Source organism: Mchenga conophoros, linkage group LG11 (assembly GCF_057382185.1).
Source record: "Mchenga conophoros isolate Kocher_MC1m ecotype Shallow Benthic linkage group LG11, M_conophoros_male_GT1.1, whole genome shotgun sequence".
Taxonomy (NCBI): Eukaryota; Metazoa; Chordata; class Actinopteri; order Cichliformes; family Cichlidae; genus Mchenga; species Mchenga conophoros.
The window spans coordinates 7,202,524-7,446,316 of record NC_140536.1 but is presented as its reverse complement, the minus strand read 5'-3'; the positions used below and the strand labels follow the sequence as shown (position 1 = coordinate 7,446,316).

Genomic DNA, 243,793 nt, shown 5'->3' with positions numbered 1-243,793 from the left:
TGTAGCTTTGCCATAACAAAGGATTATGCGTATGTAACCATTGCACTGATGCTTACATACACTCCAAAACATTGACGGGTCGCTGCCTGATAGCAACAATGCTAGGTGTAGGCAGAAAGCTAATTGTCTGAACAGGAAAGAGAAAGAAAATGGAGTTCATTACAAAGAGAAGGAAGGTGAAAAAAAAATTTTTTTTAAAATTAAAAATCAAAGAGGCAAAAAAGATTAGTCCACAACATAGCATGTTTCACTTTTCTTTTTTTGACGCTGCCATATGGTGACAGAAAAGTGTAACTACAAGAGGATAGTGGTTTGCAAGTGTTGTGAAGAATCGACCAAACCATGCAGGGCACTTTAAGAAGATGGTCTAGTAGAGAATCCCTGCATTTTGTGCGTGATGAGGTGTAGCATGCGACCGGACAGTATTTTATGGGATTAACAAGAACCGATTATGACTGCAATGTTCACCAAGTGCTTACCAGTCTTTCATGTTATTATTGCAGTTAATGTCCATCTATAAGGCCTGTTATTGGAAAGTGAAATACATTTTAAAATACCGGCTGTTATGGATGAATGTGCTGCTGGTTGTTCAAGTATTAATGTTAGCAAAAACAGCAAGAAAGCAAGGTTATATTTATGTCCTAAACAGTCCTGTAATACGGAGCGAAGCAATGTTCCAAAAACAAATGTTATTCTCAACCATATGGTGCCCAAAATTGCACTGATATACTCCTTCAAATTGACCATTCAATGCTTTTTTTTCTACTTTGAATACAAAAAAATCTGAATAATTGTGGGGGTCATGGGGTCCTGACATATACACACAGAAAATAAAGGTCCAGATCATCATGGTGGGCTAATGACCTTTCTTTGGAAGAACACACAGGTCTAGGCAACATGCTGCCAAGTTCATAGTGGCCTCTCACACCCAAACACTGATGACTCCAGAGAGCAGACTCTAGTGCTTATTAAGCACAATAAAAGTATTAACCTCAAAATGATCTCATCTGGAGGACTTTCCAGTAGAAAGCTTTCCCATTGAGCGACAAAGCAAATACAATTTTCTATGTATATTATGAAATTATATTAAATTTTCATTTAACTATAGAAGTAATTTGTGATTCTCTAAATGCACCACTCAAATGTCTGATTAAAAATTAATGTAACAAAACCAGAAAAGATAGAAGAGGCAGAAATATAAATATATATTTATATTTCTTTATATATGAAATATAACATAAAATGATGTAACCAAAGGAGTAAACAAGCATAAATCAATGATGAAAAACAAGATGCTTGATCTCTGCAAATTATATCAAAGAAGCATCCCAGATAAGATGGATAATGCAAAACGTGTGCTAAATGATTAACACAACACACACAAACCAGAACCACAAGGGCATCCAATTTAAAGGACCTAGTTCTTGATACAAGCTCTACTTTTCACAGTTTGATTATCTTTGGAGTCATTTATCTGGCAGGTATGCCAACAATATGATACCAACAGTAGGCGACAGTGGGCAGTGAAGCCGTCATAAAACAAAAATGATTCACTTCTCAACAGAGCAACTTCCACTATCAATAATGTGATCAGAGCTATCCTAGATCAAGAAGTACTAATGAAATTTGAAGATGTACTTTTTTTGGAACACTTTGAAACATCTGTTACAACTTTTTTTTTGTTTTGTTTTAATTTAGAGATATTATCCAACTCTCAAGGTGTACATGTTCAACTTTATCTCTAATTCTTCTGATTTGACTACTGTTTTTCCCCCATAGTTTGTTTACTTTGTGGCGACAGCTGTAATGCTATGAGTGGGTGAGCTCCTAGCATCTGAACAACTGTCATCAACTTCAAGTTGCAGATTTTTCAGTTTGACTTCGAGAATTCTTGGTTTAACATCTTTCCATCTTCAAGTTTAGACAGTTTAGCCAATTGGCAGAAAGATTTTATTACACTTAAATTTACACAGTAACACGTTTTGCAATTATCACTGTTTGTTTTTTCCCCTCAAACACAGAGCCGAACTGATGAAACGGGGAACAGAAGAAGAATGACCTTTTCTTTCATTTTGTACTAAATCAATGAAGCTGTTCCAAACATGAATATATTTCAAAGCACACATAGGTGTCATAAAACATAACAAAATCGTGCTGTGGAGTGAAATAAGTTTTGGATGGCTCCTAGGTGTTTCTCTCAATAATCCCTCATACTTTTTGTATAGTGTCACCAGTCCAAATCAGCAGTGACTGAGCAAGTGCAATGCATTAAGCAAATCATGTTATGTTAACTATCAAAACGGATAACAGTTGGGGGAAGTGGGACATTAAATTTTTTGTACATACAATGAATACATTTACTACAACATCATAGCTCACGGTGGCATATTAAATAAATTGGAATAGCAAATTAAGAAATGCTAAGGACTAGGAAAAGTAAATGAGCCAAAAATGTTTTTATTTTACTTGTATATGTGAGAGCCCAACATACCAACTTATAAGATTTAGTTTGATGCTACCAAGGTTTACCTAACGACAGTTATTTTCTCTTTCTGCTACTACTACTGAAAAGTGCTTTAATCGCTTACTAATTCACAGCCTCCGTAAAGTAGTATGTTTAGCTGTCAGTGCCTAAGAGCTGAAATTTATCTCTGACACAGATCTGTGGTTTACATTTTAGTAAACTCTCTCTGTGACGGACAAAACCTTAGAAAATTCTGAAACCACGATTTTTATCTTCGTACTTGACGTCGATTAAAGGAAGTCCAACGCCTTTAATGGGCTAAACAGAAAGTATTGCAATCGTATAGTTCTTGGTAGCTATTTTGAGTAAACAAAAAAACAAAAACGCAGTGATAATACCACGAGTCGGTGTAACGTACTAAACTTCTCAATGACATCAGATTCACAGCTCGGTTAGCTGCATTGTGCACTGTGTTTAAGGACAGTTTACGTTATTCTTACAATTATCACCATATCTTACACGTGTCCAAACGTAAAGCAGGGCACGTGATGTTAACAAAACAAAGCTAAGAGCCACAAGAAATTTTCTATAGCTTGTCTAGCTGACGGTTACCAGAAAGCAAGTCAGCTAACTAAGTACAAAACACAGCGAACGGTAGCAATTGGCTACCAGTTAGCCAGGTTAGCTAGAAACGATGAGAACGTACCGTCTGTTGCCAGTGACACTTGTTCCGGAGACAGCAGGAAAGAAGAAACGCTCTCTTTTTCAGAAAACGTTTCAGTTCTTTAATCCCTGGTCTCACTGCAGTGCCGTCAGTTACTTGCCAACTTATTTTTCCTCTGTCTTCGGTCCCACCTATCCTTTCCGTTTCGAACGACAACAGCTCCTACAGAGCTCGCTCTGTTGTTCACAGTTCTCGTTCTGGCTCGGAAATTCAAATCATATCGCGAGATTTAGAGGAAAGCGGGTCCACAGGACCAGAAAATCTTGTATACAGTTATTGGACAACTGAACTTGACTGCATAGGACTAATTGGTTTCTATTACCATGGCTTACTTACTCATTGTTTAACATGGAAATTGGCCACTACTACTCTTAAATTATTATTATTATTATTATTATTATTATTATTATACCAGAACAGGTTTCTTACAGCACATGAAAGATCTTGCAGACAGGTCAGCTGTAAACATACAAACCTAATCCATGCAAGAGAGGATTACACTGTACATCATAGGTGCACACACAAGACGAAGTGACAAGTGAGTGGATAACAATTTTACACTTCTGATTATTAAATTAACTTTCACCCTCAACGCCATATTAAAACAAACCAAAAAGGAAAAAAATGTCTATATTTGAAGCTAGGATTCCTTATAGACAATTATAGATAATTAATAGGACAGTTTGCCAAAAAGTCTGAATAAGACTGAAAATCATGTGGCAGCTGGAATCTAGGGTAAGCTGGAGGCTTTTAAATCAATAGATGCAGGTCAGTGTAAGCACAAAGTCCCTGTTTATGCTGTACATTGTATAGCTGCCTACACAGGACTAATCAGGCTACACAAGAACTTAATCCTTATACCCCAAAAGAAAACCACAACCATAGTTAACACAAAGATCCCTCTGAGAACTGAAGGCACATATAGCACCAATGGTGATTTACATGTATCTCTCAGTGAGGATGAAATGTATTTAATGAAAATCCTTCCTCTGTGAACCATAAACTGATATGAACACACACCATAAGCAGCAAAGCTGGATAATCCTATGAAATCCCAGTGGAACATTGTTTTGGGTCACCCATGTACTGGATTGGGTTTTGAAATATGTCCCACAGCTTAAAGCAAGGACTAAATCAGGCAAGTGTGAGGGGAGATGCAGAAAGAACCTAGAGCATCTATAAAGCCAGAAGCTGGGGTTATGTATAAAAGATATTTTAGTCCACTAGAGCAATCAGGCAGTAATCACCATGGTCCTGATAAAAACACAGATTCTAGGTAAAAAGGAATGTGTGAGGAGGTGAGATTAAAGCACTGTTCCAAAATTTTAGGAAAAATAAGCATTTGACTCACAACTACATCCAAAAGTGCACAAAAATGGAACATTGGATTGATAAAATGTTTTGTAGACATTCGAAGAAACAGGAACTCTTTTCTTACTGCTGCCTCATCTTCGTATATACGAAATCATACAAAAACCCTCTGCTGTGGTTGGAAAGTGTCAATGAGTAAGACAGAAGATGGGAAGATGGGATACTACTATTAATAATTTTAACAGTTCACTAATTTGTAGTGTAGGAACATGAACACAGATTGTGAGGTAAGAAGAACTGCAGAAACTTCAAGACAGGATACAATAAACAGATGACAGCACACATACCCACTCAGGGGTTCAGCACTCTTCATCAGAATACCTATGGTGTCCCTGAAAGGTCAAATGCACTGCATTTAAAGGAAACACCACCAAATAGAAAAAACAAAAGTGACAAGCCAAAAGTGAACGGCTAATAGCAAACATGTACTAGAGTATAATATAAATCATGCGATTACAGCACACATTGCTGTGCACTTTTTCCTCTTTCACAAGTGTTCTCCGCTTCAGTGCAATGCTTCCCGTTTTGGTTCAGTCACATTGACGTCCCCCCAAACACACTTCTGTTTTGTGTTTTTACAGCGTTTTTCCATTTGCTGATGCTTCATTAAGCTGACCTTTCAAGGGCAACAAAATACACAGCAATTGGCTTCCACACATTACAAAACAAATAAGAGTACAACTGTTTGCTTTAAACTCTTATCCAACTCAATTGTTAAGAGCTGATGAGACACTTCCTCAAGCCTGCCCCACTATCAACCTTCAATGTTAAGTTCATATTTTTTTTTTTTAAATCAGTATTATCAGAATCTTAAAAGTGAAACATTTTTTTATTCCAGGAAAAAGTTTCTATGGAACAAAACAGGATCCAATCAGTCTGGATACTAATCAATTCAACACACTGTTTGTCCTTTTATTTAATAGTCAATTTTTCTGCATGTAGTCCAGCAGGCCCTTTTTTTTAGCGAAACAAGCATGAGATCAAATGTATGATGACATAGTTCACAGAAAAGTGTGTAATCTGGAAACTGCTGCCTGAGAGCGACACCTGGTGGAGGAAAGCTGGCTGTGCTTTAAAATAGAACCAATACATTAAATCAACTCTTGACAGCAAATAATTATGTATGACCTGTAGCTGTTGACAACTGCAGTAATTTACTAAACAGAGAGCCCAAATTATTTATTGAGTTTATTACAGCCAGTAGTTTACGATACAAATCACCTTTCAAGATGCCCAGCTGCCACCTTCCTAAAGTGGGTGGATATTCTGAGCACTGACACAGTAAAATGACATAAAACAGAGGAATGCATTCAAATTTAATTATCTCAATTTTCTCTATTTTGCTATTTTTTTTTTCAACAAATTTTTGTTTATGATCAAGGTCTAGTCAAACCATCCCTAGACCTGGCAGAGTCAATCGTTTTCTTTTTTTTTTTTTTTTTAAGAAATAATTTATCATTTTGCGATGTTTTCAGAGTTTTAGGTTTTTCAATGTTTAAGTTTTTTTTTCTTTTTCCATCGGTGAAGCAGGTTTCAAAATGCTCGATCTGCAAGAGAGAAAAACACAGGGCTCAAATACACATTTGCTTCTTCTCTTTAATATGATTTGCACACCAACAATTTATGAATGAACCCAAAATGTCTCTCCTGAGAACACACCTTAGACGCTGGGAACACCAGCAGGGGTGGAGGACTTCTGAGCAGCCTCCTTGGCCTGGTGGGCCTGGAGCACAGCAACAGCCTCATCCACCTGCAAAAGCATTACATTTATGAAACCAATTTATATGTTGCACTTCCCATTAAACATCAGTTATGAGGTGCATAGGCCATCTGTAGCAATTTAATCCTTTACGAAATACCACATTTATTAGAAATTACTTGTTTCACTAACCTTTGAGCGCAACGACTCAGGTGACTCAAGCATGTGAAGCAGCTCTGAGTTGTCAATCTCCAGCAGCATACCAGTGATCTTGCCAGCCAGGCTGGGGTGCATGTTCTGGATCAGAGGGAACAGACGCTCACCTAAAGGGGAGGACGAAGTCAACAATTAAATACCGAGTATAACGTGCCATGAGCATTTACACTTATTTCCTTATAATCTGAACTAATTATTTACCCAGCATCTGCTTCTGTTCCTGAGGTGGGGCTGCAGCCAGCATGGAGGCAGTTAGAGGCTCCTGTCCTTGGACATGGACTGCCGGCTGAAGGAGGAGGGGGGGAGGGGGGGGGGGGGGGGGTTAATGACTACACAACCACACTTTTACCACTTGAAGCAGACCGTGAATTACAATGACCCATATTAGTCATGAATACTTGTATTACTTTTTGCTTATTAAGCAGCACATAACTGTGCCAGGTTCTAAAGTCTGAACCCCACTTGGGGAGAGGGGAAATAAAATTAATAATTATAAAAAAATTAATCAGTACAACTGCATTTAATGTTGAATATCCTGAAGGTGTACATTTAGAAAATTTGCAGCAATTATATTTATGAATTACATCCACTGATATCTTACCTGCTGCATGGTGACCTGTGGCTGGGAGGCCATGTGCTGCTGAGGGTTGCGCACACCAGCAGCATATTTGTACTGGGGCATGGCACGCACTGGGGCTGCGGCGGCTGAAGCATTGGCAGGGCGCTGGTTGAGCGCCTGTGTGGCTGCAATGACAACAGCAAGAGGAGCCTGATCAAAACTGCATCAACTCATCATCGGCTCGTGAGGAGACTAAATGCATCTGATTCCTGTCAAGTCAAAGATAAAATACTTACGCATACGCTGAGAAGCCATCATGCGTGGGACCTGGGTGTTGGTGGTGGCGGTTGCACGGATGGTGTTTAAGGCCTGAGGCCTGGGTGCTGTTGGGCGCATAGCATTGGGCATGTTCTGGAAGTCTAAAAGAAGGAAAGGGGGGATGGGGGGGAAGCAAACAGTCATTAGACTTTAGCTCTTTTTAAGTAAAGGCTGCATACGTATAATCTACATGTAATCACTTACGCTGAGGACGCACTCCTTGAGTAGCCCAACGGGGGCTGGGGCGCAGCTGGGCCAGCTGGTTGGCAGAGTAGTATGCAGCACGGTTCTGAGCCTGAGAAGAATCAAGCCATGTCATTAGTTACTGCTACTCCAAAAAACACAGCACACTGGTACAGTTGACCAAAACAGAGTTTTATGTCATGGAAAAGTACTAAATAGGGTGTTGTTGACTCACCTGAGGGATAGCCGCCATGAAATATCCTGAAGGTGGAGCAGGCTGGTATGGGTTAAGGACAGGGTTGGGCACAGCTCGAACAGTGGCCATCCTTTGCATGTACTGGTTGGTTAGATGAGCCTGACGCTCCTCTTTCCGCTGGGCAAGGGCCACATACAGTGGCTTTGTAGCCACAATACGCCCATTCATCTCTGTTACAGCTTTAGTGGCCTCTTCTGGAGAAGAGAAGCACACAAAGCCAAAGCCTTTGCTCCGTCCACCCTCCATCATCACCTAGGGAAACAAAAAAATAGGTTAGCATTTTGTCTAATTATTCCCTTGTTAATTTCACGATCACAAATAAACCCCTCAAAGCTTTTACCTTAGCACTTGTTATGGTGCCAAATGGGGAGAATTCTTTGCGCAGACGCTCGTCATCAAGGCCATCATCCAGGTTCTTCACATACAGATTGACACCCTGGTACATGGAAAATCACAATGAAACTGTTGGACGGTAGTTCAGCATTCCTGCTACTGTCCTTCAGGTTATGCTCCAACATCACAGCAATGAAATTAAATATTGCACCAATCAGACGCAAGATAGCTTTCCTTAAATTGTTCTTGTGACACAATGTGGTGCATGAAAGTGATCTAACCAAGAAATGGGCCAACAAACCTGATATCTGGTCATGCGATCCTGTTTCATCTGCTCAAATTTGCGTTTGAGCTCATTCTGCCGCTCCCCTTTCTTCTGTGCACGGCCCACATAGACTTGCCTGCCATTCAGTTCTTTACCGTTCATTTCATCTACAGCCTACAACAAAACAAAAGTCATGATTAGGTGTGGATTCAAAGAATAAACTACAGCAAGTGCCTTTTTCAAAGCCTCTGGAGATACCAAAAGTCCCCCGCCGCCCAAGAAAGAACAAAGCTGTTAACCTTCTGGGCATCTTCATGCCTCTCGAAGCTGACAAAGCCAAATCCCTTGGATTTGCCACTTTCATCAGTCATAACCCGGATGCTGAGGGCAGGCCCTACAAAACACAAGAGCTAATCAACACACAACACAGCAAATCATACCAACAGCATTTGTGATTATTAAAAGTGTGTCTCTGAAATCTTGCCATCTTACCATATTTGCTAAACAACTCCTTCAGCTTCTCATCATCCATGTCCTCACCAAAGTTCTTGATATAAACGTTAGTGAACTCTCTGGCTCGTGCTCCAAGCTCAGCTTCCCTCTCTTTACGCGATTTGAATCGTCCAACAAATCTGTTAATAACATGACATACAAAATTTATTTTCTAACTTCATCAAAATATATTCTGATAAAGTTTAAATCAAATACAATGGGGTGAAAGTCCTCCTGTGTTGGTAAAATGAGCGTCAGACATTGAAGAGAGCATTTTGGGAAAACAACATACAGCTTATGTAATAAGGAGTGATAACTCTAGAGCTACTGCGATATGTGAACTTCACTGCTTCAAACCAAAATGTAATAAATCCTATCAGCTCAGTTCCCTCACGATTTAAAACTAAGCTCTATAACAACAAAGTACATTAGGCAAAACAGGAGAACAAGATGCAGTCACACACAAACTTTGATCACACTCCTTCAAACACAGACTTGTACAACAGTAGGCACACTTACACTTTTCTGTCATTGAGCAACATGCCGTTCATTTTCTCAATGGCCCGTTCAGCAGCTTCATGGGTCTCAAAGTGCACAAAGCCGTAACCCTTTGAGCCATTTTCATCACAAACCACCTTGGAGAAGGAAGATTTTAGGAGGTCAAAACCATTCACAAACAACATGCATTCCACACAATTGAAACTCTACAGGGTTTAAACGGTCCAATCATTAGTCATGCTAATTAGTTGATTTCATATACAAAACACAGCCAGAAGAAATGGCACCACAGGATGATACCTTGCAGGACAGGATGTTTCCAAATGCAGAGAATGTATCATACAAGGCCTTGTTATCGATGGATTTGTCCAGATTCTTGATGAAGATGTTTCCCACCCCACTCTTCCTCAGTGAGGGGTCACGCTGAGACCACATGATACGGAGAGGCCTGCCTTTTATTACATCAAAGTTCATGGTGTCCAAAGCTCTTTCGGCTAAAACAAATAAACAAATATGTTGCACTTACTTCCATTTTCTTCGTGATTTAATTATTCTAGTAGTATGGCATGTTGATAATTTAATAAAGCACATGTTTAAAATTAAAGATAAAACGAGGTAGCACGGTACATGTTCAAAATGGAGTCTGTCAGTACCACATTTCCTTACATGCTCTACATAGATCGCGGTAAACTTACCGTCAGCTGGCTGTTGGAAGTTCACATAGGCATAGCCTAGGGAGCGACGGGTGATCATGTCTCTGCATACTCTAATGGAGAGGATGGGTCCAGCCGGGCTGAATTTCTCGTATAGCATGGCTTCGGTAACGTCTGGGTGCAGGTCTCCCACATACAGGGAGGCCATCGGGTAGCTAGGCGCGCTGGGATTCATGGCTGGCGAAGCGTGTTCTCAGGCTACGTCTCAACTGCAAGTTCGATATTTTGAGGACAATCGTCAACCAAAATTAGCCTTTTAAGATTTGAGAGATTATTTATATCCGTCTCTACACCAATGCAGGCAGTTATCGCTTAACCGTTAACAACGTGGGCTAGTTAGCGTGATTAGCAAAATGTCGGAGCGTGGCCTAACCGATGTGACTGGCCCAAATTGAAATTTCAATTTTCGCAATCACTTACAGCACTCAAATTTCGGTAGCTTGCAAAACAAATGTTATAATTAACACGTATGCCTGAAAGGACAACTGACTTCAACGTAAAAAACAAGTAGTTAACAATATACCTGGCTAAAGTTAATCGCCCACGCTTTCAACAATGAGGCTAACAGCTTAGCTTGCTAACGTTCTTCTCGTTCCGTCTTTCTTTCTTATCCGTTGGCAGCGTCTTCTTCGCGTTGCTTGAGTTGGCAAATCAAATCCTGCTTCACCGATTTTTGTTTTTCTTATAAAAATATGTCTGCGTGTGCTCTCTAGCTTTTGGTTTGTTTCATAATAAAATGTGTGCCGAGACTAGCCCCAGAGCACACCCTACGCAGACGGATTACAGGATTGAAAGAAAGGTCGGCGGAGGTTGTTTCCCTGTTCCACTCGAAACCACGGCGCGTTTGCTACCAATGCTTGACGTCACACATCTCGCGATATTTGAACTCTATGTTTAATTTACAATTAAAAATCTGACGCATAATCTGTCTCATAAACGTTTAAGATTTACTGTTTTCTACACCTTACGAGGCTTATATGTTCAGTTATGTCTTCAACATTGTATTCTAATTGGCGTGTATTCACGAATTTCTTGTGATTATTCGCCTATAAAAGCGAGGGGAAAAGGAACAACAAGGGCATACTTGTGGTGGCAAAGCACAGACCACGGACGCTTGGGGCAGAGACTACCTGGTGTCCTAAACAACGCTACTTCCATCACGTTTCGGTCAGCCATTGCCTTTTCTGATTACTGGGACGAAGTCCTGGAAAACTAAAGACATTATCTAAAATATAAAGCGTTATCCTTCACATGCAGTGAACATGTAACCTTTGTCACACTACAAGGAAGATAAGCTGAGGGAAACGTCTGCAGGAACACTCCCGTGTCATTTATTGCACTCGTGTTCACTGGAGGGTTGGTTCTGAAAGATGCGGCAGCAACTCAGCATTTCTCTGACATGGTTGTGCTCTGGGCGCTCACAGCTAAGGTAGTGAAGCAGCAGACACACCCAAGGAGCCGAGCAGCACAAATTTTTCGTTTTTCTAGATTTTCAAGTATTTTCAGCTAAACAACACGTGTACTTCTAAATCCCATCAAATAGCTTTCAGATGTGTATAAGGCGTTTTAGTGTTTGAATTTCTCCATCTCCAATTTCCAGATGTGGTCTGTGTTGTAGAGTAGTTATTTACCGGTATTTGTAACTAATCCATTATATTAGATTCTGCATGTCGTTTATATTGCTGCGTGGAAAAAAAGGTGGGTATAGTGGTAACTTGTAACACAAATCCCACCAATGTAGCAATGAAATGGACACATTAAACTTAATTATTTTTTTTATTCCACTTACATGAAATTACACATTTCCCCCAAAAATTACAGTTATGCTTGGGTGTCCTGTAAGAAAATTCCAAAGACAGACAAAGCTAACCAGCCCAACAACAACCTTCTTTACTCCTCCAAAAACTACTTCTTACCACCATGCAGTTCAGGCAAGTACTGAGAAAAAGGAAAAAACAAAACAAAATGTCTTAATTTGAAAAAGCATTAATTAGATACGCAGATGGATCTTTTTCTTTTTTTTCCTTTTTTCTTTTTTTTTTTTTAAACTGCCGTGCCAATACAAAACAAAAACAATACAAGCTTGTGTGCTCGTGCTCTTTTGTTCTTCAAAGTTTTCTATACCTCATAACTGATGCATAAAAATACAAGAGCAGTCTACTAAAAACAAACAAAAAAGATAGTAAGAGTAGAAAGTTGAGCAACAGTATGTAGAATGTAACCTTGTCTTCCAACTAAATCTTGGCTTCCTTCTCCCAATCACATCTTCACTGTCTTTACCTCTGCTGTTATTCCCCTTGCCATGTACAAACTCAGTTGTTGTCACCTCAAATATAAGGAGGCAGCTCCTGTTTTTGTCAAGCACAAATGTGTCATCAAAGGATGGTCAAAAACAGCACCGTTAATGAGTAGTACAGCACATACAGCTTAAATATTTTCTTACTTCTACAAACTTAACCTGCTGCATGTTTCATGAGTTTAAGAAACTGCCCTTTCACCCAGCACCTTAATAATGCAACACCCAAAAACATCTAAACCCAAACACTTTTACCCTCCCACCACACCACTTGAATTCCCCTCCCCTTTCCCCACAGTTACTACAAAAAGAAGGAATAGTAAACCGATGGGAATGAGATGAGTACTGAGAGACCTTAGATAGAAAAAAAGATGGAAAGAGTTGGATGACAATGATCAAAATTAGGTGGTCTCAGTGTTGATGATCATGATGAAGATGAGCCAGGACAATGGCAGGACAACAGGGATGACTACGGGGGTCTGGCTCAATCTCTTGGCTCTGAATCCTCGCCTTCAACCTGGTTGTCCGAGGTCCACAGCTGTGGAAAGAGAAGGAGCAGTAAGTGGGAAGAAAGGAATTAATGACCCGGCAGAGGAGAGGCAAACATGCAAGGACAGCAAAAATCATTAACATCTAATCTTAAAGGAATGTTAAAATACAGACCTATGTTAAATAACTTATTTGGGACTACCAGAGCTGACCACAAAGTTTTAGTCTGAGTCAGGTAAATCATTTTGTGAAGAAAAATGTCATTTCAGTAGTAAGATTTAAGAAATGTAACTTACCGTCAAGTTATCTCTCAATAGCTGCATGATTAGTGTGCTGTCTTTGTATGAGTCTTCACTCAGGGTGTCAAGCTCTGCAATGGCGTCGTCAAAGGCCTACAGGGTTCAAAAACACAGTTCGGTGAGATTTCGATAGCCTAAAACAAGCTGTTGTGTTTGTGTACACAGGTTTTAGCTGTCATTTGTATTTAACAGCAAATTTACACTTGAGTCCTCAAAGATTGATAGCAGAGAAATAACATTACAGTTAGCACTTTAAAATCTTCAGAAATGTAAACAGAAGCTATGTGGAGTAATGAGTTTACCTGCTTGGCGAGCTTGCAGGCTTCTTCAGGTATGTTGAGGATCTCATAGTAGAAAACGGAGAAGTTAAGGGCAAGACCAAGACGGATTGGGTGTGTGGGCTGCATTTCACTTTTGCTGATATCAAAGGCGGCTTGGTAGGCTTCCTGTGAATTTGAAATGATGCCTGAAAGAGAAAGGAAAGGGCAGTGGAGCTGCGTTTTCAAACTATTTACCACAGATGTCCTGTCCTGTTCACACACACACATCTGACTGGTCTAACCCATGGGGACCTGCACAGACTTCCATTATGCATTTTAAAAAGAACAGAACTTAATATAAAACTAGACTGTATAAAAGTATAAAATACAATTTTCAGCCATGTTCCCAGTATTAGTAGAGTTTAGTAACTTTAAAGAGACCATCAAAGAGGGAATGCATCGGTCTCATTTGTAGACACTGGCATGCTTTCTTTCCCCCAACCATCTGGGTCAAAAAAAAAAAAAAAAAAAAAAAAAAAAAAAAAAAAAAAAGTAGGAAATCCCTGAAAGGACCATAATGATTTGATCCCAAGAAAAATATTCAAGTAATCCAAGCTGGTCACTGTAGACCAAATAAAAGGTATCGTATGTAAAAAAAAAAAAAAAATAAAAGAACCTATGCTTCAATGTAATCTTTTTCAAAGTTTTCTAAAAACTGACAGCAACTACCAAAGATCTTTTAGCCCTTAGTACATTCATCCTACCTCTTACTCAAGGAGGACATTTTGACACTTCAGAATTAGAATCTCTATTGTCATTGTAACAAGTAACAAAATAAAGTGCAGTCCCTGTGGTGTTAAGAGAAAAAGGTTTAAATATAATTACAAAAGAATAGTATAAAGAAAAGAGCACAGTCATTCAGTACACTCCGATACTTTCACAAGTTAACTGATATCTTATCTAATATGTATATTTCAGTTTATCTCAGTCAGCCAAAGATCTAAACCATCACCATACTGAAATGGAGCTTACCTTTCTTGGTGTCTCCTGTAGCCACCTCCGCTAGGTAGCGATAGTAATCGCCTTTCATTTTCAAGTAAAAGACTTTACTCTCTGCTGCTGTAGCGTTTGGAATAAGATACTTGTCCAAGAGACCCTGTTTGAAAACAAAAACAGACAGCAAAGTTTTAGAAAACAATGGACTAAGATATTTAATATAATAGGCAAGGCAAGTTTATTTATATAGCACAATTCAACAAGGTGATTCAAAGTGCATATAAAACATGTTCTCTAATATATGTAAGTAGGGCTGTTCGATATAACGATATATATCGGACGACGATATAAAACGTCTATTGTTTCATTTTCCGCTATCGTTTGTTTCGTGGTGTCGCAAAATAATCTGTTTACGGCAATATTTTTTCATCGTTTTGATGGTCACTGTAGTGGCTATATTAATTTCTTAAAGTTCTCTCTTTCTCTTATGTTTAATATAACCACAATACGGACGGACAAGCAACTGTTTTTATGCGTTGTCGTTAGCAACAACGACGGTAAAACCATCACGTGGCGCCGCCGTCCGCTTGTTTATTTTCCACAAACCTTTCACAATAAAGCTCAAGATCCTGTTGAGACTTTTCAAAATAAATTGAATCACGTGAAACAGTATGCAGTGTTTACAGATGAGAAGCAAAGAAAGAGCCATCAGGTGCCAAAAAATAAACCTTAGACTCAAATGTTAGAACAGGCTTTTCCCCGCAGCACGCCGTGTAATAAATACTCACAAAGAAAATTGCGGCCATTACAACTTATGTCTAAAAATGTATAGTTTCACGCATCGGTTGAAACACTCGACTCCAGGTACACAACGCCCAGCTGAAAACACTTCACGCAAGTCGAGCTGCCCGAGATTCACAGAATTTACAGAAAATGTTACATTTTTGTCATTTATATCGTTGTCAGGACAATAGACATCTTATACCGGGATATGACATTTTGGTCATATTGCACAGCCCTATATGCAAGCACGTTTTACAACATTGAAGCCAAAACGGCAGCAGTCATCTGTGACCTTTATTGTAAATGTATGCATAATGCATTGACAAAAAACGGTATTCTTACATCACGTGCTGTTAATATTCAATTTCTACTCATCACTTGTTTCCTGAGCCTACAGGAGAAGCTAAAGGTATTTCTGCCTAGTCCAATTAAAAACAAAAACGTGGACAGGCTGAATGGACAAGTGTGGAGTAAAGATGTTGAGATGGGAAATTTGTGGCAGAGGAAAAAAGAGGGCGTGGATGAAAAGCAACAGGGGTGAAGGAAGAGGAGAAAGCCAGGCTGCTGAACTCCTGATGAGCTTTTGCTTAGAAGTAGGTCACTCAGAACCCAGCTCGGCTCTTCACCACACAAGGATGCACCACTTGGTACCCTAGTTCTGAGGGTAACATGAATACTAGCAGGCAGGGAACAGAATACCTTTCTTTAGTGGGAGTGTGCCTTGGTAATGTGCTATATTAAAGAGCAATGAAACGATATCAAACATTAACGGTAAATGGACTGATTCTTATATAGCACTTTTCTACTCTCCCGGAGTACTCAAAGCGCCTGTATACAACGATGAATGAATACTTTAATTTTAATGTAGTTTCCATCTGGCCATTTGCACTTCTCACAAGAGCTGTGCAATAAAGAGATTACAGATGTTAAAGCAGAATTGTTCCTTGTAGCATTGGTGACCAAATGTTAAACCTCCATTAAAATAACATCTTGATTTGTATGTTTTCACAGGTCTTAAATATGACCTCCAAAAACATGATGAGCTGAGTTTTGTTCCTTAGGAAAAATAAATGTTGCAAGATGGAAATACATTACAAAAATGGTCTAAAAGCATTTTGTGAGTGCTGTTACACTGATGTGACTGAACAGAGAAGCCCTCTGGGATGTCAATGTAGGTCTGGGCCACTGGCAAGGCTAAAATCAAAACTACAACCATGGCATGATGGGGAGTAAATAAAACAAACAAACAAACCCAATAACAACGTAGCAGCAACTCTGCTTTCATTACATTTTTATCTTAAGTTCTATCCCCAAGTTAAGAACAGAGAGTTATTACTAAAATATGGAATAACTTAATATTTCTAAACATGACAGTAATGCACAAACTATGTCTGCATGGAGATTCCTTCCAGTTAACACGTGGTTCCTCATCTTATTCATGCCAGTGAGAGTGAGCATCAGGGTGTGTGCACACGTGTTTGTGCAGGCACCATGAGGCAGGAGCACTCACTGCTACAATTATATTATGTAACAAGTACTAACATCACATTGCTTAAAACCAACCTTAAAAGAAGAAATTAAGTGAAATATTTTGCATCCTCAGTAATGTTTGCACTGTCTGTGACAACAGCTTTTTTTTGTCCTGCTACTAAGAACAGGAATAAACATGTCTTTAGACTGGGCCAGATGAAAGCTCACACAAACTAGTCCACTTAAAGTACGCACTGCTGGTGCACTTGTCCCACACCCCTTATGTGCCCATTTGGCTCTCTCTTTCAGTCCCCATAAGGCTTTTTGGCGGAAGTGGAGAGCAGTGAGCCAGAACATTTGTAGCTCAGCCTCTGTCATTATAGGATTAGGGCTCAATGAGTCACCGGGCAGATAATGCGCAGGGAAAGGGATGAACAGAAGCAGAGCTCCGACAGATGGATAGAGTACTTAATATGTTTGCAAAAATTATAAAAATAGTTAACACAAAAACAAGTGGCTAAGATCAGTAGAAAAAGTAAACTATTAGTGGAGTTAACAAATGCATCTTTTTCAAAAATACAAATACTTCATCTGGTAACAGAATGTAGATGCAGCAAGCTGATCAAGCCAAAAGAAAGATGAGGGCTTTGTAACCCTCCAAACAGATAACCATGTGTGCATTTATATTCCCAGTAGGGACATGCACAATTAGTCAACTAATCATTAGTGTTTTTCAAGCATTCATGCTACTGTGAATGCATTCACAGTATTGTTCTTCTAATCTTTATTATTATTTTAAAATTTTATTATCTATTCCGTATGTTTTTTAGACTCCTGGTAGAGTGGGAGGAGGGGGGAAATTTATCTTAAAATCTTTTCTTAAAACTGCTGCTGTGTCCACAGCGTTTGCTCTACAGATATGATTTTACACTCAAAACGTAGCCATCGCTGCCCTCTTTCATCCAATGTGTTTATTATTGTAATAGGTGTTATGGTTCTTTCATAAATGTCACCAATGCACAGCCTCTTCCCTCCAACTCTTTCAGGGTCAGAATTTTGTCAATACGACTTGTACTTTTCATTTGGGAAGGATTTGTTTCGGGCTGACTTTTCTGTTTATTTTAAGCAGCAGAAGTGAGGCGCATGTCTGTGTGCGTGTGTATGGAGCCATTGGGTGCAGTCACTATAGCAACCAGGCTCACACCTGCCTGCTTAACTAGCTCTGTCTCTCACTCTGCCAAGATTCATCTTAAACACTTCTCTTTCAACTGCTGCTGTGTCCACAGTGTTTGCTCTACAGCCATCATTTTACCCTCAAAATGTAGCCATTGTTGTTCTCTTTCCAACAGCGTGTCTTTCAAAGCTCAGAGTTGTAAACTTTTTAAACTGTGTGGAGCCAAGTGGAGGGATCACATTTTAGTCATTCAGTGATTCAAAGAATATGAACTTTTAATATTCATTCAGATGTTTTCGGACTCTAAATTTTATTTTGTTATTACTCATCTTTTTCTAATTTACATTTTAAACATGTTCAGCTATTTTCCAACTTCTTCTGTCTGAACATCAGCTTTCGAAAGTTTTGCACTTTTGTTTTCAGGTTAAAAATTCTGTATTTTCCAGCTCATTCAACATTTTTAACTTAACATTCAGCAATTAATTCATTTCAGTGAATACATTCAGATTTCAGCATTCACACTGCAGTTTCTTCAGAAAATGCACTTTCTAGTTACTATTGTCACTAGCTGGTACCAGATGTAATAGTTGTTTAATCTAATTGTCTTACATTTTACTTTCTAACCACTGCCGGTGAATAGCGTGTCCTAATGTTATGCAAACATCTGTCACCAGATCAAGCGTAGTTGGTAAGAAACGCCAAAAAAACATTTATCTTGGCCTGATTTTTTTGTTAACACCATTACTGTTAGTTCTTTTAAAGACAAAAAAAAAAAAAAAAAAAAGATCAGAGAGACAAGCAGCATAACTGAGCGTTATTTGAGAGGTGGATGTGCTTTCCCTTCTTTATAGGATGAGGAGTTCAGTCACTCGGGAGGGGCTCAGAAGAGAGCCATTCCTCCTCCACATCGAAAGGAGCTAGCTGAGGTGGACAGGTGCTGTCCTACCCAAAGGAGCCCCGAGGGTACATGAGTGCATGATTGCAAGGTGCCTCACAGTTGGGCAGCATGACTCATTACTGAAGAATGTGACTAACGTTTTAAAAAAGCCTTTGCTTGGAGTTTTTTTTGTAGTTGAACGGTTCTTAAATTTAACCTGAAATCTGAGTGTTTTTGTTTTTAAATAGCCAGTTACTTGATTTTTTTTTTTGCCTCATTTAGTTGACAAAGAAATTAGTCGCCAGGAACATCCCTAATTCCCAGCATGCTAAACTTGGAATCTCGAGTTTACTTCAACTGGACAGTCCAAAGTAGAGACTCAAGTTGTCCCTGGTAACTAAAGATAAAGGGCCTTTCTCAATATGCGTACTTGCCTTCTCGTGTACTTGTGATACGTCATCAGTCGGAGACCAAGTACTGTTCCAATTCGAAGTACGCATCAAGCCGAGAACGCGAAAAAGTCCGATCGAGCATGCATCGGTGGTGACTTGTGTGGACTTGGTACAGCTAAATATCCCAGAATGCATTTCGTCCAAAACTCAAACGCGGCAATGGCGGACAAGCGGGGCTAAAAACTTTTAAATATTACTCTTTCTGGGTCACAAAATAAACTATTAAGTTCTTTTCAAGCGAGAATGTAGCTGTGTAAACTTCAAATATATGCTCGATTTATCAAGATATCATATATTTCCAAACGCGCTCCGACGTTTTCGGAGACGTCTGTGACCCGCCAGCTCCATAGCAGACAGCGAGGTCGAGGATTATTACAGCCGGCAAGAACAGCGGACTCCCGGCACATCGTTTTCAACCCCCTCGCGGTCTCGTCGCTACTCAGGTTTAACAAACCCCAAGTAGCTGTCTATTGTATTGAGTGTCCACTAAAATAAAAATAAAAGCGTTCTAACATCTCACCTGCTTGTTTTTATTAAGGTATGTACACGTATGTACATGTACACTATTTTTATTAAGATGTGGCTGTGGCTCAGGAGGTAGAGTGGGTCTTCCACCAATTGAAATGATCAGTGGCTTGATCACTGGCTCCTCTGTTCTGCATATCAAAGTATCCTTGGGTAAGACCCTGAACCCCAAGTTTTCCCTTATGCATCCATTGGAGTGTTAATGCTAGAAGGCGCTTTAGTGTATAAAAATGTACTTGTATGTGTGTAAATGTGTAAGTGATTTGGTGAAGTTTGTAATAGAAAGTGCTTTCATTAATCAATTAAAAAAAATGGAGAGAAGTGTGCTGTATAAGTACTAGTCTTAAAGATACGCGCTCTTTCCATTACAATCTTTGTAATATTTACAGAATACTTCTGTAATCATATTTTTGGGCATCAAGATAAACACCCTTTCCACAATGGTACAAAAGTAAAAATACAGCAAAGCTGACTTTGCCAAGAGGACAAGTAAAGTATGTTAGGATATTCAAATGAGAAGATGCTGATAGACTCATTACATACATCAGTAAGGTCAAATGCAAACCACTATTGCCGAGATGATCTTTAACAATAACTCAATTATGTTCTAGCATTGAGGTCACAACAAGGATGGTGTACTGTTAGACTGAATTATTTCTATTACACCCCCCCCCCCAAACCTGGGGAACACAGTTCATGCTAATCTTTAAGCAAATTCCCATTATTTTTCCTGTGCCTTTGGTGGAATATTTCTGTGGAAAATCACCACAGCCTCAACAACTTTAAAGATTTCAGCAACATATTAAAAGTATATGTGTAACAAATTTTCATGACTTTGAGTTTATCATTTCAAAGGTTCTCTTGACCCTCTGCATCTCCTCCATCCATTAGTCTGTTGTGAGGCCTTTCTGCTCATCACTACTAGCTTCAGCTTCAATAGCCCATTTCCTAGTACCACACCATCCACCATCCCTCCACTGCAAATGTCCAAACAATCTCAGCCATGTCTCTTAACCCCCCCAATCTAAAAGAAAAAATAATGAATTAATAATAAATGAATCTCACCAGGACATCATGGCAGATTTCTTTCAGCTCAGTCTCAATCTTCTCCCGGTAGTCCTTGGCTAAGGCTACCTTCTTTTCAGAGCCCTCGGTCTTCTGCTCAATGCTGGAGACCACGCGCCACGAGGACCGACGGGCACCCACCACATTCTTGTATGCCACTGACAACAGGTTGCGCTCCTCGTTTGACAGCTCCAGGCCTTCCTCTGTCACAGACTTCATCAGAGCAGCCATGTCATCATAACGCTCAGCCTGCTCGGCCAGCTTGGCCTTTTGCACCAGTTCCTTCTGAGGTGCCTCAGACATGACTGTTCACTGGAGAATGGGGAACATAGAAAAGGTTGAAATCAGTTAAGTTAAAAAGTAGTATGACAACTCTTCTGTTCCACCAGCAGATACAATTTTTCATTTCAGGGTCATTTAATGCGTCAAAGTGGAAATACAATAATGAATGTGGGTCCTAAAAAAACAAACAAAAAAAAAAAAAACTGCACACATCACCTAACACGTTTAATTGAGTTTCCCCCCCGTCTTTCAGTACCTTTACAAGGAACAACAATGATGCATACCGTGGAAGTTTTTCCTGTCATTTGAAGGATTTATTTATAGTCATAAAGAAAGACTGTGACCGACTGAAAAAAACTGAGATATTTCTGTTTAAGGGATATCTGTGCTTAAATAAGACCAGTAAACAAAGCTGTAGATCTATTTAATTAATATGCCAACAAAGCCTGCACAGCAACACTACAAGTAGCCACCTAAGCATCTTGTACAGTATTAGCCCTGCAAGTTACAGGGCAATGTGAGATCCTGTAGACTTGTAACAGAAGAACTGTGGAATACCAGCTAGAGTTTACAGCCTAAAGCACTATGTAGACTATGCACACATCAACACATAGGAATTGTCATTACTATGTCAATAGCTTACATCCGATTGACCTATCAAAAACAGCCAGTGGGTTTACACAAAAATCAATCCCTTTTTTCCATTCCAGTACATGTAGTGTAGTGTGTTGTGTTCAGATCCATCCTAACATACAGAAAATAATGCATTTCTTTTTTCAGTTCCAATCTTTGGCCAAATAAGCTAGGAAATTTTAAAAGTTATTGTAACCGTCATGTTATCCGTAAGTAAACAACTTCTTATAACCGTAAGAGCACAAGTGTGTGAACAAGGAAGTCGATCTTTGCCCGTCAGTGTACCCCTCGCCTAGGAGCAGAATGCACCATGTTAATATGCATCGACTTTAATCAGCAAATAGATGTGCAGAAGGGATGATAAGAATAATATAATGCCAAGAGAATTTAGTGGACACCGTACGGACAAAAATAAGAACTCAATCCTGTATTGCTGGCTCGCCTCTCTGTTCCTCCGGTACACACACCACACCCTTCCCTGTACCTGTGGCTTGCCCAAAAAGCGGAAGCTAAAGTGCGCAAAGTAAAGCGTGCTTGGACACATTATACTGGCATTAAAGTCACTATTGTAGTCGATACTGACCCAAAAGCGCTTCTCGCAAACTCAAACACACAATCTCACCGTAGAAACGCAATTCAGTGAATGAAAAAAACAACCGCTACATTCAGGCCCGCGTGACTCGTTTCAAGTATGGCCCCGTCTATTTCCTGAAAGAGTAACGCCAAGCAAAAGTCTTGCATAAACGTGACTACTTCATAGGTAGCCCGTCATGCTCACAATTTCAAATAAAATATCTACACACAATGTTAACTACAAGAATACAAGGAAAAACAGGAGACAGCTGAGTAGGCGCGACGCCTTTAAAAAGGTGTGTATCGCAGTTGAACTAAGCTAGCTGCTCGCCTGGTGGCACACAAGAAAATACATTTCAATTAACCTCGTTTTTCCTTTCAACACTAGGCACCTAATTGTAAAAACTTTCAATTTAAGATGACAAGCATCATACCGCTTAATTAATAAATCGCTAAATACCCTCGTTTTAAACAAAATGTGCCGTTTGTATGAGTGCCAAAATTTCAGAGCTTCAATTATTCGACAGACACGCCTTCTCCGTCTGCCATTTCCTTTTGAAACCAGACATTAGCCATATCCCACAATGTAACGTTAGCTAAGCTAGCCATGCCATTGTTCTTTAGATTGATGAGCGTCGCCGGAAGACGCAACCCTGCTACCAACTGGAGACAATGAATCTCTATAGCTAGTCTGATTAATGAAAAGTCAGAAGACCTTAAGATGATACATACGAGTTTCAAAATGCACTTTAAAAAGCTGCAAGTCATTTCATACCTGAGTATTGGCAGATGTCAGTGTTACCAAGCCACAGCTGATTCTCTCAGCCGCCCGACTGAATGCAGTCCACGGGGTTTCCTTCCAATCACATCAGTCCAAGGCACTGCCGGAGAAAAGGAGGGCTGACGTCAAACGTTACCATGACAACCAAAGCAAAGTAACATGGAAGTTGTAGTTCACCATTACTTCTCCAGTCTTTGTGAGGCAAATGAGTGCATATAATGTAGTCGACAAAAGCACCCTTTGAAGATTTTGCAGTTCATTATTTTACCGCTATGATACAGGCACTTGTGATTAAGCTTATTTTACTGCCTCCAGCAAGCGGAGAATTCCTCTTAATAAGACAGTTAACATCAGTGATATATCCAACATACAGATCTTTGTCTTACTGTATATCATCATTTTGTATAAGAGTAGAGACTGCAGACACCAAACACTAAGAGGAAATGTCAGTCACTGAATGACACTCAAGTAGCTATATACATATATATATATGTACAGATCAATTTTTATTAGAAGAACCATGTCCCTCACTCAAATGCCTCTGTGATATTTCCACAAAATAAAATATTTTCAATAAGATTATTTGCTAAGGATGCTGAGGGCATCACAAACTAGAACACAGGACACGGTTACAGTATATCTTGCTTAACAGAAACTACTATTTCTGCATTCTGGTTGGTTTCCAAGGGGAGAGAGTAAAGCTATTTTTGCCCTGTCACATGTTTTCCCCTTGGGCCAAGATTTCAAGCTTGTAACCTATTTAAGAGCAGAGCACATAGTACTGGGTGTAGAAAATCATAGGCATAAATGCAAAGAAGAAAAAAGATCTTCGCACTTGTCAGTTTGTGGTCCAGGAAGGGCGTAGCACCAAACCAGAGTCATTTCGCAGAAAGGGAAAAAAAAATAAGATTAAGCTGAGTGATTGCTTACATGTAACCGGTTGGGTGAGTTCTCATTCAGTCCATCAACCTTATCCACAGAACTTGAATGCACATGCACACACATGCACAAGATGAATGGGTACACTGCAAAAAGTCAGTTGTCACAGGGTCACTCAGCTTATGTAACATCTCTGATTGAAACCTTAAAGTGCTACAATAGAGTCTGATTGGTGTAATTAAGCAATAAAAACAGAACTAAACTAGACAATTAATAAAGGGATTAAAAAAAAAAAACAACTAAATTTTGATCTTGGATCTACATGTCTTATTAAAGGTAGGTACTCCTAAAAATCCTGCAGGGTATTTAGATTTCACAATGCTGACGTGGTCCTTGGTGAGTGATGTATCAAGAGTTTGTTATTTGCAGGATAATTTATCAATGAATAAATTATAAATAATGGCAAAAAAAACTCAAATGATCATTAAAGACAAATTAAATGAAAATAATCCGTTTAAAGTGAAAAATACAGACTAACATTTAAGTATGTAGATTGGACAATGTGTAATATAAATCTGGAGGTGTAGTCACATACATGATACCTGTAGTAGAGTACAGTTTCACGTGGAGTTTTATACGCCTGTAACTTTGAAATTATATTTAACAAACTCTAACTTATATCACTTTAATGGCATTTCTACACATGTAGGAATGGCTATATTTTCTTCAATCAAAATGTGCTAACCTATGCATGAGCAATTGTGATATCATTGTGTAAAAAATTTATATCATACTATGAAATAACCCCAACATAAAATCAAGTCTTTTGCAGTCTCACATCTTGTATATGGTCTTTCGTGGTTGTAGTCAGGGAAGAGACAATGAGAAAAGCTGTTTTAAGGCCTTCTTCACAAAACCTGTTGGTCCAGCAGAACACCACTCTGACCCCACTATTTACTGTGCACCAGTCACAAGATAAGCTCCAGGCTTCCTCATCAGTGTATACAGAGCCAGAGGTTGCCTGAAACAATTCACTCTGTAGATGTTACACTACAGTAAATCAATAAATAACCACTCTTAGAGGAAGCAAAGAGTGTGAACTATAATAGCCTTTTCAATTTTATAGCTCTAATATTCTGCTGACATTTTCCACCCTAATTACCAACAGGATGTGTGCATTAACAAGGAAGTATGAATACAAAAAAAACAAACAAACAAAAAATCCCACCTGTGTACCAATTTATGTAACATTCCCATTAAGCAAGGAACTCATTATGCTTGTGCTACATTTCTGGTTCATAAATATAGAGATTTTACCATCAACAGTGCAGCTGAGCAGAAGATCTTTGACTCATAATGGGGTATGAGCCGAGAAGCTAATGAAACCAATTGCGCAGATTAAATTTGTTGGTGTTACCTGAAACAGATGGAAGAGCGGAGGCAGACGAAGAAATATACCAAAGAAATATATCAAACACACCAAATAGTCGGCAGGATTAAAATTGTAGAAACTGTCCAATCATGTTGATTGCCCATAATAACGAGGAAGGAATAACAGCTAAGAAAAGGATGAAGAGTGGAAAGGCAGCTGATCCAGATGACACACCTGTGGAGGGTTGGAGATGTCTAGAAGAAAGATCATTGGACTTTTTAACCAGATTGTTTACTACAGACGATGCCTGAAAAATGGGGAAGAAACGTGCTGGCAAAGTATGTAAGGGGTGGTGCAGGACAGGTATGAGGGCAGTGAGATAGTGGTGAGCTCATTCTTGTTTGCAAGGTCAGATTGGAGTCTCTGTGGACTATGACGTTTACACATGACTTTGTGATCTGTAGCGAGCATAGGGAGCAGGTGGACAAGCTGTTTTCTTCCACCTACTCGGCGGAGCATTCTTCTAGAGCGAATACGAGGGATACAGACAGAAAAGTGAAGTTCCAAGGAGTAGAGTTACTGACGATGGGTAAATATAAATACATGAGATGAACATTTTGAAGCAAAAGCGACACAAAAGAGATGAAGAAGAGAGTGTAGGGAGGGTGGGGTGAGTGTCAGAGGTGAAATGTTAAAGGGAATGTTTACAAGATGATAGGGAGACCTGCTATGATGTATGATTTTGAGACAGTGGCACTTACAGAAAGGCAGGAGGCCAAGTGATTGACCAGATTGGAAAAAATATGAAGGACATCTCAAGGTCAGATGGCTTGGACATGTACAGAAGACAGACGGTGGAGATACCGGACAAACAATACTGAATTTGGAGCTGTCGGTTAAGAGGAAGCCCACAGTAGGTCATGCAGATGGTTGGAGTAACAGAAAATGATGGAAGGAACAAGATGAGATGGAGCAGATGCTGTGGTGACCCCTAAGAGGAGCGGCAGAAAAAAAGAAGCTGAGCTTCCATTAAGTTTCCACCTACTGTAGGGGAACCTAAGGCAGAATTTAGCAACTTTCAAAGTTAAAAACACAACTTGGTAATATTAATATAAAATAACTTTATTCAAAGGCTATACATTACATTTTGTGGACAAAGATATGATTATTACAAAAAGTAAAAACATGGCTGGTTGTCAGTCCAGACTTTAGCAGTGTTACAATGTCAGTGGTTAATGACCAACAGGTCCAAATGTATTGAAAATAGTTCCTTCCAATGAATTAAAACTGTCTTTGCCTGCTATGATCAACTTATATAAAATAAGGTAAAGTAAGATGATGTACGGTGTAATTTAGTTTAGACTTTGCAGGTTCAGAGCTGAAACAAACCAAAGAGCACGAGACTGCACTTGGGATTGTTTTCACATACACCATAGAGATGACAGTGAGACAAGTTACACTGCAGAATACATACAATAGCTGTGCACAATTATGTCACATGTATTACTACAATGACCAACTCTGGGGACAGGAGTTCATTAGTGTTGTCATTTACAACACCCAGTGCAAACCTATTTTCAGTCGACATACCTCTTATAATAGGATCAAAGGTAAATATCCAGATGTTTACTGCAGCAGCAGAGTAGGAACATGGAAAGCTTTGCAGTGATCAGACGTGTAGTGCCCTGTCTGCAGAGCTTTTACAAATTTTGCACATGACAAAAACTTATTTGACACAAACAAAATTTGATTCATGATAATCTGAGGGGTAAATGCAATGCACAATTTCAGCAACTGTGCAGGACAGTACATTTGACACATTTTTCACTTCAACAACAATAGACTCATTAAAAAATAATGGTACCAAGCCAAAAAATATATGTGTTTATATATATATATATATAGATATATATAATCAGTGCAGATTAGAAGTAAATCTGAATCTAATAGAAAGAACACAGCATTAGTGGTTATGAATGTGACTTTGCAAGGACATTAATGAACTCTAGTCACATTCTGGATAACTATTATTTTGACATCAACCCTTCTGCATCACAAATCCATCTCAGTCAAAACCCATAATGGATTTCACATTACACTGGATTTGGCAGATAACTTCCAATTATCATCATCATCTTTGTTCATTTGAGCCAGTGCCAATTCATCTTGTATTCAAAGCTTGCTGTGAAACAGTGGGAGACCTGAGATGGTGGTGGAGCCCATGGACAAGCTAGTCTTGTGAGCATAACATTTTGAAATGATCAGATTTTGCAAATATTGCATACAATCAAAAGTGGAACACATACATTTATGCCAAGAGAGGGTAGCTGTCTTCAGTCCAATTGATTGTGTAAAATCCCTACATAAGCACACCCATACATCAGTTAATCATCATGAGCAATAACTGAAGCTGTACTGAAGATTATCTGAAACACCTCAAAATGTAGAAGCCTGTCCTGAGTTGGTTCCAACTGCCTTACAGAAAGAGGTTAATCCATTACGCCTCCACACCAACCAACTCTGGGGGCATTGGAGACTTTGGATGTTTGCTTTCAAAGTGCTGCTTAAAGGTCTTCGGGTCGGGCATTTGTGTCTGGTAAAGGAAAAAAAAAAAAAAAAAAAAAAGACGACATCAATGAGAATGACATCAGTTTACTCAGATATATCAGCAAAACCATAATATGAGACAAAAGGTGTTTCACAATATGATCTCGACTGGTTGGATATTAGATTACATTACAAACACCAGCTTGTTTAGTCATTGTTAAGGCTTTGAGCTGCTGCCGCTCTGTAATCGCTTGGATAAGTGATAAATGGCTAGAGGAAACACAGAAACTTATTTACAGGTAATACAGAAAGTCACGTTGCCTGGTGAGTTTTCCAGTTAAAACATGTAAACAGGATGTAGCATGACAGCTCATGTTTGACTTCAACCTGGTCAGTCAATCCAGGAGCAAACACAGACTGGTGAAGAGGAAAATCGCCTGGAGTTCTGACAAATTTCAAAAGCAGTCCGATTCTGGACAAGCACTGAAGAGAACATGAATGTGAAATGGTCTCAGAGACAGAAAATCTGTTTGTCCCACTGAATGCAGGTAAAATCAAAAACAAATTGCCTGCATTTGTCGCTTCATTCTTCCAGGAAGAGCAGAAGCTGATGTCATTTATGCTAAACATTGGGCAGTGCTGTGCCAACCGAGCAGCATTGCATGCCACCACCTGTGTGTCAGATGACGGCAGTGACAAGAAAAGCTGACCGTCCTTGGCACAGGTGTGAAAAGAGAAGCAAAAGGTGTATGAGGGTATTAGAAAGGGATTTTAACCACTTTCCATCACACCTTTCTAACAATCGTAGAGATGTAGTTGAAACTTGAAGGGGGGTGGGGGGGCTGTAAGATTACTATGACCTGTTAGCTTGGCATACTTTATCAATAAGCTGTCAATTATAAACCTGCACAAATCCATGCTGTCCAGGTAAAACAGCACTGGGATGAATCCAATCTCGGTTGTGATCTGCTTTCAGCTTGTGACTCACTTCTGTTCTACTCTTAATGTTTTATATTTGATTGTTTACAAAATATAAGAAATGCCAAGCAATTCTAACTCAGTCTAGGAAAGCTTACTGACCTAGACTTTACTGAAATGAGATCATACCTAGTAATCACATAACATGGTGAAGTTATTTAAGGTAGCTGGCTGGGAGGTATAACTTCCAACTTCAGTGTTACAGTGAAGTGTGAAATGAGATATGGTATAGGTATTGACTTAATCACATTGCAAACAATATGATCAAATCCACTGCAGTGATTTGCCAGCCTCCTGTGTAGTGAGTTCCATCCTAACTACATGGTTAAATGTTAGCTAATGCTGCTAATGTCAGCTTTAGCCCATACCCGACACACGGTGCATGTGTATACTAAAGCAGCCTTAGCTGCAGCCTTCTGGTCATGGCCTTTACTCTTCTTGATCTCTGCCTGCTTTTTGGCGTTTTTCTGCTGGGACTGGAACTTTTGGTGCCCACGGGCCATTTCTGATGTTCCACCTGCCAAAAATATACAACAATTTAATCAACACAGCACTAGCAAGAAGATGACAAGCCTCTAATACAATGACTTTAGGGAAGGTGAAGGGAAATGCAAGGCACCAAGGGAATAAAAGCCACACCATCCTGAAATGCAGAGAAGTGACAGCAGCTGAGGGTTTGGCTTAAGCACTATTAATTATTTACAGCTGAAGCATACCTGTCTCCTAACTTAACTAGACTTCAAAACGTGCAAGGCAGCAGCGGCTGTGAAACGCCGTTTGGAACTAGGCTAACTGTTGCTTTTTGGGTCACATGCATCAGGCAATTATCTCGGAAATTTCCCCAAAGAAAATCTAAATGCTCATTTTCAAAGTTATTATAGACAGACTATAAGATTTAGGTCAGTATTGTAGGGACTGTATGAACTCTGTTTCTGAGCGACATTTTTAAAGCCGAACTCGTTTACTATCATCAAACCAGAATCAGTCAGCTATTCGAATAATAAGCACGTCACAAAATAAGTGTTGATGTCTCTTTTCAGTTGCCACATTGCATTACCTTAATCAGCAAATATTTAAGTTAAAATATCGTCCACCACTGACCACGGTGGGTGATGTAAGGACAGTCCTCGCCATGCAGTGCCCATTCAAGGCTAACGTTATTTGAAAATGCTGCTTTAGTCTTAACAACTTCAACTACCGTTTTTCTCACTTCGGAGACATCTTGATAACACTAAAATAACTTTTTTTTTTTTAGAAAAAAAATGTAACCATACATTTCTTTTCGTACTAATTCAGAGACACTAGCATTCAGTTAGCCGGTTGCTATCCGGTAGCTTGGATAATACATTGACACATACAATGAACACGACTTTAAGTAGACACTGAGCACTAAAACGTACTACTAGGCGTTTTGTAAATACCTTACCAGTTAAAAAAAAGTACTTGTATCAGTGAAGACAATCACTAAACTGAAGCAGCACTACGCTGAGTCCTCTGGAACTCTCGCCTATCCCTGCCGTTTGGCGTCACCGCACTAGTGCGCATGCCCAAACCATGAACTATGATGCATTCAAAGATTTCCAGTAAACCCCAAATCATGACAGTTCTACACGAATCAAGTTGGGGGCTTTACTGACAGCACATGAAGGCTCCATCTTTCTTTACAGGAGGAACATTTCCCAGGAAGAAAAATTGGCGTAATAAAACGTAAAGTAGTTATTTAACCACAAAAATACATTTCCGAACGAAACAACAAGAATAGCAAAACACCTTTGAACTCAGCAAATGTATAACAGTTTTCCCTTCAAGGTGCAAGACAAATGCATGCCACAAGGTGTCGCGATACAACACGAAGGAACAGCCACCATAGTTTTCTCTTACGCCAATTAACAATTAAGATGATATTCATAAGCTTTCGTAAAATACATTTTATGACACCGTTAATATCACCAATATAGCCAATTAAAATATCAAATTGAGTTGGAAGAGCGTGTGTTTTCGTTTTTTTCTGTTTTGCTGCTCACGGGCTTGTTTTTAAACACACACAGAACCCCACCAAAAAACAACACGTACATACAACAACCTACATTATATATAATTTAACGTTGGGCAGTCCACCTTTTACCTATTTTTCAAGACACGCCTTTCTGCTTTCCATTCACCAATGGGGAGCAGTCCTGTACTACGACGCTTAGAAGTATATCACCAATCACAGGGATAGCTTTCGTTTCCTCGTTTATCCTGCCTTAGGTGCTGTACTACCTCGGTCTTAATTGATCACCTTTTCCAAACAGAATACACCCCTGTCTCCATTTATACGGATTATTATCGATTTGTTTTGTTTTTGTTTGTTTGTTTGTTTGTTTTTAATATGGACATTTTCTTCTTACACTATGGGCATCGGGAAATGTGTTCGCGAGGATCCAGAGGATTTCATTGGCGGTTTTTAGTGAGACCTTAAATAGAGCCAGCCTTTCCCGGGCTCATTTTTGCAGTTTCCCACACAAACTTACCTGCACTAACTTGAAAGTCCAGTTTCTCTAGCAATCCTAGAAAACAGCAGGGACTTGAAGCAACATGGACCTGGACAGGTAAGAGAAAGTTTTAGCATCACTGATAATAACTTCTGTCAGTTTTAGTCCAGTTCCTTTTAGATATATTTTTTGTCTTCTTGCTATCAGTAGATGTGCACTGGAGCCTATGCTATATAAACACCCCCAGGGACACAAATTACTAAACTAAACTAATATAATTTATTTTAGAATGAGTTAATTACCGTTCACGTACCTGCACATAAACGTTACTGGTTTCGTTTATGCTTTCATTATTATGAAAGATTTCACAAAAATTTGAAAATTAAGAACTACCACGATGTCAGACGAAATTTATCTTCATGCCAATATCTCTGAATGACTTCATTTCCACTGGTTCATTTTTAAAGATATACCAGCAAAAGTGGACTTAAATAAACATGCTCCACATGGAGCAGGCAATTTGAGTGAAGTCTGGTGAGAAACAGCCTGGGGCATTTTTAGTGGCTTGGCACTGGCTTCTGTTAATGAAAGAATGACTTTGTAGTAATAACATGCCTCTCTGTCTTTTCCCATCGGTCGTTCCCAGCAAAAGGCTGGTGGTGGTGGTACCAAACGAAGTGTCGGTGGCCCATCGCAAACCGCTCGGCAGTGAGGATGAGGCATGGAAAACCTTCCTGGAGAACCCACTGACAGAAGCCTCAAAGGCCATGATGAACATCAATGGAGATGAGGACAGTCCAGCAGCTCTAGGGGTGCTGTATGACTACTATAAGGTATGAAACAAAGAAGAATAAAGGATATTGCCACTTATAATTATCTGATTTATTTTAGGCATGGAAAATCTTCCTGGAGAACCCACTGACAGCTGCCTCAAAGGCCATGATGAACATCAATGGAGATGAGAACAGTCCAGCAGCTCTAGGGGTGCTGTATGACTACTATAAGGTATGAAACAAAGAATAATAAAGGACATTGCCACATACAATGATCTGATTTATTTTAGGTCTGAATTGCTTCTGGACTTGTCATAATCCTTTCAGGTTCCCAGAGAGAAGAGGTATACACCCAGTGCCATCAAGCCCACAGAGCCTTCTGCTCATGGGCACAGCAACTGCGGAAAGTTGGACATGGTGGGTCACCAGCTTCAAGCTATGGTGTCACTGCCTGTTAACCTCTCTTTAAACAACAGCACAACCACTGAGCACCAGCAGGGCTACAAATATGGAGCTGAAAGCCACGCAGGAGATTCTAGAGAAGGAGATGGTAAAGGTGGAGAGAATGGACCTCTTGCTCTGGTCAAGACAGAAAGCCAGGCCCCCATGCCACTTTCATTTTCTGGTGGCACCTGCCAAAAAGAGCCTAGAGACCAAATAAGGAGGCTGTATGAGCAAAGCTGTTATGATATGTCCCTCACTGGCTATTTGAAAGACGAACAGAGGAGCAGTCTGGACAGCACGTATGAGGAGCCAGTGGAAAAAGAGGTCAGACCTAATCTGAATAGAATTGTTGGTTGTTGCTATACAAGTTTTGTTGATACTGATAAGTATCCTTTTTCATTATTATTATTATTATTCATTATTTTCATTATTATTTCTTTTTACATGAATAGTTTGCTCATTAGTATCTTCTTTTACAGATGTACCATAAAAATTCTTCCTCGGGAGTCGATGAATTTCACCACAGTCTACCAGTGTAAGTTTAAAAACATGGCGATACTACAAAAAATTAGAATAACATTTATGTGCACACATCTTATCCTGAGAGAAGAATGACTATGAATTTTAGGTGCTTTTTAAAAAAAAAAATTGCCAACAAATCTCATGTGGGGAAAAAACATAAACACCGTTTAAGTTTCCCCATTTGCTGTGATTGTTCTGTGAAGCTGCAACCACATTCATTGCATCACGAAGGGCATCCTGCGTAAAGCTATCAAATCAAAACATGCAAAACATTATAAACAAAATAAAACCTGTAAAGTCAGTCACAGTTTCCTTAACATGACACTGCAGGCGGAACTTATGGAACTATTTTCAGCATTGGATTAACCCTCATTCAGTGCTTTGGAAGAATGGTGTATGTGGGGGTTTAAGTCTAAAGAAACTGCAATGTGTGTTTTTTAAGGTTAACCAGGGTTTCGGTGTGTTTCAATGAATCTATGCGGCCCAGACACACACTCACTGGCCACGCTGTTTGGTACAAAATGCAATGCAATGTTCAATTGCTTGTTAACACAATATGATCTGATCAGCCAATCACTTGGCAGCAACTGGATGCATTCAGACAAGCAGACATGGTCAAGATGAATTGCTGAAGTTCAAGTTAAGCATCAGAATGAAGAAGAAAGGTGATTTAAGTGACAGAGGTTGGAGGAGAATGGCTAGACTGCCTTGAAATGATAGGAAGGCAGCAGTAACTCAAATAACCACTTGTTCCAAAAAAGAAGAGCATCTCTGAACACACAACACACTGAACTGTGGTTCAGTGTGCTGTGGCTACAGCTGCTCTGCCCGCTAAGAAGAAGACAGTAGGAATCAAAATCGGACAATAGAGGATTGGAAAAAACATTGTGTGGTTGGATGATTTTGATGATTTTGGCTCCAATAGGTGGATGGTTAAGACCTAATTTAAACAACATGAAAGCATGGATCCATCCTGCACTGAATCAACGGTTCAGGCTGGTGGTGGTGTGACGGCGTGGGAGATATTTTCTTTGCACTGCAGATGCCTTAGTGCCAACAGTGTCGCTTACACTCCACAGCACTACCTGAGTGTTGTTGCTGTCTACCTCCATCCCTTTGACCACAGTGTACCATCTTCTCATGGCTGCTTCCTGCAGGATAATGATGTCAAAAAACTCAAAGCATCTCAAAGCGGCTTCTTGAACATGGCAATGAGTTCACTGTACTCGTGTCCGCAATTATCAGATCTCAATCCAGTGGAGCAACTTTGGGTAGAACTGGAGATGTTCATCGTGGATGTGCAGCCCCGGAAATCACGGCATGTCATGGCAATGTGGAAAAAAAAGTCTCTGAGGAAATTTTCCAGCACTTTGTTTAATCTACACTATGAAGAATTAACACAGTTCTGAAAGCAAAAGGGACACTAGTAATAAAGTTTTTGTTGAGTGTATGTTGGGCTCAAGTTTGTTTAGAGTCATAAGTGTCTTTAAAGAGTTCCTCGCAATCTTCTTATCTGCTCATTTCACCCCCCCCCCCCCCCCCCCCACGATTAAAATGTTGATTTAAGTATTTACCTCTGGACAGTAATGTGTTTAGTATGTCAAAGGTGATGCTGACTATCTGCTGTTGCTTGACCTCTTTTACTGAGTCACATACACCAGCATTAATCTGCTCTCCTAGAGTGAAAGTTTTAACAAGTTCCTCCATTTGGCTGTGATTGCTTTAATTTGATAATATGACAGGAATAGAGTTTTTCTAGTGCACAAGCATCAACTTAAAGAGTTTTTCTAAAATGAAAGAAGCTGGTATATAATTTGATTTTTAGATTAGGATGTCCTTCATTTTAAAAGATTGTCTTAAGTCATTAATTTTTATCAAATATTAATATTGTCAAGGATTGCAAGAGTTCAATGACTGTAGTCCAGTTTCCTTATTGGCACACACAGGATTTAGACTTCAAAGCCTAAACTATATATTAGGAAGAGTGTATAAGGCTATATTTAATAACATTCAGTTTTATATTTTACTTTCACCTGTCATTGTTTTAGTAGTCATCTTACCAATGGCAGTTATGGAGCCCATTATGTCCTTACAGTGACAGCTTCCGGTACAACCTGGAGGCCACGTTATCTCTCCGGCCACGCCAAGGAGAAGGACCCATGGCCTACTTGAACCGCGGCCAGTTCTACCCTTTGACGCTCTCTGCGGCCGGCTTCAGATCATCCCTGCATCAGCCCAGAGGGAAAGTCGGAGTGACTGGAGTGACATCATCCCATGGAGCTGATAGGAGTCTATCCAGGAGTGATCAGTGCACCGTGGGAGGCTCTGAGCTGCCACAGAACAGTATTGTACAGGTGAGTGAGGGAAGATGGAGGAGGCTGAGGACTTGATCACTCAGTAGTGTGAAATATTTGACCTTATTCTACTTCATATTTTCCTGTAGAGTGTTATCATGGTTGTCTTTGGGGACGACAAGGGCAGAGATGAGCAGCTGAAGAATTGGAAATACTGGCACTCAAGGCAGCACACTGCCAAGCAGAGAGTGCTGGACATCGGTAAGACGTTCTGTCCTCACTACCTGTACAATAATGGTGTAGATGGGGACTACTAGATATTTTCACCTAAACCTCACAAAACCATTTAAGGAGAGACTAAGTAGGTGGCAGTCTTACAGGAGGCTCCAGGAGAATCCTGTCACATATCCAGAGCTGAAACCTGATATAATTTGAATAACAGTCAAGCCTGAATTCCCACAGGAGTGCTGTGGAAAGACGCTTATGGGTCTATGTTTGCATAGACGTTAACAGGAGAAATAGGTGGGGGCTTGGATTGTAGCCATATCATGTGCGTTCAGCAAAAGACGTGCCCCAGCCTGTGGCTTAAAACCGAAAGGAATGAACCAGGTGTCATAAACTCTGGTGAATTTTCATGGCAAGTATTGGCATGAACTTGCCACAGACAAGGTGGGAGAGTGAAAATAAGGCAGTGTATTTGGAGTTAATGGTGGAGTGTTGTGAACTGTTGAAAATATGAGATAATGAAATAGACATGCTGCCTGTAATGGGATTTAAAGACAAAATGCTACTGTAGGAGAGAAACGGTGGAATGTTAACTGTTATTGTTGTTCTGACTCAGAGGGAGCAGTTTCCTAGTTTGGGAAATGATCACTGCCTCAACCACTTACTAAATAAGTATACTGTATGTCTTTATGAGTTCTTGGATCAGTATGAACAATCAAAAATTTAGTTGACACTCAGTCAGGGAACAAATTATTTGAACCTCTACTGATTTTGTAGCTTTGCCCACTAACAAAGAAAAGATAAGTCTATAGTTTCAGCAGTAGGTTTATTTGAACAGTGAGAGACAGAACAATAATAAAAAAGAAATAAATTCAGATTTTCATGAATGAAATAAGTATTTGCTCACCATCAATCAGCAAGATTTCTGGCTCCCAGGTATATTTTATCCAGGTAACGAGCTGACATTGGGAGCCTTCTTAATTTGTTACCTGTATAAAAGATAACTGTCCATAGAAGCAATCAATCCATCCAGATTCCAAACTCTGCACCATAGCCAGGACCAAAGAGCTTTCTGAGGATGTCAGGAACGAGACTGTGGAGCTACACAAGGCTGGAATGGGCTACAAGACCATCGCCAAGCAGCTGGGGGAGAAGGTGACGACCGTTGGTGCGATTATTCGCAGATGGAAGAACCATAAAATAACTGCCAATCTCCCTCGGTCCGGAGCTCCACGCAAGAGCTCACCTCATCGAGTTTCAGTGATAATGAGAACACTGTGGAACCAACCCAGAACTACTCGGGAGGAACTTGTCAATGATCTCAAGGCAGCTGGAAACCCAGTCACCAAGAAAACAGTTGGAAAGAACATGTACAGACCACTGAACATCTCAATGATTCAGAGGAGGACTGGGTAAAGTGTTGTGGTCAGATGAGACCTATTTGGCATCAACTTAACTCGCCATGTTTTAGGAGAAAGAATGTGGCTTACGACTCCAAGAACACCGTCCCCGCCATCAAACATGGAGGTGGAAACATTATGCTTTGGGGGTGTTTTTTCTGCCAAAGGGACTGGATCAAAGGAGGAGAGATGGGGACACGTACTGTCTTGGGTGAGAACCTCCTTCCCTCAGCCAGGACATTGAAAATGGGGTGGGTGGGTATTCCAGCATGACAATGATCCAAAACACGAAAGGCAACAAAGGATTGGCTCAAGAAGAGGCATGTTAAGGTCTTGGAGTGGTCGAGTCAGTGTCCAGACCTTAATCCTATAGAAAATCTGTGGAGGTAGCTGAAGGTTCCAGTTGCCAAACATGAGGCATGAAACATTAATGACTTGGAGAGGATCTGCGAAGAGGAGGGTCTCTCTCTCTCTATTATATAGAGATATATAGCAAGATACAAAGATAAATGTATAGTTGTTTTTGTTATGCAACTATGTTTTGAAAAATTCATACACAAAAAAGAAAATGTGCCTCCAGACAGGTAAATTTTAACAGATCTGACGCCAAACTTCTCCTGTTTCCTCCGTTTGCCTTCAGCTGACTACAAGGAGAGCTTCAACATCGGGAACGTGGAGGAAATTGCCTACAATGCTGTGTCTTTCACATGGGATGTCAGTGAAGAAGCCAAGGTGAGGGGGGGGGCTGTATGTGTCACACCATGGAAGCTGAACAGGTCAGACGACGTAAACTCTTAGCCCTGTGTGGGGAGGATTGCTTAATAAAAGCGCAAGTTTTTGTCTTTAGGACTCCTGGTCTGTGCTGAACCGCGTCAGTGGACTGTTTATACCTCATACTCTCACTCTAGTTGAGTGTATGACTGGCCCCGATGACGGGAGGCGTGTCTCCTGCTTTGTGTCAGGTTATTTGGGGCTGCAGAGACGCCGGGTACAGGGCAACAAACCCTTGAAAACAACCCTGCTCAGGTTTCTACGCAGTGACGTCGGTTAGTTGGATGAAGACAAATTGCACACAGCGTGTAAACACACCCACAAACACACTAAAGAATGAGTCCACCCTAAGGTGTTTTGAGCCCTGGGGCTCCCATTCAGCTCCAGTTTTAATGGGAACTTCTCAAACTGCCTCGCTGACAGACGGGTAATTGCCGTTTTGCTGGTTTGTGGATAAATATTTACTGTGTGGCGCACACGCTTTTCACAAACCGTAATTGCTTTAAATGTGTGTTCAGGCGGTACTGTGACGGTACTGCATCGAGCGGTGTGTGTGTGTGATTGTACACCTGACCACAATCGTGTACCACTGTGTACCATTAGTCTTACAGAAAGGGAAGTGACTGTCTCGGATGGCACCTTTTATTATTAGTAGTTAAATCACTTTTATGTCAGGCTACATACTACAGGTGCAAAATTAGAGGAATCTTAGTCCTTTTAATGTGAGTGAAACTCAAGGAAGTCCCTGTGAGGTTGAACTTTTCTCTCAAGCTCTGGCCAAAATTCCATGGTAGCACCTTCATGCATGTTAAACAAATAAATAATGTAACCAGCATGTTTGGATTTTTGCCAGTATGTATATTCAAAGCATGGATGATCCTGTAGTCTGGCCTCTTGTTTAGAGGTGGTAGGTATTTTGAAAGTGAGAGCACTGAGGATTTAGCTTTTAACTGTGACGATATCCTCCCTTCGTCATCATTCACAGTTTGTAATAATCCCTTCTTCTGGGTTTTGCATATGATCTGCTTTGTCTAATGAATACAATTTGTCCTACTAAATATCAATTAGGTCATTAGAAGCACTGATTACACTGTGTGGCTGTGCTGTAAGATGTGAGCCAAGTGGTTCTCACCCTTTCTGCTGCACTCTGACTCACAAGCCTCCAGTATGAGGCCAGACCCCACCCCCCAGGGGAAATGAGGTGGAAAAGGTTGAGGACAAAACAATAGGGTTACTGTGAGGAAATGTGAAGCCTCGTGTCACTCCTATAATCTTTTTTTTTCTTTTTAGAAATGTAGCTCTCCACTGCTAATTTGACACCAGTTTAGATGAAATAAATATATCTATACTTTTTTTATTTGGTGGACACGTTATGTTTTGTTTCTGCATGCTTTGGCTGTTGCCAGGTAACAGTTGGCAACCTCCTTGTAACAGAGTGTGAAATGTGTTGGTTCGGGCGGGAGATGAGTGGCTTCCTGCTGCACACAACTCTTGTTTTCGTGTTTGTTTGTGCTGGTTGAGCGGATGGCACTAAACAGCCACTCTGCAGTGCCCTTGTGAACTTTGTTTCCACCCCCCCCCCCCCCCCCCCTTTTTTAGGAAGGTACGCTTACACATGCGGATCGCGCAAACACAACAAGCCTCCCACGCACACATACACACGCTGCTAGCAGCAATGCGTCCGGCGCTTGTGGAGAAAATTGAAATGGCTTGGGTCTGTGGAGGTGTGAATTTGTGGAGGTGTGTAGGAGGCTCATTTGTGCTCCAGGCTTTTCCAGCAATCAGCCCTCACCTCTGCAGGTTCAGACACGATGCTGTTGATGCTGCGTAGTGGGAAAATTGGTGTTTAGCCGCAGTTATGAATCCACTGTGATCAGTCTCTGCCGACCTGTTGCTGAAGCTGCCCGTCCTGTTTAGCTGGGAGATTCATGTGGAAATTCTGTCCGTTTGGATGATTTGGCACCAATCATGAGAATCTGTTCCATTGTGCAATTAAATGTGTTAAGATAATGACATGTATTATTGCTTAAAGAGCACACTAAATGATTAAAATAGTGGTAGGATGGTGCTGTTACTTGGGTGACATTTTGTGAATTCTTTTCACAAGCTTTTAATAACCTGCAGATCTGCAGCTATGCCCAATTACTTTAGCTCTGGGAAAGAGGAATGGGTGGAGAAGAGCCATATATTTCTGAAATCTGGGACACTCGCGGTTCTGAAACAATATTAAACAGTTGATTTCTTTATATAAAATCCCACATTCTTGTACCTCTGTGTCTTTGAAGTGTTTTTACTTGACACATGCGAATTTGAAGGAGGCTTATGAGTTGTTGTGGCCTGTGAACTGCTGCTGTTGTGATTCATGGATCCTCTAAACTTTCTATCATTACCACACAGTTTGTGAGTCAGATACAGCTTCATTAGAAAACATATTGACTAATAACGGGCTCTTATGGTTAAACTAATGCAGGAATACCTTTTAGTTAATAGCAAGTTGCTGTTTATTGCTTTACAGGTGTTTACAAAAGTGAAATGGAATTCTGTAACAAAGATTTTCTTATTTGAAATGCACCATTTTTATGCCTGCCTCTTTAGGGACCCCTCCCTAAGATCCCACATTGTTCTGATTGGCCAGTTTCTGGAAACTTTGGTGCAGCAGCTAGTGCCCATAAGCTGTGCGGCATGTACTTTATGCTCTGCTTGTAGAAGTTGATTATATTGAAATTTGTATTCAACCTGACATCAACTCAGGACTATAATAGAAAGAATATGTTCTAAATAGAATACCCATGCTGGTATGAGGCCTGACTTGCTGGCCATTTTATTATTATTAGCATATCTCTTTCATTGCTATACAGATAATACCCAGTTATATCTATCTATGACAACAGCCAGATGACAAAAATCAATTGATGAAAGTACAGGCTGGCTTGTCTAAAAGACATAAAGACCCATATGTCCTGTAATTTTTTTCTCTCAATTTCAGACAAAACTGAGGTTGTTATATTTGGCCCTAAAAATTGTGCCTAATTGGTAGGGGTGCAACGATACTCATATCGATATTGAACCGTTCGATACAGTGCTTTCGGTTCAGTATGCATATGTATCAAACAATACAAAATAAATTTTTAATTTATTTTATCAACTTTCCTTCTGACGATGCTGTCTGTGTTGAGCGCTCAGTGGATCTGCGCTCGACAGTGCAGCTTAGGCGGAGTAGTCGAACGCAGATTCACTGAGACAGAAGTTAAGCTCTCCTTGCAACATGGCAAATTGAACCTCCCCCACCCTCATTCAGATCTGGCGTTTGGAACTATTTTGGGTTTCATGTGAGGTATGACCCTGAAGGTAAGCGCCATGGACTAAAGTAAAACAGTATATTGGATGTGCCACGCAATGCTCAATTACATGGGTGGGAGCTAGTGTGTTAGCGCAGTTAGCTCATTAACGTGTTGGCCGTCCAGCCCCGGGCCACCCGCAGTAGCTCGTTAACAGAGATTTGCCGTGTTGTGGCGTTAACGTCATTTCAACGAGATTAATGCTGACAGCACTAGTGGGAACACAACAAATATGACAGCACATTTACACCGACATCACCCTAGTGCAAAGACAAGTGGAAGCAGACAAAAACGACAAGCACGCATGCTACAAACTTTACCCTTTACCCGAGTCATTTAGACAGCGGTTAGCACATGATTCTTCTTATGGGGACCTGATATGTTTAATATGCTGCTGAGAATATAGCCCAGAAGAAGCGTATAGTATAGCTTTTATTTTGGAAAGAGACATTTCTCTGTAATAAAGTCTGTTTTCCAAAGATGAGCGATTCCTCAATCAGATACAGGGCTCGCAAAATCGCCTGCCCGGGCTAGCGATTTTTCCAGTCGGGCTACCAAAATCTATCTCTGCCCTGCCCGTCTGCCTATCATAGGAAGGAAAAATATATGTCAATGCTTTTGCATTCTTTCGGAAATGTAGCTGGGTAATTATGTCATTGGCATCGGTGAGCCACTGTCAATATGTGACATATTGAAATCCCGTTTGAATTTGCGCTTGTTTTTTGCTTTCACTTTGCAATCGCGCGAACTGTGTATAGAGAGCTACAGCACTGATTGGTGAATGATGATAATTTGTGCACCAATTCCTCTGACATCGTCTTATCAATCGTTAGCTTACTATGCAAACATGACAAGTGAAATCTCCCGCAGCAAGCTTAAACATGTGAGAGGTTGATCGCGCAGAGAATCGCTGAGCTTACGTGAGTGCGTGTGTAAAAGCAGCAGGATATATATTGTAGCGGGTCAGGGCTGTTCGGGGTTCTGTTTGTACAGTTATGTTTTGTTTATGTTGCCATAGTGACGGGTGACGCCCTCTCGCTGCGACGGTGTGTCCTTCCGGGGTCAGAGGGCGCCCTGTGTGGTGTTGTTGTTGTTGCTGTGCTGTTGCCGCGCTGAGCAGTTAGCTAGCGGCAGTGTTCTTCTGCAGATGTCAATAAACGGCTGTGCTCCCTGGCTAGCTCACGGGAAGCAAGACAAACGATACCTCCGTCTCCTCCTTGTCTGAGCTCGCCACATTGGTGTCAGAAGTGGGATGATGGTGGCACCCCATGTTCTGACCCGAGTGACTTTTCCCCCGCCGGTCGTGACCGGTGTTGTGCCAAAAAGTGATTGTCTGCCAAAAACTGATTTCCGGTATTTGCCAAAAAGCGATTGCTCATATTTAAAGTGCTATAAGTAACTTGTTGGGCTATAATATGTTAAACATATGTCAAATGCATCCCTTATGGATGACATAAAAGTCATCTTGAGCCACAAACAACATTCGTGTAGCAAGATACAAGCCGCAATCAGTTTTTGGCAGCGACTTTTATATAACCTTTATTTATGCAATAAAAAAAAATCTCATTAACATTAAAAATGTATTTTGTAAGAGTAAGTTGCCCAACAGGACAGCAGAAATGGCAGCAAATATTACAATAGTTCTGTAAAAATATTTTAAGTGGGGATAAAGGACCGGATTGGTTATAATGTAAGTACAAGTTGTAAAGATACTTAAAAAACAGATAATTTTTTAATTCTTTATGTAACCCCTTTGTATCCCCTGTTCACCGAAGTCTATTTACGAACATACGTAAAGATATTACACATAAAAAATACACAGAAACACTGGAAATCAGTTTTTGGCACAACACCGGCCGGTGCGCCAAAAGAAGGCACCTGGACATTTGCAGGACTTTGTGTGGGGTAATGAGGTCGTCGGGGACGACTGACCCCTTAGGTGGGGGCTATGTAGAGGGTCAGGGCTGTTCAGGGTTCTGTTTGTACAGTTATGTTTTGTTTATGTTGCCGTAGTGACGGTTGACGCCCTCTCGCTGCGACGGTGTGTCCTTCCGGGGTCAGAGGGCGCCCTGTGTGGTGGTGGTGTTGTTGTTGTTGTTGTTGTTGCTGTGCTGTTGCCGCGCTGAGCAGTTAGCTAGCGGCAGTGTTCTTCTGCAGATGTCAATAAACGGCTGTGCTCCCTGGCTAGCTCACGGGAAGCAAGACCAAACGATACCTCCGTCTCCTCCTTGTCTGAGCTCGCCACATTGGTGTCAGAAGTGGGATGATGGTGGCACTCCATGTTCTGACCCGAGTGACTTCCCCCCCCGCCGGTCGTGACCGGCCGGTGCGCCAAAAGAAGGCACCTGGGCCCTATTTCAGGAAGCCGGTTTAGTGCAAACTCTGAGTAAGTATACCCTGAGTTAACGGAAACTCTGGGTTTTCGGTTTCACAAAGCGAGTTTAGATTAATCCTGAGTGAGTTACTATGACGACACACTCCGTGAAGCTAACCTGCCCCCTAGCAGGTTTACTTCAACTAACCCTGACTTTCTCCGCCTCTGTGTCGGAAACCTGACTGTAGGAAGTGTCAGACATGGCGTGCCCCTTCCTTGAAGAGCCAGTAGATGTTGAAGCCCAAATTCTCCGCAGAGCTCTCCGCCGGGAGAGAGTGATTAGAGCGCGTTTGGACATTTTATCATTTCCTGATGATTTTCTGTGTGAACGTTACCGTTTTTCAGCACAATCTATAATTTATTTGAATAACATCCTCAGGCCTAATATTACTCATGTGACACATCGCGGACATGCTCTCAGTTCTGTACATATTATTTGTATTGCACTTCGTTTTTTTGCAAACGCGAGCTTTCTGTATAATATTGGTGACGCTGAGCACGTTTCCAAGGCTACCGTCTGTCGGGCAGTCAGGAATGTTACAGTTGCACTGAAACGTCTCCTGTACTCGTTTGTGGTGTTCCCCGGTCATAGACCCACAAGATTTATCAAAGAGGGATTCCACAAAATTGCAGGTATCAGGATGAACGAAACTTAATTCATGATGTGGTGATACTTGAACTACTACTTAAATTTTACATTTATTCTCACGGTTCCCAGGCGTGATTGGCTGTATAGATGGCACTCACATTCCAATCATTGCTCCTTCAGTAAATGAAGGAGACTATGTGAACAGGAAGTCTTTCCACAGCATTAATGTACAGGTACATAGCTCCCTGTAGCATTTCAAACTAACAAATTATTTCACTATAGTAATGGATGCTAATTTGTGTTCTCTGCACTGTGAAGATCATATGTGATGCTGCCAACATTATCACAAATGTGGAAGCCAACTGCTCAGCCTCTGTGAGTGGTGGTGGTGGAGGACCCCCACCTGTTTTTCGGGCCTCCGCTTTTTTTTCTGTTGGCTATAACGGGTCACATTTGAGCACACAGAGTAAGCAAATATGTACTTGTAATGTGCTCAGATAATTTCAATAAGTGCTTACAGAAAGAAAATTAATGTAGCCTCTAACTGCAATTGATTTACATCGGACAAACAGACCAAGCACTATGGCTCATAATACAATTACACCTTACCTGTTTGGACTATATTTTTATATTTCATTTTTACTTGCTGCCAGGAACGTTTGGGGCCTGTTGGGTTGCACCTGCGCTCACATCACATCACAAAATAAAATGTATGAAATAAAAAAATAAAATATAATAAAATAACGTGTTAAATGGGTGGAAATCCCTAGATCAATGTTTAAATTAACACTCACGCATTGACTCTGTCGGCTATGTTTTGCCATGCATGCTCCCTTTCTTTTGCAGCTGAGCCTGTGTTACTTTTTTTCCGCAAAATTTGCATGTTATCGGCATATGCTGCCATCAGAATTTCGGCCTCAAGCGCTGTAAAATACATTGACCGCGCCTTCTTTCCCTCCGTCTCCATGGTGACTCGCTTAATCTGTGCTCCACTAATCAGGGCTTTATGTATCCTCGTGTGCGCGCTTAACTTGGGGTTAAAGCAACTCCACGTTGACTGAACTAATTGTTATCAGCCTTTCTGAAACCGAATATTCCGAGTTGGACAGTTCGGGGTTACTCAACCCTGAGTATCGTTTTTCACTCTGAGTTTTCTAAACCGGCTTCCTGAAATAGGGCCCTGGACATTTGCAGGACTTTGTGTGGGGTAATGAGGTCGTCGGGGACGACTGACCCCTTAGGTGGGGGCTATGTAGAGGGTCAGGGCTGTTCAGGGTTCTGTTTGTACAGTTATGTTTTGTTTATGTTGCCGTAGTGACGGTTGACGCCCTCTCGCTGCGACGGTGTGTCCTTCCGGGGTCAGAGGGCGCCCTGTGTGGTGGTGGTGGTGGTGTTGTTGTTGCTGCTGTGCTGTTGCCGCGCTGAGCAGTTAGCTAGCGGCAGTGTTCTTCTGCAGATGTCAATAAACGGCTGTGCTCCCTGGCTAGCTCACGGGAAGCAAGACAAACGATACCTCCGTCTCCTCCTTGTCTGAGCTCGCCACATTGGTGTCAGAAGTGGGATGATGATGGCACCCCATGTTCTGACCCGAGTGACTTTTCCCCCGCCGGTCGTGACCGGCCGGTGCGCCAAAAGAAGGCACCTGGACATTTGCAGGACTTTGTGTGGGGTAATGGGGTCGTCGGGGACGACTGACCCCTTAGTTGGGGGCTATGTAGCGGGTCAGGGCTGTTCGGGGTTCTGTTTGTACAGTTATGTTTTGTTTATGTTGCCATAGTGACGGGTGACGCCCTCTCGCTGCGACGGTGTGTCCTTCCGGGGTCAGAGGGCGCCCTGTGTGGTGTTGTTGTTGTTGCTGTGCTGTTGCCGCGCTGAGCAGTTAGCTAGCGGCAGTGTTCTTCTGCATATGTCAATAAACGGCTGTGCTCCCTGGCTAGCTCACGGTAAGCAAGACCAAACGATACCTCAGTCTCCTCCTTGTCTGAGCTCGCCACAATATTTTAGTTCTGCTGAGCCAAATAAGACAGGTCAGGGTGAAGAAGTGACAGCCAAAGAAAAGCTTACCACAAAACGGAAAAGTTATGACAAATCAGACTATAAGGCAAAAAGAAAGTGCAGCTTTATGGTTTCATGGACAAAAGAATTTCTGTGGCTGCAATATGACAAGCGAAATAACCAGGGCTGCACATAAGTGGTCCGCAGGTGCGCATTCGCTGTCAAAATAAAAAACGGGCACAAGATATGAAGTTGCAACGCGTGTTTGCATACATAAGATTTTCAGGAGGAGGACAGACATTTGTTTAGAACTCTTAAAGATTTCGAAGAAGCTCCTTTAAGCAATTACTGTGATGTTCCTCCACCTCCAAAGAAATGTCAGAAGGAGTCCGAACCACAAAAGAAGCATGTATTCTCGGAAAAGTAGTTGCAGGAGGTGAGCTGGCTTCAAACAAATGATGAACGCACAGAGATGTGGTGCGGAATGTGCCGTGAAAATTTAATAAATGACAAATTAAAAAGGCATGAACATTTTTTTTGTATCGAAAAAATATCGAACCGTGACACCAAAGTATCGAACCGAACCGTGAATTTTGTGTATTGTTGCACCCCTACTAATTGGATACTTTCTCTGCCAGAAAAGTGAGGAGTGTCCTCTTTGGGTCAGGGATGAGTTTTTGCCCCAAGTGGAGGAGTTTAAGTAACTTGGGGTCTTGTTCACGAGGGAGGGGACAAGGGAGTGGGAGACAGACAGACAGATTGGGGCAGCGGCTGCAGTGTTGCAGATATTGCCTTGTCCCGTTGTGTTAAAGACAGAGCGAAACGTCAGAGCGAAGCTGTCAGTCTACGTTACTGTCCTCACCTATGATAATGAGTTCTGTGTAGTGACCAAAAAAATTAGGTCGCGGATACAAGCAGTGGAAATGAGATTTCTCTGAAGGGTGGCTGGCCTCTCCCTTTGAGATAGGGTGAAGAGTGTAGTCATTTGAGAGGTGCTCAGAGTAGAGCTGCTCCTCTGCATCAAAAAGAGCAAATCAAGGTGATTGGGCATCTGACAAGGATGCCTTTTGTGTGAGTTGTTTTGGGCATGTCTCACTAGACAAAGGCCTCCTGGGCAGACTCATGACACCCTGAAGAGATTGCATCTCTCAGCTGGCCTGGGAACATGTTTTCCCAGATGAGCTGGAGAAGGTGGGGAGAGGGAGGTCTGGGTGTTCTTGCTTCTTGTTCCTGCCCTGCATGGCATGGATTTAGCAATGTTATATGATCATCATCTCTGCTTCAGTTTAAGTCACAAAATTTAAAAAACTGAATGTTTTGTTTTTATTTCTTTTTTTGTTGCTTCCTAGGTCTTTATCTCTGTGAACTGTCTGAGCACAGACTTCTCCTCTCAGAAGGGTGTGAAGGGGATGCCTATGATTATTCAGATCGACACGTACAGCTACAACAACGGCTGTGGCAGCAGGCCAATCCACAGAGCCTATACTCAGATTAAGGTCTTCTGTGACAAGGTAAAGAAGCCTGCTAGCACATGTGCTCAACGGTGAGCTAATAACATGGAATTGGATAAACCTTTTTAACCTGTTTTTAACATATTCTGACATTTTTTTTCTGTTTGCAGGGTGCTGAGAGGAAGCTTCGCGACGAGGAAAAAAAGCAGCTCAGGAAGAGTATGAAAGGTGAAACCTTTTTTTGGTTTTGTTTGTTGCTAAGACGTGATTACAATTTATTTACAGAAATAAAATTGTTCATATTGTTTTAAAATCCACTGAAACAAGGTTACAAATCCTTGACCTTAGGACACTGAGACTTAAAAAGGTTTGCAAATGTAATCAATTCTGTACTTGAAGTTGTCGCTTGGCAACAGATGTTAAGTTCACACTGCCTCTGGATTAGGGAAAAATGGCAGCTCGGGGTTGACCACGATAAAGAGTGCTGAAAGTGCACTGTTCAAAAGCATTGGAGACCTGGACTCCCAGCCCGTTCTCTTCATTCCAGACGTCCACTTTGGAAACCTGCAGAGAGCGGGGCAGGTGAGGGACCACGCTCTTTCCAACACACACACACACACACACACACACACACACACACACACACACACACACACACACACACACATTCGTTTTGACATTTTAGTGAAGACAGAATTGACATAATGGTTTTTTTTTATTTTTATTTTGTTTGCAGGTGTTTGCTTTCAACACTGAAGAAGTTGATCGAAATGGGTGAGTCCCACAGTGGCTTTGTGTTAGTGCACACTGCTCCACACGCTTAGACCTTGAGTTTATTGTTGAGGGTCTCTCCATGGTGAGAAGATTACAGAAGGTTGGACAAAGGCTAATTTTGTTTTTATCCTTGTTTCTACCTTAGAAGAAACAAACTGTTACATGTCAGGGAACCAAGAGCATTCCCATAAAATGACACGTGTTTCTGCATGTGTGTTCATCAGAGGTGTTTTAATGAAGAGGGTTTCATGTGTTGGCCAGGAAGACCTCTGTCCACCTGCACTAAAGAAGTCCAGAGTGGAACCAGAAAGAAAAGGTAACTTATTTCTCATTAAGAGTTCTTGTCCTTGTTGGTGTCGTGGTTTGACCTAATATTGTCTTCCTATACCTTGACTTTTCCAGTTCTACTATATGTGAGGAAGGCGTGTGATGAAGTGTTTGATGCTCTGATGCTGCGCAGCCCAACCCTCAAAGCTCTGATGGAGGCTGTGAGTACTGAGAATACATTGCTTACAAAACAGAAGTCATTACTTCTACAAACCAATAGTTCACTGCCAAACGGTTTGTAGATGGGTCAAAGCTAATGTGACCTGTTGGTTTGCAAAGCCCTGTTTTTGAAGCATCATCTGGAGCATCTTGGTTGTTACCTTGTTAGCTTCTTCAAACCAGACGTCACAAAATGAGCAGTGGATCCAACAGTCGCAAGATAGACCTGTGCTTTATCCTCCTTTTGGCTAGTAATGTTCTTCGCTTTAAGATGTGAAACTAGGGATTGAGACCATAAACTCATCAGGAAAGTGTTTTCTGAGACTGAAGATGTGAGAAGTAGTTATTTCTGATCCTTCTTACATCTTACACTTTTCTGAAACCGGAATAGTCGCAAGAATTGAATTCATGCATGTATAAATGGGGAGAGAGAGAGAGATTCAGTTTTGTTAACATCTACTTTGTCTTCACAGATCTCTGAGAAATATGCGGTGCCTGTTGAAAAGATAGCCAAGGTTTACCAAAAAAGCAAAAAAGGGTGAGTCCAACTCAATAAAAACAGTTTCTTCTGCTTTTCACTTGCTTCCATGTCTGTTTGCTTGTTGGCTTAAGGTAGCTTTACATGCCAACCAGTGTCAGTAACCCTTGCTAACGAGGAGAAGAAGAGATGAATAAATATGCCCGTCTTACATTTAGAAGGCATATTTTAGCATAAACCAAACTTCAGGACAAAACTTTGAAATTAAATGAAGTTGTAGGGAAGCCGTGTGAAGAACAGCCGAGGGATCATGTATGTAGAAATCAATTTGCAATAGAGACATGAGCTGACCAGATCAGTTATTACCGTTAAATGTGTTTACTGTCTTTCCCAGGCTCCTGGTGAACATGGATGACAACATCATCCAGCAATACTCCAATGAGGACACCTTCATCCTGGCTATCGAGAGCTCAGCAGACTCCTGGCGTGTGACTCTGTCGGAGATCTGATGGCTACTAACCCCTGCACTGTCATACTCATTATGCTCCAGACGGAGGTTGATCAGTGCTTGGTGACTCTTTATCCATTTCATGTGCACAGACTCATGAACGCTGTTATCAGTGTTGTATGCTGGAGCCAAACTGTTCTTTGAAATCACACGGGAGTCTCTGCAGGCTTTCCTGTCCTGCATGGATCATTTTGAACATTGGCCCTTGGCTCTGGGGACACAGGCTCAGCAAACGTTGAAAACTTGTGGATTTGTTTTTAGGTTAGGAAAAATCTTTTGATCTTTCCTAGCAACCTTACCAGCTGGCAGGAATGCAGTTGTGAACCCTTTTTGCCCAGCTGTCACTAAAAACAGGATTCATCCCGGTCCGCACAAAGACAGCAGCAGCTCTCTGTGGTGTCAGGAAGAAGACGTCATAACAGATTAACAGCACAGAGCACTGCTCCGGGCTTCTCCTGCACCTTCTGTTATCCTCCCTGTACTTCCTCCTGTGATCGAAACTTTGAAATGACGTGACGGGCATTTGAAAAGCCTTTGCAACACCTTTGAGTCGCGTGGAACTGCTCTTTGCTTGCTACCTTCCTAATCAATTTTAGACATGTCTCGACTTTAATCTGAAGTGATGGTACTTTAACTCTTATTAGCATCCATTATGTTATTATTTTTTGATTGGTTATATTTTTACTGCATGCTAAATGTTTCCTGTTGGTGCCAGTGAAAAAATAACAGTTATTTATCCCAGCTTGTAACTACATGCCACTGTCCTGGGATCTATAATTAGATTGAGGCACCGTTATAGAACAGGACTTCTGGTCTAAATTGCTCTTGTTAAATTGTTCTGCTTCCTCTGTGTGTGTGTGTGTGTGTGTGTGTGTGTGTCTGTGTGTGTGTGTGTGTGTGTGTGTGTTAATTGCTTTTCCTCTCACTAAAGAGACTGCAGTCATTAGTATTTATGACATTCGTTAGGGACTCGCAGGGCCCAGCCGCTCTATCCGTTTACTCCTTTGAGGCTGCAGCAGCCGATCAGAGCACAGCAGCGGAGCGATCCTGTTCCAGCTCGGTGCGTCTGCCTGTATCCTTCATATACTTCACATGCAGTGAAGTACAATTTTTACGATGTGCAAATAAAAAAATAGTTTTCTATAAAGTCACTTCTTTCTGCTTCTGCCAAAATCTACAGCGTGCGTTTTTACAGCTCAACAGTGGCTACAACTGTCACCTGAAGTGTGATGTTTTCAGGTTTCCCCGTCTCATTTATGTAAATATAACATTTAGGAACTCCACCGATAAAATAGACATCCGAGATATGTTAAAAACTGTTACCAAATCAGTTTTACACCCATCCCAAGTGTCACAATATGAAGGCAAAATCACACATGCTATGAGCAGCCCTCTGATTGGCTACATCATAGTTCGGATGGCAAAACTGCATGAATTTAGTATCTTAACAGAAATGAGCACTAGTGTTCTGCATTTTGAATCAGTTTTCTGATAATTCTCTGGGGAAAACTTTAAGAAGGCCATTGAGTAAACATTCGTAAGCGAACTTCTCACGTGGGATAGGTCAGAGCAAGTTGTACCGGTGTCCTTTAAACTGCGTTTTAATACCAGACTCATCTTCTAGCTGTTATTCATTTTATGTCAAAACAGCTTTCTAATAGGCATATTTTAACACTCTCACATGGCGCTGTGAAATGGAGAAATGACGCCTCTATGTAATGTTCTGTATTACAGTTTGGACAGATCGCACTGATGGATCAACTTTAGGTCCTGAACATGGTTTTCAAAGTCTTTGGAATTTGAACATGTAGAAGGGCCTGATCACAATTGATGTTGTTGCTCCGTTGCCTGTTCACACTGTAATGAAGATGACGTGTCCAATAGAGGTGAATTATCTCACCTTTATCTTATCTGCTTACCATCATGGTAATTTAAGGGTTTGTAATTTGTGAAATTTTCATAGGAAATCACTTCAGACAGTTGACTTCCATCCACGGCTTAGCCTTGAGATAAACACTCCCAAATTAGAAACTGAGGGGAAATGGAATAACTTAAGATGTTAATTGATTTAAATATTTGTAATTACAGGAGTGGAAATGTAAGTCAGTATCTAATATGTACACCTGTGTAGCCAATTTATTACAACACTGGTTTACCATAATCAATAGCGTTCACACTGCACTGCTTAAAAGCCTTTTGGAAAAAGAATTGGAAAACACCATACATATTCATACACATCCTATTCATGTCTTTTTCATTCAAACGCATATACTGGTTACCAGTGCACATCTACAGTACGTGTATTAATGTTACTGTACCATTAAAACAAACTAACAAAAACAAACCCCAAACGGATCCTGAGGCAGTCAGGTAGGATGGAGTCATTGATTCATTTATTTTTTTAATTGAATGATCTTTGTTGTGATCACTGTAACCTAACACAACACATTTTGGTCATTTCAAATTAACATACTTAATTATGCACAAAGGTCACATTGATTTTTACAGGTTAATTATACTTTTGTTTGGTAATAGTGCAATTATATGGTAAAAATTGGTGTCTGTATAAAAAAGGCTGAGCATGACCTTAAAATGAATGTAAGCAGTCACATTCTTTAACTTCCTAAGTCTAAGGTTTTTAAAATGTAGCACAAAAAAAAATATTGTTAATGAGTTACACAAAAGTCGTACATTTCTATTGTCAAAATGTACACAGTGGTTTCAAACAGTGTACTTGGAAACTAACTGATCCAGGGATGTGTCTATATGTAAGGTTTCCTTTCACATGTTAAGGATTTGAAACTGCAGCTATTACGACGTGTCACTTACAGGCTAAAAGGAGCTCACTGGGCTGATTTAGAGTATGCACTTGTAACTTTGCAAAAGTCTTTTCTGTGTTTGTTAACATACAAACCTAAGCCATATTTCAGAGTTTATTAACCCTCCTTAAAGAAACTCTGTAAAGTAGTACCTGCCTTGAGGAGACCTCAGGTCAGCTGGAAGCAACATTATACAACAGGATCAACGAGCTTCTGCCAGTGTGACAGGTTAACTGTGACAGGAAGCTGAACGGAGTAGTTTTCAGTGGATGCTGGAAATGGTACAGACAGTCCTAGAAAGAGCAGTTTGGGTCAAAAATTGTATGTAATTGTAGTCATGCTAGTGATGTGACTGTGTATCAGAATATTGATGATCTCTCACTTCAGTTCAGACTGAAATCTTTAATCGGTGACTCCATTGGCATTTTTAGTCATATCATAAAATACTGGCTACAGGTGTACACCTCAGTGGTTTCTGAGGTTTTTGACTATGCTAGCATGATTAACAGTTGCCTAGTGGTCTTTGCATCACATTGCACAGCAATATTAGCACTTTAGGAATATAACCAGAATTCAACCAGCTAGCAGCCAGTTGAATTGAGTCCCCTCAAGTTGTGCTCATTGACTGATGGCAACATGTTTATGAATTAGACAGTAATTTTTTCCAAACCTCCAACAATGTCTCTGAGAGTGTTTGCAATCAGCCCAAGTCAGGCTTTGCAGAAAGATTGCATCTGGTGATGCCTTGCAATGAAAGGTAGTTGTGAATGTGCAACAATCTCGAGCTCTGAGGTGTAAAGATATCCCAAACATTTTGCTATTAGCTTATTGGGAATCACCTCATTAGTGATTATCTCGAATAATATCTTGTAATGTTATGTTGACTCAACTAAAGATGGTAACAGGCTGCCAGTAACAAAGTGCCTGAGATACAGTTATTTGCAGGTAGGAACACTGGTTTGAGTGGTGAGTCAAGGATGCCACTGAGGTGAAAAAGTAACAACCTAAATACTTTAATCATCTAATTCCACAATATTCCACAATTAAGCAAACACCACATGATTACTTGCACACAATATATTGTAAATTTAATTCTTGCCTTTGAATTTGACCCCAAAAGAAGAAAACAGAATCCTGTGTTCCAAATCTGTAGTCACTAAATACAATATACCATACAAAACCTACAAAATGCAACAATTACAAACATTTTGTTCAACGCTGAACAATTGTACAGTATAAATTTATACAATACTGTTTTTTTTATTTTATTTGGCACTTGACCACAAGATGCTTTCTTTACGTTTTAACAGAAACGATCCACATGACAGCGTTTTTCTTAAAAAAAAAAAATCATAAAAAAATAATAAATGTGACACATTATGACAGTATCATTGCAGTAGTTGTGATTCTGTTTGTTGCTCTGCATCTTTTTTCTCTTTACATAAAAAAACCAAACAGCAGTTATTATACTGAACATTCAAAGCTTTTTCTAATTGGAACATGTTGCAGTTACTGAAACGGCTCGGCTGGGGCCTGGAGGAGGGCGGGGTTACATTCAGGGGTGGAGAAGTTTGGTTTTTCTCTTTTCAGGTTTTCTTTGAAAGCAGAGTGAAGAATAGAGAGACAAAGGAGAGGAGCACGGATTGAAATTATGATATTTATCCTGCGTGTGAGACTGTGGGGCCGCTGCTCACGGTGTGTCACGTGGCGCCGTGTTGGAGACACGATTGGATGGTGATTTAATGATGGAGCTCTCAGCTCTGATAGCTTAGTGCTTGTTTACAGTTGCCTCACTGATGTTGTGCAGGGAAGTCAACCTAAAGAGCTTCTTCTGTAAAGCTACAGACGCGTCAGCTTTGTCGATCCACACTCGGTCAATAACACTGACGACACAGAAGCGAGCACAGGGCTGAATAGCGCTACCGTCTTGTTTGATATCCATAAACACACACTAAGAACACACACATGCGTGTAAGTCACATGCATATGTGCTATGTTAGTCTACCCCCCCGTACCCGACAACTGGTTCAACATGCTGCCTTTAAAAACATCAAAAGTGAAGAAAAAGCGGTTTTGTTCTTCACGCAATTAAAAGAAAAAAAGGTTTGCATGCTCGATATCTCGCCACAGCTTAAATAAACAAAGATTTAAAAAAAAAAATTATTATTAATATTTCACGACGTTTGTTCATTGAGCACTGAGCGCTCTGGACTACATGGGTTTGCTATACAAATGTAGAGATGCACTTTAAAATATCTACACGGTACTCAAATACTTGTTAAGACTACTTTTCTATTTCTGCCTTAAGCTAGCGCGCGGTGACGGCCTCGGCGTTGCCGCAGCGAAACACAGACAACGGAGCAGAGGGACGCTTTCTATCCTTCAGCGAGACCTCACAAAATGAAAACTACTGATCAGGGTGCTTATGCATAGTAGCGTAATATCACATGTTCTTGTTGGCCCAGCACAAAATATGAAACAAAGTCTATCAAGTCTGCAAAAAAAGAAAAAAAAATACACAAACACACGTACACACTCTCACAGTAGAAAAGAGGAAAGCGGTACTCGTTCCGAGTGAAGGACAAACTTCACAGGTCTTCTCTGCAGATAAAAATGATCTTGCCTACAGTACTAAACACCATCATCTCTCTCGTGGTCTTGTGCACACTCTGTCTATTATACATGTTAGAGTGATGGAGGCTCTGTGCGGCCCTGGCCGGAGCCTGGGGGAGTTACAGAGAGTCAAGCAAAGACACTGATACAGAGACTCCAGTTTATACTGCGTATGTACAACCTACTGTAAACCTTCTTTAAACTTGGAAATGCCTATAGGAGAACTGAGGAATGCAATTACAATCAGTGGGGTTTAATAACCTGATGGGACATCAGTCTTAGTTGGAGTTCGGAGGGTTTCGGATAAACGGCTTGACAGAGGGGTGTGGGAGGGCTGGGAAATTTGAGAGTGTAGCTCCTGTGGCCATCTCCTGTGTGAAAGTCCTCAGTGCACATTGAAAGGCCTGTCTTCTTCATCCTCATCATCCTGTCAATCTTCATCATCAGACTCTCCACAGTGGAGAGTTGTGGGCATTTAGCACCCCAAAGAAGCACTGTGGAGACACAAATGAAGATCAACAGTCACACACAGGTGCTGACATGTTCAAAATATGGAAGCGTTTTTGATCAACACTTCCGGGCTTCTTCCCACTTCTTCAACCATGTGTTGCAGGCTGGTGTTGTTACAGGTAATATAAAAGCAGTTGAGATGCAATCCCACGTTATCTCATATCTAAATTAAATCTCTAATCTTTTTCCCATTTTTCCCGGTTTGCTGACTGGAAACAAAATCCTACATACTTGAATATGCTATCACATTTTAGAGCAGATTACGCCAGGCTAGGTTGGTAAGATTGCAGTCAATATTCTGTTAACCCTGCGAGGTGTAAGTGATCAGATGTGCTAGCCCTAATCCCACCCTGCAGCTGCGGAGAGCAGCACCAGCCACTGGTGGCAAACAGTGCTTTGCAATATTAAACTAAAATAAATACCTGAAACCCCAAACTCTTTTGAGATTATCTACAATAAAACGCTGAATGTGTTTCAGAACATTTTTGCTTTTGTATGTATTACTTTACATAGTTGAAGCGTATCATTATCACATGAGAAAATGTCTAAAAAGCTCCTGTTACAAACGTGTCCACAGCAGAGACAACATCAGCATGTCTATTATTGTTTGCATGAAACTCCTTATAACTGCGCTGTTACAGTTTGATGTTTGCACTTTCAACACAAGCTGAAACAGAGACTCAGCGAGGCTGCGTCTTGCTGCTAGCTCATCTTAAATTGGTCATGTGACTTGGACGCGCCGTTTGATTCCAGAGGGTTACATCGACTGAGAGCCTCTCGATCTGTTTATGACAGTGAATTAAAACAGAGCATTTAATTCTGTTTTAATTGAATTAAATATAATTACTACCAGATACATCTGCTAATTCATTTTCAGAACAGGCCGTACTCGCTCACGGTACATTTCGTGCTTCCTCGCGTTAACTTTCTCTCACTGGTCGTTTGTCGGTTCAGTTCTGTTTTGTACTGTGCTGAACTTGGACTGCTATTAACTGGCAACAACACAAGAGGCCAGAAGTTCAAAACAACAACAATAACAACAGTAAGTGTGTTCTTCCACACGTGAACTCTTATTATGAAGGAGTAATGTGCGCCCTCACACATGCTTCACAACACGTTTCTAATGTTTTGCTGATAAGGCGAAGTGGAGGAGAGACATTTGATGAGAAAGAACTTAACAGAGGATTCTTCTTAAGGGGCTTGAATTTCGTATTATACTTTTTTCTTGCAAACACACCTACCTATTCTAGCATTTACTTGCAAATTCAAAAGCCTGACTACAAAAATATGGTAAATGGCCTGTATTTATATAGCGCTTTTCTAGTCCCTAAGGACCCCAAAGCGCTTTACATATCCAGTCATCCACCCATTCACACACACATTCACACACTGGTGATGGTAAGCTACATTGTAGCCACAGCCACCCTGGGGCACACTGACAGAGGCGAGGCTGCCGGACACTGGCGCCACCGGGCCCTCTGACCACCACCAGTAGGCAACGGGTGAAGAATATTTGCGTGCTCTGCATTTCTTGGGCGTCTTGTTATCCTTGGTGGCTGTGGGTGCCATAAATAGCTGCAGTCGTGTGCAATAGCTTGTTTTCTTAGTGTGAAGTGTTGTTTTTGCTTCTCGTTTGCAGTTTGAATATTTATCCCAGGTAGAACCCCCCCGTTGCTTTTTCCTTCGGTAGTTAGATTTCCGTTCATGGTTCCAGATTGAGACTAACGTGTTTCCTTCTCTCTGCTTCACGAGAGTCAAATTCCTTTTATCCTTTGATGTTGTTTTAATCATCCATCCATCCATCCATCCATTCATCTTCATCCGCTTTATCCGGGGCCGGGTCGCGGGGGCAGCAGCCTAAGCAAAGAGGCCCAGACCTCCCTCTCCCCAGCCACCTCCTCCAGCTTATCCGGGGGAACACCAAGGCGTTCCCAGGCCAGCCGAGAGATATAATCTCTCCAGCGTGTCCTGGGTCTGCCCCGGGGCCTCCTCCCGGTGGGACATGCCTGGAACACCTCACCCAGGAGGCGCCCAGGAGGCATCCTTATCAGATGCCCGAACCACCTCAGCTGGCTCCTTTCGATGTGGAGGAGCAGCTGCTCTACTCTGAGCCCCTCCCGGATGGCCGAACTTCTCACCCTATCTCTAAGGGAGAGGCCAGCCACCCTTCGGAGGAAGCTCATTTCTGCCGCTTGTATCCGCGATCTCGTTCTTTCGGTCACTACCCACAGCTCGTGGCCATAGGTGAGGGTAGGGACGTAGATCGACCGGTAAATTGAGAGCTTCGCTTTTACACTCAGCTCCCTCTTCACCACGACGGACCGGTGCAGCGTCCGCATTACTGCAGCTGCAGCCCCAATCCGTCTGTCGATCTCCGGCTCCCTTCTCCCATCACTCGCGAACAAGACCCCGAGATACTTGAACTCCTCCACTTGGGGCAGGAACTTGTTTTAATCAGTCTAATTAATTCAGTCTAATAACCTGAGGTGCAAACTGTGATCCAGTGATGAGAATAACGGCATGTCCACATCTATTCACAGCTAAAGATGGGAGGGGAAAAGGAGTCTGCGTATGGGTATCACCACAATCTCACAGGATGTAGACAGGATGCATTGTTTTTTTGCCCTTTGTTGGCACAACCAGTTTCAGTTCTGAGTCCAGAGCTTTGTTTATCAGTCTGCAGGATCTCTTTGGTCAATCCAACGCTCAGCTGGCACAAAAATGCCAGTTGTTTGACATTTATTTGAGCTAATGTATCACATTCATCTGTCAGTCACAGCCACAACTATTAAAATTTAAAGTTTTTTAAAGCAATGGATTTTTAAAATAGCATAGCATTTATATTTGCACACATTAACAGAATTATTTCCGAAAAAACAAAAATGATCACAACCAACATTATTAGTCCCCAGAATAAGTCAATCACTGGAACTCTGCACAGGAATGGACTGTGAGGTTGCAGACCAAGAAAAACTCCACTTCTGCAGAAGAGAACAACTTCAAGCCTGAGTCAAGTATGTTAAGGACAACACGGAAGAAGATTATGCTTACTGGAAACATCCGCTTTGGAAAGATGAGATGAAACTAGAGCTCTTTGGTAACACTCTTTGGGATGCTTCAGTGCATCTGGAACTGGGAATCCTTTCAATGTGGAAGGAATCATGAAGAAAGAAGCCTATGTGAAGATTTTCAGAGAAAACTTCAAGCAGTCACCAGCAAAACCGGCTCTGGGTCATCGCTTTGACGTTCAACACAACGACTGATGAAGAACTACCTCCGGAAGACCAATGTGAACATTAATGGCTTTCTTGCACAAAGCCCATACTGAAAATCTGTGGGGTGAACTGAAGACCATGAAATATGGAGGAGCTTGAGAGATTCTCCAAAGAAGAATGTGCTGGGATTGCTCAGGAGACGTGTGTGAGGCTTGCTGGAAACTTCAACAAATGACTGTAGGCTGTGAAACAGCAAAAAGAGTTTTGATATATTTTAATTCATATTATCCAGGTGATTGAGAATAAAGTCTGCAGTGTTTTTTCTGTGCAAAATACATTTGGAAGAATCTTCCAACATCTTAAAGCTTTTAGCATGAAAAATTCTGTCTGGTTATGCTCTACAGCAGCTCTGTGAGAAAGGACGGCTGGGGAAACCTACAGAAATCATCATCAGCTGTCAGCTGCAGGGAAGAGTGCAGAGGTGATGATGACACGACAATGATTCTCACAGTGCTATACACAAACACTGAGAACTGCCAGGCTTCTCTTTCTCCACTGATTTCAACACACCACAACCTCATCTTGTGACACTCTGCTGTCAGATTGCTGTTGTAACTCATCTGTTGACTCACAGATCTCCTCTTCACATTATCTGGGTGGCTGTAGCTCAGGTGGCAGAGCAGGTCAGCCACTAATCAGAAGGTCGGTGATTCGATCCCAGGCTGCCTCCTGGCTGCATGCCAAATATCCTTGGGCAAGATACTAACCCCGTGTTTGCCTACTGGTGGTGGTCAGAGGGCCCGGTGGCGCCAGTGTCCGGCAGCCTCGCCTCTGTCAGTGCGCCCCAGGGCAGCTGTGGCTACAATGTAGCTTGCCATCGCCAGTGTGTGAATGTGTGTGTGAATGGGTGAATGACTGAATGTAGTGTGAAGCGCTTTGGGGTCCTTAGGGACTAGAAAAGCGCTATACAAATGCAGGCCATTTACCATTTATCTGATTCTTGGCTCTCGAAGTTACAGCTGACACCGGGAAGGTTTGTCTCGTAGTGCCGCAGGTCCTGCTGAAAGCTCAGAACCATCAAGACAGAAAAAAAGAGAGAGGTGCTCACAGAAACATTGTAGCTATCCTACACACGGGGGCTTTAAAAAGAAGAAGCTTCTTCTGAGCATCAGCACCTGCTCCAAAATACCAGGCCACCTCCTACAAAGTCTCTCATGTCAGTCCATGAATTACATGCAGCCACAAAGTCACTGACACTGTGGATGACCCATCCCACATCCTACACTGCGCACGCAGCCTCGGAATAGATTCCCTCCAGCAGACGTCTTCTCTGCCTGCAAGGCAAAACCGCTCGTAGGAGAAGCGCGTTTGTTCCTGAGGTTGAACCTCAGCCCTCCACCGATCCGACCACACAGCAGCACCGTCAGCGCGAACAGCACGACTCTAAACTGAGCACTCTTTGTTGGATCGGTGTTTCTTTTTTACACTCTCAAGTTTAAATTTACATTTAACTTAACTTTAACTTCAAAGACAGAGACAGAAGTGAATTTTACTGCTTAAAGGAGCCTTACAGGTTGTGTCGATGCCTCAGATTTAGAACTGTCCAGCACTGCTGGGGTCACACTGCAACAGGCGCACGATGGAGGGGTCGCTCTTTGCTCCTTTGATGAACTCTTCCAGAGACAGTTTGCCTGAAAAAAATCAGAACAGAAATGATCTTTTTATCATTCATATTTACGTCCACAGCATAAAGCTGAAGAAGAAAGAAGCATATATACCAAAACAGTGTGAGATAAAGTGCAACACACTGGTGAAGAAAATCCTCAAACAGGAAATGTTCCTGCATTTGTCTGGCAAGTGTGACTGTGTTGAGTCCATTAACATTTTAAGTGAGATTATAACAATTTCAGGGTTAATCTCTTATGCTTATTTGGTAGCATCTTTAGTTCAGAGGCTTTACAACATGAACGGTACATCCTAATATGTTCCACTTCTCACCAAAAGGTGGCAGTGTTGAGACAGGTCCTCTCTTCTCTGATCACTAACAGACAGACTACAGCTATCTCCCCACGAGTTGCTCTCCACTTGTGATTCTCATTACAAGAAGTAAAAGACTCTTCCATGCTTTAGTCATTGCGCTCTCTTGCTCTCGCATCATCTTGCTCCCATTTTTCTCCCTTTTCCTCTCCATCACTGCCCCACCCAGCACCATCATCCATCTTTCTCTTCCTCCTGCCTTATTTGTGCCTCTCCTGTGCTGAAGGATCACGACACAGAGCATTACTGATGCATCAGAGAGCTGCACAAGCTCTAACTGTGTGTGAATCTCAAGTGTGACGTATGTGAACGGTGCTGGCAGAGCAGAGCTTCTTTATCTCGTATTAAAGAAGACTTTGGTGACAGCTAATCAGGTGGTAGTTGGATGGAATCACTCAAACAACAAACTTTTCATCCAGAGTGATAAACATCCTAAAGCAATTATCAGTGAGAGAGATCAAAGATCAATACACAGGGAATAATAGTCTTTGTGCACTTTATAAACTAGGCTGTGTGAAGTGTGGATAATTTCATGCTTTTATGCTGAAAGTTAAAACTACTGGAAGTAAATGCTACATCAGAGTACTTCTTACCGTCTCTGTTGGTGTCCATCTGCCTGAAGATCTTCTCTGTCCTCTTCTCAGGTGTCGACTCATCCTCGGGCATCTTCATCACGGACGACACCATCTTATATATCGCCTACAGAGAGACACACACAGTAAGGTCAGATGAGCCGGGTACTAATTTATGCCTTCAGCTGTAGAATCTCACACACATTTGAAAATGATTGCAGCTGACAGGCGTGATTCTGGCCGGCATTTTTCTATTGGTTGACACGACTTTTCATTGTCGCAGCAGATCTGCTGAAACCTCTTGTCTGCTTCTGCCTGCGTGTATCTTGCGTTATGTGATTGGAGATGTTTAGTGTCTTTTTAAAAACATTTACTGAATGCTTTATTGCTTATTTTCACTGCTGATTAAACAATGAACAGCTGAGTGTGAGGTCTGTTTTGCAGGCTGTAGATAATGTATGGCAAAAGGAGGGATTCCTGACGCAGTCTATGTGCTGAAGATTTTGACCTGTTCAGTTTTGTAAGAGATCGTCTATTCTATTTTTGTAACTAGGAGACTTTCTGGGTCATTATAAAAACTCTACTACAAAACTACAGTTTGAATAGCTCACTCCCTGCTTTTTTAAAGGTTACCACATTTGCAACTACATAATCTTACTTTTGGACACCACTAGAGTAGCTTTGCATAATTCGCAGTTCATAATAATGCTTATTTAAACTAAACATTGTGATCGGCTGTCCCTCGCACATATACCCCCTGGTTTGTCCATCCATTCGTCCTTTCACTTAACTACTTATCCAGTTGAGGGTTGCGGGGGGGGGGCAATCACGCAGTGATTATATAACAGAATATACAAACACACGTTAACTTTATCATACTGCAGGTAATCAAATTGGAGTTTTTATTGCTTTCCTTTCCAAAGCTGAAGTCTTAGTTAATGCTAGCAGTACTTATCTTTTCAGCCCTCAAAATCCCTGCTGCTTTTACTCGGCTTGTTATACTCAACATCCACTCAGACCAAAAGCAACAAGGCCTTCCACTTTGTCCTGCTGTAGCGTGCCTTGACAGAGTTAACAGAAATCACCGTTTGGAAATCACTCTCGAGCAGAGAGCGTAAAACCCCAGAGAGTCCCCTGTGATATTTGCTTTATTGATATTAGGGACATTTATGGTGACAAACACGCCGGTTATTGAGCATATTTCCACAGTATGTCCACCTGTTCAGAAGTGATTCCAATATGCCAGCTTGTTGCACTGCGTCGCCGCGCTGCGTATTTGCGCTTTAGGTAGCGAGGCTTGGAGACCAACACGCAGTCTATTTATCAGTGTTGTGTCTCCTTTGCTTTCTGTTGCATTGCAGGCTGTTTGGCAGTAAACAGTGAAATCACAGCCCACTCTGTCTCTAATAAGGAGGCGGTTTTGAGGGGAATGGGAGCTGACATGTGAACAGATGAGGGATGATTGTGATTACAGTGCAGCCAGAGCTTTATATAGGTGCTGGTTATGCTGCCTATTACCAAAGCGGCAGGGCAGCTCGGGAGTTCAGGGACAAGAAGCAGCCAGAGTGACTTCACTTTGGAGATGGGTCTGTTATTAATTGGCATCCTTCGAGGTGCTGTGAGTAAAGTGAGCTGGTGTTGCATGTTAGGGATTTAGCTGCTCATCTAATCCAGCGAAGCAACACGCTGTACAATAAGCTCACATTTCTAAATCCCCAAATTACAAGCAGCCAGTAAGAAGTGAAGCGACGTGTGAAGCTAAGGACGCTGAGCCCAAGAGAGTCGGAGGATTTTTCTTCAGAACTTTCTAAAAGGATGATTCTGTGAATACGATACTTGGAAATTCCACCTTTTGGTTTTTCCAGTAAACTATTGTTTGCTTCAGCTTCATCAGGGAACAAACTATACTGGTCTGTGCACTCAATTTGGTTGCCCCAACAACCTTTGTAATAATTGGATTCGTTTGGTGTGTTTCATGTTTTGAACAGGCTCTATATAAGAAGCCAACACCAGAGGACAATCTTCTACTTCTTATTTTAAAGGTTTAATCACTGCTAACCAACTAACCTCGGCCCTTCCTGTCTCACTTACGACTTCACTGAAGATGACATCATTCAACAGCCGAGGCATCTTTTTCTTTGGAGCTCTGTTGCAAGTAGGAGGAAAATACCGCAGAACAAGGACTACCAACGAGAGCTTTAGCTTCACTGGGCCTTGGATTTCAGCAGTTATAAATTCATTTTTTTCCCCGGCTGAGAACCATGGCCTCGACTAATAGTCGAATATAGAAAAAACCAGAAGGGGCGTGTTTGGAGGTGTTGTCTCCTGAAATTCAGATAATTTATCTCCAATTACAATGAAATTACCACAGAAATGAGAGATTGTTCATTATTCTTAAGCTTCCTTTTAAATGTGCTCATACGTTATTTCATTAGACTGACATTTCAAATTAGGAAGTGTGTCATCAGTGACAGTTGTTCATTGGAAAAGTGAGTATTTTTTCCTACATAGTCACACTTTTTGTTACTGCAAATTTTCTAGAAATACTGTGATAAATTTAGAGGCTATATCGCTACCTGTCATGTTACTGAATAACACCGGCTTTACCCGAGTTAGCCTCCTAAACCAAAAGTAAAGCCAGTTCCTCAGCCTTTGTCTTTCTTCCCCTGCATCCAAAGACAACAATCTTTGTCTTAATAAGTCAGGTCTTTCTGTGGTCTTTCTCTTCACATATGACACCCTGCCAAATGCTGTATCCTCCCTACAGTAATTGCCTGTCTCCATATCAACTCTCACTTCCCACTCTTACTTTGGATTCTTGTTATATCTCCTGGACTTAGCCTGGGCATTTTTTTCTCCTCCGCCAGTAAATTTCTTATAATTTATCTGTAGCACCTGTGTAGGTTTCTTTTTTTTAAAATTGTAGAGTCAAGCTTCAGCCATCTAAGTAGTACCCATTGTGCAGCCTGAATGTCACAGGGAGAGAGAAGGCTCTTTCATGTGCCTTGAGCAAGCACACAATAATGTCTCCAGTGAAGCCAGAAACAAAGGCACAGATGTGTGAGGGCAAATACAGAGAAAAAGACCTAGCCACTTGTAAGAGTGAAGGAGAAGAAAAGCAGGATTGCATAGGGCTCTTGGTTTTTACCTTCCCTCCGTATAATACAGGAAATGATGTGAAAAAGGCACCATTGACAGAGGAAGAAATGCAAAGAGTGAGGGAGGGCTTCAGCTTGGTCAGACTTATTTGTGGAGCCGGCTGAGCAGCGTTTGAGTTGGTCAGCAGTAGCTACACAAACACAACACAGAGTCTCTCGTATCACCCTCACACCATAGCTGAATATGTTTCCCACGGCGACTTTATCCGCCCGAGCAGCCGTCTATTCATCTACTCTGCTATTCTGTTCAGTCCCTAAATTACTAGTATGAATGCTCTCTGCCATCTTCTTTTTTGCCAGTGGAGACAATGGACGTCCCTCTGTGCTCGTCTGCTCTGCTGAAGGCACCTGGTTTCAGATGAAAGGTAGACAGAGGGTAGATATCAACTATTGATGAGACAGAGTTCAGATTTTGTCATTATCTGAAAAGGATGATCCGGGCTGGCGGTGATCCATCCAATTCAATTACTCTCACAGCAAAGATAATTATGATCATCACCAACATTTACACACTCTCTGCAGGAGAGAGCATTAGCTAGCTGGGAAAAGCTGGAGCTCCCAGGCACAATGGCGAACGGAGGCGAGAGTGCATGGGAAATATGAAGACCACAGTGGGGGAACAGACAGGGTCCTTAGAGTGAAGCACTGGCAAGTGATATTAAGATAAGATATTCTCACATGAATATAGAGGAGAATATGAATGATCACAAAAGAAGACAGAAGAGCTCGTGTGATTATTGTACTTGAGTGAACAAGGCTCTGTTTGGATGACGTTCAGCATGTTTAACATACGTCCAGCTAGTTTTGACCATTACTACGCCACCATTTGTACATGTGAGGTTGAAGACACTGTCTTATCTTTAGAGGTATTTGGTAAAGCACATTTAAAACGTGATAATGGTGCTAGATTCAGCCATTGGACCAACAAGGTGATTGCAATTCATTCTGAGCTAGACAATAATGTATATAATAAACCAAGCAATACATGGGAGCTGGTGCTGGTGGTGCTACTTGGAAATATCAGGGAACCAGAAAGGTCTACAGGCACTTGGATGCAGGGCTACTACTGTTAATCGTTCACCATTATCACCAGGACACAGATACACAGGAGAAAATGAATGCATTTACCTTTATGAGTCACCTGTCGGATCTGCCGTCTGATTCTACTGGAAGCAGCGTGTGACTGTGATCACACTAATCTGAAGGCTTTAGTCAGATTCAAGGATTCTTTTTTAACTTTAGCAATTCCTTTTAAAGGTCTGTCTGAAACCTTTTCTCTAAAATAACGTTTTCAAAATCAGAGGCAGAGCCTGGAGCTTCCAGACCCCTCTTCTGTGGAACCAGCTCCCAGTCTACCTTTAAGCTTAGGCTTAAAACTTTCCTCTTTGATGAAAGTTATAGTTAAGGCTTAAGGTTTCCCTGAATCCTCCCATAGTTAAGATGAAATAGGCCTAGCCTGCTGGGGGCTTACGCTTATGCCGAGTGTTTCTTTGTCCCTCACCTCACCTATGTGTTCATACATGTAATTTTCAGCAGTTATTAAACTCTGGCTTACTCTCTTATGATTTGCCTTTTATCTAATATCTCTCCTCTTTTTCCTCAGCTGGTCACGGGCCATGGCTGCCCCTCCCTGAGCCTGACTGAGGTTTCTTCCTGTTAAATGGGAGTTCTTCCTTCCCACTCTCACCAAGTGCTTGTTCACTGTCTTATTGTTGGGGTTTTGTTCTAATAATGTGCGGTTTTATCTTACAATATAAAACACTTTTGGGCGACTGTTGTTATGAATTGGCGTGATTTAAATAAAGCTGAATTAAACTAAGCCTTTTCTCTGCAGAGGCAAGGGGCCCTAAACCAGACCACAAGCCAAAGACGAAAATAGATGAACATAGCGTGCACGTCTGCACGTGACACTAAAAAGTTAAGATGGCACAGAGTTCTTCATAATCATGCACTTCTTAAAGCGTTACCATTTGCAACATACTTGCACTCACACGTGCTCCTTCAAAATTCATTCATATTCACATCAGCTGAATAGACGCGAGCATCTGAGTCACTGCTTTCTGTTCTTTTGTCCTTGTGAACAGTGACACCTTTTACTGGAAAATGGGCAGAGGGTTTATGGCGTCAGTGTGTAGAAAGAAGTGCCAGTGTGAAGTCTGACTAATAGTGGTCTTAAAGTAATGGGACTAATTTAGCCTTGAATCAATGATAGGTGAAGCAACACAGCCTGGCTAGCTCAGGTTTAAGGCATTGTCATGTAAACGGTGGTTCAGATTGTGCTGAGAGAAAGTAAAGCCACCATGCATTGGTGAAAAGAAAATCAATTATATTCACAGCACTTATTATTATAGATGCCAGAATGAACATTTTTAGGGCAACAAAGAGTTAATCCACAGCACGCTGGATGGGATGACTCATAGAGACCACCCCAAACACAAATATCATCAAGCTGCCTTGTGCCTTAAACTATTCAGACCATGTTAGCACGTATCAGTTTTTATTTCATTACAATTATCCACCAATATATCACTGCTTAATTCCTTTTAGTCACCTCCTCCTCAGCCATATAGAGCCATAGTAACACACACAGATGTATAGTCACAAATGCGCACACACTGCATTCCTTTTGGGTTAATCTGTAAAAAATAATTGCTTCTTCTCATTGCTTCCCGTTCTTCCTCCATCCCGCCTTCCCCTCATTATCAGGATACACAACATAAATGGCCTGTTTTGAAAATGGCTCACACACTGAAGATCTGATGAGAGTAATTTGAGTGAAACTGCAGTGGGAGAGACTGGCCGGCATGTAATTGTGAAGGAAGTCAAATATAAACTGTGTTTGTGCGTGTGTACATGAAATAGTCTGTTTACACGAAAGGCTTTTGCAGGAAATGCCACCCACGCTCGGCTTTTATCCTGCTTTTCTGTCTTAAAGGTGAGCTGTACCTGGCTACACGGATCAGAAAGCAGCTGTTGAATTTTTCACAGAAAAACAAAATGTGGCTTATTTCAAAATGATCAGAGTTTGTATTGCATTTCATCTGTTTCTTTTATTTCCTTTTCTTTCTTGGACGTTTGAAAGTCTGCATAGTGTGCTGCGCTTTTTAGTCTGCCTTCATTATCTTAATAAATAACAACAGGTGAGCAAGCAGTGTGATTTAATACAGACGTGCCTCCTCATCTGCCCAGCGCTGTAGCTTATTCTGGTGAAACATGCACTCAAACATGACAGGGCAAGAAATAATAGAACCTGCAAGCCAAAAGGATACTGAAAGCGATGTAGCCAGTGTGGATTAGGCTGAGCCCGAGTTCCATTTGTTCCTGTAAAAGGTGTGGAGCAGAGGGAAAATCTGCTCTTCTCCTATCATGACAGGGCTACAAGCCATATATAAGATGGAGCTGAGCTAATTAATCTCTGACTGTTTCCAAAACTGCTTTTACTTGGCAGCACAATGAATGTTTCCAATCAATCCAAGTGTACCTTTTAAGTACACTGACATTTTAATGCTGGCAATAAATAAGGGCCTGAATGACGTAGCTCTCAAAAATCATGTCAATGTGGAGTCACATCCAGCACCATGAAGAGTGCTGGAGGCCACAGTGATGTTAGATGTTCTCCTTGGTAGGAAATTTTCTGTATTTTAGACACTTTTCCACAATCTACACAGAAGACTCACCTGCACAATCTCCAGCATCTCAGCTTTACTGATGTACCCGTTCCCGTCCAGGTCGTACATACTGAAGGCCCATTTCAGCTTCTGCTCCAGCTTGCCGCGCGACGTCACACTCAGCGCGATGATAAACTCCCGAAAGTCTATTGTCCCATCCCCGTTAGCGTCGAACGTGCGGAAGACGTGTTCGGCGAACTTTGAAGCGTCTCCGTAGGGGAAGAAGTTACCGTAGATCTTCTTGAACTCCTCCATGGAGAGGTTCCCGCTGGGGCAGTCCCTGAGGAAGCCCTTGTACCACTCCTGGATCTCGTGCTCGGTGAAGTCGGTGCTCTCCAGCAGGTCCTGCATCACCTCAGGGCGGAGCTTGCTGTTCTGCTTCCCCATGTCGTCGGTCCTGTCAATCACTCAGCTCACAGCTGGGAACACAGAGAAGACAACGAGCTTGATTTTGAGATGTGACAAAAGTAATAATGTATTTTCTAGTGCTTTTAGCGTTAACCGCTGCAACCATCTTTGTATTTTCCCATAACTCCATGAGTCATGTTACACATCCACGAAGAACAAATGTCTATTAGTGTGAGACATTCAATGAAAAAAAGTTTTGCAAGGGCGACTGTTGCATACATTTTTCCACTGAAGAGTTGCTCAGTTTAGACCTGTGCTGTGTTATCAACTAGTAAAATCAAATGTGTCTGTTTTTGTTTATAAAGCACAAGTTCATATTTGGACTATCAGCTACACAGATGAGCTAGCTGCTGTCTCCTTTAGTAGCTTCGCCTGATATGAAGCAAAAATGTAAGCAAGCCCCTCAGACGTTACGTTGATCACTCCTTTTTTAAAACTAATGGAACTTTCCATGGAAAATAAAAATAGCTCTGTGGACCCTGAGTGCACACAGCACCAAAAGTACATGGATTTAATTACTCTATAAAATCTCCGCAAACACACTTAACTGGCTTAGATGCGCTGGAAGGAAAAGGCAGTACAGTCAAATGATTTGGAGACTGATCTGCTTAACAAACATCGTTCAGATTCATAACCTCTCGAGAAAGACAATTTCTCTATTGTCTTCCTGGAACTTGTGATATCAGTGTTTGCGGTCCAGGGCCCGTATCCCTAAAGATTCTGAGAATCCTCTCAGAGAGCTCCTAACTTAACCTAAAAATTCCTTGCCAGGAGTTTTAGCTTAGAAGTGATTCCAGAACATTTTCAGTGAACTCTGAGCAAGGAATGGATGGAAAATCCTATCTTAGTGAGGAGGTGTGGTTGACCCCGTTGCTAGGTATGAGTCATCATTTCAAAAGCCGTGATTGGTTGATCCTACAAGTTTGATGGAAATGAGCTTTTGGTGATAATGAGCAAAGGATGTACCCTCAAATCATTAAACATATTATATACTCTAATCTTATGCTGACTGTAATTGTAAATAATATTTCACATTCAAGAAAATATCTGGAAAATGAATAGTAAGCTGTAGGGGTTATAGCCAGTAGAATCTAAAATATGTGAAAACTTAAACTCATTACACCCTGTTCAAATAATGATTCGTGTCTTATTTGCTCATATTAATATCCTAGCTGGCATATTTTGTACTTTCACTCCCATATGGACCCCGTTGAAAACAAGATGGCCTATCTCAAGAGGCTGTCCTTAATGAAGTAGAAATCACAACGTTACAAGTCCAGTGTGGTCTTAACGAGGGTAACACGGCTCAGCTTTTAGCAATGTCTGTGATTGCAGACCCAAGTCATCACTGCTGCATTGTTGCATTTTCCCGGTTGCCAAATACCTCGGGGTTGTGATTACTTTCGTCTCCGGTGTAATAGCGTTGTGGCGTCGAGTTGGTGAAGTAATTGCATCTCTAAGGAGATCCACCACAAACATGATTCCTGCACGATCCAATCTGTAGCATCTCAATAATTCCCTGTCATCCAGTGTTTGCAGGACATCTCTCCTGCCTCTTCTGTTGGCCATTTTGTGCAGCTGCTTAGGGGAACTCCTAAGCCACTAAAAGTCCTCTTCCCTGCTCTTAGCAGATCTCGCCTTAGGAGCCCTTTTAAGCGCTAGGAATCTTGAGGAATAGCTTTTATATTAACTGGGATTGTCGTGTCACTTTTAGGGGAAATTCTAAGAAAACGTCATGACTCTGAGAATTTTCTTAGAATTTGGCCGCTAGGAGCCACTTTTTGCACAAAGATTCTTTAGGGATACGGGCCCAGATCTTTATAAAGAGGTTAAAGCTTTACGATCCCCATCTGCAGGCTCTGAGCTGAAATGTTCATGTAAAATGAGAATGTTTACTTAAAGTAGCGACAATGATGATTCATTAACTGGGCCTTTATTTGAGCTAGAGCAAATGGACCATTGTATTACTTTTAAGACAGTAAAAGCGACGGCGCTCATAAAAGCTGCTCATTAGATTTCGTGTTGAGCAATTGGTGACTGCTGGCTAAGAAGATCATGAAACTTCTCAGGGAGCTGATGTTTATTTGTGTATTTACTTTATTCTTTTATGTGTCTTTAAATCACCCAGTATTTCACCGTTTCCTAGTTAGGCTATATAAAATGAAAATGCTTAACAGCTGGGTCATTCAAATACCCAAGCACACTGTTTCTTCTTAAAATGTCCACTCCCAAGCACAATCGTGTTATATAATGCCACTTTTGTTTTGTCTGCAGTCAATTATGATATTATTTCTTGATGACCCGTTATTTATTTTCTTTCTTACTGCACTGGAGACTCAGTAAGGCATGGAAATACTAACAAATACAGCTTTTAAGTGGTCTTATCTGCCCTTTTGGTGACACAAACAGGAAGTGCTTGCTCCTAATCTCAGAGAGATTGCGCTCTCATTACACTAACTATAGTGTCAGTGTGTATGTGAGTGTACAATATATGCACAGGCATATTTTTCAGTATGAATGCAATCAAAGTATATTTAGAAGTACCAAGCTATGGTGACTGCATATGCTTTGGAATTCATGTGTTGAGGCTGTGTACATTTGTGTACAGTATATATTCAGCTCTGTGCGATGTGCTGTTAGGCCTGCCTTGGCCTGCACTCTGAAAAGGAAATTAGTCACTTATGTCTTCAAAACCACCATGAATAAAAGCATGTTTTAGGAAACCATAGGAAATGAAAGCCTCTTTTTTTACGTCACGACGAACAGCTCGTTCACAGTACTGAATACTGCAATCTCAGAGAGAAATGAGAAGCAAAAAAAGAAGGTGACTTCTTTGCAGTCCCACCCACCAGCAAGTTCAGGTCATATCAAGGTATGACTAAGGCCGTCACCAAGGAAAAATATCCCCAGTGTAAGCAAGGCTATTTGAGAAGTGATAAGTTAAGTGAGTGCTGAATTATCTGAGCTGCAGCTGTGCTCTAAATCATGGTACAATAACCAGGCAGGCGCTATAGAACAGCTACCACTTCTCTTCAGTAAACATGGCGATGAAAAGTGCCCTGATGCTTGGGGTGCTATGGTCATAATCAACTGCTTGAGTACCATGTGACTGATGACACTTATACAATCGCCTTTGTTTACTTTTTATTAAACGACTTCTGCTAACACGTAGGGCACAACAAAGAACTGCAGTGGACTGAAAATGTGGGCCGGGGAGATGTTAGCACATACAGCATGCACGCTATAATCCCAAAGTATGAATTCTGACAAAAGTTAAACAGGACTAAATGGTCAAAAACTTTACAGCGGTGTCAAAGAGTATGCAGGGCTTGAACTTCTCTCCTTTTTGTTTGTCACACAGCTGTTTCTCTAGCTTTTCTGTGAGCAACCAAACGCAGCGGTACGAAGGCCTACGGCAAGAGAATGTCCCCATATCTAAACAATTATCACGTCTTGCCTCATGATATTACAGCTGGCTTTTTCTCTCCGAGTGGCCAATATAAACACTGTATTTCCAACATGGTCAGACACCACAAATTCATTTTCTTTTTCTTTCCAACTGCTCTAAAAAACAGCAGCTATGCAAGCAGCACTAAAGGTGGTCCTAAGCCCAGCTGCACTTTGAGCTACATTCTTAAGATGCGAGGCCGACATCTTAAGATGTCTACGGACAGCAAGATGTCCATTATAATTTCAGGCCTCAGTGAGACTGGATGCATTCAGACTTATATCATGTTCAATGTTGCAAACAAGATCAGAAGTTTTACAATTAATATTTAAGGGAACATGAATCCAGCAGCAGGTAATGGAAATAACATTGGTATTTATCCAGTATATATACTGGGAATTGTGTGTGTCTTTAGAGAATTTCACTGCAACCTATCACATATGGTAGATATTACACTGTGAAGGTGTAACATCTACCATAGAGAGATGCTGCTAATGTAACCAAATGTGGCTGCAAAGCTTGTACAGAATATGAAACATTAAGCTATTTGTTTCTACACCAAGTCTTTAGTTACAATTTTGACACTATTCGGAAATAAAAATGAAGCAGTGCTTACTTTCAGGTGGTTTCTTCAGTGTGCAATGGTGCACTCTCTTTTATTAGATGATTCATAGAAAGAAATACATTCAAGGCCTTTAAAATTAAATGAAAGGAAATGACGGACACATGTGATTTTTCATTTTTCTTCTTTGAAGCAGGTGAAGCTGAACAAAGGTTTTGGTTGAATAACTTTCAAAAGCTCTGACTTAGTGCCAATTACCACACTGACCGAATGTCAGCAACGGACCCTCGGAGCGGTTACACCAGAGTCTGTCGCCAAGCACTTCACCTAATGAAATCCACAGCCGTGACCCTGTCTGCTGCTCTAACACCAGCCTGCGTACACACACAGACACATGCACACTTACAAATCTGTAATTAGTGACCCACTGTGCCCTGTCACCTGCTATTTCCAGCGCGTACATATACGCTCACACAGCCCACTCACCCCACACACCGCTGCAGCCATGAAACCACTCTGCCAGTCCCGATGACATGCTTAGCCAACCGAGGATGCTCCTGGCAACCCACTTGATGATGACATGGATTTTCAGCTGAAGCCTGTATGTGTTTTTTTCTGGACCACTGGAAGTTCTACGTTTTGTGGTGGTTTCATCTTCGTGTGGTCTTTTTTTTAATGACCAAAAAGTTCCTCAAGGAGAGAAAAAACAAAACTGGCTACTTCTATAATGGATAGCGATTCTTGCGAGTAACATTATCATTAATAAATTCGTGTTATTGAAAAGTGATTTTCGCTATCCTTGGTAAAAATACACAAAGGGGACTGTAAAACTCTGATCTAAAGGCCTGGCAATCCTTAGGACAACAAATCAGATAGATGTCTATGTATATGTACTGCAATGTGCACAAAGGATTGACAGCAGCTGACATTAAAACGAGTAGGCACTGCTGAGTGACAGGACACGTGTCAGAGCGTCTCAAGGCTGCTGCATCCTTCAGTGTGCTCTTCAGAACGTCAGACAGTGGAAAAGCTGGTTTCTTGCATTTCAGGCTGGGGGTGCTAAGTCCTCATAATATGTCCTCCAAAAAAGCCTACACTCTTGTGTTAGATAGGCTAATAGATGGTCCCATTTGAGTTTTGGGCTTCTTCTAAGCTTTACTGTAAGCTGTAGTTCCAAGCATGCCTAGGAACCCACTGTCATGAGCAGATTATCTACTGTGTGGAAGATGGATAGTGGTCCTGGATAGTGGATCCAGGCCAACGTTAGTGATTTTTGCTGGATTTTAAGACGTTTAAACTCTAGCAGTGACCTGTAGTAGTCGAAATTTTTCAGGTTTTCATCCTAGATGTCTTTTTATGATAATCAGTTGCAGGTTAAGCAAACAGGGTAAGGATCTTATCTTGGTTTCTAATTACTACACATGGAAAACCTTGAAGGTAATGTAGTGACATCCAATTTCAGCCTCAATGTAAACACAGGGATTAAGTGGTTCCAAGGCACAATGGGGGCTTGGCTTAATCACTGACACTGGGTAAGAGGTAGGCTGTGTGTTGGACATGGCGTCGGTCCAGATACTAACACTCAGACCTTCACGATCACATCCTCACCTCCGCTGCTAGGATCACCAATTAATCTAACATGCATGTCTTTGGATTGTTTGAGGAAACTGGTGCGCTTGGAGAGAAGCCACGCAGGCACAAAAAGTTCAAGTGAGAGCATCAAAGACACTTTTACTGTTGAATATGACTTCAGAAATTGACTTCTACTTCATCAGTTGATTTATTTTAGTTGTTGTAGGGAGAGGGAGACAGCAGCTGCAGCATTCTTTAAACACCAAATGAACTATCATTCAAAATGAGCACAGTCATTCAGATTGAAGTAAAGTCTATGCACATCTGGTTGACTACGGCTTGGATTCACATTCACAATTTACAGTCCTTTCAGCTTTGCTGAAGAGACTTTCTGATCACTTCCCCGGTGGACAAAATCATTTCTTTGTAAAACAAAGGTTGCAATCAAACTGTATGAACATGTTTATGAGACAAGTGAAAGAAGAGAATACATATTCAGTAAATATTTGTAGTATCGATATGAATCTTATAGAGTCTTTCATCTTTTTCCTCTTTGATTCATAAACTCCTCACCTTTCTCTTGCACCTTGTTTTTCCATTATTTAAATGCTCTTCATCCTCAGCATTATTTCAACCTACACAGGACCAGCTCTCTCTTATGAGGCAATTCCACTGCAGTTACCATAGTAACATTCAGCAAAATCATAGAGCCATTGATGAGATTTCTGGCTGCATGCACAGCAGACACATGCACATGGGTAAAAAAGCACACACACACACACACACACACACACACACACACACACACACAGTACTCTCAATCAAATACACTGTGCTCTGTGTGTAGGTGTATGATAATGGTGGGGGGTGCAGAAATGTGAGGTGCAGTACCAACTGTGGTTAACTGCTAAACAAATTCAAAAAAGGTAATAAAATGTTAAAATGGAAAGAGAAAGTCAAATAACCGTAATCACAACTGGGTAAAATTGGCCAACGCTACAGTGGTCTGCATGAATCCTCCATTTGAAGCATCCATTCAGTTTTTTATACACCGATCAATTCCAGATAGAGACGTGCAGCTTGGTAACTACAGTTCTTAATTCCTTGAGGGATGTAAACAGGAAATCTAATGCTGCAACATCTTGAGGCCAGATTTCTTTTTGTCTATTGCTGTCTCATACGTGCCATTCTTCTCATGCTTGCATTCACACTGACACGTACGACTACATGCACAAGAAATACCTGCGTGGTGGACCTGGAGCTGTCAAAAAGTCAAGTGGAGAATGATGCGCACTTCTCATTCTCAGTATTTGCAATCTTTGCTGCGTAGCAGAAGAGGAGGAAGCAGCAAGCAATTTTTGTCCAGAAGGAGGAATATACTGCAGATGGTAATATAAATGTTAGCTAGCTACGTTTATCTTTTTTTTTTAAGACACTGATGTCTGTGGATTGGTTTGCTGTTTAGATGTCACCATAGCTGTTGCACAGAATAATACATGGTCTAATAAGCATGATGAATGTAGAATTTTAAGGATTGATACCAGTATCGATATTTGGCAATGTAAAAATCAGATATTCTCATAAATCTGTCGATGCTGTTTTGGGTTTTTTTGTGTTTGCGGTGTTCCAAACATCTGCATTGCCAACAGGGAATTTGCAGAATATCATCTGGTGGATAAACTATGCAAAATCAACATGGTTGAAGGGTGTTTCTCCTGCCTCTTCTTTACTTTTTTAATTTGATTGTTTGCTTGTTATATAGTTAATATCGGCCGATACTGTCGGCCTGCAGATAAATCGGTCAACACTTACACTCTGTGCAGTAAGTAAATAGTATACATGGAAAACAAGATGAAAGTGTACTAGCAACCCCCCCAAATTGAGGCACAATGTTTTTATTCACATAAAATCAGCTGGATGTTCTGAGTCCTGAAGCAAACAACATATCAACCGCCCATTCTTCCTAAAGTGTACATTATGAACGATTACAGATAAAATATTTTTACAGTAAAACCCAAACTATACCTAAACTGCCCCAATAGCTGCCCCTTATTGAAATCACAAGCAGCAGCACTGCACCAGTTGCCTGTGTAGACAGAATCTTGAATGGAGAAGACTAACAAAAATAAATGTGTGGATTTTAAGATGTGGGCTTGCTGTGAAAACCTGATAACTCTGGAGAAACAATAGTTGTCTCACAAGTAAGGAGGTAAATTTTTCCAGGTTTTCTCACCAAATATGCCACGAGATGTTGAATTTTTCTTTTTAAATGAAGTCGAAAATTGTTGCTTGAAATATTGTTTTAGCTGTGTTCTCTATAATTTCCGTTCCTTTCTTACACACTGACCATTTTGAGAAAAACATACAGTTAATGAACAAAATCTACCAATTCATTTAGTCATTGTTTCTTAAAAGTAAAAAAAAAAAATTACTCTAAAAGACGTTGCTGTTATTTTGCAATTTGTGATAAAATGATGAAATAGCAGTTCTATTTCTTCAACCAATCCAATAAAATTAGCTAATTAGCTTAACTGTATCTTCTAATTCAACCTTGTAAATCCAGTTTTTCACGAATGCCTGGGTGGTATAAATGACTATAACACCTTGGAGAACAGGTACAGCTATCAATGCAATGTAGTTGGAATCATTTGTATTGTAATTAACTTTCACTGGTATCTTGGTTTCCAAAACTGAAGCGTGCTGAATTAGCTAATCACATCAGACTAGCACAGTAGTGAACTCACTGTGTTTACCGTTTTATTCCCTGGCTATCTTTTAACAGGGACTAGACTGTAAAAAAGAAAAACAGAATCTCAAAATTGCTAGTTTTCCTCCCATGTTGGAAAAAATGTTGGTACAAAGTGGCATTTGGTAACTGGTAGCTGGTTAGCATGCTAATTCACCAGATTACTATCTAGTATATAGATTGTAATTTCAATCAGAAGCCGTAGTAGTATTTCTAGGGTAAAACTGAAGCGCTGCAATGTAACAAGTTTGTAGAACTGGGCTGTGATGCCTACACACAGGGATGCAGTCACACATGGAATACCTGGGATGCTTAACTCCATGTAACTCATTTGCTTATACAGATACAGATCCTGTTTTTATGTCAGGATCCAAAGACTGCTGTTCTCTTTGGATCTGTTGAAGCTATATCAGAGAGTTCTGTCAGTTTTACTCCCTATCACCTCAACTCGTACATACAAAGTCTGACTCGTACAAGGGTGGCTGTAGCTCAGGCGGTAGAACAGGTCATCTACTGATTGAAAGGTTGGTGGTTCAATTCCTGGCTTCCCCTAGTCTGCATGCCAAATATCCTTGGGCAAGATACTAACCCCAAATTGCTCTCTGATGCATCCATCGGAATATGAACGCGTGTGAATGTTACTTAGAAAAATGTGCTAGTGTGAATGGGGCTATATAGGAACCAGTCCATTTACCATTTACACTATAATACATGGAATCCGTGTTATGCAATGGTGATGTTATTGATAAATGTGGCAAACAAATATGAGATTTTGAGTATAAGATACAGAAACCTGTTCTAAAAGGTTTTCATTAAGTGCAGGGATACTTCATTTGGAAATCTTTCTTCTATTTGCTAAAGCACTTTGCATGACACTGCTAATTTTTAATTCATAGGGCTTTTATTATATTATATTTATATGCCGCATATATCTGAATGGAAAGTGCAGATGCAAAATCTGCACTTGGGAGAGCAGTTTGGGATGCAACCCCTGAATAAAACATATATATTCATCGGATCTCCAAGAGACTGTGAGGTGCAAATATAAAGCAGTCATTTTGTTGTTTTTAGGAGAGTGACTGAAAAAGAAATGGCAGTATTGTTAAAAAAAGAGAGAGAGAAAGTTTCCCATGTTTTTTTTAGAAACATCTGCAGCAGTTTAAGTCTCCAGAACAATGGACAGCAGGAATGAAAGGGGAGGGGGAGTACAACAGAGAAGGACACACAAAAATAGACATTAAAATAAGAAAGAAAATGCTGAGGAATGGATGACTACTCTTTCTGCTTATATCCTGCTGAGCCTGAGGAAACCCACCTCCTGCCCCAGCAGGAAAACTGTACAACAATTCAAATTATTCATCACTTAACTTGGGGGGGTTAAGGCCTTTGGTACATGTTTCAAATGAATCTTCATTAACTACAGTAGTAAGGCAAATCTCTAACCAGTCTGTAACTTCCACTGGTACCAAAGAGGCCTCCAACTGGCTAGTCAGCAGGTGGATAGAAGGTGACTCTAAAACCTTTAAAGTAGGACGTGTGAGTTTGCAGCAGTTGGAGTGAAGTCTGTCTTTCTAGGATCGAACTCCTTGTTTCGTCTCAGTTTGTTTGGCTCTTTCCCGTTAAGTCGCTACCAAACCAGAGACAGCATTTGAAGTCTTGTCACATTGATTGTTGCTAGCTGGTTAGCTGCCCACGATCGTTATTTTCAGCTGTTATACTTTTAAAAGGCCTTCTTAGTCTTCATTAGGTTGCTATGGTAACAGACCTGATAGCGGGTGGATGAGTAGGCAACCGCACACACTGTAGTGTCTATTGATTTAGGAGCAAAAGGAGCGATCCAGTGAGATGCACAAGATGACACACTTCCTCAAGTCAATTTTATAATCAGCTTAAAGGTTATGTAATTCAATCTGTGAAGCTGCAGTGCAGAGATCTGTGGCCATGCTAAAGGTATTAAACATTAATTAATTTTAATAATTATTTATACAGGCTTGTTTATTTGCATTAGATGTACAAATGTATGATGGCCCAATGAATCTGTAGAATAACAACAACATCTCAGCTCAACTATTTTGACTGTTATGAGAATCAGGTCTGGTTGCATGCCTGTGTGGAAAACTGTTCTTCTCTTCTGTGTCTGAGAGAAAACGACCCCTGCCTTGTACTCCGAGGTCGTGTCTAATTTGCTTGGCTCTCCATCTGTGTAGCCCTGGTGGGAGCGCTCTGTCTGCCTGGCACTAGATCATTGGACCTGCTAAATTGGTTGGATGACTAACTCCTGGGGCCCAACAGGGGGAAACAGAATAGATGTCTGCCCTGCTGTTATTGTGGTGATTACGTCTGAGGTCTGCTGCTAAATTTCATACAAGTGAGTTTTCTCAAATCCCAAACAGACCCCATTTAGCTCAGCTACTGAGCTTTGCACTGTTACACAGCTCTGTGGGTAGAGGTTGTCTTTGTCAGAGATAAAAGCCCAACTTCAGCTTGGAAGCTAATTGAGCTAAACCTAAATCTATGAACTTGCTTAAAACTCTACAGTCACTTTTCTATTGCACATATATTTTAACCCTTGTATGGTGTTCGGGTCTGTGAGACCCGTGTTCAGTTTTTTTCAAAAGAAAAATTAAACAATTAATTATTTTTTCACGTGTAAATGTGTTGTGTCTTTCCACTCACTCCACTTGATTATAACTGATTTATTTATAACATTTTATATAAAAGAAAAACGAGAAGCACATTAATTCATAAATGTGATCTAACAAAGGTAAAGGGAAAAAATTAACCATGTTTGCTGTTCATATGTCTTGTAATTGGGATGAAGTAAACATCTGTTGAGTAATTTAACATAAAATTGTTTGATAGTGTTAATTTGGAAAGCCAAAACTCTAGCGGGTCCACCAGACCCATGAACACTGGCTGAGTAACAAAAATACGAACACCACACAAGGGTTAATACAAGAACCCAATGAAAGGTCCTGAGATCCTAGCTATTTCATTCTACCGTATGCCTATTTCAGTTATTAGCGCATACATTTATAGGTAACTATAATTTGTGATTAATAATAAAGTATAATGTTAGTGATGGTGATTATAAAGCGTTACCAAGAAAACTTCACGGTGCTGTGTACTACCACATGACAGCACTGTGGAATAAACCTTTAAATGTTCTCCTTCAGACGAGTCAGGACAGCTAATGGCACAAGTTCATAGTGACATTCCAGAGAAAGCAGCAGAGGATGACAAAATAGCACTCTAAGAATAGCAGTCGCACTGAAATCATTCCAGAGTTGGACTAGAACACAAACTTGACGTAGAAATCACCCAAATTTCCAAGATTTATGGTATCACGGCTTTTGACTTTCATGGACTGATTCCCAGAAGTTGCATGTGGTCGGTTTACATTGTCATAACTGGTGCAGACATCAGTTCCCAGATCCACATGGATCTGGGAAAAATCTGAACTAGATGTCAACCTCTTATTCCACGCAAAAGGAAGAGAACAGATTAAGCAGCTTGACATTTTTCCATCACTATAATGTCAACTTTTGCCTGTGTTATTCTTTTCTTTCCAAGTGAATTTTCCGTACGAATGACGGCTGATAACAAGAAAGAAAAGCACCTGCTCAGCAGCGATAGAGTGACATGGCTGTAAACTGTGCTGAACTGAAACTGATAAAAGCTGTTTGCAGAGTAATTATAGGAGCAGCTGGGGAATGCACGTCTGTTACAGGACTGAGGGTGCGGCCTGTAACACTGTATGCATTAATGAGAGAAAGAGTGGGAAGAGAGAGAATGTGACGTGGGCAAAGCCTGAGTCTGGAGATGGTTCTGACTGAAGAATGCCCCTGGGGATGCAACAAAGCTGGCTCTGCTTCCTGTGGTGTAAGAAAATATAGAAACAGGATATAACATCACGGAAAATAACAAACAGCAGGGAAGTTACATCACAGTGTGAAGGTCAGGGGTCAGGATTAACCCGGGGAACCGGGCTGTGTTGAAGAGAGATTTTGGGGCATTAAGATTTCTGGATATTCAGACTGTCAGTCAGCTTGAATAAGTCTGTGTTGTTCCAAGTAAACTGACATTTTCTAACTGTTTGATATTAACATAATTTGCTTTAGTTTTAATGGAGCTTAATCCTGTACATTTCAATCTGTTGCCAAGTTAAGAAAGATATTTTAGGTTTGTGGCAGCAGTAATAACGACGGCCCTTTGTTTGACAGAAGAGAAACAACCGCAGGAGCTAGCTAACCAACAAAAGCCAATATATTTATTATTAAAAGTAAAGCACCTGACGTGGTCTGCAAGAACAAAAAGAATATCTTGCACAGTATCTGAGGCTCTTATTTTGAAACAGTGAACATTTGATTCCAAGACTGGAAATAAAGCCTGAAATTTATACTTATTTATGCAACAGGTTGTTTAATTTAAACATGTGCAGATTGAAGGATTTAGATATTGTTAATCATCTTTACATCAGCCTCCTGGTTTAAAGTATTTCTTTCTTATCTTTCTGTGTTTCTTTCTTTTCCACATGTCGCTTAGATGAGTTCACCTGTGCAGTAGGCCAGACTGGGTTTTGTAAATGTCAAGTTTACTGCAACATTTTTTCCCCTTTTGCTATGACTGGTATGTGGCTTTGTAAATACTCTCCCTCCCGCACTGATGTGAACATTCTGCGGACAGCCTTCTTTGCAGAATGATGTCTGCCAGCCTAGACGTCCACTATCTTTATTTGCTGTTTGGAAAAATGACATAATAACACTGATATATACTGATCTCACAGACACAGACATAACCACAGACAGACACACACATGCACACGGAAATCTCTCTTTGCCCTTCAGCGGGAGATAAAAGCTGAGTAACCATCAAACGCACAAGGTTACCACCTGTGATGATGAGGCAGAACAAAGGAGACACGCATTATTGTGCGTGAGTGGAAAACAGCCACTGCAAACTGCATTAAGAGGTCAGTGTATCGTAAAACGTTAACCACAACTGTGCTCAGTGTCGTCTGTTACTGGCAGTAAAAAGGCGCTACAACGTAAACGCAGACGCAGCTAAGTGATGTTGAATCGTTTCAAAATCTATGTTTATGTTTTTTTCTCCAAAAAATAAAAAATGTAAAATGTCGTCACAAAGACAGAGCTGGGAGACACTGGGCCTCAGTCGCAAATATGTGAAACTGAATCAGCCAGAAAAGGCAGAGCTTTCTAAAGTGTTTCCTCTGGAGTGGTTAAAAAAAGCTGCAATACTCGAGAGTTTTTAATGAATGTGTTTAAAAAAAACAACACAAAAAAACCACTTACAGATTACAAATGTGATCACAATCGCAGTGTCAGACTGCCTGGACTTTTAAGAAAGTGAAAGTGTAGTAATCTCTGTTTTTTAATGTTTATAATATCCCAAAGTCCAATTTGAAGCTTTGACAAGTAAATACAAATAACATTTCAAATGCACATTAATACATGTTATGTTTTAGATTTACAGAAAAAAAAACTACCCAAAGATTTTTAAGAACAAGTTAATATCGACTGAAGAAGGACCAAAGATGCAAGAGGAAATTACTGTGTAGATAACTGATCACACATTATGAAGGAAAGTCATGAACAGGATTTGTCATGTGGAAAAAGACACTCATAATCTATGGTAGACTAATCTGTGTGGATTTACAGCAGTTCTGTAACAGCTCACCTTTAATAAACGGCTTGAGATCAGATTTTCCAACCCGATATTTAAATTCAGCATTTTTTTAGTGACAATTCGATGATAGCACTCATCTGCTTATGCCTCACATACCCTAGTAAGGCATGCATCCTGCCTGCCAAAGGTCTCTGCGAGCACTGAGGAATTCCAAGTAGCTATGGATGTGAGATTCATCACGTAGTTGCCACCCAGTTATTTGGATCATTCCTGATGGGATATAATTTACTGTCTATACTGTGAATTATTAAGTGCATCTGGTGTGAAATTTAGAAAAACAGAAAAAAAACTTTAAAACTAAAAAAATCTTATTAAGGACATCTCATCGCAATATGTAACATTTTGTTTGCTGTTGTTCTTGTATAAAATATTTGTTTCATGATTATTTCTGACTACAAATGAGAGGAAAACATATATTACTCTTTTTGAACGTTACTTTTGTGACCAGGACAATAACATTACACAAAAGCAAAGTTTGAAAAAAGATAATGCTGATGGTCTGATCAGACCGACAACAGTAAAAAATAAGAGCCACTTATTTATACCACATTCATTTCTTTCAAGCTCTCAATTTTTAAGCAACACATTTGACTTGGGGCAGCACGGTGGCACGGTGGTTAGCACTGTTGCCGCACAGCAAGAAGGTCCTGAGTTCAATTCCACCATCAGGCTGGGGTCTTTCTGTGTGGAGTTTGCATGTTCTCCCCGTGTTTGCGTGGGTTCTCTCCAGGTACTCCGGCTTCCTCCCACCGTCCAAAGACATGCAACTTGTGGGGATAGGTTAATTGGATAATCCAAATTGCCACTAGGTGTGAATGGTTGTCTGTCCCTATGTGTTGGCCCTGCGACAGACTGGCGACCTGTCCAGGGTGTACCCTGCCTCTCGCCCAATGACAGCTGGGATAGGCTCCAGCGCCCCCCGCGACCCTGAAAAGGACAAGCGAATGGATGGATGGATGGATGGATGGATGGATGGACGTTTGACTTGCTTTTGTAGCACTTTGTGTTATTTTCAATCCTCACCGTGTGTGCTTCTAAGCTCCTCATCTGAGTCAGGCCATCGGTCTCTACTCAAATATTCTGAGCTCGTTTTCTAACGGCATCATCGTCTGCATCTTGCTAACATGAAACGCTATGTTGCATCACATGGATGATTTTCTCTTTTGTTTAAAGACAGTCAACATTAAAGGTTTCTTTGTAGTAGAGCAAAATAAATAAATAAAACAACAACCCAACAAAATTATAGATTTTTATTTCAGACGGCCATCATTATTATCCTAAGTGAGTAAGCAACCACAATTATGTAGCGTCTGGCCAGTGTTGTTCTGCTGGCAAAAGTTTACTTTCTTAATACTTCACTGTATGAGAGCTGAAACTCAAGGACAACAAATACATTCGTGGAAGGAATGCCAAGACTGCTAACCACACATTCAAGAAATATGGAAATATTTAACTTGCAAAGCCCCCATGGGGAACGCAGCAAATAAGACGACTAAAGATAGAAAAGTAAAGTTTCTTGTGCTTTCACATTGTTTTACACCCTGAAGATAATTTACAAAGTGTAAGCAGAAAGTAGGAGTGTGCAGTGTAGTGAAATGAACTCAGATAAACATTCTCAAGCACACACAGAAAACTTCTCAGTAAACCTAAGACAAGTATTCTCCAGTGAGGAACTCCCATCTTTTGTGTCCCGCGTCTAGCATGACAGTGTGCGCGTGTGAATTCCATTCCGCGGCTAAAAATAGAACATCTGTTTCCCATAGTTCCTCCCCACCAACACACGGGAGCCTATAGACCACGGCCATCCTTCAAAAATGATCTGTGAGCGTAACCTTCTGTGGGACCTTTTAGCTGCAGGCGATGCTTCAGAGCCCTCTGCTCTCCTCTGGGGCTGGATTTCAGCTCAGTGACCTATGACCTCTTCATAAAGAAGCCCTTTGGAGAATGACAAAGAGCCTGACCGACCAGCTGTCCCTCTAAACCTCCATAATCACTTGTCTGTCAGCAAGCGCTCACTCAACATGTATATCACAGACATGAATGCATTCAAAAGGGAATGGGAGCTTAAAGTATCTGCACAAGCTGCTCTGGAGCACACTTTGTTTTTGGGATCAATTTATCACCGTTGCCATTCTCTTTTGTCCAACACATATAAACTGTCGCTCAAATAAAGCCTAAAAATAAATGTTAACACATTATAAGCAAAGTGTTTTTGCTTTTTCAATTAAAAAATTGAAAATCCAAATTGAAGACTGTCACTCCAGAGCAACTCTCGAAGCCACGGTGAAGTAATTCCGTCCATTAATAGACCTGTGGTCAAATATACTAACGTGTTGCACTAAAAAGTACTGTCGCTATTTACAGAGAGCGCAATCACAGACTGTAAGTGGTGGGAAATCTGAGATTTTTGCGACTTAACCTGTTTCATATGTTTTTCTGGGAGTTCCTTTTTCACAGGACAAAATATAAACAGAAGAATATTTAGATCACGCGCACAAATTGATTTTGAATGAACTGTGAGTGCACCAGTGAGTGTTCAGAAAACAGGGCAGCCTTTGCAAATCACCCATAAAACTAACCACACCTACGAGCGCCATTATGGGATTCCACTAACGCGCTATTTTAGTCCGTTTAGGAAATCTGTCGTAAATGTCATAATTCTGACAGTCTTTGAAAATACCCAGGTCCCAGTGCTAGAAGCCTCTATTCTCAGACAGCCAGGCATGTAATAATGTATCCCATCTGGTCAATTATTAAAGTTGTTCATCTTCCCTCAAGTGTGGCTGGAGTTCCTGCCTTGTGAATTCTTTCATCCTCTCCATGCACCTTGGAAGCAGGTGAAGTTGTGCCAGAAAATTTTTGCTGCGATTTTCCATCTGATCACAAAAGTCATACATAATCCAGTGTAACAGCACATTATTGCAGGGTCTTCACCTTATAATATAAAGCGCTTTGAGGAGACTCGGTTTGTGATTCAGTGCTACATAAATAAAACTGAATTGAATTGAATTAATAATGACATGAAAGGAAACGTGCTCTTGACAAGTAAAGACTAAATTCGACCTGTCTTTGCAACGACACTAACCAGAGTTTCCAGACAGACGTGCACCTTCTAAGTGCATGTACCAGCGGCAGCATAGACAGTGTTTGTTGGCAGTGACGGTGTAACAGTGCAGGTTAAAGAAAGCAATGTGCATCGATTGTGATGACAACAAAACACGGCTGTACGTAATGAATGTGCGACGCATCCATCTAGCTTGATGGCGCATTAACAGTCAATGAGCAGGAACGCTTCACCCAGAGCGAACTTCAAACTCAAACCACAACGCCTCGGCAGAGGAGTGTAATTGCCTCTTAAGTGGCCCGGTACTTTTTGTTTTGACCTTTGCGTTGAGTGCACGTAAAGTAGTGAAAAATGTCACAGCTGCCTAAGTGCAGTAATCAAAGCCACTGACATTTCCACACTCAAGTCAAACGTGTTTCTCGGCACCAGCTCCATCAGTAACACTGGGACACTACACACACACACACACACACACACACACACACACACACACACACACACACACACACAGAAACAAATAAATTCTGTCTGACTAAAAGTGCAACAGTGAATATCTATATTGTTATGCATATCTTTTAGATGTTAGCACTGATGCGAGTAGCACTCTTGCATGTTTATATGAGTGGGCCCATACTTTCAAAGTGTTTCCACCTCAAATTAAAGCCACGTGCTACACAAAAGCAGAAATTATAGCATAACACTTTGTTTTTACGCCATTAAACAAACCATCAGCGGCGCTGCGTGTTTGCATGAGCAGCCCTTTATTGATTTTGTGGCATGTTCTCCTGTTTGCACGCGACAACCAGGCAGTTTTGCTAACTTTCCAATGAACCCGGCATAGCGTGTCTTTACAGCACTACGTTCTACTTTTATTCTTGGGCTATAACAATTTTTCATGATAAAGTGATCAAAATAAATCCTTTTTTATCCCTAATTATCTTACTCTGAGCAATCCTCAGCATTTTAACTCTTGTCCCTTTAAGCCTACCATTATTCAAACCAGAAGGTTAAGCTAACGTTCTTCTCACGGGCTGTCCTCTGGCTTCACCTCGGCAATCTGAATATGCTACTCATAGGCACCATCTCCTCCACCTGCAGGTGCAGAGGTTCAAAACTCCAACCAAAAACCATCCTGTCTCATACTGATTGACAGTTTTAAAAAGAAAATCAGGTCCAGAACATCTGCAGGAACAAAGATACAGCAGGACATGTTTTGGTAAATGTTACACTTTTTGCCTGAATATGGTGGATAAAGTCTTTCAAATAACAACTGTATGTATATGCTTTGCTATCGTTGCATGACACAAAGGCACTGAAAGGCCGGATGATGTGAAGAACCTGTGCTGTCAGGAAATACCAAAGGTTACATATCTCCCTGTGTCATCACTCACAGCTGCTTTTATATGTACAAATTCAGCTTGCAGCACTTGCAGCTTTGCTATAAGCAACATGTGACAAGACATTTAATCTCACATACAGCTTATATTGTTATATTCTGACTCCTCAGCACACTCTTTTATAAATTAAACAACCTTTGCTTTTAGCTTTAGCCTAGCTGAAAATTCGGTTTCATCAGTGCTCTGCTGACTAAAAAGTCCTCTGAGAATTGGCGTGAACAAATAAACATGATGCTGTTTAGCTACTGATGGGCTCAAAAAAAAGAAAAAAAAGAAAATGTAGCCACTGTTGTTTTGAGTTTTTTCTCTAGTAAAGCAAGGAAAAGTGCTGATAACTTTCTTACATAACTAAGAGTTTAGAGCAGTCTAAAGCCTGAGCTTTTGCCTCACAGGGATTACGTGTACACACACTGACCTCATTATTTGACATTTTTACCATGGGTCATCCCATGTCAGCTCACCAAATGCTTCCAGCCTGCCTGTCTCTGATTTCCCGGAAGAAATTACAGGGTGACGATACAATTTTGAAGTTTCCACTGTTATTTTCCTCATAAAAATCTTTTTGTGATGAAGATGGGGTCATGTTGAAAGCATCAATTTTTGTGCTTCCATAGTTAAGGCTATACTGGATTAATGGTTCATACATAAGTTAGCCTAGTGCATGAGACACACATTATAGAATAGACTTTCTGTCACAATTATTAGACTACACATTCTGAGGCTGCAGAAGATATGATATCATTTATGATATAATATCATAAATTTTGGATATGTTGCTATCAGACACCAAATCTTCCTATAAAAGTCAAATAGAAATTGTTAGATGATGATGTCATTCTACTGGAACATTATAATAGACTCAAATATGCTAGTGCAGATTGTGCTATCTAACTTTCAAGCAAAATCAAGCGTTGAGAAATTTTATATTAAACTTTTATATACATTTTTTTTTTTTACATTCTTTTATATTGAAATGATCAGGCTGAAAATGTTTCTGAAAATGTAAGTAATTGATATGTTTGATGAACATCTGTTGTGTTGGGACCTTGAGAGGCACAGAAACAACATTCAAGCTCCAGATAGGAAGGGCCCAGCCAGACGGTGGATTCAAATCCAAGACTTTTAATACCTTTTTATACCATCTAAGAATATTTTTTATATTCAAACCTAAAGTGAGCACTGAATTAGTATTTGAAGTCTTGAAGACTTCTAGGTTGAACAAAGTAAGAGCAATCCAGACCGGAAAAACATCCAACTGCCTTCCTAAGTGTCTGTCTGTTCTCTTATCTCTGTATATTTCTCACTTAAATTACTTTTTTCTCTTTCTCCCTGCCTTTGGCCATAAATCAACAGTTACATAAACTGCCTTCAAGTTAGTTTCCACCAGTGCTAGATGAGACTCCCTTAAGTACAAAACAGGATGTTATAGAAGCCTGGCTCGTACAGTTCAGCTGAGCATGTGTGTAGCAGAATTAAACTTCTCCAGGTTTTTCGGCGGATGTGGGCATAAACACATCGCTCAAACGTCTCTGTGTGAGTGTGGGCTCGGTTGCTAGAACACGAGACGGGAGAAGGGTCGACTTTTTCCATGATATAACCGTATTAAATCAGCTGAGACCGAACATATAAATACACGCGAGCTTGGAGAGGCTACATTTGCGCTCACCTGGGTCCAGCAATAACGTTCTCATTCATGTGCACTGAACAGAAACAGAGCCAGTGATGTGCACACAACCAACTGCCAAACTCTGCTCCTGTCACACACCTGAAACCACACACACGCTTGCATACACACTGTGTACGCTTGCAAACTCGCACTTTTACACAGGTGATGCAGCTGATGTTTGCACAGAGCTCTGAAGCTGCAGAGCAGATGAAGCACATCAGCAGCCTAAGAAATAAACAGCTTCAACTAATGATTATGATTATGCAATTCTCTAATATTGCACTGTTTGCTAAGGCATTGTTAGATTTAAAGCCAAAAAAGTGCATTTAGTATGCCTGGGTTCCTTAAAGTAGATCAGTATTTATCATTGGATGACATATTTTATGTATGATGGTAGAAAAAGAGCATTCCTGCCTCAGTTTTGGGGGCATTTGGCCCTTTTTGATTTAGAAACAGACAGAAAGCTGTTTTACAGTTTAGCTATCAGATGCAGTTAATCACTGTTTTCACGCAGCCACTCACACGGAACAATGAATGAAACTGCGATCTGGGCGTGAATTTGATTTTTCAGCTGTATACTGCTACCTTTCTCTGTATTTTAATATGTGTCTCCTCTCTGCAAACATGCTTTCATACTGCCAACATTCCCAGCCTGTTGAACAGATATGAAGACAGATATAATTTCTTTCTGTCCCTTGACTCATGCGGCCCATTTTGCAACAAGGTGAGACCCTCAGGCTTTCAGGACATTTGGGACTGCTTAACATGGAAGCTGCACTTAAAGTAGAGCAACGTATGCCTTCAACTGTAGCTTGCACAAATTATTACGTGGCAAAATTCATTCAATTTCAATGTTTTTGAGGTCAGTCTAGGAATAATCAGCTGATAATCCATCTGAAAGGGGGCATAAAAAGGAGTGACTTATGTCTGTACTGTTTATTTGCCTAAACCATCTTATCTAATAACATTCACAGATTACAAAATCTTTTTAAATGGACCATTTATGGTATTCTACAAAGACCACACTTTGAATGCAGTACACACACACACACACACAATTAGGCGAGTGCTAATTTGTGCCCTAATATTCTGTACAGAGGCGGACATTTCATTAGATGACACTTTAGATACAGTGACAGAAACCGGTTACATGCTTTTGGCCGATCTCCACTTCATTCATTTGGGAGGAGGGAGGCACTGCTGAGGAAAGGATGAGAGGAAGAGATAAAGTCTCGCAGTTTAAGAGAAGCAGCGAGAGAGACAGAGGGAGGGAGGAGGACTGACGAGTGGATCCAAACCACTTGTTATCCGCATTTCCCCTTCTTTCCACCCTATTTGGGCTAAATACTAGCTGGCATGCTTTTGTGAGAGGCATGCAGGGAGGTGGGGGGGTGTCTGGTGGTGAAAAGGGGAGCTTGTCAAGCTTGCCAAGAAAAGTCAGCAAAAAAAGAAGAAAGAAATAAACTCCTCTAGACAAAAAAAGCTCTTCTATCTTTCCATTATTGATTTGTTTTAAAAAAAACAACAACAACCATTTTTGTAGTGCATTTCTCTGAGGCTTTCCCATCCCCTCTGAGGGGGGCAGGTGGCAGCTGCTCTGCCCCCCACCACTTCCCCGCCTCTGACTCTCTGGCAGACAGAGTACGAAGCTCCAGCCCACACTACTGCCTGTAACATTAGTAAAGCTTTGAAGAAAAAGCCATGTGGAGCTCCACACACGGCCCCATGTAATGTTCACACTCTCCTTCCTTCTCTCTTCTATCTGTGCACTCACTTCCTGCAAGGGCTTCGAAAACAGATCCGCCTGTGTTTGCTGCAAAAGAAAGCAACTAGTCTTCAAGAGCCGACCCTGAGCGGGGATCTCCCTCGAAACCCTCCGACATCACCCGGCATTTCTGCACTTAATACATTCCGAAGTTTAGATTGAAAGGTGACAAAAAAAGCACTCTTGACACACACACACAGTGTCATTTGCCACTTCCCTTTTGCACGGGTACGTGTTTTAAGTACACGAAACGAAAGCCATCCTTGATCCAGCTTTAACTTCACTGCACACTGTTCCAGAAGCAACCGCTGGCTGATAAAGCACACAATACACACACACAAAAGAGAAAACACAGGAAGCTTACCTCACTTTGTAGCAATGTACAAGCTGTTCAGCAGTCCATCACCCAGCACTTTCTCTCTAGACTAACTTTGTGGCACTAGCAGCAGCAGCAGCAGCAGCAGGAGGAGGAGGAGGAGGAGGAGGAGAAGCAACAGGCGAGAATAAAAGAAAGCACCAGAGAAAACAAATATGAAGCAAGAACGAGAGAGAGGGGAGGGGGGGAGAACAGTCGAGAGGGGGTAGGAGGAGAAGAGTGCCTGAGAGAGTGAAGCAGAGCTGACGGTGACTGACTCCCAGACTCTCCTAGTCTGAGAAGGTTTATTCAAAGCCCACAAACTAATTGCTTCTCAGACTGCTTGCCTGCCTCCCAGGCCTGACGTCAGCAGTCACATGACCTTGCTGTGGTGTGGAGGGGAAATGAAAAGGGGAGGGCAGACAGCGAGTCACAGAGGGAGAAATAAAGAGACAGAGAAAAAGACACAGGGAGAGAGAGTGCGAGAAGGAGAAGCCGGTGTTGCCTTGGTAACAGGAATTCTGCACCACAATGATTTCAATAGGTCATCTGACACACAAATGCACGCACGCACACACACACAGATTCTTAGTGTTAAAACGCAGACTCACGATGAGCAGTTGGAGCGAAGGAAGAGGTAAGAGAGAAAAGGAGAAGTGGAATAAAAAAGTTTCTGTTTCTCCAAATCTTATTCAAAAATGTGTTACAAAAAAAAATCACCACTTCACCCGCCCGTACAGTGCCTGTCTGTAAAGCTCAAGTTCGAAACCTTCCATATATGTTGCGTTGGCTTCCAGAGGTAACTGTTCACTTCTGTTGTTTATGCTGAAACGTCTAACAATACTCAATTTCTGCAGGACCCCAGTGATCTATTCAAGATGTGACTACTAAAATAAGTGTGTGGAAGTGAATAAATTATTAATATACCCACATAAACTTACCAAGTTTCATTGATTTAGGGAAGAAGAGACAACAACAGCTGAGTTTCAGTTGTGTCTCTGTTTTAATGTCATTATACTGTAAAATTAAGCTGTAGATACAAAAAAAGGAGCAGTATGATTATACCTCCGTGTTTTATTGGAAACACTACATGCACTAGAGTTAATGAGGCACATCAGCCTGATTCTTTCAGGTAGCAGCGTTTGGTTGAAATGTGCCACAAATGTCCTTTTACAGGAAATAACACACTGATACTCAAGTGGTTTTGAGGTGGAGATTTGCAGGAGAAAACTGATGCCACTCACACACGAGGGGTTAATTTTGAATGTTTTAGTCAGCAGCTTGTTAACCAGACATAAGAGCAGGGAAATGGCTCTGTGCAGACATAACAAAATCCATGTGTAAACATGTGTACAGTTCAGTAATTTATGAGTGTGAATATGGAAGACAAAGGCTCTAGGACGGTTCTGGTCTCAGCAAAAAAACCCACAGACTTCATACAGGAGATGGATGTTACTTTGGGTCTGCCAAACTTAGACAAGGTGGAAGTGCCTTAAACCTGCTTTCTTTCTAATGGCCAACAGGAGGTGTATCTTCTGACTCCTGAAACTAGTCCCCCCCATCCAAGGCACACGGCTGTTCAAAACATCTGCTTATAGGAGGCAGCCAATCAGAAGTGTTAAATTAAAGGGATCGCAAAGGGAGCTAAAACAGCTTGTTTCAGAAAATGAATGGTCTGAGGGGGTGAAACAAAGCCGTGTACACGATAAATTTGGATTGTTTTGAATTTACTGTAGTTGACAAATAGAAATTTACAGCTAGAATAGACCTAAATAGGACATTTCTGACATAGTGAAGCAGGCTAACAGATTTCACAGATAACAAATCATTACACGATATAAAGAAAGACAAGAACATCCCATTGATATACTTTGGCATGAACTTAAAGGCTTTCTTTCTAAAAACTGCATTTTGTATTTACTTAAGTTATCTTTGACTAATATTAAAATTGTTTGAGGTGTCAAATGTACAAAACAAAGTTATCATGAACGGGGCAAATACTTTTTGCAGCACTGTAGGTGCAAATATGTTTTTCTTTTTGTACTAGCAATTGTAGCATTAGCATTACATACTCATTTGTTGAAGGGTCATTACACTACCATTTCCAAAATGTTGTTTGCATTGTATTAAGTGTAACTGGGCCAGAGCCCAGTACGAGACAGCGAGACAAAAAAATGGCCAAAGAACCTCCTTGTCCCCCCTCCCTCCCTACACTCATCCAGTCTGTGAGTATGAACAGCTTTGGCATGATAACATCATTTGAATAGCATCTGCTGGCCAGTTGAAAGGAGTGCATTGGGGCCCAGAACAGGGTGGGGATGTGTGGAGGGTGGGGGTGAGGTCAGCCAAGAGAAAAGCACCCTCGGGTTGAACTACTGTGAATAAGGTTATGTATGAATGAGTCAGAGGCACAGAGAAAGAGACTAAAGAAAGAAAAACAGGGTGAAGAGAAGCTACAGAGTGCAAGGAAAAGTCATTCGGAGAGAGAATTTAGAGAGTCTGTCAGGCTGGTAAAGTGACTGAAAGACATATTAGACTAAAGTCTGAGTCCTGGGATTAGTGGGCTGGCTGGTGATGCCTTAAGGTGAATGCAAAGTCTTTCAGAATATGATTTGGCAAAGGAGGTGGGAGAAAATGGTATTTATTATAACCACTGACGGATGATGATGACTGCTGTGAAGTATTTTTTAACGCAGGAGATAAATAAACATGCTGCAGTAAAATTGTATCATCCAGGATGAAAAATGCATACAGAACCATATAACGGAGTGGCCACTTGAAGCTCGCACTAAAACTAATCAATCCTCAAAAATCTGGATTTCAAATCCAATCAGCATAACACATGGCTTGGGTCTCTATAGCGAAAATAGCCCATCGAAATAACTGGATTATGGGCGCGTGTTATAGGCATCATATGAGTCTGTCCTGTTGTCCGTATTCACAATGTTGTGAAAACTTTTAAAGCATGTTTAAAATAATTACCTAAAAATAATATTGTGCAATTAACAAGAACCTGCGTCCAAGCTCGGGACAATTTGCAGAGATGTGGTGACATAAAACCACATGGATGAGTCTGGGTTTGGCGGTTGCCAGGAGAATGGTACTTAGTTTGACCGCACTGTGACAAGTTTGGTGGCGGGGGATTATGGTGTGGTGTTGTATAGTTGTAGTCGGGCCCCTTAGTTCCAGTGAAAGAAACTCTTAATGCTTCTTAATGCATACCAAGACATTTTGAACACATTCATGCGCTTAACTTTGTGCGAATAGTGTGGAGATGGCCCCTTCCTGTTCTAACATGACTACGCACTATTGCACAAAGCAAGCCCCATAAAGACATGGATGAGCAAGTCTGGTGTGGAAGAACTTGACAGGCCCACACAGAGTCCTGACCTCATCCTGGTAGAACACCTTTGGGATGAATAAGGGTAGAGACTCCGAGCCAGGCCTCTTGTCCAACATTGGTGTCTGACCTCATAAATGTGCTTCTGGAAGAATGGTCATATATTCCCATAAGCACACTTGTGGAAAGTCTTTCACGTGTTGTTGAAGCTGTTACAGCTGCAAAGGGTGGGCCGAAATCACGTTAAACCCTATGGATTAAGAATGCCATTGCACTTGAGTTCATATGTGTGTGAGGCACATGAGCCAACACTTTTGGCTATATAGTACATCTATTGTGCTGTATATAGCGCTGTGGAAACACTTTATGTACATAATTCCAGAAAACAGATGCATTACTGTAGACCACCTGGTGTGGCTGCTTTCGAAGCAGAACTTCTACATGCATGCAACCAGTTTCTGGGTATTTGTGTTTGTGCGTGTGGTGTGTATGTTGTGTGTGGATAACAGGCACTAGAGAGAATTCCTTCCTCCTGAAGACTCAGGAAGCAACAGCCTGGGCGGAAGAGAAAACAACAACTCTTTCCAAGGCAAACCCTTCAGAAGTTCTTCCTCTGGAAACGGAAACAGTCCCTGAACACTGTGTCAGTGTTTCAAACACATTTCTAAATAACTCCATTACTGTTTAACTTGAGTTTCTAAAATCAGCTGAAGGCATTAAAATAAACTAAGGTTAGAAACAATGAAAGTTCCTGAATTGGCAAATCAATCAAAACAAGCAGTGCATGAATGCATTCTTATGAGTGGGTTGAAGTTTTGGTGATATTAATATCAGCAGCTGGGCTGGAGGTATTACATAACAACAGCTTATAAAATGGATAATCAGCAGGTCAGCTGAGGCAGGCCCATGATTGTCAACAAGGTTTTGAGTTGTACTGGGGCATTAGTGTTTGATTACGCACTATATTACAGGTCTATTTCTGTGCTACCAATAACAGAGAGAACATTGATTATTGTAGAAAAATCTGTCAGTGCACTTGGTGTCCTGAACATTTGATGTGGTGTGAAATCATTTTAAAACAAAGTTTATAACAAAGGACAACAAAACAGTAAATTTTATTCTGACTGTGGTACTATTTCTGCACTAACCTTTACAGTGAGATATTGCGATTAAAGCTTGGGATGCACGCAATGTGAGTAGTAGCGATCCAATAGCATAAAGACAGAGACCTATGGCTGCAAAATGGCCCATTTTATAATTAAAATATACCAGTAATATTAATAAAAGCATTAGAGAGCGTTTAGCAAGAAGGTTCCGGGACACTCTGCAATCTAGCTGGCAGTTAAGAACATTATCTACTAACCATATATAACAATGGGCTGGCATTGAGGACAGGGTGTAAACCCTGTCAAACAGAACTTGGAGCAGAAAAAAAATGAAAAGATTTTGCTTGATAAGAATTACTTTCACATATCCTGATATGAACTTTGCCCTTGTTTAAAATTAACATTCAATATTATGATCTCACATTTGTACGACATGAAATAAGGAAAATATTATTGTTTTCTTTTAGGATTTCTTGTGAAATTCTAGCATAGGGGTAAATAAATGCTGATTTCGCATGAACTGTTGCTCCATCCTTATCAAGAACTGCTTGGAACAGCATGAAGCATTTCTGTCACTGCATGTCAGATACTGTTAATTGGTATTACAGATAATGTGGCATTGCACAATTGCAAGTCTTGCATTTCTGTGCAAGTTCCAACTGCAACACACACGTATGGGAATCAGCAGAAACCTGGCTGGCAGAGAGGGAAGTGAAATCATCTCCCACACACCATATGGTTATGAATGTAACAATGCACTGTCCTAAGAGGAGACAGAAGACATCCACATGCCCACCACCAACCATATAAATGTGCAGTCATGCAGAAAATCCCATTGGGAAAAATAACCTGTAAAAAAATGAAAAGAAACCCGCAAGGAGGTCACTTGACTGCAAATCCTCCTTCACCCTATAGCAGTTGGAGTCAGGGAGTCTGGCATATAAAGTATATACACAAAGCTGTTCTTATAGCCATACGTTCAATTCACAAATCTCACTACACTCAGTAGAACCACTAATCAAAAGCAAATCTCTTCCTTGTGTGTTATGCAACTGCAACACAAGGGGAGGGCAGACTGATGCGCCTCGCTGAACAGGCTAATCCAACATATCACACTGTTTGCCAAAGCACATGACGACAGCATCTCAGAGGTCTGTGTAGTGCAACAAAACACATACGGTAATGCATATTCATTTAATATAAAACATCAGTTGAAGGAGAAAATGATTTGTGCACAAAGTTAAAAAGAACTTGAAAGAGATAAAAACATAAATACATGTCTTTGAGATTGATTAGCTGCAACATTGAAATGATTCATCGCATTAAGGCTGTTATTTCTTTTGCAGACGTTGTTTATATGATGACAGGTATTGGACTGGGAGCAGACCCTACATGTGGACACTGACAGTCAGACAGTAGAACACAGTGAACAAGTGAGTACATACAGATGATAACACACAGGAAAAAGGCAAACTGGGAATAGAGCAGTGTCACTAGGCAACAAATGAAAGTAGTTATAGCCATGCTAGCTGCTGTGTGAGCCTGCATTTGGGCACAATTCAGCTAAACTGTAACATTAACATTACTATGAGGAGCTGGGTGTTAAGAACAACATGTCACCCTTTCATTTGTAATTTCCATGAATGAGACATTGGGAGCAATAGACGTTTCAACAAATTGTTGTCAGAGTGGCTATAAATGTATCAGGAAATGTAGACAGAAAAATGTTACAATTAATAGGTCTAATTTTGCTCATTTCAGATGTCACTAAGTAATAAACTACTACAAATACACAAACATATTAACTAATTTAAGCTAATCAAGTAAATAAATGGGTGGTATCACATGGAAATACTGTATCAGTAATCACAGCCAGAGTAAGGTTATAATTCTCTTTTCTTTCCATTCTGTAGAAACTATGAAAATATGGCAACCAACCAAATGAGAACTGAAACGTTCATCAGCTTAAACTGCATGTCAATCAATATGATTTTATCATCTTTGGTCAGTAGCAGATTTGGCACAGTTCCCTGTGGTCTACATGGAAGACATCGACTTGTCTGCAAACACTAGCCAATAGGGGTGCAACGATACACAAAATTCACGGTTCGGTTCGGTTCGATACTTTGGTGTCACGGTTCGATATTTTTTCGATACAAAAAAAATATTCATGCCTTTTTAATTTGTCATTTATTAAATTTTCACGGCACATTCCGCAACACATCTCTGTGCGTTCATCATTTGTTTGAAGCCAGCTCACCTCCTGCAACTACTTTTCCGAGAATACGTGCTTCTTTTGTGGTTCGGACTCCTTCTGACATTTCTTTGGAGTTCTAAACAAATGTCTGTCCTCCTCCTGAAAATCTTATGTACGCAAACACGCGTTGCAACTTCATATCTTGTGCGCGTCTTTTATTTTGACAGCGAATGCGCATCTGCGGACCACTTATGTGCAGCTCTGGTTATATAGCTCGTCATATTGCAGCCACAGAAATTATTTTGTCCATGAAACCATAAAGCTGCACTTTCTTTTTGCCTTATAGTCTGATTTGTCATAACTTTTCCGTTTTGTGGTAAGCTTTTCTTTGGCTGTCACTTCTTCACCCTGACCTGTCTTATTTGGCTCAGCAGAACTAAAATATATATCCTGCTGCTTTTACACACGCACTCACATAAGCTCAGTGATTCTCTGCACGATCAACCTCTCACATGTTTAAGCTTGCTGCGGGAGATTTCACTTGTCATGTTTGCATAGTAAGCTAACGATCGATAAGACGATGTCAGAGGAATTGGTGCGCAAATTATCATCACTCACCAATCAGTAGTGAAAGCAAAAAACAAGCGCAAATTCAAACGGGATTTCAATATGTCACATATTGACAGTGGCTCACCGATGCCAATGACATAATTACCCAGCTACATTTCCGAAAGAATGCAAAAGCATTGACATATATTTTTCCTTCCTATGATAGGCCGACGGGCAGGGCAGAGATAGATTTTGGTAGCCCGACTGGAAAAATCGCTAGCACCGGGACGTCGGGCTAGCGATTTTGCGAGCCCTGTATCTGATTGAGGAATCACTCATCTTTGGAAAAGAGAGTTTATTACAGAGAAATGTCTCTTTCCAAAATAAAAGCTATACTATACGCTTCTTCTGGGCTATATTCTCAGCAGCATATTAAACATATCAGGTCCCCATAAGGAGAATCATGTGCTAACGGCTGTCTAAATGACTCGGGTAAAGTTTGTAGCATGCGTGCTTGTTGTTTTTGTCGGCTTCCACTTGTCTTTGCACTAGGATGATGTCCGTGTAAATGTGCAGTCGTATTCGTTGTGTTCCCACTAGTGCTGTCAGCGTAAATCTTGTTGAAATGACGTTAACGCCACAACACGGCAAATCTCCGTTAATGAGCTACCGCGGATCGCCCCGTGCGTGGGGCTGGATGGCCAACACGTTAATGAGCTAACTGCGCTAACACACTAGCTCCCACCCATGTAATTGAGCATTGCGTGGCACATCCAACATACTGTTTTACTTTAGTCCATGACGCGCTTACCTTCAGGGTCATACGTCACATGAAAACCAAAATAGTTCCAAACGCCAGATCTGAATGAGGGTGGGGGAGGTTCAATTTGCCACGAGCTTAGCTTCTGTCTCGCTAGCTTGCCCTGCGCTCAGTGAATCTGCGTTCGACTACTCCGCCTAGGCTGCACTGTCGAGCGCAGATCCACTGAGCGCTCAACACAGACAGCATCATCAGAAGGAAAGTTGATAAAATAAATTAAAAATTTATTTTGTATTGTTCGATACATATGCGTACCGAACCGAAAGCACTGTATCGAACGGTTCAATATCGATACAAGTATCGTTGCACCCCTACTAGCCAACCATTTGCTAAGCAGTTGCGAAACTGTTTGATGGAAACTAGAAACTGAGACAGCTGGGCTTCAAACTAAAAGTTGTGCAATACCACTGAAACCAACATCTTTTAACATCTGCAACTTTTACTTTGAAGGTGAACTGTCTCCGTTTCTGGTTTACACTGCAATTTCTCAAGTTTCCACTTGGTTAGCAATCTGCAAGCAACCATAGCAATTCACCCAGTTATAGCCAGCAACTATTCGCAAACTGGTCCGAGAATACGTATCTGTAACAAACCCACAGCAGACCCGGGTGCACGTTCATGCTTTCAAGCATCTCTTTATTAGAACTCAAGGTTGCCATTCGCTCTGGCTGAGCAGGTGGGTGAGCTGTTGGTGAACCCAGTGGTTGCTCCGTGGCCCTCCTACGGGTAGCAGGAACAGGCGCAGGCACAAGCCGGGTACAAGCCGCTCCCACCCGAGGAGTGGGGATGGGTGCGGTGGGAGGCTGCTCAACATAACAAACAACCAATAACAACAAACACAGGACCCAGTACAATATTTAAATCAGTGGGGCATGATTGTGGATGCCGTGCAGGAAGTCATGCCCCGCCACAGTATCGTTCCCTAGTGACTGGAGGTTGCCAATCAGCTTCCTGCCCCAAGTGACTAAAGCCTAACTAGAGCACTTGTGGCTCCTAGAGTTTCCAGAAGTTGAATGGGAGGCAGACCCTTCAGCTATGGGGCTCCCCTGCAGTGGAACTAGCTCTTGTGTTCACACGACAGACTCTAATTTGACCTGAAGCAGAAAAATGACTGTACTTCTCTCCTCATATTCATTAATCATATTAATTGTGTATGAGTCAAATGTGTCTATATTTCCTCACAGTCCAGAGAGATGAGAAGATTGTTACTTACAGAATGGATTTATTTAATTCTATTTATAGCTAAAGAGGTGGGCTGTGAAGAAATGGGAAATTTTCAGTGAAAGAAAGGTTTGTTATACAATCGGCAAAGTGTCTCAAGAGTTACTCAATAGCATTACAACCCACTCTTTCCTAAATGATTCAGAAGGCTGAAGACAAGACTGATGACCAGTCTGTCCCATCCCATTGTTTTTTATGGCAGATGGCAGGCTGGATGCAGAGAAAGGATTAAGCAGAGCCCACTGTCTCAGTCTCTCTCTTATCAGAACACAGCAGGTTGGGAGCCAGAAGCAAGAAAAAGCAACATCACCACCTCCCCTATGAGTCACTCACTGGTCCCCTGCTCACTATTACTTAGAGCCAGCACGAACACAATGAATACATATGTAAAGACCCAGCATACAAACACTCCCACAACTGCAACAGTCTTACAGAAATAGAGCCGCTGGGTTCACATACTGATGACTGCCTGCTGGGGAGAAGGGAACAGATAGATGCAGCTCTCCAATCAAATGTCAGACTTGATCAAATTCAAGAAGGAAGCTCAAAGCAGCAGAAGATATTTTGGCATTTTGATTTCTATTCACCCAGAACTTCCAGTGAGTCACGCAGAATTTTTTTCCCCAACTTTGGACAAACACAAAAAGGTTGATGAAAAAGAGCTAACACTGTAAACAGACTGATTGCACTGCAGCGTGCACAGAGTGTTATCCACTTTCCCATTTAATTCTCACATGTGCGTATCTAAACTTTCAATTTAGATACACAAAAAGAGTTCCTGCCCAAAACAGCTAACTGTGATTGCTTCCATTGATAAAATATTATCTGTAAACTGAAATCAAAATTCAGTGACACCCCACCTCCCCTTTTAGATTTTAGATTAGCAGAAGCGGAAGAGGTTCCACTGACTCCAAGTGACCTCAAGCATGAGTGGGGGAGGCGCAGTTGCTGGCTGTCCTTGTTTTTTGCAGTAGACCTCTTATATGGACAAGCTGCAGCTGTCTGTAACTGTGAGAGACATGTCTGTCTGTGTGTGTGTGTGTGGGGGGGGGGGGGGGGGGGTGGCTAACAACTAAGACTGAACATGTGTGGATCAAAGACCAAAGGATGCTCGGTCCATTTATCTCTTTTAACACACACACATGCACATATTTGTCCGTGTCTTATGAGTAACTGTAACGGCCCTTGTTCAGAGGGAGATCTGGGGGCCTGGGAACTGTGTCGAAATCACACTGGGCTTCCTCTGGCTCATCTTGGAGTCATGGGAATCAACACTGACTAAAAACAACAGGGCTCATGCATGCCGCAGAGTGACAACTCCACATTTCACCAATTCAGACTGGACACAGCAAACCATCTTCACAAGGAAACGGAAAGAGAAATCTCTTCTTTATAATGATGTAGCTCATTTCAACAAGTGTTAGTACTGGAACATTTATATATTTTGTGGGTATCTGTGTCAATGTTCCCAGAAAGAAAAAAACCCCACACACACTAGGTTACTTCTACTCCCAACTGAGAATACCTGCTGCAGTTTCACATTAAAAGCTTTCAATATGGTCAAACACAAGATGACTTGTGTACCAAAGTACTCACAGAAAATACTATGTGGTAATCATAGCCTGTATAAAAGACAGACATGTCTTAAACCTGAATTCTTTGAAGTGGTGAGCAGATGGGCGACTCCCTTGAGTGTAGAAAAACTTGCTGTATTCCTCATTTTCAAAATCAGGTCCACCCCTCGCTTGTCACAACAGGTTTAAAAACACCTAAATCGTGATGATGAAAATGCCGGTGGCTATGTCTCTAAATTATGTACAGTCTATGGTATTTTCACTTAGCTTTTTCAGTTACACTGCTTTCACTATGGCCTTTTGACCCAAGTCAACAGGGCTTGATAAAAAATGATCAGGGTTACACCTAGAATTATGTTCCTGGCCTGTGACCCGTAGAATCAAAACGATCAGATCTTATTTTAAAAGACTGAAAGCGCCGCAAACTGCCACTACTATCAGCACTACTTTGAAAACTGAACAATAGATTGCTCAGTAATTATGAAAACTTTTGTTTTTTTTTAAAAACAGAAACCTCACTGAAACATTTAGTTTAATAAAGCTTAATCGGCTTAGTGTGCCACGGTGTTCTTTGCCTGTTATAAAAATCTATATTTGTAGGGTTGAAATGCAGAGAAAAGGTTGGTACAAACACGAGTGAGCAATGTGTTCCTCCTGATTACCCCACAGGTTCACAGTGTACCCTGGTTTGCTTTATCACTCTTTCATGTTGGAGGTGTGATAATATTAATGTGGAAAGAAACCAGTGGCTACTGTTTTGTTTTTTTGTGCTAACCTTTAGTGTCTTCTTCTGAGTGTACAGGGTAACGTCTTGATTTTAGAGCACAGGCTTGGTCAGATCTGCAAAAAAACAGGGTGCAGCCACAAAAACCTGGTGCTGAATGCCCAGAAGACAGTGGAGATTATTGTGGACTTCAGGAAGCACACAGCCCCACTCCCCCCCATCATCCTGACTGACACCCCCATCACCTCTGTGGACTCATTCCGCTTCCTGGGTACCACCATCACCCAGGACCTGAAGTGGGAGCCCACCATCACCTCCGTCATCAAGAAAGCCCAGCAGAGGATGTACTTCCTGAGGCAGCTGAAGAAATTCAACCTGCCAACACGGACGATGATGCAGTTCTACACTGCAATCATCGAGTCCATCCTCACCTCCTCCATCACCGTGTGGTACGCTGGAGCCACTATCAGGGACAAACAGAGACTGCAGCGTGTTGTGCGCTCTGCTGAGAAGGTGATTGGCTGCAGACTCCCATCTCTGCAGGATCTGTACACCTCCAGGACATTGCGGCGTGCAGCTCGGATCTCAGCTGACCCTTCTCACCCTGGACACAGTCTGTTTGACCTGCTCCCCTCAGGCAGGAGGCTCCGGTCCATTCACACCAGAACCTCTCGCCATAAGAACAGTTTCTTCCCCTCTGCTGTTGGACACATGAAGAATAACCATATGACTGTTCCCGCTACTAACACATGACCCTACGCTGTGTCACTGCATCATTCCATGTTTTGGCACTGATCACCACCTGCACTCATGTATATATCTTTCTACGTAGCACTCTTAATTCTTATTCTCATGTATATATCTCATGTATAGCTCATGCACATATCTTTCTACGTAGCACTTTTAATTCTTATCCCTACTTTTATTTTTTCATGTCTATTTAAGTGCTATTTATGACACTATGTTTGCACTGAAGCACCGCAGCAATTTCCTAATGTTGTAAACCTGCTCAACATTTGGCAATAAACCCCTTTCTGATTCTGATTCTGAAAATAGTTAAACAAAACTAAGAGTCATCAGAAGCCTATTAGCCCACCACGACACCCATTCATTAATATGATTTATTATCTGTACACCAACACTATCGTACAATATTCTTGTGAAAATAAGGTTTTCATGTGAGTGCACATAGCTAGGTGAAAACCAAGTGCATCCCATGATTCAGCAGCTTGTAGCTTCAATAACTCAAAGTAATCTTTAGTAGGACTCTGTCAGTCTCACACTGTTGTGAAGAAATTCAGGCCCACTTTTCTTGCTTTAGTTGAGGTTTGCAGGCGCTTGTTTATGCACAGAGCTCCCGTTTTCTGGGGGGAAAATCTAATATAACTACTGTACATTTCAGAAGGAAATAGTCAAATTAACTTGGAATTATTGGAATTAAGCTTGGTCACTAGGTCTGATATATTTAGAAGAAAAAAACTGGAAGAATACCAAAGCTGAAATCTTATTTTTGAACAGCAAATCCTTCTAAATCTAAAAGTAAGGACAGGCCCAGCTGTGTGCTGATTACTTGAAAGCTGATCAACAATCTATCTGTCTAAACTGTCATTAAGCCTCCAGATTATTAAAAGAAAAATGAGAAAAGAATAGAAATTTTTTTTTTTTTAAGACGTCAAAGACTGTCTGAGTACAACGTGCAATGAGGAGTGAATGGAGACTGAAAAAAATGACAATGCAGGACTTCGGTTCATTATTATCCTTTTTACCACAGAGATGAGCCATCTTATAATAACTACCCTTCAATTCCAGGCATCGTTTTTGGACACCGAGCTGCATGACCTTCTCTTTGCAAGCGCAAAGTGTTTGTCTCAGCTTCAACAATGAGAGCTGATGCCATTAAAGCTTTTTCCTGTTGGGCGGCTGCAGGGGAAAGTGTGAGGAAAGCTACCTTCCGTGTTGCAGCGGCTGAGGGAACAGAACAGCTCCTGAGGTTCCTGTCCTCTCTCCCCAGGCTTTCTCAAACAACACAATTTTGGCACAGCACAGTGTGGTAGCCACAAACTCTGCAGGCAAACTGACAACTCTGCATGTGTGTGAGAGGGTGTTTGTGTGTCAGTGGAAGCAAAAGAGCATATTCATCATTACACAACAAAGGAAGAATTTTTCTTTTTTCTTTTTTTTTTACGCAGACGCACAGATTTGCTCCCTTTCTTTTCTCACATATAGCCAGCGCTTTGCATTACCTTATGAATTATGGAAAAATAAATTGTTTTTATTGTCAGTCATGTAGAAATGTTGAAACAGTATAACTGAATCTCCATGACTTGCTGAGCATTAGCTGTGTGTTTGCAGAGCAGCAGCAACATGAGCCAACTATCTGTATCTACACAGGAAACATTATTGAGCTGCAGGTCACCTGTGTTTTGGCAGAGCTCAGAGCCCAGTACACAGGCACTGTAGCTACATGGCAACCGAATAGCAGAAAGTCTGGTTCACCAAATGACATGTATAAAATATAAAGCTATATCGGCTGCTTTTGGGGCTTTATTTTACAAAATAATGAGAAGTAAAATCTCACAATATGAAACTATGATGATAAGGTGCTCATAATGACAACAGTACTGCAAAACATCTATTCTGTGATACCTGATACAGTGCATTATTGGCGGTGGTGATGATGAGTGTGTGTTTTCTATAAATCTAGAATAAATATTTCTCAAAAATAAATGTTTTAAAACCTAATCTATCAGTGTGTAAAGTCTCACTGCTTAACGCCAGTAAACTGCAGATTGCACTCAACTGAATTATTACTGATACAAGTTGATGATTCAGTGAATATCACTTCCGTCTGATGACAGTAATATGAGTGAGTTGTTGAGCATATCCTGAATATTTCTGTTGCTACGCGCTACTGTTTGTACCACTGTTAGCTGCTGTTAGCCGGAGTTAGCTGCTGTTAGCCGGAGTTAGTGAAGCTTTCTTCAAGGGGATCTAATGTTGTTGGAATCTGACACTTAACAAATAAACTCTGATACAATGTGAAAATATAAACAAACTATTTATCAAAGGAAAAGTTATTTTTAGGATACTCAAACCTAACATTAGCTGGTGTAACGTTAGCTAATTAGCTGTTGTAGCTGCCAACTAGCTGTTGCTATTGTTGGCTCGTTGTCAGTTGTCTGGAGATGATAGAGTTCCATGTCTAATCTGCTGAGAATAAGTAATGAGCCTGTTAATGCAGGTTTTTGTGTTTTAGAGCCTTGACCTTGGTTTAGGAGAAGAGGTCTGAATGTTTTTTAGCTTTGAGTGTGACATACTAATGCTGATTTTTTCAATTCAAATTCTTTCTTTGTAAGACCTAAAACTGACATCATATTAAAAAAAATGAATCTTTATTCAATGCAAAATTTTTGTTACATTTTATAATTTCCCCCAAAACTACATGAAGTTACATCATCTTCTCACTTAAACAACTGAAATGAGGCCCGCTGTTGGCTTGTGTTCATTTGAGAGTGTTGGATAGCTTTAGCTGATTTGTCTTATTTAGCTTTGTAAACATGTCTGCGTTCAGCTAGGTAAAAGTGATTTAAACATTTTTTGGAATTGGGTTGTGTGTGCCGTTATCTATTTTAGAAATGCTTTCAGTAAATGTATATTATTTTCCCCTGCTGCCCCTGCAAACAACTTACTTAACTTCTATTCACGTGTTCCTAATGCATAGGGACCAAAACAAAATACGTTGCCACCAGTATATATGAGTAAGAAGCAGCCAACACAATATACTGCAATATTAATACTTTATCCAAATTATAATGGGGGGAATATCTGCACCGAATTAAGATAAATCTGATCCCTCACTTGGCAATAATAGGGATTGTGACAGGAAATAAAAGTGAGATTAATGAGAAAATAAAATAATAATTATCGTTCAGTGATGATGATGGCGCAGTATCATTGCTCTACGCTGTGGGAAGAGTCGAGTGAAAGGGCCTCCGTAACAGCTCCAACTGTAACTCCAAACATGAAGTGTTGCTGCAGTGTCTTTCCCAGAATAGTTATTCAGTGGGAAGGATTTGCAGTTTGGAAGACAAATAAAGACATAGCACATCATGTGATAACACTTTTTAGTGTTGGGTAATAATATTAGGGAGCTTCTCGATAAACATCTCAAAATAGACTTGCTGATGTCAGAGAAAACATTTCTCTGATCTTTTCTGTGAAAAAAGAGACGCATAATGTAATAATATAACTTTATCACATCACCTTCCAACCAAACAGTAAGCAGGGAGAGAAAAGAGAAATAAAGATCTGAGAACACATTTGTATACAGATAACAGTCAATCCATCAAAACACATTCCCATAACAGTTCCTTCAATCCACTGACGTCTTTGAATCATGTGGCATTATTTGCCCTGGCTTTGTGAGCTCTGGTTTGGCTCAGAGCAATGTTAATAGGCCTATGAGTGAAAGCAGAACCACCAGTGTTTACGCACACTCACGTTCTCACTCTTGCTTGACCGCTCTCTTGCACACACAAACATATGTAGCACGTAGCTGTCCAGGGCTTGAGCATATTTCACACACCATTTGTGACTAAAACAAACATTAATGACCTGGTAGTTGGCCTGTCTGATGTCCGTATATGGAATGTAACTTCTGGCTCAATAACAAAGTTAGTCAGGGAAAAAGAGGAAAGCGCTGAAACAAAACTAATAATAGCATGAAAAATCCATGACGAAGGCCAGTTTTGGTTTTCAGGAGATGGTATTCAATGCCATTACATCATCACGCAGCCATTTAAGCAGGCTAATACGAGCTCACCGTAATGGGCCATTAACCGTTATAGATAGCAGTGTGGCTTTCTAATTTCATCCATTTTGGGTTTTGTGAAGTTGTTTTTTCTTTTTTCCAGTTTCTAAAAGCCTGTGATGGAGTGGCTTTTAGAACCCCCCACCCAACACACACACACACACACTGTGTTTTCATATCTTTGTGGGGACATCTAATTGACATAATGCTTTAACTAGTCGCTTACCCTATGGAAAATGAATGAATAATCCTAACCCTTAGCCTGAACCTAACCGTCACCCTGACACTAAAATCACATTTTGAGTTTGAAAAATGCTTTCAAACTCGTGGGGACTGGGATTTGTCCCCATAAGGTCTGTTGGTCCCCACAAATACAATAAACGTCCAATTTTTGGTCCCCACAAAGATATGTAAACACGAACACACACACACCTGCAGGTGCATGCTTTCCATCTGGAAAGTCATGGAAAGGAGGCACAAAGGAAGTAAAATAATTTAGATACAGACACACACACACACATAAGTGTGGGGAGCTAAGGTTGTCTTTGAACAAAATGTGACAACCGCAAGACCTCAGCCTTTCTCTGGTACCATGGCAACATGTTCTATGCATTTGGTAGGTGAGGGAAAGGAGCAGATTCAGGTGTAATCAGTACAACAGTCATAGGGATCAGCCACTGAAATCTCCTCTGTGTGTGTATTCAAATCAAATTCGAGCAATTGTGTTTAATGAACAGAAAGACTACGTTGCAAGAGATTTACATTTTATTAGCAGCAAGCATCCTCCCGAGCTCTATTTTTCTAATATATCTGTGAGGATAAAGCATTCCTATAAATGACCAAACATCACTGACAGCTGAACAAGAAAGGCATGTAATTGAACTTATGCATGTTTATCTGACCTGCTTTGCTTCATTTTAATGTGGTGAAGCTGAGCTCATGCTGTTTGTGCTTTTGCGCTGCGGCAGGCTGTGGTTGTGGTTTGATGGGCACAGGGATCCCAGCCATATTGAAATCAGGCAGTGAGTGGTGCACTTTATGAAAATCAATTACAAATTGCTGGCCCCAAAGCAAATCCATAGTGCAGATGAGATGGCATATGGGACACTGTTCTGGATAGATTTCTCATAGTGTTGTATTAAGGGACATGACTTGCATTTTCTGTCTCTAAAACCTTCTGTAATGATCCGTTGTACTCATTCTGAATGACAAACTTCAAATTAAACGTTTACCTTTTGTGCTTTGTCTTCAAATCTTTAAATTATCCTACCTACACAAGCAGGCGTCATGCACAGGCTGGCCCTGCACCCCAACAGTGGTGGGTACACAACATGATGCAAGTGTGCTAAACAGGAATAACCCTGCGTAGCAAACAAGACTTTAAGGACTGAATGTAAAATAAAAAATAAAATGGCATTTAAAACTACATAATGCAGAGAAAGACGTAACAATGTATTGCTAATCTCCTAGGACACCAGCCCAGGCAGTGTGGGTGTCTGGACGAGACGCGCTTGCTTGCTCATTCGCTCATCTGCTCAATAAAACTGGGCTGCGGCTGCAACGTGTTGTCTCCCTACCATATTTGATGTGGTACACTCCCACATGTAACCCCCTCCTCTTATTCACTCTTCCTCTCACCCTCCCATACTCGCAGCAGACCGGCTGTCATGATTTGCAGCCCACTCGTGAACGTTTACCTCATATAACTGTCGCTCCGGCAATCTTTCATCCTACTTCTCCTCTGCTGAATGCTGGGTGGCAAACTGGAGCATTATATAAAGAGAATGTGGGCTACACATGTGTGTGGATGTGTGGTTTATTCACCTGTACTAGTTACAAAACTTTCTAAAAATTCATTTTAGGGTAATTATAAATAATAAAAATAATACTGCTGAGTTCTGACCTTTTGTTTTTTGTGTGGTTCAGTTTTCCTCCAGTAGTTTTTCACAAGATTTCCTTAAGTGTTACTATGCCTCCTTAAGCATCATTCAACCATTAGACAACCTCACAAACACAGGCAAACTAAGCAAAATGAAAAAAATATTTCACTTCAGTGCTATTTTATTTTATTCATACACCACTAAATCACAACAGTCACCGCAAGGTGCTTTATATTGTAATTTACGGACCCTACAATAATACAGAGAAAGCCTCAATAATGACACAACCGCACACGAACAAGCACTTGGTGACAGTAGAAAGGAAAAACTCCCTTTTAACAGGAAGAAACCTCCAGCAGAACCAGGCTCAGGGCGGCATAGCCATCAGCTGTGACCAGCTGAGGGGAGGAAGCCAGGACAATGACACACCAGTTCCCTTTAAATGTCTTTATTTCAGAAGACAGTTTTTGATTGTAGCACATGTGTGCATTAGAAAATGGAGCATAATCTCATTCTCTATAGTCCACTATAGTCGCTACAAATCCCTCTAACTATAAGGCACATACCCTGATCTTTACACTTGCCTGCCAGTGACAGGCCTTCCAGCCACCACAGCACTCTCGATGGTGGGAAAGCCCTGCACTAATTCAGGGCATGCCCATTGACTCCTGGCCAGTCAGAGTGTGAAGCCAAAGCCTGTCAGTGAGGCTTAGCAAGTCCTCTCAGTGATGCCATCACTTCTGACAATCTGCCTGGCCTCAGCACTGCGGTGTAACTTTGTGGCTGCTAAAGTGTTACAGTAGCACGTACAGTTTTTAGCAGTTCAGCTGTCAGTAACTGCCTGACTCTTATCTTGCTTTTTAGCATCACCAGTGTGGATGCCTGTCAATGGTTTTGGTTTAGCTTTGTGTAGTTTCACCTATGTAATATTCAGTGCTTCCTACATACACCTTACTTAGGCAGGTCATAGACGTAGAGTTGTGAAAAACAAAGTACACCCTTTTGCAGTTCAAAGGTGCTACATATTGGGAAATAAGAAAACAAAGCTAAGACTAGGGATGGGTATCGAAAACCGGTTCTTGTTGAGAACCGGTTCCCACTGTTTCAATTCCTTGGAATTGTTTGCCATTTTTGCAAACGATTCCCTTATCGATTCCAGTCGCCATGTTGCGGAGCGTCATTTACCTGGCAGGAAACATGGCGGCTCAAACGCTCAAAAGTTTGGTTATACTTTACGAGAACGGATGACAACAGGGCAACTTGCAATACTTGCAAAGTAGATATTTCATTTAAGGGAGGAAACACTACGAATATGCAAAAGCATTTGCTCACAAAACACGCGATAAACTTAAATGAATGTCGTGTTTTTAATTCCGCTCCGGACTCGTGAATCTCAACCCAGCAGCAGTGGTAATGTTTGCACGTCCTCTCCCGTTAATGCGGCAGGTAAATAATCAACTAACAGTGCATATTATGTTTGCGCAATCTGCCTTAATACAAAACCTGCCATTACTGTGCATTTAGGTGACCATGATGAGAGAGACAGACAGAGTCTGGCTGGCGCTCGCTGGCAGTTCTCACTGCAGTCTACCGGTAGCGTCTCCTGTCAGGCCAGGATAGACGAATGTCGCCGCGCAGTGACTAAGTTTGTGGTCAAAGGCTTGAACCCATTTGCCACAGCAGATGGTAAGTGAATGTGTTTAATTGTAGGCAGGGACATTACTGGATATTCTTGTGACACCCCATTGAAGAGCCGTAGGCTGGATCTCTTAAGATCTCACTGTTGGGTTTGTAAGGTTATGTTACTCCTAAATTTCTATCTCGTTCAAAGAGAATATATAAAACAAAGTTCTAAGCTAATCGACCTTAGTGTTCTCCTTTTTTAAAAAGAATCGATAAGAGAATCGATAAAGAATCGAATCGTTAATGTCATGGTCCCTGTGCCTGCCCAGCCGGCCTCACAAGGCTACACTTGTGTTTTGCTTTTTCTCTCCCCTACCTCTCTGCCTGGGCGGAGCTCACAGCTGGCTCCCACCCTTGGCTCACACAGCTGTTGGCGATCAGCTGATGGCGATCAGCTGATTACCCATCTACTATTTGAGGCTGGGTCACAGATCCTCTCATCGCTGGATGATTGAGCTACTGACGTTAGTCTTTCTTTTGGTCTTATACCTTTACGCCCTACCTTCGTGATTTGTGAGTGATTTCTCCCTTCCCTATTCCAGTTTATCTTCCCGGACCTGTGACCTCCCCGCGGTACGGACGTGTGTGAGTCGGATGTGAGGACGTGAGCGAGCGTGAGAGAGAGAGACAGAGCCTTCCCCTAATCCCCTGGAACCCTGGACTTTCCCCGTCACTGTATATAGTATTGCACTGGTGTGTAAATAAATCGTGTTCTGATACGTCAACCTGCTCTGCGCTTGAGTCCCTGCTTTCAGTTTGTGACAGTTAAACAGAATCGAAAATGGAATCGGAATCGTGAAAATCTTATCAATACCCATCCCTAGCTAAGACGCAGACCTAGTATGCAAAAAATAAGTGCACCCTGTGATTTAACAGTATCTAAAACCACTTTTAACACCAACAATTTGGAAGTAATTGTTTTGACTTTAACAGTAAGGAATGTTTTTGACAAAAAGCTCCCCAATAAGGGCTGAAAATGAGTGAAAAAGCAGCTGATGTCCAAAGAAAACTTCACAAAGCCCGGGGAGCAATTGTTGAAAGCCACTTCCAAAAGACCATCAGGGTGTACACCTCACCCCTGGAGTCGTTGCCCACCTCTCAATTTTAAATACACGTAGACATTGAGGGCTAGCAGGAGGGACCATGCGCTTACCTGCTGCTCTCTGGCAGGTAGCTCCATGCCCTCCTGGGTTTTAATTGCACCTTAAAACACACATGCATCAACACTACAATGAGCGGGTGGAGGGAGGTTTGGAGTCTTCTCTCACCCCCGTTCTCTGCGGCCTGCTGGAGCGGGGGGGCTAGGAGGAGGAGTTGGCCGTCCGACTGCAGTCTGGAGTGTGGGGCCTCCCTGCTGCTGCGGAGTCGGGGCGGTCTGCCTCTCCCCACCGCAGGGAAAAGGGTAACACCACCTGGGTCTGGGTGCAGTTCCCCCCTCCAGGGGCAAGGGTACCTAGACCCGGTTCGTAGAGTACGCTTGGGGAGTGTGATCGTGTGTACAGCGTCTCTTTATGTCTGTCTCCATGTTGGTTGAGTGTGGAGTAAGTGCATATGAGAGCATGAGGGTGGGAATGGATGTTTGTATCTGTGTGTGCCTGTATGTCTGTGTCTATATGTCAGGTTGGGTATCAGATGCCACCTCTCTGGGGACATCTTAGGCCCTCCAAGGTTTGGAGGCCTATCTCCCCCACCACCACTTCCCCTGCCAGTGGCGGACTCCCTCAGGTGTCGGTGCGTTGGTGGTTCTTTGTGTCTGGGGATGGGCATCCAGGTACACACCGGCTCACTCCTTGGCGGCCGCTTATCGGGGCCTGGAGCCTGGGGCTCGCTCGGGCCACTTCGGAGGTGGGGTGCCCCCAGCCTCTCGGCCTGGGGCTCGGTCACTCAGGCACAGCTGGCTGCCGGCGGAGCTCACAGGCGCGTCACTGCAACCCCCCCTGGCTTCTGCTCCGCGGCTGCTGAGTGAGCCCTCATCTGGGACTCTCCTCAGCTCTTTCTGGGACAGTGGTGCAGCTGCCCCTCTGTTAGTCTTCCTTGGTCTCTTGTGTTCTGGGGGCCTCTGGATGTCTGGAGTTTTGATCTCCTCCATACCTGCTTCATGCCCTGGAGGACGGGGCTGTGGCCCCCCCACACCCTCTAGCAGATCATTACATGAAGGAACCTTTTAAAAAAACAAGCGCGTCCATGCTCACAGGTGTACACACGGGTGACCAAAAAACCCAAAACCCAAAAAAAAGAAAAAAAGAAAGCCACTTCAAAAAACTGGCAAAAGTCTGGCTCCTTGGAAGCAAAATGTAGACTTTTATAGACTTTTGCACACAATACTGTAAAGATCATGACTACCAATATTTAAAACAAAAAGCTGCTTTACATGAGCTATAAAGGGACAAATGAAATCCTCTTTTTTTGTCATTTTGACATGAAAATGTTTTTATGTAGGATCTTGTGAAGCCCATCACAACACTGCTAAGACGCTGGCAATTGGTCATCTCTAGCTAACAGAGAGAAAAGTTATGGCAGACTGACAGATATACAGAGAAACACATACACAGAGCAGAGAGGTTAAATATAACAGACAGCTGGTGTGTACAGGTGACATTTCAACACGAGACACAGAGGGATGTAGCTTTCTGAAGGACACCGTGCATATCCTCATACCTCCACTCGCCAAACAATTAAATTAACAGTTATTTGTGTCTGCCAAGAGGATTAAGCTGTAAAGTGCTATGTCATGTCGTAAAGGCAAACAATCTCCCTCTGCCCCGCTTTAATACAACAGTCTGAAATCAGCATATACACTTACAGTAAGTATGTTTGAGAGACTGCAGCTCTATTATAGTAAACCATTTCACACTCTCAATTTCACTAAAATCTATTATTACGTTTAATGCCAACAGTGCTTATGATCTAACACAACAGACAGGCACTCAGCGCAGCGCCGCGATGACTCACAGGTCAGAGATCCGCATCGAACCAATTGGGAGGCCAGGTGTCAGCACTGTCATCTCTGACACACAAAATTACTCTGTGACACGCACGAGAGAGAGACGTCGGGCGCCTTTCATTCTCGTAACCTCTCGAAACATAAAAGGCTGCTTTAACTGCTTTCTGTAACATGGCAACAGATGCGTTTTCACATCAAAATCTTAAGATGATGTGAACTCCTGTACCCAAACGCTTAATTGTGTCCATTAGAGTGGTGGTTTGATTATCTGACACAAATCAAGACCTCAGTGGATGAAGGACTCCAGGATCCTTTAATGAAACTCATTTCATTACGTTTATCATCCAGTTCCTGTTTCTATATTGGTGTACTTCTACATGAATGTCACAGTGTTACCATACATGGGTAGGTTTTGGTATTCATTCACAAACATCAGCACTCGGTTCACTGTGAGCAACACCTAGTTTCCATGTTGTGCTATGTATGCAAAGCATAAGACTGCGTGGTATTAAATAATTAGAATAAATCACCGAGCTGTTTTCTGTGCTTCATTTCAGGTGTTAACAGATTTAATTCATCTGCCTCATGCACATCTTTATTTGCAGGAAATGGCAAAGATAAAGATGGATTTATTATTGTTTTTACTGTTACAACAATCTTCATGCCACAGTGAAAAACAGAAGCAGATCCATTCAGCCTGTGATGACACAGGGGCTGTAATAAAAAAGGTCTGGCTTGCATGTTGAGGCAGTAACATCAGTCAAAGATCTCTCAGAGGGTTCTTGTAAAATTAGGTTTCGGTTTGCATCACACTGCCATCTCTGTGAGTTACTGCAGCTAGAAATCTAAATGTGACATCCTAAATACGAAGAACAGGAACAACAGAGTTTTTTTAAAAGTATTAAACAAACACTAGACTCCACCTGTGAACGCATGGGTAGGGTGCCGGGCGCAGAGCTTCACCTGACACCAGCGGACGGCACATCATGTTCTCACTTGTCACCACCGCGTCTGTGCGAACCATAAAGCAGAGTCGGAATGATCAAGTTTGATCTCAGCCGCACTCATGTGGAGCAGAGCGCAGCCACAGGAGAACAACTGCAGAGCTCTGTGTGAAGAGGGGTGAACTTGGATGCTGGGATATTGTGTGCAGGTGCTGTGCTGCTTCAAGCATATTTGATGAAGCATGTGTCTTGACATTTCTTCTTCACGGGACATCGTGGATACACTGTTTTAGCTTCAGTCTTTAGGTTTCTTGGCATGTGACTGCAGTGATCTGGGTTGTAAATCAGCGAATTGCATAATACTGCACTCAAAAGTGTTCCAGCCCTTGTGATCTCAATATTTATAAATGAGCTTCCCGCCTGTAATTTGACCTGTTTACATCCTGACAGCAGTATTGAGCTCAGTGAGCTGCAGTGTAGCTGCATCCTTGGTTTAAATGAGGAATGCCAACAATCCTAGCTATCCCTCCTGGGAAAACCGAAGGACAAGCGCAGACATTGTTTCCCACACTGTGCTCATCATGTTAGAGAAAACGAGCCAAAGAAAATCAAACGACCAGCTCACAAGTGTTACCATGCTGTCATAGCTGGCTGGATTTCTACATGTCAGTTGCCCATCACAGAGAGCATGTCTACTCTTCTCATCCTGCATGCTACATACATATTTTTTTTTATTTCTAGTAATGTGTATATGATTTTAATTTGTGTATGATCAACTGCCAAATACAAAAAATACATCACATATATTTTTTACTGTATCTTAAAAATAAAAATGACAAGTAAGAGGGGGGAGGAACAGCTAACGAGAAGTTCCAACTCAGACAACACTGATAATGAAAGTGCAAGCAGGGAGTGACTAGGCAGCTAACAATGAAGTGCAGTACACGCAACCGAATTAACACAATGGGAATGCTAAGTTGCTGTGTGTACAGACAATGTTGCCTATACACTGTAAGTTGCACTAAAGTTATTACAAGGCACCAGCATGTTGGGTCATGAATTAATATTGTACAAAAAAGTGTCTGTGGCCCAACCATGAGCTGCTACAACCAACTAAAAGCGCTGTTAAGACTATTGCTGGTGGAAAAGTTAGTCTAGGGCTCCATTGCCTTTTGTTTTGATATTCATCATCTTTTAACAGCCTTTGGGTTTACAGGGTGCTTTCGTCTCATGAACTTTCTGTTAGAGTGCAAACACTTAACAGAAATTCATACCAACACCCAGTAAACCTAGCATGGGAAATAGGTTACACTGCATGCTCTGAGACCACACTGTCAACCACGGTGCTGCTCAATGGTTTTCTACTAACAGACGCTATTCTTTCTCCTTATGAAGCTGGAGCCTCTTTAACTGATACTATAAATAATGAGGTTTTGCCAGCTTTAAAAAAAGACATTGTTGGAAAAAGGAGCTGCCTGAATTACTGCTCAGTTACACACAAGCACAGCAAACTTAATGCGGTTCTGAAAAATAATATGAAATAATATATCCCTAACTGAAGCTCTATTCAAAATTTACCAGTGAACTTTCTGCTTCGACATGTTTTCATTTGTAAATCACTCAAACATGGATGATTGGCCTTTAAGGACACAGTGTTTGATATGCTTATAATGTAAGCCCACCTATCCATTTAAAAAACAAATGCAATACCACAGCTATAAGCAGAGCGTGTGGTACAGTGCTTGTGTCCCTTTCACTACACAGAGCGAAGGACTTTGGTATGCAACCCACTGAGATGAGTTTGTATGCAGTCCTCCAAAAAACCCCAACAATATGCAGCCAAGCGTAGACGATGTTGTGCGAAGGTCAAACGCCGATTGGCTGAAAAGTTGTCTAGAACAGGAAAGAGACACCTCCTTCACCACAAAGGGAAACAGGTGTGAAAAAATAATGAACGATCAAAATAGCAGCGTGAGAAGAACAGTGCTGCAGCAGACTGTTTGAATTGTTTCTAGCAAATCTTTTTTACAACACATATATAAAAGCAACACTACAACCATTAACTTGGTAAGATAAGTGTGGCATTGAGTCTTAGTTGGTTTTCTAGTAAAGGGGCGATTTGAGTTCGAATCCCAGCACTACCCTCCTCTTAGGGGAGGAATGGTGTCCTCCATGAAGCTACCACACTGGTGCTACCAGCTGTGGAGACCCCGTGTTGCTTGTTTTGGTATGACGGTTAAACACGTCATTCGTTTTCTTCCGCTTATCCAATTCAGAGGGGCGGGGGATCTTCTTATAGGGGGGCTGGATCCTATGAAACATCAAGTGTTTGTTCTTTTTGGGCTTATAATGTGCTTGTGCTCCCTAGAAATTCATACGTAGTCAGCCTCGTATTCATTTCTTTGGACTGTGGCAGGAAACACATTCCAGCCAAAGCTCTGAGACAACACTATCAATCACTTTGAACCCAAATCAGGTAAGTAATGAAAAGGATGCCACTCACCAAGGTGAGCTTTCTACTTCTGGTAGATGAATTTATGCTGGTAGTCCTTATCCACCAATAACTTTATCTGAAAGTTACCAGCACCTGAGGAAAGACAGAAAATATAATTTTTAAACTTCAATTTAATAGCAGGACGACTTTACCAGTAGAACAGCAGCTGTTTATATGAAGCTTATGTGTGAGTTCTATTAGGAAGATCTGTAATCAGTCATCTGCCTGCTTTCCTGGGTGTTAGGCTGCTTTTCTGCTCTTTACATCACTACCACTTTCCCACGCTTTCAATCTCAGTACAGACTTCATTACTCTAGTCCAATCATTTCCTTGTCTGCCTCCTTTGAGCCAATCAGCCTCCACTTTGCATGCAACCCACCTCCTCTCCATCTCCACCTCACCGACACCTCAGCCAGAGCTCCATCAAAGCCTCAGTTCATCTTCACCACCAGCAGCACCTAGACTCTGGGGGGGTGGGTCCTGTCCTAAATCCTATCACTGCTGGGATTTCGTGTTGCCACGATGGGTCATCGAAGTCTAATCGCAGAATACATGAATTTTTCTATCACAATAAATCATGTTCAGTTCAGAAGTGAATGTAGCGTATTCAACATGCAAGCACGAAGTCTGTAACCATAAGTGTACTATTCTTTGTTTGTTAGAGTGCATGTGAGTTAATGATTTAGGGTCAGTGACCCACACAAGTGTGAGAACTGGTTTGACTGCAGCGCTGCCTGTACTGACTCTTGTCATAGACTTCACTTGATTAAAGCTGCTCAGTTGCAAGTTGCCATTTTCACTATTGTACATTGTAACACTTTGAACCAGAGAACTTTACACTGTACCCATTCATACACATGCTACAAAGAACCATGCGGTGCGTTGCCCACTAAAACAGAAGACGCTGCGGACTAAACACTGCACAATCCTAAGAAAAATACAAAGGAGACCTATTATGCTCATCTTCAACACTATTTGTGTACTATTGGACTCAACCAGAGCAGCTTTACAATATTCACAGTTCAAAATCACCGCTGTCTAAAACAAGTAGCTTTACCTTCTCTCCCTTCAAAGCCACCCAGCATTCTTGTGATTGGCCGCACCGCTCAAACAACGAATTTGAGCAAAAGGTGGATGGGTGCCTGCGCTGTGTGCATGAGAGGACTGTATCAACAGGTCCACTCTCAACTGTCATCACACACAATGTCTCACTTTTAGGCTTACAGACTCGTTATTTGAAACCTTGTCGATAGTTAATATGAGCATCATCACTGCCCCATATCTCCAGTATATATATTTCACTTTGAGCAAGTCATGCGCTTTATCACATGCTGTCATATAAAAAACAGAAAGATCACTTACACTTGAGTAATATCTTACACTGTTAAAGCATCCTCATATTTATCTTCAAATATTCCAGGCCTGACCAGAGGGCACGTCTTTCTTCATAAAAACTTCTCCCGCGGTCTAACGATCCGCCTCCTTTCTCAGATGTCTCTCAACACATGTAAAAAACTAAAGACAGATGGTGTCCTTGTGATAGATCTGCACCTACCAGGGCTGTGGACTGTTGACTGTTACATGTATCTAAAAAAGAAAAAGTTTTTTCTACTTTTTACTGCTGTCATATTTTCATACAACACCAGAAGGGAATTCAAAATGATCCAATACATCAGAAAGACTTCTTTACGTTTCTAGATAGGGGAAAAAATAAAATAAAAAATAAATAAAGCGTTTTTCACTCTTAACACAAAACCCCAGCTTGTCAGTGCTCTCTGGTGGTCAAACTCAGATTATGGTGCCTGTTCTTAGGGGCAGTTTGCTATGTCTGTCACTCCTGCGGTCGCTTTTTAAAGCCTGGCGTTCAGATCTGATATAATATGTCTGAATGAGCATGGCTGATTTATCGGCGGTGCCTGTCATCAGAGATATGTGATGCATACAGACTAAACAGAGTTAAGGTTTGTTTACTCTTCACCTGTGTGATAAGGAGCCGGCTGTATCTCAGCCACCAGGAAAAATCTCTCCAAGGCAGATAAATGTGGGCGTGTACATCCACACTCAACTTCAGTTCATATGTAATGAAATGATCATGGGCCCGAGTAAAACAGGAGGCGATGCCTGCCCCCCCCTTCAAATCACAGCTTAAGACTCCTTTAGGACAGAGTTGTGATGCTGAGTGAAGGTTTTCAAAGCCTGATCGCCAACAAACACAAATTCAATTCAGCTTAAATCCTCCTGAGCTTTCTTTCTCCAAGCAAACAGTCCGAGTTTGAATCCGCCTACAGCCCGTAAACACGAGCAAATCGGAACAGTATGCTAACTAATGTTAACAGGCCAGAAAGGACAAATGTAATAACAGATGAGTTACGTTAGTTTCTGCTATTAAAACCTCATATTACCCAGCTGTGCTCGGATACAGGACGCGGGTACGTGCTGAGCAAACCTGCAGCACAACAGCAAAAAGTAGACCGCTGTAGACCACACGAGTGAGTCGCTTTATGTTTGTGCTCGGCAGTCATTTACCACAGCCATTTGCGAGGAAACAAAAGAGCTACACATGCTATCAAATAGGGACAAACAACTTCACAGCGGTCACTCACCACTATGTTACAGTACACCCGGGGCTGGCCTCTTCGTCTGCCGGCTAACCTGAGAGCCCAAACCGCTCAGACACAGGAACACATGTAGCCCCCAACAAGTGTCAGCGAGCGCGGAGTCAGAGCAAAGATAGCATAGAAAAGATGTGCTGCCCAGGAGAGAGAGACGGTTATACAAATGGTCTATTGCGAGGCATTTCCCTGCATTAAAGTGTGAATGTAATCATTAGAAACTAAATAAAAATTTTTTTGTTTTGCTCAAACAAAACATATTTTCTTTGCAACACACGAAAACGCCTTTCGTGTGTTGCAAAGAAAATATGTGTGCAAATTTTGCGGTACCAAGAAAAAGAGCGGAGTGGGACCTCTGTTTTTTTCTTCCGCTTTAGCCACCGCGAATCAAATTACATTGTAATGACTTTGTACTTGACTCTGGCGCCATCTAGTGGACAACTAGACAATAGGGCTTTTTTTGGTGGTGTCCCCAAGAAGTGATTTTCGATGTTTCTCTCTTTCTCTCTCTCTCTCTCCCTCTGTGTGTGTTTTAATGTTTAATACATTTACTTATATTGGTAAGTAGACTGTAGTAAATAGGATATATGAAGGGTAATATATAAAATAAAGACATGACCAGTTCTGCAAGTTTTTTTTGTGACTGCGTTATTGTACTGACCTTATAATCATTATAGCACTTTTTGGTCCCTTGTTGTGTTTATATGACTGCCATGTTGGATTTGTCTCTGTTTTTGATGCCTTCTTTGCCAGATCTCGCTTAAAAATACATTTTAATGTCAATAAGACTTTTTACTCAGATGGATGTACAAAAGTCACTTTGCTAAAACAGATTGCAGCTTCTACCTTGTGGGAGGAATGTTCTTTCTGCCTCAAAATGATATCATTCATGAGCGATATGTTTGACATATTTTTGACAGATTATAGTCCAATAAGTCATTTATATTAGTTTAAATTCCTGCAATCATTTTTTTTTGGCAAATACCAGAAATCAAATTTTTGCAGACGATCATTTTTGGCATGACTGTGTTCCTAACTCAAATAAATTGAAAAAATAAATAAATAAATAAATAAATAAATAAATAAACACAAATAAAAATATCTTCAGATCATGCACTAAAAATATTGATCTCTTGAGAAAAAATAATGCATTGTAACAGATTTATCTAATTTACTTCTAAGTACTTTGTCACTCTAGTTTATTACAGTTTTCAGGTATCTGTACTGGAAAAAAACACGAGAGATAACTTCAGACAGAGATGAAATAAGATGTAAGACAGAACTGGATAGAAGAAGAAGAAGAAGAAGAAGAAGAAGAAGAAGAAGAAGAAGAAGCAGCAGCAGCAGCGAGGTTTCATTTAGAGGCTCAATGGGCTTTGTTAAAATGTAAAGTGTCCTCATACCAGATCTGTATCTGATGTAATTTTTCATATTGTGTAACGTCCTTCAAAACAAAACTGATGCATGCAACCTTGTGTCATTCAAAGGTTGCATGCAAACACTCAGTATTTTAGAGCAGGGTAAACAGTTTAACTTGTCGTACTGTGAAGAAATCAAAGCAATGTGTTGGACTGGAGTAGAGCGGCTGTGGTGTTCCTGGTTAGTTAGATTACATCAAGTGTAGCAGAGATGAATTTGAATTTAAGCTGATGATACAGAGATTCAACCACTGAATTCTACATTCATACCAACAGCGTGGCCTAGTGGGGAATGGAAATCAGCTAAATAACGTGTGAACTCATGGGTTAAATCTAGTTGAATACAGTTGTGTAAAACCATTCCAGGAGCAGTAAACCTCAGCACTGATCAGCCACTAACTGATCTTCAGCTTCTTCCACCTGCTCAATCCCACTTTAACACCTGCCTGCACTTATTCTTCTGCTTAGGTGTAGAGGCAAACTCAAACCTGGTCATGATATTATGTTATTAGTATATTAATCTAGCATGGCTTTCAGTTAGCTTTTCACAAAAATCCAGAGAACACTACTACTTTTGACCTTCTTTAAGCACATTTCAGAGCCTGTGCTTTTTCACTTATACCTGACTAAAGACGTTGAGTAAATACTTTGACTTTTACTGGAGGTTTTACAAAATGTATTTATTTAGTTTAACACATATGTACACATCCTAAAAACCCCAGCACATCCACACCAACAAAAGAAAAATTTGTTGTCTATTCACAGTTAATAGGAAGACTATCCCATCAATACTTGAACATTTGGTTGGTGCAGGAGTGTCAGTGAAGATCATGGATGGATAACCTTTACTTAAGCAGCCTCAAAGAGTGAGTTATACTTATGCTTTTGAACTCAGGAGGTAGAGCAGGTGAGCTGCTAATTGGAAGGTTGCTGGCTGGATCCCTGGTTGCTCCAGTCTGCATGTCAGAGAGTATCACTGGACAAGATATTGAACCCTAAGTTGCTTCCTGGTGCATTCATCATAGTGTGAATGTTAGAGAGAAAACACTTAGTTTTAGGGGGGGAAAAAGGTGCTTTTGTGAATGAGGCATGTTGTATAAAGCACTCTGAGTGCTCCAGTAGAATAGAAACATGCTATATAAGAACCAGACCATTTACTATTTTATCATTTCAAAATAGAGCTGCACAGCATACTCGGACTACTGTGATGTTTCAGTAAAATGATATGAAATTAGTAAAGCTAATGAAGTCAGAACAGCTGGAAACTAGCTCTTCTTCTAAGAAAACAGAAGCTGACTCTTTGCTGTTACTTAAAGGGTTTTTAGTATGTTTAGTGTAGGTTTCTGCAGTATTCAGTGACCCAAGCAGAGGAGCATCAGTGTGGAACCAAAAGCGGGGTCCAACAGTGCTGGTTTGCCTGTTTGCTTGAACAGAACGCCTACAAAGGACAGGGGCCGTGTTATCTGGAGCCACAGTCAGTTCAGTTCTTCCGTTTGTTAACCAACAGTGAGCTGAGGTTTATACAAAGATGCACCACCAGGTGGCGATCAAGTGCTGCACTCCATATTCATGTGGTCCTGTGTCTCTCTTTACCTTAGAAAAGGCGCCAAAATAAAACCCTGCGATTCAGATAATTTTAGCCCCAAAAGATACTGCTCTTTGCAAGAGGTTACTTTTTTTTTTCAGAATTACTGATTATACTACAAACAAGTGTTGTTTAATTTGAGAAAGACAAAACATCTACAATAGTTTTCTGAATTTTTGAACTACAAACCAAAGTCAGCTATTTGCTATTTCGAGCTTCTCAAATCCAAACATTTAATGCTTTTCTTACAGGCGTCTGTAAACTAAATACATCTGTGTAGTGCTGGTCAGACACCTAAAGCTCAGAAATTCTACATTTTACAATATTTGCTACAACTAACCAAAATAATAACCGCAAAAAAAATAAAGAAAATTATATTTTTCGAATTTAATCATCTAAAACAAAGGCAAGAAAAGTTTTTCAGTGGACTCTCGGATACTGTTAACATTTCACGAGTCTCCAGGAAGTTACCCCGCATAACCTCTGCTTCTGTTTAGCTGTAAATAACTCACGGCTATCATTAATCTCAGCCAAACTCCACTGGATCCCAAACGAGATTTATCACTGCCGCGACTAGTATTTTTCCAACTCATGCACTTGCATCAGTTGGATCTGTCCATAAATCTACTCTCACTTTAATGAGCGGAGAGGTAATCAACACCAAGTGATGCCAGGCGTGGTAATAAATTCTGCAGGAATACTAATTGGGGTTTTGAAGGGTCAGAGGACTGTCCCTCCAACATAAAGCACTCTGTCACATGCTTCTCACATTCTGCTTCTCATCTTATGCACCAGTGGTTGCTTTATTAAAAGCTCTGGATGTCTGAATGATAGATTTTGGAAAATATGCATTGTATTTCCTATATATGAACTGATCTTATCTGTCATGTGGAAACCGCAGCAGCCAGTTATCAGGGAACATACTGTCTGTGCCACTCATTGTTAGACTTAATTGAAACATTGTTTTGGGGTCTGTCTCTGTCTGGTGTGGAGGAGAAAATGCAAAAAAATAAAAATAAAATATTGAATCAGTCACTTTGTCTATTGTCCAAATCCACTTTTTGTTCTGCTCAGTCTTAATTACTGTTAATCACAATTAACTGTCCAACCCCCACCCCCCAAAAAAGTAGATCGAGGGCCAAATAACAATTCTTCACTAGAACAAAACCCACCGAACGAAGGCGGAGAATTCTGTGAGAAAGAAAGCCTAGTGATCAGAGGAGGAGCGTGAAAATGGCCTAAAAACAAAAGAACGTGTCCAGAGGGGAGGATTACATTTATCAGGACCGCAGAGCCGCCACGCAGACAGAGACGGGATCAGAGAGGGATAACTCGCAGAAAGCAGGCTTAGAGAAAAGGGAGAGAAAACCGGGGAGCGGCCTGAATAATAAAGGAGTAAATGCGTGACACGACACACACACACACAAACACACACGTGCAAAAAAAAAAGAAGTTTTTAATTATTTGGGCTGTATTTTGGGACATGAAATTGCTAATTGTGTCAACAGTGATTCCGTAAAATTGTTATCTCCCGAAAAGATTTGCTCATGCCTTTTACGCCGTGCAGCATTTTTAAATGAATTAATTAGGCGATCACAGTAATTACTGTTTATATTGTTGTTAATGAGCCCAAAGGCAAGCGAGCTGCACTCATCCAAATTACACTCATGAGGCACGGAGCCAAGAAAAGGTCCAAACTAGAGTGCCGCATGTTAAACATTCCCCGAGTCTTCCTGGCAAAGCGATAACCGGGAGCGCGCCGAAATTACACTCTAACCTCACATTTCCTTGTGACCAAACATCTTCCTCATTAACATGTGTAATTAGTTTTGAGGCTCTAATAAAAATTACAGATTTTAACTCTACCCTCTGTCTCCCCCTCCAAAAAAAAGCACTAGTGATCTGATATCACCTGCTGTTTAATATGCATACAAAGCAGCCCCGTCAGATCACAATCACTCTGTCATTTCACTTTATTATGTTCACTCATTCTTTTTTTTTAATTTCTCCTTCCTGTCTGTCAAATTTGCTCTGACATTTACTGGCTGCATTTTACCCGTGCTGTATTTCTGCAGCTACCTGAAGCACAATAGCTGAGCGTTCTAACAGAAAGGTCTTATTGTAAATATGATAATTCCATCAGGTGCTGTAATCAGGTTTGTGAGTGACACACACTGACAGCTGTCTGAAGAATTTTTTTGTCCCTTTGACTTTGTTTATTTAAAGAAAATGTCAGAGCAGCTGAGTTTATACTGCAGTAGAGGGGCACATCTTCAACTCGCAGGCTAATTTTGTGCTGCACGTTTTCACTCGTGACACAGAAGTGAAAGCAGATGTTTGTGAAAGCAGCAGTATGAGTTAATCATTTATATATTTGTCTATCTCTATCTGGATCCGGATGTCTTCTGTGTTGGCACACATGTTGTGTGCTGCTATTTTAGCTGCTGGGTAATTTGAGAGCATGGACATGGTGACGTGGGCAACAACAAAGCTAATTTAGCAAGTCTTCTCAATCCCTTTTTTGGGGTCATACTCAATAATAAAGGAAATTAAAGAATAATAAAACAAGGAAACACTGTAAATATAAACATGTTAATATACGGCACCACTCCTCCCAATATATTAGAAACAAGAAGAACTCAGAGAGCACAAACCTCCAGCAAAGCAGCTCTCAGTGTTAGCAGGATTTACTTTTAAGGGAATAGATATGATAAATGGACTATGTGAATTATAATGTGATAGTTAGAATTGCCATATACCAGTATCATCATTAGGACCAAAGGAAGTAGAATTTTAAACATGGTTTTAAAGTGAAAAGACGTTTTATAAAAGCTTGACGTATTCGACCTTGAAGAAGGAGTCAGAGGTCCAAAGTAACGTGATATTTAAAATCCCCATATATCATTCTCTCTCTATATATATGCTGTCAATACAAACAACGGCAAAATACTTTTGAGTAACTGTGTGAGGTCAGAGGCCAGATATGACATGATTTGACGCGGCCCCTATAAGAAATAGGCAAAACAGAATGGATGGATGGCATCGCGGAGTTCAAGCGTAAGGAGGATGCAGCTCGGTGTAATAAAAGACAAAGAAAAACCCTGTTTAGCTACACTTACAGTGCTATAAATTATTACAAATGAATCTCTAATAATCAGTGTAATTATTTTTCCCATTAACTGACCTGTCGATATACTGACCAGCTGTTTAGCCTCACATGAATCAGTGCCCTGCTGACAGTGTTAGTGCAGGTTGTGTGAAAATGAAACAGAGAGACAGAGGAGATGTTGCACCTGTGTTTCTGGAGGGTGGGGGTCATCCAGTGCTGATGAAGTCTCCCTGCCTCCTGCTGCAAAAGAACAAGAAAAAGATTTCACTGTTGCCTTGGCAACCATCACGCTTCCCCCCTGCCAGGCGCACACAAATGCACACAAGAACCAAATAAATGAATAAATAATGACACAAAAAGAAAACAAAAGTGCACGCACGCACACACACACACACACACACACACACACACACACACACACACACACACACACACACACACACACACACACACAATCAAGACAGCAGCAACCTTGAACTTCTAAGTCATACCTCTGAACTTCTGTACTTGATGGCAGCACTAACAACACTTAAGAATAGAAAAAGAGCCCCCTCCCAGCCCACATCCCTCCAGCCCCCCACTACGACCCTAAATTTTCATGTAAAACATCAAAAAACAGGTATATTACATGTAACTGTAAGAATACATGTGCATACATGAAATACAACTTTTCCAGCAGAAGCTGAAGGCAGCAAAGGATTAACCAAGATCAGAGGAAATGGATGTGTCGTAGAAAATTCAATTATTAGGACAGAAGTTTAATTATAAACTTGTTTTGTTCTGTTTATTCCCGTTCATTTGGCCCTGCAGTACCTGAAAAGTCACAAAACGCGAATGTAAGCGATGAACAAGGTGCAGGCATAGCTGATCTCGGCCTGTGTGTTTGGGCGGAGGGCTGGGCAGGTGCAGCGCAGACATGAAAGCAACACCAATCAGCAGCTCTGATTGAGATGTTACCTCAAACTGTTCTGACTGGGACCAGATGGAGCACAGATCCTTATTTATAAAGGGTCTCTCTCAGGTTCCACAAACACACACGCAAATAACACCCGCTGAAATGCCAGTAACACCTACTGAAATCTTAGGTTGCACTCAGCTCTACGGTGCATGATTAACACACCTGAGACATAAGAGAGTGATGTGTGTCATATGAGCATGTCTCAGAGAGGAGGCTCACACACACTGTTCAATTCAATTCAATTTTATTTATATAGCGCCAAATCAAAACAACAGTCGCCTCACGGCGCTTTATATTGTACAGTAGATCCTACAGTAATAGATACAATACATACACTGACAAATAACATTTACCAATGTTAACTCCAGTCTGTGCGTGCATGCACAGCTTTCTAATGAATACTGCTATCCGTTAATGCATTTGGAGCCCTGCATCACCGCCCCGAGACAGATCTTTTTACTCATCCAGTCAGGGGTTATTGATCAAATGCAACCTTTGTGTGCGCGCTACCCTTTGGAACTCGAGCAAACATGGGGTCGCTCAGTGTGAAGGCATTGAGCTTCAGTGCTGCTCTGAGGTGAAGAAAATGATTTTAGTCCATGTGAGGAAGTGATGGCTCTCTCTGATCGCCACCACAAACAGGCTAAGAGCAAATGCAGTGAAAGTAGTTCTTCTGTTCTCTCACTAGTCAGTGAAAATAAGGCGGCTCACCCCATATGCTTTAAAAGATGCACGTCCTCAAACACGTTGCGAGGTCCAGCTCCCTTAGCATCTCTATTATGAGACACGTGGAGCATGAAGCACTTATCCCAGCTGAGCCAAAGTCTTGGGCAGGTTATAGCTGTGGAAACAAGTCACCTACAGATCATCCTAAATGGTGGCAGATGTGGTTATTTTCAGATGACTTCTCTACTGCCCCCCCCCACACACACACACACTTAAGGTCCCGATCAGGTGACAAGCCCTTAAGGAGCAGAGGAGGTGGGTACCTCGCATCGAAATCAATGCAAACAGTCCGTGTGCAGACAGACAGATCTTACACTCTTGCAAGCTCTGGTGGGCAAACACTGTGATGTTATCTGACCTTAACATCACATTATAACTGTGTCCAGGTATAACCCCTCATCTCTTTGCAAAGTTCACAGCTGGCCTCTTCCCAAGAAAAGGCCAGTGGGTAAGTTGTCAAGTAAAAATCACTTATTGCTAGCTGAGACAGCTGTTTCAGTCTTTATACATCTAGGGAGGCACAACGCGACACAAAGATACATGCCAAGACACGGGGATACTGCATACAACGGATATTGTGATTAATATGACTGACAAAAAAAATCCGAACCAAATGTTGCATATTGTTGATACACATAAAAAAAATATAAATATTACCGCACAAATAGCCATAAAAAGACAGAAACTGCCAACTACAGAGAAATTGTTTCAATTATTTTATAATGCAATTATTAACAAATTGCATATTAATTCCTCTACCCCAGCCACCCCCACCCCCCCTTAGACGTTTATCTAAATAGATGCTCCCTAATTAATGTGTCTGGCGGCCTTATTATTCTTTGAGGATGATATTTTCCTGTGATGAAAGGCAGAGAAGGTCAATTTTAACACAGACCCACGGGAGTGAAGAGGACCAACACAGACTGGGTTTGTGTGTCCCTCTGTGTATGCATTTTGTTTACCTGTGTGCATATGTATATATCAGTATGTGAATGGATGCATATATGTGTGTGTGTGCGTGTGTGTGACTGTGGTTGTGCTGTGGCTGTCATCATTCATCATCATCTAAGTTTCATTTTAAAACTTCAAGCTTTTCCTGCACTCTTTGCTTGTTGGTTGAAGGTGAGGTGAAGGTTTAGTGTTGAGTAAAGTAATGAATTTATACATATCAGGTTTTTACAGTGCTCTAACGACTGGATAAGATATGAAATGTTTTTTTCAGTGAATAATCTCATTTTCCACTGATTACACCAGTTCATCATCATTTCATTTCACTTGAGTTCTTTCATCAGTGAAATTGAATCAGATCACAAGGACACTAGTCACGTTTACATGTTTCATATTTTAAAAAAGCTGGACATTTACATCATATAAATTCTTTGAGGTTTTCTGCATTCATTTCTGAATCGTCACATTACACATCTGCATTAGAAATGAGCAGAAGAGATGTCTTGGGAAGAAAGTATTATAACATTAATGTTGCTGTGTCATTTCTTTTCTCCTTAGGTTTGGATATTACGCCCGCAGACAGTAATTATATAAAAACTAGTGCTGCAGCTTTAAACTCACCATCTCAGAGATTAGGCTCAAAGTAGACTTGTTTTTCCACACGCTGTTATACAGCTGATCTGTTTTCCCTCTGTTTTAGAGCATTAAGGGAACCATCCTTTAATGTCTAATAAAACATCTGGGCACACTGTACTGCCCACCCATCCCAGGAGTACCTTTACACACTCTCATTCATGCCATATTTTGTTCTATGAGTCATTCCTTACCGTTTACCTCAGAATTCAGCTGCTAGCAATAGCGACTGGCTGAAACCCGCAATAATGAGACCTGCAATTAGCACCGGCCAATCAATGGGGTAATTGCAGAGCGAGACTGATGGACTGCAAGGGGAGAGGAGGAGTTTGCTGCCAGCACTATATCGATTTCCCTCAAATCAATTAGTTGGTTTCCAGCACTTCTGAGAGTTGGTCCCCAGCCATCTGCTTCCATAGTACAGAGAGGAGCAAAAATACTGTTGTATAGATTGTATACTACGCAGATTCCATTTCTTATTGTGCGTGGCTGCTGAGGGAATCTATTTCAGTAACACTGTCTAATCTGTTTCATGAAAAGCAGAAACTGGAGCACAGAAACTATGTTGTTGATAAATGTGCGCATTACATTCCTTGCTGTGGGCTGGATGTAACACCAGTTCAGTCATTGTAAACCAGAATCTCATAGATGGTAGTATTACATGAGCAGCACACCCTCACTACTAAAGCAGCAAGTCTCATGGAAAAAAGTATCATCTTTACCAGTTAATGATTATATGAGAAGACATGGACTTTTTCTTGTAAAGTTCTTTAGTTATACCAGCAAAATTTCTGTCTTTCTTTATTCTAATTCATGCAAAAAAACATTTTGACTCACAGATATACATTTTTCTAACAGGTCTTCTAGGGGACTACCTCGTGTGTTTGACAAAACTCAGATATGGAGTTTTGCAGGGGCTACATGAGTGCAAACCAAATCCAATAAAAAAAAAGCAGGACAAATCTGCTAATGTTACCCTGTTAACAGTCAGGACATGCCAAAGCTGAGAAATACTACACAGTGTATGTTAAGGGAATGTGAGAACTTGACAAGCTAATGTAGTTAGTCATGTGCTCCTTGGCTTTGAAGTCATGCCCAGCTGCTACTGTGGTTAGTGTTTTATGTTTTAGAAAGACACTATACATGGGTGCCAAGCAGACAGCAGCACATAGAAATCAAAGTTTCCCAGGCCTGTCATGCGTCTTTGCAGCTGCTAAGCGATAGTTGTGTTTAGACTCTGTACAATTACATCAGAAAACAAGATATCTGTGATTTATTAACACAGTACAGTCTCAGTACTGCTCAGGTAAAAACTTAGAACAGCTTCTGACTACAGCGGAAAAGGAGTTAAATATATTAAAAAACTGGTTTGATGTAAATAAGTTATCATTAAATATAAAGAAAACAAAATTGATTATTTTTGGCACTAGACAAATGAAAAATGTATCTAAAATCAGGGTTAATGGAATTGAAATTGAAAGAGTGTACGAAAATAAATTTCTTGGAGTGATGATTGATGATAAGCTGAGTTGGAAGTCTCATATAAACCACGTGAAAACAAAAATGTCAAAAACCATTGCTATTCTCTATAAAACAAAGCATGTCCTGAACAAAAAAATCATTAAACACACTTTATTGTACTCTGTTGCTTCCATATATGACTTATTGTCTGGAGATATGGGGTAATGCATATAAAACAAATACTCTTCCTATTTTCAAATTACAAAAAAGAGCTATAAGAATTATAAACCAATCAAACTATATAGAACCAACTAACATTTTGTTTATTAATCTGAATACCCTGAAATTTTATGATTTAGTTGAATATAAAATGGCACAGATAATGTATAAAGCACAAAATAACTTGCTTTGCCCCAGTACTCAGAAGCTGTTCAAAGTCAGAGAGAGTCAATATGACTTAAGGGGAACAGATTTCTTTAAAAAAAACAAAACAAGATAAGGACAAATATAAAGCAGAGATGTGTTTCTGTTAGAGGAGTTAACCTGTGGAATAGTTATGACAGTGATTTAAAAAGGTGTGGTTCATTTTCCTTGTTTAAAAACATGTTTAAAAATAGAGTATTAGAAAAATATATAAATCAAGAATGAAAAGAGCAAAAATAATAATACTGAAACTCTTGATTGTTTTGCTTTGATGTAGTTACTTATCTAAGGTGGAAAGTTTTTTTTTTTTTCTTTTCTTTGTTTCTTTGTTTTTTTGTTTGTTTTTTTGTTTGGTTTTTGCTTTGTTTTATTATTTTCTTCAAGCCCTGTGTACAGAAGCTGCATACAAAAAGATATTTTGTGAAAAGGGTTGGCGTAATAAGCAAATGCTTCAGCCAATACCTTTTGATTAGCCTTGTCTCATGCTTTCTTTCTTTATGGTAGATTTTTGTTCTGTTTTCACTGTTTGTTTGTTTTTTTTTCACTGTTTTCACTGAGATTTGAATTTGAATGCTAATCAATAAAAATCAAAATCAAAATCAAATCAGATGTTCTGTTTCTAGTTTAAAACAGAACTATAGTACGGTGCTGTGCAAAAGTCTTGAGCTAACCATCATTCCTTTATATAATGGTAAAGAAATAGGTACAGATTTATTGAAACATGCGCAAGCATAAATGCATAAATGCAATACTTCTAAGATTAGAGTTAAACCTTTACTGTTTGATGAAGCTTATAGTTAGGCTGGATCAGATGACCCTGAATTGTCCCCTAGGTAATAGGCCTGTGCTGCTGAGGGGGCTTCCCATGATGCACTGGGTGTTTCTTCTTTACCAACATCTTTTCACTCTGTGTTGTCTTATGAGGGGAGGAAGAAGGGGCTTCTTCCTCCCCTCACCCCCAACCAAATGCCTCTCCCTGAACCTGGTTCTCCCAGAGGTTGCTTGTTGAAAGGGAGTTTTCCCTTGTCATTGTCACCAAGTGTTTGCTTATAGTGCATACACTGATTATTGAGGTTTTCTCTCTATTATTGTCTGGTCTTTACCATACAATATAAAGCCCCACAAGGTGAGTGTTGTGAACTGGCACTATATAAATGAAAGGGAACTGAATTTAATTTTGGGGATCACTGTCATGCTGAAAAAAAAGAAGTTGCAAATCAAATCCTTTCCAAGTGTTACAATTTCAAATTTTAAATATTATCTAATTTTTCTACACTTCAGCAGTTTCCTCATTTTTTACACAATTTATTTTCTTTTCAATTAAAATAAATTTTTTTAAAGACCTTAAAAACCCCTGGAGAACTGTTACTCGTTAGAAGAGAAATAATACAAACTGAGTGGTGGCTGGAGAATTTCACAATGCACTGTGTCTAGTTAAAGGTCTTCCTTATCCAGTTGTGTGTAAATCAATAACCCTTTAGTATCAGATGGTATGGACTAACCACCTGTACAGTGTTTCAGTCCACAGACTCAATCCTGTTACTACACTGTAATAAAGGGAGTCTTTGCTGGACTTGTTCAAATAGGACTGATCAACTCTGTAATCATTTTACTTCAGATTACATATGAAGAATTCATCTTTCAGACAGGTTATAGTTGGTAGCTACATCCACTCCCAATAAAGTGGCGCTCTACTCATTATCCTCTCTTTGCTGAAGTGAACACAGACACATACAAGGCTGGTATTGATTTGGAGAGCTATTTCCAAGATGTCTTTTTCCATTCATGTACTAGTAATGTGTAAAAGGCCAGTCTTTCCTCCAAGTGAAGCCATTAATGCATGCAACCTGTCCAGCCAGCCATAATAATAGAGCCACTTGAGATCAGCACCACAGCAGCAATTTTTTTTACTCCCAATGCTTCCTCTTCTTCCAGGGACCACAATCACAAAAAATTATTTTGCGCTTTTCACGGAGAAGCTAAATGGGTCTCTAATTATAATGACCTTCTCTGAAAAGGTTGAGCCATAATTGGAAAACAGCCCTAGAGTACAGGCCATCTTTTGCAGAAGTGGCTGAGATGGAGGAGAAAGAGAGAGAGCAAGACAAAGCTGGGTGAGGGAGAGAGGCACTTTAAGAGGCAGATCAATTCTGGAATCAAAATGGCAAAAATGAGAAATGAAGGAAAAGGTTTTCTTTCCTGTGTTTCTGTCTCTCCGCGCCTTCTTTCACCGTAAAAACAAGTTGCTTATTCAAATCTGTTGAGAGGCTCAGCGGATTCTGGGAAATCACGGGGGTTGAATGATTGATTTAGCAATAAATATGTTGCCAAGGCTTGTCTTGCACTGATCTTCAAACTGCAAAAGCCTTCTCTCACCTTTGAGATATATGTATGTAAAAAAAGAGAGAGATACTATATGCACAAACCTAGCCTACAGCCCATAAGTACGCTGTCTTTTTTATTTTTGATGAATCTCATTTAAAGTGTGTCTTGCAAAACATTTCCTCTGCAGCAAGTGAGAGAAACTTAACTAGGGTGATCTCTGAGGGACGAGACAGAAAAGGGCGAATGGATGGTAATTGCTGCAGAAAATTAAAAAATCCTTTCAGATAAGTTAGGCAGCATTTTTCCTCTAACTCGTTTTCCCTCCCATATCGTATTTACATATTTTATTTCTGCAGCCAAATTAACACAGGGCGACTGTATCCGCTCTTTCCATTACCAGACTAATAGATTTTAATCTATTGTTCTTTGCATTCATTTTCCTCAGACTCATCAGAAACGTGATGTGCGTGCAAACACACACACACACACACACACACACACACACACACACACACACACACACACACACGTCTGTCTGCTGCGTATGTTACCCATCCTTCTCCTCTCTCCTCTGCCTCTTTCAGGAACCATCACAATGGAGCTGCAAGCAAGAACAGAAAACTGCTTCCTCAAGCACACTCTCTTCTTTCCTTTATTGTCTTCAACAAAGCCAGTTTATTAATCCAAAGGGGAACAAGAGAAGAGAAGGGGTAAGGAGCGCAAAAAAAAGTGGGGGAGAAAAGGAGAGAGAACAGAAAGGCAAGTCAAAGCAGTTTTGAGTTTCATCTCATTTTTCTTTGAGAACCGTGGGGTGTGAAAAAAAAGAAAAAAAGAAATCAATTATGGAGCACACCTGAATATTATTTCGAGCACCCAGCCACCCACTCGCTGCCCGTCCCCTAGAAAACCAAATTACTCAGCAAACTTATCGCTTGCTGTAGCAGGTCTGGTATTAAAGAAAACAATCAAGCAGGCCTGGATTAATCTCTGACAGGCGCCTTATCTTTAACTTGCACCTTTGTTATTTTCTGATGAGCTGCTCTTTTTTTTTTTTCTTTTTTTCCCCGCCACATTGTACCATACCTCACTGCCCCCTTTCATTTTCTCTATGGGCCACGACAGAGGACCTTTCAGTTTATTAAAAAACCCTTTATTTGTGAAGAACAAAGAGGAGGCGAAGGCAAACAATAAGGTCAGGCAATCTCCTTTCTGCCAGCAGTCGCTCACCTGTTATTTGGAGTGTTATCAGTGCTGGGGAGGAATTCGCTGTGGGTGAGAGACGGACGGGATGCCGTACACTGCTTGTGCTGCAGCTATGTGAGGGGTAGAAGGAGAAAAAAAAGCTGATTGACACATATCAGCCTCCAGCCAAAGACCTCTTGGTTGCTCTTCATATCAAAGGAAGGAGGCCTTTGGCTGCTGTACACCTCTGCTCAATTGTTATACAGGTAGCAGATATTCAGAGGACAAAATCTATATATTTATACATATATATATATATATATATATATATATATGTGTGTGTGTGTGTGTGTGTGTGTGTATATATATATATATATATATAAAATTCGGGCAGCCCTGACCGCCCGAGTCAGCCTGAAGCTGATGGTAGCAAATGGAGGCGAGATGTCTCACAGATTGCTTGTTGTTACTTACCGCTGACCCTCACATCTCCCGCCATTTGTCCTTGACTGCCCAAGCAGAGAAACACCTGTCACAACTGGACACAGTTGCACATTTGACAACAGTGTTCCTCATCAGGATGATGGACAGCTATTGATTTTTAGGGATCAAATGTACACATACATAAAGTAGATATGTACAAACCACCCCCCAAAACCCCAGGCAAAACATAAAAATGTTATAAAACAGTCCACAATGACTTGACAGCTCTTACTCGTTTTTACAACTTTACTGATCTTTACTTTCCTTTGTTTAATGACAGCGTATCTAATGGCGGCAGAAAGTACATTTCATTTCTCCTGGCTCCATAATGGCACCATCGAGAATAATTAAATGTTTTCTTATTAAACCCCACAAGCAACAACGGAGAACAGAGATTAGCTGTGAGGCTTCATATGTTTCAATGCAATGTAAATCCAATTTCCTGGAAAAATGAAAAACAGACAAATGACAGCATATTATTTCTTGTGCAACAAAGTGCTGCATCCCACAGCAAAGATCCAAACAGATTCTTCGCCTTCAGCCCATCCCATTCCTGCCCTGATTCCATTAAATTCTTCCCGTCCCAATCTGCAGCAGCATCGGCTGTGACAAGTGTTGCTGTTCACCTCATCCACCTTATCTCCCTTCGTGCACAGAGCTTTCTCTCCTCTTTTGGTCCCCCTCTTATCTTCTTCTTCTTATCGTTCTTCCTTCTCCTCCTGGACTCTTCGATGGTGGAGAGAGGGAAACATGCAAACACACAAAAACTTACATACTCCAGCATATGCATTCATTTATGCAGATGAAACACAATTTTAGACTGCACTCAATCAGTGTGTGGACTTTATATGCGCTGTTTGTTGTAACAGTTAAGTAATACTGCATATATATATATACAGGTACACAACATAGTCATAGAACACTTTACTGAGACATTTAACAAATATGTGTGGATTTAATCACAAATATGTGGACATGTAGTGTGTGTGTGTTGTATTTTGACACTGAATGGAAGACTCAGAGAGTGAAGATATGTCTTAGATCTTGTTCTCAAATCTTCAACTTATTGTATAATGAAAAATGAACAACTATACCTCCTGTGTAGACAGCTGGACTGATGTGGCCAAAACCTGCAGTGAGTTTGGAACATTTATACTTTGAACACACAACAGTTTACTTTATCCAAGTGTTGCCTTACTTACAGTGCTGCTTCCTGTTTTCTTACTGTTTTGCATTCTAGTCACACTTACATGTTTCAGATCATCAAAGAAATAGTCAAATTTGAGAAAGATAACCTGAGTAAATAAAAAACACTGAGAAAAAAATGATTGCCCCCCCCCGCCACTTTTGGCAGCAAGAACTGCAATCAACCATTTGTGATAACTGGCAACGAGTCTTTCACATCACCGTGAAGGAATTTTGGTCCACTCTTCTTTGCAGAATTGTTTTAATTCAGCAAATTATCCAAGTCCTGAAGCAGCAAAGTAGCCCCAGTGTCATGGAAGCCAGGAGGCTAAAGCAAGAGCTAGGACCTAAAAGCAGATTCAAGCAGGGGAGACAGCAATAATAAATATTTAACTAGCTTCATTTGCTTAAACATAGGAATTAAAGGCAACACGAAGGAGAGATTTTTGGCAAGGAGGCGAGCAAGTCAAAACTGTGGGCAGAGGGAGAGTACGGCTAGAGAGAAGAGAAGCCTTACTTGGCGGGTGGAGTGTAAACAGCTCTGGTGAATGGCCAGTTGAGTGAGTAGGATGACTAGTTATTCCAGAGAGCCACAAGAGACGGTGCCAGGAAGACAGCCAGGTGGAGATGGTGAATGATACAAACCTGAGTGGTGAAGTGTGCGGTGACAAAACAGGAGCCTTGCCGTGGAGACCAGCGTCCAGAAGATCCTGAGCTGCAGGTGAGTGGAATGATGGTGAGACGAGGCAACTAGTAGCACAGAGAATATGAAGTAAGTACGAGATTTTAACAAAGAGCATAAAACAAGATCTGTTACCAATGTGAGGTTAGCCGATCGACTGGCTGACCTCAGAAATGAGGACGCAGATCCTAAATAACGTCTGCTGATTGCTTGTAGATCAGGAACAAGTGAACTGATCAGGTGGCATGATGAGGGCTCCGCCCCAGGGCAGATACCAGGGAACACGGGGAGGGCACAGGGAAAACGCTGGAGCTCACCCGGACCATGACACCCGGACCGTCACACTACCACCACCATGTATGACTTTTGTCTTGTCAGTCGACAGAATATTTTTAAAGCTCATCAGGATGGTTTTTTTTATAGCAAATATGAGACGAGCCTTTGTGTTCTTTTTGGTCAGCAGTAGTTTGCTCCTTGAGACTCTCCCATGGATACCATTTTTGTCCAGTCTCTGCCTTATTGTTGAATCATGAACTCTGACTTTAACTAAGAATCAGAATCAGAATCAGAATACTTTATTGATCCCTGGGGGAAATTATTTTTTGTTACAGTGCTCCATTTTAAACCAACATTAAGACAAGACAGACAATACACTAACTAAGAATAGTACAATATATACATATATATACATACATACATACATAAGTCACTCATAAATAAATAGCTGGAAAAGAAACATGTGTAGTTGTAGCAGTAACCAGTGTGTTAAGTGGATGCGTTGTACAGGGAGATGGCCACAGGCAGGAATGATTTCCTGTGTCGTTCAGTGGTGCTTTTCGGTAATCTCAGTCTCTCACTGAACGAGCTCCTGTGACTGACCAGCATGTCATGGAGTGGGTGGGAGGTGTTATCCAACATTGTCTTTATCTTGGACAGCATCCGCCTCTCCGACACCACCTCGAGGGAGTCCAGCTCCATCCCCACAACATTGCTGGCCTTACAGATTAGTTTATTAAGTCTGTTGGCATCTGCAACCCTCAGCCTGCTCCCCCAGCATGCAACAGCATAGAGGATCGCACTGGCCACAACAGACTCATAGAAAATCCTGAGCATTTTCTGGCAGATGTTGAAGGACCTCAGTCGCCTCAAAAAATAGAGACGACTCTGGCCCTTCCTGTAAAGTGCTGTGGTGTTTTTAGCCCAGTCCAGTTTATTGTCAATGTGTACTCCAAGGTATTTATAGTCCTCCACAATGTCAACACTGACCCCCTGGATTGAAACAAGGGTCAAGTGTTTCCTGGTCTTCCTGAAGTCCACGATCAGTTCCTTGGTCTTTGCCACGTTGAGCTGCAGATGATTCTGCTCACACCACGTGACAAAGGAGTCGACCACAGCCCGGTACTCTGTCTCATCATCCCTGCTGATGCATCCAACCACCGCAGAGTCATCAGAAAACTTCTGAAGATGGCAGGTCTCTGTGCAGTGGCTGAAGTCTGTGGTGTAGAGGGTGAAGAGGAAGGGGGAGAGGACAGTCCCCTGTGGTGCCCCTGTGTTGCTAATCACCTTGTCAGACACACACTGTGGGAGACGTACATATTGTGGTCTTCCTGTCAGCTAATCAACAATCCAGGACACCAGAGACGCATCCACCTGCATCGCTGCTAACTTATCACCCAGGAGGGTCGGCCTGATGGTGTTGAAAGCACTGGAAAAGTCAAAAAACATGACCCTCACAGTGCTCGCCGGCTGGTCCAGATGGGTGTAGACACGATTGAGCAGGTAGATGATGGCGTCCTCAGTTCCGAGACGAGGCTGATAAGCGAACTGAAGGGGATCCAGGTGTGGTCTTACTATGGGTCGCAGCTGGTCCAGGATGAGCCTTTCCAGGGTCTTCATGATGTGGGAGGTCAATGCCACGGGCCTGTAATCCTGGGGGCCACTGGGACTTTGGTACAGGGACGAGGCATGATGTCTTCCACATCACCGGGACCCTCTGCAGACTAAGACTCAGCATAAACAGTTTATGAAAGACTCCACACAGCTGGGGGGCACAGGTCTTGAGGACAAGGGGACTCACTCCGTCTGGTCCAGCAGACTTGCCTGAGTGAAGTCTCCTCATTTGCATCTCAACCTGGTATTGAGTGAAGGTGATGGGTGGGGGAGGGGTGTTAGGAATCTCACAGGAGGCAACATGTGAAGAGAGAGGCTGGCACAGTGGTGTGGCTCTGGATTCCAGGCTGACTACAGGTGAGGTTGTGGGGGTGGGAGCAGACACTGTGGTGTCGAATCTATTGAAAAACAGATTCAACTCGTTGGCTCTATTCTCACCTCCCTCAGCTCCCCTGCTGTTGGTTGGCAAATGAGGCCTGCAGTTCTTTAGATGATGTAGTTTTTTTTGTGACCTCCTTTGGTGAGTCATCAATTTTGGTAAGCTGGTTCACCACTGTACCAAGTTTTCTCCATTTGTGGATAATGGCTCTCACCGCGGTTCACTTGAGTCCAAACCTAAGACTCTAAGAGTCTTTGTAACTCCCTCGAGACTGATAGATGTCGGTGATGTTGCTTCTCAGAATCTTTACATCATGGCATGATGTGTTATTTATGAGATTTTGTAGCCACTCCACTTTGTCAGACAGGTTCTATTTACGTGATTTCTTGGTTTAATTGGTCTGAACTCGGCTTACCCAAAAATGTGGTTTATCACAGTTAATCCATGATTGAACAAGACAGATAACAGCGCCAGGCACTTTTGGAAGCATTCCTCCCTTGATAAATAAAATGATTTATTTATTTATTTAAAACTGCATGTTATATTTACTCAGGTTTTCTGTGTATAATGTTAAAGTTTGATGACCTGAAACATTTAAGTATTGAAAAACAAACAAACTAAGAAATCAGGAAGGGGGTAAATATTGTTTCACAGTTCAATTTCAATTCAATTCAGTTCAATTCAATTTTATTTATACAGCGCCAAATCACAGCAACAGTTGCCTCAAGGCGCTTTATATGGTAAGGTAGGCCCTACAATAATACATACAGAGAAAAAAAACCCCAACAATCATATGACCCCCTATGAACAAGCACTTTGGCGACAGTGGGAAGGAAAAAACTCCCTTTTAACAGGAAGAAACCTCCAGCAGAACCAGGCTCAGGGAGGGGCGGGGCCATCTGCTGCGACCGGTTGGGGAGAGAGAAGTATGACAGGATGAAAGACATGCAAACTGACATGCAATTCACAGAACTGTACATTTATGTGAGTTTCACTTCTGGGATGGTGAGAGTGAATAAACAGTAAACATCCAGCTGGGTTGTTCCTCAAAGCCCTTCCAGGAAGCAAGTCTCATCTTTCCAGACACTCATTTGGGCAGTTTTTTAAAGGATGCATCTAAATGGTCAAAAATAAGAATATCGAATATCAGAGTTCCAGGGTAAAAACATTTTTTCTATTGCAGAATTATCTCACTCCAATATTTCCGTGTGCCATGTCTTTCTTTTACAATGGCATCATTAGTCCTGGGTGACATACTGAGGCCAATGGCCAATAAAAACATACCTAAAACCAGCTGAATGCCTTGTAAGCGTCTAGAGGCTTTGTGGCCTGTTGGTGTTTGTATGCAGGGATCCTGAGTCACAGTGACAGGATTTCGATATAATTAAACATTTTTTATTTATTGATATTCATGTGATTTTAATGGAAAAGGAAGCAGTCCAGTCACACATGAAAACTACATGCCTAGCATAACACTGTCACATTTCTATTGTGTTTTATACAAATTTGGGAAATTAGGAAAATGTGAGACTGCCTCATCCACAGATGATTCAGTGTGAAATCCACGTTTTGAATTTCTTTCTTGTCTTTGAACCATCTCTTCTTTCCCTCTGTAAATCTAGAGATTCATTTATCTCCTCTGACATGCATTTTAAACTTGCACAGATATTTTCTCCCCCCCACGTTAGACACATAAAACGAATGACATGTGCACATTTGTATATCTGGAAGTTGAATGGTGCTCATTCATCTAAAAAAAAAGAAGAGCCGAGTCTTTGCTGTGCTCTAATAGAGACCTGCAGTGGTCACCGCAGTCGCCTCACAGCGCTGCTGATTCACAGCACTCCTGTTTGCTACAGTGCTGGGAGACACACTCGACTCACATTTCTCTCTCTCCCTCTCTTTCTCCCTCTTACTCCTTATCTCCTCTCTCCTTCTCCTCCTCCCATCATCCACCTCAGCCAGGGCGTCATTGTGGCCCCGTGTGCGCATTGTTTGATGTTGTTTTAGAAGTAAATAGACGCCGCAAACACTTGACACAGTTGTTAAACAGAGAGCGTCTAAACGTCTCCTAACTTGACATCAAACACTATGCTAATGTCTGTTGCATTAGTGATAGGGAGCGCAGCGGCGAGGAGGGAAGCATACACGAGCAACACGGCTCAGTGCGACACACAGCAGAGCAGCACATCACAGCACAACACACCTAGAGTAGTGTACCACAGAACAAGATAATGAATAGAGAGGAGTGGCGTGAAGAGGTTCTTTCTTCATGCTCCGGGTGTGCTGGAGAGGTTTGGCCCTGCCTGGATACAAGAGCAGAAACAGACTGAAACGGACGCCTCACAGCCACCTTACAAAGGAGTTTGCTTGCTTAATTTTATGTTTGAAAGAGCAGATTCCCATCAGTCTGTTGCCGTAGCAGCTCCTCCATTCTTTCACCTACCAGAAATTTTAATTACACCAATCACTCCACCATTCTTTTGGAATAAATTCAAGGTAATTCAAACAAGATCTTGTAGAAATTGTATAGGTACCCAATTAAGGCAACAAATAAATGTTAATGAATCTTTCTGACAAGTGCAATCTTCTCTCTGTTTTCCTAACTCGTTATCCAATTCAGGGTCACGCAGAGGCTGGAGCTTGTCCCAGATTTCATAGTGCATGAGGTGGGGTACAAGCTGGACACAGTGTCTATAACAACATCAATATCCCTTCTACCCTATTTTCCTAATAGTACTGTACCTAACACTCAATGAATGTTAGGGAAAGATGATGATAACAGAACTGGAATTACTCCATTGAGCAGTCAAAGGAGTTTAAATGAATACAATAGGTGGACACCAAATATTAGATTCCCCAATAATTATCCAACAAAATCTAAAACACGTCCACACATTCTCTGAGTCTTCCCGAGTTTGAGAAGCCCTTTTTGCAGGACACTGTGACATCATGGTAAAGCTGAACTGTAGCATTTAAAATGTCATCACTGCATCAGGTTATACTATTAGACATTGTGTGAACTGTTATTAGCATTTTTTTTTAAACTATAATCAAGAAAATAACTTCACAGTGACCATGAGCTTTGATCATCTTTAAATCCGAGTGAACATTTTTACCTAATTTAAGAAAGAAAACAAATATGGATCATTAGCATCAGGTGTAAAAGGTGAAAACCATAAAACAGCTGTGTCGATGCACAAAAAGCAGCTTTAGACACTGTGGATTTATTAACATTTAATCAAAACCACAGCAGTGTCCAACATGAACCACGTGCTTTTGTTTATAAAAAAAATAACAACTGAAACAGTCAGCATGCAGATCAAGGTAACACAGTTATTTGGTCCCATGCTAAATTTGTCTCTTTAAAAATAAAAATAAAAGCTGTGGGAACAAAATACACCATAGTGCCAAAAGTGTAGACTCACTCATTCAGGTGTTCCAATCACTTCCATGGCCACAGGTGTGTGTGAAAGAATGGTTCTCTCTCAGGACCAGTGAATTCTAGTGTGGTACTGTGATAGGATGCACCTGTGCAACAAGTCGAGTTGTAAAATTTCCTTGTTATTAAATATTCCACAGTTAGTGGTATTATAACAAAGTCGAAGTGATTGGGAATGACGGCAACTCAGCCACAAAGTGGCAGGGCGCGTAAAAGTCACAGAGCAGCGTCAGGGGATGCTGACATCCATAGTGCACAGAGGTTGCAAACTCTCTGCAGAAAGCTTCATGGAATGGGTTTCCATGGCTGAGCAGCCGCATCCAAGCACAATGCAATGCAAAGCATTTAATGCCATGGTGTATAGCGCACTGCTACTGGACTCAAGTGGAGAAATGTCTGACTCCACTGTGTCAAATGCAGTGTTTGGTGGAGTTTGGTTGATGGTGAATTATAGTGTGAGGTTGTTTTTTACGAGTTGGCTTGGCTCCTTACTTCCAGTGAAAGGAACTCACCAACCTGATAAAACACTTTTGGGATGAATTAGAGTGGCGCCAGGCCTCTTGTCCAACATCAGTGTCTGACCTCACACTGGACTTCTGGAAGAATGTTAAATATTCCCATAAACACTCCTAAACCTTTTGAAAAGCCTTCCAAGAAGAGCTGCAAACGATGAGCTGAAATCATAGGAAACCCTATGAATTCACGCAAAGTTTTATCTTTTGTTTTGTTCTTTTGATTGTAATTGTATTTTCTATTCTGTTTTTCTTACTTAATAGTGGTATGTATTTTGTAACACTGTAAATGGGATTTTGTTTGTCAAAAGCAGGAATGTGGAACTGACTTCGAATAAACTACAGTGGAAGTGTAATCACAGTGTGGCGGATGCACTGCACCTTTTATACAACAATTGAGATATTTTTTTAAAATGGCACATTTTCTTAGTTAGAAATTGTTCTATGTTATGTTAATGTTAATGAAATATGGTTCATTAGATTATGAGTTTATCTATTTAGGTCACAAATCTCTGTGTTTGCAACTGCATTATAATAGCATTATATTTAGTGAACCTCTGTCCATCTCTAAAATGCTCTTCTCATACCCACTCATGTACAGTGTACTTTTTCTCCGTTCACACATTTGATATGTTTTCTGTGTTCTATTATAAATAAAAAAGGAATTTTGTAAATATGAGATTTGTAAATGTTTTTATCTTCATTTTACGCACCATTCTTGGAATGAGGTGGAACGCAGAAAGAAACCACGTACCTGCTGTACTCGAGACCTACCTGACCAACTACGCCTGAGCGGACTGACACCTGGAAACAAAAGGCTGCCTGTGAAAATCAGGCATAGAAGTATGAAATATTTTAAGATACAGTGTTGCTCTCAAACCTCTGAGCCTCATGTGTGTTATGTATGTTACAGTGTGTCCATCAACCTCTGTTGACCCTGGTGTTTTCTCCTCCATTCATTCATGTTTTCCTCAGACATGTCCCACTGTGCTGTCTGTTTTTATGACTCGTGTGTGTGTGTGAGTGTGTGTGTGAGTCTGAGAGAGAATTTATGACATCCAGGATGATGGTGTGACAGGAGGTATGATCCTCTCAGAAGGCTGCTGCTTTCAGACCCTGCTGTTGTCGTCAGTCTACCTCGCTCCCCTTTTTCTTCAGAAGACTGAGGAGAGTGGTCCTCACACCACCACCACCACCACCACCACCCGCTTTCTTTTCTTCTTTACCTTTTTTCTCCTGGTTTCTGCCCTTCTCCTGCTTCTGTTTCCCATCTCTTTCTTTCCCTCTTTTGTTCTTTTTCAAGGATAATCTGTCAAAAATCAATTCAGACTCAAATGAACTGATATCCTTGGATTTTTTTTTTACAGCAGAAAAGAGGTGAATAACTCAGAAAAATAAATAAAATAAATCACAGGGCCTACATACGCTCAGGTTTAAACACTGTTTATACCAGCTAGAGCTGGACTATGCAAATCAGCATGCATATCACTATATTTTTTTAACATCAATTTAATAATAATTGTATAATCAAAACATAAAAGGATCTTACAGTGTGACATTTAATATTATTCTGGGATTGGTCGGTCATCAGGGGAATCCTGTTTGAATTTCTCTTTTCAAAGCCGTGCGTGTTTCAGGTCTTTGATTCACAGCTACAGCGAAGGAAACTGCAGCGTGCCACACCACGCTGTCACTCTGATTGATGTTAAATGGTCTTTTGAATGCGGACTCTCCCTGGTGTTGACTCTCCGTCTGCATCGCGCGCTCGGCTTTCCCTCGCGCTCCCGAAACCCACCGAAGAGGAAGACGACTAATAAATTAACCAGTCTCCCCCACTCCCGATGCTCCAAACTGGAAGTGATGGATGTGAATAAATGGGCCATAGAAACGCAGTGGGATTCATCCACTCGGCTCGGTCTGTCCTCTGTGCCATATTAGATCTCACTGTGTCACTGTGATGTGTCTTGTGAAAATGTAGGCCATGTTCACATAGAGGACTGAGGGAATAATACTTCATACCCAGACAAGTACATTAGCAGATTTATTATTATTATTTTTTTTTACCTGACTGGAAAGATGCAGAGGAATTCTGACTCTTGTTAGTCTTTAGTCTTTTATTAGCCCTTTTTGCTACTGCAGTTCGTTACAACAATACCCACAAACAGCTACATTGTTTCCATTGTTTTCTACAGCTTGGACAAACTTGATAGAAAATTAAGTGACTGAAGGGAGGATGTGCTCAAAAGCGGGAAGAGATGTTTTGTTTTGCCTTTTAAAAGGAAGGACAAAAAAAATATTTTCTGTCAAACTTAAGAGTGGCTCAAACCTCAAAAGTGGAAAACAAAAAGTCTCTTAGTCAGATCATAAAGCCTGTACATGGTTATTTTTTTCAAACTTCAATTATTTCTTGCTAAATTAAATTTGAAACAATATCATAATCATTGCAAGTGTTTAAGACCACTGCTGGGATCACTGTCAGCTCCTGCCACTCCATGCATAAAATGAAACGTGGTTAATGAATCACACAAACGGATCATGGGTTTTGCATCTCTGCTGTCTGGCTTTGTGTTCAACTTTAGATTAGGTGTGTCTTGTGTACCACTGAATAAAGTATATATTAAAAGTTTGACCATCTACACATGTGCAGTTACATGTTTTCATTTATATGACCACCAGGTATTATTCTTCACACTGCATCAATATAGAAAAACTCAACATTCATAGAGTTGCATTCAAACAGCAGTGATGTCGCTGTTTTGCTTATTTCCTTCTCTAAATGTGTATACCACTCATCACCGGTACAGATGTTAAATTTTTTCTATTCTCACTCTGATATTTTTGTAATAAATATGTATGTCTTCAGACTGGCCTCTCTAAAAAACAACAACAAAACAAAACTTTAAAAAGTCTGTTTGTTTGTACAAGCAGCTTGTTATTGAGAGTTTATTGTGAGAGCGCCCTCCTGTGGTCATTGTAATTATGATGACTGAGCTGACTTACGTGGAGGAAACAGGGGTGGATGGATGGATTATCAAAACACTGGACTTTAACATTGCAGACCACTGACGGATTCCATAACCCAGAACAATAACCCACTGACTGTATATAAAAGATGTATGTTCCCACCATGGCATCTCTCACTGGTTAGGTCAGTAGTAGAATTTTGTTGATAGTAGGGAAGATGTTTAAACAAGAAGTTGGATATCACTGACTGTATATAAACTGTATATAAAAGATGCCATTGCTTAGTAAAGCCCTGATGTCAAGACAGTTTTCTTAAACACAAGTAAGGGGCAAATGTGACTGAGAAATCAACTGATATTTTGTGTTCATTGGTCAACGTTTTGCATATCCGTAAAACATTTGCTGCATTATTGTCCTTCTTGACACAGATAGGAACGACAATGAGCACAATGTTGTATTTATTATAACTTCAAACTAGCGACTCAGGTCGTTGAGTAAGGAAGGTGAAGGTTTGTAACCGGTGCAGCTGCGCCCTGCTGGCCATTAAACAGAATGCAGGTTTGAGGCTCTTGCACTTCGGCTTTCAAATCTGAAGGCTAAGTTATCTTTTATAAACGTTTTATAAAGAAGTTATCAGATTTATTGCCATTTGTGGTCTTTAATTAAACCTTTATGTTCAGAGATGGGCTCAGTAACGCGTTACTGTAATCTGATTACTTTTTCCAGGTAACAGATAAAGTAAGGGATTACGATTGCAAAAAAGTAATTAGATTACTGTTACTTTCCCGTAAGCACGCTGCATTACTGTGTTACTAAACCGTGATTTTGTTTGTGAGAATGTCTCGTGACAATGATGTACGAGCGTAAGAAACATAAATAAACATAAAACATTAGCGTCCGCTGTACACTCTGCGTGGGAAGAAAACTTCTTTCTACACCAAAAAATTAAACTTCAAATCTGAGCAAGTACCTAGCATGCTGCAACAGGAATGTGAAATTCACAGAGAAACTCCCCACGGACATGACCGCTGCGGCACCGGGCAAACCTCCACCTGCCCCACTCCTGCTAAACAGGCGAAAATAGATTTAAGAGCAACAGGACTTAGTGCTGCTGAATTTTCGATTTTATTGATTTTTTGCATCTATTTGAAAGAAAGTGTAAACACAAAAAAATGTTTTATTTTATATGCTGGAATATGCAGAAAATAGGTTTAAATGTTAAACTCATCTCTTCCAGTCGGAGAATGTTGCATATAATTTAGGTTTTGCTTGATGCAATGTGCATAAAGTTAAAAGATTACATGTAATACGTTTTAAAAAGAGACTTTTTAATTGGAATCAATTTTATATGATGGATTATGCAGAAAAAATTGAATTGGGCTGAATGGTCTATTGCTTTATTATGTATACAGGTTGTGTATCATGTTTTAAAACTAACTAAGTAATAAAGTAACAAATTACTTTTGAAAATAAGTAATCAGGAAAGTAACGGGATTACTTTCTTGGAGAAGTAATCAATAATTAGTAACTAATTACTTTTTCAAGTAACTTGACCAACACTGTTCTTGTTAGATGTCTATTAATTTAAGGCATTTACTTCCATTCTTCAGCCCAGTGATTATATCATCCACAGAAACAGACCAAACTCTGAACATGAGCCTCAAAGTGAACACTAACCAGTCCACAATAACACTGAATATTTTGTTCATTTTAGTTTTGCACTACAATGACTGTGAGCGCTGCTATCAGTGAGAAAAAAAGACGGTCTTCTTGCTCACTGAAAGAGAAGTGTTACCTCTGGTGGGAGCCTGTCACCTCCTACTCTTTTACATCTGCCCTGGTCTCCTCCTCCTCCACTTGCTCCTCCTTTCCCAGCAGTGCGGTGACTTCTGCTGCTTAACACATACATGCTCACACACATCTTGACGTCTCATTTAAAATTAAAGGCATAAGTACTGTTTTAATAAAGCAATTTCATTTCCTTAAGACAAAAGTTTTACACTTTTTACTTGAGAAAAAAAATCCGTGGTGTGCTCGAGTTGTGTTTCAGAGCTTTTTAGTATGTGAGTTTTTAATTTGAAATCATAAAGATATGTTTTTACTAGTGCTGTCAAAATTATCGCGTTAATTGTTAAGATCAACGCGAAATGTTTAATGCATTAAACAAATTTAACGCTGATTTTGTTTTTTTTATTAATTTCCTGTAATCTAAGACCTTTAAATTCATGAGCACCTCTGGAGGAGGGGGCAACAGTGTGCTATGCTGGCGTTTGGCCTGACAGAAATGCTTAGAAGAAGAAGAAGAAGTGACACCATGCTACTATCTAGCTAACACTAGCTAACACACGCAAGCATGGACGAGGGCGGACTTTTGGGTGGAAAGTTTCTCTTTAAGAAGTTGCCTGATGGCTTGTTGGACAAAACGAGAGTAAGATGCACAATTTGCAACGCTGAATTCAAGTACCACAGAAGCAGTTCATCACTGGCGTATCACCTGAGAGCAAAACACCCAACTGAATCCACCTCTACGGGACCTCGCCAGTCTACGCTTCAGGAGTATGGTGCTTGTGGACGAATAACAAAAAATGTGAGAGAAAAGGTAACCAATTCCTTGGTTGTTTGGATAGCTAAAAACTGCCGACCAGTTAGCATAGTAGAAGATGATGGACTGAGAGAAGTCATTCGTGCTGCATCAGGAGATGAGTGTTACAATCTGCCCTCGAGAGGAACCATTGTGTCGAGACTGCACACTTTGTATGGGGACCAGAGGGCTCAGCAGTCCAGCAAGCTTGTGCAAGTAAGGAATGTCGCTCTCACCGGAGACCACTGGACTTCGGTGAACAACGATAATTACTTAAAATATAAAGAATAAAAAAATGTAATTGGAGCGAGGCTATTAATAAAGTAATTGAGATTAATCGCAATTAATAACAGAAAATTGTGAGATTAGTTAGTTAATTTTTTTTAATCTATTGACAGCACTAGTTTTTACTCTTGTGTGAGGTTAGAAAAGCTGACATATTGATTTGTACAATGAACTTCTTGAATAAGAATGAAGTAATTTAAAAGTCAAACATCCACTAAAACTTTCTGGCACTGAATGGAGATTTAATGGGACAGGTTGTTTGTCTAGACACATATTTACATATTAACAGTGGATGGAAGTGGTAAATAATTCAGCTGCTCACATGAGACAGTAGTTCACCAGTAAGCAGAGCACGAGCTGTGTATGAAAACTATTATTAAAATACAAAATTAGTCAGAAAAGTAAAGAAGAGCAGTTACAGTTGCATATTGGAAGACCATCCTGCTTCATTTGGTCATAGCTGTCGTTGCATGCGGTGCCAGCAAATACAGTTTATTATTCCAGGTCAGAGAATTCTGGGAACAGCAAAGCAAACTAATATTTTTTTGATAAAAGCGTCAGGCAATAATCGGACTTCGTCTTTTATTCTGAGAGCAGCTACAGTTGGATTGTAAGCTGCAACTGGCATGAGTGTGTAAACAGTGCAGCGCAGTTAGCTGCATCCGTAGAAGGTGAGCTGCCTGCAACCTGCAGTTCTTCATGGCTCCACCTTCATCTTAAATTATTCACTACAATAGTTTAAACTGCTGGAAACATCCTAATAAAGGTCTTCACAATAGAGGTTAGTACTAACCGGAATGAGAAAACGCAGCTTTTTACTGTGTTTACTACATAATAAAAGTCAACATTCAATTCAATTCTATGTTATTTTTATAGCGCCAAATCATAAAAGCTTTATGGAGAAATCAAGACAATTTATATTGTAAAATAAAGACCCTAAAATAATAGAAAGAAAACTCCAACAATCAAATGACCTCCTTTGAGCAAGCATTGGTAACAGTGGGAAGGAAAAACTCAATTTTAAGAGGAAGAAACCACCAGCAGGACCGAGCTGAGGGAGGAGCAGCCATCTGACGCAACTGGTTGGGGGTGAGTGGAGGGAGACAGGACTGTGGAAGAGAACCAGAGATGAATAATAACTAATGATTTAATGTCTTTTACCAGTGAAATAATTGTATTGTAAAGCTGCAGCAGGAAATGTTTTATTTGCATTAGCTATAAATGAGCGGCTCAATCATAGGCTCCGTCTCCGCTGTCTTATCTCATTCAGGGACAGATGACAGGCATCTATTTAAATGAAAATCTTCAAGACGGCTGCAATTTCACATTAACTGTGCAGACATCTAACTTTTCAGTTCCAAAATTCAAAAAAAAGAAAAAGATGCACCCCCAGTTTCAAATTAGCGCTTTAATTACCACCATAGTGTTTTCACATATGCTTCAAAGCTGTTTTATGGCACTATTACATAATTTAAAATAATATGTACTAGTGTTCAGCTCACAAGAGCAGAATAATCACATGATTATTGTTTTAGAATCCATTATCCATAATGCATTAGTAGTAAAACAAAATGAATACCATATGGCACAAAACAATCAACATGCCCTTACAGCTAGGCAAGCGTATAATTTTGATAAGATAAAGAGAGAGAGTATGCACATAATCACATAGACTACACCTTCTACTTTCACTGCATATATCTTTACAAAGAATAACGTCTCTCTGAAATCACTCGCAATGCAGACATCACATGTTTCATCTAGTTTGCAAGCCTTTTTTTTGTCCCACACTTATAAACTGGGTGTAATTTAACATACAATCATCTCCACCTGCTCCAACCTGAGCATAAAAAAATAATAAATACAGATCAATCAATATATGATGAAGATAAGAGAAAAATCCAGTGAGCAGACAGAACGAGAGGAAAGGTGAAAACAAAGCTGGGGGGAAAGGATAGAGGCAGCTGGTGGGAGAGGCCAAGCAGACACAGAGACAGACTTATTTCAGCCACAGACTAATTACAGTGTACTCACAACACTAACAGGCACACATGTCGGCCACAACACCCACACCTGAGACCTGCCACTGGCCGAAAGGAGGGCTAATTTCATCCAGCAGGAGGTCTGCGGAGATCCTTTAATAAATAACAACGCCCCTGGATTCAGACATCTGCACCTGCTCCAATTAACAGGTTACTAATTGGATGGCACAAAGCAGGGTATAACAAAAATGTTTGGCGGTTGGGGCGGACTGATTGATCCACAGGGGAGGAAGTGGGTTACTGTCTGCTGAGCTGTGTCAGGCCCCTCGGCCCGAAAGTAACAGGTTTGTCATTAAGGTGTGTTTCAGAAATACAGAAGGGTGAGAGATTTTAGGGAATGGGCTTATTGCTGTGTTTGGAGAGTGTAGTTGTAGAGCTGGGAGGTGACTTGTTTATCTTAACAGAAAGACTGAAGCTGAGGAAACAGCTAGCAGAAGGACAATACATTTGTGCTGTCCTTGGCCACCACCATAAGCCAGCCAAGGTTAGGGTAACTGACTCAACAGGGATTTGACTGCTGGGTGCACATGTGGGATCTCTGCAGCCTCATCTTATCAGAAGAGCATAACGTTTTCATTTAAACATCATGATTTTGGTTGTCTTCACTGGCAGAGCTTTTGTGCACCTAGAGCCATAAGTGGTTCACTGGTTAATATCAGAACAAACACTGTCCTGACGCGTGCTTTGTTTGAAATGTTTGAATCTATTGTTTCTCCGTCGATGCGTTTTCCTTGCGCTTGCAGATAACCCGCTACGGTAGTTGCTGCACTAAATCTCTCCTATCGCTCTCACTCCTTGTCCTTATCTCTGCATCTCTCATTTTGGGTCTCTTATTTTCTATCCACTCCTCTCTAATGTCTCCCGGATTCCTCCTGTTTCACTTTCTCTTTTGGCTTTATCCTTCATCTGCGGAGTGTGTTTCTTTCTCTTTAAGCTTTTGTATCTTTATCTTCTCCCCCTTTCATGATTTGACTCTCCTTTTCGCTCACCAAACTCTCTCTCTATTTCTCTCTCTCTCCCCCGCACTCTCTTCTGTACCTTGCTTTACCCCTCTTTTGCCCTTGTCTTTCTCTCTGCAGCTGCACACTTAAAGACCCTTGCTGCATTATCCTTTTAATAAAGGCCTGGGCAGGAAGCAGAGAGGCAGAGGACGGAGACAAAGACGAGGCCGTCGCTGCCACAGCAGCCTTCAAACCTCATTAACTTTTGTCTTGTTGCGGGAGTCACACACACATACACATACACACCCACCCACCCACACAAAAGAACACACTCTCCTACACATGCACACATGTACTCACAAACATATATGCACACAAAATGCTCAGCCGCCACTCCTGGTTTTAATGTACATGCAGTTGCTTACATAGTTATTCTCCTTTTTGCTCACACACACACACACACACACACACACACACACACACACACACACACACACACACACTGCTCCTGTTGTCCAGCTGTCCAGTCCACCCTCCACTCAGCATTATAAGTAAGTGGACTGTTTACATCTGAGATCTGAAATGTAAAATGTAATGATGATAAAGGCACACAAAACATACAGGTACATAAAACTAAAATGTAAAAAATTAAACACAAACACAACAAAGCAAATTGAACTAGATCCACAGAGCAGTCTAATGTGAGGCTGGAACTGATGCATTCGTGCAGCAATCACTTCTCCAAGACGTGCTTGAGTCTGGGAACAAATCTGAACGTGCCGCTGCGTACAGTTAGCAGCTGGTCAGCCTTCCTGTGCACACAGACTCTCGGGGCAAAGACAGTCGTTATCTGCTTACCTTGGCAACAACCTCGCTGCTGGCTGGCTTTTACCCAAAAATGGGCATCATCAATCACAGAGCCGTATTGTTGCACTGATGCATGTCATTGAGTACTATGGCTGATAATCTGTGAATCAGTAACTCAGGATCTGAAATATACTGGATGAATCTTTCATAAGCAGAGACATATATGGTGAGAAGTGCCAGCTTGAGCATAAAAAAGTGAGAAATATGCGTGCTATGACCAGTGTTGGGAAGGTTACTTTTAAAATGTATTCCAATACAGATTACAGAATACATGCCCCAAAATGTATTCTGTAACGTATTCCGTTACGTTACTCAATGAGAGTAACGTATTCTGAATACTTTGGATTACTTAATATATGCTGTTTACAACTACGTGAATGTGATTTATTACTGTTACTGACGGTCCGCGGCTCCGAAAGGGACCTCTGGCTAATATGGTGGGTTCGAGTTGGGCTCGTAGCCGAAAAATAGCTTTACTTTGTTGTCTGGGTCAACTTTGTTAGCCAGAGACAGAGAGAGGCGTTGAAAGGCTGCTCCAACGGAACGTATTGTTTCGGAGGAAAACACGAACACAGCGTACAGTCGAGTCTTAATAGCTTACTTACAACTGGGCTCGTCAGGCACTCTTTGTGGCTGCAGTGGTTATTATTATATTTACATGCTTCCAGCTCCCGTTTCTGCTCGATGACAACTCGTACTTTTCCTTTTTCTCCCTCCCTCGCTCACAGACACATAACGGGTATGGCAGTCCATTCTCCCTGCAGCACGGACTACACTGCCTATGATGCTACATTCTTGAGAGCTATACCTGTAGCATTCTGCCTATTAGCTTTGCACAACAACAACAACAACAACAAAAAGGTGCTCTCTCACCCAGGAAACACGCAGCGAGAGAGCGTCACCCTGTAACCATGGCAACCGTAACGCTGCCGCCTGGAACAACAGAACATAGCTGTCAAACAAAACCCAAACAGTCCTGACCCGCGACTATGTGAAACAGGAAAGTACCGCCGTGTAATCCATTTATTTCAACAAAGTAACTGTATTCTAAATACCACCTTTTTAAACAGTAACTGTAACGGAATACCGTTACTCATATTTTGTATTTTAAATACGTAACGGCGGTACATGTATTCCGTTACTCCCCAACACTGGCTATGACACATATTTAAAAAATCATTAATAATGAAAAATTTGTCCACCACATAGATTCCTGTACACCATTAAATGTACACCACTGCCTGCAACTACAACTTTAGTAGCAAACATGAGATGATCATCTTACTAGCAGTATTATCAAAAGCTGAACCTGTGCCAGTATTTATGGCAAAAATGTTGCATCGATTGCATGAGACTGCACAGGTGTTTCTCCTAAAGGGCTCACTGAGCTCAGATGATGGCAAGAAAATGTACTTACAGCAACAAAAAATAAGATGCAATGTAATAATCTTTTCCTTTTTCTTTTTTTTTTTATAACATACAACAAAAACCATAAATGGAATGAGTACCTGAATACCCCCCACTCTTTCCAAATAATGTAAAAATGAATATGTTACAGAGAAATTGAATTGACCTATACAAAAAATACAAAACCCCTACAAAAAAACAAAAAAACAAAACAAAACAAAAAAACAAAAAACAAAAAAACAACAAAAAACCCCCAAAAAACAAAAACCCCCAAACAAAAACAAGAGACAAAAAAATTGAACAATAAGATAGTAGTACGTGTCCTTATAGTTTAATATTAACATTAACATCTGCTAGCCTCAAAAAACAAGGTCTTAACGTTAATCAATATTCAGTTCAATTCCACCATCAGGCCGGGGTCTTTCTGTGTGGAGTTTGCATGTTCTCCCCGTGTTTGCGTGGGTTCTCTCCGAGTACTCCGGCTTCCTCCCACCGTCCAAAGACATGCAGCTTGTGGGGATAGGTTAATTGGAAAATCCAAATTGTCACTAGGTGTGAATGTGTGAATGAATGTGAGTGCGAATGGTTGTCTGTCCCTGTGTGTTAGCCCTGCGACAGACTGGCGACCTGTCCAGGGTGTACCCCGCCTCTCGCCCTATGACAGCTGGGATAGGCTCCAGCGCCCCCCGCGACCCTGAAAAGGATAAGCGGATGGATGGAACAATATTAATGATTACTTGCTCCTCGGTCGAAACAAACTACTAATGCTGGAATATCTTTAAATAGAGTATTTTTATAAGGTAGAACAGCCACTGCCGGGAATAACAGAAAAATTTGTACACTGTCATATGGTGGACTACAGAGAGATTTCTCGTGCTGGTAACTTTTCTAAGTATTTAAGTAACCTTGTCAGGTTTTGTGTGGAGGTGAGGAAGAAGGAACCCAAACGCAGGACTCGCAGGTAGGTGAAGCCTGGCGGTTTATTATGATGAGCGGATGAAACAGGACATGCAACGGAGGGCTGACTGAACTGAAATGACTGAACTGGCTGGCTGGATTGGAAACACGGACAGCGTACACAACATCAACATCAATGAACTGGTGAAACCGAGGAACTTAAATACACAGGCTGAATGATGACAATGATTGGAAACAGGTGAGTACAGGGCTGAACATAATCTGACTAATGACACAAGAGACAAGCTGACACGGGAAAAAACAGGAAGTGAGAACATTAATGTGGCGAACTAAACTGAACATGAACAAACTGAAATCACTGGGTCAACGACCCAGGAGCCCTGACAAACCTAAATGTGAACTGCATAACTGAAAAATGTAAAATTAGTCAATGAAATCAACAGCTACTGACAGGTGACGTATGACAATTATAAGGTTATTTATTGAACGTTGGTTTAGATATTCAGCAACTGTTTGAATAGAAACATGTAAATCCCAACACAAACCCAACTCATTTACACATTTTATAAAAAGGACTTTTCAGACTGTGACTGCTGTGAATAAGATAACCGTGGCCTCCTGATTCCAGAGCTGATCTAACTGCGGACCTGGACTTGTCACCAATATTTGATCAAAGGTAAAATGAAATTACGACATGAAAAGTTGCTGCTCATTTTCAGATATATACTGTACTGTTGTTACTGGTGTTAAGATGCATTTTATCCAGCTAATATATTCAGATAATCAAGAGGAAATTGGGTCTCTGATTGGCCTTTCGTTGGCTGGGTTCATAAAATTCATATCTTAACAACAAAGAACTGCAAAAGATTTAGGCACTTAAGACTTTTGGATTCTTAGCAGTAACACCAGGAACATGTCTGATTCATTCTTTAGTAGGTCTAGCTAGATCAGATCCAGTTAGACTGCCTCCTATAAAGCAAGAAATATCAGATTATTGCAATGAAGAAATTAAACATGCAGGGCCTGCCCTAGGACTTTGGTAGCCCTAAACACGATTTTCTATGCATCCCCAAAACTAAATCTTTCCGTGCATGATTTGGAGGGCTCTGGTGCCTCAGTACAGACGTCTGCAGATGCAGTCATGGAGGATGTAGAAGCCTGTGGTGCTTCATTGATGACCTTAGTTATGTTTGGGGGGGAGTAGATGACTCTAAAGTTTCGTATGATATTTCTTCAGCAGCCAACCCGATGCCCATTTCATGCTTTGCCTCTCCAAAGTGTGAAAGGGACATGTGCACAGAAGTTGCAGTAACCAACATGAAAATAATCACAGGACAGTGCTACCCTGTCCTACCCTGCCATCTTTGTCACTTCCGCGGGCCACCACCATTCACTTCAGGAATGACCTCTCCCTACCACTGAGGTGAATGGTGAATTAGGCAAGTGTGGCTCACACAGTTCTCAGACAGCAGCAAAGACATATGACTCAGACTGCTCAAAATAGCCTTTTGTGTGGAATTTCTCTGTGATAGGGCTCTTTAATGGGCTCAGTCTGTGCTCAAGGCTGACCCTAATCTCTCTCTTGAAGAGTTCATCTTTAGGTTTTGTAATGTATCTGAGACAGAATCAATGCATCTCATTGCTTGTTCATGTTAAAGCAAGGTAAGTGGAGTGCGCCTGACTTTTCAATATATTTTTCAATACTGGGGGAAGAAGCAGTGTGGGAGACTTTCTGCACAGTTGAAATGACAAATTAAAACAGGGATTAGGTGCTTAAGAGTTACCTGCTTCGCTCGATTCACTCATTGCCATGTTTATTAGAATAGACGATCATGTCCGTGAACACTATTCAACTCAGTTTCCCAGCATGCTTCTGGCTCTGTTACCTTCTCCTCCAGCCGTGACCTGGAAGCAAAGAGAGCGGAACTGACGAAACAGAATTCAACCCATGCAAATTGGTCTCACACGCCTCGCCACAGAAGGAGGCTGGCAGCAAGTGAATGCCTACACTGCAGCCGTGGGGGCCATTTTATTGATTCGTGCCCTGTTTCGACAAGAGATGTCACTTGTCAGTAATGGTAGGGGTACTGACAGGTGAGGAAAAAGTAATCCCCCCCTACTGCTCCTCATGATCCCTGCTAAGCTAGCTGTAAACACCTCCTCTCGTTCACTCTCAGCATTAATTGATTCAGGGGCTGAACAGAGTTTTATTGATCATTCTTTGGCTCAATCTTTAGAAATTCCGCTTGAACCTCTAGAACGTTTTGCAACTCACTGTCCTTGATAAAATACACTCTCTAACATCACACACAAGAGGCTGTCTCACTCATTCTCTCCCTGGAGTCTCCACTCCACCTCCAGACCTCCAGATCGCTCCAGACTGCACCTCCAGATCCGCCTGACCTTTCCTCCATTCCCGCTGTGTATCATGACAGGTTTCCTGTAAAGATCTTACAACGTCGCTACCACCTCACAGACGTAATGAGTGTGCCATGAGTGTCAGCCTGCCACACCTCTCCCCACTATTAGATTATACAGTTTGTTTAAGCCTGTTTAAGCCTAGGTGTTTTTTTGTGGAGAAAAAGGATACAACACTAAGACCATGCACTGACCTTTGTGGTTTAAACAAAGTTACTGTGGAAAATAAATATCCTCTGCCTCTGTTGTCTTTTGTGTTTGAGTTGTTACAGAGAACAACTATCTTCAGTGAACTGTATCTTTGCAAAGCCTATCACTTGTTAAGGATTAGGGAGGGGGCAAGAGGAAGAAGGCCTTCAACATCCATCTTGACCTTACACCCACGACTCCACCATCCTACCACTGTCTTGTGTGGTCGGATCCCTCTCGTGGGAAATAGAGTCAGCAATTCAAGGTTCCGGTCCTGGAACTGATTCCTAGGCTGTCTCAATGTGCCCACCTCAGTTTGGGCTAAGGTACAAACTGGGGACAAAAATGTACGTATGTTCCTGCCTGCACTGAGAACAAGTCCTCCAGTTCTTGTCTTGCAGGTTTACCAAGGACCCAGACTACACCTGGGCGTCCCTGGTCACACATCGCCCTTGACTTCATCACTGGCTTGTCTCTCTCAGGAGGTAAAACAGTCATTCTAACTATTATTGACCGCTTCTCTAAAACTGCTCACTTTGTCGCTCTGCCCAAGCTTCCTTCTGTGCTTTAGATTGGAGCCCAGTTCAATCTCAAGGCTGGTATGAATTCTGCTGAGCTCTTGGCACTGAGGTTACCATGTTTTCTAGTTTCCAGCCAGAGACAAATGGCCACTAACCAGGGTGGAAGCAGCCCTGCGCTGTACTGCCTAATCAAATCAGTTCAGTTGGAGCACGCAGGTGGCTTGGGTAGAAGGATGTCGAGAGACCAGTGGCGGATGAGAACCCTTTGAGTCATCCCTCGGGTACCAATGACCTCTGTTCCCAGCTGTAGAAGTTGAGCATGCTGCCCCATATGTCCAACACTATCTTAACTCTTTTAAGATAGTGTTGGACATATGTTGTCAAAGAGTTGCGTTTATAATGTTTATGATGCAATATTCTGAACTTGTGATCATCCTGTGATCATCTAACCTAACAACTAACCACAACCTCTAACACTAAAACTAATAAAAGCTAAAAATCTTTGAAAATAGATTTTATATAACTACGTAGCTTAATAAATATAAAAAATAATGATAATGGAAAAATACAATACTGCACACAGTTGGGTTCCTTCCCTGCTGAAGAGGTGATATTCTGAATCCTCAGCAGGAACACTGCATACGGCGGCTCACACCTTCAAAATAGTGAAAAGGGAAGCAGTTCATTTTGGCTTTCAAATGCCTGTTTTTGGGCACCCCCAATCCGCAAGAAACTAACTTCTGCTACAAGAATAATCCTCACAACACCATGGAGTCCTTCTGTGACTGTATGAAGAAACATAAGACAGACTGTTCAGCTATAGTGAGACAAAGTAGCTGACAGGATCTGGTCTCACATATTTGCAAAGTTTGAGTGGTAAACGTATCTTGACTCCAACGCGGATTTACTTGACTTACTCATTTTCTGTTTAACCTCCTACCCGAACTCTTCCACGACATGCATTTTTAATTTCTCTTTGATATTTGGGCTGATTGGGGCCCGATGAATGTAAAAACAAAGAATTACCAGATTTTTTTTTACCTTATTTTTGTTTTTAAGAAAAATAAGAGCCACATGTGAGAATATTCCTTTAAAATTTCGATAGAACAGTAGCAGTATAATGTCCTCGTGAGTGGATATCAGGCCCATGTAGAGCAAAATTGAGTATTTTGGTCTAAATAACCCAAAATGGGATGTCCACATATGTGGACACCAGGTCCTAGGAGGTTAATACTTTGTTTCTTGTTTACAACCCAAATGCTTTTTGATAAACTCAGGTACTTGTTCTAACACCACAGTGATGACGCCTAGGTTCTTAATAAGCATTTGTACTGGATGCTCCTCGATCTGAGCGCTGCTCTATTCTTTTCAGTAGGCTAGCCTCCATCGGTCTCTCCCATACTCCACTAGCCTGGTTTAAATCATACCTGTCTGGTTGCACTCAGTTTATTCAACTCAAATCCTTTACTTCTCAGCCCTTTCCTCTGACCACTGGCGTGCCCCAGAGATCTGTCCTGGGGCCCCTTCTTTTCATTATCTACCTTCTTCCGCTTGGACACATTTTCTGTAAATACAATATCCAGTTTCACTGTTATGCCGATGACACCCAGCTTTATCTGTCCACTAAACCTGATTCTGCTCTTCCCCCATCCTCCCTTACCCTCTGCTTAGCTGAACTAAATTCATGGTTCTCTTCTAATTTTCTCAAACTCAATAGTAATAAATCCGAGCTCCTCTTGGAGGTTTCTCTGTTACTATCAATAACTCGCCGGTCTTCGTTTCTTCCTCTGTGAAAAGCTTGGGTGTCATCCTCGACAGTACTCTATCTTTCAATTCAAACATTAATAATGTCACTCGGTCTGCATATTTTCAATTGCGCAACATTAATCGTCTCCGTCCTTTTCTCACCCCACATGCCACTGCCATTCTTGTCCATAGCCTTGTTACTTCCCGGATTGATTATTGTAATTCACTTCTTTTTGGTCTTACTCAAAAATCCACCCACAAGCTCCAACGCGTCCAGAACTCTGCTGCCCGTATCATCACCAGGACCCCTTCTGTCCACCACATCACTACTGTCCTGCAGCAGCTTCATTGGCTCCCGGTCAAATATCGCATCAATTTCAAAATACTCTTGTACACATTTAAGGCTATTCATCATCTCTCTCCTCCATATCTCTCTGATCTGGTTCAGATCATCGCCCCCATCTCGGTGTCTTAGATCTTCTTCTTCCCTTTCTCTCTCTGTCCCCTCCCCCCATCTTGCCACCACGGGGAGCAGGGCTTTCAGCTGCTCTGCTCCTCGACTCTGGAATAAACTATCTCCTGATTTAAGAAATATCTCTTCCTTCTCTCTCTTTAAGTCCCAACTCAAAACTCACTTGTTCAAAATAGCTCATCCCACATAAACTCTCCACTCCCCTATTTTTAATTTGTTTTATGTCTTATGCTTTTATGATTGTGCAAACTGCTTGCTTTTATGTTGCTTTTATTATTCTACTGTGTACAGTGTCCTTGAGTGTTCTGAAAGGCGCTTTCAAATAAAATGTATTATTATTGTTATTATTATTATGCTATCCCTGTTTTTGTCACGATTGCTCCTCACTGTTGCTCACACTTCTTCATACGGTATTTCTATGAATTTGAGCCTTTCTCACCTTTCCCCTGTAGCGAGAAACGCTACAGGAGTGATTTTAGAGTCTGTCGAGCTCAGTGGGGTGCTCGGAGCTGTAAGCCAGGCCTCATTGACAATGAATATCAACTGTAGCTTTTTGAATTCGCATGCATAAATCCACTAAAGCACTGTGACAGGTTGTGCAAGGTTTTTGGAAAAACTTACATGCCAAGTATTTTACCTGGGAGAAATGGTGCTGGTTTAAAGGTAAAGAGAAATCCTGCTAAATACGATATTTATAATATTTTTTTTTTCTGCAGTAACTTGATTGACTTGCAAAATATTAGATTATCACAAAGAATTCTTCCTACATGAAGGTGGTAAGAAAGCTGGTATAAAAATTGCAACCTGTCTGAGCTGGATTTTAATCCACGCTGTGGTTAGGCCAGTCTCCTGTGCTGCACTGAACTATACAGCAATTACAAGTACATACAGTAAAAACACAGGAGGGGAATTTAAAGGGGGTGCAAGGGCTGTTTGTGCCACTCAGTCACCCGCTAATGAGTAATCAACTTTCACAGCTTGAGTGTTGGGGTGGTAATTCGGGTTGCACACCATGTTCCCGAACCGTGGAGTAGCGATTCATTATCATGGAGATCTGTATAATCAAACAATTAGTGAATTTCTTCTCATCAACAAGGCCTGCTCCCTGTCTGATGTGCTCATGGTTGACGGGAGGGGGCTCGAGGGTGGAGGGGGGGATGATAGTTGCTGACAACTGGTTGCCTCCGTGACGTTCCCTGGCTGTTTTCCAGTTCGGGGCGTTGCGAGGGTTAAACAGCTCTGATGAGCACTCACACACTCTACGGATGTGTCAGACTGAGGAGGAAAACCACTGGGATGGTAATTGACAAGACAGTAAAATGTGAGTGCGAGGGAGGGAGGGAGAGAGAGAGAGAGAAAGGCTTGTTTATGGGAGATGAAGGCAGAAAGAAAAGAGAGGCATTTAAATGTTTCAGCCCTCGTTGCTTGTTTACAGCTTTGCTCCTGGAAACAGATTCATTTAAAGCTTTATAGCGCTGGGAAAAGAAAATAAAGCAACAATCTCACAAGATGTTACATTCTTAATACGCCTTGTTATTTCTCTCGTGGCAGCCTTGACATGAGCTCATTCTTTCAATAAGTTGAAAATAGTCTATCCGTTTTGATGACAGCCAGTCTCATCAGTGACGCTTTTTGTATTGAAATCTTTCTAACTAATAATGTGTCATTTTCAGGTAAAAAGTGAGATTTATTAATGTCTAAAGGCAGCAAGCAAGATGGGATGCCATTTATGTTTAGGGCAGCAGCAACACTAATTTGTAAGGAATAAACAGGAAATTACAGGAATAAGAAAGACGATACAGTAATTCACATAATGAGCTGACTTATTTGATAGATTACAAGAACGAAAACGTGTGACCCTGTTGGTCATAGCAGACAGCAATAAATGAATCAATTTACACAGCATCCAATGAAATGAAATTGCAGTAAAAAATCAACATAGAGAGAAATTGAAATAGAAAAGGCAGGACTCTATAGCAGCGCGTCTCACCTTTGTACTTGAATGCTTAAACATAAACGCATGCAGACACACTGCATGAAAGGAAGCGCTGCAGAGTGTGGCAGCGTCGCTAATCAGATTTCTCCATAGTGTCCAGTGTGTCGGGCACCAGGTTACCATTAGACAAACACACGGCGGCTCTCTGGTGACCGCTTGGCATCAGATATGAGAGAGATGGGAAGGCACAGTGGAGAGGCAAAGTGAGAGTGTATGTGTGTGTGTTTGAATCACAGTCACTGTTTAGCCTTCAAAAGGTGTTTTGTATGTTTCTGGGTGGAAAACATCAGTCTCCTCTAGAAATATCTCTTCCATTCATTATTCCTGAACCTGCCTAAAAGTAAAGAACTATGCAACCACTTTGCTTATTAGCTAATAGGAAAATGCTAATATTTAGCATTTTATTCCTGTAAGAGTACCTCAAATAGAAACAACAAGCAATTACATGACAGTTGCTGAGCCTGAATAGTGTTGTGCTGCTGCTGAAGTGTCGGCCCTGAACTGACTGGATGAGGCTGTCTAAAGGATCACAAACTGCCAAAAACAAACAAACAAAAAAGAAGCATGTTAAGAGTCCAAACCTCCACCACAGCAGCTCACTCTCAGTTTTTAAGGGAACAGTATTATATTCCATATACATTCAGTTTCCTGTCTTTGTTCTTTTTTAAATGTACTTTAAGAAGTTTGCACTGCAGTAAAATTCAGATAAGAGAAGTAATGACAGAGGTTTACTTTGATTACACAAACGATTACTAGGTGCTGATTTGTACATAACTGGACATGAATAACATGAGCTTTCTATATAATATTATACTACAGTATATTTCTTACTAACTTGACAATATCTTCTTTAAATATAAAACATATTTGGGGGTCAACTTTAAAGAAATGCAGATTTGAAATGTAGACGTGAGGTCTGAGGTCAAGCATAACATCATATTTTGAATAATTCTCTGTATAACATTATAACCTTATGACCACCTGCCTACTATTGTGATGGTCCTACACTTAAAATCATAGTTTCTACTGTATAAGGCCTTTTTTGAGTTTTCAATCAATAAATCATTACGTTGACCTTGAAGACCTTGGTGGATGTTAGCCAAATTTTTAAGGACGGTTAACATGACCTCACTGTAAACTTCGACAATTCTATCAGAAATTATTCAAAAGTTTTTGAGATTTTGTGTGTTGTGGATAGAAAGAGATACACACACATACATCCATGCAAATGCTACCAAAAACAAAGTCTCCTCAGCCAGTGTTGGTCAAGTTACTTGAAAATAGCAATTAGTTAGTAATTAATGATTACTTCTCCAAGAAAGTAATCCTGTTACTTTACTGATTACTTATTTTCAAAAATAATTTGTTACTTTATTACTTAGTTACTTTTAAAAAACATGATACACAATCTGAATACGTAATAAAGCAATAGACCTTTCAGCATATAAAATTGAATCAAATGAAAAAATATCTTTTTAAAAATTGTTTTATTACTTTTAATCTTTTAACTTTATGCACATTGCATCAAGCAAAAATTAAATTATATGCAACAGTCTCTCACAGAAAGAAATGTGTTTAACATTTAAACCTATTTTGTGCATATTCCAGCATATGAAATAAAAGAATGATTTGTGTTTATACTCACTCTTTCAAATAGATGCAAGTAAAACACAGCAATAAATAAATAAAATCAAAGATTCAAGAGATTTAAGAGTCCTGTCACTCTTAAATCTATTTTCACCTGGAGTGGGGTTGGTGGAGGTTTCACATTCCCGTGGTAGCGTGCTAGCTACTTGCTCAGATTTGAAGTTTAATTTTTCTTCCCACGCAGAGTGTACAGGGGACGCTAATGTTTTTGTCAGTTTTTACATTATCAAACTCAAGGTAATGTCAATACTTCCAAGCTTTAAACACTGCATGGTCGTACTCTCTCCCAAACTCCATATTATCCATTGTTGATCAACACACGTCTGTTGCTGCCACGGACGTCACACGCTCGTACGTCATTGTCATGAGTCGCTCTCACAAACAAAATCACAGTTTAGTAACGCAGTAATGCACCGGGCTTACAGGAAAGCAACAGTAATCGAATTACTTTTTTTGAAATAGGAATCCCTTGCTCATTACTTGAAAAAAGTAATCGGACTACGCGTTACTCCCCATCTCTGTCCTCGGCAGAGGCAACAAATAAATAGAAACACTGGAAAAAAACATGCCTGTCAGTCAGTTGTTTTCAACAATCTAAATATATTATAATTTAGACAGAGACAAAAACAAAACAAAATGAGAAATTTCAAAATGGAAAGCTTGTGGCGTCCACTGTTTCAAACAAAGTATCTTTTGTTACTCTTTTTCTTCTTCAGGTCGTTCAACACCAAAAACTGACATGAAATTCCAAATTTTCTTGATACGAAATTGTAGTATTACATTTCATTAAGGAGAGATCGTTAGAAAGAATGAAGATGATTTATTGATGAACAGAATACAGATAAGTGTTTGGTGGTTAAACTGTGATGGCCAGTCACAGCAGAACAGACCCCCAGCTGTGAAAGGAATTAGAGCAGGACACCCTGGAGTCTAGACACTGGTGGTGGAGAAGAAGGTGACTTGAATGGAGCTTGAGCGATGAGAGGTGGAGATGGGGAGGAGGTGGGTTGCACAAAGGTGCCTGCAAAAGAGAGTGACAGATGCAGAGAGAGATTTAAAGTATGCAGCATGAATGCTGATTGGCCTGGAGAAGGCCGGGAGAAGGTGATTGGACTAGACTGGTGATGCCACAAACAGCTTGACAGCGTGGGAAAATGGGAGTGATAAAGCTTAGATTTAGCACCTGGAAGCAAGATAGAGATGAGATAGATTTTCCTTATTGAACTTACGCATAAGCTTCATGTATATACACACATCAAACGATTTGAGTTTTTGTAGAAAATTCATCCTCAAAAAAATGCGCTGTGAAAATCGTAAAGTCGACATCATGAGATGACGAGCTGGCCCTGACGTTTCTAAAAAAGAAAAGAAAATGTTTCATACACATTTCAAGATGTCAGCGGGGCAGTTGGAGCTCTCGTTGACAGAGTTGGAACCACACCTGAGGAGGCAGGCAAATAAATTTAGACTAGCGGCGCACAACTTGAGTTACAAACGCATTTGTTGCCTGTCTGATTGGTCAGATCTGCTTATTTGGGTCTGAAAACTCGAGCTTGGTTCCAAAAAATAAATGCTACAAACTCATCCAGTGAAATTGCATGATTGGTGTGAACAGCTGCATTAAAGTCACATTACAGTTTTGTAGTGCGTAATTCCTGTTCATCTGTTCAGTAGGACAAGAAGACAAAACAAAAAGTTATCCTAGTCTTGTTTCATGCAACTGCATTGACATGGCCATCTCCTCTAAAGTGGTCTATGGATTGAGCATTACCCCAAATGTGCCAAACAATTTTATCAGATTCCATATTCTTGGTAAACACCCATATCTCGCCAGTTCTTGATGATCCCTTTCCTTATTGTCATAAGCATTACTGCCTTAGTAAAAAACAAAGCTTCTCTAGTTGTCGTTCCTCCATATACAGAAAAAACAAAGACAAAAAGAAGCGAGAGAGATGACACTATCTTGGATGTGTCAGCAAAGTCCACAATTTCTCCTACTCTTCTTTTTTTTTTTCAACAAAATCAATATTTTATTCCATGGAGGCAGGAAACCTCTGGAAAGCAGTGCATATTTTCTGTATAAATGTGGTCTGTCGTGTCGTGCAAGGTGCGGTGATTGAACACTGCCAGACAATAAAAGGAAATACAAGCCTTGGAAATCAGTTTCAGTGTTGCATCTCTCTAAAGACTATCTGAAGCTATTGTTGCAAATTATTGTTCTGTGAAATGTATTTCCAGCTGAATATGGGCACTCATAAATATACATTTTCATGTGGAAAAGGAAACAAATTATACCCACTCTTCAAAACTAATCAGCACAGAGCTGCAAATGGAAAAACACTGTAATCTCAGATGCAATAAAAAAACGCTGTGAAATGAGCAGAACAGGTGCATAGGTGAACCCAGATAAATATAGCCTGGCTTGATGAAATAATTTCTCTATCTGTCCTGGATAATAACTCATTATGTTAATCATAAGCCTTATTAATCATTTTCTCATTCGAACTGTCAGGATGTGATTGTCGCACACGGAGACAGTGTGAAGTACAACGAAAAGATTCGCCTTTTGCCATTCATCAAAGTCGTGTGGGCAAAATGATTTGAACGTCAGAGCGGAAATCAGCGCTGGAGCTTCTGCCAAGCGTTAGGCCAGAGCCGTAATAGAGCCTCATATCTGCAGCGCTAAAAGACAAAAGAGCAATGGTAACACATTTGCAACAGTATCCAACTCTGGCTATTAGATCCTGATGGTGCTGCAACAAAACAACAACACAACAGGAGTTGCATCAGCAGTAGCCAGGAGAATATCTGAGTCTCTGCATACTGTATGTGCTTTCCTTTGCATAGACGTGTCTGAATGAGCGAGTGTGTGGCATCAGGCTCATATATTGCAATTGGCTTATTGTGAAAATGCCCTACTGGGGTGGCCAGCTGTTCTTGTGCCCATAAAATAGAGGCAGGAATGTCTGATGGGATGAAGGAGGCTGCAGAGACATCGAGGGAGTCGCACACACTTGCTTTAGAGGAGCAGATGTAGGACGCACACACACAAACTGTACACATACATAACCGGTGCAGCACACAGTGTAGTCTTGCACATGTTCACACAAAAAAGAACTCCCACAAACACAAACACAAGCACACAGAACGCAAAGTCGCACACGCAACCTCAAATGCACACACAGAGGCAGTTTGATGGAAAAACTCATGCAAAGACACACCCACATTTAAATATACTTGTATTAGCACATGTGATTCAGCTTTACACACTTGCATCTAAATGCACACACACACACACACATACATAGCGGCAGCAGCAGGCGAGGTGGTGGAGGCGTTATCGGTCCATATCTGTGCTTGGAGCCACAGCAGTCTCCAAGGCTGCTATCAGCTCCCCCATTATCTCTGTCTGAGAGTGTGGTGGAGGAGGAGGAAGAGGAGGACAGCAATGAAGACTGGCCCCCGTCTCTCCACCAGCCAGCTCTCCTCATGGCTCCTGTGCAGACACACACACACATGCTAGCGCACACTCACCACCAGCTCGTTAAGAGGGCGGAAATGAAATGTCTGTCCCCTGAGTCGCCCGAAGAAGCAGAGCTGAGCTGCTGTGGCACAAGTTTGGTGTCTACAACAGGCATCCACTAATAAAACTACAGACAGGAAGAGAGGAAGATAAGGAAGGAGGAGAGATGGCATGAATAGGAGTAGAGAAACACAGATGATGAAAGAAAGAGAGAAAGGTAGAGGGGGGATGGTAGCGGGGAGGAGAAAGGGGTTCATCCTGCTGCATCCAACCCTACCCCAGGTCTCATTAACTTAATGGTCTCTGTGGAGAGAGGAGGGCTGAGAAAGAATGGAGGAGAGGAATGGATGTGCAATCTGTGTGCCATGTTTGAAGCTCTACTAAGACCTTAGTCTGGGCCCATAGCTGGATGGTCTCTGGTTAGTTTTGTTTCCAGCTACCATGGATACTGAGCACAGGTCTGCTGACAATGCTTTTAGGTCCAGTGTGATGTTATTCATCTATTTGGATATTTATTTTTGTTTGAATCTTTAGTTTCCTCTGTTGCATTGATTATCAATTTTTACAGAGACTGAGGGTCAAAACAACAGCGTCTCAAAGTTTGCACTTCACTATGGGCTGAATGGTAGCTAAATACTGCATCTTTGCATTAAAAAAACATATTGCTACAATGAAGCAAGAACATGAGGATATTTGGGTAAATGTGTCCCTGTAGAACAGCGGTCCCCAACCCCCGGGCCATGGACCGGTACCGGTCCGTGAGTCGTTTGGTACCGGGCCGCGAGAGTTGAGGCTCAGGTGTGAAATGTATGGTTTTCAGGGTTTTTATCGGTTTTTAGCGTTATTTTGTTATCATTTTTATCGTTAACTCAGTGTCCCTGGGTGTTTTTCACGTGTGTTATGAATAAATCTTCTTTTTTCCGGTACCGGTGCTAGTTTTATTTTGTTGTATTTATCCGCGACACCTTAAAGGCCGGCCCGTGAAAATATTGTCGGGCATAAACCGGTCCGTGGCGCAAAAAAGGTTGGAGACCGCTGCTGTAGAACACACACGTAGCATATGTAATCATCATTCTTGCTTTCACACTGGTCAGTACATAAACATTTACTGTTTGTGTGCTTTGTTTGAAATGTGTTTTTAAAAAGTCTTTTTGTAAAGTCACAATTTTCTTAATCGAGCAACAATAAAAAAAAGTTTCAAAACTTATTGGAAACTCCAGTTGAAAGTTAGTCGGAGAGCAAAGGTGAATAAAATTTCATTTTTATGAGCGTCGAGAAATTTTTGCAGGAAGGATGTGAGCGTAAGGTGCCTGTTTTTTGTAGCTATCAGCCATACAAGGTCAAGGTCAAATTTATTTATACAGCACATTTCAAACAGCCGATGCTGTACAAAGTGCTTAACAATATAAAAATGTTATTAAAAAGCAACAAAGGTCTACTTTCTCATAAATCCATAATAAACAGCAACAAATTGAGTTTTGCCTTGTGGTACTTACGGTGGCCCCAAGAGGCCAAATGGACTGCAACTTAAGAAAACACCAGCAATAATAAAAACGCTGCAAAAGCACACAAAACACAACAGAAATAGGAAAAACAGAAACGAAACAGGAAAAAAGAAAACAGAAATAGGAAAAAACAGATTTCCAAAAGCACAAGGGAAGTGTTTCTGAGGAGACAATAACCCAACAGACCAGTTGCAGAAACCAAAATATGCGCTGGGAGACACTTAAAAGAAGTGGAGGATCTATCGGTTTTGTGAGGAAAGAAAAGACGAGAGGTAAGTGTGTTAGCCTAACTATTAGCCTAAAAATCTGTCATCAGTATTATATGAATCATGAGATTAAAACACACTTACCTAGCATGTTTTGGTTCCTGCCACTGGTCTGTCATGTTATTGTTTCCCCAAAAACACTTCCCTTGCTTTTGGAAATCAGTTTTTTCCTATTTCTGTTGTGTTTTGTGTGCTTTTGCAGCGTTTTTCTTATTGCTGCTGTTTTCTTAAGTTGCAGTCCATTTGGCCTCTCGGGGCCACCGTAAGGTACTTGAAGAAAACAAAAGCAAAAAAAGCCCATGAAAAACCCAGAAACACACATTTAAACACATCATTTTGCAGAATCAAGACAAATATTCCACACTAGGAACAGCATGACTGTATGTAAACATTAATGTTGTCTCAGCTGTTAGGTGTTAGCTAGATGCATGCATTTCTGGTTAGCTGATGTGGAAATACTTCTTAGATGTAACTGTTATTAACTGTTACTTACTAATATAACTGCTTGTAGACTTCTTTTAACATCTATAGCACCACAAGGCAAGCACCACCTGGTTTCCAAAGGGAAAAAAACACGTAAATATAAAAGATTAGATGGTTTTTCATGTCTGTGTCGTCTTTACAGATGGCTCACTCACTTGAGTGTCACAACACTCTCAGTTCTTTTGTGCTGGTAACACAGCCGTCACTGCTGACAGGGTATCAGCTGGTATCGTCTGGACTGTCCAGCCACTGGCGCCACACTTACAGGGGCTTTTGCACGACCTGAGGTCAGACAGGCAGACACTCCGACAGGCGGCTTTAAGAGGGCTTCTGTTGGGAATATAGAAGCAGAACAGGTAGAAAGGCTGCTTCCTGGCACAGTGCTACTGCGCCGTAACATAATGTCATTATTGTGGTTGTAGGAAGGAGAAGAATTAGATTTGCAAAGACCAAAAGCCAGTCACTGGGGTTATTGACTGAAATGCTGCACTCACCATGGCAACGCGTCAGCTTTTTTCGCGTCCTCCCCTGTTTTCACTGCGCTTTCCGCGACACTATTAATCAGAGGTGTCAAATAAGTGTAGCGTGTAAAACAACCATTCGGTAATGTGAACTGGGATGGAAAGATCGTTCTTCATTTTCTAACTCTTTGCTCTGGTCTAAAAAACGATAACAGCTGCTGATGTGAAGCATGACAGGGCACAGGCCTCTGAAAGAGACCGAGACAGGCACGCCAAAGAATGAGATGGATGACAGGCCTCAAACTGTTCCACAGACATCAGGCTGCCACTTGGCAAGAAAGTGTGCAGGCTAGTGCAGATGAATGGGAGTGGGAGGGTGCTGAGGAGAACAATATTCAGTGTAGAGGGACCGGTGAAGGAGGAAGGTGACAATGCTAGAGAGCCCATATGAGCAGAAAAGCTATAATTCATGTGAAATGTAGAGTGAAATAATTAGTCATCGCTGTTTAAAGCACCTTGATCACAGCTGTGTAGGTCTAAAGGGGGAAGCCTCTTCAGAGAATTGGTTTTCCACCAATACAGCAACTCGCTGCATTCAAGTTAGCATTTTCATACCCAAGGTTTTCTGTAAGGTAATGCGACACAAGCAAACAAACGACACACTCCTTCTCTCTCTCTCTAGCTCTCTCTCTCTCTCTCTCTCACACACACACACACACACACACACACACACACACACACACACACACACACACACACACACACACACACGTAAACAAAGCCACACTGGAGGGACCATCTGACAAGGCCAAAGTGATGTTGCTTTCAGGGGACCGTGAGTCGGTCCCTCCACAGATGGGCCGGGGCCCTGCACCCTCTCCCTAATGCTCCATTCTGCAGCTGTGTGAGATTAGCTAGGTACCATCAATGCTAATTTGTGCTGATACAACCAAAACTTTTATTGAGATGAGGGGGGGGGGAAGAGATAAAACATACACGCACACACAAACACATGCGGGTAAACTGAAGACATCTCCTTGAGTCTGCTGCAGAGGATGCACCAAAGGTATGCTCTGTACAGAGGCCAAGGTGGGCATTTAAATACATAATTATACATCATTATAATCCATCCATCCATTATGAAATCTTGATGTTTTGATTAAATTGCCAGATCCTTTTAGAAGCTCTGTAAGCTTTAAATCATGTAATTGCATGGTATTTATAGTGCAGTTTTGAATGATATTTTCATATCACTTTTGTGTTTTTTCAGTCATACTGATTCATTTATGCTCTTGTATTTCAACCCAGTCTCCCATGTAACACACATTTATTTAATTAGCTGTCACTGCTGCATCTACAGTGTTTTCCTTTGAAAAAGAGAATGAATGAATGAATAGATGGATGGATTTTAAAACTGAAAACTAAAACCAACACAGAAAGGTTGACATAGATTGTTATCCTTTACTAAAAGGTGGCATGAACCTAAACATTAACCTGACTTATGCTTCACCTGCCGTCATAGGAAATCAAATGTAACATACATGGGTAATAATAATTTCTGCCAGCCTTAATCAATCACCTACATGTTATTTACATGTATCTCAACAATACAAGACACCAAGTAATAATCATGTAACATATACATATTTTTGAGACATTACCTCATTAATCACAATGATTTAAAAAGTTAAATTCAGAGTTTTTATGAATTAGCTTTCGCTTTCCTGTCAAACATTAGATGAGAAGATTAATTCCAAAATCATAAGTGGAATACACGTGGAGCTGGAATCAGCAGCTTGTACTTGAACACGGGGAAAGTCTGTACCCAAAGGCAATAAACAGCATCTATCAACACAGCTCACAAATAGTGCACTGTACCAATGTCATGTCTGTACAGTTAGAGGTATATTAGTGATCTTCAACTTTGGCTGTAAGGAAATTAAATATTTCTTCACAGGTTAAACTATTACTTTATGAACTCTTAGAGTCTTATGGTTTTTCTTAAGTATTAATACCATTTGTCCTTACTAGTAGTAGTAGTGGGACCCTAACAATTAAGTGGTTCAATGGATCATGTACTTACTGGCTTTATATTTCCCATAGGCAGAAAGCCAGATTCCCTCCAGCTTTTTGATTGGATCCTAGAGTAAATTCTCATTACAAGGATGAATATGTTTGCATGGATGATCCCTTTAGATCTTCACCTCTTCCAATTTTTTCATCTCTTCGAACCATTTCGTCAGTCACTATTGTTTCTCTAAGGACGCGTCAAAGAAGGGTCAGAGACTGCGCCATGGAACCTGTGTGGTTGCTTTTATTGTGAAGAGGAGAATTTGATTTATATTGTCTTATTGCACAGCCCCAGCCCTCTAACACCACGTGCAGATCAGCTGTTTCCAGCTATTTACATATTGCATTTATTCATTTTCCTCCCAGCGTTTCAGCCACTGCTTCAATAACCTGCTGAAACACGCACATCAGACTTGTAAACCGTATCAAAACACACACGCATACATTTTCAGTCACCCTCGTTCTTTTTCTAATAAACACATATACAGTATGCGCCACATATGGCTAACCATAATATTTGACTGAATACATTATTTATCACATGCATAATGTCTCCCAGCTAGCTTATTTCCCCCAGATAAGTAATATACAGTGTAATGCCATTGATACACACTCTGCAGTAGGAATAATGGGAAGGTTTGTTCACTTTATGAAGTGCTATTCATCACAACAGAGGCAAACAAATTTGATTTCAGCTGTGGAATATTCACTGGTGGAGATTGATATTGTTTTCATGCAAAACCAATAGAGAGGCATCATGTGGATGTTTTTATTATATTATCAGAGCTACAAATACAGTGAATAATAAAATTCATACAACTGCCTCACAACTGAATCATCACACAGCATGGTATATTCCTCTGGGGTTTGATGCAGCAGAACAACAAAAAAGAAAACAGTGATGGCAACTTGAATAATCTAAGCCCGCATCCTGATGATGCAGGACGATGCAGTTCTGCAGTTTGACCTTTTAGTTTGTTGGTAGTCGGTTTTATGGCGTGTATTTTGTTGCTTAAAATCAAAGGATGCACTGTTACTGTTAAAGTGGTAGATATGAACAAAAACAGGCTTGAGCAAAAAACATTTTTAATGACAGCAGAAGGGCAATACAATAAACCTCGTGCCGTGTATGTGAACACATCAGTAAGTGCAGAAAATAAATGCATACACAGAGCTGCAAAACCGTGGATCTTTTGTCCATCTCCCTGTGGGTCCCTGTGGCTTTGGCAAAACACTAGATGATTATGAATATTGAAATAAAGAATGGTTATCTTAATTTGTCTTTTTCTATGCTATAACTGACTATTGGTCATTGCTTTTCATTTTGCATTTACAATTTTAAAGATATTAGGTTCCCATATGTTTTATTCCATCCATCCATTCTCCTCCACTTATCCTTTTCAGGGTCGCGGAGGGGGGCGGAGGCGCTGGAGCCTATCCCAGCTGTCCTAGGGCGAGAGGCGGGGTACACCCTGGACAGGTGGCCAGTCTGTCGCAGACAGACAACCATTTGCACTCATATTCACACATATGGGTAATTTAGAGTCTCCAATTAACCTAACCCCACTAACTGCATGTCTTTGGACTGTGGGAGGAAGCTGGAGTACCCGGAGAGAACCCACACAAACAGGGGGGAACATGCAAACTCTTTGTTTGTTTGCTGTGTTGTGTTTCAAAGCAGGTGCAAAGTAGATGATAGTAGATATGAGCTTTACTATAAAAATGCTCGCTGGTAACAAGAACAAAAAGAACATTGAAAGCAAACTATTTTAATAATATTAGCTAAATAAGTTAATTTTAAACAAACATGGCAATATTCTAATTAAAAGGCAAACTTAAACTCCACTGCAGAATAGTCGCATGTAGTAAAATAGTAATTTTATATAGTCCTAAATATGTTTTTAGGCTTAATGTAGATTGTTTTTCTTAGTTAAATAGGGTTCTTTTATAATATCGGTTGTAGTAAAGGTTAAAACTAGAAGATGTGCAAGTTCAGTTTAAGTCAAAGGTTGTCACTGCAGGGTAGCCAGTGTGGTTTTTTAAACTGACCCAAGAGCAGACACTGCAGAAGACGCAACACGACTTTAACCAAGAGCAAACCTTTATTAGGGCTGATGACGAAAACAAACATAAAAACTGAGGCAGAAAAGATACAATAACTAAACTTAGAAACTAGCTATGAAAAATAGTGAAAACTATGAAAACTGTGACGTGAATGACAAGACTTTGATGGTAGCTTGCACCAATACAAGCTAAACATACTGAGATAGTTTGAAGCCCACTTTAATAACTAAATTATTAAGCTTAAATTAAGGCAGTGTGCTGGCTATCACTGTCGGCTCACAGCAAGAAGGTCCACTGGAGACTGGAGTCTTTCTGTGTGGAGTTTGCATGTCTGCACAGGATCTCTCCAAGTACTTCTCCCACAGTCCATGCATGGGAATACTGTAGGTTAATTGGTGCTTCTAAATTGGTCAAAGGTGAATGTGAGTGGTTGTCTGTCTCTCTGTGCCACACACTAGCAAACCGCCCTTTGACAACTTGAATTGGATAAGTGGATGATTGAAAGGACTGTTCACAAAAAAATACATCTACAAGTGATTGTAGATGCTGTGTTTTACTTGCATCTATTTGAAAGAGTGAGACCAAGCGGTATTACATGGTTTACAATTGTAGCCTAAAATACTTATACTATACTTGATGCAACGCTCAATTGTCTGGAGCAACCCATTTTAGCTATTCTCCCTTTAAAGCCATCCTTCCTTTTACGCTGATTGTCTCTAATTTTAAATCAGCAAACAGAACAGTTTTGAACAGTAAGTGTGTCTAACATGACTATAAGTCTGTTGCCTCTTTACGTGTCATAAAAGCCGAGAGTTTTTAGAACAGCCTGAACTCCGACATCATTGTTTAGTTTGTATGGAAATTTTTAGGAAAAGCATAATAATTCAAGCGTAGCTCTATAGGGCTGTTCCTCTGCACTGATTTTTGAGTGTGAAAGAAGTCAGAGAGTGTTGCCCCACTTAATGGGAATTGCCTCCATCACCATTACAACACCTCGATCCTGCACCAGTGAAGAAGTTTTTCCATGCTAACAGACTACAGGGCTCCACTGGAAGGAGGAGTCCTCACTATGTGTTAAGATCATTGATGTTTGGTGCTTGGAGATCTAAAGCGGTTGAAGTGGACAGATGTACAGTTTGATTGTAAAGATTTCAGCCTTGTTATCTGTCATGATAGTTCATCTGCGCTTTTGTTTGTTTGTTTGTTTTTACTGCAAATTTTCAAAAACAAGAATTTTATGAGATTATTAGCAGAAGATGCAGAAGTTTTCTGTCATGTTGGAGGATAAAGTTTGATTCCAGAATGGTTTCAGTATCTTGTCTTGGAATCTCCGGTGATGACCAGCCTCGTCTTTCCAGAGAGTGAGATGCTGCTCCTCACCATCATACTGTCAGTGTTAACCAGTGCAGCTGTCACCATAAAGCATTCTCCACATCTTTTCCACACTCTAAGCTTACCATCCAACTGTCATACGCAGAATTAATCGCTAAACATAAGGTTCCTCCACTTCAGGTTCCAATGCACATGCTGCCGACACCAAATAAAAACAAGTGTTACAATATGACGTGACAAAGGGCAGGCATGGCAGGCCTCCTGGAAGCCCAGCCCTAGACTGGAGATAGGCAGTCTGCAGTCTGTTCCAGATTAGTCTGGGTAGAAAGCCAAAGGCCATATCTGTCTGTAGAAGACTGCCTGCAGTTCCTAAGTGCTGACAGGGTGTCTGTCTTCTTTGGGAGTCTTCATGTGATGCCCACTCTCTCATATGCTCCACTAGGACACCTGTTATATGGAACTTGACCTTCAATTTGAAGATGATACTAGTGCTCACTCCTAATAATGCTGCAACTTGGTTTTCCAGAACGCAAACATTTGGCAAGTTTTGCATGGGCAGAACCCACATACCCAACTCTGCTGCTCAACCCACAAATGCATTTTTCTTACAGGTGTGACACCATTTCAATAAACAGCTTTTCCAACAGTATAAGATGTATCACCCAGAAGCATTGTTACAACAAAGAAATAATTGATTAAACACAAATTTCCTTACTTTTGGAGTCGATACACAAAATTTAAATTTTACATTATAAGACTTCAGTACTTTAAACATTATAAAACTCGTTTGCGATGTACGTTTCTTTAGAGAAAAATTCTCCATCAACAGACAGGTGTCACAGTCTAGTCATCATAAATGGTTCAGATGTTGCAAAATACTAAAGCTTATTTATTGTGTAAATGTAACTTTATTGAACTGCAATTACACAGACTAGAGTAGGGTGGCACATGGTTCTGTGAGGGGCACAGCAGGGTTAAGAGAATCTTCTATCACACGTGTGCCTTTGGGGAAACAGACCCAGGTGCTTCCAATTCCACTAACGACCCAGCACCTGCACAGAGAGCCAGCAGTAATTACACCACTGCATCAAGCTGCATACATTTTAAAGAACCTAGTCATTTTCTTTATCTACTGAAATACTTTAGAGGTTATAATTACCATCAAATATTAGTTTTATGATAGTTTGAACTGACCGAATCAACAAAATCCAGGATTATTGCAACAATTCTGCTGTGCATTTGTCTCTATTGTTACAGTGATATCACAGTCAAAGTGGGGTTGCCCACTCGCTGTGTTCTGTTTCCCAGTGAAATAGCAAACCAACATTTGCAAACATAAACATTTAGGAGAAAACAAACAGCAGATAAAACGTTTTCAGGTGGGCACATAATTTATACTATAAAGGCCTTTACACATATGGTATTCTTAATGTAATGCAGTAAAATATCATACTATTATACTAAATGTATTTCCCACACTACAATTACAGTTCTATCATAATTACATTACAAACATGCGTCATTGGTGGATAGAAAGTAAAAAGCAATTCTTTCTGTGCAGCTGATACAATTGTCTGATTTCAGTTTCTGTGCAGGGAGGAGAAAAATGATAAAACTTTGAGGATTTGGACATTCATTTTATTTCTGTTGCATGAAAGGACATGAACACCACGGTAAAGTGCACACTATAAACTCCGGGCCAGAAACAACTGCATTATGCTGCTAATGCAAGTTGGCTTTTTGTAAGAATATGCATACTTGGCATGCTAGCACAAAGCTGGTGAAGAACACAGAGAGATGTTAAAGGTACAGTCTTATTTTTAGGCTATTTAATAAAAACAAACAAACTCATAAATATACATTGATTAGTGTGTAATTACATCCTCCGACAAACTGATGCGTTCTCATAAACTTAGAATGAATCCATTAAAAATACCTAGGAGTGGACGCTGGATTCTGGAAACCAACATGTTGAAAACAGTGGCCAACACAGACATCGCCATTCTGCCTAATCTTCTTTTGTGTATGTGGCTATAAATCGGCAACATTTTCGAGGAAGATTTAAATTTTTGTCTGCACCTTCGCACTGGATATGAAGGATCATATCTATGCTTTATCATCTGACAAGGGGTGCCCTTCATCAAAGAAGTGAAAAGGTGAAGGAAAGAGATAGCATGATTGACATCTGGATGAAATCTCATCCTCATCCTTCCTACACACCTTAAGCCTCAGCTCCTTACTGAACTCAGAGCTCAAACAGAAGAAAACGTGTATAAACATGCTTCTTTATTATTTATTGTCAGGATTACTTTCTGTCAGCAGATAGGAAATGTGACAGACAACTGACATGACCTGGCTAAACAACAGCAAACTAACATTAGCTAGCATAGCTAGAGCATGGCTAGTACTCTAAAAATCACACTTTGCCTCTGATTAACAATTTGATTACATTGTAACATTGTAGGAGAGCCTATTCGCTATGTATCCAACAACAATCATAGATCCTCTCCACAAAGAAAGTTTCCCTAATACCAGCTAACAGCAGCTAACAGCTAAAAAATTGTGATAACTGTAACTTAGTTAGCACAAATTTAGCTAGCTATTGGAGTACATAATATCTATTTGATATTATTACAATGTGATGTCATACGTCTTGCAGTGGAGGCATCTACAGATTGAAAAAGTCCTCAGTTAATTCTCTCAGTGTTTACAGGCAGTGTATTTGTTTCTAGTTAAAGCTGCTTTGGTATGACACACACGTATCTGTCAACAAATTCTAGTATTCATGTCCTGAGCATGACTGCAAAGTTGTATGCAACAACAGTATGCCTTTAGTTTTTCACTTCCACAAAATATATAAAGAAATGATTCTCCCGAACTATTAGTTTCTGCCATCGGTTCAGCTCTTATAAAACATACCCCAGAAAAGGTCTATACTACAGACAAAATGCTGGCATATACTGTATGTTAGCCTTTATTGATTTCAGTTTGACCGCTGTTTTGAAACGACACACTCTAGTTCGTTAATTGGAAGCTGAACTAGCTATGTGGTTGTTAAATAACAGTTTTCCTGTTTACTTCATTGGTGTGTAGTAAGTAAAAAAAAATTCTATAATCATTATTAGAATTGTAAAAATATTCACCAATATTTGTCATAAGGCAGTGCTGTACAAATGAAAGCTGTAAGTGCAACAATAACGGTGCATATGGTAGAAAAATATTAACGAGGTAAAACAATTGCAAGGGTTAAGGTTAGAATCACGAAAATAATAGAATAGAATAGAATAGAATTCAACTTTATTGTCATTGCACATGCACAGGTACAGGGCAACGAAATGCAGTTTGCATCCATCCAGAAGTGCTTTAGTGATATAGATATATTACAATATATATTAGCAATAATATAGATATGTGAGTATATTACAGAAATGGGTCTATTATGGTATGTTATAATGTACACGGTATGAAGTATGTTGTGAATATTCTATAACTATAAGTATGTACAGGCTGTAGTGAGTACAAGCTATGTACAGGATATGAACAGGATATAAATATGAAAAACTATACAGAATATGAAATAAATAACTTTACAGAATCTGAGATATACAGCTATACAGAAATGGGAACTATGCAAGTTGTAAACAGTTGTAGGATTAAAGATTATCGAATGTACAGAATGATTATTTACACAGAGCTATACATTAGTGCAGTTAAGATAAGTGAGGGTGTAGATAGTTTCTACAGAGGCTATATAAAGTGCTAGTGGTTGTGAGTGGTGGTTCAGTCCATGTTATTATTGTGTTTGAGGGTACAGTTGTCCATTGTGGGTGTGTGTATGTTCAGTCCATGAGTTTAACGTGGGTCAGATGTCAGGAGGCAGAGTTCAGGAGTCTGACAGCTGTGGGGAAGAAGCTGTTCTGGTACCTGGTGGTCTTAGTCCGGAGGCTCCTGTGGCGCCTCCCAGAGGGCAGGAGGGTGAAGAGTCCATGTGATGGGTGACTGGGGTCTTTGATGATTTTCCCAGCCCTTTTCAGACACCGCTTCCTGTAGATGTCTTTTATGGCAGGAAGTGGTGCTCCGGCGATGCGCTGGGCAGTTTTCACGACCCTCTGCAACGCCTTCCGGTCCGAGGCAGAGCAGTTCCCGTACCAGACTGTTATACAGTTGGTCAGGATGCTCTCGATGGTGCAGCAATAGAAGTTCACCAGGATGTCTGAGGACAGGTGGTTCTTCCTCAGAGTCCTCAAGAAGAAGAGGCGCTGGTGAGCCTTCTTGACCAGCTTGGAGCAGTTGGTCGTCCAGGTGAGATCCTCGGAGATGTGGACTCCCAGGAACTTGAAGCTGCTCACACGCTCCACAGCCGTCCCCTTAATGTGGATGGGTGGATGTGGGTCAGCATTCCTCCTGTAGTCCACGATGAGCTCCTTGGTCTTCTCGGTGTTAAGCAGCAGGTTGTTTCTGTCGCACCACTCAGCCAGACGATCCACCTCCTCCCTGTAGGCGGCCTCATCGTTGTCACTGATGAGGCCAATCACCGTGGTGTCATCTGCAAACTTAATGATGGTGTTGGAACCATCAGCAGGTCTGCAGTCGTGGGTGAAGAGGGAGTAGAGGAAAGGGCTCATCACACAGCCTTGTGGTACACCGGTGTTCATTGTGATGGTAGATGAGCAGCGGTTATCCAGCCGGACATGTTGGGGGCGGTTGGTCAGGAAGTCCAGTAACCATTTGCAGATGAGGGAACTGATACCCAGGTCTGTCAGTTTCCTGATGAGTTGTGAGGGGTGGATTGTATTGAATGCTGAACTGAAGTCTATAAACAGCATTCTGGCGTAGGTGTTGTTGTTGTCCAGGTGTGAGAGGACAGAGTGCATTGCGATGGAGACTGCATCCTCTGTGCTCCTGTTTCGGCGGTATGCGAATTGGTGGGGGTCCAGGGTGGGGGGGAGACAGGATTTGAAGTGTGCTAGGACCAGTCGCTCTAAGCACTTAGTGATGATGGGGGTGAGTGCTACTGGGCGGTAATCATTGAGGCAAGATGGGTTGGAGTTTTTGGGTATCGGGACGATGGAGGTGGAACCAAGAACCAAGATGGCGCCACGTATGGATGCCCTGGTGCTTCAGTGCGTTACTTTTGTCTTGTTTTTGTGCATTTCTTCTGTGTCTGGGCACTCCTCTGGATATTCTTACACCAGAGAAGAGCTCCTTAACTGCAGGACTACAACGCCTGTGGATTTATTTCCAATATTTGTCGCATCTGCGGCAGATTTACTGCTGACTCTGATCAGGAAAGTGAGACGTCGAAAGAGAGGTAAGCGAGCCGGCGTACTCGTGCGTTTGAGGAAACGCGGACTGAGAACGGCCCTTCCTGGGATCTTCCTTTCTAATGTACGCTCACTCTGGAATAAGATAGACGAACTGGCCCTGATGAGAAGCATGAACAGAGACTTTGCCTCCTCCTGTGTCTTATGTTTTACGGAGTCGTGGCTCAGTGAGGACATCCCGGACTGCGCGCTCAAGCTGGAGGGCTTTCATCTGCTGCGCGCGGACCGGCAGGCCGCTCTCTCCGGTAAAATCAAAGGTGGAGGTGTCTGCTTCTACATCAATAGTGGCTGGTGCACAGATGTAACAGTGATTGCTCAGCACTGCTCTCCCTCTCTGGAATATCTTTTTATTCACTGCAAACCGTTTTATTATCCGCGGGAATTTGCTTCATTCATCCTGGCCGCTGTTTACATCCCGCCAGACGCGGATGCGCAAGCAGCTCAGTGCGCACTCGCAGAGCAGATTCTCCACACGGAGCGGACATACCCGGACTCTCTCATCATTGCTCTTGGGGACTTTAACAAAGCCAATCTGAGCCATGAGCTTCCGAAATACAAGCAGTATATTAAATGCCCGACCAGAGAGGAGAGGACATTGGACCACTGCTACAGCACGATCAGCGGGGCCTATCGCGCGGTGCCGCGCGCTTCACTCGGACTTTCTGATCACGTCATGATCCACCTAATCCCCGCGTACAGACAGAGGCTGAAGCTCTCCAAACCTGTCGTGAGGACCAAAAAACTGTGGAGCAACGAGGCTGTGGAGGAGCTTCGCACGTGTTTGGAGACCACAGACTGGGTCACAATGAAGGCTGCTTCTAACAGCTTGGACGAGTTTACAGACACTGTCACCTCCTATATCCACTTCTGTGAGGACAGCATTGTGCCATCACGCACCAGGGTGAGTTATAACAATGACAAACCCTGGTTTACCCCTAAACTCAAAAAGCTGTGGCTGGAAAAGAGTAAGGCGTTCAGAAGCGGAGACAGGGACTGCTACAGAGAGGCCAAGTACAGGTTCACTAAGGAAGTGGACATTGCCAAACATCAGCACTCTGAGAAGATGCAGCAGCAGATCTCAGAGAATGACTCGGCCTCTGTGTGGAAAGGTTTTAGGAATATTACAAACTACAAGCCTAAAACCCCCCACTCCACTGATGACTTGCTCTTAGCCAACACCCTTAACGACTTCTACTGTCGTTTTGACGAGCCATCAGGCAGCCTTCACACCTCCAACGACCCCAACAATAGAGGCACTTTGGACACTCATTCCCCCACCTCTCCCCCCTCCATAGAGCCATCACCACCTTCAAACTGTTCACCTGCAACACCCGCCCCCTCACCCCACACAAAAGAGGATTTCACACCACCTCCTCCGACCACAACTCTTCATATTCATGAAGCAGATGTGAGGAAGCAGTTTAGGAGTCTGAATGCTTGGAAAGCTCCCGGCCCAGACGGTGTGTCTCCTGCCACCCTCAGACACTGTGCAAACGAGCTGGCCCCAGTGTTTTCTGGCATCTTCAACTCCTCACTGCAGGCATGTCATGTGCCTGCCTGCTTCAAGTCCTCTACCATAATCCCTGTCCCCAAGAAACCTAGGATCACCGGACTAAATGACTACAGACCCGTGGCTCTGACATCTGTGGTCATGAAGTCATTTGAGCGCCTAGTTCTCTCCCATCTCAAGACCCTCACGGCCCCCCTCCTGGACCCCCTGCAGTTTGCATATAGAGCCAACAGGTCTGTAGACGACGCCATCAACATGGCCCTACACTTCATCCTGCAGCATCTGGACTCCCCAGGAACCTACGCCAGGATCCTGTTTGTGGACTTCAGCTCTGCCTTCAACACCATCCTTCCAGACCATCTCCGAGGCAAGCTTTCCCAGATGAATGTGCCTGATCCCATCTGCCGGTGGATCACTGACTTCCTGACGGACAGGAAGCAGCACGTGAGGCTGGGGAAGAATGTCTCGGACTCCCGGACCATCAGCACCGGCTCCCCTCAGGGCTGTGTTCTTTCTCCTCTGCTCTTTTCCCTGTACACCAACTGCTGCACCTCCACCCACCAGTCTGTCAAGCTAATCAAGTTCGCAGATGACACCACCGTCATTGGGCTCATCTCTGACGGGGATGAGTCTGCCTACAGGAGGGAGGTTGAACGTCTGGTGTCCTGGTGCAGCCACAACAACCTGGTGCTGAATGCCCAGAAGACAGTGGAGATTATTGTGGACTTCAGGAAGCACACAGCCCCACTCCCCCCCATCACCCTGACTGACACCCCCATCACCTCTGTGGACTCATTCCGCTTCCTGGGTACCACCATCACCCAGGACCTGAAGTGGGAGCCCACCATCACCTCCGTCATCAAGAAAGCCCAGCAGAGGATGTACTTCCTGAGGCAGCTGAAGAAATTCAACCTGCCAACACGGACGATGATGCAATTCTACACTGCAATCATCGAGTCCATCCTCACCTCCTCCATCACCGTGTGGTACGCTGGAGCCACTATCAGGGACAAACAGAGACTGCAGCGTGTTGTGCGCTCTGCTGAGAAGGTGATTGGCTGCAGACTCCCATCTCTGCAGGACCTGTACACCTCCAGGACACTGAGGCGTGCAGCCCGGATCTCAGCTGACCCTTCTCACCCTGGACACAGTCTGTTTGACCTGCTCCCCTCAGGCAGGAGGCTCCGGTCCATTCGCACCAGAACCTCTCGCCACAAGAACAGTTTCTTCCCCTCTGCTGTTGGACACATGAACAATAACCACATGACTGTCCCCGCCACTAACACATGACCCTACGCTGTGTCACTGCATCATTTCATGTCTGGCACTGATCACCACCTGCACTCATGTATATATCTTTCTACGTAGCACTCATAATTCTTATTCTCATGTATATATCTCATGTATATCTCATGCACATGTCTTTCTTTCTACATAGCACTTTAATTCTTATTGTTTGCACTGAAGCACCGCAGCAATTTCCTAATGTTGTAAACCTCAACATCTGGCAATAAACCCATTCTGATTCTGATTCTGATTCTGATTCTGATTTGAAGCAGGCCGGTACCACAGCGTGGGCCAAGGACAGATTGAATATGTCTGTGAGCACTCCTGCAAGCTCCCCAGAACACGCTCTGAGAACACGCCCGGGGATGCCATCAGGGCCTGCAGCCTTGTGGACATTGATCCTGCTCAGCACCGCTCCTACATCGGTGGGGGAGAGAGTCATAGGTTGGTGGTCTGGCGTCATGTCTGCTTTGGTTGTGGTTGTGGGGTTCCCTCGCTCAAAACGAGCATAAAAGTTGTTGAGCTCGTTTAGGAAGGAGACATCAGAGGATGCGGGAGAGGGTTTGGTGGTCCTGTAGTCTGTGATGGTCTGGAGTCCTTGCCACATGCGTCGGGGGTTGGAGTTGGAGAAGTGTTCTTCTACCTTCTTTTTGTAATGGTGTTTGGCTTTTTTGATGCCCTTCTTTAGATTAGCCCTGGCTGTACTGTAGGCGTGTGCATCTCCTGACCTAAAGGCAGTGTTGCGGGCCTTCAGGAGGAGACGAACATCCCGGTTCATCCAAGGCTTCTGGTTGGGGTACATGGTGATCCGTTTCTGGGTGGTGACACTGTCTGTGGTTTTGGAGATGTAATCCAGTACAGATGAGGCGTACTGGTCCAGGTCTGTGTGGGTGAACATATTCCAGTCTGTGTTTTTAAATCTGTCCTGGAGCACTGCGTCTGTCCCCTCTGGCCACACTTTAATTGTCCTCACAGCAGGTTTCACACGTTGGATGAGTGGTGAATACCGAGGTGTGAGGAACAGGGAGAGATGGTCCGATTGTCCAATGTGGGGGAGGGGTGTGGCTTTGTAGGCTCCAGCCAGGTTGGAATACACATGGTCTAAAGTCTTGTCTCCTCTGGTGTGGCAGGAGACATGTTGGTGGAATCTGGGGAGGACTGTCTTTAAGTTGGTGTGGTTGAAGTCGCCAGCAACAATAAAAGCAGCCTCGGGGTGTTTATTCTGGTGTTTGTTAATGGCTGCAGAAAGTTCTTTCATGGCCAACCTAGCATTAGCGTCGGGGGGTATATACACGGCAGTGAGTATGATCGAAGTGAATTCTCTGGGGAGATAATAAGGTCTGCATTTGACCATTAAAAACTCCGCATTAGGTGAGCAGTGACTCTCAGTAGTAGTGGAGTTCATGCACCAAGCATTGTTAATATAAATGCACAAACCTCCACCTCTGGTCTTGCCGGAGTCATCTGCTAGCCTGTCGGCTCGGTGTGTGTGGCGTCCTGCTAACTCGATAGCATTGTCCGGGCAGCTGTTGTTCAGCCATGTTTCGGTGAAAAACATGACATTTGAGTCCATAATCCGTCTGTTGTTAGTGATGGAGAGCCGTATCTCATCCATTTTGTTTGCCAGAGAACGGACATTGGCGAGAAAAATACTGGGTAAAGGCAGCCGGTGTGGTGTTAGCTTTAGCTTAGCCCGTAGCCCTCCGCGCCTACCTCGCCTTTGTTTATAAGTAAAATAAGACACTAACTGCAATAGATCTAATAGAAACCTTTTTCAGTATAATGAATTTTACAGACATAGTGACAGAATAGCCTGTGATTTAAAGTATGACATAAAAAATAATGAAATGAAACTTTAATTTTTTTGTTATTAATGAGTATATAATACAGAAGATGGGAAAAGGCATAACACAGAATGTAGACCGCTGGCAAAAGGAGGACATGCTCTATGTGACCTCTTGTAATTATTGTATAGACCCTTATTATTACAAATGGTGTCACCTTGATAGGTGTAAAAGTTGCTTGCTGGCACACCTTCGGTAGGCAAACTGCACGAACATATCAGGGAATTGTCTTCTTGAAATGCACTGCTATGTCAGGCTTTTATTGATATCTGAGTACAAATATACTACATGAAATGCCGTAAGCTAATACCAACAAATCTATGTGAAAGTGGTGGTTCTGGGGTGTTACTTTTGATTTTTGTGGTTACACAAGATGAATAATGTGCACAGACTCATAAAAATGATGACTGCTCTCCCTTCAGTACCTGTTAATTACAAACTAAGGCGTTAGGAGTGCAGGCTGGATTATCAAATAGGGTTACTGCAAAATGTTTGAATTCCATTTCTTCTATTGCTTCTACTAAGTACCTCACATATATTGGCTGTCTTCTAAATAACACGAATCCTGCACTATTCCCTTTATGGTACATTAATAAATTGGTCTTTATGATCAATGTTAATTGCTTGTTAACTTATTCTGTTGTTGTCATGTGTTCTCAAAACCCTGGAAATATGTCGAAAAGAATTTTAAAGTACAGAGAAGTAGGCATTGCCAGATTTCAAAACAATCTTCACTGGGTTAAAAAGTAAAAACTGAAAAGTTGTTTTCAAATGTTATTGGAAAGATCTCTAGAAGAAGGCATCCTTTCATGTCTGAATGGTTGAAGAGTAGAAATACATCTCTTCAACACCTCTACAAATTTGTCAGGTGACTGGATAAAGTCAATCCGACGTCCTTCTAAAACCTTTCACGTTGAAACCAAACTGAATTTGTTCCAGTGTCCTGAAAAGTCAACCCACCTTTCAGTTTTCAATCAAATTAAAAAACATAAATGTCATCCCATCCCAAAAGCGTCTACCATGGATGCCTGAAGCTTGGTGGGAAAGTTCTTGAGTATAAATTTCTGATTGTGAGTTTGCATGGTCTCTTTGTGGCTGGCTCTGGGTTATATGGTTAAATAATGCTTCTTAATTCGTCCGGTGTCAGTAAATGGATGGATGAATGGCTGGTTGACTGGATGTGTAATACCACATTTCTGTAAAACTGTATGACAGCCAGAGAACAGCTTATAGACCGAATAATAAATGGAACTGAAGCAAAAACAATTTTGTGAGCTACAAATGTTGTGTTGCATTAAAAATCTGGCTGCCACTTTTTATACTATGAACAAACTACTTCTACTTTTGATTGAAAGTCATACCGAGTCAAATTGTGAGAAGAAATACTTTTCATGCAAGCAGAAGTTCTCTCTAGCCTGCCAGAAGACCCCTTTGTGGGTTCAATATTGAATACTGAATTAATGCACAAGGTAAAAGTCTAGCTGCTGCGCTAACGCCATCTGATATTATGCAGTTTTTTTTAGTACATCACAAAGCTTCATTCTATCCACACAGAAAACAGAATATTAAGTTTGCAGAGACTTTTAGAAAAACTAGTTTTTCTTAAAGTCTTGTGTCTATGAAAGGTCATTCAAAGTCTTTACTTTCTTCTCTTTGTGTGTCTATGTGTGTTTGTGTGTGGGTAAATCTGGCTTTGTGAGGACCGGTTTGTTAAACCTTGGAACATTTGGGGTTTTTCTTTTTTTCGAAAGTGTGTACATCATAGTCTTCACTATCTGACACGTCTTCAAAGGGCTGTTTGAGAGTTCAGATTAGATTCAGCTTTGGGCGTTTATGGTGATGGTTCTAGTTTGGGTAAGAGGCTATATTGAAGAATGCCCTCCATAAGTGTCCTCACAAAGATACAGATGTGCCTGTGCTGCCCTGTGCTCATGCCTGAATCTGTTCATTAGTTGCTTATGAACTCACAGAGCTGAGACAGACAGTGGCAGTACCCACAATGCCTTGTTCTGGGGAGCCATACGCACTGGTGTTTTGCTAATGAGCACATCCAGGGGACATTTCTCGTAGAGGCAGACACAGAAACATACACAGACACAAAGATCTAAGCACACACACACACATACACTCCCTAACTACACAAGACTGACATTCTCCTCACACAACTGCAGAGAAAGTCTCCTGAGAAAGACTGCTGCCAGGCACGAAAATGGAGAGCGAGAGCGCAGAGAGAAAGAGCAGAGCAAGAGGTGAGGGAGAGAAATGTGTGTGGGGGAGGAGGAAGGCTGGGAGAAATGAAAATGCTCTATTTTTTTATTTTTATTTTTTTTAACATCACCCCACTTTTCTTTTCCTCTCTGCAACTGCAGAGGTTTTGTCCTGGGTGCTCATGCCTTCACTATCGCTCCGCTTTGATAGGTTTCAGCGCACTCAACTGTAGAGACTGCGGTCTTGGCAAGCTTGAGGACAAATCAATTAAGAGCGTCGACTGATACAGTGTCTGTGAACACCCCCCCACCCCATTCTCAATAGTGAATAGGAGCAATTAAAAGCCGACTGTAGCACACGATATGACAGTAATGGCCATAATGGATCGTCGTCAAGGTTCAGATGCCAGATAATGTTGTTGTTTATCTTGATGATTGTTGTTGTTTATTCATAAGCTTGGGAATCATCCCTGCCAACCCCGCCCCCTTCTTGACAACCCCTCGCCACCCGTACCCCGAGCCTAAACACAAACAGACGTCTGTGATATTGAAAGGTGGCCATCTGTCCAATCAGGGAATCAAGTCAATAAGGAGAACCAGTTTGAGGGCGAGACCTGATCTGGAAGACATTAGCATGTGAATTAGTTGTTGACTGGGTGCCAAAGCCAGCAGCCTAATCGCTGCCAACTAGATGACAGCATTCCCCTAATCGATGGCTTGATATCTATATGGAAACATATGGAGGTATCAGGAGCACGGGCTGTGCTGTTTTATTTCGATCCAGTTTTGTGATTAATTTCTCAGCATGTGAGAGGGTTTTTTTGAGCACCAAAAAACACCACAAAACACAGCATGCACTTTCAGAAATCTGAGGATTTTATAAGCAATCAACTGAGGCCTGTTGTAGCTGAACTGAACTAGCATATACACCTGATTGGATGCCAGTTTAAAGCACTGAATGTGTAAGCATTGTGACATGCAGTGCAGACGTAGTGAATTCACAGTCCACTGGCAGTCTGTGCATGGCCAGAAGTAGCTCAGGAGGTAGAGCAGGTCACCTGCTAATTCAAGGTTCTTTCCCTGGCTGCTCTAGTCTGCATGCCAAATATCTTTAGGCACGATTCTAACCCCAAGTTGCTCTCCGATGCAGTCATTAGAGTGTGAACGTTAGATGGAAAGCACTTAAGCATATAAAAAAGAGCTTGTATGACTGGGTGTGAATGGGTGATTGAGGCATGGTGTATGAAGCTCTTTAAGTGTTCAGGTAAATCAGAAAAACAAAATACAAGAATCAGTGCAGCTCTGCTGTCACATGGAGGAAGTGTACAGGGACGATCGTGGCTCAAGAGTTGGGAGTTCGCCTAGTAATTGGAAGGTTGCCGGTTCGAGCCCCGGCTTGGACAGTCTTGGTTGTTGTGTCCTTGGGCAAGACACTTCATCCGTTGCCTACTGGTGGTGGTCAGAGGGCCCGGTGGCGCCAGTGTCCGGCAGCCTCGCCTCTGTCAGTGCGCCCCAGGGTGGCTGTGGCTACAATGTAGCTTGCCATCACCAGTGTGTGAATGGGTGGATGACTGGTTGTGTAAAGCGCTTTAGGGTCCTTAGGGACTAGTAAAGTGCTATATAAATACAGGCCATTTACCATTTACAAAATATGTGCTACGACTGGTCAGTGAGCCACTCTTGCTTGTGCTGTTGTTGGTGAGCCAGTCTGTGAAGGAGAGTAAAGTTATAACATACCAAGAACTGTGAAGTGACAAGCTAGTGTTAAAAAGAATGAAAAGTGCCCACTGCAGCCATGGTCTGTTCTTTCCCTGCTGCACTTTTTATCTTTGAAGTTTTTTTGTGTTCACCTGTTCCTGGTGAACTCCGCCGTTGTGTCCTTCGCTATTTTGGCTCACTTGTCAACCGAACAAGACGTTTATGTCATCAATATGCTGTCAGAATCTTGGATGACTACAAGGGAGCATGTCTAAGTAGGATGAAAACCCCTGTCCCCCCTGTCCAATAACAAATGTTTATGCAGAGATACATAAATTATGCCTAAAGCTTATTTAGCATCCTGTAGGAGTAGAGTGAAAATACTGTTAAAAGTTTCCACAGGGCAAGATTTTCTGATGGTCAAGAAAATGTGACAATTAGCAACTGACAAAATGTGAGTGATGTAAGCTATAGAGCGATGTGCAACAAGTGATCAATTGCTATGTGGACTGGAAGGTTTTATAGTGGGTTCAGGCTATTTTGAAACGAAGAGGTGTCGACATTTGTAGCGTAAGGGAATTTTTTGCAAAGGTTGTTCATTTGCCTTTCCTGACCAAAACTTCTATTAATTTGTGTCTTCAGTTTAACTCTACAGTGTTGCACAAAAAGGCTTCACTTAGGATTTGGTCTCTGCACAGTAGTTTTATTCAAGCACTGTGCAGAGAGCATAGAGATGTTTGGCCCAAAGGAGGAGGCCCACATCTACAGCTTCTATGGTCTCATCTAGTTCAGACAATAATGGCCTGAAAGGTAGAAAAATATATTCCGTTACTGTTACTGTCACTGTCACGTGTTACTTTGTAATTAGTTTGTAATGTACAGTTGTTATTATCTGTAGAAATGTAAGAATATTGCTGCAGTCCGGGGGTGTTGTGTGTCATGATGTTGAGGTCTCTTCTGATAATGAACTTCTGGTTTTACTTTGTAATTCTTATTCTGTTTACACTGTTGCCAGTGTTACTTCCGGTTTCCCATTAGTTCTCCCTTCTTTGTCATTGTATATCTCACCTTTTTTGTACCACACCTCTGTTCAGTTAGTTAATCAGCCTCCTTAGTATACACACCTTCTGCTTTGCTCTACCCCATTGCCAGATTGGCTTTGTTGATGTTGTCAGGCTTTCTAGCCTCATGTTCCATGTGTATTTTTAGTTTAGGTTGAACTTTCTTGCATTCAGACCTTTTGCATGATTTGGGGACATTTCCCCTTTGCTCGCCTTTATTGTTTCCTTAAATTCCTTTCTGTGTATGACTGCTGCCTGGATTAAAGTGATTAAAGACCAGTTACCTTCCTCTATGTGTCCTGCGTTTGGGCGTTCATCTGCTGTGATTGCTACACAGTGCATTCACTTAGGGCTGTATCAGGTGACCCTGAATCCTCCCTTAGTTGCGCTGCAAAGATTGAAATTAAGTGTTTCTTCTTCTTCTTCTCTGCACCTTTTTCACCCCCTATGTGTTTATACACCACTTTGCATTTAATCATTAGCTTGTATTAATCTCTAGCTCTCTTCCATTCCGCCCCTTACCCCCAGGGAGATGCAGGCGATGGCCGTCCCAAACTGAGCTTGGTTCCATCAGACGTTTCTTCATAATAAAAGGGCGTTTTCCTTCCCACTTTCATCGAGTGCTTGCTCATAGGGGATCATCTGATTTGGGGGCTTTTCCTCTGTGTTATTGTAGGGTCTTCCCCTTACCTTAGTTTCTTGGTGATGTGATCAGCTGTTACAGCAGCAGCTGAATTGTTTCAGTCACAGACTAGGGTGAAGATTTCTGCTGTTCACCTAATTTGCCATCAACATTAGTTTGGAAGCCAGTCATGTCATTCAACAACTAAACTGTATCTTTCACATTTTAAAAAATTATACGAATTTTTATTGAGAAATTACATTTGTGGAAAAAAATATTTCAGACAAACATTATTTGATCCTTGTAACAATCATTGGAGGGGATTTTCTCTGTACCACATCTCCCCTCAGCATCTCTGCTCTCACTGCCTCTGCACCGGTTGATAACACAGACAAATATAGAACTCTGTGAACGTGAACAAATGTTGTCCTAATGAAATTGTAAACGATCTATATCAAAACCCATATCTGCAGCTGGATATGCAATCTGTAAGAAACTGAAACGTAGCATTGTGGTGAAATTAATTTCCCCCAATTCCAAATATAATAGCGGTAATGCAGTTATTCAAGGTCTCCATTTGTCATCTCAGACTCCAATGAGATTTCTGTTTGGTTTGATGTAGTTTCCCCTCAGGCAGTCGCTGAAATAAAATCCCCAATCTGACTTGGTATTCCCACTTCGAGACAATTGTGGCTGAGGGAATCTGATCGCTCATATCGAGTCCCAGAAAAAATTTCAAATAGCTGAATAATGTAGCCCACAGAATCCTGTCACTCTGAATCAAGTCAGAAGCCCTCATCTATCTATATATCTATCTGAACCTATTAGAAGTATTGTTATTGGTTGAAACTAAGCACACAGAAGAGAAAAAACAAAACTGAAATACAGAAAAAGTTAAATATTTCCCTGGGGATAGGAATCCAGGTCTCCTAATCTAAAGCACACCCATGCTCTCCACCTCTGAACTGGGATTTTGTTGGTCAATGTCAAAACACTCATCTATATTCTCTCTGCAAACAATTACATCATTTTTTTTTGTAAGTCACTGGCAAATGATCAAATTCTGTTGTTAAGATGTGAGGGCGTGTCTAAGATGATAGGCGTGAAGTGAAACCACAGCAATGCGACATAAGCCTGAAGACTGAACGTGTAATCTTTCCAGTGCACCTAGGAAGAAATTTGATTACATTATCTGTTCCTGGAGATCGTAGGACACATCCAGCCATCGCTGTAATGAGGAGAGACACCTTGGGTACAAAGAAAAAAGAGTAAGGTGGAAGCGAAAGTGACACCCACCTATAAATGGAGGTCCACTGCTCTGTGATGGAGGAAGAATGCTGAGATGCAAGTATTTCTGAGAGAGGAGGAAATAAAAATTTTGTCTCTGTTATTCTTTTTATTCCAGCTGGGGTGGCTGTAGCTCAGGTGGCAGAGCAGGTCATCCACTAATCAGAAGGTCGGTGGTTCGATCCCAGGCTGCATCCTGGCTGCATGGCAAATATCCTTGGGCAAGATACTAACCCCGTGTTTGCCTACTGGTGGTGGTCAGAGGGCCCGGTGGCGCCTGTGTCCGGCAGCCTCGCCTCTGTCAGTGCGCCCCAGGGCAGCTGTGGCTACAATGTAGCTTGCCATCGCCAGTGTGTGAATGGGTGAATGACTGAATGTAGTGTGAAGCGCTTTGGGGTCCTTATGGATACAAATGCAGGCCATTTACCATTTACCAATATAAAGTTAGCTTCCTTCTACATAATTTTTGAAGATGACATTGTAAATAACTTCATGTAAAATTTAGCTTTTTGTCATTGCTTTTAAGCGACAAAAAAATCGAATGAATTTTCAAAACGGTCACGCGTAAACAGAAGTGCTTCAGGATGTGAAAACTTTAACAATAACGTGGACATTGGTGTGTAAGTGGACCTCCTGGAGATGTAGGTGAATGTGTGATTGTTTTGGGGTTTAGCCTTAGATAAAGCGGGATAACTTTTTCTTTCTTTACTCTTTTTCCTTTTACTTTATCTTGACGCTGGAGTGCTCAGCAGTTTTACCTGTACTGGATAGGAAACACTTGCCTACAAATGTGAGCTCTCTGTTTATCTGTCACTCATCTTATCTGCATTGCTTTTAAATTATCTGTGTTCTTGCTTCTTTGTGGTGTTTGAATTTTTAGTCTTTTTTTAATTCATGTGTGGGTCGTGTCCCAGGCCTCTTTCCAAGCTGATTAATGTAGTTTTGACAAAATATCACAAAAATACATCAATTTACTGTTTCTCTTATATGAAACCAATCATGCTGCTTTCAAAATAATAGCAATCTACTGATCATCTACTTATAACACCTTTTAATAAATAGTTATTTTAGTCATGATCATTAATATTTACCAATCATTATTAACGTTACAATTTACCACATTTCTGTTATTACTTTGTAATAAAGTAATTGTAATAAAACATAATATTTCATTAGTTATTTATGATATATTCTACAGCTGATGAGGAAAAATAAAAATTTTGATACTATTTGATAACATTTTATATAATTACTTAACCACTATGTTATTGTTTTGACCGTTGTTTTTGTTAATGATTCCAAATTTTGTTATTGTCATTTTGTAAATGAAGTTTCATTGATCCTGACATCACAGATAGACACGAAAGGTGTGACGCAGATACGTATGTGGACCAGCCATAATGAGACCAGTGTCATAGTTTAGCTGAAACTACAGTTTTTTCTACAGCTAACGTCTTTCTTTCTTTCTTTCTTTCTTTCTTTCTTTCTTTCTTTCTTTCTTTCTTTCTTTCTTTCTTTCTTTCTTTCTGACCAAACCAGCTAGACTGAGCCGTGGTCTCCAATGTTAACTACCTGCTTACCTTTATTTAAAACAGGTACTACAAAAATTACATTCAACTTTTTAATACCGTCTCAAAAAATGTTACTAATTCAAATAAATCATCTGCAAGAGAGATGCATCACACTTTATAGACCAGCCATTTAAAAAGCCTTATAAACACCAGCAGTAGCTTTATAATATCTAGGTAATGTTTATAGATGGCTATTAACTATTAACAAAGTAGACAATTTGTAAACATTATTATCTTCTTATTGTTTGTTAACAATAATTATAAAAAATATTTTTTTCACAGTGAGTTTATCATTTATTAACCGTAATTATTAGAAATGTTTTTGATCTAAAAAGAATGCTTTAATTTACACTATCTACCAATAATTTAGACAAAACAAAAAACAAGTGTCACAACATATTTTAAAAAATGATGAATATCATCTTCTTTTACATATCCGTGTTTAAACAGACGAGGACCTCGTGTCATGCCTGACTTGGAAAGATACTGTTTCATTTGGTAGATTTAACACGTTGTTCCCTCTTTTGAATCAAACAAGTGTAAACCAAGCCTCGTTAATTAAGCTCATTAGGTGAACAGAAACCTGTTTGATTGGAGGCAGTTGGAGGCCTTCCGCTCTGATGCAGCAGCGGTATTTAACTCGCCATATTGGCTGTCTGATGGCTGCACCTCAGGGTCGTGTTCTGTGACATGGCTGTTGTCCCGGTGCCACCCTTGCACTCACACACACACACACACACACAGATCCTTTAAGGGGCTTGGCAGACCCCCGGTTCCCCCTTCTCTCTAATCACTGTGTTCTCCAGGGGTGGTGCAGCCATTCTCGTTGCTCTTTGCAAAAGCTTGGCATTTGTCTGAGATCTCATTTCTGTAATTCATCGCTTGTCTCCCGGGAGCCGCGGTTGGCACCGGTGATGCCAAGTCCTCCCTCCTCCTCCTCCTCCTCCTCTCTTCCCTCTCACACACTCTCTAACCCTATTCCCACTCTTTGCCGCACCTCTCCCTCTGGTTCTTCCTCTCTTTCCTGTCGTTGTTTGTTGTTGCCCTGAAAGAGGCTCTGACTGAAGCTTAAACTGGTGGGTGTACACACATTAACTCTCCTGTGATTGTGTTTGATGACCGCTCCAGGCTCAGATCACATAAACATGTTGAGTGTGTGTGTGTGTGTGTTGGTTGTTGTTTTCTTCTTTGAGTGTATAGAGTTGACAGAGGCTGCCAAATTAAAATGAATGACCCGCGCAGGAGTTATTGTTATTTCATATCTTCATATATATATATATATATATATGTGTGTGTGTGTGTGTGTGTATAAACATTAAGTGTCACATCATTAACACATATAAACACACATAGCTTAAATGAAGAAATAATTACACATCAATTATCACAAGTAATATGAACGTGGAAAATTTAACTGTGATTAATTAGTTATCTGTAAAAATGTACATCTGTTGCGTATTTGGAAGCAAAGAAGGTGGGTGTGTGTGTGTGTGGGGGGGGGGGGCAAAAAGGATTGATAGCTCTGTATTATTGTAAATGTATCCATAAAACAAAGTGGGGTGTTGCATTTGCACTCACTTCCTGTGTTAAGAGTAAGAGCTAAAATATGCGCCGCAAAGTCTCCCAGCAGCACAAATCCTCCCGCGACTCTCCAAGTCTTACAGGTGAATTGCTGCATCTCACATTTTGTTTATGCGTAAACGGCTGTTGGTGGCAGGCATTTTAAGCTAATAGCTGCTTTAAATAGCTGCAATTACTGAGAAGCATGAGATATTTAATCACTCCAGACCAATTAGTCTGTAATCAAGTAGTGTCCAAGTGCGAGCACGTTTTTGTCCTCCACTGTTCCTCTGCAAGCACCCGCCATATATTTCTCAGTGTGCCGGGAAGAGCAGTGATTAACATGCAGGGATATAGGCCCCCGTGGAATGCCGTAATGTGGAGTTAAATCAGGGAGAGAGGGAAGCGAGACACCACAACTAAACCTGTTATTGCAGTTTAACATATGCAGAAGGTTAATTCAAAGCAGGGGTGATGATGAGTGTTTCACAGAGCCTTGCACAAATTTGTGGAATTAGAAGCTTGCAGTTTCATTCTTCCTTTTTAAGGAAAAGGAAGTATTTTGTTTTTCTTATTAATCCTTAGTTCCAGATAGTTGTAGTCAAATTCCCCTGGAAAAGGACAATAAAACAGCAGTGGAAATTTTTTAGAATAGCTGTCGTCTTTTGTGAGAAAGTCAAAAAAGGGGAGGGCACACCGATGCACAAAAAAGGAAACGCACACGCTTACACCTGTGCAAACAATTTCAGCCTGGGCCAGTTCCTTGTTTTGATAATCATGACACTGTGTTAATAATGACATTTCCGAGTGACTGCTCACAGAGCTGGTGTGTCCACTCCCTTGGCCTCGGCTCAAAGGTGGAAAACAGCCTCGCCAATATGTACCTCCTTATCAAACAGGAAGTGATGCTTTCCCACGATCTGGATCATTGAATGGACACAAACACACACACACGCATTGACTCACACAAGGAGAGGAAGGCCGCAGGTACAGGAACTCCGTTCCATTCGACTCTGTTGGAAAATGACAGAAAGATATAGGAGCTCACGAGTCCCTGTCCTGCTGCTGCACTCTTGTCTCACTCGAAACAGGGATTGTTTGGAAAATCCTGCAGTGCTAATGTCAGAGCAGTGCAGAATGTGCTAGCTAACAGCGAGACAGTGGGAACTGTGAGTCAACATATGGCTGCAGCAAAGTATAATAAGAGCGCGGATGAATAATGTATCTGGGGACGGCAGCAGTCTGGGGCTGCTGACTAACACAGAGTCAGACGTAGAGATCATGTAGCTGTAACAGAAATCTCCTGTCCTATGTCCCCGCTGTATTACTGTACCACTGCACCTGTGATGGTCTTTCTGGACCATCGTTTAATAAGGCTTACAGTAAATGCGAAGCATGTTCTGTTTGTGTAAAGAAGCATCAGTGTATGACTGACTGGCTGCTGAATTAATGCCATATGTCACTGCCAGGATATAGTGCAGTTAAATTTTACAAATGCAATTTCCCTCTAAATGTTAAACCTCTGTTTTCTGTAAATATAAAACACATGACATGAGATTTGAATGAAGCAGTCGAGCCAATGTCAGCATGAGAATCGCTAGGTGGACTACTGTGAAAATAAAGCACGGTCAGCTGGTGAGTGTGTCAAGGTGTGGGCTAGGTTTTTTTTTTTGACACACAATCCTTAAATTCGGTAGCATGTCCTACAAAAAATAAATAAAATAAAATCCTGGTGAGACAGCTGAAGCTTTTTGTTTGAGCTCTCAGGCCTCTTCCATGAGAACCAGAGAATAATCTTTAATCATATCAGGAAGGTCTAACTGTCAAGCTGGCCACCTGTGCTTTAACACATTTTTTCATTTTCTTTCCTTTTTTTCTCCCACCCCTCCTTTTATCACTCATACACAGACAGGCACACAGTCGCTCACATTTCACATCACAAGGACAGGACCCGTCAAGGGCAGTGATGCCAGGTTCCCTTGGTGTGGACTATAAACACACACAGGTGGCCTGTGTGGCCATGCTGGAGTAGGATGTCTGCAAGGTGTGCTGCAGGGCCCTTAGGGCCACCTCTGTCGCTGAGGTTGTTGGTGTCAAACGGATGCTTTAACCTGCGTTTGGCAGGTTAACGTGGGGACAACCAAACAAGGGCCGGTGTGTCTGCAAGAAAAACCCAAGGCTCCGCACAAAAGAAGGCGGAAAGGAAAGATACTCCAGTGGAGCCAAAAGCTGTGAGTGAGATAGGTGTGGAAAAAGATACCCAGTGAATCAAAATAAGAGCTTTTTTTGAGCGGGCTCATAAATCACTAACTACAGTATGTGATTTTACTAATTTTAGAAAAAATGTAACTGTTCAAATATGGAGATGTATCTGGTAAATGCTCCCGTAAACCCAATGAGGCCTTGAGTTTCTTTCAGCCAAGAGTGTGAGTATAATTTTCATCTATACTGAATCCCATAATAATCAGCATCTCACCAGGCATTTCTTTTCTTCATTTGTTTCTCATTAAAGCAATAACACCATTTTTCTTTACTGACTTTCTTTCCAGTAACTTTACGCTCTCTTTCCGATTTTGTTTTAAATCCATCTACACTGTAAGGGAAGATGAGAAACATTATTTGCTGAACATCGTTGGCATCGTGTGTGGAAGTCTGAGCTGTAGATGCTGTAAATTACTGGCCTTCATTCTTCATTCACCTTCTGTTGCACCATGCTTTCTGCTGAAATTCACGTGGTGATCGTACTTCCTGCTCTGCAACATTTCTTCTCCATTTTTCTTTTACTGAGCCTCTTTAACGGGAACATGTTACATCACGAATTGCCAACTGCAATAATGTGTTTTGATATCTCACTAAAGAGATAGTATTATTTCTGCACGAAGGAGTGACATATATCCGACTTCTCGGCTGTCACTTGTGTTTGAGTGATCCTGCTGTTGTTGCAGCCGTGTGTGTGCGGCTGAATTAATAAAGGCTCAGAAAACAAAAGGCTTAAACCCTAAATCCTGTAAAGCAGGTTTAAGGACTAACAGTATGAGAAGTCTGCAACATACTAACTTTACCCTCCCTTTATTTTCCAGGGAACTAAATGAATAAATTACACTGCACCTCTCTCCTTCTCAGCACTTCAGGTGCCAGAGAAATAAACCGCAATGCGCCCCCTGAGACAACACTCGAGACGACACAATTCTTCCTGGAAACTTTTAATTGTTTTGACAACTCCTCATAAGCCAGTGAAGGTCAAGTCCAACAGTGCAGCTGACAGTAATGTACAAGTGCCCTCTCACACTGGCAGGAGGGTGGTGAGGTAAATTCGGTGTTCAATGTCATGAAAAATAAAGATTCTTGTTTTCTTCTCTCCACTTTTATATTAATAATGACTGGATAACTCTCCAGACTTTTCATGTCAGACGTCTCCGTTCCAAAGAACAACAACAGCAACAAAAAAAAGAGAGTCTGTTAATGTTCACATTTGTAACCAATTTATAACCAAAGTTTAATGATTTCTTGGCGTCAATCATTAACTTCTCAAGGAGAGGCTCTGATTGCACAAATCTGAGAGACATTGTGTTGCAGTGATTTTTTTTTACATCGTAAACACTGTAAGAAGTGCTGTAGTTAATATGATCACTTTTTAACAAGAGTGCAATGTAACAGAATCAAATTAAGCTCCCCTCTCTTTTTCTTTTCTTTCTTTCTTTTTTTTTATAGATCAAACAGCAGGCCCACCCATCTCTCTGAGTGGGTCAAAGCTGTCAAAGTAAATGTGTACAAAAAAAAAAAAAAAGATTCAAGAGAAAGCTGAGCAGGTCAAATAATCAAAGAACTCGTGTTTGAACTCCACCACATATCTACACAGGCAGGGCTGCTTCAGTGCACATTCAATATCTCTGCAATGAGCCTGACATGCTACATATTAAACTAGTCCAAAGAACACTGCAAAGAGTTAACTGATATCATCATGTGAGGACATTATTGGCAGAGCAAAACCACGTTCATTCACTAAAGTGTAAACACAATATTTACATAATGACAGGAAAAAAAAGGTTTTAATAAAAATATCTTATAATTACAATAGTCTATTTTAAGCATATAAGTCTTCCTTTCACATACTTTTATAGAACATTTGCGTCTCTATATTTACAATCGTATTTGTCTCGAATCGGAATTGTTCTTCTTTACAATATCAAACATTTTAAGAAACCAGGGATGGCAATCCCTGTTCAACACAAATCATCTATTTTAAACAATAGATGTCCAAAAAAAAAACATGTACAAGGATTTTTCGCAGTTTAGTAAAGCTTTAAACTGGAGTCATTTTTAGTTACTCTTTAAGCACAATTCACAAACAGTTTTCATAGCTGTTGATAGATGGGTTTCCAACAACAACAACAACAACAACAACAAAACTTGTCAGCATGGGGATCCCATATTTTCACTCTTTTTGGGGAAAAAAAAGTGACAAGAAGTGAGAGCAACTTAAGCAGGAGGAAGGATGGGGAGATGTCTACACACTGAGTCCTTGTTCAATGGAACAAAAAAAAACTGATATGAATAGTGATTTTATTTGGGTTTAATTCCTCCCAGCGGTTTTGAAATCCCCTTGTGATTGTGCCTCCAGTTGGGTGTGAGTCCCTGGCGAAGCTTTGCTGGCTTTGGAGCGGCTCTGTGCAGCCTGCACACCTGTGGAGGGGATGAATAGAGGCGAGGGGGGGTGAGCTGCAAAGCTCCAGACTGACTGGCGCCACCGACAAAACAGAGGCCATGCTTGATCAACAACCCAAAACAAACCAGGTCAAACCACAACCACACAGCACCTTGGGCTGTTCGGCAAGGCTGGCGAGGACCAGCCGGGACTCTCTAGAAGGCTGTGGAGTGTTTCGCTGTAGCACACACCACCTACATTCTCTTAGTCCTGTCCAGGTGTGTTTGAATTCAGTGCTGTAAATCTGGTTTAAAAGCCAGGAACTGAGCAGAGTGTATATGACACTGAGCCAGAGAGAGGGGGGAGGAAAGAAAGTGTGTGTTTGTGCATGTGTGTAAGAATGAAAGAGAGGGCAAGCTGAGGTTTTAACCCTCTCTTCTTCTGAGATTGCTACACCAGTGACAGTTATTGCGCAAAGCACAGCTGCATCTGAGACTGGTGCCAATTTCATGTTCCTCAATTATTATTTTCCCTGACATCTACTGGCCTCCCCAGAGCACTCTAGAGATTGTCAATCTACACCACATATAGGCTACAGTATTCAAATTACTGAGGATGTCTCACTAACCACCAAATACGGTTGCATTTTTTATGTTTATAAAAAATAAATGCATAAAAAATTAATAATGTTCACAAATATTTAAAATAATATAGCAATAATATTTTACACCCACTTACCAATGCAGTGCTCAAGTCTCAGCGACATAAAATCGAGTCCTCCGGCTTTTTGACTATAGACGTCCTCTACAGAAAGATAAAGAAGAGAAACAACACGTGAAACGATGTCGCGCTTTGGATGACAAAACTAAATAAAGGCAAGGCCCTGGAAATAATAATAATAAATGGCATACAGCAGAGCGGCAGAAAATTAGCCGGCTATATCTCCCATAATAAATTCTCTTATAGGCTATTGAATAACAAATTGCCCTTATTGTGCGCAGTGGAGTGGGCTGCGGGCTGAGGTACTTCACCAATAAGGTGGGCCTCTGACACACACTGCCATTATCATGCAAATCATACGGCCCGCAATCAAGTGCGCAATCTAACCCACGTCAAATGCGATTTTTACGCATGATTTTTCAAGCCTCTGATAAGTGCTGTATGACATTCTGATTTTTTTCCCTGTCCTTTTTCACTAACACTGCAAGAACAATGACACATAACGAGTATGACGTGCTTTGTCTGAGTCTGAGTGGCGAACGGCAGTCTGGCACCGGGAGGTAAACTGGGGTCCCCCCCCACCTCCTCCTCCCCGGTCAGTCCCGGTGAAAACGGGGCGAACCGAGAGGCTCCTCCTGACTCCAGCTTACCTGGTGCTGATCAATGTTGAGCACCGTCAGTGGTGTCCTGCTGGGGTTCGAGGCTCGAGGAGGGCAGGTCCCGGTCAACTGAGGCTGTTGTTTATGTAGAGAAGGGTGCGTCTCCAGGGCCAGCTGCAGGTCCAGAATGTAGTCTATGACATGCTGGAGGATCTCCACTTTGCTGACTTTCTTATCCTGCGGAATGGTGGGCACCAGGCGCTTCAGCCGGCTGTAGCAGTCGTTCATGTCGTACTGCAGGCAGAACAGGTCCTCTTCTTCCATCCTGCACCGGGCGATGTTGAGGCTCTGCTTCGACAGATAGTGCAGGGAGAGCTGGCTGCCGCTGGAGGAGGAGTCCTGGGGGCGGACTGGAGTAACAGCCTTCATCTTAGATAACCGACGGCTCAGAGAGAAGCAACGACAAATCGAGCAATTACACTACTGGTGTCGAGAGGTATTTTAAGATTATAGCACGTCGCTGTTAACACAGAAAAAAACTAATACGGCCGCAAATTAGAGAGAGAATAAGATAACGAAAAGGTGGAATTGTAGCCTGTCAACACATCCCGTTGAGCTTCGTAGTTCCTCCTACTTCAGCAGGCTCGATGTGAAAGGAATGAATAGATTTCCTACATTTATAGAGGAGAGGGGAGGCGCCTATCCAGCCGGCTGACAGATCAGGGAGAGAAGCTGGTCAATCACCAGCAGTCCGCTGCCCACCGACCCGACAACGGAGCCGAGAAAAAGGCGTGTCTCATTCTCTGTGCGCTGCGGTGGGCTGTCTATCGGTAGGAGGAGTGTGTGTGTGTGTGTGTACGCGTGACTGACTGAGAGAGAGAAAAAGAGTGGCGATCGAAAGCAATGAATTACAGCGACGGTCCAAAGGCAAAAGTCTCAATTTGTCTTTTCGCCCAGCGGTACAAGGGGTCTGTCTTAAAGGAGCAAATATGGAATCGATCCTGACAGAGGTGATGGTATATATGCACAATTCACCAGGCTGATTAGCGCTGGATTGCATCTTTAGTGTCGTAGTCATTGATGCGTAATTACGCACAGCCTCGCTGGTATTGATCTCTCCGGTGACGGATGATCCCGAGCCAATCTACCTGCACATAAAAAAACAAAAAACAAATAAACGAAACGAAACAAAAGCTTTAAATAAACATTAGCGTCTGTTACAATCAGCAGTAAGTTTTCTGGTCCTAGTGAGATCTTTTATCAAATGAGGTGCTGTTAATACAACATTCTATTCGAATTTTGTTACACATATGTTTTTAATCAGATTTATTTTGAGAAAGAAAGAGAGAGAGAAAGAAATCATTCTAGTTCATCGTAATCGTCGACTGAATGAATTGTTATGACTTCATAAAACAAACAAAAAGACTTTTGTCTCAGCTTTTCCTGCAGGGCTGCAGCTCTAGGGGAGGCTGGACAGGCCAATTTGGCGGCGCCTCCTTGCCATTCCCTGCCCCAGCTGTGCGTTATTGTGCCTCCAACATTCCTCCGCTCTCCGGGCCGCGTCGCCGCTCCGCTCCCTCCTTTACAGCCGCCTATTGAGTCGCCCCGCCGGGCAGACAGCCTGGCGCCACGCATCGGGACCTCATCCACTCACACCCAACTCTTCTTTCTTTCTTTCTTTCTTTCTTTCTTTCTTTCTTTCTTTCTTTCTTTCTTTCTTTCTTTCTTTCGGGCAAATTGCCAAGACAACATTAACGCTACCTTCCAGCTCCTGGAGACCTGAGGTTTGAGTGTAGCAGGGATGACATCCACCTTCTTTTTAAGGTTTAATGTCCCAGACTTTATGGGAATCTCTACATTAATATTGAAAAGCTTAAATGGCTTTAAATGGGCATTTTCCTCTTGTCTCCCACCCTCTGTCTCTCTGTTTTTTTTTTGTTGCCATGGGAAGTGACTATTCTGCTCAGTAATGTTTGCAACCATGTTTGGCTCAAGGGCTACCATCTAAGGGATCAGTGGTCTGCAGCTTTGACGGTAGTCCTTCCACAAGCAAGATGGTGCATGAAGTCTCCATACATGACAGGCAGGTGATGGACGAGGTCTATCAGCAAAACACTGTCCCATTTGGCCTCAGCAATGATTCAGTGATCCTGCTATTTTGACCATTTATGTCCATAATGAATTAAAAAGTTGGAGATTTTGCTCAGTTTAGATTCCAGGGTTCTGGCATCCTTACTTAAGGCTAATGGGATGCAAAATGTTGCCGCCAAGAAAACTAGCGCCCCCCTGTCCGCAAAATAATTCATCTTAAGTTTTCATGAAATTGTAAACGGGCTAAAAACAGAAGAATTTATGGGACTGATGTGAGGTATTCAAATGCATTTTTCTCAGGAAATCCTCAGTTGGTTATTATTTAAGGACTTAGCAACCAAACTGCAACATTTTGTTGATTTGTTAGGACCTTTTCTAATTTCATTGTCCTACTTGTGTTAATGCAAAAGCAGCTTCAGTAACTGCAAATGAAACACACTTTGATTATACTTGTGTATTCATGACTGACACTACCTTTGAAGGTGAGACGATATCATAGCAAATGAGAATCAGAGAAACGTTATTAATCCCAGAAGGAAACCGAGGTGCCATAGCAGCATACATACAACAGACAACAAAGCAATCGTATAAAATCAAGTGTAGGAATAGGGCTAAAAATAGATTAGTATAGAGATATAAATATAAAATTACATTACAGGTGTAATGGGTGCACGTGTGGGCAAATGTACCTTTTGGTGTACAGAAAGTGACAGAGTGCAGTGAGGTGTGTTCAGTCCAGTTCAATATGTTAAGGTCTGAGGTAGACGAGTTGAACAGTCTGCTAACAGCTTGAAGAAACAACGTCCTGTGTTGTTCCTTTAGACAGTGAGGTGGAAGGACTGTTGCTGAAACTGCACTTTGCATTGTCCAGTGTGTTGTGGACTCTTAGGTGGTTTTGGAGCAGGTTTGCAGATGATTAAGAAACAAGTATGAGAAGAGAAGATGGTACAGATGCACTTTTTTTTTTTACAGTGGCAGGGCACAAAATAGCTCAATAACCATGCTAGCATGTTGCTAGCTTGAATGAATTGAGATACAGCCCTAGTCAGAGGACTTTAAGATGCTATTAACATTATCCTGTAAAGAAAAAACACATATCATGATGAAGATGGCCTCTTCCAGGATGACAGTGTCTGCCTCTGTCAGACTGGCAAAGGAGTCATTTAGGGATTTGATGATAATGAAAGTTGTTGTGGACTTCACAGTCACCAGGTGTCCACCCACAGGAGATTTTGCTGTGATATGTAAGTTGGGTTTTGTTGTTGTATTTTTGGATAAATAGTTTTTTTTTCTATCCCTCCAGCAGAGCAGCAGAAACTTTAGGAGTCAAGGTCCAAATATGTCATTATGTTGTTTTTCATGTGATGTGTCACCCATCTGTGCACCACAAGGACATCCTGGCATATTCTGGTGTGCCACCTGGATGACCGCACCTTGACGCAACCTCTTTCCCTTCGTTTGTTCAAGTATTTGAGGTTGATTAAGGTTCAAGGAGCAACCTTGTTATGGGCTTTAGAGTTTGCTGTGTCCTCTGCGTGTAGCTATTGTATGCATTCAGGAATGTAAACAAGATGCACTCTGACTCTTTGTGCTCAGTAACCTTGTTATATTCTATTCTTGCCCGTCTTTAGCCCTGTACCCAGTTAACGGTGCATGCATTGACCTCAAATTTAACACACGCAATAATTCACAGGGCGGAAACAGGGCTTTGTCTTTGTGTTTGCATTTGGGTGCTTCTGTTGCATGCACTTCTCTAATTGTTGCCCTTCTGGCTCTGCTTCCCCAAAGGTTCATCGCACTGTTGACTAGGGACTGGAGCTTGGTAACTAGAGACTCATTAGACCATTCTAGATAAGCATCTTAGGTGAACCTCTCTCTGTTGTGGCTACACAGTGTGGAAACACAGATCAGACTACTAACTTTGCCAGTCTGTTCTTCCTAATAAACTGCTTGTATGCAAAGTTAGGAGTGGAGCTAGTAGATTAAGTCTTGCACTAACAGCCTTTCGGCTAAATCCTCTTGTGGCGGGCCACAAGTGCAGCAACCATGTACAAAGTGGAAATTGCACGATGGCCACATCTGTGCAAGAGGTGGGATGTGGTTAAAGTTGCAGTGGGTGGTGACACACACACACACACACACACACACACACACACACACACACACACACACACACACACACACACACACACACACACACGAGAAAGATGTGACTCAACACCTCCTATTGCATGTCTGTATTGAAACCATGAGATAATATCTTGAGGCGTCAACACCTTACACCACATTTGCTTTTATGAATGTTAGTCTTTTCTTTAGGTTATTTTCAGAATAAAAGTTCTGAGCATTAGAATCAATGAACAGTTCAAATTTAAAAAGGGAAAAGAAATTATAATAGCTTTACCGTAATGGTTCGGTATAAAACTGGCATTTCATTCCACTGGCTAAAAGGTAAATCAGAACCTATTAGCCAATCAGTGATAATATATTTGATCCCAGTGTGCATACCTAGACCACACCTTACATTCAGATATAAATGATAAATAATAGTTTGAACCTAATGAAAGCACAGAGCAACTGCACTCTGACTTGCTGTCATGGTTTTCAACAGCAGGTACACACACACACACACACACACACACACAGGATAGCTCTGTTTTATTTGGAGTCAAAGTGAGCCGTTATCATGGCCCTGAAAGTGAAGCAACTAAATTTGGATCCAAACACTATTACGTGTTGTTATTTATACAGTGCCGTGCTTCGAGGTCATAATCAAGAGAGAACAAAAACACCAAATAAATGTGTATTTATATTACTGTTTCTATAGAGATCTATATATTATATATACTGTAAGTAACATATATTCTGTTTCTGTGCTCCCTTTCTTTTACACTATGACATCAAGGCAAATTCCTTATTTGTGTACAAACTTCTATTTCTGATGAACAAAAGTCCATAGTGCAGGAAGAATGGATATAAATTAAACTCCGGGGAAAAGCTGAGAACATATGGGAGCCATAAGGCACTGGAAGGAGACACACTAAATTCACACGACATAGAGGAGGGTAAGAAGGCAAAGGTGAACTCAATCAGGCACTATGGAGGACAGGAACAAAACAAAGAAATGGAAGTATTGGGAAGCTACGCAAAGAACTACCTTTCAAATTAAAACAGGAAGTATAATAAGAAAAAGAGCAGGAAGATCAAATCAGAAAAAAAAAAACTGTCAAGAGAGAAGACAAAGACCAGAAGATCTGTTACCTATTCCTGAATCAGAGATCGAGCTGCCATACAGTGCTTTGGATTAGATTAGTGTTTTCATTACTGTGGCTAAATGTCTAGACTAAAAATGCACCACAAAAAGTATTTATATCCCAGTATCACTACATCAGTCTGTTGTAGTTGACACACACTTTCCACCTCTCTCCATGTACATCATTAGAGGCTGTCCTTCAAAACTTGTCTTTAGGCCTCATCATATCTACAAGTCAAAGTCTCAACATGACACGTCATCTTTTTTAGAATGTTTTGCGCATCTCGCGGCTTCTGAACGGAGCCCCAGCTGGTTATCTGGTTTTGGTTTTGGTGGGTGAAAGTGTGGTCTCTCCATCCTCCTTCAGCAACCAACACAGCTGCTGTGCTAGTAGTACAGACTAAAGCTTGAAAAAACACCAAGCAGGCAGATGGATGAGTTTTCTGTTATTCTCTTTTGTCTGGTTTGTTGTGGGTGGTGACACACAGTTTCTTTGCATCACGTCCACTATCTCTCAGGTGCTGCAGGGCTGCGGGTATCTCCCGAACCCAGATCTGTCCGTGCTGGTTGCTTGTGATGGGTGGTGTCGTATTTTTTATTTTTTTGCTCTCTCCAGGTGACACAGTTTGCACAACATGCCTTATTCCCTGATGGCCTCCCAGCTAAACACCCTGTGTCATTTACACAGGTGCATTCATTGTTTACACTACGCAACCCGAGTAACCATCCACGCATGCAGACTAACACTCACACCTTTCTCACACACGACACAGAAATACATCACGAGGGCCGCTGGGAGAGATATAAGTCACATTAAATTTAAAAAACAAAACAAAAAATCCTTCAGATCCACTGATTTGAACTTTTTCACTGTAAAAGAAAAGAGGTGGAAAATCTGCCTCAGAGTAAAAACAGAGTTAAAAACAGGAACTCCACTCAGATCATTCTCTCTGCAGACATCAGGGACCACGTGCCGGTCCACCTGTGGGGTTTGTGTTTAGTGGCCATGATCTATTCTCATATTAACTGTGCTAAAAGCGGGAGCTATGATCTGGGCCACACTCATTTAGGTCAGCAGCAGTTCAGTCAAGTCTAAAAGCATTATTCACTGCTTTCTTGTCGTGGCCGCTGGGAGTTTTTCACAACTCTCACAGCTGCTGTTTTCACTTCCCCGTTTCCCACCGTGGTCACTTCAAACACTCCTGACCTAGCGTTTTGGATGCTTGCTTGCTTTTTGCTCTGTCCTGTTTGTACTCCAAACTGTGGAGAGACCCAGCAACATGTAGGTGCAGACACCAATTTGTGTTAAGAGCATGTTTTTGGTGCTCTCTTTGTGTTTGTGCTGGTTTATATGTGTGTGTGTGTGTGTGTGTGAGTGACAACAGGTGCACCTTTGTTGCATCCTGTTGCACAGCTGCTGCCCTGCTTGTTGTCTCTTCAATGAGTGTCAGAACATACAGCAAGCCATCGGTTCTTTCAGGTTAGAGTTTGTTATACCATTTTTATAGCTTATGCATAAAAACATGTGGGCTTATATTTTGGGTAGGGTGCCAGTTATAGGACAGAAAACGATCAGTGTCTTGCCCACAGCCAGTGAATATTCACAGCTGTTCACATCATGGTTTGCAAACTTTTGTATACTATAGATGCACTAATAACAAAGCTCTGCAGTCACTCATCTGTCTGCAACCCTGCTAGTCTAATGTTTCCCTCACTTTGGTCCAATCGTGTTCTTGCCTGAGTTCTCTGAGCCAATCGGCCTCTAATCCACGTGTTTTAAATCTCAGTGCCCTCCTGCCATTCTGCCTTCCAGACTTTCTTTCATGTGACCCACCACCTCCCCATCTTCATCTCTTCCTGACTCGTTAAGATCCTCATTCAGGCCTCGACCCACTTTATCTTATCTCATCTAGACTCCAGCAGGTCAAATAATACTTCCATCCATTGCTCTGTTATGTAGCCTCATGAGTCTAACTGCCAAATAATTTATCCCTCAAACTCCAAATTTCCCTTATGTATGGCACACATCAAACATAAACATACCAACAAAACATGACACAATAAAAGTATTAAATAGGATTATTCTGAATAGGAAATCAAAGTTCTTTATTTTTTAACTATAGTAAGATGTTGCTATGTCTTGATGCATTCTCAATCATCCAGGAAAGTAAATCTCCAGTTGTTGATTCTGTTCATCTGGACGTAGCGTTTTGTGGGAGAAACGTTTCGTCACTCATCCAAGTGACTTCTTCAGTCTCAGCTGACTGCAGGTTTCCCCAGTCTTATAAACAGTACATTTACATTATGGCTGAAACCAGCCCACTGAAGGAACAATGGGCTGGGAGGTCAGTTCCTTAATCATAATTATGCAAATTCTCATGACCATTAATCAACAACCACTGACCAAAACCCACTGATCAAAGACCACTGATCAATGGCCATTGGTACCATTCACAGAGAGTTGGGGAATGGCTGCAATCACAGCATTGTAAGATGGCGAAAGACTTCTCACTGATCAATGGCCATGAGTACATTTTACACAAGTAAAAGCGGCAGCACGGTGGAACAGTGTTTAGCACTGCAGCGTCAAAGCAATTAGGTCCTGGGTTCAGGTCGGGTTCTTTCTGTGTGCAGTGTTCGTGTTCTCCTTGTGTATGTCCGGGTTCTGTCCGAGTACCTCTCACAGTCCAAAGACATGTAATTAGTGGGGTTAGGTTAACTGATGATTTGAAATTGCACACAGACAGTGACAGACTGGCAACCTGTCCAGTGTGTACCCCGCCTCTCGCCCTATGGCAGCTGGGATAGGCTCCAGACCCCCTCGCGACCCTGAATTGGATAAGTGGAAGAAAATGGATGGATGCATAAAATAAAATAGAATAAAATAAACAAAAGCAGAAAGAATGAAAGCCAATAAATACAAATAAACATCTAGATATATGCATGGAAATCACATTTTCCATGCAAGTTGCCTGGAAATGATTCGATTTTGAAGTTTTCCTCAGTATTACATGCAGTGCCGTGGTTACAGGGTGTTTGTGGATTTGTGAATATATCTGAGTTTGTCTTCCTGTTGGTGTTTCATTCTCTGGTTTAATAATTTTAGATTCCTGTTTTGATTTTTTTTTTATTATTATTATTCCAGTAGTTAGATCTGTTTAACAGTGATATTCTTGAGACTTGGATTTCTGTTTTTACTCTGTGGATTTCCTAGTTGGTGTTTTGTGATGTTGTGTTTTCCATTATTATTCTGGCTTATCTCTTTAGCTCTGGCATATCTTATATTGTGTCTCTTTTTATTTGACTTTAGTTTGTAGTGGTGAATTTAGTTTTGTGATGTATTTAATTTTGATTTACGGCTTGTCTGTTATTTCTTGTAGCAGTAATTATAGCAGTTGCTTTCCCTTTCTTTCTGTCTGTCCCTCCTGTCTTGTTTCATTGTTTCAGCTTTGGCCCTTTTCTGTTTTCTTGTCTTACACAGTGTTAGTATTTATGCCTGTATGAATATTAACAGTTTGTTTATTTCCTCTTTTATTTTGAAGGATAAATTTCTTTTTTTCTAGTTACTTACTTCCTGGATTTTGCCCTTCTTTGTGATTGTCTGCTCCCCTTTGAGTGTCACCTGCTGTTAGCTGTTTCCTCAGGTGCCTGTTCCCTTCATAAGGGCTCTGCGTAAACACTGTATGGTCCTGTGTCTCCATCCTCTTTGTAGCGTTTCTGCTGTGCTACTCCACTGGTGATCCTGTGGTTCACCTGTTTATTGAGTCAGGACTTTGGATTTTTTTTGTTTTCTATGGAAGTTTGCCAACAGACTAATAAACGCTTGCTTTTAGCTAATTTGTCTGGATAGTGTCCTGCATTTGGATTCTCTCTTCATCGCTATCCTTGGCATCCGCTGACAGTTATCTTTATATTCATTGCTACTTACAATAATAAGAACTGCTAATGGCTGGTACAGCATGCTTTTAGAGGTATCACTTTGAGAAAACGTAAGCAACTATAGAGAGAACGGGACAACAGCATTAACTCTTTATTATCGACATAATAAGAGTCACTCAATGAGCTTCTAGGATGTGGGCCTCCTGATACTTTTTACTTTTCCATCATCTTTTTTTTGTTTTGGGGCTTTTTTGTTATACTAACACTGTAACCTTTGGCACTGCACTATACACATTAATATTGACATTTTCTACATGTGATTGAATTACATGATTTTTTTCACCCTGCAGATGAGGTGTTTTAAAGCTTTTCTTCTTCATAAAGGCCTCTAATCGAATGGTGGTGTGGTGGTTTCCCATTCACCTAACAGTAAGAAGGTCCTGGGTTTAAATCCAGGCCTTTCTGTGTTTGCATGTTCTGTCTGGGTACTCCTGCTTCCTCCCAAAGATATACATGGTTAGATTAGCTGGTGAGTCTAACTGTGAGTCTGACTGTGAGTGTAAATGGTCTGTCTCTGTAACCGACTGGGGAGCTGTCCAGGGTGGCCTTAACTCTGTGGCAGCTGGGATGGGGCCCAAGCCCACCTGTGGTCCTGAATTGGATAAGCAGAAGAAAATTGATTCATGGAACTGTTTTCTTTGACCATCCCAGTTTAAGTCTCAGACCATTTTGAGCTAAGACTCTTTGTCTTTCAAGCGGACATGAATTAAGAAATGGGACAACACCTCAGCTAGAGTTTCTACTGAGAGAGAACAAACAGCCGAGCCTTCCAAAAAAGCCAAGAATGTGTCATCAGCTGCAGTGCTACTGTAAAATAACACTTAAGCATATGTTATGTTAAGTGATAGTGGGGGCTTAGCATTATCTCAGCAGTGAAAAATGAGCTCTAAATGAGCTCCACTGAGCTATTAGGGTAATTGTAAATGATGAGCTGAGTCTTTTGGTGTGTGGTGAAATCTGGTAAAGAACAGAACACAACAATCACAAAGGTTCAAATTCTCACATCAGAGTGAGGTTGGGTTAATGTTCATGTATTACATTAATTTTAAAAAAAACATTTGTTATTATCTGACAGGAGTTTAAGTATCAGAATTCAATTCAATTCAATTCAATTTTATTTATAAAGCGCCAAATCACAACAAAAGTCGCCTCAAGGCGCTTCATAGATACAGAGAAAAACCCAACAATCATATGACCCCCTATGAGCAAGCACTTTGGCGACAGTGGGAAGGAAAAAACTCCCTTTTAACAGGAAGAAACCTCCGGCAGAACCAGGCTCAGGGAGGGGCGGCCATCTGCTGCGACCGGTTGGGGTGAGAGAAGGAAGACAGGATAAAAGACATGCTGTGGAAGAGAGACAGAGGTTAATAACAGATATGATTCAAGCAGAGAGGTCTATTAATACATAGTGAGTGAGAAAGGTGACTGGAAAGGAAAAACTCAATGCATCATGGGAATCCCCCGGCAGCCTACGTCTATTGCAGCATAACTAAGGGAGGATTCAGGATCACCTGGTCCAGCCCTAACTATATGCTTTAGCAAAAAGGAAAGTTTTAAGCCTAATCTTGAAAGTAGAGCTAGTGTCTGTCTCCCGAATCCAAACTGGAAGCTGGTTCCACAGAAGAGGGGCCTGAAAACTGAAGGCTCTGCCTCCCATTCTACTTTTAAATACTCTAGGAACAACAAGTAGGCCTGCAGAGCGAGAGCGAAGTGCTCTAATAGGCTGATATGGTACTACAAGGTCATTAAGATAAGATGGGGCCTGATTATTTAAGACCTTGTATGTGAGGAGCAGGATTTTGAATTCAATTCTGGATTTAACAGGAAGCCAATGAAGGGAAGCCAAAACAGGAGAAATATGCTCTCTCTTTCTAGTCCCTGTCAGGACTCTTGCTGCAGCATTTTGGATTAGCTGAAGGCTTTTCAGTGAGTTTTTTGGACATCCTGATAATAATGAATTACAGTCGTCCAGCCTGGAAGTAATAAATGCATGAACTAGTTTTTCAGCGTCACTCTGAGACAGGATATTTCTAATTTTAGAGATGTTGCGCAAATGGAAGAAAGCAGTCTTACATATTTGTTTAATATGTGCGTTGAAGGACATGTCCTGGTCAAAAATGACTCCAAGGTTCCTCACAGTGTTACTGGAGGCCAAGGTAATGCCATCCAGAGTAAGAATCTGGTTAGATACCATATTTCTAAGATTTTCAGGGCCAAGTACAATAACCTCAGTTTTATCTGAATTAAGAAGCAGAAAGTTAGCGGCCATCCAAGTCTTTATGTCTTTAAGACATTCCTGCAGTTTAACTAATTGGTGTGTGTTATCTGGCTTCATGGACAGATAGAGCTGGGTGTCATCGGCATAGCAGTGAAAATGTATGCTATGTCTTCTAATGATGCTGCCTAAGGGAAGCATGTATAATGTAAACAGAATTGGTCCTAGCACTGAACCCTGTGGAACTCCATAATTAACCTCAGTGTGTGAAGAGGACTCTCGTTTTACATGCACAAATTGGAGTCTATTAGATAGATATGATACAAACCACTGCAGTGCAGTACCTGTAATACCTACAGCATGTTCTAATCGCTCTAATCGCTCTAATCGCAGAAGAGAAGACAAGCTATTTAAAAACAATGTGAAATATAGTACTATCTTTATTTTATCAGATTGGCGCTTCGATTGATAAATTTGTCAAATTTATTTTCTCACTGAGCTTTCAATTCAAACGGTGCACACAGAAATAAACCACCAAAATGTTGATGCGGCTGCCTAGAAGTTGTAGAAGTCATGTAGCATCTCTGCTAACAACATTGTGAGTCATCAATAACTGATCTCGACCCACGTCGACTCGATAGAACCCATATTTAAATAAATAAGCTGACTTTGTACACGTTCTGTCTGAACACACAGCTCCGTGGATCTTAATTTTTGCCTTAATCATCTTAATCTTTCACCTTTCATCATATAAAAGCTGTGCCACAGTAATAAGCAACAGTGTATTTTCTTATACCGAATCAATGTAACACTTTGAGTTTACCAGATTAATGTACCTTGCTGCATACTCCTCTGGCCTTGTTTTATTAAAGGAAAATGTATCAAAAAGAGAGAGCTGAAGAGTGTTTAATTCCCAAAAAAAGGAATGAAAGGAATGAAAAATAAGGAAAAAGAGAAAGTGTCCAGAGAAAGGACAGATGAGGACAGAGTTAATGAGGGACTCGACCTTTGAACTGCAGGGTCATTAGGAGCTCTGTGATGCAGTGTGGTGACAGATTACAGCCCTTATGTTACTGCTCAGCTACTTAGCACAACAGACTGCTGGACCTGAAAAGGCGGCAGATTGACGGACAGATTGATTGACGTGTGGATTGATCGCTTTGGATTGATGTCGATAGATGACTTTGGACGGCTAAGTTGTTGTAGTTGGATTCTTAGTATTTCATTTTTTGTTTTGCTGATTTTGCTGATTCACAGAACACAAATCTGTTCCTGGATATTTGATGACACTGAAATTGTCCATAAACTTGGACATAAAGGCATGCTTTTCCTGTTTATTTTTGGCTCTGGAATGTGGAAATTCCAATGTAGACCCTCAGCCCCTTTTCATTTAGAAAAGTTCCCATAGCCAGCCTCATACTCTCCACAAGCCTTTCTTGCCGGAATGAAAACCCTCCCTTTTACTCTGTTCTTCCTGGAACCTCCCATTGCACCCCCCACAACACCCCACCCCCCTCTACACTAAACTTTTCTTTTTTTTTTCTTGGAGGGACTTTAAAGAGGAATGCCATTCAACACATTCAACCACGCGCCCCCAAATCTCTGCTGCAAACATGTTCCCACTGATTCTCTCAAAGAATTAATTGCTCCAAATAATCTCACCATCTGGTTGTGGAGGTTCATACTTACGGGGCTGCTTGCATAGCAGTGGCTGGGGCCTATTCAGATGCTCGCAACACTGCTGTGGTGCAGAGAACGAGAGATGGACAGAGAAAGGTGGCGAGGCTTGCCAGGAGGCTGAAAAGAGGAGAGAATGACAAAGACCACCATCTGCTCCTTGTCTTTTTTGTCGGCGACCCCAGACGCCAGCAGAGACCCGGCATCACTATGATCCAACTGCAGACCACTGACTGGAATGTTGTTGAGAGAAAAGATGTGGAGAAGGAGCAACAGCGTAAGAAAGAAATGAAGAAAAGAGTCTTGAGAACACGAGGATTTCACATCTCTCATCATCACTTCAGGAGTTTCTTTCCACTTCGGGCAGGTCTTTGCTACACTTGTGCATTTCTTTAAAACATCATCCAAATGTTACGCAAATCAGGTGAAAATTCTCCAAGGCTAAAGGTTACATTTTTGTGTCACCCCCTCCGAAAATCACATAAAAACCCCAACAGATTTACAAGCATCACGAGAAGCTGTTGAGGCGTAGGATCCACTCACGAAGATGACTACAGACTCAAACCAAACTTTGGTTTATTTACTGAACTTAAAATCCACTTTTGCTACTTACATTGATGATTATTTGGAAATGTGAACTGTTGAAAATGTAGACGAAATCAAACATTCTCCGTTTGTCTGCAGGATGCCTGTAAAATAATGTCTCCATGAAGACAGAATAATTCATCTAGTCCAGTGAGCAACACACACGATGTTCATTTGATGATTTCGAAAGCCACACAGGGAGTCACACAAATAGAAACTAATGTGTTAGTTCCAACTGTGATCTGAACTCTCTGCTACATTAACACAAAAACTGCCAATTTGGTGGAATCCGACATGGTGGAAAGTTGCTAAATCTTGCCACAACGATGATGCCAGCAATGCCATCCTCATTAGCTGTATCTTTTAATAAAGAAACAAAAGTCTGAATCTCAAATTTCTGAATAGTTATAATCTGCAGCTCTACTTCACAGTACATCTTCTGTCCTGTCTTTGCCCCCTCACCCCAACAAGTCAGGGCAGATGTCTGCTCCTACCTGAGCCTGGTTTTTCCAGAGGTTTCTTACTGTTAAAAGGGAGTTTTTCCTTCGCATTGTCACCAAGTGCTTGCTCATAGGTTATATGATTGTTGGGATCTTCTCTTTCTTATAATATAAAGTACCTAGAGCCAACTGTTGTTGTGATTTAACAGTGTATAATTAAAATTGACTTGAATCGAACTGAATGGTTGGATATTCTGATAAAGCCTTAAGTGGAATTACTCATGGACTTGAAAGTGCTAATTGTTCAAATATAACAAACACATTTGTAGAAGGAAAGGTACCACCTGTTTTCCCCCACACTTTTCCAGAAAAAATTGAATAAACTAAACAGTGTTGAAATTTTCATTGTTATATAGAAAAAGGCCACACTAGAAGTGCTGTGTTAAAATAATATATATATATATATATATATATATATATATATATATATATATATATATATATATATATATATATATATATCTCCATGATTTTAGGCTATAAGAAAACCATTTTATGCTCCAATCGTTAGAACAATGGAGATGTTGTGCAATTTGCTATTTCCAGTTTAGCATTTATGTGAGAAACAGCTTTACTCTGTAGATATCTCAAATATAATATTAGATAAATATAATTGGAATTCAACGGTCAATTCTTTAATTTGAATAACAAACAACTGTAAGGAAACATTAATGGTTTATGGTGGTAACAACATCTTCAGAAAGCCTTGCTGTGCTGTTTTTTGGAGACTTTGAATTCAAATGTGCTTGTGTTGCTTAAATGTTCTATAGGCTATAAATAAAATAGACATGACTGTCAACATAAAAAGGTTCAGACATTTTTCATGGTGCATATTCTAGGCAAAAAACTCAAGAATGTAATACAGTTGATTGGGCTACATACTGAAGTTAGGGGACAGAAAAAAAGTATTGATCCTATTGCACTAGTATCAGTCTCATGCCAGTGTTGGTATTGATACTATCGACATTTGGATCGCTCTTTAACTTCCTCTGATTTATATATCTAAGTGACTATCTAAGTTACTTAAATCATTTTATTTTACATTTTTGACTCCTGGTGGACTTTCTGGATCAGGGTGGTCTCCAGAATATCCCTTTGGATCGCTGCCACACCTTTCCCACAGTGCTCTCTTATACTTCTAGCAAGGCATCCCTTTCCTATTCAATTAGGACTTTTGACCAAAAAAAATACAAGCGTGCGTGTGTGTGTGTTGCAGGAGGTGGAGGTTCAGATCCACTTGGTGTTGGAATGCGCTGTGGTATGTGGTTGAAACGATAGGGGCTGAACCAAGGATTCTTGCCCTATAGTCTGTGTAGTGTGGGCGGCTGCTGTTGCTGCCTTTCTTGTGTGTGTGTGAGAGTGTGTATGTGTGGGTGTTTGTGTGTGTTTTCTTTGTGCTTCAGGGTGTTTGTGCCCTCTACACCTCCGCACCCCTGGGAAAGTTTAACAGGTGTGCCTTGCAATACAACAGCAGCAGCAGGAGTGAGGGGATATCGAAGGCAGCCAGGGTGCTGAAACCTCCCTGTGGGTACTGTTTCCCAGCATGCATTCATGCAGCTGACCACCAACATCTCTGCCTCCAGTTCCATTTCTGAGAAGAAAAGCCAAAGAATGATAGCTAATTATCCATTAACACCACAGATGCACCAAGCAGAACACACGCGTACAATCCTCAAATATTTCATCTGCAGTGCTGCTCTCTGAACCCGCCTATGTCATCACCGTCGCTGAAGAATTAAACTCACTACAGAGTGTGTAGAGCTGGACGGACAACTCAATTCATTTTAAAGTAGGTTTTCATTGCGTAATATAATTCCCAGTTGTGTATCTTGAAAGTGAGGATTCTCAGTCATCCGAGTCATGGTTATATCCAAGAAAGTTTGGACAGGGCAGCTGGATTTAGATGCTGGAGGACATTTCATCGTTCGCGGATGGGGCAAAACATGCAACCAAGAGATCAATTTGGGATTTTTTTTTTTTCGGACACTATAACATTAACGGAAAAACTGACTAAATAATCAAAAGAGTGCACAATGAGACAATCTCAACCACCAATTCTGGAAGTCAAGAAAATAAACTAGATTTTACTTTTTACTGAAGCTGTTATTTATTTATTTTAAATTTTCCACATATAATCTGTGCGAGTCTGAGACAGTGAGTGTTACTCAAATACTGTTTTCATATTTTCTTGCTTTATATTATTGTGATTCATTTTTTAACTGCCTTTGAGAATTTCTGATCATCGTACTAGACAAAAAAAGGAGCTTTTAGCCTTAAATATGAGTATTAGTTACAGTCCTTATTAGATTTGCTGAGTCTAATTGTTAGAGGAAAGTTTTACTTGCTGTTTAAATACGTCCAAGGCTTTTCCTGCCTAAACGTCCACACACATCCTCTACTGTTACCCACTTGCATTTAAATAAAACAAACAAAAAACCCAACCATTTATGACTGAAGGCTTCACACAATCCACTTCTTCCAGGCTGGAAGATGTGAGTGGTGTGTGGAAGGTGTGATTGCATGAAATATAAAGACAGGTTGGCGTACACTGGGTGTGCATTGCCTTTCAGCACAGTCCTCTGTTTCAGATCCCAGCACAGTGGCAGTTTGCTTTTTCAGTGCATTCACAGACAATCTTGTTGAAAACCTTGAGAGATTTTCAAAAGTGGACTTGTTGTGGAAAATTGTCAGTTTGGTCTTGAGTCCAAACAGCTTTATTTGGATGGAGAAAGCACCGGAGCCTATCTGAATTAATAGATGAGTTGTAAGAAAGGCTTATTTTCTTATGCCTGGGCTCAAAGTATGCAGCGTTAGTACCCTGAGCTCCGGGCGGTTCCTGAAGTTGTGTTTGCAGTGCAGGGAGAGGAGCCAGCACAGATGGTTAGGTACCAAAGGCAGCAGACTTTTTCTCATGCCTTTAAATGGGAGCACTCTCTTTCTTAGCTAATATTTAGCTCCTTCAAATGCTAATGGAGTGGCTTCGCTCTCCAAGGTTAGCATAACAACTATGGGAAAGCCTTTAGATCTCAGACATTTGTTTACTAGATGAAAGAGCCTGCACATCGTAAGAGCAGAGAGGGAGAGAGCCAGGACTCCCAGCTCTATATCTCCTGAAGCACCCCCAGCCAGTTTTAAGTCACATGCGCTATTTGGGCCTTTTTCTCAACACTTAATTTCCCCCCAACACTTATTTTATTCTCTGATGATTCTGAGAAGAAGCTGTTGTCATGCTTTTAATGTGACGTCTCATTGTGTGTGCGTGCGGGAAGTGGGACTGTATGATAATAAATAAAGGCTGGGAGAGTAGATAACTGGAATGGATTGCTATGATCCTAAAAAACAAATAAGTCGGGAATGGTTTGTATATTTTTCATATCATTTATTTTCATTGAATCACAGATTATTTGGATATGAGCAGGAAACAGCGTCCTCGATGTTGTGTCATTCTTGTAACTTGAGCTTCAATTATTTTTCCTTTTTTGTTAAAACCTCTAAAAATATCCAACTACATCTGAATTTTGAGTGTAAAACAGCAGATATTAAGGGCTTGTTTCTGTCTTTTCCACAAGCTGCTATGATTCTGTTTTTAGCTCTATTTGATCCATTGTTTAGTAGAAAAAAATATATTTATGTCACCATAGAAACACCAGTAGGGAGCACAAAATATTCTGAAGGAAAAACTTAAATGTCTTTTCTTAGAAAAGCGGCTTTGGTTTTTGATCAGAGCTCTCAAATGTTATTGATGTGCGCTGCTTCTATGACTTAAGAAAACAATCCTCCTTTATGAGTTTCCCCCCCTCCTCCTTTGAGGGCGAGCGAGATAACCTGAATTATTAAATATGTATCAAAAGAGAAGGAAAAAATAGAATCGCCCATAAAAAGGTCCACAGTAAGTAGCAGCATTTCCCCCCACTGAACAGTTTCAGAGGCAAACAACTCATATTATACTTCAAAACTGTAATAAAGCACTATCTTTCCTGCATCTCAGTTATACATTATTCACTTCTAGTTGCAAAGAGGAGACTCTAGAGGATGGTTAAGAGCCCTCTACAATATTTATGTGGCATACTGCAGTGCTGACACACACACACACACACACACACACACACACACACACACACACACACACACACACACACACACACACACACAGAGCCCTATTAAATCCTAGTGTTTGTTGCCAAGAATCCATACCTACATCTCTGTGGATTAACAACATAAAACTCTCAGCACCGAGCGGACACTGTTACGTATATATATATATATATATATATATATATATATATATATATATATATAGATATATATATATATATATTCTGTTTGTGGTATAGAAGACTGTATAATGACTTGAGGATTACTCCCTTTTATGTCACACTATCACTATCTCCCCTGCTTTGGCCCACATACTGTAGATTGTTTATGTCTGTTTTAGGATCCAGGCCAGCCATGACTACTTTCACTTGGGATTTCTATACCAGGAGCATTCTAAGTGATGATCTATTTGAAAACGTGAGATAGAAAATGCATTCCACAGAGATGCTAAATATATTTCTGAAGAGTTCTGGGAAGAAGGTTTGATTAAAGAGCACAGCCCCGTAGCCTATGTAGTGCATCAAGCTGGTAAAAGTAGCAGAGGAGGGTTTAACTTTGCAGATCATTAATGATCACGATGTATACTGCTGTATGGTAATGATGTTGATATTGCAGGTCGTCAGATGGTAATAATGGCTGCATTGCTTGCCTGATGAGACAGAAGGATCAACATCTTGTAGATGTATATAAAGAAGTCTATATGGTCAAAGCCCATGTATTTAGAGCAGCAATGAAATGAAGTTCATTTGCATTGCTAGATACTCGGTAGTAAAAGGTAAAAAAGCCTAGATTTCTTGCAGAAATAAGAAAAGACACATTTATACTGCTCCCATTAAACGTCTGTGTGTTAGTCCTTCGGTAGTGTAGATGTTGCAATCTGGGTGAACCTACAAACTCTGATCAAGCTGACGATTGAGAGCAAGTTTAATCTTTTCTCTTCTATAAATGAGAGTTTAGGTTTTTGAAACCAGAATGTTCCTGATTTGATCTTAATTTCAAATTAGTACTCTAGTAGCGACTCTAAAAATTACGTCCACATGAGGTGAAATCATTTTTTCCCACAATTTACAAGTTAGGTGTGTAATGGTAACAAAATTACTGCAGCTGACAGTGTTAGATTTCATTATGCCAGGATTGCCAAAGAATTATTTTAGCATGTCTAATTATCTCTTAAACATATAAGCTAGCAACTGTAGTTAGCTAAGACATTTACAAATATAATAACTTCATGACTTTCTCTATTGTCCACATAACACTATAAAACAAGTTCCATACCATTGAAATACATTAACTTAACATCCAAAAATCTGTTATAGCCTAAAACTAAAAATGTCGATATTTATCTAATCTGTGACGAATAGTTGCTACACATTCCCATTCTTACTGCTGAGTCAGTTCAATTCATATAGCAATATATTCTGTTATATGGTACCAGTTCACCACAGCAGTCATCTTAAGACTTTAAATAAAGGCAAACCAAAGAACCTAAGATATTAGACAGAGAACCAAAGCAATTAGACAATCCTGTGTCAGCAAGTAGTAGTAGTAAAAACTTTTAACAACAAGAAACATCTAATAGAACCAAGTTCAGGACATTTAGAGAGAAAATAGGAGCATAGAGGGATGACGAACACAAATAATACAATAAAACACACTGGTTGGTGGGACCAAACAGTTGATGCACGTTGTTACTTTTACTGTTACAACTACTATTAGTAGGGGTGCAACGATACACAAAATTCACGGTTCGGTTCGGTTCGATACTTTGGTGTCACGGTTCGATATTTTTGCGATGAAAAAATATGCATGCATTTTTAATTTCTCATTTATTGAAATTATAAATATATATTTTAACTCAAAAGTACAGTTTTTAAATTTAATGTTGCTGAAACAACAAAATAATAATAATAATTTAAAAAATCTATCTGATCGAGAAATCCCTCATCTCTGGAAAAGAGAGTTTATTACAGAGAAATGTCTCTTTCCAAAATAAAAGCTATACTATACGCTTCTTCTGGGGTATATTCTCAGCAGCATATTAAACATATCAGGCCCCATAAGGAGAATCATGTGCTAATGGCTGTCTAAATGACTCGGGTAAAGTTTGTAGCATGCGTGCTTGTTGTATTTGTCTGCTTCCACTTGTCTTTGCACTAGGATGATGTCGGCGTAAATGTGCAGTCATATTTGTTGTGTTCCCACTAGTGCTGTCAGCGTTAATCTCGTTAAAATGACATTAACGCCATAACGCAGCAAATCTCCGTTAATGAGTTAATGAGCCCCGTGCGTGGGGCTGGACGGCGTCAACACATTAACAAGCTAACTGCGCTAACGCACTAGTTCCCACCAATGTAACTAAGCATTGCGTGGCACATCCAACATACTGTTTGACTTTTGTCCATGACGCTTAACATCAGGGTCACATGAAAACCAAAATAGTTCCAAACGGCAGATCTGAATGAGGGTGGGGGAGGTTCAATTTGCCATGTTGCAACGAGCTTAGCTTCTGTCTTGCTAGCTTGCGCTGTGCTCAGTGGATCTGCACTCGACAGTGCAGCCTAGGCGGAGTAGTCGAACGCAGATCCACTGAGTGCTCAACACAGACAGCATCGTCAGAAGAAAAGTTGATAAAATAAATCAAAAATTTGTATTGTTCGATACATATGCGTACTGAACTGAAAGCACTGTATCGAACGGTTCAATATCGATACGAGTATTGTTGCACCCCTAACTATTAGTGCTGTCCTCCACTGCAATGCAAAGCCTCAATGTAAGCATTTTGGCCATTGTCGTGCTGTTTTTTTGGAGTCAAAAGTTACAATATTTGCATGAGAGGGTGGAGTGCTAACCCAGCAAACATGGCTGAAACCTTGACGTCATGTCTCTGATCAAAACTGGTTGCTATACAACGGCAAACACTGAACCAGAGACGTTGATGCTGTTTCCATGCAGAGCTGTCCTCAGCAGGTCAGCAGGGCCGAAAACAGATGGCCCCACAATGTCTTTTCCACATACACGGTCTAGTATTGCTGAAGACTTTGGAAAAAAGTCAGTAAAGTCAGTAATACTAGTCTTTAGTCTTCCATTACTGGCATTACAGAGGTTCTTGAGTTATCTGCACAGGCAGAATGGAAAAAACCTCATCAGAATGCAATCAGCTGATTTCAGTTCGTGTGAAGAACACAGGTGGTCTGTAATGTTTGATATGGACATTGCTTTTATTTTTACTTTTATTTTTAGTGTGCAGTAGTGTGCAGGACTGAAAGAACTGCATTGTACTGCTAACACAACATTGGCTGTTTGGAAGCATCTGCACAGACAGCCAACAAAGACTGGAAAAATTATTATAACAGTCAGAGACAAAGTTTCATGTGCGTATGACATGAGTATTGTATCTTCACTGAGGAGCATGCATATAAAATGATAAAACATCCTAGCATGCTGTTTACTGTCTCCCTTCATAACCCCACAAACCAAGATCCCAATCTAACAATGTGATCAGCTCTCTACACTCTCCACATCCTGATAAATAGAAGCTCTGAGTCACTGAGTCCAGATTGAGAGGCCTGATATTTTGCAGTCAGGGAGGCTATTGTGGCTATTTCAGTGTACTTGAGGTCAGGGCATTCAAGGAGCTGTCTGCTCATGGCTTGTAGAGTGAATGAATAAGAGAGCGCGGCTGCAGCAGAGATAGAGTGTGCTTGTGTGTGTGTGTGTGTGTGTGTGTGTGTGTGTGTGTGTGTGTGTGCATGAGAAAGAGAGAGGCATGGAGACAGATAGATGGAGAGAGCAGGCGCGCACACGAACACAGAAGGGAGATAGGGCTCTTTGTGTTGATGTGTTCGGTGACCTTGCACTCTCAGTGATGGGCCTCTATCTCCACTCACACAATAGAACAGCAAAAAATAGGATTCTTAGATACATCTGCGCACTGTGGAGCCAGAGACTGGATCTCACTGATGCAGTGGGCCATAACCAAGGCACCAAGCCAGGAGGGTATGTGTGTGTGTTCGTGTATGTGTGCTTCGATAGTGAATACAACAGAAATAGAGAAAAAGGAATGCCATCAATCACAAAAGCTGAGAGGCCTTGGCAGAGCCTCGGGGTGCTTATTATTTTGCCCACAGTGTGTGGGCGAGCTATAGCACATACAGGCTGGTAAGACAGCTCACAGATGTAGATCCGAGGTGTTGCGCTTCAGTAAAGGTGAGAATCACATTGAATGCTCAGTGTTTTATTGATGAGGATTTATATATTGAGAAGCCCATATTGTATGTTATTAAAAAAACAAACTATTTAGACTTTGATCGTGCAACACCACGTGCAATGGCAATGTACTGGATATGAACTATATTATAACAGCACACCACTTTGATAGGTAATAGATTTTCTTTTTTAGGCTCAGAAATAAACCTAATACATTGTGTCTCTAAAATCTCGAAATCTTGAAACTTCAGAGCAGATTGCCAGTGCAACAACGTTATTAACTCATTTTAAACTCTATTTCCAATTTCAATGCACTTATCTATATGTCAGAAATATTCTTCTTGGTAAAATTAAGCCACCAGTGACGTTAAGACCACTTTATATAAAACACTATCTTTAAACATGAAGCCGCTCCACCATTATTTTACAGAATGGGTTTAAATTAAATGACTGTGTGTGTGTATGTGTGTCAGGTTGTTCTATTCATGGGCCGAGGATGTATTCACATCTTTTACTTAAGCAAAAGCAGCAATACTTTATCATACCAATGCAAGACGAAAGTAAAAGAAGCATGATTAGGAAATTGCATTGGAGAATTGTATAAAGTGGCTGCAATTCAAAGCATTGCAGGATTACTGTCTTACATATGTTAACATATCAGGGGACAAATTGTAACAACATACTTTAGCATTGTGCATTTAGAGTTACAACACTGTAAAATCTTATACTTAAAAAAAGGTGTATATGTATGTTCAATCTTGAAGGTCATCAGGGTTTTCTGATGGGTTGTATCTTATGTTATGGAAATTGATAGCTCAATAATTTTTGAGTTTCACTAATAGAAAGTTTCTAATCGTCAGGACATCTATAAATCCTTGGGCTTCATAGAAATTCAGTGCTAAATTCTCTTTATTTTGCTAAGTCACATTTAAATATTGCATGGAAATCTGACAGCACGTCTACCTTCTAAGGCAGGTATATAAACATTTAAGGGCATCTAGGTGTCAAACTGTGTTAAAACTTGTATCTATCTTCTGACCACCGGTGTCTAAAACTAAGCTCTCAGTTCTGTAAGGTGATACACAGAACGCTTCAGGACACATGCTGTGGCTCATGCACTCTAACGATACATTTTGCACATAAAATAAATCAAGAATGCGTTCTGGCTGATTTGTCTAAAACCAAATTGTGAATAAAACGCTGCACACAACACAAATCACCTCTCTATTTTCATCTGTTCAATTTGTGTAGAACACAAGCAGGGGAATGCAATTCTGCCTCCTCTCCTTCTCCCCCCTCTCTGCACTCCTTCTTCCATCATATGTTCTTTTAGCCGTGATGCGATGGGACAGGTATGGCTACTCCCACGCTGGATACATCTTGATACATGGTTGGCTCTGTGGCGCGTAAACCCCAAGGTCTTTGTGCTCCTCACATTGCGCAGATCAATCTCCTAGGCAGGTTCCCAGGAGGAACACAAAGCCTTACAGCTGAGACACTACTGTCCCTCAACAGCAGAGAGAAAGAGACAGAGAGAGACAGAGAGAGGCATGGAGAGAGCGACCAAGGAGAGGAGGGAGGTGGTAAAGGGGGAGGTGGGGTGGAGGGGTTAGGGATTAAGTCTTTTCTTCCAGGATAAGGACCTGTCTCTGAGAGAAAGAATAAGAGAGGCTCTCTTGGATGGGGGAGAGGGTTTGATCCTTCATTCCCCCTTCACCAACCCCTTCTCCTCCGCTACCTCTCTTCTTCTTCCTTCTTTTGTGTTCCCCTCCTGCTCACTGTAATCTGACGTGACACAGTTACAGATGGTCTATCAATGCCACAGCTCATCAGAGTCCTGTTGAGGGGATTGCTGGGGGCCTATGGGGGTCTGATAGGCTGTCCAGAACCCTGCCTGCATGCCCACGTATGCATGTATGTATGTGTGTGTTTGTGTGCACCTCGTTCATGTGGGACCAGCTGAGAGGCCCAACACATCAAGCATTTGTGGCTTTGATGTCAGTGATGGTACACACCCACACACACATAGATAGATAGATATGTATATCTATATGCTACGGTCCAGTGAGGTGGTAGTTTGTCTTGATTCAACAGATTTGTTTGGAAGCAGGTGAGAAGAAATCAAGTTAACACTTTGATGGATGGATGCAGAGCGTTGTGTTTGTGAGAAGAGTCCTCCTGTTCCATCTCACCATGTTCCAAGCCCTTTGACTACATGTATCATGCCATACATCCAAATCTGAGGTTTCATCTCCATGTACTTGAATAGACGAGTCTAATTAATTATTTCTGAGATAACAAATAATATAGCTCTTTCTTATGGCCATGAAGCAGATTAGAAGCTTCTAAACTGGATTACACAAACAATGTAATGATCCTGAATGTAATCATGAAAAAGGAAGCTTCAGAACCAGTGACTATGTCGGGTATCTGTTCTTCCACTATCATTCTGTTGTTTCTTTAATGTCATTATATACTTTTCTAGGCATTTAAATGGATACTGCAGCAATCTAGCATCACAATTTAAACAACTGGAAAAATCTGAGACTACTTAACAGAAGAAGAAGAAGATATTTATGATCTTTACTCTCCACTTAAGTTAAAAGGTAAAAAGCTGAATACTTTATCCTACATTTCCCACAATGCAACTCTTTCCCTTAGCGCCTCTGTTGCTGAGTAATCAGTATTTTTTTAACCTCTCATAGATTCCAGTCATGGACAGCAGGACAATGTTTGCTTGTTATCTCTGGTAAGGTGAAGAGTTTTTGTATATACAGTGGGGCAAAAAAGTATTTAGTCAGCCACCGATTGTGCAAGTTCCCCCACCTAAAATGATGACAGAGGTCAGTAATTTGCACCAGAGGTACACTTCAACTGTGAGAGACAGAATGTGAAAAAAAAATCCATGAATCCACATGGTAGGATTTGTAAAGAATTTATTCGTAAATCAGGGTGGAAAATAAGTATTTGGTCAATAACAAAAATACAACTCAATACTTTGTAACATAAGCTTTGTTGGCAATAACAGAGGTCAAACGTTTACTATAGGTCTTTACCAGGTTTGCACACACAGTAGCTGGTATTTTGGCCCATTCCTCCATGCAGATCTTCTCGAGAGCAGTGATGTTTTGGGGCTGTCGTCGAGCAACACAGACTTTCAACTCCCGCCACAGATTTTCTATGGGGTTGAGGTCTGGAGACTGGCTAGGCCACTCCAGGACTTTCAAATGCTTCTTACGGAGCCACTCCTTTGTTGCCCGGGCGGTGTGTTTTGGATCATTGTCATGTTGGAAGACCCAGCCTCGTTTCATCTTCAAAGTTCTCACTGATGGAAAGAGGTTTTGGCTCAAAATCTCACGATACATGGCCCCATTCATTCTGTCCTTAACACGGATCAGTCCTCCTGTCCCCTTGGCAGAAAAACAGCCCCATAGCATGATGTTTCCACCCCCATGCTTCACAGTAGGTATGGTGTTCTTGGGATGCAACTCAGTATTCTTCTTCCTCCAAACACGACGAGTTGAGTTTATACCAAAAAGTTCTACTTTGGTTTCATCTGACCACATGACATTCTCCCAATCCTCTGCTGTATCATCCATGTGCTCTCTGGCAAACTTCAGACGGGCCTGGACATGCACTGGCTTCAGCAGCGGAACACGTCTGGCACTGCGGGATTTGATTCCCTGCCGTTGTAGTGTGTTACTGATGGTGACCTTTGTTACTTTGGTCCCAGCTCTCTGCAGGTCATTCACCAGGTCCCCCCGTGTGGTTCTGGGATCTTTGCTCACCGTTCTCATGTTCATTTTGACCCCACGGGATGAGATCTTGCGTGGAGCCCCAGATCGAGGGAGATTATCAGTGGTCTTGTATATCTTCCATTTTCTGATGATTGCTCCCACAGTTGATTTTTTCACACCAAGCTGCTTGCCTATTGTAGATTCACTCTTCCCAGTCTGGTGCAGGTCTACAATACTTTTCCTGGTGTCCTTCGAAAGCTCTTTGGTCTTGGCCATGGCGGCGTTTGGAGTCTTACTGTTTGAGGCTGTGGACAGGTGTCTTTTATACAGATGATGAGTTCAAACAGGTGCCATTCATACAGGTAACGAGTGGGGGACAGAAAAGCTTCGTACAGAAGACGTTACAGGTCTGTGAGAGCCAGAGATTTTCCTTGTTTGAGGTGACCAAATACTTATTTTCCACCCTAATTTACGAATAAATTCTTTACAAATCCTACCATGTGAATTCATGGATTTTTTTTTCACATTCTGTCTCTCACAGTTGAAGTGTACCTCTGGTGCAAATTACTGACCTCTGTCATCATTTTAAGTGGGGGAACTTGCACAATCGGTGGCTGACTAAATACTTTTTTGCCCCACTGTATTTTGTTTTGTATATTTAAAAAAAAAATGAAAATGTTATAAATTTACATTAGAAAATAGTATTAGTCACTTGAGTTTTTATTGAAGTCTTTCTTCTCTTTTTTTAAATTTCTTTTTTAATTGAAAGAAATCCAAGTCACAAGTAAATTCTGTTCAGGAAGGTGTTCTGTTCTGTTTTATTTATTATAAACAAGCCCCTAAAAATAATCAATGGTCATTGTTAGCCTCTATGGATTTCTTTTAGCACTATTCATGTCCAGCTCCTTTTAAAGCTCAGTTTTTTTTTAAGGCTTATGATGTAACTATAGCTCACAGGCTCACGGGCAGACACCAAATATTTGAACATGTCAGAAAATAATCTTTTTTTGTAACTAAGATTTGAATAGGTACATGAAGCTAAGGAACAGGAATCGACCACGTATATATTATTTAGTATATTAATGGCTAACCCTGCGCTGTTGATGGAACATCTCAGATGCTCCCCTGACTGAAGTTTGGCTGGTTTTCAGCATCTTTTTCCTGCCATATGATTGTCTCTGCCCAACAGGGACTTTCACATTAACTTTAATTAAGGGAAAAAAACTCATGTTCATCCTTCAGCTTCACAATGCTAATGTGTTTATATTATGCTAACCATAGCTCTGTAGCTACCCAACAGGTAGCACACCATTATATACCAGCTAAACCAACTTCAGTAACTCTACAAACGTCACTGCTGTTTAGTTTTCTGTTTTATGTCTGAAGTGACAACAGAGTTGTACATTTTTGTTTTTAGAAATCCCTCAGTCAGTACATGATATATCATCTTTAGATGGAAACTAGCAAGCTAACTTCCTGCTAACTTCTAACTCCATTAAACTTTGTAATTCCTGTTTTTCGTGGATGCCTGGATGTTAAACTTTGTTGTAAAAACCATGAGAACAGCCACACTGATCATTTTACAGAAGAGGAAAGACTTTAAACAGTTTTTAACTCTCAGTGATGCCACAGTGTTTGTTTAAATCTGGGAAACCGATGAAAAGTTTTGTCCCATAAACGGCTAATGACGTCAGACTTAAGAGGTGGATTATTTGACTGTTTATGATGTTTACTCTTAATAATTATGAATTTTTAACACAAGTCGCAAATTATAAGCAAGTGTTGAGAGTGAGGGGAACATTGTTAAAAGCTGCATTTATAAAAGTCGTGACTTAAGATAAAAGTTTTCCACAAATTGCAAATGATCTGCTATATGAAACATGTTTGTACTGGAAAACCAAGGCTTAATCATGTTTGTAAGTGCACAAGTCTTAACACCAAAGACTGAAATTAGACTAATGGAGAGGTATGCAAAGATCCATTTAGTCTCATTAATGCTGTGTGTGATATAGTGAAGCGATATGGTTGAAACTACTCTGTTTTTACCATCTGCCAAAGTGTGAAGCAGACTTTAAGAGGAGAAAATGATTATGACACATTAATGACAGGGAGAGTATACGACTCTTTAAATACAGTGTGTTTAAATATATGTGTTATATTCATACTTCATAAACTGGGAGATCGTCTCAAACTTGTCACAATCACACACACGCACACACACGCACACACACGCACACACACACGCACACGCACACGCACGCACACGCACACACACACGCGCACACACACACACGAGGCACTCAATAAAAGTGTGATTCACTACAAATTTTTAAAGAGCAAAGGATAATGAGGAGGAAAGTGGGTGAGAAGGCAAACTTTTCATACAGTGTGTGCATGTTATTGTGTGCAGTCAAAGTCCATGTGTGCATGTATACATGTGTGTGACACTGAAGCGTGGGGTGCTGTCTGCCACTCGGGGCCCCTCTTGTCGACTGCTGGCGTATCCCAGAATCCTATTAGGAGCAAGTCACACTTGGGTGGCACATTCATCATGGGCCCTGCACATTCAGATTGCTGTTATGAATATAATTAGAGAGGAGCACAGAGATGATGTTCGGGGCACTCTCTCTCTCACACACACGCAAACACAAATACACAGACATGCACACACACACATTTCTGGTCATATGTGAGTGTGCAAACACACGTCACCCCGCACAGAAATGTGTATATATGTTGTCATGCATGCAAAACATTACTGTGCATGACACACACACACACACACACAGCCTTTTCACACAAACACTTTCCCTCTGACTTGTATCACTCGCTTTCTTCCAGCGCGCAAACACGGCGGGAAAGGCGCACACACCTACTGTGATGTCAGACACTTAATTATCGCCCCATAGCTCGGTGCGCCTCGCCTCACCACTTCAAGTACAGGCCAGCCAGCTCACTTGGGACAAGGATGAACCAATCTGACACTGTTGGGTAAAAATGTCTGTGCGGTAACTTTTTCATTTTGCAAGATGGATTTAACGTAGGAAGACTACTATAAAAACAAAAAACAGCAAAACAAAGCCATTAGTGAACGAATCCTACTCTACTGTCTGTTCAATTTCCACCACAGAAACAGAATCAGTGAGCCACACTGTTGGACTGTCTAATATCTTCATTCATTATATATACACTGTAAAATCCTCTTTCTTTCACTCCCACATACCTTCCCGTCACAGTCATTTCTCTCCTCTTATGTATAAACTGTGCATTAATGTGCAGATACAACACTCCAAAACAAAGGCACTACTTTCTTGCCTTTGAGAAGTCTTTGATAGAAATATAATCCTTATGCCACCCCAGTATTCTAATATGTTTGTTTGTTCTAACGTTCTGCTGATGGCTGTTGTTGTTTTTCAATAATTAAGGATGGAAATGAGAAAGGAATAGAACTGACATTTACGTAGCGCTCTTCTAGTTGTACTGACCCCTCGAAACAGATGTCTGGATTATTGTCGAGGGTGCTTCTTCGTACTACTGTGGTAACCAGCAGTAACCATATAACTGTGAGACAAACAACAATAAAAAACAGAAAATGCCGTTTTTTTGGTGGAATATAAAATATATATTAAACTGTAGAGTAGTAGATCTGCCAGGAGGTTGTGTTTTTGCTAGGGCTTACATGTCATTCTGTCTGTAAACACAATAGTTTTTGTTTAATTCTGATAAAACTTTGTAGAGGGGTTGTCACGGTATGGCATGGCACACCGTGGAAGGAGTGGGGAAGGAGGACCCAGGCGCGGTGCTCTATGTATAGGCAGTGTTTATTTACAAAGTGAAAAACAACGTAGCAATAAATCCCCGTGTTCTCCCAGACTCCCGTGTCGTGTCTCCCCGTGAATAGTCCGTGTTTCTGTGCTCTCCGCTCCCGTGTCAGCACCCCCCGGTGCTCGCTGCTCCCGTGTCTTCCACGCTCCTCCTGCGGGAAACAAAAGACGCAGCCGTCAGGACACATACAACTTGCGGGCATACACACACTAACTCGGTAACAGGACGACTAACGTGGAGTCTCATGCAATGATCCCGCGTCGGTGGGAGCTCCAAGACTCTCCTAAGTAGCTCCCCCGGCAGGTGTGTGGCTTCGGGTGTGGCCAGTCCTTCCACAGGGCCACACCCCTCAGGCCTGCAGGTGGCTGAGCTCCATCCTCCAAGCATACCCGCAGACGTACACACACACACACACACACACACACACACACACATCTACAAGCATGGAGAAGAGCAGCAGCAACACCAAAATACATATAATAATAATAATAATAAATAACTGCTCAGGGATCCTGGGTCGCCCAGTCCCAAGACCCTGACAGGGGTCTTTTAGAAATCCATTAAAATCTTGCATACATCCTTCCATAGCTCTTCAAGATGGAAAACTGACAAATATAACATGATAATAATAATTACTATGTCACTACTATTACAAGTGTGATGTGTATCCTGTCACATTTGACCTCTGACATCTTCTTCAAGGTCAACAGATTGAACTGAAGGTCAAAGTCATCATAATGCTTTACAGGGATATTTATAACTATGTTTTGTTACTGCCACTGTGTGTACTAACAGGATACAGATATAAAAGGAATGATATATGGGGATTGTAAATATTGTGTGATTTTGGACCTCTGAGCTTTTCTTCAAGGTTAAATGAGGTCAAACTTTCATAAAATGTCTTTTTTTTTAAAGCTATTCTTAAAATTCTGCTGGATTTGTGGGAAATAATACTAGTATATGGCGATTCTAAACATCACATTATACTTTTCATCCAGATATCATGTCACAGTGGACCTTTGATCTCAATTCTACATTTCACATCTGCCTTTCTTTCAAGTTGACCCCAAAATGTGTTTTATCATTGAAGAAGGAGCTGTCAGGAGAAAGAGAATGAGCTGTATAATTAGTTAGAAATAGGGCTGTTCAATATAACGATATATATCGTTTCAAAATATATATTTTGGCGATATGGCCAAAAATATTTATCACGATATATATTTGAAAATTTGCGATAACGATATAACCGATGATATAATTGATGCGAGACAAAATACAACTCCACAACATTACTAGCGCAAAAAGACAACCTTCCATTTATTTTCACTTAAACAAGAAGCTGGTTTTTATGTACATTAAAGCTTTATAAAAATGTAACAGTGCAAATGCAAATTCCTTGCTGAAAGTTTAACCAAAAGGCATTTCCAGTAGAAATGGGCTGACATATCCTGAGCATAACCATGTATAATATCCACTGAAGTTAAAAAGAGGTGCTTTGCAACATTAAACTGCAGTGTGCAGTACGCATTTTTCGGACCATAAGGTGCACGGGATTATAAGGCACATTAAGCGAAACAAAGCAGTCAGATAAATCAAACTTTATTAAACTCATTCTTCTTGCTTCCTCCACTTCTGTACCATTGATTCATTAATGTTGAATTCTCTGGCAGCTGCTCTATTCCCATGTTGTTGCAGTATATTAATGACTAACCTCGTATTGTGGATGGATTATCTCAGTTGTTCTCCTGACTGAAGTTTGGTCCGTTTACAGCATCCTGCCATGCGATTGCATTTGTCTCTAACCATGAAGAACCTTCACGTTAACTTTTACAAGTGGAAAAGTGTTAGTGTTCGTCCTCCAGCTTCACTGTTTATGTTATGCTAACATAGCTGTGTCGCTAGCGATCACGTAGCACATCATTATATACCAGCTAGCCCAACTTCAGTAACCCTACAAAAGTCACTGCTGTTTAGTTTCCTGTCTTCATTTATGTTGGAAGTGATAGCAGAGCTGTACGTTTGATTTTTTTCAGAAATCTCTCAGTCAGAACATGCAATATCATGCTTAGGTAACTAGCGAAACTAGCGAGCTAACTTCCGCTAGCTTCCTGCTAACTTCTAACTCCATTAAATGTAATAACTTTTGTTTTCATGGATGCCTGGAAGTTAAAGTTGAGAGGCACTTTATAGTTACACCTGGTAAAGCAGCAATGCTGATCGTTTTATTAAAGATGAAAGAATTTAGACAGTTTTTAACTCTAAGTGATGCTGCAGTGTTGTTTGACCTGAAGCATACGGAGTTTAGGACCCAGATTACTCCCAGATTTAAGAGCATCTTAGTCCGACAAATACGACAATAACGACGGCCGCTTGCATGTTCTGCAAAAAAATGTGCTTTGTTGTGTATCTGACAGACAAACACCAAACCAGTTCCACATCACGGAAGTTGCACCATTTTTACAAACCAATTCTGGTTCATCTGTTTCACTCAACAATCGGCCATGTGCGTATGAAAACAAAGGCACTGCGCATGCGCGTTTTACTCCCATTCTATCGCGATATTTCATTTTCCTATCGTTGCCTAACATTATACCGGTATTACCGTGAACGGTATAATATGGCCCAGCCCTACTGTTGAGATTTTTCAAAATAAACTGAATCACGTGAAATAGTATGCATATTGTTTACGGATGAGAAGCACAAAAAGAGCCGTCAGGTGCTAAAAAAAAAAACCTTAGAACAGGCTTTTCCCCGCAGCACGCCGTGTAATAAATACTCACAAAGAACATGGCGGCCGTTTCAACTTATGTCTAAAAATGTATAGTTTCTTTGCATCGGTCAAAACACTCGACTCCAGGTACATGACGCCCAGCTGAAAACACTTCAGGCAAGTCGAGTTGCCCTGGATTCACAGAATTTACAGAAAATGTAAAAAATTTGTGATTTATATCGTTGTTGGGACGATAAATGTCTTATATCGGGATATGAGATTTTGGTCATATCGCACAGCCCTAGTTATAAATAGTAGTAGTATAGTATAATAATATAGTACTAGTATAATATTAGAAATAAACTGGAATGGAATAGAACAGAATAGCCCTTTATTGTCATTGTATATGTATACTGAAATTGTGTGAGCTTATTATATAAGTTATTCATGTCCGAATCGACACATATTATCCATTAGCTGCTCCTATAGAATGTTTGTGTCATCAAAGTAAACCTTTGTCATGCTACATCCCGTATTTACTGCACTACAAACTTTAAAAATAAAAAACCCCAAATGAATATATACTAAATATAATATAGCTCTCTTTCTGCTCATAGAGTGAGCTGCCGTGGTGGAGCTTTGCACTCTCAGACTGCTTCTTGTTTTGAGATATGTCAGTGATTATTTCACTTTCTTACATTTAGCTTTTTTTTCTTTCTCTGTTCCAGCCTTTAGCTCAAAGGCTTTTTCAGAGTTTTTCGTGCTTTTCTCTTTTTTCCTCATAGTGGTGCAGCATTTTGAAGCACTGCGGCTGAGTGCTGTGAACTGCAGGTCTTCAAGTGTACTAATGGATTCATTGTAGGTGGGAATGCAAGGTCCAGCTTGATGAAACCAAGCAGCACTACAGTGAAAAGTAATCTTTTCAAAATGTTCTAATATTTCAAGCATTTCAACAAATCCGCAAGTGCAGTTTTGTAATTTGTTGCCCAACACAATATGTGTAAAGCATACATGACTTCCTGCCGTGGTGAAATGAAAGCATAGTTTTGCTGACACTTTAAAGGACATCACGCTATGCTTGAACCGCTGATTGATCAGCTAAAATCATCTGCGTGTGTTTAATAGTGAGCATGTTTAGGCCTGCAGCGGTTTACCAGCTCATAAAATATGTTATTGCATTACAATTACAAAAAGGTTCTGATACTTCAATGCTTGTTGTGTGTAGTGGCAACAGAATTTGCTCAGTCTACTCCTTTAAGTGCCAGTCGCCAGTGATGATATCAGTTAAACGTGGAGATTACACATGTAAACTGTTCTCATGCAGCCCAATAATCATAAGATTAACTATCAGCAGGTTGGTGTTTGAACAGCGTCCACACCTGCGTTCACTTTACATGGAGAGGCGAACAAGCTGGATTACTGATGAAAATGAAAATCAGAGACAGCGCCTGTTGGATTCAGTTCAAATGTGTAAGCACCAAATTGGTTAGTGTTGCTATTGTTGTTTCATTGAGGGTAAATAACGGGCAACTAAATCTACTACATGACAAAAGCTGGCAAGCTTTGTAAAAAGGGATTAAAAAAAGGGACGATACACAGGCAGAGATTGAGAGAAGCTTTGTTTTTTTAGTTTTATAATATGTGTTAAAAAACGTAAGGCTTTTGCACTCTGTTTTGTTCTCCCTCAGTAGCTGGAATGATAACACATCTGAGCCATCATCCAGCTGTCTTAGGTCAAAAAGCTTCATTTGTCCACCTCTGAAATTCCTCATGAGGTCGATGCAGAGCTTTAATTAACTTTGTGAAGGAACGACGAGCGTCTGTGATGGCACGCTCTCTTTCTTTATCCTACACGCACACACACACACAATGTTTCATTCCCTCCTCTCTTTCAGTCTCCCTCCCTCTGGCTCCCTCACCCCTTCGTTAAGCGCTAGCAGGAAGCTGGCCAAGACTCTTGGAGAGTCAGCATGTGTTTACCACCCTCTGAATGCGCGCCACGTCGAGAGCTCTGCCTGCCATCTGAATGCTCTGTAATATCAATAATTGATGCTCTTGAGGAGTAGTAATTAAATTAGTTAATTATGCCGGTAAAATTACATGTAATTATGAGACTGGAGGGTATGTTTAGTAAATTAGTCTCATCCATGCTCACTATGTGTACCGCTGCCAAATTTTATTCCTTGATGATTAGGTAATTTTGATACCCACTCCATTTTCAGAAACAAATGCCTCGTTTACACGCAGGCACTGTCTGATCTGGATTACAGAGCTTTTGTCACCAGAGGTATTCCTCTTTATGCTTGATGCTGCTTGTTAAATATGGGATAATTGGTTTCAGTGAGTTTTATGATACAGAAATAATGGAAACAAAATTTTACTCCTGTACCCCCCCCCCCCCCCCCCCCCCCCAAGGGAAACACTTTTAAAGAAGACTTTTATATATTGCAAAATTGTGTATCCAGTTATGTCTCATGACAAATGTAGCCATGATGGATGGTGGACGTGTGATGCAGAACCCGTTATTGCATATCTGGCTTTGGTCATCTGATTATCTGATGTTAATGTTTTCTGTTTAAAAAATCTTTCAACTCTTAAAATTCTGAATCTTTTCATTCTTGGGCCAAGATATTCAATTCAATTACATTTTATTTTATTTATATAGGGATAAATCTTGACAGGAGTCCCCTCAGGATGCTTGGTGCTTGACCCTACTATAATGGCACAAACAATGAGACATCCCCCGATGAGCAAACACTTGGTGACAGGGAGAAGGAAAAACTCCCTTTTAACAGGAAGAACCCTCCAGCAGAAACAGGCTCAGGAGGGGACAGCCCTCTGCTGCGATTGGAGGAAGACAGGACAAGCAAGAGAACCAGAGAATATTACTAAGTAATGATTAAATGCAGAGTGGTGTATAAACATATAGAGTTCCTGGAGAAACCCTGCACAAGTACACAGAGAAGATCCAAATTCCACACAGATAAGCACTTCCTGGGTTCAAACCCACTAATAAACACGTTAATACCATATTCTGTGTTCAGCCATGTGTATCCTCCATGAGGACATCAAAGTGTACACTAGGAATCTAATTTAAATGCCTTAAATGCTCCCAAAAATGTAGAAAATGGAATTAATATGCCACCGCTATGAAAACAAAAAATACTGCCGTTACCTAAAATTCATGCACTCATGTTTTTCCATTTGTCACTTAGTCATTTGGTATTTAAAATGTAAAAGAGAAAAAATTATCTTTATATGAGCCAGATTGAAGCAGCAAAACTTAATATGCTTTGATGAATCAACAAAAATACTGATTAACCTAAATGAAAATAGCAGTTCGATACAGCTGGCAATAATTATCACACGGAAGCTTTCTGCGTGTTACCTTTAACATCTAAAACTACTGATATGTACCCTCCATTAAAAAAAGCATTTTCTTCCCAGTCATCTTTCTGTAAAAACTTGTCTAAATGCTGCTGTGTGCAGGGTGGAGGCTCTGTCAATAACACCAGTGAGTGCCTGTAGGCTGTGGACCAACTCTCTCTTGTTTGACTTTGCGCTATGGAGGGAGGCTTATCTGTAAGCCCTGCCATATTGCAGCATCACATTTCCCCCAAGATCTCATAAACAGCTTGTCGTGCTCCTACTTGTGAAATCGACGGCATATTGTCTAGACCGGGCTGAATGCACAGACAAATAACAAGGCCTAAAAACACTGTGTACTGCAGTTAATGAGATTAAACTCGCTGCCAGGGAAGTTTTCCCCCATTAATTGCCTCTGGATTACACAAGGAGAACAACTGCACCACATCATCAGAGAGTCACGAGTGCAACTTTCCATAAGACTGATCTGCGGTTCTAACAATAGGCCTATATGTCATCTTAAAGTGACAGTTGACGTTTTTGACCATGAGCTATATATTAAATGGATGCTGTGATTTGAAATGCGAGAGCCAATTTCAAACAAGGGGAAGTATGCAAATGCTCACATGTCGACACACATGGAAAGCATAATGATTGGCAGGACCAGCGGCCCGCTCGGCCCCTCCTGTAGCATCATGGGAAAGCTGTGGCTGTCAGGCCTAAGAGGCTGTCAGTGTCTAAGTTTGCCTCAGGCGTGATCCTTTTAATTTATGTTGGTAAAGAATCGCAAAGTGCCGCCATCTCTCCAGAGATGCCCTGGCAAGTTAATTGCATTCTTTCACTTGTTACTGATTAAGAGACACACACACAGTCACACACACATGCACATGTACACCTTTTTTCTTTTGGGGTGACACTTTTTGCTTTGTTCAGTTACAAACTGAGAAGTTCACAGAATCAAAAAGACATTCAAGTTGGAGAATGGATTCAGCTAGACTGAAGAGTGTTCACACACACAGACACACAAACAAGAGTTCACACATGCTGTCACATAGATGCACATGTATCTTGACAGGCAGAATAACAGGCTGATTGGGCAATGAGAAAATAACTGACACAGAAATCCTCCTGCATACATCTTCTTCTTCTCATCTCACTCCACGCCCCCGTGCCGTTCTCTCCAAGGTTCTTCCTGATGTTCATTTTGGGTGACTGAGATGTGACCTCACACATCGGATGTGACACCAATGGAGGATGATGAAAAAAAATGGAAGCTCTGTAAAGGAACTATCGTTAGATTTCTGTTCCTCACATCCCCCCGCACGTCACGGTGTAGTGCATATAAAGCACAGATTTTCATCATCTTAGGATGCCTGTTTCTGAAATTAAAATAGAATCAAAGCCAAGTTGTTTTTGTCTTTTCTATTGTACTTGTTTAAACAAAGCACCCCTGCTGGAAACACAATGGAAAAATATTTGAGCACTTGAATACAAGCTTTTCTGTCTGGAAACAGACTATAACAACCCCTGACTGTTAAAGATTTAATGTTGTTGTGTTAAATTATCTGGTGATTTGAGCAGTAGAAACACAGATATATACCAGCGTGAAACTGCTCAAAGAAAACGTGATAGTAATAGGTGCTGTACAGACACTGTCAATTCAACCTTGAAAGAAGGAGTCTGGCTCATTGTCCTAGCATTGATTTTTACTGAAAATGAAAACAAAACCAATAATCTGGGCAATTTTCAGATTCATGAGTTGGGTAAAGACTAAAAAAACTACATTTTTAAAGTTTACTTTTTAAACATTTATTTTCTTACACAGTTATAATCTCTCTCTGTTTTAACATCAATTATAATTTTTGTGTGTGAGAATGTTAAATTCAACAGAATAAAGCATTAACATTGTGTCTGTAAGTAGCTTTTTCCTTAAATGTTGGATCATCGCTGGCTGCAACAGTCAGATATTCCAAGAAGTTAAGTTCAAATAAGATCACATGTTCAACAATAAACTGATCTTAATAACATGCAAGTTATTATCCATCTTTATCAATCTCAAAACAGTAGATGGGAATTTCAGTGAGCACACTCAAACAAATGTAAATATAAAGTCTGAAACTTAAAGAAATAATTAAAAAACAAATACATGCGTTGTCATTGGGACTCCACTAGCACCGCAATCCAGCAAAGAAGTAAATGGCCTGTATTTGTATAGAGCTTTACTTAGTCCCTAAGGACCCCAAAGCGCTTTACACTATATCCAGTCATTCACCCATTCACACACACATTCACACACTGGTGATGGCAAGCTACATTGTAGCCACAGCTGCCCTGGGGCGCACTGACAGAGGTGAGGCTGCTGGACACTGGCGCCACCGGGCTCTCTGACCACCACCAGTAGGCAACGGGGGAAGTGTCTTGCCCAAGGACACAACGACCGAGACTGTCGGAGCCGGGGCTCGAACTGGCAACCTTCCGATTCCGAGACAAACTGCCAACTCTTGAGCCACGATCGCCCCCCCAGTATTCTCTTATCTCTTCATATGTGGACAAAGAAGTAATGAATATTTAACGCTACAACAGTGTTCCCCATTCGCACTGAACTTACTCTGTTTAGTTCTGACATCATTTTCATTTTCAACTCACTGACACGTTTAGTCAGTTGCTTAGACTCCAATGTTGGGGGTCGTTACTCAAGGACAGTAATGTGTTACATGTTTCCCATTACTTTTCTTAAAAGTAAAGCAGTATGTTACTTAATTACTCGCTGGAGAAAGTAATTTGCTACCCTACACATCACATTACTTTTTCACTACTTTGTAAAATGACCTGAAACACACTGTTTCACAGTTACCATTCAACAATTATAAACCTATAGGCTAAAGTGCCACACACTAACACAAATCCCTGTCTCAATGAGGACACACATAGGAACTTTCTCTTAGTATTTAGGTATGAACACAAAACCGATGGCACAAATAAAAGATAAAAAAAAACAGCACAAAGAGATTTTAAAGCGATCGCCGCAGTGATTCCACTTTAGAAACATGTACAGGTGGAAATGGAGGCTAGAAGCCTGACTGCTCATCACTGCCTTTGTTACCTGCTGAATTTCAGGCTCCGGCTCTTGGTCATTTGCTAGCATTGTGTTAGCATGCTTTCTGTGCAGATGCTTGCAAAGAGCTGATGTTGTGTTAGCAGCATAATGCAGGTAATTTTAGTTAGTTTAATCTCCATATTTCAAATCCTAAGAAGCTGTAGATGCTTCACCACTTTACCCTTACTGCACACAGTGTGAATTTTATTACTTTTTGATGTTTGTTCCCCTTTTTATCTGCTCACCATGGAGATAATTCAAGAACTTTTGTAATGGACATAATGAAACAAGTGTAACTGTAATATGATTACTGACTTTACAGTAACACGTTACTTTGAAATGCATTACACCGGACACTGTCAGTCAAAATATGCTATGTTACTTTGGAGGTGTACACTCAATACTGAACAAATGTATATTCTTTCCCACCTGATAATAGGTCCCACAAATCACAATTTTTTGAGTAATGAGCATCTGCTTTAGGAAATTAATGTCTCCTTCTGAAAAAAAAAAAGAAAATTAAATTTACTTCTTTATCAATAGATAGCTAAGTACCCGAGACACTGTTGGTTTTGTTTCCTTAGGGTTTAACTCTAAGAAAAAATAGAAGAATACTAGCAGATTTATACTTTAATAAGCAAGCATTTCCCCTGCTAGGCTATGTAAGTATTTCCATTGCACTTAAATAGAATGACAGCTCTGTCTAATTTAGAAAAGAAAAAGACAATAGGCTGCTTATTAAAGCAAGATGATGTTGCTGGCTTTAATAAATATTCTGAGCTTTATAAGCCTGGGTAATTATTCAGAATTGTCCAATAAAAATCATGACATGTGGCTTAAATGCTTGCATATTCCATTTATTAGATCCCTCTCACTGTGGTGCCCTGTTTATGCGGGTGTGTCTGTGTGCAACTGTGTGTTCTCAAATGTGCCGCATACATTAAACATTAGCACATGCCCGCCGCAACACACACACGCGTAACACTGCGCATGGATGTGCGGCGGCTACGACTGTTGCTGTCATTTTATGAAGACCCTCCCCCTCGGAATCGACAGCTAGCAAACATTAAATAACCACTTTAATTACATCCCATAATCCTTCCATGATCCGCCCTCATGGATCTTATTATGAGGCTTGATGTTTGCTCTGGAAAACCTTACATCGACAAATTTGCCTTTATATGTCCTCATTTTTGATCATCGCTTGTGCTGTTATGAGCCAAAATTGATATAATAAAGTTGTAAAAATGTCAAAATGCATCACATTTGTGAAAACTAAGCAGGTTTTCTTGTTTCCTGATAGGCTAGCTTTAACTACAGGAAAATGATGAGACATGTTCCAGTTAAAACAGAGATATCAAATCTTTATCATCACCATCGACAGTGAGGAAAACTCACTGCTTCGCTACATGAAAAAAAGAATATTTGGAAAATGCGTTTTTTTAATGCAGGAGAGATGAATTTCATGTGTATAACAGACAGTGTGTGTGGAGATGTGTTGGTGTGCAGAGTTTAGTAGCAGTCGCTTATGTGTGTGACTGAGTAGGGCAAGAGCTGATGAAGTGTTAAGGGGGTTGAGTCCATCTTCACCGCTTTGTCTCCTGCTACCACAGCTGTCACTGTTTGTTGAAGCACACAGAGAGAGGTGGTGTGAAGGAAAGTGATGGCTGAGCGAGGCAGAGAGACAAAATATTAAGAAGAGCGAGCAAACTTGAAATCCTGTCAATTTGTCAGAAGCGCCACTGTGTTCTTCTCCAGCCAAGTAGAGAACCACTATGAGCCAACAGACTGGTCTGTCACATATTTACAGTGTGTATCGTGTGTGTGTGTGTGTGTGTGTGTGTGTGTGTGTGTGTGTGTGTGTGTGTGGCTGACAGAAACACAGGTGACAGATGATGAAAAAAAACATTACTCTCGGTAAAAAATGGAGGTCACCCCGGTGGAGGACAGAAAGGCTGCTTTAGCACAGTTAACCTGCAGAGTGGGAAAACAGATCAGAGAAAAATGTAAACTGGAACGTGCAGGTATCAACACACAGAGTTAATCTGTCTTTGTGTCAAAACCGGTGATGAAAGGAACTGTTTAAACAGGAAAGAAAGCAGAGCAGAGAGACAAAAATGTGACAAGGGAGAGAAAGAAAAAGCGCAAGCATTAGTTCGCACTGCAAAATAGGATGCACAGGGATTTCGAGATTTTATCAAGGCAATGATGCAAAGTGAAGCAATACATCAAAAAGAAGAAGAAGAAGAAAAAAAGCAGGGAAAGATGGAAGTTTCCAGGGAGACCTTCAAATGGCATGGTTTTACTTGCTAAAAAGAAAAGCCTACGTTCCTCTGAGTAAAAAAATTCAGGGAAACATGTTAGGGTTTTTAAAATCAGGCTTAATGATGTAATCTAGAGAAATATGGGTTTTTATAGAGGTGTACTTAGACGAAGACACAGAGGGAACAATGTAAAAGTTTTTAAATGTTGGTGTTTATTATTTAAGGTGTATTCTATTGCCAGTGTTTCATAAGTAAAATATCTTACTGCTCTGTGCCACAGTTATAAAGATGAACTTGTTCTAGCCTTCTATGTAGATTTTTTCAGCAAGATGATGCAGCACTACACAGGGAGAATTTATAGC

The 243,793-nt window shown here is 41.2% G+C and overlaps 6 protein-coding genes and 3 long non-coding RNA genes across 12 annotated transcripts; 2 read left to right on the top strand and 7 right to left on the bottom strand.

Annotated features, from left to right (window-relative positions):
* Positions 1-5,723: 5,723 nt before the first annotated feature.
* Positions 5,724-10,907, bottom strand: LOC146563517 (polyadenylate-binding protein 1A). The gene is made up of 16 exons (XM_085290657.1): positions 10,615-10,907; positions 10,074-10,300; positions 9,679-9,872; positions 9,400-9,515; positions 8,881-9,020; positions 8,688-8,782; positions 8,425-8,562; positions 8,131-8,226; positions 7,770-8,042; positions 7,556-7,646; positions 7,330-7,452; positions 7,076-7,218; positions 6,676-6,760; positions 6,451-6,581; positions 6,219-6,309; positions 5,724-6,106 (listed from the first exon to the last, which is right to left on the bottom strand). Exons 2-15 carry the CDS (start codon positions 10,264-10,266, stop codon positions 6,220-6,222), a joined length of 1,908 nt encoding a protein of 635 aa, XP_085146783.1. The 5' UTR covers positions 10,267-10,300; positions 10,615-10,907; the 3' UTR covers positions 5,724-6,106; position 6,219.
* A 941-nt stretch (positions 10,908-11,848) lies between these two features.
* LOC146563516 (14-3-3 protein zeta/delta-like) lies at positions 11,849-23,165 on the bottom strand. The gene is made up of 6 exons (XM_085290659.1): positions 23,041-23,165; positions 20,778-21,089; positions 14,468-14,591; positions 13,478-13,641; positions 13,173-13,268; positions 11,849-12,925 (listed from the first exon to the last, which is right to left on the bottom strand). The coding sequence occupies exons 2-6, from the start codon at positions 21,078-21,080 to the stop codon at positions 12,872-12,874; spliced, it is 741 nt and encodes a 246-aa protein (XP_085146785.1). The 5' UTR covers positions 21,081-21,089; positions 23,041-23,165; the 3' UTR covers positions 11,849-12,871.
* Positions 23,166-26,398: 3,233 nt separating this feature from the next.
* LOC146563515 (transcriptional regulator ZNF706-like) lies at positions 26,399-30,348 on the bottom strand. Its single transcript, XM_085290660.1, has 3 exons — positions 30,249-30,348; positions 29,191-29,339; positions 26,399-27,890 (listed from the first exon to the last, which is right to left on the bottom strand). The coding sequence occupies exons 2-3, from the start codon at positions 29,323-29,325 to the stop codon at positions 27,795-27,797; spliced, it is 231 nt and encodes a 76-aa protein (XP_085146786.1). The 5' UTR covers positions 29,326-29,339; positions 30,249-30,348; the 3' UTR covers positions 26,399-27,794.
* A 701-nt stretch (positions 30,349-31,049) lies between these two features.
* LOC146563514 (grainyhead-like protein 2 homolog) lies at positions 31,050-53,533 on the top strand. The gene is made up of 16 exons (XM_085290653.1): positions 31,050-31,413; positions 31,943-32,108; positions 32,188-32,301; positions 32,397-32,837; positions 32,993-33,048; positions 35,131-35,389; positions 35,479-35,590; positions 37,595-37,686; positions 47,371-47,532; positions 47,643-47,700; positions 47,918-48,054; positions 48,209-48,246; positions 48,471-48,562; positions 48,649-48,734; positions 49,206-49,270; positions 49,605-53,533. The coding sequence occupies exons 1-16, from the start codon at positions 31,400-31,402 to the stop codon at positions 49,717-49,719; spliced, it is 2,007 nt and encodes a 668-aa protein (XP_085146779.1). The 5' UTR covers positions 31,050-31,399; the 3' UTR covers positions 49,720-53,533.
* On the bottom strand, positions 53,527-119,997 carry ncalda (neurocalcin delta a). Of its 3 annotated transcripts, XM_085290655.1 has the most exons (6): positions 119,889-119,997; positions 117,295-117,378; positions 68,320-68,729; positions 61,506-61,611; positions 60,447-60,566; positions 53,527-55,644 (listed from the first exon to the last, which is right to left on the bottom strand). In XM_085290655.1, the coding sequence occupies exons 3-5, from the start codon at positions 68,695-68,697 to the stop codon at positions 60,469-60,471; spliced, it is 582 nt and encodes a 193-aa protein (XP_085146781.1). In that variant the 5' UTR covers positions 68,698-68,729; positions 117,295-117,378; positions 119,889-119,997; the 3' UTR covers positions 53,527-55,644; positions 60,447-60,468. The 3 variants fall into 3 exon arrangements, with proteins under 3 accessions (XP_085146781.1, XP_085146782.1, XP_085146780.1); XM_085290656.1 differs by lacking the exon at positions 117,295-117,378 and having other exon boundaries at positions 119,889-119,987; XM_085290654.1 differs by lacking the exons at positions 117,295-117,378; positions 119,889-119,997 and adding an exon at positions 91,009-91,324.
* Positions 63,218-66,457, top strand: LOC146563513 (uncharacterized). Its single transcript, XR_014894336.1, has 2 exons — positions 63,218-63,973; positions 66,246-66,457. It is a non-coding gene; the product is annotated as an uncharacterized LOC146563513 (long non-coding RNA).
* A 47,548-nt stretch (positions 119,998-167,545) lies between the features above and the next one.
* On the bottom strand, positions 167,546-170,623 carry LOC146563511 (uncharacterized). Of its 2 annotated transcripts, none has more exons than XR_014894255.1 (3): positions 170,504-170,623; positions 170,020-170,339; positions 167,546-167,882 (listed from the first exon to the last, which is right to left on the bottom strand). It is a non-coding gene; the product is annotated as an uncharacterized LOC146563511 (long non-coding RNA). The 2 variants fall into 2 exon arrangements; XR_014894254.1 differs by lacking the exon at positions 170,504-170,623 and having other exon boundaries at positions 170,020-170,077; positions 170,165-170,248.
* Positions 170,624-199,094: 28,471 nt separating this feature from the next.
* id4 (inhibitor of DNA binding 4) lies at positions 199,095-202,603 on the bottom strand. The gene is made up of 3 exons (XM_085290652.1): positions 201,923-202,603; positions 201,291-201,356; positions 199,095-200,590 (listed from the first exon to the last, which is right to left on the bottom strand). Exons 1-2 carry the CDS (start codon positions 202,298-202,300, stop codon positions 201,309-201,311), a joined length of 426 nt encoding a protein of 141 aa, XP_085146778.1. The 5' UTR covers positions 202,301-202,603; the 3' UTR covers positions 199,095-200,590; positions 201,291-201,308.
* A 29,369-nt stretch (positions 202,604-231,972) lies between these two features.
* Positions 231,973-233,451, bottom strand: LOC146563509 (uncharacterized). The gene is made up of 2 exons (XR_014894253.1): positions 232,229-233,451; positions 231,973-232,145 (listed from the first exon to the last, which is right to left on the bottom strand). It is a non-coding gene; the product is annotated as an uncharacterized LOC146563509 (long non-coding RNA).
* Between the last annotated feature and the right edge of the window lie 10,342 nt (positions 233,452-243,793).

Excerpts from the sequence above, each read along its gene's own strand:
- LOC146563517 (XM_085290657.1), bottom strand. The coding sequence starts at position 10,266 with ATGAATCCCAGCGCGCCTAGCTACCCGATGGCCTCCCTGTATGTGGGA. Across the intron at positions 9,021-9,399 it reads TTGCTCAATGACAGAAAAGT|ATTTGTTGGACGATTCAAAT; the intron begins GTAAGTGTGCCT and ends TGTTATTAACAG. Across the intron at positions 7,219-7,329 it reads GATGGCTTCTCAGCGTATGC|CCACACAGGCGCTCAACCAG; the intron begins GTAAGTATTTTA and ends TTGTCATTGCAG.
- LOC146563516 (XM_085290659.1), bottom strand. The coding sequence starts at position 21,080 with ATGTCTGAGGCACCTCAGAAGGAACTGGTGCAAAAGGCCAAGCTGGCC. Across the intron at positions 13,642-14,467 it reads TACAGGAGACACCAAGAAAG|GCATCATTTCAAATTCACAG; the intron begins GTAAGCTCCATT and ends TTTCTCTTTCAG. Across the intron at positions 13,269-13,477 it reads CCTGCAAGCTCGCCAAGCAG|GCCTTTGACGACGCCATTGC; the intron begins GTAAACTCATTA and ends TGAACCCTGTAG.
- LOC146563515 (XM_085290660.1), bottom strand. The coding sequence starts at position 29,325 with ATGGCCCGTGGGCACCAAAAGTTCCAGTCCCAGCAGAAAAACGCCAAA. Across the intron at positions 27,891-29,190 it reads ACACATGCACCGTGTGTCGG|ACACAAATGCCCGACCCGAA; the intron begins GTATGGGCTAAA and ends TTCCTTTACCAG.
- LOC146563514 (XM_085290653.1), top strand. Across the intron at positions 47,701-47,917 it reads GCTCAGGAAGAGTATGAAAG|GGAAAAATGGCAGCTCGGGG; the intron begins GTGAAACCTTTT and ends CCTCTGGATTAG. Across the intron at positions 48,735-49,205 it reads TCAAAGCTCTGATGGAGGCT|ATCTCTGAGAAATATGCGGT; the intron begins GTGAGTACTGAG and ends TTGTCTTCACAG.
- ncalda (XM_085290655.1), bottom strand. The coding sequence starts at position 68,697 with ATGGGGAAGCAGAACAGCAAGCTCCGCCCTGAGGTGATGCAGGACCTG. Across the intron at positions 61,612-68,319 it reads AGATGCTGGAGATTGTGCAG|GCGATATATAAGATGGTGTC; the intron begins GTGAGTCTTCTG and ends GTCTCTCTGTAG. Across the intron at positions 60,567-61,505 it reads GATGGACACCAACAGAGACG|GCAAACTGTCTCTGGAAGAG; the intron begins GTAAGAAGTACT and ends GATTTTTTTCAG.
- id4 (XM_085290652.1), bottom strand. The coding sequence starts at position 202,300 with ATGAAGGCTGTTACTCCAGTCCGCCCCCAGGACTCCTCCTCCAGCGGC. Across the intron at positions 201,357-201,922 it reads TCAACATTGATCAGCACCAG|AGGACGTCTATAGTCAAAAA; the intron begins GTAAGCTGGAGT and ends ATCTTTCTGTAG.